Genomic DNA, 288,358 nt, shown 5'->3' on the forward strand with positions numbered 1-288,358 from the left:
TAAGGAAAGGAAACTGCTCTACCACTGCCTTTGCCATTTGGATTTTGATGTCTGCATGAGGACTGTATTTTTGTGTTGTTTAAATTTTAATATAGATGTTGAACAATTCAGAACTTTTACGGTAGCGTGCATGTGTACTTATGATGCCATTGAAAATGTAAACAATGTCAATTTTCGGATTTTCAATCTCACATTATAATAATTTCATAGAAACATTTTGCTTATTTCCTCTAAAAACTTTACCTTTTTCTAAAAAGTATAAGGATTTACATGTTTCTCGAAGACAATACTTCATTTTCTAAAAAAATTGCAATTCGAAAAAAGATGTGTTTCAAGAACAAAAAGCTCAAAAACAAAAGAATACAGCTAAAGCTAAGAACTAAATCATATAGACACTTCATTTATTTACCTTCAAAAACATCTTTCAAACAGAAAAGATTCCATTCTTCAAGTTTTTCTTCAACCCAATTGTCCATAATCTTTTTTTGATGAGGCTGAAACTTCGTAGTTGTACTTGTAGGTAAAGTTTACAAGAGATAGAGAAAAAAAGGCGGGAAAACAGCAAGTCGCAATTTGACAATCGTTACTTATCGTAAAATACCGTAGGGTGCTCGCTCGTGTCATGTGACTGTTCATTGAGCATTATCGTCAATTATCGTTCGGTTGATTATTGTCGTTCGTGTACTACTATGTGTGACTTTGTATTTATCTGCTTGTAATTCGAAGCTTCTGGATTTTCATATTCTTCCAGAGAAGATTTTGGTATTATAGTTATATTCAAGTACATAATACTGTAAAATGGTTTGTGATAATCGATGATGTAAACAATGTCATATTTTCATTTGTAGCGACAGTCGGACAATAATTTTCTCATAAACTGAATTTCGTGGACTAAATGGCATTCTTTGAATAAGCTAAGCTGCTTTTTGTCAGTACAAAGTGTTTAAAGATAATAATTGACCATGTTATAATCATTTATAATCATGGAAATTCTTTATTATATGAGTTGAAAGTATGTTTAATTCAGAAGGTTGTTTTCCTAAATTTCAATGTTTGTAGTTAACTGTTCTACTAACTTCACTGATCTTTATAATGATCAGGTTATAATTTTCAGTGAAGCTAGTTTGAGACCAAGTATCTCACAGGTCTTGAATACAAGGGTGGCCGAAGATTGATAATAACTAGTAAGATGGAACAAATATTTATAAATGCCTGTTTTACTGTGTTAGTTTCTATTGAAATCAATTGCCATTAGAGATTACATAACAAAAATATATGAATTTTGGCATCCCAGTTATCAATCCTCCATTGCCCTTACTGAAATCACAGTTTATACTTTATCAAGCATGGAGTGTGACTCGATCATTCAGCTCTTCCTGCGTGACTTGTCTACAAAGATAGTAAATTAATAAGGTTGTCGTGCATTTCAAAACTCATATAAATTTTCATGAATATTTATAGCACTCGGACAAAGTGATGTGCTTTTGGAGATTGTACCTAGTATTAAGACAAACACTACTTACCATGAAGACAATGTATTTTAGAATTGAGATGAAATTGTATTTTAAGAAACTATATTTAATATATTATTGTGTTTTATAGTCAATTGTCTGTCTATTTAACTGTTCTTCTCGTAGCTTCTCAGACCTCTATCATGACCAAGCTCTTATGGGTAATGTTAGTTTGAGGACAATTCTCTAAGGTCTGCCATCACAGTTTATAAAGGCTTAAACATAGACTTGAAATGATTATTCAGCTCTTGCTGTGACAAGTCAACCAAAATTGTCAATTATTCAGGGGGTCAATCATTCCAAAATTGTTGTTTAGATTTTCATGAGTAAATTTAGTAAAAAGTTAGTTGTCATTAGTACATTCATAAATTGATGTAAAAGCTAAATTAATTTATATGAACAAATTTTAGCGTTCGATTTCTCGGTTTTTTACAACTCTACACTGTTCTGTATGTGAACAATTAACACAGCACGGTTTGTGTCAAAGTTGTCGTAGCAACACTCAAAAGTCTGTCTTTATTCTGGCAAGTAGAGTGGGGAACTGGGAAAGAAAATACAGTCATCTTAAAGAGGTATGCATAATAAACAACCTAATAATTATGGTTTGTCTTTTTCCTGACATTTAATTTTTTTTCATTATGTAGATATGTTTTCAGTGTTGTGGAGCTAGAGATGAACAACTGAGCTGTATATCACTGGATTGTCCTGTTCTGTTTAAACTAGAGAAGTTAAAAACAAATATGAAATGTGGAATGACATTAAGAGACTTTCAAAAAACAATTGAAGAAAGTTATGGTCAGTCAGAGGTAAACAATATAACCACCAAACGTTGATGGTATGTTATCATCGTTGAAATCTTGATGAAATAGAGATTTCACATTTTTCACTGGAGCATTTTCTTGGCGAAGCACATTTGTTATAGATTTAACTTTGTGAGGTTAAACCAAAGGCGGCCCAAAAAATCTCTTAAATTGTATAAACAAACAATAACTCGCCCCATTCCATTGTAACAGACCGTGCCCCGCGAACTTTGTATTGATTAATTATATCTATATTATATATTTATTTATGTATTTGTTTTTATTATTTATTAATATATTTTTTTACGTAAATATATGGTTAAACTTTGTTATTCAAACATTCATATTTTTATAGCACAAATCTAAAGGGTTTTGGAGTTCCAGTAATTTATAATGGATCACCATTTCGCTATTCTGTCAAGGATTGCCATCTAATACAGGTATAAATGTACATAAATGATCACAAGAAATATTTTTTTGCTCAATTGACTTAACGTCTTTGGATGTACTAAACAATGTCATTTCTATTATTCATAAAATATTCTTTTGTTTTTGTACCACTAACATTGTTTCATTGTAACTCATTATTTTCGATATCAACAGACACATAAATGCAAGCAAAAGATTAATTAAGCATAGACGGACAAACAACGAAGCATGCAACATAGATATCAAATTTAGCCGAATAACAAATAGTGACTTTTAAACAACTTTCATGTTAATAAAATTTTTATTTCTTCAATTCATTTACCGTTTCACCAGGTTGGTTGCTGACGCATTCGACAATTGTTTGTTTAATGTGCTTATAACATTTTATAGTTTGCTTTTAATAATTATACAGGATGTATCATTGAAACATTCTTTATAGAATGATAATTTGTAAGAAATAGGCACTCCATGAGTACGTAAGGATTTGCTTTTTTATGATTGACAATTACAAAATACCAGTATGATTGATATAATTTGACAAAAATGGGTAGGAACTCAAAATGTTGGGTATCAAAACACAACACCATAACAAGGTTTTGCCAACACAACCACTACAACTTTGTTGTTTACATTTTCTATGTTATGTATCTGCATAATGTCAAAAACATCTCGCTATTGTCTGCGTTTCACTAGTCTATCGAACATTGGTGTCTACTATCTAATCTCTGAACAAACAAACGTTTAAATTAATAAAAATTTGGGAATGGTATATAAAGAAGTGGAAATATAAATTACGCTATATCTTAGTAATGAGATGCCCCGATCCTCGTCGAAGACATTTCTCAATACTGCCTTTGAAAACGTTTTAACCTAGGAATTAAAAAGCAAATAATGTTTCATTACCATTATGTTATTTGCTTATATATTTTCAAAATTAGCCTTTTTCCTCATCAGAAAATTTTAAATAATGACAAACATTAATGTCGAAATGTACGTTCAGGCTGTTAACGAATATTCGAGTTCTCGTAAAATACCGCCATTTTTTAGGTGCTTTTTATGTAATTAAGTTTACTATTTATCTTAGGCCTGTTTGAAACGTCGAATTTTACATGAGCCGAATGCATTTAAAACAAAAGATATCCAGGATTTTTTTCTCATTTTCTTTTGTTTTTAATGCATTTGGTTCATGTAAAATGCGACGTTTGAAAAGAACCTTACCCTTACAACGACAAATAATTTTCTTCTTAAGCCTGGTTCACATATGACTGAGGCATTATTAAGGGCAAGCCTGAGATGCTTTCTGATCTTGTGGCTGAGGCAGACCGAGGCATGTCTGCGATGCTCTTCAATGACATAATTCAAATCGCCGAGAGACCACAAATTACTTGTTGATTTTTGTACTCTAGACACGATTTATCATAAATAGCCCGATAGTTTCGTATTGTATCCATAAGTTTTTATTTTTATCGTAAAGTGATCGGAATTGTTCCATTGAGTCTTTTTTTAGTTCCATGTCCTGTGTTGAAAATTTGCATGATTAAGCGGCAATGATTGATCTCCACGCTAGGAGGTATAAATGTAATTAAAATAAGTTTCTTGACTGGGATTTTTTAATGCACTGTAGCTTCTATACTATACATATGTAGTTATTAATTTATTATGTATTTACGTTTAATTAAGGCTCCTTGAGGATCAACTTTTGCTGAATTATGGAAATTGTAAACGTCGGATAATTTCAAATATTGTCAAGATTGAAAAATGAAACATCAACATGAAATATGTGATAGTCAGTAAACAAACCAGCAAAGTCAAAGTGAAGCACCTTTCATGTTGATGGAAAAATGTTCAAAGGTGAAAGAATGCGACTTTGACCAAAATTTTTCAACGCGCTTGCATCTCACTCATTTTCCTTCCAAATCGCAACAAACAACATAGCATTCCATAGCTAGAACATAGAAATCTTTGTTTAAATATTTAAAACTACAGTCATTTATTCAGTAATTTACCCACATCAGCAAGTAAAAGTGAATTACCTTTTTTTGAAACACCCTGTATCAAGAACTTAGATTCCCAGTCCGTGGAGGTTCCCCTTTGGATAAATCAACTTAAATGTATATTTTGTTAAATACGTGTATAATTTACGGAAAATAAAAAAATAAGAATCAAAGGAAGATATCAGAATTCAGCCCTTTAATAACACCATGACAACTAGTAGCGTATAGCAAGTCTACCAGTGCTATGAAAAAAAATATTTTGTTGTTCAATTACTTTTTCGTTACTCACTACACTACATATGAGATGACAACAGTAAATATGGGCCAGACACACATAATTAGAGTAAAAGCTCCATTTTTCTTGGCTACATCACTACCTGAAACATGCATAAAGATAAATTACATTGTCAGGTGGTCACCAATGCCAGATCTATCAAAACGTATGTCAGCAAAGGATTTTTATTGTGTTTAGTCTTTACAGAAAGGAATGAATTTGTGGCTCCATTTCAAGGAACAAGATGCTTTGTTAGCCCTGGCTTTTGGGTATGTTTTCTTTCTCCTTTAGCTAACCAGCAACAGTTGTATTTTGAATTTCTGTAGGCAAAGGTTTAAATGGAGTGTTTGTTTGATTTTTTTGTTGTTTAATAAGAAAAATCTTAACAAGTACGTTATTTACATGAAAAATTTATAGTGCTTAGTAAGTTTCCTAAAAAGCTGGCTTTGCTGTGTAAATATACAAATTTCTGTTCACTGTGATAAATGGTAAAATACAATTTTTATTTAAAAGAATTGTATGTGGAGAGAAGGTCAATAGTTTGGTTACTTGATTCAACATTTGTTTCTACTTACAGTTGGGGATTTACACCTTAATTGTTGTGACAATGTTCTTTTTTTGCTTACATTTAAATGTAGTAAATCTCATTTTTCATTTATATTTGATTTTCTTGGGCTCAGATATAACCACAACATTTTGTTTCGTGATTTTGTGGTAAAATCATTTATGAAGCTGGGAGAATCAGTTTTAAAGCAATGTAAAGTATAAACTAAAGCAAAAGCAAGACATGAATGTCATAGCAATAAAAATGACTCATTACTGTCCATATCAGTAGTAAAGACACCAGTAGAAATGACTCATTTACTGTTCTTATCAGTTGCAAAGACATGAGCCAAAAATGTCTGGTCATGTCATTCACTCCTGAACATGGATACATACTTTAAAGGAGGGTGTTGCCCTAGAAATATATTCCTAATATAAACTTTTTATAGTTTGTACAGAATTTCTCTAATGTTCAAATACTGTTTTGGAAAAAATAAGAAGTTCCTTGCAAAATGAAATATTAACTGGAATAAATGACCTTGGAATAAATGACATAGCAGACTCTTTATTTTGGTTAGGAGGCACATATTCATATATTCATGTTCTGCCACATTAACTTCCTTTGAAATCCATTGTTTTCAACGGATTCAGACATGCATATATGAATTTGTGCCCCCCCCCCCAATTAACAAGTATCCTGCGCCACTGCTGGGATTTTTTATATATTAGTATATCTGGTAGTCTAAAATCTGGTAGTCGGACAGTTAAATGTGTCATTTTCACTTCTGTCAATGCTATGGCAATGATATCCTGCTTTTTCTTCTTCAGGTTATTCATAACTTTTACTTTACATTGCCTTTATAGTTTGAACTATAATAAAGTATTATTGAATCAATAATTATATAAATATTTCCTCCAAAGTAAAAAAACAAACATTGTCACAACAATTAAGATGTTAGTCCCCAAATCAAGTATGATTAAATCAAATAACAATAACTGAATGTCCATTTCAAACAACTACAATTGTCATAAATAGAAAGTATATTTTGTAAATTGTATGAATGAATAGAAATCAATATAGAAAAGACTGTATTCATACTTATATAGCAAAGCAAATCTTGTGGGCGTTTCAGCATTTCAAAAAGGGATGTTACATGATCATGGTTGCTGTAAGATCAATATTTACTCTCATTAGACAAGAAAATCACCCAACAACATTCATTTTAAGGAACTTCACAACTTCTGAATAGCTAGATATTGCAAACTAAACTCATAAATATACTTTGATAGTTTCATACAAGTTTCTTAATAAAAACTGTTCCAGTAAATAAATGACAGTTGAAAACTTGAAAATACAAATGTTTCAATATTGTCAATAATATATTTATACCTTTTATAAATATACAACTGTTGTTATTTGAACCTTTGTTAAAAGAAATCTACAATACAACTGTTTCTAATCAACTTTAGTATAAAGAAGAAATACCTAAAATGAAAAGAGAAATTGATTTTCTCCTTCATTAAAAATGAGCTACAAATACATTTCCTCTTCTTCTATCTTCTTGTACATTTTCACAAAGACAGGAGTATTTTAGCTTCCAGAAAATAAAAGATAAGTAGATGTCCAAATCCTTCAGTTTCAATATCTATAGTTTGTTTATAACAAAAAGAAGATTGTTGTATATTATTGCAGTACATGTTTAGGTCCAAATGCTTTCGTTTCAATTTCTATCGCTCGTTCATAAAAATCTTTTGATTTTTCGCACTCTCCCATTTGACTGTAAACCAAACCCAGATTGTTGTACGTTGTCGCAATATTAACATGGTCAGGTCCAAATGTTTTCGTTTGAATTTTCATTGCTCGTTCACAAAAAGTTTTTGCTTTTTCGTACTCTCCCATATTACTGAAAACCGAACCCAGATTGTTGTACGTTTTCGCAATATTAACATGGTCAGGTCCAAATGTTTTCGTTTGAATTTTCATTGCTCGTTCACAAAAAGTTTTTGCTTTTTCGTACTCTCCCACTTTATCGTAAACCGAACCCAGATTGCTGTACGTTTTCGCAATATTAACATTGTCAGGTCCAAATGTTTTCGTTTGAATTTTCATTGCTCGTTCACAAAAAGCTTTTGCTTTTTCGTACTCTCCCATATCTTTGTAAACTGAACCCAGATTGTTGTACGTTGTCGCAATATTAACATGGTCAGGTCCAAATGCTTTCGTTTCAATTTCTATCGCTCGTTCATAAAAATCTTTTGCTTTTTCGTACTCTCCCATATCTCTGTAAACCGAACCTAGATTGTTGTACGTTGTCGCAATATTAACATGGTCAGGTCCAAATGTTTTCGTGTAAATTTCTATCGCTCGTTCATAAAAATTTTTGCTTTTCGTACTCTCCCATATCTTTGTAAACTAAACCCAGATTGTTGTACGTTGACGCAATATTAACATGGTCAGGTCCAAATGCTTTCGTTTTAATTTCTATCGCTCGTTCATAAAAATCTTTTGCTTTTTCGTACTCTCCCATATTATTGTAAACCGAACCTAGATTGACGTACGTTGTCGCAATATTAACATGGTCAGGTCCAAATGTTTTCGTGTAAATTTCTATCGCTCGTTCATAAAAATCTTTTGCTTTTTCGTACTCTCCCATATCTTTGTAAACTAACCCAGATCGTTGTACGTTGACGCAATATTAACATGGTCAGGTCCAAATGCTTTCGTTTTAATTTCTTTCGCTCGTTCATAAAAATCTTTTGCTTTTTCGTACTCTCCCATATTACTGTAAACCGAACCTAGATTGAAGTACGTTGACGCAATATTAACATGGTCAGGTCCAAATGCTTTTGTTTTAATTTTCATCGCTTGTTCATAAAAATCTTTTGCTTTTTTGTACTCTCCCATATTTTTGTAAACCCAACCTAGATTGACGTACGTTGACGCAATATTAACATGGTCAGGTCCAAATGCTTTTGTTGTAATTTTCATCGCTTGTTCATAAAAATCTTTTGCTTTTTCGTACTCTCCCATATCTCTGTAAACCAAACCCAGATTGTTGTACATTGTCGCAACATTAACGTGTTCAGGTCCAAATGTTTTTAATTGAATTTCCATAGCTCGTTCATAAAAATCTTTTGCTTTTTCGTACTCTCCCATATTATAGTAAACCGAACCCAGATTGTTGTACCTTATCGCAATATCAACATGGTCAGGTCCAAATGTTTTCGTTTGAATTTCTATCGCTCGTTCATAAAATTCTTTTGCTTTTTCGTACTTTCCCATTTCACTGTAAACAGAGCCCAGATTGTTGTACGTTGTCGTACTATTAACATGGTCAGGTCCAAATGTTTTCGTTTGAATTTCTATCGCTTGTTCATAAAAATCTTTAGCATTTTCATATTCTACATTCTTCCAAAGCAATACACCCAGCTCGTTGTAAGAATATGAAACATCAGTATGATCAACACCTAACACTTTAGTTTGAATTTCTGTTATTTCATAAAGTACCTTAGTTGCAAGTTTATAGTTGCAAAATCTTTCCAAAACATCTACAAAATTTTTGGCAACTTTCCACTTTCTTTCATCAAGTTTTTGTTTTGATGATTTTACATCGATCAACTTATTTAGGAAATGTTGAAATGATGAATTTGTTATGAATTTAATTAGATGTGGAATCATTTTGATTTCATCTTCTCTCTCTTTAAAATGATTTAAGGCCCAAGCAACTTGACAGGGAAGATCAGCTGCAGACTTTTTAGAATTATTTTCGTTTTGTTTACAGCCAAAGGTCTGCGATGAATAATTTATGATGGCTTCGTGTACAACGCTGTGCAGGCGGATGTCGTTGTTTTCCGTTTGAAGGAATAAAGAACAATGCTTTAATTGAAGACAGATATCTTCTGCAGATTTTTGTGGATCAATGCTTTTAATAAATGTTCTTATAACATCTTGTGGTAAGGGATCGAAAGATATTATTGAGAAAAGTTTAAAAACATGTTCTAACAAGATGGATTCTTCAGCATTTTTTTGAACTGCTAACATAACAGTTTTCATTCCTAAGTAAGATGTGTTTTTTTTTTAAATCACCATCCATGTTCTGTCGCTCTCCTTTATTCAGCTTATCAAAATATTGTTCCCAGGTGAATGTCGGATTTACACTTTTAACACTACCTACGTAGGAAGCAGCATTTGCCAGGAACAATGGTTGACGATATGATCCAGGTATGATCACCAACTTGAGGTAATAATGGATAAATTTTATGAAGCTCAACCACGTTATCTACAACAATCCACCATGTTTGCCAAGATTTCAGTTGCTGTGTCAGCAATAATTGAAAATCTTTGATTTTGTCTTCGCTGCTTTTGGCTTCTTTTAAAATATTTTCAAGGACAGTTTTATCATTGCTTAATCGTTGATAAAGTTCAGCATAAGTTTTCAAAAGAGAGTCGAAATCTTTTCCTTCGAGTGTCATCACAAATGTCGTATTCTTTTCCCAGTCAAATGAGTTATACATTTCTTCACAAATTTGTCTGGCTAATTGAGATTTACCACTGCCAGGATTACCAGAAATATAATAATATGTTAGTTCATTATTGTTAGTACTGCGCAAGTTATTGAGATCTGCTGTGATTTGATTAAGTAATTCTTTACGTTTAACCACATCGTGATTTGATTTGCAAGGAAGTACTTGAGAAGAATAAAATATGTTTCGTTCACTTTTTATTTTGATAATTTCAGTGAATCAAAATCCTAGATCTTGAAATGAGTTTTGAATATCACAAACCATTGTATGAAATTTCGAATCAGAAACTTTTCCTTTATTTTCATGGATGAATTTGTTTCTTACATCACGAAGTTTGTCCACAGCAGTTTTAACTTTATTATTAATGTTTGTTCCAATGGAGTGGGTAAACAATATTGCTTTACATAGTGTCGTGCAATCCCACTTACTTGTGTCACCATCTTTAAGTTTTGACAATATTTTTTCATCGCGAAATATTTTTTTTCATCTTTCAATGTTGAACAATTTCTGACCACTGACGTTTGTATTTTCCCATTCTCCAAGAGATTGTTTGTAATGAGTGTTCCATTCTTGGATAAAAAGATCAACAAGTTTCTTTTCAACGTCTGTAAGTACTTTCTGCAGAGAGGAGTTATTAATTTCTTCTCTTGACTGCATCTAAAGGACATAAAATTATTAATTTTATCGTAAATTGGTTCTTTAATTAGAGTTTATATACAACTAAAATTGTTGAAGATCAAAGATAGCTACGTAATGTTACAGTTTTACTTGTACGTGTAAATGAATATCGAGGATGGCAGCTGAAAACAATGCAATTGGACATTTTATTTTTCTTGCATTTAGGCATTTGGCTACATTTTGGTAGGGGCGTCGTTGGGATTTTGGAGTGGGGGGGGGGGCAGAAAATTTGTACCACGTTTGTCGCTGGCGAAGTGGCCTCGCAAATTAAAGTTTTGTGAATTCGTAAGAGCTACATTAATGCTATGTGCTTCTTTTTCAATTTGGAATGATGCAATTTGGAATGATGCATATGAAGCACTTGGGGGCTTAGTCAATTTTTAGAGGGCACGTGCCCCCTTTCCAGGCCTCACTTTAGCAACGTCATTGCATGTTGGAATGAAAATAGAGGTACTGAGTTATATTATAACTTAGGAAGGTGTTCAACAGTTTGCGAACTGACACACAAAGTTCTCTAACTGACTCACGCTTTTGCAGAGTTGGTCCAATGTCTGGACGACAGAAGTTTGTCTTATGTATGTTTTTATGCAGTATGGTAATTGAAATTAAATGAAGATACGATCTTCGCACTTTTCTGGACAATTTAAGCAATTGTCTCAGGACCTGAAAAAATCAGGTGACTCAATCCCGTTGAGTCACCTGATTTTTTCAGGTCCCGAGACGAATGCTTAAATTGTCCAGCAAAGTGCGAAGATCATATCTTCATTTAATTTAAGAAGTTTGTCTCTTGTGGTTCGGGAGTAGAAAGACAATGGACGTAGAGCTTTAAAAATCCTCAGACATCACTATCAAGGCAGAGGAATACCTCGCATCATCGCTCTTTACACGGAACTCACTTCGCTGAAGAAAAATGACGACGAGACTGTCACAGATTATTTATTGCAAGCGGAACGATCAAAAACAGACTTAAGAGAAGCCGAGGAAATAATAAGTGATGCACTACTCATTACAATGGTTTGAAGGGTGTGCCAAGCACGTACGCTGTCTTTGCTACCGTAACAGTTCAGGGAAAGACAAATAACATTTACGGAATTCAAAAACTCGTTATGAAGTCATGAAGAAAATATCAAACCATTGTCACTAAAAGCTGAGGTAGGTGACAACGTTATGTATGTGAAACCAAATTTGACGAAAATTGTTTCAAATGTGCATGGAAGAAATGGACACAAAAGCTCACAATGCCGAGTGAAGGGGAACAAATGGTGCTCCATATGCAAGATCAATACCCACGACACGAAAGATTGCCGAAAGACGAAAGAAACGTCCAAGACAGCTAAAGACGGGCAGCGCTGTGACACTGAACGGCAACACTTCTTTTTATTCGTGTCAAAGGATGAAGAAGAGAACGCTGAAGCGGACGTGAAGGATAAGGATCAAGCAAATTTAACTCGCTGGTGGTGGACACAAAAGCTACAAGTCACATTATTAACAATAAGTCAAAATTTATAAATTTTGATAGTAAATTTGATAGTAGAGCGCATGTTATTGAATTAGCAGATGGCAGTAAAGCCAACACAGTAGTCAGTAAAGGTACTGCTAAAGTCAAATTAGTTGACTTGCATGGAAATGCGCAAAATATCTTATTAAGTAATGCCTTATATGTTCCATCTTACGATCAAAGTATATTCTCAGTAAATGCTGCAGTAGAAAAGGGGGCAAAAGTCAAATTAGATAAACACGATAAGCATGTACAGTGCCCTGATGGCACAAAGGTTGAAATAAGACAAAAAGGCAAACTTTACTGTATAAATAGCATATCATCTTCGAATAAAAATGCATGTTCTCTTTACGAGTGGCACAAGGTTCTAGGTCACTGCAACTACAAGGATGTTAGGAAACTAGAGAAGGTGGTTAAGGGGATGAAAATCACAGACTTGAGGAAAGTTGAATGCGAGGTTTGTACACAAGGTAAAATATGTCAGACGAAAAGTAAGGTGGAAGATAAAAAGGCGAGGGGTCCTCTTGAGTTTATTTCCACGGATCTTGCAGGTCCTATTGATCCGGAAGGAAGAGAAGGGTTTAGATATGCATTGTCGTTTGTGAATTAGTATTCAGGATTGAATATGGTCTATTTCTTAAGCATAAAAGCGATACACCACAAGCATTAAAACAGTTTTTAGCAGATGTTGCACCTTACGGAAATGTGAAGCACATAAGAAGTGATAACGGCACTGAATTTACAAGCGAAAAATTCAAATCGATTCTTAGAGAAAACAAAATTAGGCATGAAACTAGTGAACCATATTCGCCACACCAGAACGGTACAGTCGAGAGATCGAGTTAACTTTATTCAACATGGCTAGGTGTCTATTGCTAGAAGCAAAACTACCACAATCCATGTGGACATATGCCATCATGGCATCTGCTTATATTAGGAATCGTTGTTTTAATTCAAGATTGAACAAAACTCTGTTTGAAGCGTTTACAGGCTCAAAACCAGACTTGAGCAAAATGCACATTTTTGGTTGTGTTTGTTATGGTTATTCACAAAATTCCAAAAAGTTAGACCCTACAAATAAAGAAGGTATTTTCTTAGGGTATGATAAAAATAGTCCAGCATATCTACTATACTACCCTGACATTAACAAGGTAGAGCGTGTAATATGCGTTAAGTTCTTCAGGGAAGGTAGCAGGGAACTGCCAGAACTAGATGATGAAGAACTTGCACCTCAGATAGCAAAATTGCATGAGAGAAACCCCAAAACAACTAACGAAGACATTAGTGCCCCAGAGAAATCTAGAGAACCAAGGTATCCCACTATGATAAGAAGTAAGAGTAAATATTTTGACGAGTATGTGACAGAAGAAGTTTCAGGGGAGGCTACTGTCTCATATACCGTAGATTATTGCTATAGAGTATCCAACATCCTAACGATATATTCCCAAGCAATAAGCTCCAATGAGAAAGTAAAATGGCAAAAAGCCATAAATGATGAAATGAAAGCGTTAATTGACAATGATACGTTTGAACTTGTTCCACCGCTAACAAACAGAGACATAGTGGGAGGGAAATGGGTATACACCGTAAAAGCAGGGCAACATGAAGAAGAGACCAATAAAGCCCGTTATGTAGCCAAAGGGATACTCACAGACTTCTGGTATTGACTACAAAGAAACCTTTTCGCCAACTGCATGCATGAGTTCTATCCGTGTATTGCTTCAACACGCTGTTCAAAACAACATGTTATTGCATCAGATGGATGTAAAAACAGCTTATCTTAACGTCCCAAAAGACTGCGAAATTTATATGCATCAACCCGAAGGATATGAGGAAGTAGATAAAAATAGTGAAAAATTAGTGTACAGGTTGAAAAAGTTTTTCTATGGATTAAAACAAAGTGGTAGGAATTAGAATAACGTATTGCATGAACACTTAATCGGGAAAACTTTCAAACAATCATTAGTCGACCCATGCGTTTACACGCGATTTGAAGGAAAAGATGTTACTATTCTTATAGTATGGGTAGATGATATTATCATTGTTGCTTACATTGACACATTAATGCAGAGTGTCAAGAAAATCTTAAGCGACCATTTTAAGATGAAAGATTTAGGAATATTTTCCTGGTTTTTAGGGACTGAATTCAAATGCACAGAAAAAGAAATAACAATGAGTCAAAGGCAATATAATATTAAGTTACTAACAAAATTTGGCATGTCGGAGTGTAAACCCAAACCTACTCCATCATCTTCCGATACCAATAAAATGTCGCATGATCAATCGCCTCAGTTAGAAGATTCGAGTCTTTACAGACAAATTGTCGGTAGTCTTATATATGTTATGACAGGAACTAGACCTGATCTGTGCTTTATTGTAACAAAGCTGTCTCAAAAGATGGCAAAACCGACACAAGCAAACCTAATCGAGGCACAGCGTGTTCTTAGATACTTAAAAGATACAATAAGTCAGATAATTACATTTAGAAAACGTGAAAGTGTTTTAAATTGGTCAGTTTTTCTAATTCTGATTGGGATGGCGATGCGGATGACAGGCGTAGTATTTTAGGTTACGGTTTCAAGTTTAGTGAGAACGGTGGTTTGGTTTCTTGGAGGAGTAAGAAGCAATCTACAGTTTCTTTGTCAACTTGTGAAGCTGAGTATATGGCATTGACTGAAGCTATTTAGGAAGCAAAATTTTTGAAACAGTTGTGTGTTGATTTGCGTATTTGTAAGGAAGGCGAGTGTGTTTTGTCGAATGTTGGCAATCAGAGTGCAATTAACTTAGCAAACAACCCTATGTACCTCAAAAGGTCTAAACACATAGATATTAGATATAACTTTATCAGAAGTGAAATAAGGGCTGGTAAAATAGAAATTATGTATGTAGCAACACATGAAAATGTGGCTGATATCATTACGAAAGCTGTAAGTAAAATTAAACAAAGTGGATTCAAAACATTTATAACTGGTAAATAAATATTAATTTGTTAATTTAGTTTATGAGCAAGGGGGGTGTTGAGTCATGCTCATAAACCACAGAAACATGTTAAACTTATTGCATATAATAATATGCAAAACTGAAATTCTCTGGCGTATCGTAATTTCGTTTCATCTTGTTGATTTTTTAACCCCGCCATACCAATGGTATTTGAAAATACTAGTAAAATTAATTGTTAGTGATAATGCAAGAAAGGTCAGTATTTTGAAATGATAAATTATCCAATGTGTTATTGGGAAAATCCAACTAAAATCAACAGATGTATCAATATAAAACATATGAAGGGCGAATTTCACCACGAAAATGACATTCGGGTTTTTTATAACAAATATAACAAAATTCTAGACATAAGAACAAACAATGAAACTATGACAAGTAAACTTTAAAATCAACATACCTTCACAAATTCAGAAAGATTAAAAACGACGCAACCAACTACATGATGTGTTTACTTTTGCTTCATAATAAAGAAATTGGAATGTTATATAAATGCTTGATTTTAATCTCCTGCTGTTTTTATTGTAAAATATTGAATTCTGTTCATACCCAAAAGAATATGAAATGCAAATTTTTTATTTTAGCAATGACTGAAGTAAAAACAAAGAAGTTTTGACTTGGAAGATTTATGCCAATAAACTTTTCACAATTTACTTTGATATATTTCAATTATTGAACATCCTGACTTACAGGCAAACTAACTGAAGTAAACATAAAGGAAGACGGGTAAGATAGCTTAAAAATGAAAGATTTATAATTGAGGAAGTTTGGAAAATGGATAAACTTAGCTTCTCTGAAATTGACAGCGTTCCAACTTTGAAACGTGGTAAATGAAGTTTTTTCATTTTGTAAACTTTTGATCCAGATATACAAATAATTTCATCAGGGCGTGAGAAGCAAGTAAAGTTGGAGAGCTCAAGATTTTAGGGGCAATCCTTGTTTAAAATGGGAATTTCAGAGTAATTAATCTCGAAGTCTCTAAATTTGAATAATTTTTCACATCTCAGTACTCAGAGATACTTCAAAATTGATAACGTTTGGAGTTAACAGTTCATCATACAAAGTTTTGTCATTTTGTGAACTTTTGTGGCAAACAAATATTTTAAATAGCCTATCTTACAACAAGTTGAACAATTAAAGACCACAAAAATATCACGTGTACTATCACGTGAAGAACTGAGCTTTTCACTCCAAGTAGGCGCAATTTCTAAAGACATACCTAGCAAAACGTTTTTATGTCATCATCTGTCTTAGGAATAAGATAAATACATAGATGACTTTATGAATTAGGAAAAAAATTCTTCTTGATAAAAGCCATGTTAGATAAAATTGAAATTATTGCACATAATGATATGCATAACTGAAACTCTGTGACGTGTCATGATTTTGATTCATCTTGTTGATTTTTTAGCCTTGCCGTACTAATGATATTTGAAAAGAATAGTGAAAGTAATTGTTGGTGACAATGCAAGAAAGGTCAGTATTTTAAATGATAAATTATCCAATGTGTTGTTGGGAAAATCTCACCAAAATCAACAGATGTATCAATATAAAACATATGAAGTGCGAATTCCTCCACAAAAATGGCATTCAGGTTTTTTATGACAAATACAACAAAATTCTAGACATAAAAACAAACAATGATACTTTAATATGTAAACTTTATATTCAACATACCTTAACAAATTTAGAAAGATTAAAGAAGACGCAACCATGTACATGATGTCTTTGCTTATTCTTCATAATAAAGAAATTGGAATGTTCAATGAATGCTTTATTTTAATCACCTGCTGTTTTTATTGTAAAATATTGAATTCTGTTCATAACAGCGAGACGATAAAATGAGTTGAGCAAATTTTATATTTTAGCTATAATTGAAATATACACGACAGGGTTTGATTTAGAAATTTTATTACAAATCCAATTTCAGTTCAACTCAATCAACTCATAAATGCTGTGCACATTTAATTATTATTAATTTTCAATATTGACATGGGTGTACGGGACCAAAAACATCAGGATGCGGACATTATTTTGCTCGACAAAAGCGGAAATCCTTTACATGCAGTGTCGTAGTTAGACATAAAGAAAGACATAAATTTCTGGGGAGCATATTTTATAACGCCAAACGCGTGAGTCTTTCTAGCGAGATCTATAAAGTCTTGCTCACCCTTGGAAAATTTCTAAATCTCCAGATCGTCAATAACGCTTACCAGTGTTTCTGGAGTGTGTTTTTCCATAATTCTTAAAGTTATTTGCTACAGGAAAAACATTATTTTCATTGTTTACTTAAACATAGCTACTGCCAAAATCCTTGGATTTAATTTTAAAATTTCTTTGTCAGAAAATTTCACCTAGTTTAGTAAGGACAACTTTCAAAGTAATTACAGCATTACTGAGGTAAATTTAGTGTCTTAAATAGCAGTGCTTCTATCAAAATTGTGAGGATGTCGTGATATTGTCATGATAAATTTATTCTCCTTGGTGACATGTCAATAAATAAAATGTTCAACTGGGTTTTAACCAAAAGCATAATTTTATCACTTATAATGTCGGATTTTTCCTTACAATAACTACGAAAAGTGGGCCGTTCAGATTGTGGGACTGCATGCTTTAGCTTGGTAAGCTCCCCGACATTTAATTGTGTTAGTTTGAAGACAGTGTTAACTTAGAGATTAGAGGAAGGCTTTTATCCCATCTAATCTCAAAAACGTGATTACGATGACTTGATATAAGGGTTTGCTTATAAAATCTTTGATTGGCTAATCTATAATCTAAAACAAATATGGCGGATTCAACTCTCGTCTTTCGTCTTTCAAAAATTTTAAGCGTTACAGCTGAAAAGGTCATTGAAGTGTTGACGTTCACATAGGCGTAGAAAGTGAGGGGGAAATGGGTGTAATTCAGGACTAAAAAAGACACTTGAATTTCATTTCACACCAAGTGGCAACAAGTCTGTTTAACTACACGTGACAGCCTGCATGAATCATGTAAACAATGGGTCAACTTATCATTGAATACACCGTCCACCCCCCTAACTTCTTAAAATTTGTGTCTGCAGAAATGGACATGCGTTTACATTAATATGGTTTCATTTAGATTTATTTTGAGAAGATAATATAGAGTGGTTTTTGTAAAAATAAGATAAATTTTAAATCTTACTGCGTATTTTAAAGAAGTATAAGAAAATGCTGAAACTTATAACAGTGAATGTAAAGGTATTTTCCTTGATTACACCGGAAATTGATTTGCTAAATATTAATGCTTACTTCTGGGATACATGTTAGTGGATAGAACAGACTCTGACGTCAGACCTTGTCGACCTCGTGGTCGTTAAAGTTAGTTATTGTGGTTTAATGTCGTCTTCACTGAAATGAGTTCTGACAATTTTTGTTCCGGTAAGTGTGAATTTTAGCTGTTTCTATCATGTTAAAGGGAATTAGCAAAGCCAAAACAATCAATACATCGCAATAGCTTATTTTATTTTCAGGATAACTTAAAAACAACGCTTCTTCGTTGGAAATTTCCACAGAATATTTTGCCAATGGGATTTTAAAGTATTTGCATTTCAAACGCTTTTATTTTAATGTGTAATGACCGACTTGCGTATCGTTAAACGGAGGAATATTTTGCAATAAAAGTTTTCGCTTATTGACTTCTTTCATCTCCACAACACTAGAAAATTAGCTTCAGTTAAATGGTTGGGATTAAAATGTCGAGCGTCAGGTATCTAAGAACGTGCTTCATGAATTTCCGAGTTTGAAGTAAACCATATTGCCGTTTATTCATGAATAAAAAAACAAAACAGAAAATTTGTTTTTTTACCATTCAATTCTCTATATTTGCCAGACATTTGCTGGTTTCAAAACAAAAATAGTGGACACTAGGCAATTATTCTTCCTCTGTCACAACTCTTTCGTATGTTAGTCTATAGGAATATTTTATACAGATCGAGTTGTGAGATGTCTTCGGATTCCTTTGGTGATGAATCTGAACGTTCGCCAGCTCCGAACTTTCCTGAATATGAGAAATGTATGAGCGAGGTATAAACCATAAAATATTTGAAATATTGAAGTTCTGGTGAGCTTTTTCCAATGAGATTAAAATATCTCTTTTTTTATTTAGAAATTAGACGGTATTTTGCCATCGCATGTCGTCAACATTGAAACAAATATGGATATACGTTGTTTGTGTTATTCTTCATCCTTGAAAAGTTTCTTGTACAGTTACAGGAGCGATGCACTAGGACTTATAAGTGAAGATTTTAAATCTGATGTGAAGAAATTCATGGATATAAAATTTGAAAAGAACTCGAAAAATTATTTGTTGGCCTTTGACCCTGAAACAAAATGGGCCGTCTCTTGGGACGGTTCGTTAATCGCTGCAAGTGCAGGACTCGATGTGTATCATCGTCACAAATATGATATTATCAATTTTGCTTTGATTGTTTTTGCCATCCCAGATAATGAGGTCGGCAAGTTACCTAAACCGGTATATTGCATAAACTGTTTTCATTCTCGCATTTCTCAAATTAAGTTCTTTCCAGATGGAAAGAGAATTGCCGTCACTATTCTTTTGAATCCTGATTTTCCCCATGACTTGGATCGTTTTTGGTGTCGTGTGTATAAACTACCAGACGGTTTGTGGAACTTAGAAGAATCTATAAAAGGCGGACCCGACCAATGGATTGATCTTAAAGTTGAATTTAATGGAGTTGATTACATTCAATTAGGTTGCCCTATTCTTGATGCGGGACTTGAGGCAAATGAGCGTGACGAGCAAGTGTTAAAAAAAAGACGTGAAAGTGGGAATGAAAGTGGTGTTGAAGATTATTTAGATTTGAGGATGGAGTATCTTGCTGATGGCTTTAGTTGTTTGGCTCTGTCGCCTGATGTCAGCCGTCTTTTGGCAGGAAGCACTGATGGCGAACTGTTCTATTTTGATGCTGACAGTTTAAAACTACTACAACGCGTTCGTGTTTACGATTATTATTCAGAAGTTGAAAAATGCTGCTACAATCCTGCATTTGGCCGTGGGGAATTTGCCATATGTGATTGTTACGGGCTGTTTTGTGTGTGGCGCGTTTTAAATCTTTCTGACAATTCTGAAAATTTCAAATTAGCCCATCGAAAAGGGTTGACAGTTCACCCAAAACGTCACAATTACTTTGATTTTTTTATTGATATCAGTTATTCTCCTGACGGAAAACTTATTGCTGTTACCATAGCTTGTCGACTTGATTACATTGTTAAGACGTTCATTATTGGCTCGCGTTCTGGTGAAATTTGTTATACGTTGGATTGTGTTGATGAACCTGATCGACAGTGTATGAAATCTGAGTGTCTGACCTCGTTTTTTGGTAATTTGTGTCAAGTTGCTTCAGTTACAAGTGTTCATCCCAGCGTTTTTTTCTGGAAGTTGCCCGTTGTCTACAATTTAAAAACATTGTGTTTACTTGCAGTCAAAGCGTTTGTGTCTTATAATAACGTTGAAAAACTCAACATACCTTTTTGTTTAAAACAAGAGTTGAAGTATATTTATTCTTAATTCACTTCAGAAAGTTAATAAATAATTACCTTCCGTTTTGCGTTCAATCACAGCAGTTATGTGAAATCTAACATAAGACGAGAAATTTTACCCAGGTAATGTGGGATATTTCACATTCATTTGGTTACAGGTCACATTTTTATTGATTCAAAAGGTTGTTGAAAAAATAACATTTGCATTTTGTTGTATATTTTGCAAATTTTTTTTGTCATTCGATGTACATAGCGCTCCTTCTTTGTCATTCGTTGTACATAGCGTTCCTTCTTTGTCATTCGATGTACATAGCGTTCCTTCTTTGTCATTCGATGGACATAGCGCATCTTCTTTGTCATTCGATGTACATAGCGTTCCTTCTTAAGTCTTTACTGTCCTAAATGAGTATTAAGATCTTTGGCTATTATATGTTCAATAAGTTTAATTTATTTTAGAATGTTGGAGGAGATATTAGACACGCGTATTATGGTAAAGAAAGCTATGAAAGATTGTAAAGATGATAAAGTAAGTTGGTTTTATTAAACCTTTGTTTTCGAAGCGATTTTTGATGTTTTTATAAGATCCAGTAGCTAAAACGTCATGGAGTTTTCCTCATGTTCAAAAATGATGCCTTTCCACTCTTCGTTTGTTTTCTTTAATCATTCAATATCATAAATAATTTACATTTTAGACTCTTCTTCAACTTCTTGATGCTCGACAACTTGCTTTAAAGTTGATTGCAAATGTCACTTATGGTTACACATCCGCAAACTTCTCAGGGCGAATGCCTTGTGTTGAGGTAACTTTGATCTTGTCATGATAGAAATTTAAACAAACGATAGCTCTCCCCATTCCATCTAAACAGACCTTGCGCCGTAAACTTTGTATTCATGATAGAAATTTAAATAAACGATAGCTCTCCTCATTCCATCTAAACAGACCTTGCGCCGTAAACTTTATATTCATGTTAGAAATTTAAACAAACGATAGCTCTCCCCATTCCATCTAAACTGACCGTGCGCTGCAAACTTTCTATTAATTGTTGTATCTATATTATGTATATTGTATATTTACCAATACACATATATATTTTAGATACAATAAATATATAATATATTTACTACAGCTAATTGGTAAATATACAATATATATACATGTTGATTATTATGATTGTCGTGAGCCTAGACTTAGTCACATACTCAGATTGAAAATCTATCAAGTGCTTGTTGTGATACTGGATTCATTTTACTCTTAAAACCATCTGAATATTCTTTTCTGTTTTTCATCAGATTGCTGACGCCATTGTTCGTAAAGCACACGAGACCCTGGAACGAGCAATCAATCTCGTGAACGCAAGGGATGAGTGGGGTTCTCGTGTGGTATATGAGAACACCGATAGTCTTTTCGTATTAGTAAAAGGTGCCAGTAAAGAGGAAGCGTTTAAGATTGGAAAAGAAATTGTTGATGCTGTTACTGCAGAGAATCCTAAACTTGTGAAACTAAAGTATGAAAAGGTTTTTATCTATTGTAAAATTGTATCTATTTGAGAGATTTAGACTTTAAGATACATTTATGTATAACTAGGGATAATTTTTAGGTATATATGCCTTGTGTTCTTCAAACAGAGAAACGTTACGTTGGTTATATGTACGAAACATTAGAACAGATAGGTCCAGTGTTTGATGCGAAAGGAATAGAGACTGTACGGCGAGATACATGTCCAGCGGTCGCTTAGGTATTGAACAATCGATAATATTTACCATGTCATCCAATCACACAAGATTCTGCAGGTGGGGGTATTTTTGAGTTTAAAGCAGTCTGTGATTTTATTTTTCTAACAGATTTCAAAGAAGTCTTTAAGGATTTTATTTAAAGAAAGAGACGTGAGACGTGAGACGTGAGATTTCACATTTTTCACTAGAGCATTTTCTTGGCGCAGCACAATTGTTATAGATTTAACTTTGTGAGGTTAAGCCAAAGGCGACCCAAAAAATCACTTAAATTGTATAAACAAACGATAACTCGCCCCATTCAAATGTAACTGTCAGTGCCCCGCAAACTTTGTATTGATTAATTGTATCTATATTATACATTTAATTATGTATTTGTTTTTATTATATATTAATATTTTTTTAGGTAAATATATAATATAGATACAATGAATCAATACAAAATTTGCGGAGCACGATTTGTTACGATGGAATGGGGCGAGTTATCGTTGGTTTATACAATTTAAGTGATTTTTTGGGCCGCCTATGGTTAAACTTTGTTATTTCAACATTCATATTTTTATAGCACAAATATTTATTTATTTATAGCTAATCTTTATTGAGGATGCCAACATCACTAAAAAGTGGTTTACAATATAAAGGGTTTTGGAGTTCCATTAATTTATTATGGATCATAATGGTTCACCATTTCGCTATTCTGTCAAGGATTGCCATCTAATACAGGTATTACCATAATTTCTAATTAGCAGCAATTTTAAAAAACACTTGAGAAAAACGACGATTTTTTTGAGAGCAAACATGTTTCGACATTATCAGAATGCCATCTTCAGTGCAGAATGGTTAGTGTTAGGTAATATGATACGTAATATGATATAAATACATTAATTACAATGAATAGGATTATGATTCAGTTACTAAATATAAAATATTTACAAAAAAGGAAAATATTTTTCATCGTTTTTGTCAGTAATTTTACAAGACGTATATATATTGTGAGTCCACCAGGCCGTTTACATGGCAAGCTATGAATGGGAAATCAAAAGATTTTGTTCTTTAGCGACGTTTCAATCTCCAGTGTCTCCAAGTCAAATGCAGTTTATTGGCCTTTGGCTGTTTTAAAACTTTTTCCGGAACATTTTTCTTTCTTAGATCACGATTCTTGTCTCGACAATTGATCGTAAAACAAGTCACTTTTAACCAACGATTTATGATGGTAAGATTTTTACAGCAGCAAAATAAACTCATGAGAAAGTTATGTTTATCTGATGTGTTTAAATTAGGTGTTGTAACTTTACACAATTTCATTTTCTTTACAGATGAATAAAATTACGCCATTGTCAAACGCCCAAATTTCGACATTTTTTAATGTGAAAATCTTGTGGGATAAAAACATGGAATTTATCTTTATCAAAAAAACAAATTATAAAAATCCTAATTTTCATACTGCAGTCAATATTTTCAATTTCATGCCGTGTGCGACATACACAGCTGTAAGAAATGGCCAATCTTGCTTCTGTGCTTGCCGTCGTCGACATGAAACTGGGGATGTTTGTCTGATAGCCTGAAAATTAGCTAGATACAATGGTTCATATCGTCCATTCTTTTTCTTCCGAATCAAGTTTAACTGTTTTCAGTTTGTTAATCCAAATGTCTAAAATCAAATGAAAAAATATTAATTTATCTTTTTGTGAAAAGACAATCCTTGCACATTATAATGTTTTTGTCTGACTTTAGTCTTTACGTCTACTTTTGTGTCTACCATTTTGTTTCCATTAGTGTTTCCTTTTTGTCAATCTTTCGTGTATCTTTTTGTATATCTTTTTGCCTTCATTTGTGTTACCCTTTTGTCTATGTTTTTGTCCACCTTTGGGTCTACCTCAGTTTCTATACCTTTGCGTCTCTCTTTTGTTATATATTCGCTTTATAATATGAAGAGTTATATCACAGGAAGAAGAAAGTCTCACAGGAAACCCACAGGTTTCTATTCAGGGCCCTTTGTTATTCCTAATATATTTCAACGACTTGGCCAATGTGATACAATCCTTTAGTTAGGTAATGAGAACTTACAATATAAAGGAAGTTTATAAATACCTTGGCACAGAAATATGCAGTCTTAATATGAATTCCATTTTAATAAATGCTGCGTCGTTTATGTTCAAAATAATGCGCGAAAATGATAAAAAATGAATGAATCAAAATACCATACATACTTAAAAAGTGGCATCAAATTCCTTTGGCACAAAAGTTGTACTTTTTGTAACTTCAACTTGTTATTTATGTTAAAGGTAATATTCGAAGCCATTCATAAAATTAATGCATGTACGGAACTTTTAATATTTAATAAACCTAGAGGTAAGAATTTAACCTTTTCCTATGCCAAGAGATGAATTCAATTATGTCTTCATTGCGATGTTGTTATCATTACAATAGACTCAAGAACTTAGATCCTCAGACCGTGGGGGTTCCCCTTTGAATAAATCAACTTAAATGTATATTTTATTAAATACGTGTATAATTTACGGAAAATGAAAAAAAGAGTCAAAGGAAGATATCAGAATTGAGCCTTAAATAACAACATGACAACTAGTAGCGTATAGCAAGTCTACCAGTGCTATGAAAATAAATATTTTATTGTTCAATTACTTTTTTGTTACTCACTACACTACATATGAGATGACAACAGTAAATATGAGCCAGACACACATAATTAGAGTAAAAGCTCCATTTTTCTTGGCTACATCACTATCTAAAACATACATGAAGATAAATTACATTGTCAGGTGGTCACCAAGGCCAGATCTATCAAAACGCTTGTCAGCAAAGGATTTTTATTGTGTTTGGTCTTTAAAGAAAGAAATGGATTTGTGGCTCCATTTCAAGGAACAAGATGCTTTGTTAGCCTTGGCTTTTGGGTATGTTTTCTTTCTCTTTTAGCTTAACAGCAACAGTTGTATTTTCAATTTCTGTTTGTTTGCTTCTTTTTGTTGTTTAATAAGAAAAATCTTAACATGTACATTATTTACATGTAAAGCTTACAGTACTTAGTAAGTTTTCTAAAATGCCCAAACACTGGCTTTGCTGTGTAAATATACAAATTTCTGTTCACTGTGATAAATGGTAAAATATAATTTGTATTTAAAAGAATTGTGTATGGAGAGAAGGTCAATAGTTTGGTTAATTCAACATTTCTTTCTATTTACAGTTGGGGATTTACACCTTAATTGTTGTGACAATATTCTTTTTTCGCTTACATTTAAATGTAGTAAATCTCATTTTTAATTTATATTTGCTTTTCTTGGGATCAGAGATAACCACAACTTTTTGTATTGTGATTTTGTTGTAAAATCATTTATGTAGCTGGGAGAATCAGTTTCAAAGCAATGTAAAGTATAAACTATAGCAAAAGCAAGACATGAATGTCATAGAAATGAAAATGACTCATTACTGTCCATATCAGTAGTAATGACACCACTAGAAATGACTCATTTACTGTTCTTATCAGTTGTAAAGACATTAGCCAAAAATGTTCTGCTACATTAAGTTCCTTTAAAATCCATTGCTTTCAACGGATTAAGACATGCATATAGGAATTTGTGCCTCCAATTAACAAGTTCCTGCGCCACTGCTGGGAATTTTTATATATTACTAAATCTGGTAGTCTAAAATCTGGTAGGCGGACACTTAAATGTGTCATTTTCACTTCTGTCAATGCTACGGCAATGATATCCTGCTTTTTCTTCTTCAGGTTATTTATAACTTTTACTTTACATTGCCTTTATAGTTTGAACTATAATAAAGTTTTTTTGAATCAATCATTAAATAAATATTTCCTCCAAAGTAAAAAAAAAACAAACATTGTCACAACAATTAAGGTGTTAGTCCCCAAATCATGTATGATTGAATCAAATAACAATAACTGTATGTCCATTTCAAACAACTGCAATTCTCATAAATAGAAAGAATATTTTGTAAATTATATGAATGAATAGAAATAAATATAGAAAAGACTGTATTCATACTGATATAGCAAAGCAAATCTTGTTGACTTTTCAGCATTTCAAAAAGGGATGTTACATGATCATGGTTGCCGTAATATCAGTATTTACTCTGATTATACAAGAAAATGACCCAACAACATTTATTTTAAGGAAATTCACAATTTCTGAATAGCTAGATATTGCAAACTAAACTCATAAATATACTTTGATAGTTCCATACAAGTTTCTTAATAAAAACTGTTCCAGTAAATAAATGACAGTTGAAAACTTGAAAATACAAATGTTTGAATATTGTCAATAATATATTTATATCTTTTATAAATATACAACTGTTGTTATTTGAATCTTTGTTAAAAGAAATCTACAATACAACAGTTTGTAATCAGCTTTAGTATAAAGAAGACAAATCTAAAATAAAAACAGAAATTGATTTTCTTCTTCATTAAAAATGAGCTACAAATTCATTTTCTTCTATCTCCTTGTACGTTTTCCTAAAGACAGGGGTATTTCAGCTAGTAGTAATTAAAAGATAAATAGAAGTCCAAATGCTTCAGTATTAATATCTATAGTTTGTTTATAACCAAATGAAGATTGTTGTATATTATTGTAGTACATGTTTAGGTCCAAATGCTTTCGTTTCAATTTCTATCGCTGTAAACTAAGAATTTGTCTTTTGAACTTTGAAAGTGTCTTTTGTTCTTTTCTTCTTCCTTTATCTCGCGATACGTTTCTTAAATACGGAAAACGTTTAGCTGTTGGCAAATAAAAGATAAATATAAAGGTCACAAGCGTCACTTTCAAGTTCTATCGCTTGTTACAAAATTTATTATGTTGGTTTTTCGTGTTTTTCCTATCGCAGTAAATTACAGCGTGATTGCTTTCTCGTAATATTAACATGGTCAGGTCGAAATGTTTTTGTTTTAATTTTCCACGCTCTTTCAAAAAACTCTTTTGCTTTTTTGTAGTCTCCCATATCTTTGTAAACCGAACCCAGATTGATGTACGTTGTCGCAACATTAACATGTTCAGGTCCAAATGTTTTCGTTTCAATTTCTATCGCTCGTTCATAAAAATATTCTGCTTTTTCGTACTCTCCCATTTTACTGTAAACCGAACCCAGATTGTTGTACATTGACGCAATATTGACATGGTCAGGTCCAAATGCTTTTGTTTGAATTTCTATCGCCCGTTCATAAAAATCTTTTGCTTTTTCGTACTCCCCCATATTTTCGTAAACCGAACCCAGATTGTTGTACCTTATCGCAATATTAACATGGTCAGGTCCAAATCTTTTCGTTTCAATTTCTATCGCTCGTTCATAAAAATCTTTTGCTTTTTCGTACTCTCCCATTTCACTGTAAACCGAACCCAGATGGTTGTACGTAGTCCCAATATTAACATGGTCAGGTCCAAATGCTTTTGTTTTAATTTTCATCGCTCGTTCATAAAAATCTTTTGCTTTTTCGTACTCTCCTATCTTATTGTAAAGCGAGCCCACATTGCTGTACGTTGATGCAATATCAATATGGTCAGGTCCAAGTGTTTTTCTTTGAATTTTCATCGCTCGTTCATAAAAATCTGTTGCTTTTTGGTACTCTCCCATATAAAAGTAAACCAAACCCAGATTGTTGTACATTGTCGCAATATTAACATGGTCAGGTCCAAATGTTTTTCTTTGAATTTTCATCGCTCGTTCACAAAAATCTTTTGCTTTTTCGTACTCTCCCATATCTCTGTAAACCGAACCAAGATTGCTGTATGTTGACGCAATATCAACATGGTCAGGTCCAAGTGTTTTTTTTTGAATTTTCATCGCTCGTTCGAAAAAATCTTTTGCTTTTTGGTACTCTCCCATATAAAAGTAAACCGAACCCAGATTGTGGTACATTGTCGCAATATTAACATGGTCAGGTCCAAATGCTTTCGTTGCAATTTCAATTGCTTGTTCATAAAAATCTTTTGCTTTTTCGTACTCTCCCATATTATCGTAAACAAAACCCAGATTGTTGTACGTTGGCGCAATATTAACATGGTCAGGTCCAAATGTTTTTGTTCGAATTTTCATCGCTCGTTCATAAAAGTCTTTTGCTTTTTCGTACTCTCCGATATTTTTGTAAACTGAGGCCAGATTGCTGTACGTTGTCGCAATATGAAAATAGTCAGGTCCAAATGTTTTTGTTTCAATTTCTATCGCTCGTTCATAAAAATGTTTTGCTTTTTCGTACTCTCCCATATCGTTGTAAACCGAACCCAGATTGTTGTACGTTGTCGCAATATTAACATGGTCAGGTCCAAATAATTTTCTTTGAATTTTCATCGCTAGTTCATAAAAATCTTTTGCTTTTTTGTACTCTCCCATATTTTTGTAAACTGAACCCAGATTGCTGTACGTTGTCGCAATATGAACATTGTCAGGTCCAAATGTTTTTCTTCGAATTTCTATCGCTCGTTCATAAAAATCTTTTGCTTTTTCGTACTCTCCCATATCGTCGTAAACCAAACCCAGATTGTTGTATGTTGTGGCAATTTTAACATGGTCAGGTCCAAATTTTTTTTTTTGAATTTTAATCGCTCGTTTACAAAAATCTTTTGCCTTTTCGATATCTCCCATATCTCTGTAAACCAATACCAGATTGTTGTATGTTGTCGCAATATTAACATGGTCAGGTCCAAATGCTTTCGTTTCAATTTCTATCGCTCGTTCATAAAAATCTTTTGCTTTTTCGTACTCTCCCATGTTAAAGTAAACCAAACCCAGATTGTTGTAGTTTATCGCAATATTAACATGGTCAGGTCCAAATGCTTTTATTTGAATTTCTATCGCTTTTTCATAAAAATCTTTTGCTTTTTCGTACTCTCCCATATTAGTGTAAACCAAACCCAGATTCCTGTAAATTATCGCAATATCAACATGGTCAGGTCCAAATGTTTTTTCTTGAATTCCCATTGCTCGCTTGAGAAAATCTTTAGCAATGTCATATTCTCCATTCGTCAAATGCAATGAACCCAGCTTGTCGTACGAATATGAAACATCAATATGATCAACACCTAGCACTTTAGTTTGAATTTCTGTTATTTCATAAAGTACTTTAGTCGCAAGTTTATAGTTGCAAAATCTTTCCAAAACATTTACAAAATATATGGCAAATTTCCAATTTCTTTCATCAAGTTTTTGTTTTGATGATTTTACATCGATCAACTTATTTAGGAAATGTTGAAATGATGAATTTGTTATGAATTTAATTAGATGTGGAATCATTTTGATTTCATCTTCTCTGTCTTCAAAATGATTTAGTGTCCAAGCAACTTGACACGCAAGATCAGCTGCAGACATCTTAGAATTATTTTCGTTTTGTTTACAGGCAAAGGTCTGCGATGAATACTTTATGATAGCTTCGTGTACAACACTGTGCAGGCGGATGTCGTTGTTTTCCGTTTGAAGGAATAAAGAACAATGCTTTAGTTGAAGACAGATATCTTCTGCAGATATTTGTGGATCAATGCTTTTAATAAAATGTATTATAACATCTTGTGGTAAGGGATCGAATGATATTATTGAGAAAAGTTTAAAAACATGTTCCAACAAGATGGATTCTTCGGCATTTTTTTGTACTGCTAACATAACAGTTTTCATTCCTAAGTAAGCTGGGTTTATTTTTTGAAAATTGCCGTGCATGTTCTGTCGCTTTTCTTCATTCAACTTATCAAAATATTTCTCCCAGGTGAATGTCGGACTTATACTTTTTACACTACCTACGTAGGAAGCAGCATTTGCCAGGAACAACGGTTGACGATTTAATTTGTCTGATACATCCTTTAACAATTTATCATCTTTATTATGAATATCATAAAAGACAGATAGAAGTTGTCGACATTCTTCATCATTCATACCATGACTAACTGAAATGTGTTTATTCAGATTTCCATCTGGTGGTATAGCATCTGTATTTTGGACAGTTACTATAATTTGACCATTTTTCCAGCTATGATCACCAACTTGAGGTAATAATGGATAAATTTTATGAAGTTCAACCACATTATCTACAACAATCCACCATGTTTGCCATGATTTCAGTTGTTGTGTCAGCAATAATTGAAAATACTTGATTTTGTCTTCGCTGCTTTTTGGTTCTTTTAGAATATTTTCAATGACAGTTTTATCATTGCTTAATCGTTGATAAAGTTCAGCATAAGTTTTCAAAAGAGAGTCGATATCTTTTCCGTCGAGTGTCATCACAAATGACGTGTTCTTTTCCCAGTCAAACGAGTTATACATTTCTTCGCAAATTTGTCTAGCTAATTGAGATTTACCACTGCCAGGATTACCAGAAATGTAATAATATGTTAGTTCATTATTATTAGTACTGCGCAAGTTGTTGAGATCTGCTATTATTTGATTAAGTAACTCTGTACGTTTAACCACATCGTGATTTGATTTGCAAGGAAGTACTTGAAAAGAACTATATCTGTTTCGTTGACATTTAATTTCATTAATTTCATTGAATGAAAATGCTAGATCTTTAAATAACTTTTCAATATCACAAAGCATTTTGTCAAATTCGGTATCAGATACTCTTCCTGGATTATCATGGATAAATTTGTTTCTTGTATCACGAAGTTTGTCCACAGCAGCCTTAGATTTTGGGTCAAGTTTTGTTCCAACTGAGTTGGAAAATAAAATTGCTGCAAATAATGTCGTACAATCCCACTTACTGGTGTCACCATCTTGAAATTTTGACAGAATGTGTTTGTCATGAGGTCTTCTTTTTGTTTTTTCAATTTTGAGCAACTTCTGACCACTGACGTTTGTATTTTCCCATTCTCCGAGAGATTTTTTGTAATGAGTGTTCCATTCTTGGATAAAAAGATCAACAAGTTTCTTTGTAACATCTTTAAGTGTTTCTTGCATGTAGAAGTTATTGATTTCTTCTCTTGACTGCATCTAAAAGTCATAAAATTATTAATGTCAACATAAATTTGTCCTTTAGTTAGAGTTTCTAGACAACTAAAATTGTTGAAGATCAAACATAGCTACGTAATGTTACAGTTTTACTTGTACGTGTAAATGAATATCAAGGATGGCAGCTGAAAACAACGCAATTGGACATTTTAGTTTTTCTGCATTTAGGCATTTGGCTGCATTTTGGTAGTGGCGTCGCCAGGATTTTGCGAGTGGAAAGGCACAACATTTGTACCACGTCAGTCGCTAGCGAAATTACCTTAAAATTGCTTCTGCACTGGGAAATTTTTGAAATATTTATCACAACATGAATAGTTTCAAATTTTTAACTTCTCAGTTAAACCTTGGCGGATTTGTACATTCTTCGTGTTATAACGTTACGTAGAATGATTATTGATTTCAATGAAATATTTTCATATCATAATACTCCCAGAATTGCAGTATTTTCCTGAGCCTTACTCTTAGTCATTGCTATATTTGTTTTTTTGTGTCCACGATCTCATACAAGTTCTAACATATGATGTAATGTGGTTCATGACATGCATCACAATATTACTTGTTCTTCCTTGCCCACTAAAGACTTGAATCTTATAGAATTATTGTTTTTTGTCTTTTAGAAATTAAAGTCTTTTCCACTCGGCTAACAACCCAGAAAGGGTAAATACAACGCAAACTCGTCTGCAGAGCTAATAGAATACTTTTTTTTACAGTAAAATTGTGTGAATTCGTAAGAATTACATTAATGCCATGTGCTTCTTTTTCAATTTCGAACGATGCATATGAAGACTCTGATCTAAAATTGAAATGGAGGCACTTGGGGGGCACAGCCAATTTTTAGGGGGGACGTGCCCCCTTTCCAGGCCCCACTTTAGCCACGCCACTGCATGTTGGAATGAAAATAGAGGTACTGAGTTATATTATCATTTAGGAAGGTGTTTAACAATTTGTCTAACTGACACACAAAGTTCTCTAACGGACTCACGCTTTTGAAGAGTTGGTCCATTGTCTGGAAGACAGAAGTTTGTCTCTTGTGATTCGGGAGGCGAAAGACAATGCACGGAGAGCTTTAGAAATCGTCAGACATCACTATAAAGGCAGAGGAAAACCTCGCATCATCGTTCTTTACACGGAACTCACTTCGCTAAAGAAAAGTGACGACGAGACTGTCACAGATTATATATTCCGAGCAGAACGATCGGCAACAACTTTAAGAGAAGCCGAGGAGATAATAAGTGATGCACTACTCATTGCAATGGTTTTAAAGGGTCTGCCAAGCACGTACGAGGTCTTTGCTTCCGTAAAAGTTCAAAGAGAAAGATAAATGAGATTTACGGAATTTAAAAACTCGTTACGAAGTCATGAAGAAAATATCAAAACATTGTCACCAAAAACTGATGGAGGTGACAACGTTATGTATGTGAAACCAAAATTTGATGGAAATTGTTTCAAATTTAGAGGAAAGGGACACAAAAGCTCAAAATGCCGAGTGAAGGGGTACAAATGGCTCTCCATATGCAAGACCAATACCCAATACACGAAAGATTGCCGAAAGACTAAAGAAACGTCCAAGTCAGCTAAAAACGAGCAGCGCTGTGACAGTGAACGGCAACACTCATTTTTATTCGTGTCAAAGGATGAAGAAGAGAACGCTGAAGCAGACGTGAAGGATAAGGATCAAGCAAATTTAACTCTACTGGTGGACACAAGAGCTACAAGCCACATTATTAACAATAAGTCAAAATTTATAGATTTTGAAAGTAAATTTGATAGTAAAGCGCATGTTATTGAATTAGCAGATGGCAGTAAAACCAACGTAGTAGTCGGTAAAGGTACTGCTAAAGTCAAATTAGTTGACTTGCATGGAAATGCGCAGGATGTCTTATTAAGTAATGCCTTACATGTCCCATCTTACGATCAAAATATATTCTCAGTAAATGCTGCAGTAGAAAGGAGGGCAAAAGTCAGATTAGATAAACATGATAAGCACGTATAGTTCCCTGACGGCACAACGTTTGGAATAAGACAAACAGACAAACTTTACTGTATAAATAGCATATCATCTTCGAATAAAAATGCATGTTCTCTTTACGAGTGGCACAAGATTCTAGGGTCACTGCAACTACAAGGATGTTAGGAAACTAGCGAAGGTGGTTAAGGGGATGAAAATCACAAACTTGAGGGAAGTTGAGTGTGAGGTTTGTACGCAAGGTAAAATGTTTCGGACGAAAAGTAAAAAGGCGAGAGGTCCTCTTGAGTTCATTCACACGGATCTTGCAGGTCCTATTGATCCGGAAGGAAGAGAAGGGTTTAGATATGCATTGTCGTTTGTGGATGATTATTCAGGATTGAATATGGTCTATTTTCTGAAGCATAAAAGCGATATACCACAAGCATTAAAACAATTTTTAGCAGATGTTGCACCGTACGGAAATGTGAAGCGCATAAGAAGTGATAACGGCACTGAGTTTACAAGCGAGAAATTCAAATCGATTCTTAGAGAAAAACAAAATTAGGCATGAAACTAGTGCACCATATTCCCCATACCAGAGCGGCACAGTTGAAAGATCGTGGTTAACTTTATTTAACATGGCTAAGTGTCTATTGCTAGAAGCGAAGCTACCAAAATCCATGTGGACATATGCCGTCATGGCATCCTGCTTATATTAGGAATCGTTGTTTTAATTCGAGGTTGAAGAAAACTCTGTTCGAAGCGTTTACAGGCTCAAAACCAGACTTGAGCAAAATGCACGTTTTTGGTTGTGTTTGCTATGGTTATTCACAAAATTCCAAAAAATTAGACTCTAGAAGTAAACAAGGTATTTTCGTAGGGTATGATAAAAATTGTCCAGCATATCTACTATACTACCCTGACATTAACAAGGTAGAGCGTGCAAGATGCGTTAACTTCTTCAGGGAGGGTAGCACGGAACTGCCATAACTACACGATGAAGAACTTGCACCTCAGATAACAAAATTGCATGAAAGAAAACCCCAAAATAACTAACGAAGACATTAGTACTCTAGAGAGATCTAGAGAATCAAGATACCCCACTAGGATAAGAAGTAAGCCTAAATAGCTTGACGAGTATGTGACAGAAGAAGTTTCAGGGGAGGATACTGTCTCATATACCATAGATTATTGCTATAGAGTATCCAACATCCCAACGACATATTCCCAAGCAATAAGCTCTAATGAAAAAATGAAGTGGCAAAAAGCCATGAATGATGAAATGAAAGCGTTAATTCACAATGATACGTTTGAACTTGTTCCACCCTCAACAAACAGAGACATAGGGGAAATGGGTATACACCGTAAAAGTAGGGAACATTTCGTAAAATAGTAGCGAGAGACTTGCCGAGCGGAAATCGAATTCGTGTAATAAAAATTAATGCCCAACATATAGTTTTTATTAGAGCCATAGAAACAGACCAAAAAAATTGTAAAATTGAATTTGTTGAAACGTTTCGTCTTTACTCAAGACATCTTCAGACAAATAATAAATAGGATGTTAAGACAAGATATTATATTTACAAAAAGGTGTTAAATTACTGCTAAAGGAGGCGGTGTTAAATGGATTATAGGATGAGGAAGTTACATCTTTGTAAATGTAGATCGTCCAGGTTGGTATAGTCCTGAGAAGGACTGTTTTTGTTGTTGTTGACTGACGTTTCGACAACCTTAGCGGTAAGTCATCTTCAGAGTCAAATGAGGAGTAAACGTCAGGTTAGCCGTATTTGTTATCTGGTTCTTACGTCATTGTATTGTGTGTACAGGAAATGTGTATTGTCATCGTGAATTAGTGTGAAGTGAAATATTTTTATTTTTAGTTATGATGTGTGATTTAGGTGTGATGCTTTTAGTTGTAATGTGTGAGAGTCAATTGTGTATTGTCATTGTGAATTAGTTTGAAGTGTAGTGTTTTTAGTTGATCGTTTGTTTGTATTGAGAATAAGTCGTTTGTAAGGTGCCAGTAATCGCTGTGATCTATTCAGGGGGGTTTGTTCCAAGTTGGTATACCAACTTTCTAATGTAAGTCGTTGTCTATAATCAGTACTGTAAGTAATGCATTTTGCCGTGTCCCAGTCAATGTTGTGCTTTGTGATTCGGTGATGTTTGGCAATGTGATTAGTTTCGTCTTGTTTCTTAGTGGCTCGTTTGTTTTCAGTAAGTCTTATGTTTAAGATCCTGCCAGTTTCCCCGATATAGGAGGCGTGGCAGTCAGAGCAGTTTTTAGTAAACTGCACCTTGTCGTTCGTTGGGTTGTTCTTTGTCCTTTATGTTCGTTAGTAATTGTCGTAACGTTGTGATTGGTTTATGTGCGACACGTATGTTGTATGGTCGTAAGATACGCGAGATTGTCTCAGACGTACCTTTGATGTAAGGTATCGTTGCTGTTGTCACTGAGTTGTTCGTTTCGTTGGGTTCGTTGGGTTTGTAAGTGTTGCGTTTGATAAAGTCAGAGTTATAGTTGTTTTTGTCAAAAATGCGTTTGATATAGTTGTTTTCGTTGTGTAGAGCGTCCGGTGAATCACATATGATTTGTGCACGTATTGTTAATGTTCTGATTGTTGTGGCTTTGTGTGATGTAGGGTTGTAAGATGATTGGTCTAGTAGTCGGTCAGTATGTGTTGGCTTGCGATAAACTGTTGTTCGTAGTTTTTGACTGTCATGTTTAACCAAGAGTTCCGTTTTCTTCGACATCTTTGGTAAATTGTACGTGTCTGTTCTGTTTGTTGATGTAAGTGTAAAAGTCATCAATCTCGTCTGCATGTAGTGCTGTGATTGTGTCATCTACGTAGCGAATTGTCTGTTTGTTTTCCTCGTGACTAAGCCAGATATATATTTATCTTGTAGCAACTTTGTAAGTTGTGAGCGCCCGGTTCCTTTATAGATTGCATTACAATTTCAGCAACTACAACAGAAACCGGTGAGCCCATTGCTGTCCCATGTAATTGTTTGTTGTGTGTACCTTTGTACTAGAAGTAAGTCGAGGTGAGGCAGAGCTCCAGTAGCTCCATAATGTCTTCTGTCGGTAATGGCAGTACGTACGTGGTGTTTGTAATGAAGGTTTTTGTACAAGTCAGTGCCAGATTAAGTGGAATACTGGTGAACAGTGATTTCACATCAAAAGACACCGGTATATAGTTGTCCGGTATTTGTATAGTGCTCAGTTTTTTGATAAAAGTTTCAGTGGATTGTAGCTTGTGTTTTGATTTGTTTGTAAGTGGTTGCAGTATGTCAGTCAAGTACTTTGAGAGTTCGTAAGTAGGCAAACCACAGAATGATACAATTGGTCGTATGGGTATTTGTGGTTTGTGAAGTTTTGGCAGTCCGTATAGTCTGGGTAGTCCTGGTACTGAACATCTGAGTCGATAGTAAATACGTTCAGATATAATGTTAGATTTTCTCATAGAGAAGATCTTGCTGTTAAAATTGCGTACTAGTGATGGTGTTGGGTCTCGTTTGAGTTGTTCGTACGTTTGTCTGTCGTTAACAAGAGTGCCCATTTTGTTGAAGTAATCATTCCTGTTCATGACCACAGTCACGCGTCCTTTGTCTGCTGGTAAAATGACGATGTTGTTGTCGTGTTTTAGTCGTTTGAGTGCTTGTTGTTCGTCCTTTGTCAAGTTGTTATCACGTATAGAGGACGATTGTGAAGTGGAAGCTATCCTTCTTCTGATCTCGTCTTTGGTTGTCTCTGACAAGTCTCCTTGATACGCTAGGACAGCCTCGACACTTGCTACTATCGTCTCAGTCGGGATTCATCTAGGTGTTATGGAAAGTTTTAGTCCGTAAGATAGTAGTCGCGTTTCAGTTTCTTCTAATGAGCGGGAAGAAATATTCCTCACCCAGTTATCGTCATGTTTATGTCTTGTACGTGTTTTAGTTTGTCTTAAACGCTCAAGTTTTTGCTGTTGTTTGATTTGGTGTTGTGTCTCTGTCTTGTTTGCTCGTTTCTCTGCAATAGTTTGTATCGTAGAAAGTAAATGATCACTTGATGTAATAGTAATAGTGTCAAACAACAAGAACAAAGACTGAACAAACTGAAAAAACTCAATATGGAAGTTAGGAAGTAAAATAAAGAGAAATTAAAAGAGGTTAAGTGAAATGGAGTTTCCTTGCACGTTAAGTGAATGATTGTATTTATTGATTAGAAGGCTTTCATGAGTGAAGAGCTCATAAGAATCGTTAGAAGAGGAGATTATTTTAAAGTCGTCTAAGTTGGGGGTGTGTCCAGTTGCGTTAATGTGAGCAAAATGCTTGATAACGCTAGGTGGGAAACTTGGTTGCCTGTAATGGGATATATTCCCATGTGCTCCGAAAATCTGGTGTGTAGATGACGGGTGGTTTGACCCACATACGAGGCGTTGCAGCTTCGACACTTGAATAAATAGACTACACCAGAGCTCAAGGGTTTGGAGATTTTGTCCTTAAAAGTGAAGAAAGAAGAGATACGTTGGTAAGGGCGGAAAACAAATTTAATAGATATATGAGGGAAGGCTGCCGCACAAAGGCTATTGATTTGTGTACGAATTTGAAGGGAGTGTATGCCGGTGAAAGGAAGACAAAGATAGATGGGCATTTTGTGAGCAGTCAAGACAGATGGTTTGGAGGTGTTGTTAAGGAAGCGACGTGTGATTTGGTCAATTATACGTGAAAGAAAACCGTTTTTGGTGAGTGACTTCCGGGTAAATTCGAGTTGTGTATGAAAATTTTCGTAAGTAGAACAAAGATTGAAGATGCGGTGACCACACGTCATCTACAAACCAGATTTTTGGAGCACTTGGGAATATCCCCCCTTACAGGCAACCAAGTTTCCCACACTGCGTTATCAAGCATCTTTGCTCACATTAACGCAACTGGAAACACCCGCAACTTAGACGACCTTAAAATAATCTCCTCTTCTAACGATTCTTATGAACTCTCCATTCATGAGAGCCTTCTAATCAATAAATACAAGCCTTCACTTAACGTGCAAGGAAACTCCATTCCACTTAACCTCTTTTAATTTCTCTTTATATTACTTCCTAACATCCTTATCATATAATCCATTTGACACCGCCTCCTTTACTAGTAATTTAACACCTTTTTGTAAATATAATATCTTGTCTTAACATCCTATTTATTATTTGTCTGAAGATGTCTTGGGTAAAGACGAAACGTTACAATAAATTCAATTTTACAATATTTTTGTCTATTTCTATGGCTCTAATCAAAACTTTTTGGGCATTAATTTTATTATGAAAGCATATTGTTGATGACATTTTTAAATTTCAGTATGACACATCATACATCAGTTATGAGTAATATGATAATTAATAAACATTCATGAAATAAGATAATATAGAGGTCCAGTGTATTATATAAATTCAATATAATATTTATTTTATAATACGCTCGGACGCTCCCCATTAATTTATCTTATTTCCTTTTATTGTTGTAATTTATGTATCATATTACTTTTATATAAACCTTGTATCATTTATTATTTCACTCATACTGAAGATGGCATCATGAGATGTCAAAACATGTCTATTTTAAAAAAACTTGTCGTGTATATTAAATGCGCATTAGCAATAGTGCTTTTACGAAATTATCCATGAATATCTTATTTCCTCTACTACCTCGTGACCATGCACATTATGTGTATCGATGTAGAACATTACTATTATATAGTAGAAATTTATTTCTTTTATTATTATATAAGATATATGAAAGTTAACAAGTTCATTTTCCAAACTTGATTCGAGCTAGTTCCAAATCTCACCAAAATCAACAAATTTATCTTTATAAAACATTTACATACGTACATAACGCGGAAGTAGAATATTTTACAGAAAAACAAAACAATCGATAAATGGACATGAAACATGAAATCACAAAATCAAAATACCATATAACAACGAAAGGTAAACTTTAAAATCAACATACCTTCACAAATTCAGAAGGATTACAAGACACAACCAACTACATGTTATCTCAGGTGCGGCGTTCTAGTCGATTCTGTAGAATAATTTAAATGATTTACGTTTCCGGTCACGTGAGATATGTTACCCCTACCCATAGGAAAAAGGCTCCTTCAATATACCGGAAGAAAAACCCTTTCGTTTTACCAACCAAACAAATCACACCATTCTTCGTCTTATGAGACGTGGCTAAAAGCCGGTAAAGTACGGGTACAAAACGTCGGCTGGTAGTCGTGGGAGATACATACGTTGTACTTTGGTCGTTTAACTTATGTTATTGTGTCATTGGTAATATCGATAATATTTTCTGATTTGTGATTTTCTTGCTGGTAATTTTAAAAGATGCCAAGGTACACCAAATAACGGCCTTATAGCTGTTAGACTTTTCAACATTTATTTTCATTTTATAGATTTTTATGATAATTTTTGTAGGAGCAATAAAAGGTTTAAAGCAACTGTAGCTGTCACATATCATGATGAGGATGGCCATGTTGAGAGAGAGGAGGCGCATTTGTCTGAATTGGTTACTGAGGATCATAGAGGAAGCTGTTCTATTAACAGTCCTGATAATTGTGGTGCATTGGGAGGCCATGAACTGGGAATGGAACAAGATAACAGTGATCTTGAAAGTGATGTTCACCATGATTGTGAAGAATAATCTTCTTATTACCAGAATGTTGAAAGAAAACAAAAAGCATGGGAAAATTTGGGACATTTAATTATAAAGAATACATTTCAGTTTGCTGGCAAAAATTGGAGCAATCTGAAGTGTATTCATTGTGATAATGAATCAAAGTTTAGGGGCAGCGATTGTGGTCCAATGGCAAAGTATTGTGAGAACTGTATGTTAAAGATGCACACAACCGTAAATATTTGTCATCATGTTAAATTATTTAAGGTAACCTTTATGAGCTAGATATTATAAAAGTGTTTACAGTTAACTCTCTCAACACTTGCAACAAAAAATGCAAAAATAAAATGAGAGTTTACATTGTGAAACATGCTACAAAGCACTAATCTAATATTTTTTATGAATGCAAGAAAGGGATTAATTACAACTAATTTCTACAAGGTTATTTTGTAGGATGGCATGTTTTGGCCATATAAACTCATGAACATGCTGGTGTATAATTGTTCATGCCAAACAGCTCGTCACAAAAGAAGTGTTTCTGTTGTTGATGTTAAAGGTATGTTATATGTAAAATGTGCTGCAAAGGTTTTTTCATTTTAGCTGGGATGGTTCAACACAATAATAATTTTGGATCTTTTTCAATTTTTAGGCACCTTTTGTACTGTTGAGGTGCAGTCTTGCTCATGCTCTCCAGAGTTTGTTCAACTTCTGCAATTTCGCCTTTGGGGTGGAACACCTACAAAACCAAGAATTGCATTTGCAATTGAGTTTTTTTAATTGATTCATTCTGTGCAGATGGAATGCCAGGCATCAATAAAAAGCATTTGTATGTCATTTGAAGAGTTTAATTATAACCACATATTTTCTTCTTATGCAACACCAAAATTGTATCCTGTCATTATAGATGCTTTTGAAGAATATAGTTCATTGCATGTAAGTCACTGATTTATTGCACTGCTGTTCTACGTATGAATTGCTGGGAAAGTTGCAGTCAATTTTATAGCCTAAGAATCTCATCTTAAGAGAGGTATTTAATTGGAGGAAATCAAAATGCTAAAGTTTATGATGGGAAAGTATTTTCCTCAAGTATTACTGTCTTGCACTGTATTTTGTTTATGTCATTTGTTTAAGAGTGCACAATTGCTTTCTTTGTGTCATTGTTTTTTCAAAATTTACAGACATAAACTAAATATGTTGAGCTGTGTTATTCCTGAGCTTGATGAAGGAAATATCTGTCCCATAGTGAGTATATTCGTATTACTTGTTTAACAATGACATTTTAGTGAAAAGAACATTAGCAATGCTATCTCAAACACCTTTTTGACTGCATCATTTGCATCATTGAACTCAAATACATTGCATGATTTTATCCTTCACCATTTTATTGAAGACTGATGGTGTGAGTCTCTTGATGCTCTATTTATTGGAGGAAGGAAAAAGCTGGGCAGAGTCTTGGAAAACCTCTATTTGGACAGCTGATGTTCTAAGATCAGACACATGTTGATCAATTGTTGCCAATTATACCACACCTACATCAAACAAGGTCAATGTAGCTTTAATATACTTTGTTATTCTAATGAAAATTCAGGCATGGAAGTTACAGTTCTTTGAATATATTTGATTTTTTTACATTCTCTTCCACATAGTTTTTATTTTTAATAAATTTGTGCCATGGGCTTTAGGAAATAAAGCTCTTGTATACTTTTTTTGTTTGTTACATATTGATACTTTTAGGAGTGTCTTGGTTTTCTTGCTGGGAATGCTGTTTGATCAATGAATTGCTACAAGGCCCTTGATGGAACAGCAATCTTTGGGCGAGGCTGTCGACATGGGTTTCCTAAAAAATTCTTAAATTTGAAACATAGAGAGAGGTCTTTTACACAAATTTTTCTCTATTTTTACCTAAATGTTCTTGGTTTGAAAGAGGTGGTTAGGATGCATGCATTTGATGGTGTAAATTTTTTTTTCAGTTGGTTTGCTACGATCAATGCTTTGTGCAAGTGCTGAAGCTTTTTGCATACATGTGGTTGCATTATTTAAAAAAATATTCTACATATTTTATAGATTGAGCTATGCAGTTTATGTTCTCCAAGAATTAGAGAAAGATAATGTTGATAATCCTGCACTCAAAATAAACATATTGTTTGATGTTGCATGTATGTTGGTGAAACATTTACAGGTAATATTCAATTGACAATAGTTGCTTTGTTACCTGTTTCCTTAGTCAATAACTTTCCTTCAACACTTTTTTCTTTGAAAAGGTAGTCTTTCACATGTTTTTATTTATTTTTCACAGCATATCACATGTTTCACAAGATTTTGGATATGAACTATTTACGACTCACATGAAAGCAGTAAATTTTCTTTTTTTTCTTTATCTAAAGCTCACAGGATTTCAATAGATGATATTCGTGAGTGGATGAAGGACGAATCGACTTTTTTTGGTCGTGAAGTTGAGATTGGTTAGTAATTGAGAAACAATGGTTTGTAGCTAAGGAACAGATTTATCAAATAATGATTGATTCTCATTATGTGAAAATGTTACCCACAGAAAACTTTTTTTAACAAATATACGTAAATCTTGAACAACTTACAGAAGAAGAAGATTGGAAATGCAAGTACGTTATATACCTGGACTTGTACGCTGATCTTTACCATCGATGGAATGGTTGCACTGATCCAAGTGAACTGCCTGTTCCATTTAATCAGATGAAAAAGTATGTCCGAAAAGTTCAAGTTATTTCTAGAGATATTAAAGTCTTAAACAGTGTGAATTTAGATAAATGAAGTAAGAAAATTTTGAAGCTATGAATGTACGTCGTAACATTGTGAATAATAAGTTTGAATATCCCATAAAAAATTATTTCTTGTTTTTATACGTACGTACAAGTAGAGATGTATATGCAACTTGCAGGTGCTTGTCTGACCGTGTCTTATATTTGTAATGATTTGGTATTTACTGTTTAGAATTGACGAGCAGTTGAAGATCATGGAAAGGGAAAACTCAATTTCTGTACGCTGGCAAAATACTGACTCAGAGTACGAAAATGCATAGGCTTGGTAATGTTTTATGTTTATATCAATTGTTATCCATAAAATTTGTTGGGGATGTTAAGAAAGCAAAGGATAGCAAGGGATTGACTGTGTTTCAAGCTACAAAACAGCGGACGGGAGATAAGAGGAAGGAGATCCTGGTGTGATTGATGGGTACAAGGGTGCGATTACTACAATAATGATAACTTTTGAAAGGTTGTCCTACTATCTCTTATTCTCTGTTATCCTAAAGAACCATGGAGTAAGTTTGTTGATGAAGAAACTATTGCTAAACCATCTGAGGTATTTCAATTACCCAAACAAAGAGTTTTATAAAGATATTTTTCAAATCAAACAATTATTTTTCTGGCGTTTTACCTTGGTGAATACAGGAAGAGTCGACAATCCTTGAGGAGTATGAATTATCAAAGAAAAACAAATCAAAGAAAGATGATATGAAACCTTCAGAAGAGAAATCCACATTACGCAGTAAGTTAAAATTTTCATACTTTCTTGTAGTTTCCTAAACTTTACCAAATGTAATTATTTTTCAGTTAAAGATGCATATGACCATCAAGGAAGATCATATCTTCACATTTCACAAGATCTTGGCATTAATCTCAAGTCAGATACTCCTCCAGAACGATGCTTTCTACCAAAGCAACATATTCATACGTGGTATGTAAACAATTCTCCATTTAGTTCATTTATTCAAAATCAAAAAATGGAAGTTAAAATACCGGAAATGACGTTAAACACGCTATTGAATTTTAGTTTTTCTTGCTTTTGTTTGTTTTCTGTTACTTTACTGTAAAACAAAAACGGAAGAAATATGAAAGTTTACTTACTAAAATGTAATTAGAAACGCCATGGACGTCTGACTTAGAGTCATCAATATGCTTTAAATTTTGTAGATTTTAAGGAAAACACGCAATAATTGAATTAAGTTTAAAGACAGTTTATGATATAATTCTTGATGGTATTGAGGAAGTTCAATTATACATTACAGTATTCATTAGAGAAAGCGTCTCATCCAAATATAAACTTAAAATATGAGCGTTTTTTTAATACGATGCTTCTGTTTAATTCAAGACGTTTAGGTGATCATTTTATATGTTTATAAAATCATATTTATCAGTGTATTATTTATTATAAAGTAATGATTTGTTCTAGTACTACGTACGTATGTTTGTAGATATTGTATTGGACTTCTTTAGCACTTGTTTTAAGAAACACGGCTAACCTGACATTTACTTATCATTTGACTCTGAAGATGACTACTGCTAAGGTTGTCGAAACGTCAGTCAACATCAACACCAACAGTCCTTCACAGGACTCTACTAACCTCGACAAAAACGTAACGATACTTCCTAATGCAAATATTCACTTTATACAGCACTTTTTAATAACATTTAAGTTTTTGTTTTCCAGTAGTTCATCCTTCTACCGTCGTGATAAAAGAAAGCAATGGAGATATTCTTACTTATGTATTATTGTATTATTTTATCTTTCTCTTAGGTCTGGTCACACTAAAGGTGTTTCTGCAATAAGATTCTTTCCGACATCTGCTCATCGTTTTCTGTTGTGTAGCATTGATTATATAATTAAGGTTAAAAGTCATTTTCTCTGTCTTACATGTCGTTGTTCATTTTAAGTTTGGTTGTACATTGTTGAATGTTCCTCCAACATTACTGGAGGTGAGAATTTTTAATAAATTACCATCACGACAAGCAATACATTTGAAACAATACATTTCCTTTCAGAAACTGCAAGATGATATTCATGTAAGCGCCAACTGCTCTGTTTTTGTAAAATTTAACATAAAACGAAGAATTTTACCCAGGTAATGGGGGATATTTCACATTCATTTGGTTACAGGTCACATTTTTATTGATTCAAAAGATTGTTGAAAAAATAACATTTGCATTGTAAACAATTTTGTTTTTGATATTCAAGATATTACACATTATTTTGTTTCAAACTCTTGTAATATCTTGAATATCAAGAAAACGAGATGTCCCTGTTCTGAATTTGTTTTATTTTGTATTATTTGAAATTGTCTGCTTGGCCTGGTTATTTTGTTGTATGTTTTGGAATGTACATATCGTTCCTTCTTAAGTCTTTACTATCCCAAATGGGTCTTGATATCTTTGGATATTATATGTTCAATAAGTTTGATTTATTTTTGAATGTTAGAGGAGATATTATACACACGTATTATGGTAAAGAAAGCTATGAAAGATTGTAAAGTTGATAAAGTAAGTTGGTTTTATGATACCTTTGTTTTTGAAGCGATCTTTGATGTTTTTATAAGATCCAGTAGCTAAAACATCATGGAAATTTTATCATGTTCATAAAAGATGCCTTTCCACTCTTCGTTTGTTTTCTTTAATCATTCAATATCATAAATAATTTACATTTTAGGCTCTTCTTCAACTTCTTCATGCTCGACAACTTGCTTTAAAGTTGATTGAAAATATCACTTATGGTTACACATCAGCAAACTTCTCAGGACGAATGCCTTGTGTTGAGGTAACTTTGATCTTGTCATGATAGAAATTCAAACAAACGATAGCTCTCCCCATTCCATCTAAACAGACCTTGTGCCGTAAACTTTGTATTCATGATAGAAATTTAAACAAACGATAGCTCTCCCCATTCCATCTAAACAGACCTTGTGCCGTAAACTTTGTATTCATGATAGAAATTTAAACAAACGATAACTCTCCCCATTCCATCTAAACAGACCGTGCGCCGTAAACTTTGTATTCATGATAGAAATTTAAACAAACGATAACTCTCCCCATTCCATCTAAACAGACCTTGCCGTAAACTTTGTATTCATGATAGAAATTTAAACAAACGATAGCTCTCCCCATTCCATCTAAACAGACCTTGCTTCGTAAACTTTGTATTCATGATAGAAATTTAAACAAACGATAGCTCTCCCCATTCCATCTAAACAGACCTTGTGGCGTAAACTTTGTATTCATGATAGAAATTTAAACAAACGATAACTCTCCCCATTCCATCTAAACAGACCTTGTGCCGTAAACTTTGTATTCATGATAGAAATTTAAACAAACGATAACTCTCCCCATTCTATCTAAACAGACTGTGTGCCGTAAACTTTGTATTCATGATAGAAATTTAAACAAACGATAGCTCTCCCCATTTCATCTAAACAGACCTTGCTTCGTAAACTTTGTATTCATGATAGAAATTTAAACAAACGATAGCTCTCCCCATTCCATCTAAACAGACCTTGCTTCGTAAACTTTGTATTCATGATAGAAATTTAAACAAACGATAGCTCTCCCCATTCCATCTAAACAGACCTTGTGCCGTAAACTTTGTATTCATGATAGAAATTTAAACAAACGATAACTCTCCCATTCCATCTAAACAGACCTTGTGCCGTAAACTTTGTATTCATGATAGAAATTTAAACAAACGATAACTCTCCCATTCCATCTAAACAGACTTGTGCCGTAAACTTTGTATTCATGATAGAAATTTAAACAAACGATAGCTCTCCCCATTCCATCTAAACAGACCTTGCTGCGTAAACTTTGTATTCATGATAGAAATTTAAACAAACGATAGCTCTCCCCATTCCATCTAAACAGACCTTGTGCCGTAAACTTTGTATTCATGATAGAAATTTAAACAAACGATAACTCTCCCCATTCCATCTAAACAGACCTTGTGCCGTAAACTTTGTATTCATGATAGAAATTTAAACAAACGATAACTCTCCCCATTCCATCTAAACAGACCTTGCCGTAAACTTTGTATTCATGATAGAAATTTAAACAAACGATAACTCTCCCATTCCATCTAAACAGACCTTGCGCCGTAAACTTTGTATTCATGATAGAAATTTAAACAAACGATAGCTCTCCCATTCCATCTAAACAGACCTTGTGCCGTAAACTTTGTATTCATGATAGAAATTTAAACAAACGATAACTCTCCCCATTCCATCTAAACAGACCTTGCCGTAAACTTTGTATTCATGATAGAAATTTAAACAAACGATAACTCTCCCCATTCCATCTAAACAGACCTTGCTTCGTAAACTTTGTATTCATGATAGAAATTTAAACAAACGATAGCTCTCCCCATTCCATCTAAACAGACCGTGTGCCGTAAACTTTGTATTCATGATAGAAATTTAAACAAACGATAACTCTCCCCATTCCATCTAAACAGACCTTGCGCCGTAAACTTTGTATTAATTGATTGTGTCTATATTATATATATTGTATATTTACCAATACACATATATATTTTAGATATAATAAATATATGATATATTTACTACAGATAATTGGTAAATATATAATATATATAGTATAGATACATGTTGATTATTATGATTATCGTGAGCCTGGACTAAGTCACCATGCTCAGACTGAATATCTATCAAGTGCTTATTGTAATACTGGATTCATTTTACTCTTAAAACTATATGAATATTCTTTTCTGTTTTTCATCAGATTGCTGACGCCATTGTTCGTAAAGCACGTGAGACCCTGGAACGAGCTTTCAATTTCTTGAACACATGGGATGAGTGGGGTGCTCGAGTGGTATATGGGGACATTGATAGTGCTTTCTTCTTATTAGTAAAAGGTGCCAGTAAAGAGGAAGCGTTTAAGATTGGAAAAGAAATTGTTGATGCTGTTACTGCAGAGAATCCTAAACCTGTGAAACTAAAGTTTGAAAAGTTTTTTATCTACTGTAAAATTTTATCTATTTGAGAGATTTGGACTTTAAGATACATTTATGTATAACTAGGGATGATTTTTAGGTATATATGCCTTGTGTTCTTCAAACAAAGAAACGTTACGTTGGATATATGTACGAAACATTAAAACAGAAAGATCCAGTCTTTGATGCGAAAGGAATAGAGACTGTACGGCGAGATACGTGTCCAGCGGTCGCTAAGGTATGGAACAATCGACAATATTTACTGTGTCATCCAATCATACAAGTATCTGCAGGTGGGGGGAAGGTAATTTTGAGTTCAAAGCAGTCTGTGATTTTATTTTTCTAACAGATTTTAGAAAAGTCTTTAAGGATTTTATTTGAAGAAAGAGACGCGAGTCTTGTGAAGAAGTTTGTCCAGCGGCAGTTCGTTAAAATGATGAAAGATAGAGTATCGATTCAGGATTTCATCTTTGCTAAGGAATATCGTGGTATGAAAAGATATAAACCAAAAGCATGTGTTCCAGCTTTGGAAATTGCAAGGTTCATTTTATTGTTGAAATGAAAAATCCTCTTTATATTGTTGTCATGATTACAGTTTTACTATTTCGATTTTTGCATAGACGTCATTTGTCACGTGATCGTCGCGCGGAACCTCGCGTGGGAGAACGTGTACCTTACGTCATTGTTAACGGCAGTCCTGGACTACCATTGATTCAATTGGTTAAAGAGTAAGTTCAAATGTTGCTGTCTTTCATTATTTTACGTTATGTATCATGACAAAAGCTGTTGGAATGTTATTAATTAATACTTTAGTATAAATATGATTGTCTTCATTAAACAATCTTCTTGTTTTAATTTTCTTCAGTTCTATTGATGTGTTAAATGATAAAAATCTACGCCCCAATACCATCAACTATGTTCAGAAACAAATACTTCCTCCATTGGATCGACTTTTTTCCTTGATTGGTGTTGATGTGTTTTCATGGTATACGCAACTACTCCGCTATATCCCTCGACATCGTGCTATTGCAAGGAAAGAAAAAGTTAGTTGTCATAAGTACATTCATGAATTGTTGTAAAAGCTAAATTAATTTATTTGAACAAATTTTAGCCTTCGATTTCTCGGTTTTTTACAACTCTACACTGTCCAGTATGTTAACAATTGACACAGCACGGTTTGTGTCAAAGTTGTCGTAGCAACCCTCAAAAGTCTGTCTTTATTCTGGCAAGTAGAGTGGGGAACTGGGAAAGAAAATACAGTCATCTTAAAGAGGTATGCATAATAAATAACCTAATAATTATGGTTTGTCTTTTCATGACATTTAATTTTTTTCATATTGTAGATATGTTTTCAGTGTTGTGGAGCTAGAGATGAACAACTGAGCTGTATATCACTGATTGTCCTGTTATGTTTAAACTAGAGAAGTTAAAACAAATATGGAATATGGAATGACATTAAGAGACTTTCAAAAACAATTGAAGAAAGTTATGGTCAGTCAGAGGTAAACAATATAACCACCAAACGTTGATGGTATATTATCATCGTTGAAATCTTGATGAAATAGAGATTTCACATTTTCACTAGAGCATTTTCTTGCGCAGCACATTTGTTATAGATTTAACTTTGTGAGGTTAAACCAAGGGCCCAAAATCATTAATTGTATAAACAAACGATAACTCGCCCCATTCCATTGTAACAGACCGTGCCCCGAAAACTTTGTATTGATTAATTGTATCTATATTATATATTCATTTATGTATTTGTTTTATTATTTATTAATATATTTTTACGTAAATATATAATATGATACAATTAATCAATACAAAGTTTGTAGGCGGTCTGTTACGATGGAATGGGGCGAGTTATCGTTTGTTTATACAATTCAAATTATTTTTTGGGCCGCCCATGGTTAAACTCTGTTATTTAAACATTTATAGTTTTATAGCAAAATTCTAAAAGGTTTTGGAGTTCCAGTAATTTATGGTGGATCATAATGGATCACCATTTCGCTATTCTGTCAAGGATTGCCATCTAATACAGGTATAAATGTACATAAATCATCACAAGAAATATTTTTTTGCTCAATTGGCTTAACTTCTTTGGATGTACTAAACAATGTCATTTTTATTATTCATAAAATATTGTTTTGTTTTTGGACCACTAACATTGTTTCATTGTAACTCATTACTTTCGATATCAACAGACACATAAATGCAAGCAAAGATTAATTAAGCATAGACGGACAAACAACGAAGCATGCAACATAGATATCAAAATAAGCTGAATAACAAATAGTGACTTTTAAAAAACTTTAATGTTAATAAAATTTCTTCAATTCATTTACCGTTTCATTCGGTTGGTTGCTGACGCATTCGAAAATTGTTTGTTTAATGTGCTTATAACATTTTAAATTTTCCTTTTAATAATTATACAGGATGTATCATTGAAACATTCTTTATACAATGATAATTTCTAAAAAATAGGCACTCCATTAGTACGTAAGGATTTGCTTTTTTATGATTGACAATTACAAAATACCAGTAGGATTGATATAATCTGACAAAAATGGGTTAGAACTCAAAATTTTGTGTATCAAAACACAACACCATAACAAGGTTTTGCCAACACAACCATTGCAACTTTGTTGTTTACATTTTCTATGTTATGTATCTGCATAATGTCAAAAACATCTTGCTATTGCCTGTGTTTCACTAGTCTATCAAACATTGATGTCTACTATCAAATCTCTGAACAAACAAACGTTTAAATTAATAAAATTTGAATGGTATAGGAAAAATTGAAATATAAATTACACTAGTAAATCTGTAGTCTAAAATCTGATGGTACCTTTTAATGCCAAAACATTTTAAATTCTGTCACTGCGATATATCCCGTTTTTTCTTCAGGTTATTTTATAACTTTGTTTTCATAATGCCTATGGCTTTAACTTTAAAAATTATCCATCAACTCACAATAAATATTTCATCAAAAGTAAAACAAACATTGTCATGACAATTAAGGTAGTTCAAATCAAGTATGACAATGAAATAAATAACAACTCCATGTCTTCAACAAATCAGCCACCTCAAGAAAGGATTTTGAAATTATGTTAAAATGAATAGAACAAATAGAAAGACTGTATTTCACAATGGTGGGGCAAAAGCAATCAGAGCTTTTCTACTAAAAAGGATGTTGCAAGACCATGGCTGCCAAGACTGGCATTTACTCCATTATACAAGAAAAATGACACACCAAACATCATTTGGTGAAATTCACAACTTGAAGAACTAGAGACGTGCAAACAATACAATTGAGGTCTAATAACCGCCCATGGGCATAAATTGACAGTTGAAAATCCTTTTGAAAATACTAAATAGTTGAATAAGTCAGAATAATATTCAATTATAAATATACAACTGTTGTTATTTAAACTTGTTAAAAGAAAATCCATACTAACAACTTTCTTAATCCAATGGATAGTACACCAAAATGAAAGAGAATGGATTTTCTTTCATTTGGTGTTATTGTAATTCATTTCTCTTTATCTCTTGTACGTTTCTCAAAGACAAGAGTATTTTAAGGCTAGCAAATAAGTGATGAAGAAGTGCAAACGTTTGAAATTTCAATATCTATGAGTTGTTAGAAACCAACAAGATTGCTGTACATTTATTGCATGTTCAGGACAAAATGCTGTTTTATTTCAATCGCTCAACAAAAATCTTTGCGATGCCTGTACTCCTTTGTTCACTGTAATCAGCCAGATTGAATGTACATTCCAAAATTAAACATGGTCAGTCCAAAGTCAAACAGTCTATTCATCGCTCGTTCATAAAAATCTTTTGCTTTTTTGTACTCTCCCATTTTATAGTAAACCAAACTCAGATTGCTGTACGTTGTCGCAATATTAACATGGTCAGGTCCAAATGATTTTGTTTGAATTTTTATCGCTTGTTCATAAAAATCTTTTGCTTTTTCGTACTCTCCCAAATCACTGTAAACCGAACCCAGATTGTTGTGCGTTGTCGCAATATTAACATGGTCAGGTCCAAATGTTTTTGTTTCAATTCGCATTGCTCGTTCATAAAAATCTTTTGCTTTTTCGTGCTCTCCCATATCATTGTAAACCGAACCCAGATTGATGTACGTTGCCGCAATATTAACATGGTCAGGTCCAAATGTTTTCGTTTCAATTTCTATCGTTCGTTCATAAAAATCTTTTGCTTTTCCGTACTCTCCCATATTTTTGTAAACCAAACCCAGATTGTTGTACGTTGTCGCAATATTAACATGATTAGGTCCAAATGCTTTTGTTTGAATATCTATCGCTCGTTCTTGAAAACCTTTTGCTTTTTCGCACTCTCTCATTTTACTGTAAACCGAACCCAGATTGCAGTACCTTGTCGCAGTAGTAACATGGTCAGGTCCAAATGCTTTTGTTTCAATTTCTATCGCTCGTTCATAAAAATCTTTTGCTTTTTCGTACTCTCCCATATCCTCGTAAACCAAACCCAGATTGTTGCACACTGTCGCAATACTGACATGGTCAGGTCCCAATGTTTTTGTTTGAATTTTCATCGCTGGTTCGAGATAATCTTTTGCTTTTTCATACTCTCCATTCTTCCAAAGCAAGACACCCAGCTCGTTGTACGAATATGAAACATTAATATGATCAGCACCTAACACTTTAGTTTGAATTTCTGTTATTTCATAAAGTACTTTAGCTGCATGTTTATAGTTGTAAAATCTTTTCAAAACATCTACAAAATATTTGGCAAATTTCCAATTTCTTTCATCAAGTTTTTGTTTTGATGATTTTACATCGATCAACTTATTTAGAAAATGTTGAAATGATGAATTTGTTATGAATTTTATTAGATGTGGAATTATTTTGATTTCATCTTCGTTTTTAAAATGACTTAGTGCCCAAGCAACTTGACAGGCAAGATCAACTGCAGACTTTTCAGAATTATTTTTGTTTTGTTTACAGCCAAAGGTCTGCGATAAATAATTTATGATGGCTTCGTGTACAACGCTGTGGAGGCGGATGTCGTTGTTTTCCGTTTGAAGGAATAAAGAACAATGCTTTAATTGACGACAGACATCTTCTGCAGATTTTTGTGGATCAATGCTTTTAATAAATGCTATTATAACATCTTGTGGTAAGGGATCGAAAGATATTATTGAGAAAAGTTTAAAAACATGTTCTAACAAGATGGATTCTTCGGCATTCTTTTGTATTGCTAACATAACAGTTTTCATTCCTAAGTAAGCTGAGATTATTTTTGAAAATTGCCATCCATTTTCTGTCGCTCTCCTTCATTCAACTTTTACAAATATTCTTCCCAGGTGAATGTCGGATGTACACTTTTTACATCACCTACGTAGGAAGCAGCATTTGCCAGGAACAACGGTTGACGATCTAATTTGTCTGATAAATCCTTTAAAAATTTTTCATCTTCATTATGAATATCAGAAAAGACAGATAGAAGTTGTCGACATTCTTCATTGTTCATACCATGACTAACTGAAATGTGTTTATTTAGATTTCCATCTGGTGGTATAGCATCTGTATTTTGGACAGTTACTATAATTTGACCATTTTCCCAGCTATGATCACCAACTTGAGGTGACAATGGATAAATTTTATGAAGTTCAACCACGTTATCTACAACAATCCACCATGTTTGCCATGATTTCAGTTGTTGTGTCAGTAATAATTGAAAATCTTTGATTTTATCTTCGCTGCTTTTTGCTTCTTTTAAAATATTTTCAATGACAGTTTTATCATTGCTTAATCGTTGATAAAGTTCAACATAAGTTTTTAAAAGAGAGTCGATATCTTTTCCTTCGAGTGTCATCACAAATGTCGTATTCTTTTCCCAGTCAAACGAGTTATACATTTCTTCACAAATTTGTCTAGCTAATTGAGACTTACCACTGCCAGGATTACCAGAAATATAGTAATATGTTAGTTCATTATTGTTAGTACTGCGCAAGTTATTGAGATCTGCTGTGATTTGATTAAGTAATTCTGTACGTTTAACCACATCGTGATTTGGTTTGCTAGGAAGTACTTGAAAAGAATTAAATTTGTTTCGTTCACTTTTTATTTCATTAATTTCATTAAATGAAAATCCCAGATCTTGAAACGAGTTTTCAATATTACAAACCATTGTATGAAATTCTTCATCAGAAACTTTTCCTTTATATTTATGGATGAATGTGTTTCTTTCTTCACGAAGTTCATTCACAGCATCTCTAACTTTTGGATCAATTTTTGTTCCAATTGATTTGGAATGCAATATCGCTGCAAATAGCGCCGTACAATCCCACTTACTAGTGTCACCATTTTGAAAATTTGACAGAATATGTTTCCCAGGAGGTTTCTTTTTTGAAACTTCAATATTGAACAATTTCTGGCCACTAACGTTTGTATTTTCCCATTCTCCGAGAGATTTTTTGTAATGAGTGTTCCATTCTTGGATAAAAAGTTCAACAAGTTTCTTTTCAACATCTGTAACTATTTTCTGCAGGTAAAAGTTATTAATTTCTTCTCTTGACTGCATCTAAGGTCATAAAATTATTAATATCAACATAAATTGGTTGTTTAATTAGAGTTTATAGACAACTAAAATTGTTGAAGATCAAACATAGCTACGTAATGTTACAGTTTTACTCGTACGTGTAAATGAATATCGAGGATGGCAGCTGAAAACAACGAAATTGGACATTTTAGTTTTCCTCCATTTGGGCATTTGGTTACATTTTGGTAGTGGCGTCGCCAAGATTTTGCAAGTGGGGTGAGCACAAAATTTGTACCAGATCATTTGCTAGCGAAATGGCCCTAAAAATTGCTTCTGCACTGGGAAATTTTTTAAATATTTATCAAAACATGAATAGTTTCAATTTTTTAACTTCCTAGTTTAACCTTGGCGGATTTGTACATTCTTTGTGTTATAGTGCAGCTGTTAATGAAAAAAAAACACCTAACCCTTCACTTTGATGATACAAGTATGAAACTTTCTCACATTCTTGCTATGCCTAGAAACACAAAATTTTGATATAGGGCCAGCCCATATTTTACATTTAAAACGAGTTCTGCGAATGTCGTGTTTGATGACGTCGTCGGTAGTAAAAAAAAAATAAAGTTCAGAGAAATCTGCAATTTCCCTGTATATTCTTATACAACAGCTAAAGACGATAGAAAAACTATGTTACAACTTTTGCTTTTGGGCATTTCTTTCCCAAATATTGTGAATGGAATATTCTTAAAAGTGCTGACTCAGCATTTTTATATTTATATTATATATAAAGTGTATAACAATGTGCCCTCCCGGCTTTCACCATAGTGCAATGATAAATCGCATTGAAACAATGAAGAACATTCAATTAAGTTTCTTCAAGATTTATTACCTTACTTGTGTTAGCATTCAGAATACTTACTCATTCTATCCATTAACATTTCAGGTTTTTAGCACTTTTTGTCTCTTCAATGTTTTGAAATGATTTAAAACAATCACCTAATTGATTTTCAACTCGTGTATAAAAATCGTACGCACTGACCGACCAAAAAGTAACCTATTATTATGTCCTTACTTGTTCATGTTGTAAAACTTTGCTTTAAGATTGTAATGACGTGCGCATATTTTGCGTGTTCAATTTAATCTAGAAGATTCTTTTTTTGATCAAGATGTAAACACAACAAAGCATGCACATGTAGTGTCAATAACTGCTTCCCTTACAGAATATTATAGAACTCTTGGACTGGAAACTATGCATATTTTGTCAAAAAGACACTGCAGAACGTCTACAATGTCCATCAAAATCAAAAAGAAAGGATGCAGGAGTTGGGTACTCCTCATTTGCAAAAAATCAGCAAGAATTTATTAAAATTGATATGTTACCGGTGAATCTAGACGTAAAGGGTCTCGATGGAGGTAGGGAATAGAAGAAACGCTGAAAGAACGCCAAGCATCATGGCATAAGTCATGTAGGGATCTTTTCAATAATAAAAAGTTGCAACGTGCCCTGAAAAGAAGTTTAAGTGCGGAGAAGACAGACGAAGAACAAACATCTGAAATCGAAAAAGGAAGTCCAGATAAAGCCAGATGAGCAAGCTTCCCTGCAGTTTCAAAAAACGAGGGCATTTTCTGTGATAAACCAGACAACTCTTTAAACCTTCGTGCAGCTTCAACGCTTGAGATAGACGGCAAGGTAAGGGAATGTGCTGTTTTGTTAAACGACAGACAACTTATAGCAAAAGTATCGAATCGTGATATGGTAGCAATGGAGGCAAAGTACAATCCTAAATGTCTTATTTCTCTCTATAATCGAGCAAGGGCAATGAAGGCTGAGACGTCAACAAACGCTAAACGTTCAGGACCAAACCTTGATGGGCTAGCGTTTGCTGAACTTATTGCTTATACTACATGAAGAACGACTAAAATCAGATTATTTAGTTTTGCTTAAGATTACGGAGCTGACAACATATTTTTAAATGAAGTTGAAGGCATTAGGAGTTGAAAGTGGATCAATTAATACTACCAGAGTTAAGGAAAGAATCTTGACTGTTATTCCCAATTTTACTGATCAAAGTCAAGGAAGAGACACTATACTTATATTGAAACATAAAATTGGAAACGCTCTTAAAAGGGCAAAGGAAGAAGATTCGGAAGCATGGCATTTAGCAAGAGCGGCTATGATTATAAGAAGAGATATATTTCAAACAAAGAACTCATTCAACGGAAAATTCTCCGAAGATTGTCAAAAGGATTCTGTCCTAGCATCATTAAAAGTTGTTATAGATATGATACTTAAAGGAGCAATTGTAAACAAACAACCGGCAGAAAGAGACCAAATCAATCTTGCTTAACCATCTCTCAACATATTGTCTTCAATTGCACATCACGCGAGCGTGAAGCGTCAAGACCTCATTACACTAGAGAAAAAGAATGTCCGGTACCAATATACACGTCCCTCAAAATTCATGGAGCTACGAGAGAAAAATCACTTATCAACGCTTTTTTCAAGTTGGGATTGTGCATCTCGTACGATCGGCTTTTATCTGTTTCTTCCGACATTGCTAATAAAGTAATAGCAAGGTACGAGAGTGATGACGTTGTTTGTCCGTCGAAGTTACGGAAAAGATTTTTTACAACTGCAGCAATTGACAACATAGATCATAATCCCAGCTCCACAAGTGCACAAGACTCTTTCCACGGTACAGCAATTTCGCTCGTGCAGCATCCAACAGTTCATGAAAATGGTGAGAGTAGAGAAGTAGATTTATTTGATTCGTTGTAAATGCGTCAAAGCACACTTAGTTTGTACTCGTTTGTGTAATTGTGGGGGTGATTGTCAATAACATGATGGCATTAAAATCATTTTAATATTACTGTTCTTGGTTAGGCGCTTTTCCAATGTATTTAAGAAAGAGCAATAACACTAAACAAAAGTGCTGAGTCAGTACTTTTAAAACACTTTTAATGTAGAGTATTTCAGAATGTATTGCTCAAAAGCAAAAGTTGTAATATAGTTTTTCTATCGTCTTTAGCTGTTGTATAAGAATATACAGAGAAATAGCGATGACTCCGAATTTTTGTTTTTTGTTACTACTGAAAATGTCATCAAACACGACATGCGCAGAACGCGTTGTAAATGTAAAATAAGGGCTGGCCCTATATCAAAATTTTGTCTTTTGAGGCATGGTAAGACCATAAAAAAGTTTTACCCTTGTATCATTCAAGTGAAGAATTTTGTCATTAACAGCTGTGCTATTATAACGTTACGTAGATTGATTATTGATTTTAATGAAATATTTTCATATTATAATACTCCCAGAGTTGCAGTATTTTCATGAGCCTTACTCTTAGTCATTGCTATATTTGTACTTTTCTTTCTACAAATTTGAGTCTACGAGCACACTTGTCCACGATCTCATACAAGTTTTATGATATGGTGTAATGTGGTTCATGATAAGCATCACAATATTACTTGTTCTTCCTTACCAACTAGAGACTTGAATTATTGCACAAGTATTGTTTTGTTTTGTTTTGTTTATTTTTAAGAAATTAAAATCTTCACCACTTGCCTAACAACTCAGAAAGGGTGAATACAACGCAAACTAGTCTGCACAGCTAATAGAATGCTTCCTTTTACAGTAAAGTTGTGCGAATTCCGTAAGAGCTACATTAATGCCATGTGCTTCTTTTTCAATTTCGAATGATGCATATGAAGACTCTTATATAAAATTCTAATGAGGAGCACTTGGGGGGCACAGCCAATTTATTGAGGGGCACGTGCCCCCTTCCTAGGCCTTCCTTTAGCGACGCCATTGCATGTTGGAATAAAAACAGAGGTACTGAGTTATATTATTACATAGGAAGGTGTTTAACAATTTGTCTAACTGACACACAAAGTTTGTGCAGGCAGTCTACTTGAATACAATGACCACTTTGTCAGCAGTACAATAGAAATAAATATGAAGCAGAGTGTTTTGTAATTTAGCGTTTGCATTTAAAAAAGATTCCTATTTCTAATAAAAGATCTGATTGCCTTCTAGAATTAATTGTAAATAGAACCATGATAAACTAGGTCATCAGAAAAAGCCTTGGCCGTACAGTGGAATTGCGAGTATCGTTGCTGACTTCGAGGTATTAAATACGTCGATGATTTAATGTTGCAATACATTTTAACACCTCTGTGGGTGTTGTTGCGTTTTGAACACTAGAGGAATGAAAAATCAGATATCTCGATTTTGTTCACTTGTGTTGAAGTATAGTCCATAGGATGCAAACCGCCTTATTTGATTATAAAATATTGGGTAGTTAACGCGTAATCTATACCGAAACAAACAATTCAGTAGTTTTGGCAATCGACCTGATATACAAAGATTTTTGAAAAACTTTGATGTTCACAGTTCAAGGGAAATATACGTATTAAAATTTTCCCAGCCTTGTTTGTTCTTGTGAAAACCACGTGATTGAAATGAAAAAAATATTTAGGTTTATCAACATAATTTTTCAATAAAGTTGCATGTGAAGCTTCTCAAGAATTTGATGTACTAGAAATTAAATATGATGCAATATATTTTTCTTATTCCAAAAATTTTATATCACCAAGTTGACAGCAAGTACATATCTCATATGATTGGGTTTTCTGATTTTTTTAAAGTCATATCATAGCTATTGTTTATTGTACCTCATTGTTTTTAAATCAGTCATAAATCCAGATGATATAAGTAGACAGCTACATTAAGTTGAACTTAACAAGTTATTCTTATTTCCTATCTGTTTGAGTACACAGAATGTGAATTTTGATTTCATTTGTAAAGTAATTAAATGGAAAGGTCTAATTTAATCAATTGATGAACTTTCTTTTTCTATTGTGTTTAATTGGATTTGCTTGCTTTTGCGTGATTTTAATAAGACTTTTTTATACAAAGAAATGCTGACATATTAATGCTTTTAATTATACATATATTATTTTTCTAATGATTTTTGGGAATTTTGGTTTTTTCATAATTTCGGAGAATTCAAGTAAAACTTTTACTTTATTTAGAATAAAGTCAATAACATTTTTGAAATTTCAAGGTTATATGCACACACATTTCTTGCATTGAAAACTGCCCAAGCTCAGCAATTCTAGTGCTTAGCTCGAAGTGATAGATATATTTAGTTAAACCTTGTAGTTTTTTCTAATTTTCAAATGTTGAATGAATGTACAAAAGTTTTGAGCAACATTAATCCCCAACTAAGAGACATTGATTTTCATATTCCTCAGCAACTGACATGTGATTGTGTATAAGGTACATTGCCAATGTGGTATCTATAAAAAACTGAATCACTTCAAAAAGTTTGCAGGTGCTATCAGTAAATTTGACTCTACTTATTTTTCATAGGATCCTGAAGATACACCTTCTCCAACTCGTGCAGAAACTAGAGTTGAAAAAATAGAAAGAAAGGTATGTTTTTGGTTTCAGGGTGGTAAATTATAAGTTGGTACATCAAACAAGTAAAGTGAAGTAGGTAAAATTTGTGAAATTGGTAAGTTCCATAATTCAAAATCAAAGCAAACATAGATTATCACTACCTACGTTCAAAAAACATTTTCATACAAAATCCGATAATATTACGCATTACTGCAAGACTAATGGAGCAAGCATTACTTTGGTGTATTCAGCAGCGAGGTCAGTAGTATCTGTATGAATGTATGACCTGTCGGCAATCTTCAAAGCTCGAAAATATGTTTTCAATTGGCCAGTTATTGATTTCGACCAGTCTGCAGGCAGGCAACTTTAAGTGTGCTTTGACTGATCTGTAGGTTAGCTTGCAAACTTTCCTTTAATACAATTGGTCAACAAAAGAGCAAAGAAAACCGTCATTGGTCAATTTCTATTGACTGGTCTGTCAGGTCAAAAGTTGAAAATAAACACATTGCACTCAATACAAATCATTGTTCCAACTCAAAGTCTGTATTATAAGGATATTTTAGTGCACTAAATGAAAAAATGGTTGTAACAGCGCTTGAAAACCTTATTCCGATTTCAAAATATTCCTGCTTTTGGCCTATACAGGCACACTATCCCTAAAGAGCTGAATTCTAAATTGAGAATGTTAAAGCGGGTGCTGAGCTGATCACATTGTTGAATAGGAAATTATAAAAATGTAAATGCATTTCACTGCAATTTTAGAGCTGAAGTTTATATCCCTCTGGATTAAAAACAAAGATCAAATACACAGCTTTAATAGTACTCATTACATTTTTAATTTGTCATGAAAGCACAACGTTTTCTTTATAAAGTTTACTTTTCTCTGTAATATGTCTCTGCTAGTAATTAGACCTATTTGCATTTTATTTCAAGTGCTTAAAAAGTCTTGAAGATGCAGAGTTTATCTTAAAAATACATTTTCATTTTTGAGTTATTTAACAATATTATGACTTATGATTTTTGAGATAGGGCAAAAAGTTGTATTGAGCTTTGCTTACATTTCAGAAAAATTTGAACTTTAATTAGTATTAATATATTCATGTCAGTATCAAAATGGTATGAAGGGGGTAAGATAAAAGGCTGGATCCACCACTGTTCTCATCGTACAACTTTTTAAAGAAGTTCAATAAACTTGTGAGAGGATCAGTTGTCAGAATAAACAGTTGTTATTTTAGAACATAATATATATATATATCTAGTATACAATAAGTGATGGTGGTGGCTGATGGTAAAATATTTAACTAGAGCTGCAGCTTACATGTTGTATTTTTTGAAAATAGAAATGTGAAAGAATTGATAAAAACAAAGCGGATTTGGAGAAAGCTGCAGAAAAATGTAAGTCGATCCTAAATTGTTAAAAAAGTTCTAAATTGTTTTATTTTATGTTGCAGGCTGTTGGTGAAGAGTAGTGATTAAATAAATCTTATGTGATGTTTACTTTGCACTAGAACTTAGCACTGAACCTTTAACATTGACAAAATGAAGTGCATTGTGAACATACCTGTATTTTTGTACCAATATAATTTAAAAAAAAGCGTAACTATATTGCCTTTAAGTCAACTAAAACAGGAATGAGCTGTATTAATACCAAAATTTGTCAGGCAATGCAGCAAAATCATTTGCCACTGACTCTTAACACTCCACGAAAGATGGACACAGTCACTAGTGTTTTAGTGGTTTGTACTCTACTAAGAGGGGACAAAACTCAACATCATAAAAACTGTGAAATTTACGCACTGTATGATATTTCTTTAATTATTTTAGGGATCCTCACTGATCCAAATGCTGTCACAGAGGCATTTAAAACTTTATTTGTCAGCAGACTGGTAAGCAATATTTTTTAGGAATAGGAGTTGAGCATTGCTTCGGGGCTGTTCATACGAGCCCAGCTAACTGGGATTCAGTGAGGCGTTAATTGATTTTGGAAAATGGAACAATTCTATTCTTACATCATTAGATAAATCTTCTAGAGCAACTTCACTATATTTTGATTTAATAAGTATGCAAAACATTTAAAATTGAAACAACCAGTTTGGCCCAATTTGAGAATTTCAACAGGAATGGTTTGTGGCACTTAGCAAACAGCTGTAATCTTTAAGCTTGAAGTTTTGCCCCTTCAATGCCTCAAAATCAATTAACGCTCTCGATGAATGCCGGGCTCATATGAACAGCCCCTTAAATGGATGAGCACATTGTTAATTGTTTTAATTATTCGTTATATGCATACCGTATGTAACCAGGTTTTTTTAGTTATTTACACCCACCATTACATATATGTATAGTTAAGGTTATTATCGAGAGCTCCTTATAACGGTCGGCTTTCAACGGCAATGACCGCCCCAAAAGCTTGTTGACCGGTTTGTTTACGTTACCGGTCATTTTGAACTACCTTATTTTTACGTCTCTTCCACTACTCCAGTCGTGCGATGCATGGTAACAACTTTACGCAACACCAACAGGAAAGTTTGTTTTCTCAAAAAATTATCTTTCAATCTTCTATGCAAGTTGTGCCTAAAGTGAATGTTCCGAACCAGGAGCATTGTTACAAAGGATCTTATAGACTTTTGGTATTCCGATAAATTTGGCGGCATTCTTCTTCATAGCCAAACGTTGATTACTTGTAAAAGTACCTTGTTTAACTTCAGGAAATGACTACTCACAGCGCTTGTCGGAATGTTAGCCTATAGCGACACCAACAATCGTTTTAAGGACTTCAACTTGAACTTTGTCCTTCTTGTCTACAAACATGCCATAATTGCGTAAAAGCACTCTTCGTTAATACTTGTTTAATGTAAAGACGTTTTTCAAATAGACATCTCATCCACCTCATTCTTTATCCCGCACATTTTGAAAACCTGAAAAGAGATATGGAGGTTTGTGGTCCACAAAATCGGTCAGTGTACTAAGTGCCTATATCGTGTTTTTTATTTCTGCCATTTAAATAGTTCAGAGTACTTTAAAATTTTTGTAATATATTTTATAGTTGAAAATATGATTTGCCGGATATTGGCACTCCAAGTTGAAAAATTGACCATTTCATTATTTGATCACAGAATAAAAAAAACTGGCAACCATGTTATTTTGACGTCACATCGGGAATTATCCGAGGTTTGTTTAAAATTGGATGTATTTAACATCCACGACACAAAGATGTCATACAAATGGCAAATGCAACATTATAGCTATGCTTTTGAGGAAATTATGTAAATAACAGTGTTTTTCTTAAACGGTTTCCCTGATATGACGTCAGATCTTGACATTCGCCCTAGTTTTTGATGTTAAGGTCAGGCAAATCATCACCGACTTTGAGTCTAAAAAAGCTTCACGAAGATCAAATTTTCATTTATAAAATATGCTCAACTTGTTTTTAGGACATGATGTTTTATAAGGAAGTATTTTATTTATTGAAAGCAATAAGTTAGTTCTTCAAGGAGAACTTCAGTGATTTTTATGATTGTCTGTATCTTCTCAGTGATTCAAATGGTACCCAATTCTACAACAGGAAAACCTCGTGGTTATTGTTTTGTCGAGTTTGAACATGAAAGGACATGCATAGTAAGTTCTACCCATTACAAGTTCTGCCATTGTTTTGTAATTACCAATTTTAGTTCTTTAATGAGCGCAAAGTTTCGAAATCGTTTATTTAAATGACCGTGTTTAAGTTGTCGTAATGGTAAGTCGTTGAACACAGCCTGGTTAGTACGATGTTGTTGTGGAACAAAAAACTGATTTTTATCACGTTTTTAATAATTTTTCAATCAATGCCATCGATATCTTCCACCATTTTTTCCGGTGGTGTTTCCAACACTTTCACCTTAATGCAATCAATGTAATATGCTGCTATTATTTAATCATTGTAGTAAATACTGTCGATATTGCCAAGAATGGCAACAGACGATTGCTCGCTCCTATGCCATAGCTAACACTGTCGGACCTTTAAAATGTTTCATTTAACTGGTATTTTGGTGGGTATAGGTTGTAATACATTCGAATGCTTTTAAACAAAGAAAATATTGTTTACTCAAAAGAGGCAAATAGTTTTGCAACAAATTCAAATTTCTGATCACGAAAAATACGTTTTAATAGCTCTTGCAATGCTAATTGATAATTTCAATTCCACTCACCAAAACTGCTGTTTTACAAACTCATAATGCTCCCTATTTTTGGCACTGCGTACAATGTTTAAAAATGCACAAAGTGTAGCTTCACTTTGACTTAAGTCCAAATCTAAGTAATGTTAAATCTCGTACTATAGCATCAGGTTGCGAAATAGAAAGGGATGTGGATCAATTTGATTAAATTTGAAAGCTAAGCTTGTCTACTGCTACAGTATAAGATTATGCAGTACATTCGGGAATATACATAGGCGATGCTAGTTTTCTTTGACTTCAAAACTTCCTCCAAGTATTGAAATCCCTTGAAAGTCGTCCCCAATTTCGCTCAATTCGAAGTGAATAATTGTTTTGAATGAATTAATGAAAAGTTTGGACAAGTTAATAAGAACTCTGAATCATGTTTGCAGTATGTGTGTTTTGTAAGTATGAGTATTTGCCATTTTAAAGTTGAGGTATTATTTGTCTCAGAAGCACTTTATTTTACCTATATCGGAATAATTACGACATGTTTTCGATAGGCGGCTCTTATATATTCTCCATTTACCCAGATTCGAAACAGTGTGAAATGACTTGCACGTTAGATATAAGTCGGTAACGGCGCCATTTTATACAAATTTTATAAGCTTCGGTTTTGATCCCAAAAACAAATTATATTTTATACCATAAAAGTCAAGCATGTCAACAATGATCCAGCGTTCGTCAAAATAAATTGAGTCCGGTCACGTGACATTCAAGCTAAGCTACAGTCTCGAAAGCAAAAGAGTTAAATAAATATATGGTCGTAACTATAAAAACATTTCCAATCGTGAACAAGTTTTATTTAAATAGTATTAAATATGCAACTTATTTGAACTATATTCATTAAATCTAATTCATTTACTAGCCATGCACTTGATAGGCTACCCATTATGTACGCATTTCTGTACCTATTTTACCGTCCAGCCTACGTGATGCAAACCTCGACTGAAATAAATCATGCAAAGCTGTTTCTCGATGTTTGCTTCAATATTTTCGCTACAGTAAGCAAATATGGGTGATTATCGGTTTATCTTCGGCGTTGTCGATTTCTGGTCTGGAAAATCCACCTGCCTACCTATTTATGTACCAGGCAGTTGTTTGGTTTTTGGTGTTTGTTTGAGTTAGTCCTTAGTTGTTTCCTGTACCATTGTAGCCGCTTATAAACATGCTGACGGTAAGAAGATTGACGGCGGTATGTATTGGTAGGTAGATGTGGAAAGAGGAAGAACAGAAGAACTGGAAACCTCGACCAGGTAAATATGATGGTGATTTTTGAAAAAATTTATTTATCAACAGTGGAAGGAAACTGTCACTGCGAACAAAATGTAAAATAATTAGTAATTATCTAAGTTTTAGGAAATAATCAATCAATGTCAATCCTAAATTTTAGGAAGGATTTCAAGCCATAGGAACGTGTATTTTAGTATCCCAAATTTTTATCTGTTAGTCTATGCCCATGTAAGTTCGTGAGTCTTATGGGCTAGAAAGGGAGGATTGCTGCCAAACATTGGTATATTTCAATTTCATATTTTTGTGCTATAAGTTACGTCTTTCTGACTTTTCTATCAAGGTGAGGGCTAGGTGGCACACGAAATGGTGCCCTGAAGCAAACATAAAGCATCTGCCGCCGAAAAATTTGACAGGTATGATGAATGTTCGTTAGTTCAAATGATTTTGCCATAATCGTAATTCAGTTACTTGTTTTAGTGCTATTTTTATTGTGGTTTGAAAAATTATTGTTCAGCAAAAGATTAATCCTGTAGTTAACTATGATGTAACGTGATCAAGGACCGTTTTTCTCCGCATGTAGGCCCGTTCACACTATCCGATTAGTCGGATCACAAAATGGATCGTGTGAGCACATACAAAGCGAGCTTTCGACAGTCGGATCCGTCAGTCTGAAAAATTCGCCGATGTTACGGATGTTCTGTTTGTTTAAAATTAATGTTCCAATTGTGTCGCAGAGAGTACTTAAAAATCTCTTTGTTTATGGGCGACAAATGTGTAACTGTCATTTAGATGGTGATCTTAACTGTCATTTAGACTCAATTGCAAATTGCATCGATTTTGAAGAAGATTACCAAACGTTTACAATATACGAACAAGGGGAGTTTCTAAATTGACAATCATAGTTAGTTTACGTTTTAGAAATTAAATCGAACCGCAAACGCGAAAATGTAAACAAAAGGATTGAGAAATTTGAACTTTGATTGAAGCCTTTGAGCTATTACTTTTGAGTAAATAAACAGGAAGCAAAGATTCATATAAAGCAACACTCTTCTCTTCAAATCTCTATTCAAAACACACTAAACGAAATTTATCGGCTGTTTAATAGCTACCATTTTACACTACGAAGTGTATTGATTATGTGTTTGGTTTGACAAGGGGTTCACCAGTCAGATGTGTATGTGGAACTTTATTCTGGCAATTAGATTGTTCAACTTTCCATTGCTCTATGTATTTTTGCAGTCTTTACTTCAGGCTGGTTTAAAAGTTACTTGTCGGTTAATGAGGTTTTCAAAAGGAAAGAATTTTTTTGACCGTTAAAATTTTCACTTGACGCTTTTCAATGTTTGTAATATGCAATTATTATAAAAACACGTCTTTCATTTCATTAAAATTTCTATATATAAGTATTGACATTTGCATTTAACATGTGCAACTTTGTACTGGAACCTTTAGGAAAACTAAAACCACAAAACATTTGCACGAATGTTATTGGTATAAAGGAAGTTCATTTTAATGAACAATAAACATTTCATATGTATAAGATTAAACTTTTTACTCTGAAGCAAAATCTTCTGGAATTGAAAGACTTCGCCTACCATGCCTGCATGTGGATGACAGCGCCTAAATTGACCTGAAAATGGATTTACCATTTTTTAGTGATCGCGAGCGATGAACTGATCGGTGGTGAATATCGTGACCGTTCAAGGCGTGACGTGGTGGTGAATATCAGACCGTTCAAGGCGTGATCAGAACGAGACCGTGGCCGTGATAGAGATCATGATAGACATGATCGTCGCCGAGAAAGGATATTCATTTTAACTCAATATTTGGAAGGAAACAAGACAATTTTATTTGAATAGTTATACTTAATTTGTTACACGTTCATCGTCAAGACTATATTTACAAGAGAACTGACGCTCTACTGATATGAATGTTACATCATTCCAACGGAAGTGTGAAGTGGAATTGGATGGTACTAACATACCACACATAAACCCAGGAAATATTCTCTTCAATACTACTCAATCCTCTCGCTTCTAATGAATTTACTCTTACCGATTCGTTCGTTGCCGTAAACTCTATCCACATTATTCCTAAAAATTTATTGAAGGCTATCAATTCGTTTCGTTTGACGTCGAATCTTTATTTACCAACGTGCCTTTGAACAGAGCAATAAAAATAATTTTGGAAAGAAATTTTTGAGAAAATCAAATTTTAACTAAACTTGAGAAAAGAACTCTTAAAAAACTTATTGACTGTTGCATTAAAAGCGCTTTTTCTTTCGACAATGAAATTTTTAAACAAACCGATGGGGGTTTCAATGTACCCCTCCTTAGGCCCCATACTCGCTAACATAATTCTACAACACACTGAAACACACTGTGCAGTCGCTTTGGTCGCGCGACTAAAGCGAATTGATGCGCGCGCGTTAGTCGCTTGAACGTCAGAAACACACATGCAAAAACGAGCATGGCGACCACATTGCGACTATCAACATGGCGTCTAGTCATCAGGCTAAGTTACTAGCATCTGTTTGCATATTGTACGAGCTGGAAGAGGTTGAAAAACGGGAAAAAATAATAAAATGAAAAGATGATGGGCTCGTCAATAAACAGGCAAAGGAGAGTACAAGAAGATTTTCTGCACTTGGTTCAAGAACTAACAACCGATGAGGAGCAGTTTAATCTGTATTTTCGCATATAAAAACCACGGTGATAAAACGTGAGTGTGCGTGTGATCACCACGTGGTGATAAAACGTGAGTGTGCGTGTGATCACCACGTGGTGATAAAACCACCGGTGATAAACGACCGTGTTTCTGACCACCTGATAAAACCACCGTGGTTTACCACCGTGGTGTTTGTGCAGGTTTTATCTGTATTTTCTGCATTCGGTGAAAATGAAAAACAACTTTCCTGTATGATGATTGTAAGTTATGAAAATTTAAGTGGAAAATGTAAATTTTTCTCTGAAAATGTTTACGGTGGGGGGGGGGGTCACAACATTAATGTGTCTTTTTTGTCCTTATTCTTTGCATTTTTGAGAGAGGAAAGGGAATGAATACGTTGAATTGATCTAAGTATATTAAAAACATGAGAAATTAAAATCATGCCAAATGGGATGTATAACGATAATTACCTAAGAAACTAGCCTTGTATGAATATAATGTACTTTGGAAAGTTTCATGTTAGGTTAAGTAAAAAGGGGTAAACCATATTATAATGAACTCTAAAAATTGAACAAAAGTTGCTTATAGACAATACTTTTTTTGGCTTGTAGTATCTTATCTATGAACAGAAACTAACATCTGCCGTGCATATTTTTCTTTTAGATTGTAGAGACACTTGAAATAGAGGCTTTGCATGAACACGTGACTTACTGCGTTTGATTAGCAACCGTAACTATGCCGCCATGATAGGGGGCATGTAAAAAACAAACAAAATACGTTCGAGCCATGGGAAAGTTTTGCTGTGTTGTAGGCTGTGGAAAACGCTCTGAAAGGGACAAAAATATCAGATTTTTTAATTTACCAAAGGTTATTACACATCAGGGTGAAAAAACCAGACAGATTTCTCTTCAACGGCGTGGAAAATGGCTTTCAAACATTCGGCGGGACGCTGTGTTTAATGGCCAAATAAAAAATGTAACTGTTTGCTCGCTTCATTTCCATCAAGGTAAACTGTATCTGTGAAATAAGTCATTTCAAATACGCATCTTCAGCGTTGATTGTACGGTGTTGCTCTAGGTTTATTATTTTTATTCAGGGAAACCAGCTACAGTATATGAGACGACTCATCCTGACTGGGCTCCAACAATCGCCATGGGTCACTTATCTGGTTCAGTAAGTCAGCCATCAAAAACCTCCTCGCTTACAAGGCACCATCGAACTAGTCAAAGAGCCCTAAAAAGGCGTCTTCAATTTGAGCTAACTGGAGAGAACAAAGAAAAGCAAGCTATAAGCACTCAACAAGTGGAAGCAACCTCGGAAGAAATGGTGGATAATGGTCCTCACTTTCGTCATCTAACTGATCCAAGATATCATCTAGAATGTAATTCTGGCATAAATAATGATATGGGGGAAGGTTTAGAAGCTGATAACCTAGATACAGAATCACAAGAAACACAGACCGAGTATATGAGCACACGAAGTATCGAAGTGCAAACCGATTTGCTATCAATCGATATCGATTTGCTTCAAGAAAAAACCACACGAAACTCTACTAATGATCCTTTGGCGCCCGAAAATCTAACTGATGATGAAAAGCTTAGATTCTACACTGGTCTACCAAATATGGCTGTATTTATGGGAATTCTTGAGCTAATAAGTCCAGGTCTTGTAATGCGAAATTCCTTGACAAGATTTCAACAAATGTTATTGACTCTAATGCGATTACGGTTAAACTTACCTGTTCAAGATCTTGGCTACAGATTTGGCATTCATGCATCCACTGTATCAAGAGTGTTTCAAAGCTGCATAGATGTTATGTTTTCAAGAATGAAATTTGATTCATTGGCCAGATAGAGAACAATTAAGACTGACACTTCCAATGTGTTTTAGAGAAAGGTTTTCTTGTGCTGTCATAATCGATTGCTTCGAAGTATTTATCGACCGCCCTTCCGATTTTTTAGCTAGAGCCCATACTTGGTCGTCTTATAAACATCATAACACTGCAAAGTTTCTGATAGGGATTACACCACAAGGTACAGTATCGTTTATATCAAAAGCATGGGGTGGTAGGGCGTCAGACAAATTTATTACTGAACACTCAGGCATATTAAACAAGCTGGTTCCTGGTGACTTAGTTCTAGCAGACAGAGGATTTAACATTGCAGACAGTGCCGGATTATACTGTGCAAGTATTAAGATTCCAGCTTTTACTAAAGGCAAGGCTCAACTGTCACCTGTAGAGATAGAAACAACAAGATCCATAGCTAATGTTCGCATACATGTGGAGCGAGTTATTGGCAGTGTTCGTCAGAAATACACAATTCTTGGTCATGGAATAGCTCCAATCGACTATTTGCGAGCAGATGATGGTGAACATTGCTTACTTGACAAGATAGCTACAGTATGTTGTGCTTTAGTTAATTGTTGTCCATCAGTAGTTTCTTTAGAGTAGTGCGACAACATTAAACATGAACAATTTATTCTAAAATATGTTGAAACAGATAAATAATAAATATTGCAAACATCATAACTTAGCATAATTGGCTCAGAAGTTGCTTCTGAAATAGTTGCTAGTGAACTATTTACATTTTCTCCTTTCTACAAAAGTTTTCTACAGTCTACACAGAACCATGGTTTGTTTGCTGCCGGCTTTCGAGATAAACCACAGCACTTCGTGAAAACATTTAAACAAACATTTATCATTACTACATTTTAAAACAAGTGTCATCTAGCTTAACTCTGCAATAGCAAAACAATAATGTGTCATTTGATGGAAGTGGTTTTGAAGTGTGAAACTTTGCAAGAAGCTCTGGTAAAATTGCAAAATGTAGATTTCTTTTGCTTTTCAATATTGACAGCAAGGAATTCGTCATCTCTCTGAATTTGTTCAATATAAATGTCATTTGAGTCCAGACAACAAAATCTACAAACTTTAACTTTGTAGAGGCTAATTGCAGTTGGACTTGATAGTAATATTGGTGTTTCCTGTCCATCTGTAAGGTACCATTTGGTGTCTTAGTGAGACAAAAATTCTTTCCATCACTATGCCATGCTGGATAGTCTTGTTTCTTAAACTGTATGGGCACTTAATCTCAACACATCCTTCACCATGGCAGTTGCAGTAACTGATTGCATCTGGACTTGCACCAAGAAAAGGGTACTTTGGATCAATTACAAATCCAGATTCTTTAACTGAGAAGATGCTATGATTTTCTTTCATTACCTAAATAAAATTAAGATATATATTTATGTATCTAATTATTTATTTTGATATATTGCACAGCAAAGCCCATGTAATTAAGAAAATTAAATTTTTGTGCCAAATGAGTACATGTTTGCTATTAGGTTTATGAGTGCATAAAAAAAATTTTTATGTGCAATCAATTTGCAGCAATAAACACTTAATTAACTGGATGAACAATTCATGAAATAACAATATGTCAATGCTGACTTGTGTATATTGATTTAGGGCTCTCTTCTCATTGGCCTTTCCCCACGATGTTGCATCAGACTTAAACTGTGAACCATAACAAACATCTTTGACCAGGCTTAGTGATGGTGTTTCAGGATTTGTACGACAAGCCCTGTGGAAGTTGCTGGCAGTTATTCTCCCCATTCGCATTTGATGCCAAATCTGAGACTTGCTTTGATTTCGTGTAGCTTTTTCTATCATATCAGCTTGTTGTTGATTGATTGTAATTGTCTCCATAACTTCTTTTGATTTCGAAATTAGCTCCTCATACTCAAGACAAGCAAATGGTGGGAGTACAACTTATTCAAGGGGTCTGGAAGGTTAACAGCAGGTCTCTTTGGCACAAATTTTTCGTTAAATGGAGAAATCAGTGACAAGATTGCAGGATTACTTTTAGTGTCGCTTAGATGTTGATAAAACTTCTTTATTTGATTTTCAGACGGCTTGTACTTGTTTTGCAAACGAGGCTTGTCTGTTGTCATTGTCTGATCGGTAGTAGATGATGAACTAGAAGCTAATTCATTGATATGTTCATCCAGCTTTTGCTTTTTACGTTTGGAAGAAGTAAAATCAACGTCACAAAGTTCTTGATAAGTAATCTTTGATACTGTCTTAGGCATTAGCCACTGACAGGGAATAGACGTACAAGTCCTGTTCTTTACTATTCGTACACCAGTTTCAACAGCAAAGAAAACGCTCCAGCATGTGAACAACATTCTCCCAGTCCAGCTTTATTGCAATGTGCTGTTATAACAGACCCATTGTTATATACAGCAGCCCATGGTTTTAGAGGAGTGTCATTCAGGCTTTGCGAATGATTTACCTATGAATTAAACACCAAATTTTTTTCATACTGATTGTGACAATGATTGTAAAACACGTTTTAAGTAATAATTATACTAACCTTTGCGATTAAAATCTTGATGTTAGTACTTGCTTTACCGACATACACACACCTCACCCATCCAGCAACAAAATACTGGTATGATTCTAAGCTTTGTAAGCTTTCAGTTGCTCCTTGGTATACCTACTTGTTGAAAACAACAGGTAGGTCACAATGTCGGGGAACTCAACATTGGGCCATAAATCCATCGCGTCAGAAAAATTTGTGACTAACATTGTAGGGATCGATACCACAAATTAACTTTAACTTCTCTTCGTATTTAACACGATCTTCAACACTTAAAGTTTCACGATATTTAGGAAGGCATGGCACTCGTTCGTATTGACTTGACGTCATGTGCGTTTTGCATGCCCCCTATCATGGCGCCATAGTTACGGTTGCTAATCAACAAGTTATAAGTCACGTGTTCATGCAAAGCCTCTATAGTTGACCAATTTGAATAACGTCAAAATAAACATATTTTTTTCTGGGGTATTGTTATAAGGACTTAAAATAATTTGGTCTGTTATTTTCAATGTAAATAGTATTTCTTGGACTTGCTGAAACAATATTTCTGTCGCATATTTTTTCTGACACTAAATTTCAGCAATTATGGCTCTTCATCCCAAAATATAATGAAAAATCATGAAAATTTGTGTCCCCGTCCACGGAAAAGTACTCGTCTTGTGTTGATGTCAAAATTCAAAAAGCCAATATTACTAGCACTTTAAGACACGACAATTTTTGTTTCAGTTCCAATTTTTCTAAGCTGCTGTTTGAGAAGGATAGAAAATAAATTATCAGAATTCAAAGGAGAAATTTCATTGATAGCCAAATTTCCTCTTCAGTGGTAAGCAAAGAAAACATAAAGAAAACTTAAAATTCAGAGTTTATAACATAATGCAAGAACAATAGCTCTTATGGATTTCACTTCCTTATTAAGAACATACATTTCATTTATCATAGTCATGCTTATACGTAATCCAACAGATAATCTAACACAATCTTTATCTTATAAAATACTTAAAGCTTTATGAAACATTTTGTATGTTTTTAAGCATTTTCTGTAATTTAGGGTAGCGCAGCATGCATCATATATACATAGCTGCCATCTTTAAATTGACTAGTCTAAAATTCTTTAAAAATTTTACCGTTTCGCAAATCTCTTTATCATTTCATATTTATCCTTATGATGAAAACAAAACGAATTGATTGATCACAACCAACGATAAAGTTCTACTAATTGATATTTAGGAATGTCTGGAAATGTATTAAATCATAATTACATTGATACGCCAGAGGAAATAGTAGCTACATCAAAAATATTTAGAGCAACAATCATTAAGTATTTTTAGTCTAAATACAGATAACAAAAACAATTTTTTTAAACTATCATAGACATTTAAGAATTATGAAATTTTTGCAAAGTGTTTTACGTTTTACATGAGAATGATGGTAAACTAAAACTTGAATGCATGTATGATAAAGAATATTTGATTAGACATTGAAACTAAGATTTAGGATTGAGAGAAATAATCAAGAGAAAGAGGTACATAATTCAACAAATTGAAATAGGGCAAATCATCATCAAACATAAATACAGAAGCAAAAGAACAAACGATACATTTCTTGCTTTTTCTACAATTATTCAATATTACAAGACCATTTTTGAAGATGGAAAACGCCTTTTAACTGTATGAAACAAAATATTTGAAGATGTAAGAATTTTTCAATACTGCAAAGTTGCATTCTTACATTTAGTTGTTGAGACTTTTTTATTTTGACAGTTCTGTCAAAATGCTCAGAAATTTCATTCAATTCAGAACTTATATAATTATGGAGTCGAGCTTCTCTCTACGACAGACAGATGTTGTAAACAGAATATCATGTATATCATGAATAATGTAATTCGTAAATTTTGCTCTAAAAATGATTAAGGGGGGAGGGTTTACAACATTAATGTGTCTTTTTTGTCCTTATTTTCAGTATTTTTGAGAGAGGAAAGGGAATGAATACGTTGAAATGAATTAAATATAATAAAAACATGAGAAATTAAAATCATGCCAAATGGGATGTATAAAGATAATTACCTAAGAAACCAGCCTTGTTTCAATTTGATGTACTTTAGAAAGTTTCTTGTTAGGTTAAGTAAAAAGGGGGTAAACCATATTATAATTAACTATAAAAATTGAACAAAAATTGCTTATAGACAATACTCCTTATTTGGCTTTGTAGTATTTTATCTATGAACGGAAACTAACATCTGCAGTGCACATTTTCTTTTAGTTTATAGAGACACTTGAAATAGTTGACCAATTTGAATAACGTCAACATAAACATATTTTTCACGGGGTGTTGTTATTTGAAATTAAAGTAATTCGGTCTGTTATTTTCAATGTAAATGATATTTCTCGGAATTGTTGAAACAATATTTTTGTTGCATATTTTTTCTGACACTAAATTTCTGCAATTATTGTCCTTTATCCCAAATATATATAAAATCATGAAAATTTGTGTCACCGTCACGTATATAGTTCATCTATAAAGATAATCACCTAAGAAACTAGCCTTGTTTGAAAATGATGTACTTTAGAAAGTTTCATGTTGGGTTAAGTAGAAAATGGATAAAATATAATATAATGAACTCTAAAAATTGAACAAAAGTTGTTTATAGACAATACTCTTTTGGCTTATAGTATCTTATCTATGAACAGAAACTAACATCTGCAGTGCATATTTTTCTTTTAGATTGTAGAGACACTTGAAATAGTTGACCAATTTGAATAACGTCAAAATAAACATTTTTTTCCGGGTATTGTTATAAGGAATTAAAATAATTTGGTCTGTTATTTTCAATGTAAATAGTATTTCTTGGATTGTTGCTATTTTTGTTGCATATTTTTTCTATAAATTTCCATGAAATTAATCCCCGTCCACAAAAGTACTCGTCTTGTGTTGATGTCAAAATTCAAAAGCCACAAGCACGACAAGAGACAAGCTGTTTGAGAAGGATAAAATGCTTATCAAAATGAAGGAAAATTTCATTGATAGCCAAATTTCCTCTTCAATGGTAAGCAAAGAAAACATAAAGAAAACTTAAAATTCAGAGTTTATAACATAATGCAAGAACAATAGCTCTTATGGATTTCACTTCCTTATTAAGAACATACATTTCATTTATCATAGTCATGCTTATACGTAATCCAACAGATAATCTAACACAATCTTTATCTTATAAAATACTTAAAGCTTTATGAAACATTTTGTATGTTTTTTAAGCATTTTCTGTAATTATGGTAGCAGCATGCATCATATATACATAGCTGCCATCTGGTAATTTGACTAGTCTAAAATTCTTTAAAAATTTTACCGTTTCGCAAATTTCTTTATCATTTCATATTTATCCTTATGATGAAAACAAAACGAATTGATTGATCACAACCAACGATAAAGTTCTACTAATTGATATTTAGAATGTCTGGAAATGTATTAAATCATAATTACATTGATACGCCAGAGGAAATAGTAAGCTAAAACTTGAATGCATGTGTGATAAAGAATACTTGATTGGACATTAAAACTGTAATTTATGATTGAAGGAAATGATAAAGAAAGAGAGGTACATAAATCAACAAATTAAAATGGCGCAAATCATCATCAAACATCAATACCGAAGTCATTATAAAGAGCAAGAAGTACATGCAGAACAAATGATACATTTCTTGGCTCTTGTTTGTTCTTGTTTGTTCTATGTTTCTTGCTTCTTCTGCAACCATTCAATATTGCAAGAATATTGAAACAAAATATTTGAAGAAGTAGGAATTTTTAATACTGCAAAGTTGCATTCCTCTATTTAGCTTTTAGACTTTCTTTACTTTAGCAGCTCTGTCAAAATGCTTATAAATTTCATTTAATTCAGAATTTATATAATTATGAGAGTCGAACTTCTATACGACTGGCAGATGTTGTAAAGCAGAATATCATGTATTGTTTAACGGCCTCCATTTCTGTAACTAGACGGCATGTAGTTACAGAGACAAAGAGTCTATTAAACACTAAGCAACAGACTATTTTGCATTTAATTTTGCTGGCTTAGTTAAGCAATACGTTCTTCCCATTCATCTGGTAAACTGAGTTAACATGAGCAAATTTGAAATCAACCCATTTTAAATTTTTTCTAAACTGCTCTTGGTGAATTTCATATATTGCGTCATTTCCTTATAGTGGACATTAAAATGTTTTATTTCTTTCTATGCTTTCGTTTCCTAGAAACCTTACATCTATTTATTCAAAACACGTTCTAGGCTGGTGAACTCTACTTATATGAATTGTTGTAAACATGAGTCGTTATAATGAACAATTTGTCTAATCTATTGCAACAATATTCAATCATCATCAATTTTCTGAAAGCAAACGTGAAAATACTTTTAGAAAGGAAGTTAAAATGTTACATAATTATAGAAATCAATACTTGATTTATACATCCAAAAAGTTTAAGAACAAATGATTATATGATTATATTGATGATAAACCTTTCATAAATAAAGTAAATGTTTTACTACGAAAGCTTTAAAGAAATTAATAATCGTCCATAAATAGAAAATAAAGATGATATCAAGCTCAAGAAAAGCGTTTCTTGGGACTCTCATAATCCTGTCTATTAGTGTACAAATAGTAAATGGTAATGACGACATATCAATCTGCAAGAAAAGCTTAGAGAGATTAAAAGACAACGTGAAAGAATGGATGGAAACTTGCGTTGATAAAAATGGCAATGACGATAACACAACTGCATGCAAAGAAGTAAAACAATACAACAAAGAAATGATGCAAATGCAAACAGAAATGTGTTTCTACAAAGGTATATTCATTGGATTTGACAAATTTTCATAGTTTCTTGTTCATAGCACCAAAAACAATATGCAACAATAATAGGTAGAAGTTATGCAGCAAATCTAATTTCAGTTATTAGTAATATTTCTATAGTGAAAAATTCTTTCTGAAAATACTTATTCTGGTCTTTCACCAATATTATGATCGTAAAGTCTATAAAAGTTTGCATTTTTTTAATCCACTTGCATTGTTGTTACTTATAGTTTTTTATTATTTATTTAGATGTTTATCCAAAGCCATATTTGATTATTATGAGCTTTGATAAAGTATACTCTGTCGATTCTATTACTGGAGATATTCATGTCAGCACTATTAATGGATCCAGTAAGAATAAATCTGACCATGCATCAAAATATAATGACATAGAAATTGATGTAGTTGAGAATGTGCTTTACTACATTGATGACAAAGACATCAAACGGGGAAATTTTGACTTAACTAGAAACGAAGTTTTTGCGAAAAGTGTTTCTGTTCATGATATTACAGTTGACTGGATTGGTCGTCGTATCTTTTACATTGACTACACGAACATTATCTACCAAATTCATTTGAAAAAGAAAATTACAAGTGTTATGAGGCTTCAACCAGGCTTACAATTTTCCAGCATTGCATTTGACTCAAAACATGGGTAAGGCGATATTGGAATTTTTTTATTTACTTGTAAGCGTAATTGATGTCAATCTATTGGAGGGTTTTCTTAAGTAAGCTAAGAGTTTTTATTTTTAGAGACGGCATTTTAATTTAATAGAAAAGTTGAATTTTTAAAGTCCGTATCATGGCCTGTTATTTAGAGGTACAATAATAAAAAAAAATATTGATTTTCGAAGGAAAACAAAACTCGCTTTTACCCAAGGGAGCAAATATTAGTATTTTTTTGTGTAGAAAGAAACAAATGTCATATATTTTGACGGCTTTTCAATAAAATTAACGAGATTTAGCCAGCACTCTGAGGCATTTCAAACCAACTGAAAGGATGAGCTCAGCTCGTGTGATTATTCAGCACACATGCTGTAGAAAATAACATGCAGATCCTGAAATTGCAAAAATCGACAGCGATAATTATGTTGAGCAATCAAAAAGCTTTGAGAAATATGTAACAACGGAGGGATCAATGTTTATAATTGATGAAATCGTTAAATAAAATAAAACAGGCCGATAAAAACAGCAATAAAATATTAAATAATTACTTTACCGATGAAACTTTAGTCAAATACAATCAGAATATTGGTTTGCCACAACCAAAAACAAAAAAGTAGTCTAACTTCACTGTGCAACTTGGTGTTGTACATTTAATAAGATTACTGGCTTCGGCTGGCCACCTAAGAGCGCTTTTTTTTAGCAGAAAATGCAATTTGCTTGACGCCTCCATGGTAATCATATGCTTAATAAGATATGCCCTACACAAAAGATTTCAACAGATTGGGAGCATTTTTTGTTGCTTTGCTGTGCCCTTTCATATACTGTGCAACAATCTCAATACGAAATAGCAATAAATTTTAAATAATTCACGAAGGTGGTGAACGTAAGAAACTTCAACCTTTCGTTTTTTTTTGAAGATAAAAACTGCGCACATTCCACGTAGTTACATCAAAATATAAAAAGAATTTTAGTTTTCAAAAATGTGGCAATTTAGAAAAATCAGTATATCAAGTTTATAGTTTTTCAAGCCTTCTTTTAACTTGCATTGAATGGCGGAGTATATTGAAAAGTCAAGAGTTGCAAATTAAGTGTCTGCACACTACCCTGCAATAAATCCAATCACACATCCAATCAAATCACGGGATTGGAAAATCGTTCCAATACCTTTAGTTCATGCAGTGTTTCTTAGTGTAATTGATGCAAACGTTAGATCTGTAGTTGCTCAACTGATGATGAATCTGAAGATAATAATCACTTTAGAGATTAAAAGAAATTGTCTGAAAAGCCTGTGAAGCGAGAACTTTCTGAATATGTTATAATTAATTTACAAATTTAAAAAATTTCTTCTAACGATTCCTATGAACTCTCCATTCATGAGAGCCTTCTAATTAATAAATACAAGTCTTCACTCATCGTTCAAGAAAGATCCATTGCACTTAACCTCTCTTAGCGTCAGTATATTTTACTTCTCAACTTCTTTATCATGTATTCCATTTTGCACCGCCTCCTTAATACGTAATTTAACACCTTTTGTAAATACAATATCTTGTTTTAACATCTCATTATAAATTATAATTTGACTGAATATGTCTTGAGTAAGGACGAAACGTCGGTATAAATTCCATTTTACAACTTTTGGTCTATTTCTATGGCTCTAATTAAAACTTTATGTTGGGCATTAATTTTATCATATTACAAGAAAAATTAATTTTCACGAACACAAAAACCAAAGAACGTTAGTATATACGAGAAAGTTTTTAAAGAGTTCGGGGCAAGGTGCAATGAACGACAAGAATACATGGACTTTATTGTTACTCAAATGAGTAATATATTTAAGAAATGTATAAGAGAATGCAAATATGCTGCGATGATAATTAAAACTGCCAGTTGCATCAAACATTTTCGATAAAGTAAGCCATAGTGTTCAAGCAGTTTTGCAGCTTGTCTAATCAAGAGATTCTTAAAACACGAACATGACATGGCAATAGAATCATCATTTTCAAATGATACCAATAGCGCTAGCTCCAGTGTCAATTTTTCTAATTTTCAGAAAAACAATGAAGAAATTTGACAATTGAATAGAGAAGGTTAAGATAGTTGTAAAAATCGTTTGTCCAAACAAACTGAAAAAAGTATCAACAAAGACAATGTTTGTAAAGCTATAGCTCTTTTAAAGACATTTGTAGACGATGATCCATCCAAGGAGCTGCTACTTTTCATGCAAGATGAAACTGAAAAATAAAGAAAGCTTAAACCTGAAATGACAAAGCTTTCTTAAATTTATATCTACATTAAATGGTGCATATCATTTACCAACACCAAATTTTCAATTCGAACAAAATTTCCACGCATCAGGTAATTTTTAGCATTATCAATTACCAATACAATTCATTCAGCAGCAACTCCAAACTACAGCATTACTCATTCCGACAATAATCTCAAACAATACCAATCATTATAGAAGTTATGTGAATAAAAATAATATATTACATTTATTATGCTCTGAATCACATGCAATGTTTAATTACTTCATATATTTTAGTTCGGTTTTCAAACGAGGGATTTCAAATATTAAAGATGATCTTTTCCTGTTAGCTACAATAGCTTTATCTTGATATATTATCAAATTTCATGAATATGTTCCATTAAACCGTCTATATATGAAAGTAGTTCTGAATACTTTGACAACATCTTTGTCTAAATTAAAAAAAATTCTATCTTTTGTTTTATGAATATATTAGCCTGTTTATTGTTTATGTATTTAATTACGTATAGAGAACACTAATTTACAATACAAATATTTTTATTAAGGTATCTATTCTTGGCAGAAAGTACAGAACTTTTCTTATGGTTATGGAGCATGACTGCAAATAAACATGATATTTTTTCAGTTTCACTTCAATCAATAGCACATGATCTAACGCTTGACATGGCTAAAGAGAAGATTTATTGGCGAGTGTCAAACGGAAATGTTTTTTCTTGTGATTACTACTCCCATAATGTAATTGATTTTGGAACTTCAGGAGGTCCCATGGCAGTATTTAAAGATTTCATTTATATCATAACTAGTGTCGGACGAAGTGTCGTTAGTGTCCATAACACAACAGATCAACGTACGAGGCGTAAATATTTTCTTCCTGTAAACAACGGTTATCTTGATTTGGCTGTAGCTATACACAGTATCACTCCTGACTCAAACGGTAGTTAAATATTTACTTATTTGACATAACAAGCTAAGACTTGCAAAACTCTCACGCTAATGTACTTAAAATTGAAAGACGTTAAAAGTTTAAAGTTACATTGCCTTATTAAACGGTTGTTCTTCCTTCCAAAATTATAGAAAATTTGATAAACATTAAGTTCAAAGTGCAAAGTGTCTAATCTGGATGTTTTGCCGTTTGTCTATTCTTGCCAAATTTGTTGGGTGTTAAATTTATATCTTTATTGTTTCTTACATCATTTCAACAATCACTCTGGCTTGTAATCAGTTTTAAATAAGAAAAAATTCATGAAAATAGAATGAAAGACAAAACGTCCAATTTGAGCATGTTGTGCAGTGAGCTTAATATTTATCAAATCTTCTAAATATTTAGTACATTGCAAAACAGAGTTCAAACTTTTAAATCTTTGGATTAAACTAGATTTGAAACTTTTCATTTTCTTTCTGCATGCAGTTCAAAGTGAGGCAATTACGAAGTACTCTCATGGTTTTCGAGATTAAATCTTAATTCATTTTACTTTTAAATAATCAAGACAAGGCAATGCCAAAATACATGAGCTTTGGCACATTTTGTTAGAAATATTGATGAATTGATAATTTCCTGAACATTTTTAATTATCTAACTTCTTTAGATACATCCTTTATAGTATCCCGAACAGCCAGCAAATCTGTTCATACTCTGTAAATTTTCAACATTTATTTAATTGTTTTGTTTTACGATATTCGTGAACACCAAAGATACCAACAATACATCACAAATTTCCTAGCTGGGTACGTCATAGTGGATACTGAATGACAAATTGTGTTCTTTGAGAAAGAACATGTTTTTTTGAAATCCATAGTTGATTTTATTTTTAATTTTATTATTCTATATAGCGACAAACACTTTTCGACTTCCTTTATGTGGACCCAACACTTACTATCGTAAAATTAATGGATCATTAAACTGCACGTGTATGAAAGGATACTCAGGAGAATGTAACTCGTGCCAGGGTATGGATTTATAACTAAACAAACACAACTTGTTCCACAAGGACATAATTAAACATAACCTATTATATCTATGCCCATAAAAGATTAAGTAATACCAGAGAAAAGGACCGCCTATTGACCAAATTTTCCGTGGAGGAATGTGATAATCCTTATATTATTTGTTTTGTTACGATTTTTACATTAATTATGGCTTTTTAAAGCTGCAGGCTTTAGCTTATGTAGCTCCATTAGAATTTTTTTGCATATTAAAAAGGAGCATCTCCAAATTAACACTGCAGTGTAATTTTATGTCTTTTAATGTCGTGCTGTCTATCTTAAGAATTCATTTTTAATTTGTTTTTAACTGACCGTTAAGGTTCAGCTAAAGCCATGCCTAGAGAGCACCAAAAACGTATTTCTGAATAATTAAAAAGACAGTTATTTTAAAAATACGATATAGTTTTCCACGTTGTAAGCGAAGAGTCTATGTGAACAATTTACTTTTTATTTTTTTGCTTGTTTCAACAAGTTATGGGGCAGTGTTGCCATATGGCAATAAAATCAAATGATTGAATGGAAAACTAATGGGAACATTCGCAAGTTAAAGTGTTAATAAGATATTTATATTACAAAAAGAAATGAGGACTGATCTAAATAAAAATTATTTAGACTCATGAAAGTCAAATAGTGTCTACTTGTCTAAAACGTTTTGATATTGTACTCATGTAATATTTTTTATCAATTTTTTGTTACTAATTTAATTCATTAATTTCGCCTTAGAAGATTTTACAATGGCATCTAACATATTAGGATACTTCATATGTATTCATGTAACTTAGAATATTTCGGAGTTGAGATTCTATGTTTTGCAATATCTCTTTATTTTCTTTTTTATCAGTTTAACTCTGTAAGACTTCGGGGACCAAAAGTTCTATTGGCAAAGGTCGTGTAGAAGTATTTTACAATGGAGAATGGGGAACAATTTGTGATGATAACTGGGATTTAAACAATGCTAAAATTGTTTGTCGACAACTTGGTTATGTCTATGCTGTCAGGGCTTTACTAGGAGGTAGTGTTCCTTATGGCAGTGGAAGAATATGGTTAGACGAAGTTCTTGTGTAGGAAATGAAAATATTATTTCGAGTTGTTCACATAGAGGATGGGGATCCATAATTGTATTATGAAGATGCTGGTGTACAATGTTCAGGTTTGTATGTACATTTTTATACAAGATGATAAACTGAATTATTTGGGGATCCTCAATGATGAATTTAAACATTTAATATGATTTTATAATACTGAAATAGATATTGACAAATGCCTTAAGTATAAACACAGCTTCGGACGTAAATTAACCAAATAAACACAACTCGTTCCACGAGTACATAATTAAACATAACCAATTTTATGATTGCCCAGAGAAAAATTCGACAACACCAGAGAAAATCGGCAGTCCATTGGCCAACTTTTCCTTGGAGGAATAGGATAATCTTTAAATTATCAGTTTTGTTACGATTGTTTACATTCATTATAGCTTTTTAAAGCTGTATGCTGTAGCTTATGATGCCCCCCTCAAAATTTTTTTCACATTAATAAGGAGCATCTCCAAATTTACACTGCAGTGTAATTTTATGTCTTGTAATGGCGTGCTGTCTATCTTAAGAATTCATTTTAAATTTGTTTTTAGCTGACCGTTAAGGTTCAGCTAAAGCCATGCCTAGAGAGCACCAGAAACATATTTCTCAATAATTAAAAGACAGTTATTTTAAAATGCGATAAAGATTCCCACGTTTTAAACGAAGAGTATGAGTGAACTATTTACTCTTTATTTTTGCCTGTATCAACAAGTTATGGGTAGTTTTGCCATATTGCAATAAAATGAAATGATTGAATGGGAAACCAATGGGAAAGTTCGCAAGTTAACGGGTTAAGAACTTATTTATATTACATAAAGAAATGAGGACTGGTCTAAATAAAAATTTTTTTCGACTCATGAAAGTCAAATAGTGTGTCTGATGGTCCAAAACGTTTTGATATTGTACTTATGTAAGTTTTTTTATCAAATTTTGTTACTAATTTAAATCATTAATTTCGCACAAGAATATTTTACAATGGCACCAAACATAACAGGATACTTTATATAAACATGTAACTTAGAATATTTTGGAGTGAAGACTTCTATGTTTTGCAATATCTCTTTATTTTCTTTTTATCAGTTATCAACTCTGTTAGACTTCGGGGACCAGAAAGTTCTATTGGCAGAGGTCGTGTGGATGTATTTTACAATGGAGAATGGGGAACAATTTGTGATGATGGCTGGGATTTAAACGATGCTAAAGTTGTTTGTCGACAACTTGGTTATGACTATGCTGTCAGGGCTTTACTAGGAGGTAATGTTCCACATGGCAGTGGAAGAATATGGTTAGACGAAGTTCGTTGTGTAGGAAATGAAAATAATATTTCGAGTTGTTCACATAGTGGATGGGGATCACATAATTGTACACATGATGAAGATGCTGGTATACAATGTTCAGGTTTGTTTCTACATTATTTACATTTATTTACAAAGATAATAAACTGAATTATTTGAAGGATCCTCAATGATTAATCGAAACATTTAATATGATTTTCAAATACTGAAACAATATTGACAAATTCCTTAAGTATAAACACAGCTTCGGACGTAAATTAACCATATAAACACAACTCGTTCCACGAGGACATAATTAAACATAACCTATTTTATGATTGCCCATAGAAAGATTCGATAATACTCGAGAAAAAGGGCAGTCCATTGACCAAATTTTCCGTGGAGGAATGTAATAATCCTTAAATTATCTGTTTTTTTACGATTGTTTACATTCATTATAGCTTTTTAAAGCTGTAGGCTGTAGCTTATAAAGGTCCATTAAAATTTTTTTTGCATATTTAACAGAAGCATCTCCAAATTAACACTGAGTGTAATTTTATGTCTTTTAATGTCGTGCTGTCTATCTTAAGAATTCATTTTAATTTGTTTTAACTGACCGTTAAGGTTCAGCTAAAGCCATGCCTAGAGAGCACCAGAAACGTATTTCTGAATAATTAAAAGACAGTTATTTTAAAATACGATATAGTTTTCCACGTTGTAAGCGAAGAGTCTATGTGAACAATTTACTTTTATTTTTTGCTTGTTTCAACAAGTTATGGGGCAGTGTTGCCATATGGCAATAAAATCAAATGATTGAATGGAAAACTAATGGGAACATTCGCAAGTTAAAGTGTTAATAAGATATTTATATTACAAAAGAAATGAGGACTGATCTAAATAAAAATTATTTAGACTCATGAAAGTCAAATAGTGTCTACTTGTCTAAAACGTTTTGATATTGTACTCATGTAAGTTTTTTATCAATTTTTGTTACTAATTTAATTCATTAATTTCGCCTAAGAAGATTTTACAATGGCATCTAACATATTAGGATACTTTATATGTATACATGTAACTTAGAATATTTCGGAGTTGAGACTTCTATGTTTTGCATTATCTCTTGATTTTCTTTTTTTATCAGTTATCAACTCTGTTAGACTTCGGGGACCAGAAAGTTCTATTGGCAAAGGTCGTGTAGAAGTATTTTACAATGGAGAATGGGGAACAATTTGTGATGATGGCTGGGATATAAACGATGCTAAAGTTGTGTGTCGACAACTTGGTTATGACTATTATTTCAGGGCTTTACTAGGAGGTAATGTTCCACATGGCAGTGGAAGAATATGGTTAGACGACGTTCAATGTGTAGGAAATGAAAATATTTCGAGTTGTTCACATAGAGGATGGGGATTGCATAATTGTAGACATGATGAAGATGCTGGTGTACAATGTTCAGGTTTGTATGTACATTATTTACATTTTATACAAAGATGATAAACTGAATTATTTGAGGGATCTTCAATGATTAATTGAAACATTTAATATGATTTTATAATACTGAAATAGATATTGACAAATGCCTTAAGTATAAACACAGCTTCGGACGTAAATTAACCAAATAAACACAACTCGTTCCACGAGTACATAATTAAACATAACCAATTTTATGATTGCCCAGAGAAAGATTCGACAATACCAGAGAAAATGGGCAGTCCATTGGCCAACTTTTCCTTGGAGGAATATGATAATCCTTAAATTATCAGTTTTGTTACGATTGTTTACATTCATTATAGCTATTTAAAGCTGTATGCTGTAGCTTATGATGCTCCATTAAAATTTTTTTGCACATTAATAAGGAGCATCTCCAAATTTACACTGCAGTGTAATTTTATGTCTTGTAATGGCGTGCTGTCTATCTTAAGAATTCATTTTAAATTCGTTTTAACTGACCGTTAAGATTTAGCTAAAGCCATACCTAGAGAGCACCAGAAACATATTTCTCAATAATTAAAAGACAGTTATTTTAAAATGCGATAAAGATTCCCACGTTTTAAACGAAGAGTATGAGTGAACTATTTACTCTTTATTTTTTGCCTGTATCAACAAGTTATGGGGTAGTTTTGCCATATTGCAATAAAATGAAATGATTGTATGAGAAACCAGTATGGGAAAGTTCGCAAGTTAACGGGTTAAGAACTTATTTATATTACATAAAGAAATGAGGACTGGTCTAAATAAAAATTTTTTTCGACTCATGAAAGTCAAATAGTGTGTCTGATGGCTCAAAACGTTTTGATATTGTACTTATGTAAGTTTTTTTTATCAAATTTTTTTTACTAATTTCAATCATTAATTTCGCACAAGAATATTTTACAATGGCACCCAACATAACAGGATACTTTATATATAAATATGTAACTTAGAATATTTTGGAGTGAAGACTTATATGTTTTGCAATATCTCTTTATTTTCTTTTTTTATCAGTTATCAACTCTGTCAGACTTCGGGGACCAGAAAGTTCTATTGGCAGAGGTCGTGTGGATGTATTTTACAATGGAGAATGGGGAACAATTTGTGATGATGGCTGGGATTTAAACGATGCTAAAGTTGTTTGTCGACAACTTGGTTATGACTATGCTGGCAGGGCTTTACTAGGAGGTAATGTTCCACATGGCAGTGGAAGAATATGGTTAGACGAAGTTCGTTGTGTAGGAAATGAAAATAATATTTCGAGTTGTTCACATAGTGGATGGGGATCACATAATTGTACACATGATGAAGATGCTGGTATACAATGTTCAGGTTTGTTTCTACATTATTTACATTTATTTACAAAGATAATAAACTGAATTATTTGAAGGATCCTCAATGATTAATCGAAACATTTAATATGATTTTCAAATACTGAAACAATATTGACAAATTCCTTAAGTATAAACACAGCTTCGGACGTAAATTAACCATATAAACACAACTCGTTCCACGAGGACATAATTAAACATAACCTATTTTATGATTGCCCATAAAAAGATTCCATAATACTCGAGAAAAAGGCAGTCCATTGACCAAATTTTCCGTGGAGGAATGTAATAATCCTTAAATTATCTGTTTTTTTACGATTGTTTACATTCATTAGAGCTTTTTAAAGCTGTAGGCTGTAGCTTATAAAGGTCCATTAAAATTTTTTGCATATTTAACAGAAGCATCTCCAAATTAACACTGAGTGTAATTTTATGTCTTTTAATGTCGTGCTGTCTATCTTAAGAATTCATTTTAATTTGTTTTAACTGACCGTTAAGGTTCAGCTAAAGCCATGCCTAGAGAGCACCAGAAACGTATTTCTGAATAATTAAAAGACAGTTATTTTAAAATACGATATAGTTTTCCACGTTGTAAGCGAAGAGTCTATGTGAACAATTTACTTTTATTTTTTCTTGTTTCAACAAGTTATGGGGCAGTGTTGCCATATGGCAATAAAATCAAATGATTGAATGGAAAACTAATGGGAACATTCGCAAGTTAAAGTGTTAATAAGATATTTATATTACAAAAGAAATGAGGACTGATCTAAATAAAAATTATTTAGACTCATGAAAGTCAAATAGTGTCTACTTGTCTAAAACGTTTTGATATTGTACTCATGTAAGTTTTTTATCACTAATTTAATTCATTAATTTCGCCTAAGAAGATTTTACAATGGCATCTAACATATTAGGATACTTTATATGTATACATGTAACTTAGAATATTTCGGAGTTGAGACTTCTATGTTTTGCATTATCTCTTGATTTTCTTTTTTTATCAGTTATCAACTCTGTTAGACTTCGGGGACCAGAAAGTTCTATTGGCAAAGGTCGTGTAGAAGTATTTTACAATGGAGAATGGGGAACAATTTGTGATGATGGCTGGGATATAAACGATGCTAAAGTTGTGTGTCGACAACTTGGTTATGACTATTATTTCAGGGCTTTACTAGGAGGTAATGTTCCACATGGCAGTGGAAGAATATGGTTAGACGACGTTCATTGTGTAGGAAACGAAAATAATATTTCGAGTTGTTCACATAGAGGATGGGGATTGCATAATTGTATTATATGCTGGTGTACAATGTTCAGGTTTGTATGTACATTATTTACATTTTATACAAAGATGATAAACTGAATTATTTGAGGGATCTTCAATGATTAATTGAAACATTTAATATGATTTTATAATACTTAGATATTGACAAATGCCAAATAAACACAGCTTCGGACGTAAATTAACCAAAAAACACAACTCGTTCCACGAACATAATTAAACATAACCAATTTTATGATTGCCCAGAACAATACCAGAGAAAATGGGCAGTCCATTGGCCAACTTTTCCTTGGAGGAATATGATAATCCTTAAATTATCAGTTTTGTTACGATTGTTTACATTCATTATAGCTATTTAAAGCTGTATGCTGTAGCTTATGATGCTCCATTAAAATTTTTTGCACATTAATAAGGAGCATCTCCAAATTTACACTGCAGTGTAATTTTATGTCTTGTAATGGCGTGCTGTCTATCTTAAGAATTCATTTTAAATTCGTTTTAACTGACCGTTAAGATTTAGCTAAAGCCATACCTAGAGAGCACCAGAAACATATTTCTCAATAATTAAAAGACAGTTATTTTAAAATGCGATAAAGATTCCACGTTTTAAACGAAGAGTATGAGTGAACTATTTACTCTTTATTTTTGCCTGTATCAACAAGTTATGGGTAGTTTTGCCATATTGCAATAAAATGAAATGATTGAATGGGAAACCAATGGGGAAAGTTCGCAAGTTAACGGGTTAAGAACTTATTTATATTACATAAAGAAATGAGGACTGGTCTAAATAAAAATTTTCGACTCATGAAAGTCAAATAGTGTGTCTGATGGTCCAAAACGTTTTGATATTGTACTTATGTAAGTTTTTTTATCAAATTTTGTTAATAATTTAAATCATTAATTTCGCACAAGAATATTTTACAATGGCACCCAACATAACAGGATACTTTATATATAAACATGTAACTTAGAATATTTTTGAAGACTTCTATGTTTTGCAATATCTCTTTATTTTCTTTTTATCAGTTATCAACTCTGTTAGACTTCGGGGACCAGAAAGTTCTATTGGCAGAGGTCGTGTGGATGTATTTTACAATGGAGAATGGGGAACAATTTGTGATGATGGCTGGGATTTAAACGATGCTAAAGTTGTTTGTCGACAACTTGGTTATGACTATGCTGGCAGGGCTTTACTAGGAGGTAATGTTCCACATGGCAGTGGAAGAATATGGTTAGACGAAGTTCGTTGTGTAGGAAATGAAAATAATATTTCGAGTTGTTCACATAGTGGATGGGGATCACATAATTGTACACATGATGAAGATGCTGGTATACAATGTTCAGGTTTGTTTCTACATTATTTACATTTATTTACAAAGATAATAAACTGAATTATTTGAAGGATCCTCAATGATTAATCGAAACATTTAATATGATTTTCAAATACTGAAACAATATTGACAAATTCCTTAAGTATAAACACAGCTTCGGACGTAAATTAACCATATAAACACAACTCGTTCCACGAGGACATAATTAAACATAACCTATTTTATGATTGCCCATAGAAAGATTCGATAATACTCGAGAAAAGGGCAGTCCATTGACCAAATTTTCCGTGGAGGAATGTAATAATCCTTAAATTATCTGTTTTTTTACGATTGTTTACATTCATTATAGCTTTTTAAAGCTGTAGGCTGTAGCTTATAAAGGTCCATTAAAATTTTTTTTGCATATTTAACAGAAGCATCTCCAAATTAACACTGAGTGTAATTTTATGTCTTTTAATGTCGTGCTGTCTATCTTAAGAATTCATTTTAATTTGTTTTAACTGACCGTTAAGGTTCAGCTAAAGCCATGCCTAGAGAGCACCAGAAACGTATTTCTGAATAATTAAAAGACAGTTATTTTAAAAATACGATATAGTTTTCCACGTTGTAAGAAAGTCTATGTGAACAATTTACTTTTTATTTTTTGCTTGTTTCAACAAGTTATGGGGCAGTGTTGCCATATGGCAATAAAATCAAATGATTGAATGGAAAACTAATGGGAACATTCGCAAGTTAAAGTGTTAATAAGATATTTATATTACAAAAGAAATGAGGACTGATCTAAATAAAAATTATTTAGACTCATGAAAGTCAAATAGTGTCTACTTGTCTAAAACGTTTTGATATTGTACTCATGTAAGTTTTTATCAATTTTTGTTACTAATTTAATTCATTAATTTCGCCTAAGAAGATTTTACAATGGCATCTAACATATTAGGATACTTTATATGTATACATGTAACTTAGAATATTTCGGAGTTGAGACTTCTATGTTTTGCATTATCTCTTGATTTTCTTTTTTTATCAGTTATCAACTCTGTTAGACTTCGGGGACCAGAAAGTTCTATTGGCAAAGGTCGTGTAGAAGTATTTTACAATGGAGAATGGGGAACAATTTGTGATGATGGCTAAAGTTGTTTGTCGACAACTTGGTTATGACAGGGCTTTACTAGGAGGTAATGTTATGGCAGTGGAAGAATATGGTTAGACGACGTTCAATGTGTAGGAAATGAAAATAATATTTCGAGTTGTTCACATAGAGAATGGGGATTGCATAATTGTAGACATTATAAGATGCTGGTGTACAATGTTCAGGTTTGTATGTACATTATTTACATTTTTATACAAAGATGATAAACTGAATTATTTGAGGATCTTCAATGATTAATTGAAACATTTAATATGATTTTATAATACTGAAATAGATATTGACAAATGCCTTAAGTATAAACACAGCTTCGGACGTAAATTAACCAAATAAACACAACTCGTTCCACGAGTACATAATTAAACATAACCAATTTTATGATTGCCCAGAGAAAGATTCGACAATACCAGAGAAAATGGGCAGTCCATTGGCCAACTTTTCCTTGGAGGAATATGATAATCCTTAAATTATCAGTTTTGTTACGATTGTTTACATTCATTATAGCTATTTAAAGCTGTATGCTGTAGCTTATGATGCTCCATTAAAATTTTTGCACATTAATAAGAGCATCTCCAAATTTACACTGCAGTGTAATTTTATGTCTTGTAATGGCGTGCTGTCTATCTTAAGAATTCATTTTAAATTCGTTTTAACTGACCGTTAAGATTTAGCTAAAGCCATACCTAGAGAGCACCAGAAACATATTTCTCAATAATTAAAAAGACAGTTATTTTAAAAATGCGATAAAGATTCCCACGTTTTAAACGAAGAGTATGAGTGAACTATTTACTCTTTATTTTTTGCCTGTATCAACAAGTTATGGGGTAGTTTTGCCATATTGCAATAAAATGAAATGATTGAATGGGAAACCAATGGGGAAAGTTCGCAAGTTAACCGGTTAAGAACTTATGCACAGGTTAAACTAGCACCTTTTAATGTGGGGATGAAATTGCTCTGCAAGGACACAAGATGCCCTGCAGATCATATAGATTAGTACTTATTCAACAGTAAAATATTGTGATGATAGAACAGATTTTCGCTATATATTTTTGTAATACATTTTGTATTCTTGTGACAGAACGCAGTTTAGCGTATTATTAAATCTTTAATGTCATTTTTTGCATCCTTGCAGTTGCCCAATTTTTTAAAATAACATTTAAGTCAACATTGTCCGTAATGTCTTTTTCACATGCAAGAACGATTAAGTCATTTAATCGCGTATCTATCTTTCTGCATCTCAAGCAGTTTTTGACAGTCATATACTTCCTGAAACACCTTTCATCTTTTGCAAAGGACACTGGAGCGGTCAGCAATAGTTGATACGCCTTGCACAAAATTGGAAAGACGTTTTTGTGATTGAAAGCAAATAACGCAACGTCTTGAAGGGATTTGGGTTCTGATTTAAGTTGTGACGACACAATATTATTGGAAACTTCCAACTCAGACAGCAGTATACCTGCATCAACATCTTATACCGCCGGTGGAAAAAGACTACACTTTTCATGAACTGATTCAGCCATCTGTCTTTCTAGTGGCAGCTGTAAGCTCTCTCCAAAAGGTTTTATCTGGTCGATGTAAACTTTAATGATATTAGTATACTCGGTAATAAGTGAGTCTAGAACCAAGTACATTTCTTTTGGTACAAGTCTTTAAAGGTTTTTCTGTTGTTATTTCGGAATGCTCACCAATTAGTTTGGGTGACTTTCTTGATCGATGATGACGTGTGTATTCTGCCATTACGTCTATTCCTACTTTGGTAACGAATGCAACCATGGCCTCTATCTCTGATTCTAATCCGTTATCGTCACTTCGAATTTGTCTAAGGTTTTTTATTGTAGCATCAATCAGGTTAAGTGCATATATTATATTTAGCCCCTCCTCCTGCTGTTGTTTGATTAGGGATTGGTTTTGTCATTATGATTTGCATGAAAATAAAAGCTAAAAGAAAGTCAAAACTAAGAAATTTCTTTTTTATTCCATCGCCTTTAGATTTTACTTTTGATTCTACTTCTCGAGCATTAATAACTTTCACAATATTATTTGGTATTACCTCATAATTTCTCCAGATAGCATCAATGGACTCAGAATTGTAAACCGATCTTGTCTTTGACAAGTTTCGAAACTTTAAATGGTTTTCAACATCTTTGCAACTTTCTTCTACAATTTTATTTCTTTTTGTGCTTTTGCTAACGAGCAGATATACGTAATCTAAAGCGCCGTACGTTGATGTACTTATTGAGCTATAATTGCAACAATGCTCGTTGAATGTATTAGACCGATGTCTCTGGCAAGGGATGTAAGGCACTTGTCGTTTTAAAATTTCTTGCAACACATTTTGAGCACCATTTAGTTATCCAGATATTGATGTTGTGAAATCGTATGTTTGAAATGCAAGCATATCTATATCGATTTCATTTTCTATTAAAGATTTAATGACACATTTAGCCGCTCCAGCATCGGTTTTATCAAGGATCTCTTTCATTTCAAGCCGTCTCTCGCATGGGATGCTCATCTGGTTGACATATTTTACAGCGACGATAAGCATGTCTTGATTCAAAGTAATAGGTGTAGTGTCTGCAGACACAGAAAATACGCCGGCGACTTAATTCAGCACAAATTTCATCCCTCACAGATTGAGCCAGCAAATGATGCATCTCATTTTGTGCCTCTGACCTTGTATATGTTGTTCTATATGGCCTTAGGCGCTGATCGTCCAGCCACAGCTGGAGAACAGGAGAATTTATTGGAAAAAGATTTACAATCTGAATGAATTTTCCGTCCTTGTCATTGCCGCTTCCTCTGGATGCCAACGACTGCTTGCCTGAGTGCGAGCCACATCAAGAAGAATCAACATAATTTCTTTGTTCTTTTCTTCATCTCCTTTCTCTTGCATCAATATTTCCTTCATTTTCGCATTCATCATTACATCAATAAGGCTAGATGTTATTGAGAAACGAGCAAAATCAGCCAGAGTAGCTTGTTGGGACTTGCTACTGAAGTGTTTATGAAGTTTTCCTTCATAAACACTTCAGGAAGAAAGATTATATTTTGTTCTTTTACTTTCCATTGCAAAAAAATGACGTGCTTCATCTTTCTATTGCTACCAAGGAAAAATACTATGATTATGCCAATGGATGAAACGTTTTGATTTAATCATGGTAAGACTTGGCAAACACAAGTAGTATTTAAGGACAAAATTTAAATCTGGCCAAAATTTGCAAAATTTTTTTCCGTTCAGATCATGGATAGGGTTTTCCTATATTCCTTGATATAGACTGAAAGCAGGAAAGCGCTTTTCTAAGAGTTAAATTTCATGAAATTTTATAGGCTCTAAGGAAAGATCCTAGTGATGGGGAATCATGTCAAAGAAATACACTAAAAACTTAATTCTAATCGAAGATCGTAAAAAGTGTCGTGGAAAATTTGAAAGCTTATGTAGAAAATGCTGTGTGTTTGACATTTTTATCCATTGTTGAAATGTATCTGTAATACAAAACTACGTGTAAACAAATTGTAATCAATAAAAAAAGTACATATTATCATAATCTATAAAAAAAAGTAAAATGATGAAGTTTAATTTCTGCTAAGAATAAAATATTATTGACAAATCAAATGATTTACTGAATTGCAATATCTTTGACAATTGACAAATCAAGCCGTAAGATTTTCTTTTGAAGTTACATAAAGTTATTGCGTGGAATCCGCAAGACAATGCTGGCAATTGCTACCTACCATGCCACTTGTACTGCCCACCAACCAGAGATGACCGCGATTGCATGAAAATAAAATTAATATAATCAGTTTATGATGTGTTTCCAAAAGGAGAGGCAAACCTCGACTAGCTTTGTAATTAAAAGAAATCTTAAAATCAATCTATTGTAAATCTTGACATTTAGTTTTTCCGTTAGGACTTGTTAATCCTGTAGATTGATTTACCAATAAATTGATGCATTGTAGGAATCATAAATGTTTGGAATATGATATCGAAATAAAAATTAAGAATCATTTTGTCTCACTCAAAATGGATGACGATTTTAGAAAATGACGTCAGATATTGCATTCATGAATTATTATGTTTCCAATCATTTATGATTTATCAAACATCAAGCACATCATAAAGTACGATTTCTTCAAATGCAATGTTTATGATTGTACAATGAATGCAAATTATAAATTATTAGTGCAAACATTTCATTTTTTTGAACTTTTTCTTAGTACAGACTACAGCTAAAATAAAGTGTTTATCTTTCTCGTGACATATATCAGTGAAGAATCATAACCAGATGAGTACGGTATCTCTCAGAAAGTTTTGGTAATTCAGAAAATATACTGTTATGTAACGTTAAAGTATCGTTAACTTGACATCATTTCATATTATAAAATAAACACAACGAAGCACGTGCGCTGATGGGTTTCGACCTGTGTTTGCATTAGTTTGCGAAAACGATCTAAGCTCAACCAATCAAATCAATCAATCAATCAAACAGAATTTGCAAATTAATCATGACTACACGTTAAAAGAATATTATAACGGTTTTTTGCTTCGCATTATTGTTATTTTTTAAAAAAAATGAAAGATGTTTTTCGTGTTTGCACTGGCTTTTGCAAGTGTGTCTGGGGTAAAAATTCTTGAGCATGTGCAACCCTAGACATTCGGTCTCGGGCTTGCACTGATCTACTCTCGAGTTCTCCCAAAGGTATCCTGGGATTGCATAAGCCTGTGCAAAGACATTTAGTAAACATCTTTTATTCATTAATTTGTGTATGAATTACTTACGTTTATTTATTACGTGTATGAATTACTTACAGTGATTTACGTTTCCGGTCACGTGAGATATGTTACCCTACCCCTAAGAAAAGGGCTCCTACGATATACCTGACGAAAAACCCCTTTCGTATTACCAAACAAACAAATCACCCATTCGTCTTATGAGACGTGGCTAAAAGCCGGTAAAGTACGGGTACAAAACGTCGGCTGGTAGTCGTGGGAGATACATACGTTGTACTTTGGTCGTTTAACTTATGTTATTGTGTCATTGGTAATATCGATAATATTTTCTGATTTGTGATTTTCTTGCTGGTAATTTTAAAAGATGCAAAGGTACACCAAATAACGGCCTTATAGCTGTTAGACTTTTCAACATTTATTTTCATTTTATAGATTTTTATGATAATTTTTGTAGGAGCAATAAAAGGTTTAAAGCAACTGTAGCTGTCACATATCATGATAAGGATGGCCATGTTGAGAGAGAGGAGGTGGATTTGTCAGAATTGGTTACTGAGGATCATAGAGGAAGCTGTTCTTTTAACAGTCCTGATAATTGTGGTGCATTGGAAAGCCAGGAACTGGGAATGGAACAAGATAACAGTGATCTTGAAAGTGATGTTCACCATGATTGTGAAGAATCATCTTCTTATTACCAGAAAGTTGAAAGAAAACAAAAAGCATGGGAAAAATTGTGACATTCAATTATAAAGAAACATTTCAGTTTGCTGGCAAAAATTGGAGCAATCTGAAGTGTATTCATTGTGATAATGAAGCAAAGTTTAGGTGCCGAGATTGTGGTCCAATGGCAAAGTATTGTGAGAACTGTATGTTAAAGATGCACACAACCGTAAATATTTGTCATCATTTTGAAATATTTAAGATAACCTTTATGAGCTAGATATTATAAAAGTGTTTACAGTTAACTCTTTCAACACTTGCAACAAAAAATGCAAAAATCAAATAAGAGTTTACATTGTGAAACATGCTACGAAGCACTAATCTAATATTTTTTATGAATTCAAGAAAGGGGATTGATTACAACTAATTTCTACAAGGTTATTCATTGCTTTTTAGGATGGCATGTTTTGGCCATATAAACTCATGAACATGCTGGTGTATGATTGTTCATGCCAAACAGCTTGTCACAAAAGAAGTGTTTCTGTTGTTGATGTCAAAGGTATGTTATATGTAAAATGTGCTGCAAAAGTTTTTTCATTTTAGCTGGGATGGTTCAACACAATTATAATTTTGGATCTTTTTCAATTTTTAGGCTCCTTTTGTACTGTTGAGGTACACTTTTGCTCATGCTCTCCAGAGTTTGTTCAACTTCTGCAATTTGGCCTTTGGGGTGGATTACCTACAAAACCAAGAATTGCATTTGCAATTGAGTTTTTTGGAATTGATTCATTCTGTGCATACGGAATGCCAGGCATCAATAAAAAGCATTTGTCAGTCATTTGAAGAGCTTAATCATAACCACATATTCTCTTCTTATGCAACACCAAAAATGTATCCTGTCATTATAGATGCTTTTGAAGAATATAGGTAACTGCATGTAGGTCACTGATTTATTGCACTGCTGTACTACGTATCAATTGCTGGGAAAGTTGCAGTCAATTTTATAGCCTAAGAATCTCATCTTAAGAGATGTATTTAATTGGAGGAAATCAAAATGATAAAGTTTGTGATGGGAAAGGATTTTTCCTCAGGTATTACTGTCTTGCACTGTATTTTGTTTATGTCATTTGTTTAAGAGTGCATAATTGCTTTCTTTGTGTCATTGTTTTTTTCAGAATTTACAGACATAAACTAAACATGTTGAGCTGTGTTATTCCTGAGCTTGATGAAGGAAATATCTGTCCTTTTTGTCCCAAAGTGAGTATATTTGTATTACTTGTTTAACAATGACAATTTAGTAAAAAGAACATTAGCAATGCTATCTCAAACACCTTTTTGACTGCATCATTTGCATCATTGAACTCAAATACATTGCATGATTTTCTCCTTCACCATTTTATTGAAGACTGATGGTGTGACTTTGAGTCTCTTGATTCTCTATTTATTGGAAATTTTACAAGTTGTTGCTGTGTTTTCGTTTTCTGGTAAAATCCTTTTTTGTAGTGTATTCCAAAACTGTGGTAATACATATGCCAGGTTAACAACATTATCTGAGATCCAACATCCAAGTACAATCTGTAAGTATGCACTGTAATGTGTGGGATTGCTTTGGTATATTGATGGAATATTCTTTGTGGTTGGCTTAGAAAATGATAGCATGCTCTTGAAAAAGGCATAGTTATAGCTTGATATAGCCATCATAATTATTTCAACCACACCACAAACATTGCTACATGTTTGGAATGGATACGCTTTCGATCAATTGTCTGTGCACTTGTGTCCTCCTCTCCCTAATGAATCCCCATATGTAATGTTTTTGTCATTAGTGTCTACATAGCAAAGTACCCAATGGTTTCCGGGGTGCAAATCATCTCCAAGGAATGTGTTGCCATTGCTTTTTTTACCAACATTTATGGCAGAACAGAATTTTGAAATGAATTCATATTTAGCATGGTGTTGGGCTATTGTGGGTGGTTTTGTTCCATACACATAATATGTATCTGTTTTCTTTTGGTTTAGGTTTGTTGTCAACCAGCGTATGTGGTCTCTTGACACCAATCTGTCAACACATAACCTGGACATCTCATTGGATGACAATCCTCTTTCTTTCATAATCTCACTGTATGGGGTTCGGTACAAAACCTTCTGAACGGCTGTAATTGAAGCAGCTGATGGATGTTCCACCACCGTGTCTGGTTTGTTCAATGGTCGTGAAAACCAGGCAATTTCCTTTTCAACTTCTACTTGTATGCTTTTTAAGGTGTGAAATTTCTGCAGATTGGTGATGCAATTGATATCTAACCTTCCTTGTGATGTGTTGATACATGCTCCTTTGCTTGTACTTGATGCTTCAACTATTTTTCTCCTTTGTTGCAACTGGTCCATACTTGGCATAGATGTTACATGGCAAGGATCAACAACTGAATCATCATCTGTACTGCAATTTACACCTTTGGTAAACCATTTCTCAATCTTTGGCAACAAAGACTCAAAAGCCTGACCTCTAGTTAGCTTGCTCAGTACGGGCTCTATCTTTTTTGAAGCTTTTTTGAGACACAAAACCTCCAAATAAATTGTGTACATATAATTAACAAAACTAATTTCTATTTCTATATTATGAATTTTTAATGCAAGACTTTAATCCTATGTCATGTCAGGGCCTATATTCATGTTGCCTTGCACTCCCATCCCCATTGCACTGCAAAGGTCTGAACTAAATAACCTAAATAACTGCATAAAATTTGCAAGTAGTGGAATGCAGTGGAAGTTCCGCGGTAAGTCAGAATACGTTTACGTTTAGTAGCTTATTATAAATTTAAAATACTATAATAACAACACTGCTGATATTGTTATAATTATTACCAATTATTTCCAAAATATTGCCAATACGGCAGTTGTCAAGTAGTTTCATGTATTCTGACTTACTCTGCAGCGAAAGTTGTGTTTGCAATTCAGTTAATGTATGTGCATATGCTTAGTGTGATGAAGCAATTAAACTTGCAATACCTTCGTATTGTTATTCCACATACCGCTTTTCACGAATAATAAAGAACTTAAAACGTTAAGATATTTAGCTTTATTATAGAGCAATACAATGGAAGGAGAACAAGAAAGTTGACAATGCGCATACGATGATGTTTTTTTACAAAAAAGTTAAAGTGGGTAAAATCGTATTTCGCAGCAAGACGATAAAACAATTCGCGCGAGTAACGATGGTGACATTTAATATTTATCTTTCAGTTCACGTTTCACGTGACAAATTTCAATATGGCTTCTGTGCTCCGATCTCTTGATTTAGCTGCAAGTCGTTGGTGTCTTATCAAAGTGATTATTCTGATGAAGAGAGAAGTAATAATGGTAAATCTAAAGAAGATGAAAAGTTAATCGAGAACACTGTAAATATGGATGCTCTAAAATCTAAGTTTCTTTTAAACAGTGCGCCAATTGTTGATGCTAAGGTAAAGTGTAATAGTTTTTATCCAAATTCCTAACTAGGCAACTACCAACACCAAGGCGAAGTCTTTGATACGATTTGCTATGCTTTAAAGGGAGGAATTGATTGGAGAAGATTAATGAAAGAAGTTCCATCCTTCAATGAAAGAACATCCTTCAATGAAAGAAGTTACATTTAATGCAAAGTATGACGAACTCTTTTCTGCTTCGGTACGTTAATAATTTAATCATTGTCACCATTTACATGCACATAAACAAAATCATGATTTTGAAGAAGTCTACTATTTTAGATTGGACCACAAAATCCATTTAAAACGATGCAACAAAGTGCACATAAAAATATGTTGTCTGGCTATGTTGAGCCAGCTCATATCAGTAAATTTCAATTTGATAATCAACTAAAAACATTCTCAAGTTACGGTAAGAGAAAAAGCAAGCATAGTTTGAGAAAAAATGTATTTTTTAATGAGTTATGTGTGATCTTTTTGTTTTTAATAAATCACAGGTTATGCATTAGATCCAAGTGATGACACAGCTCACATTGAAGAGAAGTTAGTTACAATATATGTATATAATATTGCTACCATGTGCTTATAGCATAACTATGATATAGCATACATCTTCAACGATAGTCCTGTTAGTGCAGGAATGCACTTCTCTCCAAAATTTTATGTGTTTTACATTGTGGGGATGATTTATTGTAGTGTAGATTGATACTAAAACCCAATACAAACCAACTTTTTCATCCTTTATTAGTTTCCGGACTAACTTTTTGTACATAATTCACAGTATGTAGAGGGTATTAAACACTCCTACATCAAACATGTTCCTCAGTGAATGCATCAAGTCTGAAATAGAATAATGCTGAAGTATTATATCACTCAATTACTTTGAAATGATTCAAGCTGATAAATGTTTATTTGAGTGGAATATGATGAATGTGCTTTGTCATGAACTTACCTTAAAAACATAATGTAGTACATGGCTCTTAATTATAAGTAAATAGACTTGGTAATGTTTTATGCTTATATCAATTGTTATCCATTAAGATTTGTTGGGGATGTTGAGAAAGCAAAGGATAGCAAGGGATAGACTGTGTTTGAAGCTACAAAACAGCGGGTGGGAGATAAGAGGAAGAGAGAGGATAGGGGAGATCCTGGTGTGATTGATGGATACTAGGGTACGATTACTACAATAATCATAACTTTTGAAAGGTTGTCCTACTATCTCTTATTCTCTTTTATCCTATAGGACCATGGAGTAAGTTTGTTGATGAAAAAACTGTTGCTAAACCATCTGAGGTATTTCATTTACCCAAGTAAAGAGTTTTATAAAGATATTTTTCAAATGAAACAATTATTTTTCTGGCAATTTACCTTGGTAAATACAGAAAGCGTCAACAATACTTGAGGAGTATGAATTATCAAAGAAAAACAAATCAAAGAAAGATGATATGAAACCTTCAGAAGAGAAATCCACATTACACAGTAAGTTAAAATTTTCAAACTTTCTTGTAGTTTCCTAAACTTTACCAAATGTAATTATTTTTCAGTTAAAGATGCATATGACTATCAAGGAAGATCATATCTTCACATTCCACAAGATCTTGGCATTAATCTCAAGTCAGATACTCCTCCAGAACGTTGTTTTCTACCAAAACAACATATTCATACGTGGTATTATTTATTATAAAGTAATGATTTGTTCTAGTACTACGTACGTATGTTTGTAGATATTGTATTGGACTTCCTTAGCAATTGTTTTTGGAAACACGGCTAACCTGACATTTACTTATCATTTGACTCTGAAGTTGACTACTGCTTAGGTTGTCGAAAGGTCAACACCAACAGTCCTTCACGTGACTTTACTAACCTCGACAAAAACGTAGTGGTACTTCCGGATGCAAATATTTACTTTATACAGCACTTTTTAATAACATTGAAGTATTTGTTTTCCTGTAGTTCATCCTTCTACCGTCGTGATAAAAGAAAGCAATAAAAATATTCTTACTTATGTATTATTGTATTTTTTTATCTTTCTCTTAGGTTCTGTCGTGTAGCATGGATTGTAAGATTAAGGTAAAAAATCATTTTCTTTGTCTTACATGTCGTTGTTCATTTTGAGTTTGGTTGTACATCGTTGAATGTTCCTCCAACATTACTGAAGGTGAGAATTTTTAATAAATTACCATCACGACAAGCAATACATTTGAAACAATACATTTCCTTTCAGAAACTGCAAGATGATATTCATGTAAGCGTCAACGGCTCTGTTTTTGTAAAATCTAACATAAGACGAGGAATTTTACCCAGGTAATGTGGGATATTTCACATTCATTTAGTTACAGGTCACATTTTTATTGGTTCAAAAGATTGTTGAAAAAATAACATTTGCATTTTGTTGTATATTTTGCAATGTACATAGCGCTCCTTCTTAATTCTTTACACTCCTAAATGGGTCTTGATATCTTTGGCTTTTATATGTTCAATGAGTTTGATTTATTTTGGAATGTTAGAGGAGATATTTTACACACGTATTATGGTAAAGAAAGCTATGAAAGATTGTAAAGATGGTAAAGTAAGTTGGTTTTATTAAGCCTTTGTTTTGGAAGCGATCTTTGATGTTTTTATAAGATCCAGTAGCTAAAACGTCATGGACTTTTCATCATGCTCAAAGAAGATGCCTTTTCACTCTTCGTTTGTTTTTTTTAATCATTCAATATCATAAATAAATCACATTTTAGACTCTTCTTCAATTTCTTGATGCTCGACGACTTGCTTTAAAGTTGATTCCAAATGTCACTTATGGTTACACATCAGCAAACTTCTCAGGGCGAATGCCATGTGTTGAGGTAACTTTGATCTTGTTATGATAGAAATTTAAACAAACGATAGCTCTCCCCATTCCATATAAACAGACCTTGTGCCGTAAACTTTGTATTCATGATAGAAATTTAAACGAAAGATAACTCTCCCCATTCCATCTAAACAGACCTTGTGCCGTAAACTTTGTATTCATGATAGAAATTTAAACAAAAGATAACTCTCCCATTCCATCTAAACAGACCTTGTGCCGTAAACTTTGTATTCATGATAGAAATTTAAACAAACGACAACTCTCCCATTCCATCTAAACAGACCTTGTGCCGTAAACTTTGTATTCATGATAGAAATTTAAACAAACGATAGCTCTCCCCATTCCTCTAAACAGACCGTGCGCCGTAAACTTTGTATTCATGATAGAAATTTAAACAAACGATAGCTCTCCTCATTCCATCTAAACAGACCGTGCGCCGTAAACTTTGTATTAATTGATTGTATCTATATTATATATATTATATATTTACCAATACACATATATATTTTAGATACAATAAATATATAATATATTTACTACAGATAATTGGTAAATATTTAATATATATAATATAAATACATGTTGATTATTATGATTATCGTGAGCCTGGACTAAGTCACATGCTCAGATTGAAAATCTATCAAGTGCTTATTGTCATACTGGTTTTATTTTACTCTTAAAACCATCTGAATATTCTTTTCTGTTTTTCATCAGATTGCTGACGCCATTGTTCGTAAAGCACGCGAGACTTTAATTCACTTAAATCACTTAAATCTATATTATATATTCATTTATGTATTTGTTTTATTATTTATTAATATATTTTTTACGTAAATATATAATATAGATACAATCAATCAATACAAAATTTGCGGGGCACGGTCTCTTACGATGGAATGGGGCGAGTTATCGTTTGTTTATACAATTTCAGTGATTTTTTGGGCCGCCTTTGGTTAAACATTGTTATTTAAACATTCATATTTTTATAGCACAAATCTAAAAGGTTTTGCAGTTCCAGTATTTTATAACGGATCATAATGGATCATCATTTCGCTATTCTGTCAAGGATTGCCATCTAATACAAGTATAAATGTACATAAATGATCACAAGAAATATTTTTTTGCTCAATTGACTTAACTTCTTTGGATGTACTAAACAATGTCCTTTTTATTATTCATAAAATATTCTTTTGTTTTTGGACCACTAACATTGTTTCATTGTAACTCATTATTTTCGATATCATTTTACATGAGCCGAATGCATTTCAAACAAAAGATATCGAGGATTTTTTCTCATTTTCTTTTGTTTTTAATGCATTTGGTTCGTGTAAAATGCGACGTTTGAAGAGAACCTTACCCTTACAACGACATAAAGAATTTTCTTCTTAAGCCTGGTTCACATATGACTGAGACATGACTGAGGCATTATTAAGGGCAAGCCTGAGATGTTTTCTGATCTTGTGGCTGAGGCAGACCTGAGGCATGTCTGCGATGCTTTTCAATGACATAATTCAAATCGCCGATAGACCACAAAAATTTAGCTGCAGTTTGAATTTGACAAAATAGTGCTTCGTAATTTGAAAATAGCGTTACTATTAGAAAATTATGCGGCCGTTTTAACAGTCATTTCAAAATACATCAAAGATGGGAGAGCTGGTTTGAAAAAAAGAGAATAATTTGTATTTTACTCTTTGATTTTTGTACTCTGGACACGATTTATCATAAATAGCCCGATAGTTGCGTATTGCATCCATAAGTTTTTATTTTTATCGTGAAGTGATTGGAATTTTTCCATTGAGTCTTTTTTGGGTTCCATGTCCTGTGTTGAAAATTCATCCGCCATCTTTTTACCCAAATGCATGATGGGGAATCGCCGTTCAATCGGATAAACGTTCACATTTAACATAAGTAACCAAAATAAGTTCCGTACATCGCCGTTTAGCCGTCGACATGCCGGGAAACTTGAACACAACTCAACTTTTACGGCATTTCGGCGGTATACTGCAGGTAACTCCTACGACTGCCTGAAACACCATTAGTGTGTCAGCGATGAGTTTTTACATTTGCCTTAAGAACAACGCAGGCCTCGTCACAGGTATGCCTCAGTCATGTCTCAGTCATATGTGAACCAGGCTTTACGCAAGAAGCAAACCTTAAAAATGAAAGCGTTCGCTCATGAAAAACAAAAGAAATGGGATGCAATTAGCAAGTCATTTTTACTTGTGTACCATGTAGAATTAAGTACACGCCTAAGAACTGACCAATCAGAAAACACACGCTTTCCGCAACTTGGGGCATATTTTAAGATCAACTCAAACTTTCAATGCATTATTTAAATCTCTACATTCCAACATACTCGAAGAATATTTGCCAAAAGCGAAATATATCTTTGACTTTTTCGATAACATGTTCAGGTAAATGTGATTTTTGATATTCGTGTTAGGAGAGAACTCTCCCTTTGATTGAAGTGTGAAATGTAAACGAAATTGATATCTTTATGCAAAATGTGTGACCTAAATATACGTCTTCTTATAAAGTTTTCATTTTTGTTAATGTTAATTCTTTGCTTTATTTTAGACATGAACATTTTTCTGTTAATGCGATCGAGAAACATAGTACAAATGTTTGTGGTTTTAATTCACCATGATGGAGGATTTATATAAATAAAGAAATTGATTATTGACCACGATGAAAACGTATTTGGCTTTTGTTCACCATTCCCTCGAGGCCGAGCTATTTACGAATTGGTAATCTACTTCGTCTGAATTTCTTTATAACTGAGGAAATATTAGGATTGTAAGTATCTTTTTCCTCCTTCATCGTTTTTGACAGTAATTTTACAAGACGTATATATCTTGTGAGTCCACCAGGCCGTTTACATGGCAAGCTATGAATGGGAAATCAAACGATTTTGTTCTTTAGCGACGTTTCAAACTTCAGTGTCTCCAAGTCAAATGCACTTTATTGGCCTTTGGCTGTTTTAAAACGTTTTCCTGAGCATTTCTTCTTTCTTATATCACGATTCTTGTCTCGACAATTGATCGAAAGACAAGTCACTTTTAACCAACGATTTATGATGGTAAGATTTTTACAGCAACAAAATAAACTCATGAGAAATTTATGTTTATCTCAGGTGTTTAAATTAGCTATTGTAACTGTACACAATTTCATTTTCTGTAATGCATGTACGGAACTTTTAATATTTAATAAACCTAGAGGTAAGAGTTTAACCTTTTCCTATGCCAAGAAATGAATTCAATTATGTCTTCATTGCGATGTTGTTATCTTTACAATAGTTCAGAAATATTTTATGGTTAGGATAGAGATGACACAAAAAAAAACAATAAAATCACACTTCAAGTCAAATATTGTTTTGACCGACGAAAAGTGAAGTCAATGACGAAAGATAAAACAAAATCAACGTTTAAAATAATTATTAAAGCGTATTATATTTGAGATATTGAAACAAATTTAATGCTAATTAAGGGTTTCAAAGTCTGGTACAACTTGATTAACAGCGGGTAAATTAGTGCTCTATGCTTTTATTTCTTCCAAATGCTTCACAGTGTAGTTAAACACCTCGATCGATTTCAGCGTAGTGAGTGTACACTTGATAATGTTTGCAAAATTTTTTTTGTAATCAAAATATCTTACAATATGTCTCAAAGGAACTGGTCATCTTTGAAATCAGCCGATAGTTTGAAATTTGCATGATTCAGCGGCAATGATTGATCTCCACGCTAGGAGGTATAAATGTAATTAAAATAAGTTTCTTGACTGGGATTTTCAATGCACTGTAGCTACTATATTATACGTATGTAGTTATTAATTTATGTTGTATTTAACTACGTTTAATTAAGGCTCCTTGAGGATCAATTTTTGCTGAATCATGGAATTTGTAAATGTCAGATAATTTCAAATATTGTCAAGGTTGAAAAATAAGACATCACCATGAAATATGTGATAGTCAGTCAACAAACCAGCAAAATCCAAGTGAAGCACCTTTCATGTTGATGGAAAAATGCTCAAAGGTGAAAGAATGCGACTTTGACCAAAATTTTTCAACGCGCTTGCATTTCACTCATTTTCCTTCCAAATCGCAACAAACAACATAGCACTCCATAGCTAGAACCTAGAACTCTTTTTTTAAATATTTAAAACTGCAGTTATTTATTCAGTAATTTACACACATCAGCAAGTGAAAGTTGGCTTACCTTTTTTTGAAACACCCTGTATCAAGAACTTAGATCCTCAGACGGTGGGGGTTCCCCTTTGGATAAATCAACTTAAATGTATATTTTATTAAATATGTGTATAATTTACGGAAAATAAGAATCAAAGGAAGATAGCATAATTCAGCTCTTTAATAACACCATGACAACTCGTAGCGTATAGCAAGTCTACCAGTGCTATGAAAGTAAATATTTTGTTGTTCAATTACTTTTCGTTACTCACTACACTACATATGAGATGACAACAGTAAATATGGGCCAGACACACATAATTAGAGTAAAAGCCCCATTTTTCTTGGCTACATCACTACCGAAAACATACATAAAGATAAATTACATTGTCAGGTGGTCACCAATGCCAAATCTATCAAAACGCTTGTCAGCAAAGGATTTTTATTGTGTTTAGTCTTTACAGAAAGGAATGGATTTGTGGGTCTATTTTAAGGAACAAGATGCTTTGTTAGCCCTGGCTTTTGGGTATGTTTTCTTTCTCCTTTAACTAACCAGCACAGTTGTATTTTCAATTTCTGTAGGCAAAGGTTTAAAAGGAGTGTTTGTTTGGTTCTTTTTCTTGTTTAATAAGACATTGTTTACATTATTTACATGTAAAATTTATAGTGCTTAGTAAGTTTTCTAAAAAGCTCAAACACTAGCTTTGCTGTTTAAATATACAAATTTCTGTTCACTGTGATAAATGCTAAAATATAATTTGTATTTAAAAGAATTGTGTGTGGAGAGAAGGTCAATAGTTTCGTTACTTGATTCAACATTTCTATTTACGGTTGGGAATTTACACCTTTATTGTTGAGACAATATTCTTTTTTTACTTACATTTAATGTAGTAAATCTCATTTTTAATATATATTTGATTTTCTTGGGATCAGAGATAACCACAATATTTTGTATTATGATTTTGTGGTAAAATCATTTATGTAGCTGGGAGAATCAGTTTCAAAGCAATGTAAAGTATAAACTAAAGAAAAAGCAAGACATTAATGTCATAACAATGAAAATGACTCATTACTGTCCATATCAGAAGAAAAGACACCAGTAGAAATGACTCATTTACTGTTCTTATCAGTTGTAAAGACATTAGCCAAAAATGTCTGGTCATGTCATTCACTCCTGAGCATGGATACATACTTTAAAGGAGGGTGTTGCCTTAGAAATATATTCCTAATATAAACTTTTATAGTTTTACACAATTTCTCTAATGTTCAAATAATGTTTTGAAAAAAAAGAAGTTCCTTGCAAAATGAAATACTAACTGTTGCACACAATGTCAGAGCTCTTCAAGATGCCCTGGAAATAAATGGCATAGCAGACTCTTTATTTTGCGTAGGAGGCACATATTCATATATTCATGTTCTGCCACATTAAGTTCCTTTGAAATCCATTGTTTTCAACAGATTAAGACATGCATATATGAATTTGTGCCCCCCCAATTAACAAGTATCCTGCGCCACTGCTGGGATTTTTATATATTAGTAAATCTGGTAGTCTAAAATCTGGTAGTCAAACAGTTAAATGTGTCATTTTCACTTCTGTCAATGCTATGGCAATGATATTCTGCTTTTTCTTCTTCAGGTTATTTATAACTTTTACTTTACACTGCCTTTATAGTTTGAACTATAAAAAAGTATTACTGAATAAGTCATTAAATAAATATTTCCTCCAAAGTAAAAAAAACCCAACATTGTCATGACAATTAAGATATTAGTCCCCAAATCAAGTATGATTGAATCAAATAACAATAACTGCATGTCCATTTTAAACAACTACAATTCTCATAAATAGAAAGTATATTTTGTAAATTAAATGAATGAATAGAAATAAATATAGAAAAGACTGTATTCATACTTATATAGCAAAGCAAATCTTGTGGGCTTTTCAGCATTTCAAAAAGGGATGTTACATGATCATGGTTGCTGTAAGATCAATATTTACTCTTATTATACAAGAAAATGACCCAACAACATTCATTTTAAGGAACTTCACAACTTCTGAATAGCTAGACATTGCAAACTAAACTCATAAATATACTTTGATAGTTCCATACAAGTTTCTTAATAAAACTGTTCCAGTAAATAAATGACAGTTGAAAACTTGAAAATACAAATGTTTGAATATTGTCAATAATATATTTATATCTTTTATAAATATACAACTGTTGTTATTTGAACCTTTGTTAAAAGAAATCTACAATACAACTGTTTCTAATCAGCTTTAGTATAAAGAAGACATACCTAAAATGAAAAGAGAAATTGATTTTCTTCTTCATTGAAAATGAGCTACAAATTCATTTCCTCTTCTTCTATCTTCTTGTACGTTTTCTCAAAGACAGAAGTATTTTAGTTTCTAGCAAAAAAGATAAATAGAAGTCCAAATGCTTCAGTTTCAATATCTATAGTTTGTTTATAACCAAATGAAGATTGTTGTATATTATTGCAGTACATGGTCAGGTCCAAATGTTTTTGTTTGAATTTCTATCGCTCGTTCATAAAATCTTTTGCTTTTCGTACTCTCCCATATAGTAAACTGAACCCAGATTGTTGTACGTTTTCGCAATATTAACATGGTCAGGTCCAAATGTTTTCGTTTGAACTTCTAACGCTCGTTCACAAAAACTTTTTGCTTTTTCGTACTCTCCCATATTATTGTAAACCGAACCCAGATTGTTGTACGTTGTCGCAATATTAACATGGTCAGGTCCAAATGTTTTCGTTTCAATTTCTATCGCTCGTTCATAAAAATCTTTTGCTTTTTCGTACTCTCCCATATCATCGTAAACCGAACCCAGATTGTTGTACGTTGTCGCAATATCAACATGGTCAGGTCCAAATGTTTTTGTTTGAATTTTCATCGCTCGTTCATGACAGTCTTTTGCTTTTTCGTACTCTCCCATATGCTCGTAAACCAAACCCAAATTGTTGTACGTTGTCGCAATATTAACATGGTCAGGTCCAAATGTTTTTGTTTGAATTTCTATCGCTCGTTCAAAAAAACTTTTTGCTTTTTCGTACTCTCCTATTTTACTGTAAACCGAACCCAGATTGTTGTACGTTTTCGCAATATTAGCATGGTCAGGTAGAAATGCTTTCGTTTCAATTTCTATCGCTCGTTCATAAAAATGTTTTGCTATTTCGTACTCTCCCATATTATCGTAAACCAAACCCAGATCGCTGTACGTTGTCGCAATATTAACATGGTCAGGTCCAGATAATTTCGTTTCAATTTCTATCGCTCGTTCATAAAAATGTTTTGCTATTTCGTACTCTCCCATACTGTTGTAAACCAAACCCAGATTGTTGTACGCTGGCGCATGGTCAGGTCCAAATGTTTTTGTTTGAATTTCCATTGCTCGCTCGAGAAAATCTTTAGCTTTTTCATATTCTTTATTCTTCCAAAGCACTGAACCCATCTCGTTGTACGAATGTGAAACATCAATATGATCAACACCTAACACTTTAGTTTGAATTTCTGTTATTTCATAAAGTACTTTAGTTGCAAGTTTATAGTTGAAAAATCTTTCCAAAACATCTACAAAATATTTGGCAAATTTCCAATTTCTTTCATCAAGTTTTCGTTTTCTAATGAAAAAAAAGAATGATTTTTTATCGATCAACTTATTCAGGAAATGTTGAAATGATGAATTTTTTATGAATTTGATTAGATGAGGAATTATTTTGATTTCATCTTCTCTGTCTTTGAAATAATTTAGTGCCCAAGCAACTTGACAGGCAAGATCAGCTGCAGACTTTTTAGAATTAGTTTTGTTTTGTTTACATCCAAAGGTCTGCGATGAATAATTTATGATGGTTTCGTGTACAACGCTGTGCAGGCGGATGTCATTGTTTTCCGTTTGAAGGAATAAAGAACAATGCTTTAATTGAAGACAGACATCTTCTGCAGATTTTGTGGATCAATGCTTTTAATAAATTGTATTATAACATCTTGTGGTAAGGGATCGAAAGATATTATTGAGAAAAGTTTAAAACATGTTCCAACAAGATGGATTCTTCAGCATTTTTTGTACTGCTAACATAACAGTTTTCATTCCTAAGTAAGATGTGTTTATTTTTGAAAATTGGCATCCATGTTCTGTCGCTCTCCTTCATTCAACTTATCAAAATATTTCTCCCACGTGAATGTCGGATTTACACTTTTACTCTACCTACGTAGGAAGCAGCATTTGCCAGGAACAACGGTTGACGATCTAATTTGTCTGATAAATCCTTTAAAAATTTTTCATCTTTATTATGAATATCAGAAAAGACAGATAGAAGTTCTCGACATTCTTCATTGTTCATACCATGACTAACTGAAATGTGTTTATTTAGATTTCCATCTGGTGGTATAGCATCTGTATTTTGGACAGTTACTATAATTTGACCATTTTTCCAGCTATGATCACCAACTTGAGGTAATAATGGATAAATTTTATGAAGTTCAGCCACGTTATCTACAACAATCCACCATGTTTGCCAAGATTTCAGTTGTTGTGTCAGCAATAATTGAAAATCTTTAATTTTGTCTTCGCTGCTTTTTGCTTCTTTTGAGATATTTTCAATGACAGTTTTATCATTGCTTAATCGTTTACAAAGTTCAGCGTAAGTTTTCAAAAGAGAGTCGATATCTTTTCCTTCGAGTGTCATCACAAATGTTGTTTTATTTTCCCAGTCAAACAAGTTATACATTTCTTTACAAACTTGTCTAGCTAATTCAGATTTACCACTGCCAGGATTACCAGAAATATAGTAATATGTTAGTTCATTATTGTTAGTACTGCGCAAGTTATTGAGATCTGCTGTGACTTGATTAAGTAATTTTGTACGTTTAACCACATCGTGATTTGGTTTGCAAGGAAGTTTTTGAAAAGAATTAAATGTGTTTCGTTGACATTTGATTTTATTAATTTCAGTGAATGAAAATGCTAGATCTTTAAATGACTTTTCAATATCACAAAGCATTGTTTGAAATTCGTCATCAGCAACGTTTCCTTTTTTTTCATGGATGAAGTTGTTTCTGATAACACGAAGTTTATCCACAGCAGCCTTAGATTTTGGGTTAAGTTTTGTTCCAACTGAGTTGGAAAACAATATTGCTGCAAACAATGTTGTACAATCCCACTTACTGGTGTCACCATCATGAAATTTTGACAGAATGTGTTTGTCATGAGGTTTAGGTTTCTTTTTTGTTTTTTCAATATTGAACAACTTCATACCACTGACGTTTGTATTTTCCCATTCTCCGTGGGATTTTTTGTAATGAGTGTTCCATTCTTGAATAAAAAGATCAACAAGTTTCTTTTCAACAACATCTGTAAGTATTTCTTGCAGATACGAATTATTAATTTTTTCTCTTGACTGCATCTAAAGGTCATAAGTTATTAATATCAACATAAATTGGTTCTTTAATTAGAGTTTATAGACAACTAAAATTGTTGAAGATCAAACATAGCTACGTAATGTTACAGTTTTACTTGTACGTGTAAATGAGTATCAAGGATGGCAGCTGAAAACACGCAATTGGACATTTATTTTTCCTGCATTTAGGCATTTGGCTACATTTTGGTAGTGGCGTCGCCAGGATTTTGCGAATGGAAAGGCACAAAAATTGTTCCAGGTCAGTCACTAGCGAAATGGCGCTAAAAATTGCTTCTGCACTGGGAAATTTTTGAAATATTTATAACAACATGAATAGTTTCAATTTTTTAACTTCCCAGTTTAACTACATGTTTGTAAATGATGATTGTCCAGGTTAATAAAGTCCTGAGAAGGACTGTTTTTGTTGTTGTTGACTGACGTTTCAACAACCTTAGCGGTAGTCATCTTCAGAGTCAAATGAGGAGTAAACGTAAGGTTAGCCGTATTTGTTATCTGGTTCTTAAGTCATTGTATTGTGTGTACAGGAAATGTGTATTGTCATTGTAATGAAAATCTAGAAATAACAAAAAAGCTCAAAAAATTTGTCTTATATTATGTTGAGTCATGCTAATAAACCACAGAAAAATGTTAAGGAAATAGTATGTGCGTAGTTTGGTTTATCAATGTATCCGTTTTCACACGGCTAACTGCCAAGGAACAGTTATTGACGTTAGTTAAATTTCCTTATATACAATATATAGCTTAAATAGAGGAACTATTCCGAACAATAATAATATTTGTTATTTGTAATAAAGACTATAAGTACTGCTCTGTAAAATAATAAAAATAAGTTCGATCATTAAGTTCACTCGTGGTTGTTACTTAAGGTATAGAGTATATTACGAAAAGAGATATGGCGAGTAACTCGAGCTCGACAGGTTATGGGCCCAGAAGAGGTTTGCTTTTCGATGGAAGAGAAAGCAAATACGAGTTTGGAAAAAAAATTCTTGGGCTATATGCGTCTTCAAAAAGTCTACGACGTATTTATCGAATGAGCAAGTGAGAGAGAAGAACCAGCAGCTTCAAAACTGGCTGACGCTTTTGCAGAGTTGGTCCAATGTCTGGACGACAGAAGTTTGTCTCTTGTGATTTGGGAGGCAAAAGACAATGGATAAAGAGCTTTAGAAATCCTCAGACATCACTATCAAGGCAGAGGAAAACCTCGCACCATCGCTCTTTACACGGAACTTACTTCGCTGAAGAAAAGTGACGACGAGACTGTCACAGATTACATATTGCGAGCGGAACGATCGGCAACAGTCTTAAGAGAAGCCGAGGAGATAATAAGTGGTGCACTACTCATTGCAATGGTTTTAAAGGGTCTGCCAAGCACGTACGACGTCTTTGCTAACGTAACAGTTCAAAGGGAAAGACAAATGACATTTACGGAATTTAAAAACTCGTTACGAAGTCATGAAGAAAATATCAAACCATTGTCACCGAAAGCTGAGGTAGGTGACAACGTTATGTATGCGAAACCAAAATTTGACGGAAATTGTTTCAAATGTAGAAGAAAGGGACACAAAAGCTCACAATGACGAGTGAAGGGGAATAAATGGTGCTCCATATGCAAGACCAAGACCCACGACACGAAAGATTGCCGAAAGACGAAAGTAACGTTCAAGTCAGCTAAAGACGAGCAGCGCTGTGACAGTGAACGGCAACACTCCTTTTTATTCGTGTCAAAGGATGAAGAAGAGAACGCTGAAACAGACGTTAAGGATATGGATCAAGCGAATTTATCTCTACTGGTGGACACAGGAGCTACAAGTCACATTATTAACGATAAGTCAAAAATTTATAGATTTTGATAGTAAATTTGATAGTAAAGCACATGTTATTGAATTAGCAGATAGTCCAGCATATCTACTATACTACCCTAACATTAACAAGTTAGAGCGTGTAAGATGCGTTAAGTTCTTCAGGGAGGGTAGCAGGGAACTGCCAGAACTAGATGATGAAGAACTTGCACCTCAGATAGCAAAATTGCATGAAAGAAACCCCAAAATAACTAACGAAGACATTAGTGCTCCAGAGACATCTAGAGAATCAAGATACACCACTATAATAAGAAGTAAACCTAAATATCTTGACAAATATGCGACAGAAGAAGTTTCAGGGGAGGATACTGTCTCATATACCGTAGATTATTGCTATAGAGTATCCAACATCCAAACGACCTATTCCCAAGCAATAAGCTCCAATAAAAGAGTAAAATGGCAAAAAGCCATGAATGATGAAATGAAAGCCTTAATTGACAATGATACGTTTAAACTTGTTACACCTCCAAAAAATAGAGACATAGTGGGGGGGAAATAGGTTTACACCGTAAAAGTAGGGCAACATGAAGAAGAGACCCATGAAGCCCGTTATGTAGCAAAACGATACTCGCAGACTCCCGGTATTGACTACAACGAAACTTTTCCGCCAACTGCAAGCATGAGTTCTATCCGTGTATTGCTTCAACACGCTGTTCAAAACAACATGTTATTGCATCAGATGGATGTAAAAACAGCTTATCTTAACGTCCCAATGGACTGCGAAATTTATATGCATCAACCCGAAGAATATGAGGAAGTAGATAAAAATAGTGAAAAATTAGTGTACAGGTTGAAAAAATCTTTGTATGGATTAAAACAAAGTGGAAAGAATTGGAATAACGTATTGCATGAACACTTAATCTGGAAAACTTTCAAGCAATCATTAGTCGACCTAAGCGTTTACACGCGATTTGAAGGAAAAGATGTTACTATTCTAATAGTATGGGTAGATGATATTATCATTGCTGCAAACAATGACACATTAATGCAGAGTGTCAAGAAAATCTTAAGCGACCATTTTAAGATGAAGGATTTAGGAATATTGTCCTGGTTCTTAGGGACTGAATTCAAATGCTCAGAAAATTAAATAAAAATTAGTCAAAGGCAATATTTTATTAAGTTACTAACAAAATTTTGCATGTCGGAGTGTAAACCCAAACCCACTCCATCATCTTCCGATACAAATAAAATGTCGCATGATCAATCGCTTCAGTTAGAAGATCCGAGTCTTTACAGACAAATTGTCGGTAGTCTTATATATGTTATGACAGGAACTAGACCTGATCTGTGCTTTATTGTAACATAGCTGTCTCAAAAGATGGCAAAACCGACAAAAGCAAACCTAATAGAGGCCAAGCATGTTCTTTGATACTTTAAGGATACAATAGATCAGACAATTACATTTAGAAAATGTGAAAGTGTTTTAAAATTTATTGTTTTTTCTCATTCTGATTGGGCTGGCGATGTGGATGACAGGCATAGTATTTCAGGTTACGGTTTCAGGTTTAGTGAGAACGGTGGTTTGGTTTCTTGGAGGAGTAAGAAGCAATCTACAGTTGCTTTGTTAACTTGTGAGGCTGAGTATATGGCATTGACCGAAGCTATTCAGGAAGCAAATTGTTTGAAACAGTTGTGTGTTGATTTGCGTATTTGTAAGGAAGGCGAGTGTGTTTTGTTGAATGTTGACAATCAGGGCGCAATTAACTTAGCAAAGAACCGTATGTACCACAAAAGGTCTAAGCATATACATATTATATATCACTTTATCAGAAGTGAAATAACTTAAATAAAGGTTGGTAAAATAGAAATTATGTATGAAGACATGAAAATGTGGCTGATATATTTACAAAATCTGTACGTAAAATTAAATTAAGTAGATTCAAAACATTTATAACTGGTAAATAGGTATTAATTTGTTAATTTAGTTAATGAGCAAGTGGGGGTGTTGAGTCATGCTCATAAACCACAGAAACATGTTAAGGAAATAGTATGTGCGTAGTTTGGTTTACCAATGTATCCGTTCAAACAGGGCTAACAGCCAAGGAACAGTTATTGACGTTAATTAAATTTCCTTATGTACTATATATAGCTTAAATAGAGGAACTATTCCGAACAATAATAATATTTGTTATTTGTAATAAAGACTATAAATACTGCTCTGTAAAATAAGAAAAAATGGATCAGTTGGATCATAAAGGAATACCGAGCATATTACGAAAAGAGATATGGCGATAAACTAGAACTCAACACATTTACACCAACAAAACAGTACCACGTGTCTGTTTCCTACAAATAAATTGGGTGTGGCAAAGGCCCCCTAGAAGTTTGAGTGACAGTCGGGCATTTGAGCTTAACTCCATGGTGTCGTTTGCATAGGCAATTAATAAAAAGCTAAAATGACGTCTACTGAATTAGGTTATATGAAAGAGAGAGAGAGCATGAAGGAAAAGGCTTATATAAAGGGCCATAGCTCACCTGCAATCTACGTACTATATGAAGAAAAAATTCTTTTTGATAAAAGCCATGTTATATAAAATTAAAATTATTGCACATAATATGCATAACTGAAATTCTGTGACATGTCATAATTTTGTATCATCTTGTTGATTGTTTAGCCCTGCCGTACCAATGATATTTGAAAAGACTAGTGAAATTAATTGTTGGTGATAATGCAATAGTCTGTATTTTGAAATGATAAATCATCCAATGTGTTATTGAATAAATCCTAACATAATCGCCAGATGTATCAATATAAAACATATGAAGCGCGAATTCCACCACGAAAATGACATTCAGGTTTTTTATAACAAATATAACAAAATTCTAGACATAAGAACAAGCAATGACACTCTGATAGGTGAACTTTATAATCAACATACCTTAACAAATTTAGGAAGATTAAAGATAACGCAACCATCTACATGATGTCTTTGCTTTTTCTTAATAAAGAAATTAGAATGTTCAATAAATGCTTGAGTTTAGTCACCTGCTGTTTTTATTGTAAAATATTGAATTCTGTTCATAACAGCGAGACGATAAAATGAGATGGGAAAATTTTAAATTTTAGCTATGACTGATGAGAATACAAGAAGGGATGATTTATAAATTTTACAACAAATTATGTTTCAGTTAAATTTGATAAACCTTATACACAGTTTACATATATTTATTTGAATTATTGAAATGTTCTGGAAACTAAACTATTAACAAACGCAAAGTTGAGTCAGCCAGACAAAATATGTAGTACCATTTTTACCAATAAGATAGCTCAAAAAAATTAAGATTATAAACAACAACTTTTCCAATAATTATTTTTGACGACTGATACTAGGAAAGAGGGTTAATTTTCTCACATCTCAGTAATCAGAGATACTTCAATACTGATAGCGTTTGGACTTGACAGTTCATCATGCAAAGTTTTGTCATTTTGTAAACTTTTGACACAAACAAATATTTTAAATAGTCTATCTTACAACAAGTTGAACAATTATAGACCAGAAAAAAAATCACGTGTACTATCACGTGAAGAAGTAAGTTTTTTTCCAAGTGGGCGCAATTTCTAAAGACATAGCTAGCAAAACGTTTTTCATGTCATCATCTGTGTTAGGAATAAGATAAATAGATAGATGACTATATGAATGAGAAAAAAATTCTTCTTGAAAAAGCCATGTTAGATAAAATTAAAATTATTGCACATAATGATATGTATAACTGCAATTCTGTGACGTGTCATAATTTTGATTTATATTTTTGATTTTTTAGCCCTGCCGTACCAATGATATTTGAAAAGACTAATTCAAATAATTGTTGGGACAATGGAAGAAAGGTCAGTATTTTGAAATGATAAATTATCCAATGTGTTATTGGGAAAATCCCACCAAAATTAACAGACGTATCAATATAAAACATATGAAATGCGAATTTCACCACGAAAAGGAAAATTTAGGTTTTTTATGATAAATATAACGAAATTCTAGACATAAAAACCAACAATGACACTATGATAGGTGAACTTTAAAATCAACTTACCTTAACAAATTCAGAAAGATTGAAGACGACGCAACCAACTACATAATGTCTTTGCTTTTGCTTGATAATAAAGAAATTGTTCACTAAATGTTAACTTATAATCACCTGCTGTTTCTATTGTAAAATATTGAATTCTGTTCATAACAGCGAGACGATAAAAAAAGAAAATCTTATATGTGCACAAAAATTTTAGGTACCATGTAAAACTAAGTACACGCCTAAGAAACGACCAATCACAACACAACACGTTTCTTTGACTTGAAAAAATTTTTTAACATTAACTCAAACTGTCAATGATTCATTTAAATCTCTACAATCTTACAAACGCAAAGAATATTTGCCAAAAGTGAAATATATATTTAACTATTTTTGATAACAATTTCAGGTGAATGTGATTTTTGATGTTCGTGTTAGGAGAGAACTTTCTCTTTGATTGAAGTGTGAAATGTAAACGACATTAATGTGTTTATGCAAAATATGTGACCTAAATGTACATCTTTTTATAAAGTTTCCGTTTTGCTAATGTTAATTCTTTGCTTTATTTTAGACATGAACATTTTTCTTTAAATTACACACGAACGTCAAGTTGCATCATATTAAGCATTATTGAATTACCTTTTAACTAAGATTTCTTTGGTTACTTTAAGTGCTCATAATATATGCTAAAAATCTTAAGCAATCAATCAATCCATAGTTAACTAAAGAAAAACTATATTGATAATAGTTGCACTAAACACTAATGTTGTAAATGTTTTGGTTAAATTGAACACTAAACAATCATAGTAGGGTTTTACATTGATTTACATATCCAAATTCCTCAAAGATGTTTAAAATCTGTTATGTTTTACGTTGATGGAGCTAAATATGTTGAACTTGAGATTTAGATAAAAAGTAATAAAAGAATAAAAACGGTTTTTTTAATTCTTCAAAAGACCATAACAAAAAAAAACTACAGTACATAATAAACATGCATAACTGAAATTCTCTGACGTTTCTTCATTTTGACTGAACACGTTAATTTTGTAACTTTGCTGTATTAATATAATTTAAAATAAACGATTGGAGTAAAATGGTATTGATGTGAAAAAAGCCGTATTTTCCACGTGTAATGTATCCAAAATTAATTTGTGTTTGAAAATCCCACCAAAATGAAGAAAATTTATCCATATAAAACATACGTGGCACTAATTTATAAGTTATATTTAACTACAATATTCGTGACATCAAAACAAAACAATTGACACATGGAAACGAAACATTAAATCATAAGGTTAAAATACACTATTACATAAAGGCGAGTAAACTTTAAAATCAACATACCTTCACAATTTCAGAAAGATTAAAAACGACGCAACCGACTACATGATATCTCAGGTGCGGCGTTCTAGTCGATTCTGTGGAATAATTTAAATGATTTACGTTTCGGGTCACGTGATATATGTTACCCCTACCCCTACGAAAAAGGCTCCTACAATATACCGGAAGAAAAACCCCTTTCCTTTTACCAACCAAACAATTCCTCAACAATTTTATTGTATAAATACTATAAACAATTTTAACCAGAAGCTGAAGCAGTTGCTAATTAGTCTCGAAATCTTTATACAACAACGATGGAGATGTAGGGAATTTTCAGTATTTTCTGATTAAATACGATATGTATAGTTTCAAAACTTATTTTTATTTAAGACTTTTTATAATTCAAATTTTCGACAATTTTCATTTTCAGATGGATGATAAAAGTTTTTACAAACTTTTACTTTGCCAGACGTCATTTCAATGTAGAGTGCATCTGTGGAATCTTTATTTCTTAACTGTAAATCGTGTTAAGTCCTTTAAGAGACATGTTAGTAGAGGAAGAGATACTAAAATAGAATAGGATAAACCTATGTGTTTCTTGCCCTTTGTTACATGTCTAGCATGTGAGGAGTTTTTTCTTCATAATTTCACAGCCTTTACGTGGAATCCATAATTGTTTAATATGTGATTTTTTAATCTCACGTAAATAACACATTTATTAACATTTATTTCTTATAGAACAAATGTGAAAGGTTTTAAAGTTTCAATGGATCATAATGGATCATAATGGATCGCCATTTCCACTATTCTGTTCAGAATCACCCTCCATTACGGTCAGAATCATGCATGTTGCATTATTTATTAGTTTGCTGTCCTTATAGCGATTGTTTTTGAAAACGAATAAAGTTGGAAGATGTCGTACTGTTCATCCTGCTCATAAAAAATCGTGAAGTTTTTGAATTCTGTGGTAAAACTGTAAAAGTTTGCCTTGATTTAATTTTGTGTTTGACATCCTATCATTAAGCAACGAATTTTTTATTGCATGAATTTGTTCAAAGATATTTGCTACGGAGATAAACCACTGAATATTTATGCATCTCGTTGGAAAATTTAGCCTGAGACACAGAAAATAATAGCGAATAATTTCCTTTGTAAACATTTTTCACTCCTCCTCCCCCCTCCCCAAATTAACGTTCTGGTTATTGTCTTGGATTGGTGAAAATACAAAGTTTGATGCTAGTGCTGCTTTTTCCTGTTTATATTTTACTGTAGAAATGAACTCTTCTTATATTTGATACTTGGTTTGCCAATAGTGTCTCTTTATACGTTGGTAGTGGTAGACAAAAACATCAAAGGTTCCTACACAAGTGGACCTTCTGTTAAGATATCTATTCTGTGATGTGATCATAAATTATGTTAATGTTATATGAAGTATCCCACATGTCACATGACCATGAATATGAGCATTTAATATACACGACAAGTTTTTTTAAAATAGACATGTTTCGACATCTCATGATAAGTGATACAAGGTTTATATAAAAGTAATATGATACATAAATTAGAACAATAAAAAGGAAATAAGATAATATAATGATGAGCGTCCGAGAGTATTATAAACTAAATATTGTATTGAATTTAAAAACTTGAACATTAAGGTCAGGGTTAGTTTTGTTAATTTGGAGTGCTTCTTTGATTTTAAGGGTGAATGAGGTGTCAGCAGTGTTGACGATTTTAAAGCAAGAGAGTGAATAGTTGGTTTTACATGAGTGAGATTTAAGAAGGTGTCGGTAGATATGAGAGTTTTTGTTTGTTGTGGTTATGTTCCCGATTCTGGTGGATAAATGGCGAGAAGTTTCGCCAATGTATCGGGAATTACATCCCGCGCAATCAAATTCATATACCACCATAGATTTAATTGAATCAGGGATTGGGTCTTTGAATGAGAAAAAGTTTTTGATTTTGAATGATGTGAAAATTAGTCGAATGTCAATATCTGTACAGAAGCGTTTCATGTTTGTAAGTCTGCGTTGTGTGTGTCTTGAGTAATGTCCGATGTATGGTAGTTTGAAGTATAGAGTTGTTATTTTGGAATTTTCATTTGTCTTGGTTGTGATCGTCGTGTCAGGAGTTTCGGTGTCTAGTTTTAGGTTGTTGCTTTGTTTGTTGTCGAGATATCGTTTTACAGTTCTGTTAATAAAGTGTAGTGGGAAAGAGTTTCGTAAAAAAGTGCATGTGATGTTTTTTATGTCTCGTTGAAAGCCATTGTTCGTATTGTTAAGTTTGTATGCTCTGTCGATTAGTGTGCGTATAAGTACGGTTTTGTATGAAAGTGGTGTGAAACCACTATTCACCCTCTTGCTTTAAAATCATCGACACTGCCGACACTTCATTCACCCTTAAAATCAGAGAAGCACTCCACATTAACAAAACTAACCCTGACCTCAATGTTCAAGTTTTTAAATTCAATACAATATTTAGTTTATAATACGCTCGGACGCTCCTCATTAATTTATCTTATTTCCTTTTTATTGTTGTAATTTAAGTATCATATTACTTTTATATAAACCTTACTTTTATACTGAAGATGGCATCATGAGATGTCGAAACATGTCTATTTTCAAAAAAGTTGTCGTTTATATTAAATGTGTATTGGAAATCAAATTCGTGTAATAAAAATTAATGCCCCACATAAAGTTCTGATTAGAGCCATAGAAATAGACCAAAAATATTGTAAAATTGAATTTATTGTAACGTTTAGTCTTTACTCAAGACATCTTCAGACAAATAATAAATAGGATGTTAAGACAAGATATTATATTTACAAGAAGGTGTTAAATTACTACTAAAGGAGGCGGTGTCAAATGGATTATATGATAAGGAAGTTAGGAAGTAAAATAAAGAGAAATTAAAAGAGGTTAAGTTGAATGGAGTTTCCTTGCACGTTAAGTAAAGGCTTGTATTTACTGATTAGAAGGCTTTCATGAATGGAGAGTTCATATGTATCGTTGGAAGAGGAGATTATTTTAAAGTCGTCTAAGTTGGGGGTGTGTCCAGTTGCGTTAATGTGAGCAAGAATGCTTGATGATGCAGGGTGAGAAACTTGGTTGCCTGTAAGGGGGGATATTCTCAAGTGTTCCGAAAATCTGGTGTGTAGATGACGTGTGGTTTGACCCACATACGAGGCGTTGCAGCTTCGACACTTGAATAAATAGACTACACCAGATCTCAGAGGTTTGGGAATTTTGTCCTTAAAGGGGAAGAAAGAAGAGATACGTTGAGAAGGGCGGAAAACAAATTTAATGGATATGTGTGGGAGGGCTGCAGCACAAAGGCTATTGATTTGTGTGCGAATTTGAAGGGAGTGTATGCCGGTGAAAGGAAGACAGAAATAGATAGGCATTTTGTGAGCAGTCAAGACAGGTGGTTTAGGGGCAAAGGTGTTGTTAAGAAAGCGACGTGTGATTTGGTCAATTATACGTGAAGGAAAACCGTTTTTGGTGAGTGACTTTCTGGTAAATTCGAGTTGTGTATGAAAATTTTCGTAAGTAGAACAAAGGTTGAAGATGCGGTGACCACACGTCATCTACACACCAGATTTTCGGAGCACTTGGGAATATCCCCCCTTACAGGCAACCAAGTTTCCCACCCTGCTTTATCAAGCATCTTTGCTCACATTAACGCAACTGAAAACACCCCCAACTTAGACGACTTTAAAGTAATCTCCTCTTCTAACGATTCTTGTGAACTCTCCATTCATGAGAGCCTTCTAATCAATAAATACAAGCTTTTAATTAACGTGCAAGGAAACTCCATTCCACTTAACCTCTTTTAATTTCTCTTTATTTTACTTCCTAACTTCCTTATCATATAATCCATTTGACCCCGCCTCCTTTACCAGTAATTTAACACCTTTTTGTAAATATAATATCTTGTCTTAACATCCTATATATTATTTGTCTGAAGATGTCTTGAGTAAAGACGAAACGTTACAATAAATTCAATTTTACTATATTTTTGGTCTATTTCTATGGCTCTAATCAAAACTTTATGTTGGGCATTAATTTTTATTACACGTTTCATAAAGCACATTATACACGACAAGTTTTTTTAAAATAGACATGTTTCGACATCTCATGATGCCATCTTCAGTATGAGTGAAATAATAAGTGATACAAGATTTATATAAAAGTAATATGATACATAAATTACAACAATAAAACGAAATAAGATAAACTAATAGGGAGCGTCCGAACGTATTATAAATTCAATACAATATTTAGTTTATAATACGCTCGGACGCTCACCATTAATATATCTTATTTCCTTTTTATTATTGTAATTTATGTATCATATTACTTTTATATAAACCCTGTATCACTTATTATTTCACTGAAGATGGCATCATGAGATGTCGAAACATGTCTATTTTAAAAAAACTTGTCGTGTATATTAAATGCGCATTAGCAATAGTGCTTTTACGAAATTATCCATGAATATCATATTTCCTCTACTACCTCGTGACCATGCACATGATGTGTATCGATGTAGAACATTACTATTATATAGTAGAAATTTATTTCTTTTTATTATTATATAAAGATATATGAAAGTTAACAAGTTGATTTTCCAAACTTGATTCGAGCTAGCTCCAAATCTCACCAAAATCAACAAATTTATCTTTATAAAACATTTACATACGTACATAGAGCGAAGTAGAATAATTTACAGAAAAACAAAATAATCGATAAATGGACATGAAACATTAAATCACAAAATCAAAATACAATATAACAACGAAAGGTAAAGTTTAAAATCAACATACCTTCACAAATTCAAAAAGATTACAAGACACAACCAACTACATTATATCTCAGGAGCGGCGTTCTTGTCGATTCTGTGGAATAATTTAAATGATTTACGTTTCCGGTCACGTGAGATATGTTACCCTACCCCTAGGAAAAAGGCTCCTACAATATACCGGAAGAAAAACCCCTTTCGTTTTACTAACCAAACATATCACCCCCATTCGTCTTATGAGACATGGCTAAAAGCCGGTAAAGTACGGGTACAAAACGTCGGCAGATAGTCTTGGGAGATACATACGTTGTACTTTGGTCGTTTAACTTATGTTATTGTGTCATTGGTAATATCGATAATATTTTCTCATTTGTGATTTTCTTGCTGGTAATTTTTAAAGATGCCAAGGTACACCAAATAACGGCCTTATAGCTGTTAGACTTTTCAACATTTATTTTCATTTTATAGATTTTTATGATAATTTTGTAGGAGCAATAAAAGGTTTAAAGCAACTGTAGCTGTCACATATCATGATGAGGATGGCCATGTTGAGAGAGAGGAGGTGCATTTGTCAGAATTGGTTACTGAGGATCATAGATGAAGCTGTTCTTTTAACAGTCCTGATAATTGTGGTGCATTGGAAGGCCATGAACTGGGAATGGAACAAGATAACAGTGATCTTGAAAGTGATGTTCACCTTGATTGTGAAGAATCATCTTCTTATTACCAGAAAGTTGAAAGAAGACAAAAAGCATGGGAAAATTTGTGACATTCAATTATAAAGAATACATTTCAGTTTGCTGGCAAAAATTGGAGCAATCTGAAGTGTATTCATTGTGATAATGAAGCAAAGTTTAGGTGCAGCGATTGTGGTCCAATGGCAAAGTATTGTGAGAACTGTATGTTAAAGATGCACACAACCGTAAATATTTGTCATCATGTTGAAATATTTAAGGTAATCTTTATGAGCTAGATATTATAAAAGTGTTTACAGTTCACTCTCTCAACACTTGCAACAAAAAATGCAAAAATAAATTGAGAGTTTACATTGTGAAACATGCTACGAAGTACTAATCTAATATTTTTTATGAATGCAAGAAAGGGGATTGATTACAACTAATTTCTACGAGGTTATTCATTGCTTTGTAGGATGGCATGTTTTGGCCATATAAACTCATGAACATGCTGGTGTATGATTGTTCATGCCAAACAGCTTGTCACAAAAGAAGTGTTTCTGTTGTTGATGTTAAAGGTATGTTATATGTAAAATGTGCTGCAAAAGTTTTTCATTTTAGCTGGGATGGTTCAACACAATTATAATTTTGGATCTTTTTCAATTTTAGGCATTTTGTACTGTTGAGGTACAGTTTTGCTCATGCTCTCGAGAGTTTGTTCAACTTCTGCAATTTGGCCTTTGGGGTGGAACACCTACAAAACCAAGAATTGCATTTGCAATTGAGTTTTTGAATTGATTCATTCTGTGCAGATGGAATGCCAGGCATCAATAAAAGCATTTGTCAGTCATTTGAAGAGTTTAATCATAACCACATATTCTCTTCTTATGCAACACCAAAATGTATCCTGTCATTATAGATGCTTTTGAAGAATATAGGTAACTGCATGTAGGTCACTGATTTATTGCACTGCTGTACTCATATGAATTGCTGGGAAAGTTGCAGTCAATTTTATAGCCTAAGAATCTCATCTTAAGAGATGTATTTAATTGGAGGAAATCAAAATGCTAAAGTTTATGATGGGAAAGGATTTTTCCTCAAGTATTACTGTCTTGCACTGTATTTTGTTTATGTCATTTGTTTAAGAGTGCATAATTGCTTTCTTTGTGTCATTGTTTTTTTCAGAATTTACAGACATAAACTAAACATGTTGAGCTGTGTTATTCCTGAGCTTGATGAAGGAAATATCTGTCCTACTTGTCCCAAAGTGAGTATATTCAGATTACTTGTTTAACAATGACAATTTAGTAAAAGAACATTAGCAATGCTATCTCAAACACCTTTTTGACTGCATCATTTGCATCATTGAACTCAAATACATTGCATGATTTTATCCTTCACCATTTTATTGAAGACTGATGGTGTGACTTTGAGTCTCTTGATGCTCTATTTATTGGAAATTTTACAAGTTGTTGCTGTGTTTTCATTTTCTGGTAAAATCCCTTTTTGTAGTGTATTCCAAAACTGTGGTAATACATATGCCAGGTTAACAACATTATCTGAGATCCAACATCCAAGTACAATCCGTAAGTATGCGCTGTAATGTGTGGGATTGCTTTGGTATATTGATGGAATATTCTTTGTGGTTGGCTTAGAAAATGATAGCATGCTCTTGAAAAAGGCATAGTTATAGCTTGATATAGCCATCATAATCATTACAACCACGCCACAAACATTGCTACATGTTTGGAATGGATACGCTTTCGAACAATTGTCTGTGCACTTGTGTCCTCTTCTAACCTGGCATCTGCTATCAGGATCATGTGTCATTGTTACTGAGTAGTTGGCTATGCTGTCGCAAATATTATGTGCCTTGATGAATTTATCTAAAATGTGTAGAAGAGTGTTCGAAATTGCCAGCCTAATGAATCCCCATATGTAATGTTTTGTCATTAGTGTCTACATAGCAAAGTACCCAATGGTTTCGGGTGCAAATCATCTCCAAGGAATGTGTTGCCATTGCTTTTTTTACCAACATTTATGGCAAAACAGAATTTTGAAATTAATTCATATTTAGCATGGTGTTGGTCTGTTGTGGGTGGTTTTGTTCCATTGAGGTACACATAATATGTATCTTTTTTCTTTTGGTTTAGGTTTGTTGTCAACCAGCATATGTGGTCACTTGACACCGTTCTGTCAACACATAACCTGGACATCTCATTGGATGACATTCCTCGTTCTTTCATAATCTCACTATATGGGGTTCTGTACAAAAGCTTCTGAAAGGCTGTAATTGAAGCAGCTGATGGATGTTCCACCACCGTGTCTGGTTTGTTCAATGGTTGTGAAAACCAGGCAATTTCCTCTTCGACTTCTACTTGTATGCTTTTTAAGGTGTGAAATTTCTGCAGATTGGTGATGCAATTGATATCTAACCTTCCTTGTGATGTGTTGATACATGCTCCTTTGCTTGTACTTGATGCTTCAACTATTTTTCTCCATTGTTGCAACTGGTCCATACTTGGCATAGATGTTACATGGCAAGGATCAACAACTGAATCATCATCTGTACTGCAATTTACACCTTTGGTAAACCTTTTGCAACAAAGACTCAAAAGCCTGACCTCTAGTTAGCTTGCTCAGTACGGGCTCTATCTTTGTTGAAGCTTTTTTGAGAGACAAAACCTCCAAATAAATTATGTACATATAATTAACAAAACTAATTTCCACTTCTATATTATGAATTTTCAATGCAAGACTTTAATCCTATGTCATGTCAGGGCCTATATTCATGTTGCCTTGCACCCCCATCCCCATTGAACTACAAAGGTCTGAACTAAATAACCTAAATAACTGCATAAAATTTGCAAGTAGTGCAATGCAGTGGAAGTTCCGGGGTAAATCAGAATATGTTTATGCTTAGTAGCTTATTATAAATTTAAAATACTATAATAACAACACTGCTGATATTGTTATAATTATTACCAATTATTTCCAAAATATTGCCAATACGGCAGTTGTCAAGTAGTTTCATGTATTCTGACTTACTCTGCAGCGAAAGTAGTGTTTGCAATTCAGTTAATGTATGTGCATATGCTTAGTGTGATGAAGCAATTAAACTTGCAATACCTTCGTATTGTTATTCCACATACCGCTTTTCACGAATAATAAAGAACTTAAAACGTTAAGATATTTAGCTTTATTATAGAGCAATACAATGGAAGGAGAACAAGAAAGTTGACAATGCGCATACGATGATGTTTTTTTACAAAAAAGTTAAAGTGGGTAAAATCGTATTTCGCGGCAAGACGATAAAACAATTCGCGCGCGTAACGATGGTGACATTTAATATTTATCTTTCAGTTCACGTTTCACGTGACAAATTTCAATATGGTTTCTGTGCTCTGATCTCTCGATTTAGCTGCAAGTCCCAAATCATTGGTGTCTTATCAAAGTGATTCTTCTGATGAAGAGAGAAGTAATAATGTTAAATATAAAGAAGATGAAAAGTCAATCCAGAGAACTGTCAATATGGATGCTCTAAAATCTAAGTTTCTTTTAAGCAGTGCGCCAATTGTTGATGCTAAGGTAAAGTGTAATAGTTTTTATCCAAAGTCCTAACTAGGCAACTACCAACACCAAGGTTAAATCTGTGATACGATTTGCTATGCTTTAAAGGAAGGAATTGATTGGAGAAGACACATCGATCCTTCAATGAAAGAAGTTACATTTAATGCAAAGTATGACGAACTCTTTTCTGCTTCGGTACGTTAATAATTTAATCATTGTCACCATTTACATGCACATGGACAAAATCATGATTTTGAAGAAGTCTACTATTTTAGGTTGGACCACAAATCCATTTAAAACGAAGCAGCAAAGAGCACATAAAAATATGTTGTCTGGCTATGTTGAGCCAGCTCATATCAGTAAATTTCAATTTGATAATCAACTAAAAACATTCTCAAGTTACGGTAAGAGCAAAAGCAAGCATAGTTTGAGAAAAAATGTATTTGTTAATGAGTTATGTGTGATCTTTTTATTTTTAATAAATCACAGGTTATGCATTAGATCCAAGTGATGACACAGCTCACATTGAAGAGAAGTTAGTTACAATATATGTATATAATATTGTTACAATGTGCTTATAGCATAACTATGATATAGCATACATCTTCAACGATAGTCATGTTAGTGCAGGAACGCACATCTCTCCACAATTTTTATGTGTTTTACATTGTGGGGATGATTTGTTGTAGTGTAGATTGATACTAAAACCCAATGCAAACCAACTTTTTCATCCTTTATTAGTTTCTGGACTAACTTTTTATACATAATTCACAATATGTAGAGGGTATCAAACACTCCTACATCAAACATGTTCCTCAGTGAATGCATCAAATCTGAAATAGAATAATGCTAAAGTATTATATCACTCAATTACTTTGAAATGATTCAAGCTGATAAATGTTTATTTGAGTGGAATATGATGAATGTGCTTTGTCATGAAATTACCTTAAAAACATAATGTAGTACATGGCTCTTAATTATTAGTAAATACGCTTGGTAATGTTTTATGTTTATATCAATTGTTATCTATTAAGATTTGTTGGGGATGTTGAGAAAGCAAAGGATAGCAAGGGATTGACTGTGTTTGAAGCTACAAAACAGCCGGCGGGAAATAAGAGGTAGAGAGATGATAGGGGATATCCTGGTGTGGCTGATGGATACAAGGGTATGACTACTACAATAATCATAACTTTTGAAAGGTTGTCCTAATATCTCTTATTCTCTGTTATTCTTTAGGACCATGGAGTAAGTTTGTTGATGAAGAAACTATTGCTAAACCATCTGAGGTATTTCAGATACCCAAATAAAGAGTTTTATGAAGATATTTTTCAAATCAAACATTTATTTTTCTGACTTTTTACCTTGGTGAATACAGGAAGAGTCAACAATCCTTGAGGAGTATGAATTATCGAAGAAAAACAAATCAAAGAAAGTTGATATGAAACCTTCAGAAGAGAAATCCACATTACACAGTAAGTTAAAATTTTTATACTTTCTTGTAGTTTCCTAAACTTTACCAAATGTAATTATTTTTCAGTTAAAGATGCATATGACTATCAAGGAAGATCATATCTTCACATTCCACAAGATCTTGGCATTAATCTCAAGTCAGATACTCCTCCAGAACGATGTTTTCTACCAAAACAACATATTCATACGTGGTATTATTTATTATAAAGTAATGATTTGTTCTAGTACTACGTACGTATGTTTGTAGATATTGTATTGGACTTCCTTAGCACTTGTTTTAAGAAACACGGCTAACCTAACATTTACTTATCATTTGACTCTGAACATGACTACTGCTAAGGTTGTCGAAACGTCAGTCAACATGAACACCAACAGTTGTTGTACGTTGTCGCAATATTAACATGTTCAGGTCCAAATGCTTTCGTTTCAATTTCTATCGCTCGTTCATAAAAATCTTTTGCTTTTTCGTACTCTCCCATTTTAATGTAAACCAAACCCAGATTGCTGTAAGTTGACGCAATATTAACATGGTCAGGTCCAAATGCTTTTGTTTCAATTTTCATCGCTCGTTTATAAAAATCTTTTGCTTTTTCGTACTCTCTCATTTTAATGTAAACCGAACCCAGATTGTTGTACGTTGTCGCAATATTAACATGTTCAGGTCCAAATGCTTTCGTTTCAATTTCTATCGCTCGTTCATAAAAATCTTTTGCTTTTTCGTACTCTCCCATTTTACTGTAAACCAAACCCAGATTGCTGTACGTTGACACAATATTAACATGGTCAGGTCCAAATGTTTTTGTTTTAGTTTTCATTGCTCGTTCATAAAAATCTTTTGCTTTTTCGTACTCTCCCATATCATTGTAAACCAAACCCAGATTGTTATACGTTGTCGCAATATTAACATGGTCAGGTCCAAACGCCTTTGTTTCAATTTTCATCGCTAGTTCATAAAAATCTTTTGCTTTTTCGTACTCTCCCATATGTTTGTAAACCGAACCCAGATTGTTGTACGCTGTCGCAATATTAACATTTTCAGGTCCAAATGCTTTCGTTTCAATTTCTATCGCTCGTTCATAAAAATCTTTTGCTTTTTCGTACTCTCCCATTTTAATGTAAACTGAACCCAGATTGTTGTACGTTACCGCAATATTAACATGCTCAGGTCCAAATGCTTTCGTTTCAATTTCTAACGCTCGTTCATAAAAATCTTTTGCTTTTTCGTACTCTCCCATTTTAATGTAAACCAAACCCAGATTGTTGTACGTTACCGCAATATTAACATGGTCAGGTCCAAATGCTTTCGTTTTAATTTCTATCGCTCGTTCATAAAAATCTTTTGCTTTTTCGTACTCTCCCATTTTATTGTAAACAAAACCCAGATTGTTGTACGTTGTCGCAATATTAACATGGTCAGGTCCAAATGCTTTTGTTTCAATTTTATCGCTCGTTCATAAAAGTTTTTTTTTCGTACTCTCCCATATCATCGTAAACCGAACCCAGATTGTTGTACGTTGTCGCAATATTAACATGGTCAGGTCCAAATGCTTTATTTCAATTTCTATCGCTCGTTCATAAAAATCTTTTGCTTTTTCGTACTCTCCCATTTTACTGTAAACCGAACCCAGATTGTTGTACATTGTCGCAATATTAACATGGTCAGGTCCAAATGCTTTTGTTTGAATTTCTATCGCTCGTTCATAAAAATCTTTTGCTTTTTCGTACTCTCCCATATTATAGTAAACCAAACCCAGATTGTTGTACGTTGTCGCAATATTAACATGGTCAGGTCCAAATGTTTTAGTTTTAATTTTCATCGCTCGTTCATAAAATCTTTTGCTTTTTCGTACTCTCCCATAAGTCTGTAAACCAAACCCAGATTGTTGTACGTTGGCGCAATAACATGGTCAGGTCCAAATGCTTTTGTTTGAATTCCTATTGCTCGCTCGAGAAAATCTTTAGCATTTTCATATCTCCATTCTTCCAAAGCAATACACCCAGCTCGTTGTACGAAGATGAAACATCAATATGATCAACACCTAACACTTTTGTTTGAATTTCTGTAATTTCATAAAGTACTTTAGTTGCAAGTTTATAGTTGAAAAATCTTTCTAAAACATCTACAAAATATTTGGCAAGTTTCCAATTTCTTTCATCAAGTTTTTGTTTTGATGATTTTACATCGATCAAATTATTTAGGAAATGTTGAAATGATGAATTTGTTATGAATTTACTTAGATATGGAATTATTTTGATTTCATCTTCTTTGTCTTCAAAATGATTTAGAGCCCAAGCAACTTGACAGGCAAGATCAGTTGCAGACTTTTTAGAATTATTTTCGTTTTGTTTACAGCCAAAGGTCTGCGATGAATAATTTATGATGGCTTCGTGTACAACGCTGTGCAGGCGGATGTCGTTGTTTTCCGTTTGAAGGAATAAAGAACAATGCTTTAATTGAAGACAGACATCTTCTGCTGATATTTGTGGATCAATGCTTTTAATGAATTGTATTATAACATCTTGTGGTAAGGGATCGAAAGATATTATTGAGAAAAGTTTAAAAACATGTTCCAACAAGATGGATTCTTTGGCATTTTTTTGTACTGCTAACATAACAGTTTTCATTCCTAAGTAAGCTGAATTTACTTTTTGAAAATTACCATCCATTTTCTTCCGCTTTCCTTCATTCAACTTATACAAATATTCCTCCCAGGTGAATGTCGGATTTGCACTATTTACATCACCTACGTAGTAAGCAGCATTTGCCAGGAACAACGGTTGATGATCTAATTTGTGTGATAAATCCTTTAAAAAATTTTCATCTTTATTATGAATGTCAGAAAAGACAGATAGAAGTTCTCGACATTCTTCATAGTTCATACCATGACTAACTGAAATGTGTTTATTTAGATTTCCATCTGGTGGTATAGCATCTGTATTTTGAACAGTTACCACAATTTGTCCATTTTTCCAATTATGATCACCAACTTGAGGTAATAATGGATAAATTTTATGAAGTTCAACCACGTTATCTACAACAATCCACCATGTTTGCCAAGATTTCAGTTGTTGTGTCAGCAATAATTGAAAATCTTTGATTTTGTCTTCGCTGCTTTTTGCTTCTTTTAAAATATTTTCAATGACAGTTTTATCATTGCTTAATCGTTGATAAAGTTCAGCATAAGTTTTTAAAAGAGAGTCGATATCTTTTCCTTCGAGTGTCATCACAAATGTTGTATTCTTTTCCCAGTCAAACGAGTTATACATTTCTTCACAAATTTGTCTAGCTAATTGAGATTTACCACTGCCAGGATTACCAGAAATATAGTAATATGTTAGTTCATTATTGTTAGTACTGCGCAAGTTATTGAGATCTGCTGTGATTTGATTAAGTAACTCTGTACGTTTAACCACATCGTGATTTGATTTGCAAGGAAGTACTTGAAAAGAATAAAATATGTTTCGTTCACTTTTTATTTTGATAATTTCAGTGAATGAAAATCCTAGATCTTGAAATGAGTTTTCAATATCACAAACCATTGTATGAAATTTCGAATCAGAAACTTCTCCTTTATGTTCATGGATTAATTTGTTTCTTACATCACGAAGTTTGTCCACAGCAGCTCTAACTTTATCATTAATGTTTGTTCCAATAGAGTGGGTAAACAATATTGCTTTACATATTGTCGTGCAATCCCACTTACTTGTGTCACCATCTTTAAGTTTTGACAATATTTTTTCATCACGAAATATTTTTTTTGATCTTTCAATGTTGAACAATTTCTGACCACTGACGTTGCTATTTTCCCATTTTCCAAGAGATTGTTTGTAATGATTGTTCCATTCTTGGATAAAAAGATCAACAAGTTTCTTTTCAACATCTGTAAGTACTTTCTGCAGAGAGGAGTTATTGATTTCTTCCCTTGACTGCATCTAAGAGTCATAAAATTGTTAATATTATTGGTTCTTTAATTAGGGTTTTTAGACAACTAAAAGTGTTGAAGATCAAACATAGCTATGTAATGTTACAGTTTTACTTGTACGTGTAAATGAATATCGAGGATGGCAGTTGAAAACAACGCAATTGGACATTTTAGTTTTCCTGCATTTAGGCATTTGGCTACATTTTGGTAGTGGCGTCGCAGGGATTTTGCGAGGGGGGGAGGGGCACAAAATTTGTACCACGTCATCCGCTAGAGAAATGGCCCTCAAAATTGCTTCTGCACTGGAAATTTTTGAAATATTTATCACAATATGAATAGTATCAATTTTTTAACTTCTCAGTTTGACCTTGGTGGATTTGTACATTCTTCGTGTTATAACGTTACGTAGATTGATTATTGATTTTAATGAAATGTTTTCATATTATAATACTCCCAGAATTTCAGTATTTTCAAGAGCCTTACTCTTAGTCATTGGTATATTTGTATTTTTGTGTCTACAAGTTTGAGTCTACGAGAATACTTGTCCACGATCTCATACAAGTTCTATGATATGGTGTAATGTGGTTCATGATAAGCATCACAATATTACTTGTTCTTCCTTGCCTACTAGAGACTTAAATTATTCTAGAATTATTGTTTTGTTTTTTCATTGTTAAGGAATTGAAATCTTTACCACTCGGCTAACAACCCATAAAGGGTAAATGCAACGCAAACTAGTCTGCACAGCTACAAGAATACTTCCCTTTACAGTAAAGTTGTGCGAATTCCGTAAGAGCTACATTAATGCCATGTGCTTCTTTTTCAATTTCGAACGATGCATATAAATAATCTTATCTAAAATTCAGATGGGGGCACTTGGGGGCACAGCCAATTTTAAGGGGGGCACGTGACCCCTCCCAAGGCCCCACTTTAGCGACGCTACTGCATGTTGTAATGAAAATGGAGGTATTGAGTTATATTATCACTTAGGAAGGTGTTTAATAATTTGTCTAACTGACACACAAAGTTTTTGCAGGCTGTCTACTTGAATACAATTATTACTTAGTCAGCTGTACAATAGAAATATATATGAAGCAGAGTGTTCTGTAATGTAGCCTTTGCATTTAAAAAAAATTCCTATTCCTTATAAAAGATTTGATTGCCTTCGAAGAAATAATCGTAAAGACAACCATAAGAAATTAATCTTCCTTCCAATAAAAAAACATGTAAAACATAAGAAATGTCACGTTTGATGGAAAAAACAAAAATTTAAAAAATTAATCAATTACACACTGTAAAATATTGTGGTATACTCTGGTATTACAATTTTATAGTATTCTGTATGTAATCGACATCTGAATTTCATGTAATTGCCATAAAATGTACAATTTATTTGCCGAGTTTTTTGCATGCATTTAAAGTTAATCAAAACATGCCTAACATTTAAAATGTTTGTGGAAAATCTAAAAAATGAAAAAAAAGCTCTAAAATTTTGTCTTAAATTTACATCAAAAGATAAATGGAGCATGAAGGAAAAGATTAGGAAAAGGGAGTTAGCTCACCTTCCATTTACATACACTCCATGCACACAAATTAAACTTAAAGATAGATTTAGAAAATAGCAAATACCATGGCGAATGGTGATAATAACAATGTAATAGTTCTTAAAAGAACTGTTTTAACCAAAATACTAACCAAACAATTCAAAGGAACCGTTATTTACAGCTAGAAAGAGACACTATGCATTTCGGCAGACTACTCGTCAGGTGTCAACGTCTGCTAAATGAGAACCTCCAAACCATCCTATATTTATAACGTTACAAAAGGTCAATGTCATCCCTATTTTTAGAGATGACACTTAAAACAGAGACAGATTAAGCACGTAATCCTTTTGTCGGCAAAGGACAGGATTAGTCAATTTAATTAATACCGACTCCATGACGCGTAGCTGGAATAACGAGCGACATTTTTTAATAATTCTAAAGTTTTCATCAGAATAAGCATTGGCACAGCGAGTGTTGCTCAAAAGATGTTTTCCAATCGCTGAATCACATAGAATCGGATTTTCACTTTTACACCCACATGGGTGGAAGAATAGTTCTTTTTGAGAATATAAAGACCACATTGCATGAAAAAAACATTCGGTGATATTTTTAGTTTCCCTCTTGATGTCATTAGAGGCCTTACCCATCCAGGGAAGTTTAAGGAAAACAGGGCACTTGGCCGATAGAAAAGTTTATTCCGTTCATTGTTAGTGGATAAGAAAAGTTTGTCTAGCAACTTCTCCGGATATCCCTTTAACACAAAAATAAAGACCACATTGCACGTTCGCCTTATCAAACACTTCACTATAGAAATCTTTTCTCTATGCGAAGAGAAAGAGTCAAAGCGTGTGTACAAACCAGTGAATGTTGCTTTGCGATGAATGCTTGTTAAGAACTGACCATTGCGTTTGTGTACAAGAACATCTAAAAAGGCTAATTGATAGATTGCCATCAAAAGAGTTTATTGATAGTGATCTTATCTCACTGAAGAATATTTTTGTGTTAAATGGATATCCGGAGAAGTTGCTAGACAAACTTTTCTTATCCACTAACAATGAACGGAATAAACTTTTCGGACCGGCCAAGTGCCCTGTTTTCCTTAAACTTCCCTGGATGGGTAAGGCCTCTAATGACATCAAGAGGGAAACTAAAAATATCACCGAATGTTTTTTGCATGCAATGTGGTCTTTATATTCTCAAAAAACTATTCTTCCACCCACTCCCAAAGAGTCTCTCCCTGCTCAAATATCAAGCAATGTAGTCTACGAGTTTAAATGTGAGTGTGATGCTCGCTATGTAGGTAGGACTTCTCAAAGGTTGAGTGAAAGAATAAAACAGCATGTACCAGCTTCTGTCAGGAATAAAACTGTTCCTTTACAACAACTACCAAAACGTGGGTGTAAAAGTGAAAATCCGATTCTATGTGATTCAGCGATTGGAAAACATCTTTTGAGCAACACTCGCTGTGTCAATGCTTATTCTGATGAAAACTTTAGAATTATTAAAAAATGTCGCTCGTTATTCCAGCTTACGTGCATTTGAAGAAGTTAACTGCCTGGTCACTGTAGGATAATGTAGGATAAATGCGAACATTACTACATGCATTTAAAGAAAGTAACTGCCTGGTCACTGTAGGATAATGTCGCGTCATGGAGTCGGTATTAATTAAATTGACTAATCCTGTCCTTTGCCGACAAAAGGATTACGTGTTTAATCTGTCTCTGTTTTAAGTGTCATCTCTAAAAATAGGGATGACATTGACCTTTTGTAACGTTATAAATATAGCATGGTTTGGAGGTTCTCATTTAGCAGACGTTGACACCTGACGAGTAGTCTGCCGAAATGCATAGTGTCTCTTTCTAGCTGTAAATAACGGTTCTTTTGAATTGTTTGGTTAGTGTTCTGGTTAAAACAGTTCTTTTAAGAACTATTACATTGTTATTATCACCATTCACCATGGTATTTGCTATTTTCTAAATCTATCTTTAAGTTTGTCACCACGACAAAGTCTCTGTTTCATTAAATTAAACTTAGTAATCCAGAAATCACTCTCATATGTTGAACCGTTACATTTTAAAAGAAAGCAATCAGTCACATACCCTTTTTGGTGATGCGCATTGTAAAACAGCAATACAAAGCTCACACTCAAATCCCAATATGAAACCAGGTGTTTGTGTGTTGCAAATCCCTCAATGCAGTTATTCGACAAGTCAAGAATATTACCAAAGCATTGGTTTAATTAACAAAGCATAAGGATCCATAAACTTCACCGCCCGCAAATTTTTAATTTGATACTGTTGGAGGTTTCGTATTCGTCTTTTGTTTTGTTCTTCTAAAAATAAAATTGTGAAAATGTTAGTGTCTTAAACATATATTTACAAAGTAGCACTATGGATGTTATCAGTGCTCGTAAAACAGTACACGGAACAGTTACTTCTCTTCAATGTTATCGTAACGACAAAAACATTGATGGTCTCTGACAAATGGCGGAAAACACTGGCAACCAAATAAAGAGTGTTATCAAGAGACACGAAATTTTCATTCAAATAAGCAACTGCACCAAGAATTTACCATTCTACAAGACGCCTCCAAGCTTTAGTTGGTGGGTCATATAATGGCCAATATAAGGATCATAGTATATCAGCCATTGCTTATCATCGAGTGAACGTTTATTTTGTTGCTTTAGACATAGTTGTTGGAAAATCAAAAGGAAGGCTTACTTTGGTGGACAAAGATATCTTGTTTATCATTGGTGACGTGGTGTTAAATGACAGCCTAGCAGAATTTTTCCAAAAGTTCACATTTTTTTTGACTTTCCATGATGCGTGAGTGTGAATGCCCACACCAACCAAACAGAACAAGAAATACATGCAACTGGAAATGATAACGATCAATTTGCCTTAAAAATCATCGATTCCATTAGCATCTAACGCAGAGATCCCACGAGATACTACGCATGCCCACCTTGGTCATTCTCTACCTTGCTCACCGCCATTACAGATGGCGTGTTTGGTCATATACGAATAATCCATAAAATAATTTGCCATCCGGCTGTGTAGAATGACAAAAAAGTTGTAAAAAACAATACAGGACAAAATACCTGCATAACCACTATGTTTGCGCGGCAAACTCTTTTTCTGTGGTTAGATAATCTATTCAACAACAAATGGCACAAGTCAGCGAAGCAATTGAGCAAGCAGATGACCTGACGCTCTTGCATAACCATCCTAATCCGACGCTGTCGGGCTTATTAGGAGACGTGAATGTAGACAATGAACCGGAACAGAAACGGTCTCGTCTACAAGGGAAAATGAGCAAATCTGGCGGGGCCGGGTATAAACACCCTGCTAAAGCCAAATACAACAATCTCCTAGAAGAAGGAAATGACGTGAGAACTATTTGGATGACCTTAACCAGAAAGTCGATTAACTTACTGTTTTGTTGAATACTTTTGGTCCTGTCGTAAAAGAGCTTAAGCAGGCTTATGATGCTGCACGCCAAATGAACGATGTTGATATGTCTGAAAGTGAAACTGGTGACGAACACTCAACCAACGGGGCTGCTGCTGTAGTTGCAGATACAGCTCCAGCTCTAGCAAACCAAAGCGATGCTTTGGTAGATGAGCTGATTCACGAAGTGATTGAGAACAAACATTTCTAAAATCCTGACCAGCATTCTGTCCATTAAACATTATGAAAACGGAAGAAAGGGGTAAAACTACCCGAAAAATGTGACCTGTTAAGAGTTACAAAGGTGAACCCAGAAATTTGGGACATTGCTAGGAAATCCACACGTAGCATGGATGCACGTCTACAAAAATTACATGCAAGAAGCCTTAATAAAGGGCCTTATTCCGATTTCCCGAATTGCGGAAACGATTAGTACATCTCTTGGAACAAACCCTACAACACATGCACCGACACCAGTACACCAAAAGTTATTCGGGATGGGCTGTGCAAATGAATTGTGCTTCTCGCTTCAGCTAATCAGGATCTGAACATGTGCCGCAGGGACTTGTTGAAAATTATAAGGCATTCTGTAGTAACAAAGAACCTGTTGCTGAAGAACTGTATGGTGATGATTTAAAGGAACGCCTGAAAACAGTAAAAGAAAGCAAAAAGGCTGCACAGCAACTCTCAAGCCAAAAACGGAAACGCAATGATCAACGGTCGACCAGCTCATATAATTCCAATGTACTTTTTTTGTTCCAACGTCGGGGTGGTCAATTGCAAAGCCGAGCCCAACGACGCAACTATTATCAAAACCAATTGAAGAGGAAAGTCGAGACAGGGGGAAACACTAAGAAAGTAGTGACTCCTACTCTCGATCGTGTAAGTTTTAGCAAACGCGAGTGTAGTTCTTCTATCATGTCTGGAGGAGACAATGATTGTAGTATAGTTGTAGGCTGGATACAGCAATTTATTGGGAAGTGGAGGGAGCTAACTCATGATCCTTCCATTTTATCAGCTGTAAACGGATACAAGATTGATTTTCTTAGAGATCCAGTCCAGCTGAAGCAACCCCAATCTATAAAAATGTCTCCTTCGGAAGTCCAAAATGTCGATCGTCAGGGGTAACTTCGACGCGACATTGAAACTCTCCTCTTCGGCACTGGAGGACGTATCTTGGTGGATTAAAAATGAGTCCAGAAAACATCTAAATCATGGCAAGATTGACCACGTATTGTATACGGACGCCTCTACCAAGGGATGGGGCGCACGTATTAATAAACAGTCCCCCGGAGGCGAATAGTCAATCACCGAAAAAGACTCGCACATTAATTGTCTGGAACTCAAAGCTATACTGTTATGGCTACAATCTCTCTGTAGAGATCTTCTCCACACCCACATTAAAGTAATGACTGACAACACCACTGCCCTTGCATGATTTAACCACATGGGGGGCTGCCACTCGCACCATGGCGATAAAATTGCAAGGGAAATTTGGGCGTGGTACAGAATCAGGAACATATGGCTAACTGTCAGCTATATCCCTGGGAAATTTAATGTGGTGACTGACAAAGCTTCCAGAACATTTGATTATTCCAAAAAATGGAAGCTTGATGCTGAATTATTTCTTGAAATAACAGCACATTTTGGGACCCCAGAAGTTGACATGTTTTCTTCTAGACTAAACTATCAACTTAAATCCTATGTCTCACGGCACCCAGATCCAAAGGCGTGGACTATTGACGCTTTTTGCATTGATTGGAGTAAATTGTTCCTTTATGCTTTTCCACCTTTTAGTGTTATATCACAAGTTTTAGAAAAAATAGAAATGGCCCAGGCACGGACAATTTTCATTGTGCCGAATTGGCCAACTCAATCCTGGTATCCGATGCTGGCAAGATTAATGATTCACCGACCCATTCTCCTACCCAAAAACAAAAGCAACCTGAGCTTACCATCCAATCAAACAAAAGAACAACAAAATGCAGACTCCCTTCATCCAACTTTACAGGTAGTTCTAGACTTTCTACATTACCTATTTGATCAAGGGATGCGTTACAGTTGCATAAACACTGTTCGAAGTATGTTATCTTCATTCGTTATTACTGAAGGGAATTCTACGATTGGTACACATCATATGGTTCAGGGATTTATGAAGGGAGTGCTCCAATCTAGACCAGCACTACCAAGACATCAAGTAAACTGGGACACCTCCATTGTTTTAGAGTATTTAAAGACACATCCCGCAGTAGAAGACTTAACCCTACAACAGCTTCCTGATAATTTGGTAATGCACTGTACATTAGTCACAGCGGCGTGCCCAATCACTCCACCTCATGAAACTCTTAACTGTAAAGAAGGAAGAGGACTCATACACCTTCTATATCGACCAACTTGTCAAACAGTCTGGACCAACACGCATTCAACCTACTTTAGTGATACCAAAGTTCCCTGCCGATCACCGACTATGTGTTGCCTCAGTCATGGAAGAATATATTAAACGCACTGCTCCCATTCTGGTTCAGAAAAATCAACTATTTCTTAGCACAATTCGACCCTTTCATAAAGTATGGAAGTCATCTATATCTCGTTGGATAAAGGTTGTCATGCAATCTGTAGGAATTCATATAGAAACGTGCAAACCACATAGTACACGAGCCGCAGCCACCAGTAAAGCAAAGCAATGTAATGTTTCGATAAACTCTATACTGAAAGCTGCAAGTTGGAAGACTGATTGCGTTTTTCATTGATTTTACAATAAGAACGTTGTGTCTCAACGTGGCGATGCGGAGTTTGGGAATGCCATTCTTTCAGCGTCCCAATAAGAAAGATATTGGATGAGAATTCTCTTTAGTTGAACTTGGCAGGGAGTTCAGAACACATATACTTGCATGTATAGTGCAAGAGAAGGAAATACTTTAAATTCATATTTTTTACTATTTCTGGGTATGTTTGATACATCTCCAATTAAAATAAGTTTATAACTTATTGTCGTATGTGCGTGTAGGCATGAAGTGTGTCCACATGACTTTCAAATCTCATGGGATCTCTGCAGTAGATGCTAATAGAATTAGGAAAGCGAACAAGACTTACCTCAAGTTGAAGTTTTATTGGGATTCTATGAGCATCTACAGAGCAGAGATTACACGCCCACCCATCATTTTACTGCCCCTTACATATCGTTCATATACACATTTAGGCGGTTCATGTGGCCACTATCTTTGAAATATGACCAATGTGCGCATGCGTAGTATCTCGTGTAATCTCTGCTCTGTAGATGCTAATAGAATCCCAATCGAACTTCAACTGCAGGTAAGTCTCGTTCAATTTTCTAATTTTGTGTCAACATTAATGAATTTTATGTTGACATCAATTAAAATGCATCAAAGATAATTGTTTTCTGTTGATCATGCATAAGATTTTTAGCAAGAGAATCCAATAAGCAATGAAAAAAATGTTGTGCTTCTTGAAGATAGTCATGTCAGAAAAATTAAAATCATTCCGTATAATGATATACATAACTGAAATCCTGTGATGTGTCATTATTTTGACACATTTTATTGAATTTTTAGAATAATATTTGAAATGAAGTGTTGGAATGTATATCTAGCGCTGATGCTGAAAAGTTCAGTGTTTTCCAAAGTTAAATTATCTAACATTTATTTGTAATTGTTTAAAAAACCCCATGAAAGGCAACAATTGTTAGTCATATCAAAAATGCCTTTCATCAAAGACACAGAAAGGACACAAAATAGTGATCATGCAAATCTGTAGCAACTAATTTTGGCATAGTTATCTAACGCAAAATTTGCGAAATATAAAGATCTAGATGAAAAACTTCCAACTCTCTTTCCATGTAAATATTCAGGTCCTATATTCAATAAATATTAATGGTTGTACGTTGACATACCATCTAAATTGACCAAAGATCTTTAAGATCTTGTTGACTGTTTTTCGTTGATGATTCAGAATATGCTTAACCAAAGAATTGTAAATTGTATAAGACGTAACAAATTAATGAAAAAAGTGAAATGTTGTACACGTCTTAATAAAAGCCATGTTAGAAAAAGTAAAATTATTACACATAATGAGATGCAAATCTAACATTCTTTGACGTGTCATTATTTTGACTCATCTTGCCAAATTTGTAGATTCTACATACATATAACATTAATCAGAGAAAGGTCAGTACTTTACAATGGTAAATGGTCCAAAATAAATTACCGTTTGTTTAAGAATTTCATCAAAATTGACAAATGTTGTCCGTATAACACATGCCTAATTATTTATATAAGTTATTTGTGACACATTACATAAAAACAATCAATTACAGATAAACTTTACAATCAACATACCTTCACAAATTGAAAAATATTAAAAGCGACGCAACCATCTACATGATATCTTTGTTTCTGCTTGATAATAAAGAAATTGGAATGCTCACTAAATCTTAAATTTTAATCACCTGCTGTTTTTATTGTAAAATATTGATTTCTGTTCATACCCAATTAAATATGAAATGCAAATTTTTTATTTCAGCTAAGACTGAAGTAAACACAAAGAAGTTTTGACTTGGAAGCTTTATGCCAATAAACCTTCCACAGTTTACTATTATCTATTTCAATTATTGAACATGCTGCCTTACATGCAAACTAACTGAAGTAAACATAAAGGAAGACGGGGTAGGTAGCCTTTTACAAGTAAGATAGCTCAAAAATTAAAGATTTATAATTTATGAAGATAACAAAATCTATAAACAGAGCTTCTTTGTTTAAAAAACCCATCAATATCAACAAATGCTATTCATATCAAAAATGCCTTTCAACAAAGACACAGAAAGGACATAAAGATAATGATCATGCAAATCTGTAGCAACTAATTTTTCCAAAGATATCTAACGCAAAATTTGCGAAATATAAGATATCTAGATAATAAACTTCATACTCTCTTTCGATGTAAATATTCTAGTCTTATATTGCATAAAATGTTGTACAAGTCTTGATAAAAGCCATGTTAGAAAAAGAAAAGTTATTGCACATAACGACATGCACATGTAACATTCTTTGACGTGTCATTATTTTGACTCAACACCTTAATTTAATAAACTTTGCTGTATTAATATAATTTAAAATAAACGATTGGAGTAAACTGGTATTGATGTGAGAAAAGTCGTATTTTCCACGTGTAATGTATCCAAAATTTGTCTGTGTTTGAAAATCCCACCAAAATGAAGAAAACTTATCCATATAAAACATACGTGGCACTAATTTATAAGTTATACTTAACTACAATATTCATGACATCAAAACAAAAAAAAATTGATACATGGACACAAAACATTAAATCAGAATGTTAGAATACACCGTTACATAAAGGCGAGTAAACTTTAAAATCAACATACCTTCACAAATTCAAAAAGGATAAAAGCGACGCAACCAACTACATGATGTGTTTGCTTTTGCTTGATAATAAAGAAATCGGAATGTTCAATAAATGCTTGATTTTAATCACCTGATATTTTTATTGTAAAATATTGAATTCTGTTTATATCCAATAAAATATGAAATGCAAATTTTTTATTTTAGCTATGACATAAATAAACACAAAGAAGTTTTGACTTAAAAGCTTTATGCAAATAAACCTTTCACAGTTTACTATTATTTATTTCAATTATTGAACATCCTGGCTTACATGGAAACTAACTGAAATAATCATAAGGAAGACGGGGTAGCAGCCTTTTACAAGTAAGATAGCTCAAAAATTAAAGATTTATAATTTATGAAGTTAAGAGCTTCTCTGAAATTGTCAGCGTTCCAACTTTGAAACGTGGTTAATGAAGTTTTGTCATTTATAAACTTTTGATCTGTATAAACAAATAACTTGATCAGGGGCGTGAGAAGCAAGTAAAAGTTGGGGGGCTCAAGATTTTAGGGGCAGTTTTTATTTAAAAAAGGAATTTCAGAGTAGTTAATCTCGAAATCTCTAATTTTGAATAATTTTGTCACATCTCAGTAATCAGAGATACTTCAAAATTGATAACGTTTGAACTTGACACTTCATCATGCAAAGTTTTGTCATTTTGTGAACTTTTGACGCAAACAAATATTTTAAATTACGGTGGCCCGTATCTGCAAACACGAATAAATATATGAAATTACACAACTAAATATTTCACAATATACCAACTCCTTTTATATAAACATTAACATAAATACTTTATGCACAAGTATATCGTTTTCAATACACAACAAAATGTCGCATCTGTGAACATCAACGATCATAAGGGAACACTTTACGAATAGTCCTGTTACTGCCATTTATCCATATCACGATTGCAAAACGAAGAAACTACTTAGATTAATTACAGTTACAGCATATAATGCAGCGATTTCGAGCGCATTTTATTTTGGAAAATGAATAGTCAGAGTCGCGCTGAAAATCCATCTTGCGAAGAGATTATAGAGCGTTACTTTAAACAAGGCTTTGATTACCAAAAGATACTTTCTATTTTGTCTCAATACCATGGCATCAGAATTTCTTCGAGAACCTTAAATACAAAACTTCACTATCTTGGGCTTAAACGAAAGAAAATTGACTATAACTAAGATAATGTTAAAACTCGTATTTAGCAAGAGCTTGACGGTCCTGGCTGTTCTGGCGGTTATCGTGCGGTTTGGCGTACATTGCGAATTGAAGGTATGCAGGTTTCACGAGATGTCGTTAGAGTTATCCTAAAGGAACTTGATCCTCAAGGTGTACAACAAAGAAAGTCCAAAACTCTTCGTCGTCGAATTTATCACACCCCAGGCCCCAACTATACATGGCACGTGGATGGACATGATAAGTTAAAACCTTATGGTTTTCCAGTTCATGGGTGCATTGATGGCTACAGCCGCAAGGTCCTGTGGTTTAAGGTCTGCAGAACTAACAATGATCCTGCAGTAATTGGACACTTTTTTTTAAATGCTGTGAAGGAGTTTGGAGGTTGTCCCACTGTACTTAGAACCGACAATGGAACTGAAAATACAATTTTGGCTGCCATTCAATCTTATTTTCGATGTGATGGGGAAGATGAATTTGCTGGTGAGAAATCACACAGGTATGGCATTTCACCCTCTAATCAGCGCATTGAATGCTGGTGGTCCTACTTGCGCAAGAATCGTTCCAGTTGGTGGATGAATTTTTTAAAGACCTTGTTGAAATTGGTCAACTTTGCCTATCAAATCAATTGCAGAAAGAGTGTCTGTGGTTCTGCTTCAGTGAACTTGTTCAGTCAGATTTTACATCAGTCCAACTACACTGGAACACACATTACATACGGAAGTTTAGGTTTGAAACTGTTGCTGGACGACCAGATGAAATGTTCTTTTTGAAAGCAAGCCAAGTTGGGAACATGTGCCATTGTATTTTGTATTCAAAATATTTTAGTTGATTCTACATTTCACGCAAGTGAAAGATTTAGTTGTGTTTTTGACAGCTTTTTGTCGCGTATTATTCAATAATTAACACTTAATAAACCTTATTTACTTGTATCTAGTAGTTTGATTTGTGTTATGATTATTTTGTTGGAGATTTATAATTTTTTTACGCACTTTTATTCGTGTATTGCACATACGGGCCACCGTAGTTTATATTGGTTTATATAGGAGTTATTGTTCCAGTTTATATTACAGTTCACTGGTGTCCCCACAGTACCCATGAGCCCACGCGGCCAACTCAATAGAAATCCTCACTTCTTGACTTCTTCACTCGTTATTGTGTTCTTATTTCGTTGGAACTGGCAGAGTTTGCGAATATTTTAATTTTATAGTCGAAATGACCGCGTTTTTACCGTCAAATCTTTTGGCATTATTTGCTGCTAGACCTCCCATACCATATCTTCCGCCTCTGGATAAACTAGGTCATCAGAAAAAGCCTTGGCCGTACAGTGGAATTGCGAGTATCGTTGCTGACTTCGAGGTATTAAATACGTCGATGATTTAATGTTGCAATACATTTTAACACCTCTGTGGGTGTTGTTGCGTTTTGAACACTAGAGGAATGAAAAATCAGATATCTCGATTTTGTTCACATGTGTTGAAGTATAGTCCATAGGATGCAAACCGCCTTATTTGACTATAAAATATTGGGTAGTTATCGCGTATTCTATACCGAAACAAACAATTCAGTAGTTTTGGCAATCGACCTGATATACAAAGATTTTTGAAAAACTTTGATGTTCACAGTTCAAGGGAAATATACGTATTAAAATTTTCCCGGCCTTGTTTGTTCTTGTGAAAACCACGTGATTGAAATGAAAAAAATATTTAGGTTTATCAACATAATTTTTCAATAAAGTTGCATGTGAAGCTTCTCAAGAATTTGATGTACTAGAAATTAAATATGATGCAATATATTTTTCTTATTCCAAAATTTTATATCACCAAGTTGACAGCAAGTACATATCTCATATGATTGGGTTTTCTGATTTTTTTAAAGTCATATAATAGCTATTGTTTATTGTACCTCATTGTTTTTAAATCAGTCATAAATCCAGATGATATAAGTAGACAGCTACATTAAGCTGAACTTAACAAGTTATTCTTATTCCCTATCTGTTTGAGTACACAGAATGTGAATTTTGATTTCATTTGTAAAGTAATTGAATGGAAAGGTCTAATTTAATCAATTGATGAAATTTCTTTACTATTGTGTTTAATTGGATTTGCTCGCTTTTGCGTGATTTTAATAAGATTTTTTTATACAAAGAAATGCTGACATATTAATGCTTTTAATTATACATATATTATTTTGAAATTTCAAGGTTATATGCACACACATTTCTTGCATTGAAAACTGCCCAAGCTCAGCAATTCTAGTGCTTAGCTCGAAGTGATAGATATATTTAGTTAAACCTTGTAGTTTTTTCTAATTTTCAAGTGTTGAATGAATGTGCAAAACTTTTGAGCAACATTAATCCCCAACTAAGAGACATTGATTTTCATATTCCTTAGCAACTGACATGTGATTGTGTGTATAAGGTACATTGCCAATGTGGTATCTATAAAAAACTGAATCACTTCAAAAAGTTTGCAGGTGCTATCAGTAAAATCGACTCTACTTATTTTTCATAGGATCCTGAAGATACACCTTCTCCAACTCGTGCAGAAACTAGAGATGAAAAAATAGAAAGAAAGGTATGTTTTTGGTTTCAGGGTGGTAAATTTTAAGTTGGTACATCAAACCAGTCAAGTGAAGTAGGTGAAAATTTGTGAAATTGGAAAGTTCCATATTTCAAAATCAAAGCAAACATAGATTATCACTACTTACGTTCAAAAAACATTTTCATACAAAATTCGATAATATTACGCATTACTGCAAGACTAATAGAGCAAGCATTACTTTGGTGTATTCAGCAGTGACGTCAGTAGTTTGTGTATGAATGTATGACCTGTCGGCAATCTTTAAAGCTCGAAAATATGTTTTCAATTGGCCAGTTATTGATTTTGACCAGTCTGCAGGCAGGCAACTTTAAGTGTGCTTTGACTGATCTGTAGGTTAGCTTGCAAACTTTCCTTTAATACAATTGGTCAAGAAAAGAGCAAAGAAAACCTTCATTGGTCAATTTCTATTGACTGGTCTGTCAGGTCAAAAGTTGAAAATAAACACATCGCACTCAATACAAATCATTGTTCCAACTCAAAGTCTGTATTATAAGGATATTTTAGTGCACTAAATGAAAAATGGTTGTAACAGCTTGAAAAACTTATTCGGTTTCAAAATATTCCTGCTTTTGGCCTATATGTAGGCACACTATCCCTAAAGAGCTGAATTCTAAATTGAGAATGTTAAAGCGGGTGCTGAGCTGATCACATTGTTGAATAGGAAATTATAAAATGTAAATGCATTTCACTGCAATTTTAGAGCTGAAGTTTATATCCCTCTGGATTAAAAACAAAGATCAAATACACAGCTTTAATAGTACTCATTACATTTTAATTTGTCATGAAAGCACGTTTTCTTTATAAAGTTTACTTTTCTCTGTAATATGTCTCTGCTAGTAATTAGACCTATTTGCATTTTATTTCAAGTGCTTAAAAGTCTTGAAGATGCAGAGTTTATCTTAAAATACATTTTCATTTTGAGTTATTTAACAATATTATGACTTATGATTTTTGAGATAGGGCAAAAAGTTGTATTGAGCTTTGCTTACATTTCAGAAAAATTTGAACTTTAATTAGTATTAATATATTCATGTCAGTATCAAAATGGTATGAAGGGGGTAAGATAAAAAGCTGGATCCACCACTGTTCTCATCGTACAACTTTTTAAAGAAGTTCAATAAACTTGTGAGAGGATCAGTTGTCAGAATAAACAGTTGTTATTTTATAACATAATATATATATTTAGTATACAATACATGATGGTGGTGGCTGATGGTAAAATATTTAACTAGAGCTGCAGCTTACATGTTGTATTTTTTGAAAATAGAAATGTGAAAGAATTAAGAAAAAGAAAGCGGATTTGGAGAAAGCTGCAGAAGAATGTAAGTTGATCCTAAATTGTTATAAATGTTCTAAATTGTTTTATTTTATGTTGCAGGCTGTTGGTGAAGAGTAGTGATTAAATAAATCTTATGTGATGTTTACTTTGCACTAGAACTTAGCACCGAACCTTTAACATTGACAAAATGAAGTGCGTTGTGAACATACCTGTATTTTTGTACCAATATAATTTAAAAAAAAGCCTAACTATATTGCCTTTAAGTCAACTAAAACAGGAATAAACTGTATTAATACCAAAATTTGTCAGGCAATGCAACAAAATCATTTGCCACTGACTCTTAACACTCCACGAAAGATGGACTAGTGTTTTAGTGGTTTGTACTCCACTAAGAGGGGACAAAACTCAACATCATAAAAACTGTGAAATTTACGCACTTATGATATTTCTTTTAATTATTTTAGGGGATCCTCACACTGATGGCTCCGATGCATTTAAAACTTTATTTGTTGGCAGACTGGTAAGCAATATTTTTTAGGAATAGGAGTTGAGCATTGCTTCGGGGCTGTTCATACGAGCCCAGCTAACTGGGATTCAGTGAGGCGTTAATTGATTTTGGCAAATGGAAACAATTCTATTCTTACATATCATTAGATAAATCTTCTAGAGCAACTTCACTATATTTTGATTTAATAAGTATGCAAAACATTTAAAATTGAAACAACCAGTTTGGCCCAATTTGAGAATTTCGACAGGAATGGCTTGTGGCACTTAGCAAACAGCTGTAATCTTTAAGCTTGAAGTTTTGCCCCCTTTCAATGCCTCAAAATCAATTAACGCCTCGATGAATCCCGTGTAGCCGGGCTCATATGAACAGCCCCTTAATTAGATGAGTACATTGTTAATTGTTTTAATTATTCGTTATATGCATACCGTATGTAACCAGGTTTTTTTTAGTTATTTACACCCACCATTACATGTATGTATAGTTAAGGTTATCGAGAGCTCACTATAACGGTCGGTCAACGGCAATGACCGCCCCAAAAAGCTTGTTGACCGGTTTGTTTACGTTACCGGTCATTTTGACCTACCTTATTTTTACGTCTTTGCAAGTACTCCAGTCGTGCGATGCATGGTAACAACTTTACAGCTTGAAATATCAACAGGAGACTTTGTTTTCTCAAAAAATTATCTTTTCACCTTCTATGGTGCAAGTTGTGCCTAAAGTGAATGTTCGAACCAGGGAGTATTGTTACAAGGATCTTTATAGACTGTTGGTATTCCGATAGATTTGGCGGCATTCTTCTTCATAGGCAAACGTTGATTACTTCTAAAAGTTACTCCTTGCTTAACTCAGGAAATGACTACTCACAGCTTGTCGGAATGTTAGCCTATTCAGACACCAACAATCGTTTTAAGGACTTCACCAACTTGAACTTTGTCCTTCTCGTCTACAAACATGTTTACATAATTGCGTAAAAGCACCTTCGTTAATACTTGTTTAATGTAAAAGACGAGTTTTTTCCAAATAGACATGTTTAGATATCTCATTCATTTGCGGCTGTGGGCGTTTCTGTCGTTGTTTTCATACCTGGTATGTTTATGAATGTATCTGAAAGGTTTTATCTTTTTTAGAATTACGATACATCGGAAAAGAAAATGCGAAGAGAGATGGAAGTTTATGGTCCTGTAAAATCGGTCAGTGTACTTAAAGTGCCTATATCGTGTTTTGCATTTCTGCCATTTAAATAGTTCAGAGTACTTTAAAATTTTTGTAATATATTTTATAGTTCGAAAATATGATTTTGCTGGATATTTTCGCACTCCAAGTTGAAAAATTGACCATTTTCATTATTTGACCGCCAGAATAAAAAAACTGGCAACTAATGTTATTTTTGACGTCACATCGGGAATTCATCTGATGCGTTTTGTTTAAAATTGGATGTATTTGAACATCCACGACACAAGATGTCATACACGTGGCAAATGCAACAATATAGCTATGCTTTTGAGGAAATTATGTGTAAAATACAGTGTTTTCTTAAAACGGGTTCCCGATATGACGTCAGATCTAGACATTCGCCCTAGTTTTTTTGATGTTAAGGTCAGGCAAATCATCACCGACTTTGAGCTCTAAAAAATGCACGAAGATCAAATTTTCGATTTATAAAATATGGTCAACTTGTTTTTAGGACATGACGTTTTATAAGGAAGTATTTTTGGCTTATTGAAAGCAATAAGTTGTCTTCAAGGATAAGAACTTTGAGTGATTTTTATGATTGTCTGTATCTTCTCCGCATGTAGATTCAAATGGTGACCAATTCTACCACAGGAAAACCTCGTGGTTATTGTTTTGTCGAGTTTGAACATGAAAGGGACATGCATAGTAAGTTCTACCATTACAAGTTCTACCATTTGTTTTGTAATTTACAATTTTAGTTCGTTAATGAGCGCAAAGTTTCGAAATCGTTTATTTTTCTAAATGACCGTGTTGTGGTAAGTTGTCTGTAATGGTAAGTCGTTGAACACAGCCTGGTTAGTACGATGTTGTTGTTGCAACAAAATCCGATTTTTTTATCACGTTTTTAATAATTTTCTCACTGCAATGCCATCGATATCTACCACCATTTTTTTCCGGTTGTGTTTCCAACACTTTCAATTCCAATGCAATCAAAGTAATATGCTGCTATTATTAAATCATTTCAGTGCAAATACTGTCGATATTGCCAAGTGAATGGCAACAGACGATTGCTCGCTCCTATGCCATGGCTAACACTACTTGATCATTTAAAATGTTTCATTTTAACTGGTGGGTATTTTGGTGGGTATAGGTTCGTATTACATTCGAATGCTTTTAAAACGAAGAAAATATTGTTCACTCAAAGAGTTTTGCACAAATTCAAATTTCTGATCACGAAAAATACGTTTGAATACCTCTTGCAATGCTAACTGATAAATTTCAATTCCACTCACCAAAACTGCTGTTTCACAAACCTACAATGCCCTATTTTTGGCACTGCGTACAATGTGTTTAAAATGCACAAAGTGTAGCTTCACTTGACTTAAGTCCAAATCTAAGTAATGTCAAATCTCTCGTACTATAGCACTGTGTTGCGAAATAGAAAGTGATGTGATCAATTTCGATTAAATTTTGAAAGCTAGGCTTGTCTACTACAGTATAAGATTATGAAAAATTATACATTCGAATATACATAGGCGATGCTAGCTTTCTCTTTGACTTCAAAACTTCCTCCAAGTATTGAAATATCCCCTTGGAAAAGTCGTCCCCAATTTCACTCAATTCGAAGTGAATAATTGTTTTGAATGAATTAATGAAAAGTTTGGACAAGTTAATAAGAACTCTGAATCATGTTTGCGTAAGTATATGTGTTTTGTAAGTATGGAGTATTTGCCATTTTAAAGTTGAGGTATTCCCCTTGTCTTCAGAAGCAATTTTTATTTTACCTATATCGGAATAATTACGACGGTGTTTTCGATAGGCGGCTCTTATATATTCTCCGTTTACCTGTGATTCGAAATAGTGTGAAATGACTTACAGGTTATGATATAAGTCAAGTAACGGCGCCATTTTATACAAATTTTATAAGCTTCGGTTTTGATCCCAAACAAATTATATTTTATACCATAAAAGTCAAGCATGTCAACAACGATCCAGCGTTTGTCAAAATAAATTGAGCCCGGTCACGTGGCATTCAAGCTAAGCTACAGTCTCGAAAAAAGCAGAAAGAGTTAAATAAATATATGGGTCGTGTAACTATGAAACATTTCCAAATCGTGAACAAGTTTTATTTAAATAGTATTAAATATACAATCTTATTTGAACTATATTCTTTAAATCTACTTCATTTACTAGCCATGCACTTGATAGGCTACCCACATGTACGCATTTCGTACCTATTTTTACCGTCCAGCCTACGTGAGGCAAACCTCGACTGAAATAAATCATACAAAGCTGTTTCTCGATGTTTGCTACCAATATTTTTGCTACAGTAAGCAAATATGGGGTAAGGTTGATTGGTCGGTTTATCTTCAAGTGTTGTCGATTTCTGGTCTCGGTGTTCCACCTGCCTACCTTATAAGCTTGTACAAGGCAGTTGTTTGGTTTTTTTGGTGTTTGTTTGAGTTAGTCCTTAGTTGTTTCGTACCATTGTAGCCGCTTATAAACATGCTGACGGTAAGAAGATTGACGGCAGGCGTATTGTAGTAGATGTGGAAAGAGGAAGAACAGTGAAGAACTGGAAACCTCGACGTTTAGGTAAATATGATGGTGATTTTTGAAAAAAAATTACTTATCAACGAGTGGAAGGAAACTGTCACAAAATGTAAAATAATTGGGGTATCAATCTAAGTTTTAGGAAATAATCAATCAATGTCAATCCTAAATTTTAGGAAGGATTTCAAGCCATAAGTAGGAACGTGTATTTTTAGTATCCTAAATTTTTATCTGTTAGCCCTGGGCTCATATAAGTTCGTGAGTTCATTTTTATGGGCTAGAAAGAGAGTACTGCTGCTACACAATTGGTATATTTCAATTTCATATTTTTTGTGCTATAAGTTACGTCTTTCTGACTTTCTATCAAGGTGGAGGGCTAGGTGGCACACGAAATGGTGCTCCTGAAGCAAACATAAAGCATTCTGGCCGCGTCGAAAATTTTGACAGGTATGATGAATGTTCGTTAGCTGTAAATGATTTGCCATAATCGTAATTCAGTTACTTGTTTTAGTGCTATTTTTATTGTGGTTTGAAAATTATTGTTCAGCAAAAGATTAATCCCATAGTTAACCATGATGTAACGTGATCAAGTGATTTTTCTACCGCATCAAGGCCCGTTCACACTATCCGATTAGTCGGATCACAAAAAATGGATCTTGTGAGCACATACAAAGCGAGCTTTCGACAGTCGGATCCGTCAGTCTGAAAATTCGCTGATGTTACGGATGTTCTGTTTGTTTAAATTAATGTTCCAATTGTGTCGCAGAGAGTACTTAAAAATTTCTTTTGTTTATGCGGGGCGACAAATGTAATAACTTTCATTTAGATTTAAGATCTTAACTGTCGTTTAGACCTTAATTGCAAATTGCATCGATTTTTGAAGAATATTACCAAACCTTTACAATATACGAACAAGGGGGAGTTTCGTTCTGAGCCAATCATAGGTTAGTTTACGTTTTAAAAATTAGCCAATCAGAACTCGCAAAACGCGAAAATGTAAACAAAAGATTGAGAAATTTGCACTTTGTTTGAAGCCTTTGGTGAGCTACGTTTTGAGTAAATAAATATAAAAGCAAAGATTCATATAAAGCAACACTTTTCTTCAAATTCCTCTTGGGCATTTTAAAATTGCGATCTAGAACGGAATTTATCGGCTGTTTAATAGCTACCATTTTACACTCGAAGTAGCATTGATTATGTGCTTGGTTTACAAGGGGTTCACCAGTCAGAGCGTATGTGGAACTTTTATTCTGGCGCAATTAGATTGCTCCAACTTTCCATTGCTCTATGGATTTTGCAGTCTTTACTTCAGGCTGGTTTTTAAAGTTACTGGTCGGTTAATGAGGTTTTCTAAAGGAAAGAATTTTTTTAACCGTTAAAATTTTCACTTGACGCTTTTCAATGTTTGTACTATGCAATTATTATAAAAACCACGTGTTTCATTTCATTAAAATTTTAAGTAGACAAGTATTGACATTTGCATTTCAACATGTGCAACTTGTACGGAACCTTAGGAAAACTAAAAACTAGCAGTCCCGAATATTTTAAATTCAAGTTATATTATTGTTAAATTTCCAGGTTTTGTCTGAGCAATCACAGTTTGTAGCATTTTATTGGTGTTGAAAACATTTGCACGAATGCTCGGGTTGGTATAAAGCGAAGTTCATTTTAATGACAATAAACATTTCATATGTCTCAAGACTTCACTTTTTACTCTGAAGCAATCTTCTGGAATTGAAAGACCCTGCCTACTCATGCCTGCATGTTGGATGAGACAGCGCCTAAAATTGACCTGAAAATGGATTTTACTATTTTTTTTAGGGATCGCGAGAGAGATGAACGTGATCGTGGTGGTGAATATCGTGACCGTTCAAGGCGTGATCGTGGTGGTAAATATCGTGACCGTTCAAGGCGTGATCGTGAACGAGACCGTGGCCGTGATAGAGATCACGATAGACATGATCGTCGCCGAGAAAGGGGGGAGGGTATTCATTTTTAACTCAATATTTGGGAAGGAAACAAGACAATTTTTTATTTGAATAGTTATACTTTGAATTTGTTACACGTTCATCGTCAAGACTATATTTAAAAGAGAACTGACGCTCTACTGATATGAATGTTACATCATTCCAACGGAAGTGTGGAAGTGTGAATTGGGTGGTACTAACATACCACACTATAACCCAGGAAATGTTCTCTCAACACTACTCAATCCTCTCGCTTCTAATGAATTTACTCTTACCGATTCGTTTGTTCCCGTAAACTCTATCCACATTATTCCTAAAAATTTATTGAAGGCTATCAATTCGTTTCGTTTGACGTCGAATCTTTATTTACCAACGTGCCTTTGAAAAGAGCAATAAAAATAATTTTGGAAAGAAATTTTTGAGAAAATCAAATTTTAACTAAACTTGAGAAAAGAACTCTTAAAAAACTTATTATTGACTGTTGCATTAAAAGCGCTTTTTCTTTCGACAATGAAAGTTTTAAACAAACCGATGGGGGTTTCAATGTACTCCTCCTTAGCCCCCATAATCGCTAACATAATTCTACAACACACTGAAACACACTGTGCAGTCGCTTTGGTCGCGCGACTAAAGCGAATTGATGCGCGCGCGTTAGTCGTTTGAACGTCAGAAACACACATGCAAAAACGAGCATGGCGACCACATTGCGACTATCAACATGGCGTCTAGTCATCAGGCTAAGGGGGTGTTTACATGAATCCGGAATGACTTTTAATCCCGATCGAAACGTGATGTCAATCCGTGTTTACATGAAACTAATTGTTGTTTTTCTTCGCACTCATTTTAACCCATTTAGCCTCTTTATTTTTTTACGAGCTTCAATTTGCCAGAAGACAATACCCATGGCACATGCGTGCTTCGTCATTAATCACAATATCATTCCAGATTGAAACTCAATTCGCGTTTACATGAGATAAAAAGTAAATTTCGATCCGGAATGAAACTAGGAATGAACTCTATCCGGATTGAGTTGTGACTCATTTCGGATTCATGTAAACATGCAATAAGATTTCTTTTAAAGTGGAATGAGTTCATTCCGGATGGAAAATAATTCCGCATTCATGTAAACACCCCCTAAGTTACTGGCATCTGTTTGCATATTGTACGAGCTGGAGGAGGTTGAAAAACGGGAAAAAATAATAAAATGAAAAGATGATGGGCTCGTCAATAAACATTCAAAGGAGAGTACAAGGAGATTTTCTGCACTTGGTTCAAGAACTAAGAACCGATGAGGAGCAGTTTAATCTGTATTTTCGCATGAGCCCTCAAATATTTGATGAGCTGCTGGCTTTGGTTGGTCCATCTCTTCGTAGGCAAGATACTCAAATGAGGCAAGCAGTTGGACATGCTGAAAAACTAGCAATCACATTAAGAAGATTGGCTACAGGTGATAGCCCACAGTCTATAGCATTTGCTTATCGTCGTGGCGCTAGCACAGTTTGTGAGTTTGTTTACGATACGTGTAATGCACTTTGGAGAGTTCTGGTCCCCACATACATGAAGGCTCCTTCGCAACCAAGTGACTGGAGGAAAATATCTGAAGGGTAAAGTTAAAACATGAGTTACTTTATTGTAGACTTATGTTGCAACTGCATCATTGTTGTATGTTTTCAGATTTGCTTATACATGGAATTTTACAAACTGCATTAGATCACTAGATGGGAAACATATCGCTGTTCAGGCTCCGAGAAACTCTGGATCTTTGTATTTCAATTATAAAAAACACTTGATATTTGTATCAGGTATAATGGTATCCAAGTGGCGAATACTTGAAACAACCATTATAGCAGAACGAGAAAATGTGTCCAAAATTGTCAAGGCTACTTGCATTTTGCGCAATTTCCTCCGAACACGCCATGTTTCCTACAGTCCAGCTGGTTTCACAGATATTGTGGATCCATCAGGAAATGTTCATGAAGGGTCTTGGACGCAAGAAACAACCCGTGTGCTTGAACCATTAGCTCACAACAAACAAAGAAACTACAGTAGTGAAGCATCCAAAATTAGAGAAAAGTTTGCCATGTATTTTAATTCAGAAGTTGGTCAACTTTCATGGCAGCAGGAATATGTGGAAAGAACTCATTGATATAGTTTTATTTTACTTTTTTGTTGTAATATAGAGTAAAGCACAATTATTTTTCATTCCATTCAATGTCAAAAAGAACATCCTGGATTCTTTTTATAGCCAGTGCTTTAAGGTAATCAGAAGGAAGCTTTCTGATTTGTAATGCATGCTTCTGCCAAAATGTTCATACTCGTCCAATTATGACTCAGTTGGGAAGATGCTGATTGTTGAGTAATTTTTCCAAACTGCTCAGCAACCGCAGCTGGTATTCTGTAGGACCATCATCTTGAACTCTCTTTCTCTTTTTTGTGTGATCGTGGAGGTGATGCCGATGGTGTTGCTGCTCTAGATGATGAAGCTGAGGTGGATGAAATAGGTGATGGTGATGATATGGGTTGGAATGAGATTAAGTGCGAAGTCGGATCGACTGCTTCACAAAACTGCCTGCTCTCCAGATTGTCTACTGTGAGTGTCAATGCACCAATGCTGTTTCTTTCATCTGTAACTTCATTGACTGATTCATCTTCAATCACAGTGACAGACATGTTAGTTGATGTTCTATATAAAGAATTAACACTCTTGAAACCCACGATCATTATGCTACTTTACACATTCAGCCCTATACAGTAACACAATAATAAAAGGAGACATAAATGTTAATATGTATGCCTTACCGTTGACGCTTTCTGTAATCGTCCAACCATTGTCATCAAACCCCAAAACTCCCATGATGGTGTGGATGAGGCTGAAGCTCCTGATTTTATGGCAGCATCGTTTTTCTTTTTGTATCTGACGTATACATCTCTAAGGTTTTTCATTTTGGCCTTGAACTCCTCAACTGATAAAATTGATAAAACAATATGCTCAATATGTCAAACAATCCTAATTTCAACAGACAACATTTCTTATCACGGCATCACTGAAAAATATCAAAGATAAATAAATTGCTCCCTACCTGTTCCTGTAAACCCAACAGCTCTCAGATCGTCTAGAATTTGATGCCACACATTCACTGTCATCGGCTCATTTTTAAAATTTTTGTCTGCAAGATCAAATAATACAGGAAAAGTTGTGAAAAGAATTTATTAGCGCCTCTTCTTAACCAGCCATCTTTGTTCACGTAAACTTCATAAATTGACATTTTGAGCTAGGAAACAATCAATCACATGAAAGCGACTGAGACGACCAAGGTCAAAAGTTCAACATGCTAAACTTCCAAAGCTGCTAGACTCGCGACTAAAATTACTAACTTAGTGACCGCGCAATTTTGTAGTTTTAGTCGCGCGACTAAAGCGACTGCACAGTGTGTTTCGGCCTTAACTGAATTTAAAAAAATCTATCATTTCCGATTTAATTGATTCCGGCACAATAAAATAGAAGATATGTAGATGACATTCTGTTACTTTCCAACATCCCCCGGCTTTATTAAAACTATTTTAACAAATTTTATAAAAACGTCATATTCTCTGTTGATACGGAGGGTACAGTTCATTTTCTAGACATTAAAATATCAGTTGATGGCAGAAAATTATTTATAATTGTCTTAAAAAAAATTGGTAGATGTCTTATTAAACTAGGTCAATTTATTATTATTTTTGACAACGAAAACGTCGCTTTTTTCACTTATAACAAAGAAAACATCTGCTCCCTCACTCGTTTCGATCTCGTATATCAAATTAATTGCCAATTGTAACAAATTCTACATTCGTATAATAAAAATTAATGCCCAACGTAAAGTTTTAATTAAAGCCATAGAAATAGACCAAAAGTTGTAAAATGGAATTTATTGTGACGTTTCGTCTTTACTCATGAAATCTTCAGACAAATAATAATTAGTAGGATGTAAAGACAAGATATTATATTTACAAAAGGTGTTAAATCACTACTAAAAGAGGCGGTGTCAAATGGATTACATGATAAGGAAGTTAAAGTGCTTATCTCACAAATTTTTTTCGAATTTTCTGATTGAGGTAAAAAAATCATTGTAAAAGTTATTTTACAATTTTCTGATTGATGGCTTCGTTTATGAGATAAATGCGTTTCTTTTCTCAAATTGGGCAATAAGGGAGAAAAATTGCTGCGCGTTCAATTTGTTTGATGAGAGCCTGAATCGAGAAGTATGTGACGTATCATAAGGACAGGAAGTTTTGTGAAGTGTGATTTTTGCTATAGTTTCTACTTTATCTACTACGGCTCTGCATCAAAATGCCTGATAGATATGTAGTTTTCGGCTGTTCCAACCGAGCAAATTCTGCGGAAAGAATTTTTCTTCACCGTATACCATTTTACGGCGATGAGTGTCCTGAAGCGAAGCGAAGACGTAAAATCTGGGTGAATTTTGTTGCAAGAAAACGCGCTCGATGGACACCGACTAAGTATTCGGCTGTTTGTTATTGTGATGGCAAAGAAATTTGGGCAAAGTTCAATTCTTTCCTGAGTCACAAAGTAGACAAGCACACCAATTTGGATGATCCACTGTTTTCAAGTTGTTTTCGTGGCCCTGATATTAAACCATGGGAATATTTGTTAGAAGGTTTATGAAGGCATTATTGAAAGATAACTTCCCTAACAGTTTATCATCATTCTTTGTTGTAATGTTTAAGGTTCTGTTGCTCATGAAAAGCTTTGTGCTAAATTGTTAAACCCACAGCTGATGAAGTCAATTCACCAGGCTTCACCAGTTGCTCAAACAATTTGTTTGGAAGGATTCCTTTCTGTCCTGAATCATTTTTCTCCAAAAATGATTCATTATTCCTATGTTGGAATGTATTGCAGGTGGGCGAAAATTTCCTATATGACAATGTTAGTTGTTTTGCAACTTCCACAAGTCTTTATTGTTTTAGACACATTTTGGCATCCATCCACTTCAACAACAACTTAAGACGTGATGTAAAGATGAAGAATGATGGCACTTTCCAAATAAATGTAGTGTATCCAAAGTTTAAAAATGGTGAAGGAACTGTGAGGGATGTCAGAGTTAAGCCCAAATTTGGTAAGTTGTTGCTAAATGTGTTGCTTTGCATCATTTCATAGTATTGAATACGACAATAATTTCTTTTTAGAGTATGTGGATGAATTATTTGAGAGTGTGATGCTGTCAATAAAAGACAAAGACGCATTATCAAATTCACAAAATCTTTTGAAAGAAATGTCCCCACCACCAATGAATGTCATGCTGCAAAAGCAACCCAGATCTAAGGTGCTACTAAAACAGGTCCGTCGAAAATGCATTGTGGTCAATGATGTCCCCCCCTCAATTCCAGCCAAAATGTTTGACATGCAAGAAGCCAATGAAAGGTTACAAACATGGGGCAGATTGCCCAAAAAATAGGAAAACTTAATTTTCACATCACTCATTTATTTCATTTTCTTCGTACCCTCTAAATTCCAACTTTTTATCATTAAATTTTGATCTTATTGCATGGTATTCACATGCTGGTAATGGTCTTCTTTCTTCTCTTAAGCATCCATAAATCATAGATGTGAATTCTCTGTATGCAACACATTGTAAAAACCTGAATATAAAGCCAAATCATTACTAATGTGTCATAACACTAAAATATACTTAAATACTGGGAAATAACATAGTATGCTATCATACATGTTTTCAGATCCTGTTTTTCTGTATCGTCTTTGTTCTCTGGTTTTGTATTTCCTAGCAGCCATTTTTAGCGACCACTTTTCCAAACAAACTGGTCTGAAACCTAGGTGTAGAGTGACACAACATAGAATAGTTCACAGATCTGCCAGAACCGACTGGTGTGTTAAGCTTTCAGCTACAGACTTAAGTTCTTGGCAGCACCAGACCTCTAGAGGAAGAAGTGTCTGAAGAAGTGTAACTTGGCAAAAACCACACTTGCACCTGATCAATAAAGAAAATCACATTAAAAAATTGTAATCGAGCATCTTTTAACAATTTTTTACCCAAAAGTAAATAAAAAAAGCGATGGTAATCTTGAATAGAAAATTGCACGTTTATGTCTATATTTCATAACTTGAAACCTGAATTGAAATACCTTTCATAAGTTTCATAAGTGAAATTAGAAATTTTATTACTCACCAAGAACTCAACTCATAGTTTCCATTTCTAATCTCAAACTCAATTTGGTTGTTTTTTGTAGTGACATTTTCCCACGAATTCCACAAACTAGCTTCAGTAAGAGCCAATTGATATTTTTTGTTAATATCTAAAGATATGGGTGGACTAAAGATAATTTGAAAGTTTTTTTTTCCCACCGTTCGCCGCAGTGGCTCTTGTTGAGTCTAACTCAATGCTAATTTCGTCTTCTAATAATGCTCCAGACATTAAGGTTGCATTGATAACACTTATCAATAGCTTTGTATAATATATGAGCAGAAATTTTAACGCACGTATTTATTTCTAATTTTTCGGTATTAACTTGTATGAGTAGCTGCATGAGATAGTTAAAAAGGATCCAGATGGTCTATCTTTATAATTTGAAACTTAATCATGAAAAACACCCAACTTAAAAAAGTGTCACTAAAATTTGTCACTTTCTGTGAGGAAATAGCTGGCTTTCACTCGCTACTCTTTAGTAATTTTATTGAACGTTTATTAAGAAAATTGCAATGATGCAAGTAGGGTTCATTGAATTACTAAGATAAAAATTTTACGATTAATTTCAACCATACAACGTAAAAACTTCGCGGTGAAAAAAAAAGGAAGAGACCGACCACGTCGCCTTGATCAGACTGACCAGGACAACCCTTGGAAATCAGGTATTAAAGCTTTGTTCTTTTCAATATAATTAATTTCTGTTTTTGTTCCTTTATTATGCTGACATTTATAACGTGTTTTTTATAGAGTAGCTATGTCTGTAGGCCTTCTAACTGGACAATAAATGAACGACGAAGTCGGGCAGGAACACCAAGAAACAAGCGTCGTTATTATAAGATGCACACTTGCTAATTTATTTATCCATAATGTCTATCAGTATAATGCATTTTCAAATTCGACCGTTAAAAATTTCCGTATAACTAAATGTTCACAATTGTTAAATTTTCTGACAAAACACACGAGTGAAAGCCAGCTATTAATTAATGAGGCAACATAGAAAATTTCAATGGAATAAAGTCTAGCAGACATCAAAATTGTTTTTATGCAAGTCAAAACGTCTCTTTAGTCATTTCATTTATAATTGTTATGGGCAGGTGAATGGTCAGGTCCCTACGTACTGAATAATTTTTATATATGATTTTATATATGGCTGATATTAGTTTTTGTTTTTCTTCTATTGATTACATTTTTTGTTAAAACTCTGCGCTATTTCATTTTTAGTGCTCTACAGAAGGTTGCGCCTCTTATGTGCGAACAAAAAATATTTGCTGTGTCAACAGGGTAGTCAGCCCACATTTTTATTTCTCCGTAAATTTAATTTTTTATACGACTGTGTAAGACGCACGATCTGACTACGCTGCATGTTAAAGTAGATCATCGGGATCATTGAAAACAACAAAAATATACAACATCATAAAATACTACAAGAATTTGAGGTAATTCTTCTAAATTATTTATTTTTTCTTTTATTGGAGGGTTTTTTACCGGATCCGTCGGTTTTCCCTCCTATTTCGTTTTGGTTTGGAAAAAAAAACAGTGTCCACATTTGGGGCCAAGTAAAGGCATTTGTCATAACAATATTTATCGTAGTTATCATGAATATTCACGTTTCTTTTCATTACTTGGCTTTTGGGTACATCTCCCAAAACACTGGGTTTATTAAATACAATGGCATACATTTAAAAAAATTGGCACGCAATTCATACATGTTGGTAGCCTGCAATTATTTAGCTACTGAATGAAGTAGATTTAATCAACATAGTCAAAATAAAATTATATATTTAATATTATTTTACGTCAAACTTTTTCAAGATTTGAAAATGCCATTTAGTTTTATGATCAAGTAATTTTCTAACCCTGGAATCCAATGTTCTATAACAGGGGTCTCCAAACTACGGCTCGCGGGCCAGATGCGGCCCGTTGGGCCTCTCAATCCGGCCCGCAGAGACACTTAAGTAAATTATAATATTATTAAACAAAACAAACTTTGTGCAGAAAGTTCACGTTATGACGCAAGCCAACTAGCAAGAGTGGCTTATGTCAATTTTTGTCCCAACTTCCTACTGAGACAGAGTCTGTTGACATGCCATATCACACTGCAGTAAAATGGCTAAGTTGTGGAAAAGTGCTTTCAAGGGTTTTTGAGCTAAGGAAGGAGCTATTTTCTTAACTAATGAAGCTTGTGTTATGTACTTCGTTTTATTAAATATTCTCTCTTTGACCAGCGGTATACGGTTCGTCGGCCTTCAACATGCTGGATGAAAGTTCATGTGGTCCTATGGCTGTAAAGTTTGGAGACCCCTGTTCTATAATGTCACTTTTTGGAGACCCCTGTTCTATAATGACACTTTTTGATTTTGTTAAAAAGCTATTTTAAAAGAAATAAGTGAGAAAAACTAGGTATTCAGGAAAATTTAATTCTTCGTTCGATGCATGAACCTTAATTTTTCATTATTATTAAACATTATCAAATTTTTAAAAGTGTCATGCATTAGATTCTGTTATTAACTATTACCACAAAACATTTGAGCTTTCTACAACAAATATTGAAAAAGTAATCGTGTCACAAAAATTTCCTTCTAACAGGAAATAAGGAAAAGGAGAAATTAGCATTTAAAGTTTTATAATGATCTTACTGAGACTAGAAGGCACCAGCTTCATAAGTTTTTCCTTCATTCTGTTCACTACTATCTACATAGTTCTTTCTCGTATGCCTGAGTGTTTTTCTTCTTTTTTTTACCTTCTCTGTGCTCTTCTTGGAAGATAATTTGATACGATCGGTATCACAATGCAATGCACCATTTGTAGTAAACAAGCCAGGTAGTATGTCTAAGTCACTAAATAATTTGAGGAATAATATATCTCCTTCATTGAATTTAAGCACAACCAAGTAGCTTGAAAGTGCTACAGTTTTCTGTTCCACATATGCGGACTTTGTACATCTTTCCCATTTTAGCCCGTTCAGACACTCATTCACATTTTGCGTCAAACCATGTGTACACTTTTCCAACAAGCTTTCATCACCTAGACTTTCATAAATGGGTTCAATGAGCTCAACAATACTTTTTGGTATACCATTCTTATGATGGTATGTTGTAGAGTCTTTCTTGTATCCACACCAATTGTCTTCAGTGTCGGGGCAAAGTTCATGTTGAGGGTTATCATCACTTGATGCCACAAGATAAAGGGATGCCTTGATTGCTTTTGCCATTTTATCTATGTCATGCAGGTTCTCTCTCACTGCCAATCCATAGTAATTTTGCAGAAGGTCAATTTTTGCATCAGTCAATCTGCCCTTCTCGTTCACACCTTTACCATCCGCCAGTTTCACTCCTCTATGTGAACTCTTCAACCTCCGAAGGCGACTCCCCACTCTCTTTTGCACATGTCCAATGCATTCCAGTTTTTTTGGAATGCAATCTTTTCCATATGGTTCTCTTTCAACTATAGCACTATGTTGATGAGTCACCATCGCCCAACATATTCTTATATCTCAATCCTCTGGTAGCCATGGACGGCTCAAAAATTCTGATAGCTCCACAAGTCTCCATGCTATTAGAACTTCCTTTATGGTTTATTTTGCAGATGTGGGAAGCCTTCCATTCATCGTATCTCACATCATGCACTTTCTTTTGCCACTTAAAGCACTGCAGGCATTTGTCTGAAAGAAGTTCTATATCCAGACATTTCTTTGTGTCCAGCGATATAGCAGTGACAACATCATTATGGGAGGTATGCCCTCTCTTTTGCCATGTCCCATCTAGTGAGATGCCACATTCTCCATTCTCATTGTCAAGTCGTTCTTTTATTTTCATTGCACAAGACAACATACTGTCATTGGCCAACTGTTTCACAACAGGCAATAGTTTCTTATTTTGAATATTGGTGAAGTTTTGGCGACTTAGAGGAGCTGGCATGTTCATCACCTTGTTGAATGTAAGCATGGCGGAATGTCCATGACCAATTTCACGAAATACCAACACTGCTCTTACATTTATTTCATGGGAGTGACCTTGCTTCTTCGATGTATCAAAGCAATATTTCCACTCACATTCATCACTAAGACATTCAAGGATTATGTAATGGGAATAGCCATTTTTCTTCCTCATGTCAAGATGAGAGTGTATATTACCACCACACTCGGGACAATAAAACATCATAAACACTTCAAAAAGCACAGACAAGTCAATGAAAATTGTACCTTTATTGACGTTTTTCATTGGAGGTGGACATTGTCAAATTTTCTTCGTACTGCTGCCGATTTTCATCCCGAAAGGGCCAGGATTTTCATCACAGTATCGGCCATGTTTGGCCATCTTCTTGATTTTTGATGCCGGAGTTCTAACCGCTTTTCTCTTTTTATTCCGTATATTTCCCAAAATTTTTAAAAGTAAGAATTACAAAAAAATACGAAAAATCAAACAAAACAAATATTTCAGGCGTAACTAAGTAAAACAAAGACTATTCTGACGATTCCAAGAGAGCACTTTCGAACTGCACGAGGCGAGCAAAGCGGTATGATTAGAAGTCTTCAAGTCGTTGCTATGCCGACTAAATCCTACCAATTACAATGAATCTTTCCATAAGAGCTGTGAATAACAGACACCAAAAGTACAGCTCAAAAACAGCTCTTTTTTGCTTTTTTCGGGGGTGAAATATGGTTATAAGCACGTTGCTATGGCGTTGCTAAGGTTGAAAATTTAGCACATGGTCTCTTTGGTGGCTTTTTTTTGAAATTTTGCATTATTATATCGCAAAATAGACCCTATGTTCATCAAGTACAATAATCAAAGTAACATAAACTGCAAAAAAAATTTTTTCAAAAAATTTAAAAAAAAACGTGTTTGAAAGGGAGATGACCACCACAACTTCTGAATAACTAGATATTGCAAACTAAACTCATTAATATACTTTGATAGTTCCATACAAGTTTATTAATAAAAACTGTTCCAGTAAATAAATGACAGTTGAAAACTTGAAAATACAAATGTTTGAATATTGTCAATAATATATTTATACCTTTTATAAATATACAACTGCTGCTATTTGAACTTTGTTGAAAGAAATCTACAATACAACTGTTTCTAATCAGCGTTAGTATAAAGAAGACATACCAAAAATGAAAAGAGAAATTGATTTTCTACTTCATTGAAAATGAGCTACAAATTCCTTTCCTCTTCTTCTATCTCCTTGTACGTTTTCTCAAAGACAGAAATATTTTAGCTTTTACCAAATAAAAGATAAATAGAAGTCCAAATGCATCAGTTTCAATATCTATAGTTTGTTTATAACCAAATGAAGATTGTTGTATATTATTGCAGTACATGTTCAGGTCCAAATGCTTTTGTTTCAATTTCTATCGCTTTATACTGAAAAACAACTGACTTTTGTCTTTTTTTTCTTTCTTTATCTTGTGAAACGTTTCTCAAATACGGAAGAATTTTAGCTGTTGGCAAATAAAAGAAAAAATATAGGTCAAATGCTTCACTTTCAAGTTCTATAGTTATAAACTTTATTGTGTTGGTTTTGTGTGTTTTGCCTAACACAGAAAATTACGACGTGATTACTTTCCCGTAATATTAACATGATCAGGTCCAAATGCTTTTGTTTGAATTTTCTTCGCTCGTTCAAAAAAATATATTGCTTTTTGGTACTCTCCCATTTTAATGTAAACCAAACTCAGATTGCTGTACGTTGTCGCAATATTAACATGGTCAGGTCCAAATGTTTTTGTTTGAATTCTCATCGCACGTAGATGAAAATCTATTGCTTTTTCGTACTCTCCCATATTATCGTAAACCGAACCCAGATTGTTGTACCTTATCGCAATATTAACATGGTCAGGTCCAAATGTTTTCATTTCAATTTCTATCGCTCGTTTATAAGAATCTTTTGCTTTTTCGTACTCTCCCATTTTATAGTAAACCAAACCCAGATTGTTGTACTTTGTCGCAATATTAACATGGTCAGGTCCAAGTGCTTTCGTTTTAATTTCTATGGCTCGTTCATAAAAATTTGTTGCTTTCTCGTACCTTCCCATTTTACTATAAACCAAACCCAGATTGTTGTACGTTGTCGCAAGATCAACATGTTCAGGTCCAAACGTTTTCGTTTGAATTTTCATCGCTAGTTCATAAAAATCTTTTGCTTTTTCGTACTCTCCCATATCATCGTAAACCGAACCCAGATTGCCGTACATTGTCGCAATATTAACATGGTCAGGTCCAAATGCTTTCGTTTGAATTTCAATCGCTCGTTCATAAAAATCTTTTGCTTTTTTGTACTCTCCCATATTTTCGTAAACCGAACCCAGATTGTTGTACGTTGTCGCAATATTAACATGGTCAGGTCCAAATGTTTTTGTTTTAATTTTCATCGCTCGTTCATAAAAATTTATTGCTTTTTCGTACCTTCTCATTTTACTGTAAAGCAAACCCAGATTGTTGTACGTTGTCGCAATATTAACATGGTCGGGTCCAAATGCTTTCGTTTGAATTTTCATCGCTAGTTCATAAAAATCTATTGCTTTTTCGTACTCTCCCATTTTATGGTGAACCGAACCCAGATTGCTGTACGTTGTCGCAATATTAAAATGGTTATGTCCAAATGTTTTCGTTTGAATTCCTATCGCTCGTTCATAAAAATCTTTTGCGTTTTCGTACTCTCCCATTTTAACGTAAACAAAACCCAGATTGTTGTACGTTGTCGCAATATTAACACAGTCAGGTCCAAATGCTTTCATTTGAATTTCCATCGCTCGTTCAAAAAAATCTTTTCCTTTTTCGTACTCTCCCATATTATCATAAACAAAACCCAGATTATTGTACGTTGTCACAATATTAACATGGTTAGGTCCAAATGCTTTTGTTTCAATTTCTTTCGCTCGTTCACAAAAAACTTTTGCTTTTTCGTACTCTCCCATTTTACTGTAAACCAAACCCAGATTGTTGTACCATTTCGCAATATAAACATAGTCAGGTCCAAATGTTTTCGTGTCAATTTCTATCGCTCGTTCATAAAAATCTTTTGCTTTTTCATATTTTCCCATTTTATCGTAAACCGAACCCAGATTGTTGTACCTTATCGCAATATTAACATTGTCAGGTCCATATGCTTTCGTTTCAATTTTCATCGCTCGTTCATAAAAATCTTTTGCTTTTTCGTACTCCCCCATATTTTCGTAAACCGAACCCAGATTGTTGTACGTTGTCGCAATATTAACATGGTCAGGTCCAAATGCTTTTGTTTGAATTTCCATCGCTCGTTCAAAAAAATGTTTTGCTTTTTCGTATTCTCCCATATCATTGTAAACCGAACCGATATTTGTGTACGTTGGCGCAATATTAACATGGTCTGATCCAAATGCTTTCGTTTGAATTTGTATCGCTTGTTCATAAAAATCTTCAGCATTTTTATATTCTCCCTTCTTCCACAGCAATAATCCCAGCTCGTTGTACGAATAGGAAACATCAATATGATCAACACCTAACACTTTAGTTTGAATTTCTTTTATTTCATAAAGTACTTCAGTTGCAAGTTCATAGTTACAAAATCTTTCCAAAACATCTACAAAGTATTTGGCAAATTTCCAATTTCTTTCATCAAGTTTTTGTTTTGATGATTTTAAATCGATCAACTTATTCAGGAAATGTCGAAATGGTGAATTTGATTCGAATTTAATGAATTTAATTAGATGTGGAATTATTTTGATTTCATCTTCTCTGCCTTTAAAATGATTTAGTGCCAAAGCAACTTGACAGGCAAGATCAACTGCAGAGGAATTATTTTCGTTTTGTTTACAGCCAAAGGTCTGCGATGAATAATTTATGATGGCTTCGTGTACAACGCTGTGTAGGCGGATGTCTTTGTTTTCCGTTTGAAGGAATAAAGAGCAATGCTTTAATTCAAGACAGATATCTTCTGCAGATATTTTTGGATCAATGCTTTTAATAAATTGTATTATAACATCTTGTGGTAAGGGATCGAAAGATATTATTGAGAAAAGTTTAAAAACATGTTCCAACAAGATGGATTCTTCGGCATTTTTTTGTACTGCTAACATAACAGTTTTCATTCCTAAGTAAGATGTGTTTATCTTTTGAAAATTGGCATCCATATTCTGTCGCTCTCCTTCATTCAGCTTATCAAAATATTGCTCCCACGTGAATGTCGGAATTACACTTTTTACTCTACCTACGTAGGAAGCAGCATTTGCCAGGAACAATGGTTGACGATTTAATTTGTCTGATAAATCCTTTAAATATTTTTGATCTTTATTATGAATATCAGAAAAGACAGATAGAAGTTCTCGACATTCTTCATCGTTCATACCATGACTAACTGAAATGTGTTTATTTAGATTTCCATCTGGTGGTATAGCATCTGTATTTTGGACAGTTACAATAATTTGACCATTTTTCCAGCTATGATCACCAACTTGAGGTAATAATGGATAAATTTTATGAAGTTCAACCACGTTATCTACAACAATCCACCACGTTTGCCAAGATTTCACTTGTTGTGTCAGCAAGAATTGAAAATGTTTAATTTTGTCTTCGCTGCTTTTTGCTTCTTTCAGAATATTTTCAATGACAGTTTTATTATTGCTAAAGCGTTGACAAAGTTCAGTATAAGTTTTTAAAAGGGATTCTGCATCATTTCCTTCGAGTGTCATGACAAATGTCGTATTCTTTTCCCAGTCAACCGACTTAAACATTTCTTCACAAACTTGTCTGGCTAATTCAGATTTACCACTGCCAGGATTACCAGAAATATAGTAATATGTTAGTTCATTATTGTTAGTATTGCGCAAGTTATTGAGATCTGCTGTTATTTGATTAAGTAACTCTGTACGTTTAACCACATCGTGATTTGGTTTGCAAGGAAGTACTTGAAAAGGATTAAATTTGTTTCGTTGACATTTTATTTCATTAATTTCATTGAATGAAAATCGTAGATCTTTAAATGACTTTTCAATATCACAAAGCATTTTGTCAAATTTGGTATTAGATACTCTTCCTGGATTATCATGGGTAAATTTGTTTCTCACAATACGAAGTGCATCAACGGCAGCTCTAACTTTTGGGTCAATTTTTGTTCCAATTGACTTGGAATACAGTATTGCTGCAAATAGTGTTGTACAATCCCACTTACTGGTGTCACCCTCTTGAAATTTTGACATAATATGTTTGTCATGAGGTTTCTTTTTTGTTTTTTCAATATTGAGCAATTTCTGACCACTAACGTTTGTATTTTCCCATTCTCCGTGGGAGTTTTTGTAATTAATGTTCCATTCTTGGATAAATAAATCAGCAAGTTTCTTCGTAACAACATCTGTAAGTATTTTCTCCATGTAGAAGTTATTAATTTCTTCTCTTGACTGCATCTAGGGGTCATAAAATTATTAATATCAACATAAATTTTGTTCTTTAATTAGAGTTTATAGACAACTAAAATTGTTGAAGATCAAACATAGCTACGTAATGTTACAGTTTTACTTGTACGTGTAAATGAATATAGAGGATGGCAGCTGAAAACAACGCAATAGGACATTTTAGTTTTGCTGCATTTGGGTATTTGGCTACATTTTCGTAGTGGCGTCGCCAGGATTTTGCAAGGGGCAAAATTTGTACCACGTCAGTCGCTAGTGAAATGGCATTAAAAATTGCTTCTGCACTTGGAAATTTTTGAAATATTTATCACAACATGAATAGTTTCAATTTTTAACTTCCCAGTTTAACCCTGGCGAAATTGGACATTCTTCGTGTTATAACGTTACGTAGATTGATTATTGATTTTAATGAAATGTTTTCATATTATAATACTCCCAGAATTGCAGTATTTTCATGAGCCTTACTCTTAGTCATTGCTATATTTGTATTTTTGTGTCTACAAGTTTTGAGTCTACGAGTATACTTGTCCACGATCTCATAAAAGTTCTATGATATGGTGTAATGTCGTTCATGACATGCATCACAATATTACTTGTTCTTCCTTGCCCAATAGGCACTTGAATTATTCTAAAATTATTGTTTTTTTTTTATTATTTTTAAGAAATTAAAATCTTCACCACTCGGCCAGCAACCAAGAAAGGGTAAATGCGACGCAAACTAGTCTGCACAGCTAATATAATGCTTCCCTTTACAGTAAAGTTTGAATTCTGTAAGAGCTACATTAATGCCATGTGTTTCTTTTTCAATTTCGAATGATGCATATGACGACTCTTATAAAAATTCTAATGGGGGCACTTGGGGGGCACAGCCAATTTTTAGAGGGGCACATGCCCCCTTTCCAGGCCCCAATTTAGCGACGCCACTGCATGTTGGAATGAAAGTGGAGGTACTGAGTTATATTATCACTTAGGAAGGTGTTTAACAATTTGTGTAACTGACACACAAAGTTTGTGCAGGCAGTCTACTTGAATAAAATGACTACTTAGTCAGCTGTACAATGGAAATATATATGAAGCAGAGTGTTCTGTAGGCAAAGGACTCTCTAGAAGTTTGAATGACCGTCGGGCATTTGAGCTTAACACCATGGGGTCGTTTGCTCCAACTCAACAGGTTATGGGCCCAGGAGAAGTTTGCCTTTCGATGGAAGCGAAAGCAAATACGTGTTATGGGAAGTAAAATTCTTGGACTATATGCATGTTCAAAAAACTGTACGACGTATTTATGTAATCAGCAAGTGAGAGAGAAGAACCAGCACCTTCAAAACTGGCTGACGCTTTTGCAAAGTTGGTCCAATGTCTGGTGGACAGACGTTTGTCTCTTGTGATTCGGGAGGCGAAAGACAATGGACGGAGAGCTTTAGAAATCCTCAGACATCACTATCAAGGCAGAGAAAAACCTCGCATCATCGCTTTTTACACGGAACTCACTTCGCTGTAGAAAAGTGACGACGAGACTGTCACAGATAATATATTGCGAGCGGAACGATCGGCAACAGCCTTAAGAGAAGCCGAGGAGATAATAAGTGATGCACTACTCATTGCAATGGTTTTAAAGGATCTGCCAAGCACGTACGACGTCTTTGCTACCGTAAAAGTTCAAAGGGAAAGATAAATGAGATTTACGTAATTTCAAAACTCGTTACGTAGTCATTAAGAAAATATCAAACCATTGTCACAACACTGAGGTAGGTGACAACGTTATGTATGTGAAACCAAAATCTGACGGAAATTGCTTCAATTGTGGAAGAAAGGGACACAAAAATCACAATGCCGAGTGAAGGGGAACAAATGGTGCTCCATATGCAAGACCAATACCCACGACACGAAAGATTGCCGAAAGACGAAAGAAACGTCTAAGTCAGCTAAAGAAGGGCAGCGCTGTGACAATGAAGTGCAACACTCTCGTTTTTTTTCGTGTTAAAGGATGAAGAAGAGAACGCTGAAGCAAACGTGAAGGATAAAGATCAAGTGAATTTAACTCTACTGGTGGACACAGGAGCTACAAGTCACATTATTAACGATAAGTGAAAGTTTATGGGTTTTGATAGTAAATTTGATAGTAAAGCGCATGTTATTGAATTAGCAGATGGCAGTAAAGCCAACAAAGTAGTCGGTAAAGGTACAGCTAAAGTCAAATTAGTTGACTTGCATGGAAATGCGCAGGATGTCTTATCAAGTAATGCCTTATACGTCCCATCTTACGATCAAAATAGATTCTCAGTAAATGCTGCCGTAGAAAAGGGGGCAAAAGTAAAATTAGATAAACACGATAAGCATGTACAGTGACCTGATGGCACAACGTTTGGAATAAGACAAAAAGGCAAACTTAACTATATAAATAGCATATCATCTTTGAATAAAAATGCATGTTCTCTTTACGAGTGGTACAATGTTGTAGGTAATTGCAACTACAAGGATGTTAGGAAACTAGAGAAGGTTGTTACGGGGATGAAAATCACAGACTTGTGGGAAGTTGAGTGTGAGGTTTGTACGCAAGGTAAAATGTGTCAGACAAAAAGTAAGCTGGAAGATAAAAAGGCGAGAGGTCCTCTTGAGTTTATGCACACGCATCTTTTATGTCCTGTTGATCCGGAAGAAAGAGAAGGGTTTAGATATGCATTGTCGTTTGTGGATGATTATTCAGGATTGAGTATGGTCTATTTTCTTAAGCATAAAAGCGATACACCACAAGCATTAAAACAGTTTTTAGCAGATGTTGCACCTTACGGAAATGTGAAGCACATAAGATGTGATAACGGCACTGAATTTACAAGCGAGAAGTTCAAATCGATTCTTAAGGAAAACAAAATTAGGCATGAAACTAGTGCACCATATTCGCCGCACCAGGACGGCACAGTTGAGAGATCGTGGTTAACTTTATTTAACATGGCTAGGTGTCTATTGCTAGAAGCGAAACTACCAAAATCCATGTGGACATATGCCGTCATGGCATCTGCTTAAATTAGGAATCGTTTCAATTGGAGGTTGAACAAAACTTTGTTCGAAGCGTTTACAGGCTCACAACCAGACTTGAGCAAAATGCACGTTTTTCGTTGTGTTTGTTATGGTTATTCACAAAATACCAAAAAGTTAGACCCTAGAAGTAAACAAGGTATTTTCGTAGGGTATGATAAAAATAGTCAAGCATATCTACTATACTACCTTTACATTAACAAGGTAGAGCGTGTAAGATGCGTCAAGTTCTTCAGGGAGGGTAGCAGGGAACAGGGGCGGATCTAGAGTATGTCAAATCCGTCGCGCGACTGATGTTTGAAACTCAAAAATTACCTATTCATATTAGTTAAAAATTCATTAATTATTCTTACTTTATTATCGCATTTACTTCGTGATAAAAATCCAGCTTTATTATTATTGAAAACTAATGACTAATCCAATAAATATCTCCTTGGTAACCAGATCAGTTGAATTTTAATTGACCTGGAATAACCGACTGATAAGCGGGGTGGCTTGACTGGTTCGACGGATAAAGAGTCTATGAACGCCAAAAACGCTCATTTCATTGGTCAATAGCCAGATCAGTGGACGATCTGGAATAATCTCGACCGATAAGCGGGGTGGCCGGACCTATAAGGGAGTCCACTTTCTATCGTGTAATTGGTTCGTTTAAATTTTTGTCTTACTGTGATTGGTTTGACCTATTTCGACTGATAGCCAACTGAACTAACATAGTCAAGCTCACTGTCTGAATTGAATCTTTGATTGTTTCATAATAATTTTCTAAAGCATGATAGAAACTAAACTACAATCAGATGGAATTTATGGAAATCTTTTACAAATTCAAATATTGACATGAATGCTTCTTTCCAAACTGGGAATTTTTTCAAGAGGGTCAAAAATTTATGGATGAATTGTAAATGCTTGGCAAAGACGATCTCGCGAGCGACATTTCAGTCATTGATGTTCAAAAGCAAGCCAACATTGTTTTGAGTTTTATCAGCAGAAATTTACATCCAAAATCGTAAGTAAAGGACAACTGAAGTGTATGCATGAATGTAATATATCAAAGTCAATTTATGCGAGTGTGTGATGCGATTTATGCTAATATGGCGTATGGTAAGCAGATTGATGCTTCTAAAATTGTTGTTGCCAAAGGACTTTTAGCTATGATTTCTTTAGTGCTTGGGAATCGTGACCGTTATATGGCAGCGAAATCCTACATTCCTGCAAATATATTTCAATGGACAAAAAAATCTGTAGCCATAAGGTGCCATACTATTATTTACTTTATCATAAAGAAATGCTTGGGGCTTTTCAGTTTATGATCATTGATCATTCAATCATTAGACAGTTATACTACATATTGTTTAAGATTTGCGAAAACTAACATTGATTACATGAGAAGCTGTTTACTATAACCTGTGATTTTGAGTCTTCTGATCCATGAAGCTTTTTATTTTGACAACTTGACTGGAATGGTATTAAACCTTAGTATTTCACATACATGAAATGTTGTCCCATGTCACAAATTGTCCCCTTTTCTAACTGAACACCTCATGTAGAGATGTAAAGTTGTGTTAATCTACGGCTCATACCAGATTGTTTGCCATAAATTCCAAAGGGCTATTGATGTATGAAAAGCATCTTCTATAAAGTAAAAATGTCTTTCTATGTATGCAGATAAACCTTGAAATTTGGCAAAACAGTAAAGTATTTTTCATGATCACTAGGTAATTTTTCTGATGATCATTATAATTTCCAAACTAAATTATTTCAGATTTACATTTAAACGAGCTTTGATCATATGAAAAGATATTTCTCATAACCAGTAAGCATGACACATGAACCAATTTTAACATTCATGTAATTATATAATTAAAGACATGTTGGTTACATTCTGTTTGTATTTGCAAATACAATGCTACTAGTGATTGCTATATAGCACACCTTGCATATACCTACAGGAAATAATAGTCTAGTGAAATGCCTAATAAACATTTATGGCATTAAGCTGTCCTTAACTGCAAATTTTCACTCTGAAAAATTTTGCTTAATCTTTGGCAGAAAAAAATTTTGAGTTTTCTCTCAAAAGGTGAATTTGCTAATACTGATATGGAGATGGGTAAAGGGTTACAATAAACTTGCATGGTTTGAAGTCTGAGCTTTTCTATATCTATGAACTGTCACTTGTAGTACCAAATTTCTAACTTAACTCATTACATAGAGGTTTGAATGGGGGTCTCTAGGGGGGTCTATGCCTGACAACTTGGTAGAAATTATTAAAGGCTATATCTGTTTTTGAATATAGCATTATTGTAAAATCAATTTTACGTTCCTAGACATGCTAATGAGCCATATATTTGGCATGATAATGAGCCTAAATATTTGGCAAAACATTCAAGTATTTTTCACTTCATTTTTTTTGAAAAAAACTTAACCAAAATGTGTTGTTTTTACGCAAAAACGATGCCCACAAAAGACATTTTGTAATGCTCTAAAACGCTGAAAATGGCATTTTTAAGGCTCTGAAATTCAAAATTTCTCAGGAGAGATAGCCTCAGACCCCACCAGGTGCGGAGCGCCTCCGACGTTTTATGACTGATGTTTGAAAAATCCTAGATCCGCCCCTGGCAGGGAACTGCCAGAACTAGATGATGAAGAACTTGCACCTCAGATAGCAAAATTGCATGAACGAAACCCCAAAACATCTAACGAAGACATTAGTACTCCAGAGACATGTAGAGAATCAAGATACCCCACTAGGATAAGAAGTAAGCCTAAATATCTTGAAGAGTAGGTGACAGAAGAAGTTTCAGGGGAGGATACTGTCTCATATACCGTAGATTATTGCTATAGAGTATCCAACATCACAACGGCCTATTCCCAAGCAATAAGCTCCAATGAAAAAGTAAATGGTAAAAAGCTACGAATGATGAAATGAAAGTGTTAATTGACAATGATACGTTTGAACTTGTACCACCCCCAACCAAACAGAGACATAATGGGGAAATGGGTATACACCGTAAAAGTAGGGTAACATTTCGTAAAATAGTAGCGAGAGACTTGCCGAGCGGAAATCGAATTCGTGTAATAAAAATGAATGCCCAACATAAAGTTTTGAGTAGAGCCATAGAAATAGACCAAAAAAAAATGTACATAAAATTTGTTGTAACGTTTTGTCTTTACTCAAGACATCTTCAGACAAATAATAAATAGGATGTTAAGACAAGATATTATATTTACAAAAAGGTGTTAAATTACTACTAAAGCCCGGTTTCCATATGATCGTTTCTGTCGTAAGGATCGTCTTTGTCGCTTGCAATTTGTAGAAGCGACAGAGACGATCATATGGAAACGCTCAACTCAAACGACAAAAGCGATCCTTACGTTAGAAACGATCCTTGCGTATCGATCGTTTGAGATAGACTAGAGTTCTATCCTTGCGACAGAAACGACCGGAAACACCTTTTACGCGCTTGTATTTTTTTAATGGAAACCGGTGCAAAACGATCGTTACGCCAGAAGCGACTTGATATATCCCATGATACATCCGTAATTCCATGTGCGAGATTCCGTATTCAAAGATGGCGGCTATCAACTTTAATTCTACGTCTTCATTTATGGAAGAAGTACAGAAGTATGATTGTTTATATAACAAATTTTCGAAATATTAAAACCCAAAAACGATGTTTTCTTTTTTGCTTTCGCTCTCTCCTTCTTCGCAGCACACGCAAAAGAAAATAACACGCTACAAGTCTTCCTCTTCGATTGACTGCCGCCATTTTTAATATATCATACAGTAAGTGTATGGTGACTAGTTAAATTAGATCCGATGCATACGATTAATGGAAACCAGTTCATTGCAATAATCGCTTCTGTCGTTTGATCACCGCAGGGGACTTTTTTCAACAGACAGAAACGACTCTAGCGACAGAAACGATCATATGGAAACCAGGCATAAAGGAGGCGGTGTCAAATGGATTATATGATTAGGAAGTTAGGAAGTAAAATAAAGTGACATTAAAAGAGGTTAAGTGGAATGGAGTTTCCTTGCACGTTAAGTGAAGGCTTGTATTTATTGATTAGAAGGCTTTCATGAATGGAGAGTTCATAAGAATCGTTAGAAGAGGAGATTATTTTAAAGTCGTCTAAGTTGGAGGTGTGTCCAGTTGCGTTAATATGAGGAAAAATACTTGATAACGCAGGGTGGGAAACTTGGTTGCCTGTAAGGGGTGATTCCCAAGGGCTCCGAAAATCTGGTGTGTAGATGACGTGTGGTTTGACCCACATACGAAGCGTTGCAGCTTCGACACTTGAATTAACAGACTACACCAGATCCCAGAGGTAAACTTGGAAATTTCGTCCTTAAAAGGGAAGAAAGAAGAGATACGCTGGGAAGGGCGGAAAACAAATTTAATAGATATATGTGGGAAGGTTGCAGCACAAAGGCTATTGATTTGTGTGCGATTTCAAAGGGAGTGTATGCCGGTTAAAGGAAGACAAAAATAGATGGGCATTTTGTGAACAATCAAGAAGGGTGGTTTGGAGGTGTTGTTAAGGAAGCGACGTGTGATTTTGTCAATTATACGTGAAGGAAACCGTTTTTGGTGAGTGACGTTTTGGTAAAAATTCGAGTTGTGAATGAAAATTTTCGTAAGTAGAACAAAGGTTGAGGATGCGGTGACCACGCATGCGGTGACCACACGTCATCTACACAACAGATTTTCGGAGCACTTGGGAATATCCCCCCTTACAGGCAACCAAATTTCCCACCCTGCGTTATCAAGCATTTTTCCTCACATTAACGCAACTGGACACACCCCCAACTTAGACGTCTTTAAAGTAATCTCCTCTTCTAACGATTCTTATGAACTCTCCATTCATGAGAGCCTTCTAATCAATAAATACAAGCCTTCACTTAACGTGCAAGGAAACTCCATTCCACTTAACCTCTTTTAATTTCTCTTTATTTTACTTCCTAACTTCCTTATCATATAATCCATTTGACACCGCCTCCTTCAGTAGTAATTTAACAGCTTTTTGTAAATATAATATCTTGTCTTAACATCCTATTTATTATTTGTCTGAAGATGTTCTTAGTAAACACGAAACGTTACAATAAATTCAATTTTACAATATTTTTGGTCTATTTCTATGGCTCTAATCAAAACTTTATTTTGGGCATTAATTTTTATTACACGATTTCGTAAAAGCACTATTGCTAATGCGCATTTCATATGATAGAATGTTAATATATACGACAAGTTTTTTCAAAATAGACATGTTTCGACATCTCATGATGCCATCTTCAGTATGAGTGAAATAATAAGTGATACAGGGTTTATATAAAAGTAATATGATACACAAATTACAACAATAAAAAGGAAATAAGATAAATTAATGGGGAGCGTCCGAGCATATTATAAACTAAATATTGTATTGAATTTATAATACGCTCGGATGATCACCATTAATTTATCTTATTTCCTTTTTATTGTTTTAATTTATGTATCATATTACTTTTATATAAATCTTGTATCACTTATTATTTCACTCATACTGAAGATGGCATCATGAGATGTCGAAACATGTCTATTTTAAAAAAACTTGTCGTGTATATTAAATGCGCATTAGCAATAGTGCTTTTACGAAATTATTCATATCATATTTCCTCTACTGCCTCGTGACCATGCACATGATGTGTATCGATGTAGAACATTACTATTATATAGTAGAAATTTATTTCTTTTTATTATAATATATAGATATATGAAAGTTAACAAGCTCATTTTCCAAACTTGAGTCGAGCTAGTTCCAAAATCTCACCAAAATCAACAAATTTATCTTTATAAAACATTTACATACGTACATAGCGTGGAAGTAGAATATTTTTACAGAAAAACAAAATAATCGATAAATGGACATGAAGCATTAAATAACAAAATCAAAATACAATATAACAACGAAAGGTAAAGTTTAAAATCAACATACCTTCACAAATTCAGAAAGATTTCAAGATACAACCAACTACATGATATCTGCGCGGCGTTCTAGTCGATTCTGTGGTATAATTTAAATGATTGGCGTTTCCGGTCACGTGAGATATGTTACCCTACCCCTAGGAGAAAGGCTCCTACAATATACCGGAAGAAAAACCCTTTCGTTTTACCAACCAAACAAATCACCCATTCGTCTTATGAGACGTGGCTAAAAGCCGGTAAAGTACGGGTACAAAACGTCGGCAGGTAGTCGTGGGAGATACATACGTTGTACTTTGGTCGTTTAACTTATGTTATTATGTCATTGGTAATATCGATAATATTTTCTCATTTGTGATTTTCTTGCTGGTAATTTTAAACGATGCCAAGGTACACCAAATAACGGCCTTATAGCTGTTAGACTTTTCAACATTTATTTTCATTATATAGATTTTTATGATAATTTTTGTAGGAGCAATAAAAGGTTTAAAGCAACTGTAGCTGTCACATATCATGATAAGGATGGCCATGTTGAGAGAGAGGAGGTGGATTTGTCAGAATTGCTTACTGAGGATTATAGAGTAAGCTGTTCTTTTAACAGTTCTGATAATTGTGGTGCATTGGAACGCCATGAACTGGGAATGGAACAAGATAACAGTAATCTTGAAAGTGATGTTCACCATGATTGTGAAGAATCATCTTCTTATTACCAGAAAGTTGAAAGAAAACAAAAAGCATGGGAAAATTTGCAACATTCAATTATAAAGAATACATTTCAGTTTGCTGGCAAAAATTGGAGCAATCTGAAGTGTATTCATTGTGATAATGAAGCAAAGTTTAGGTGCAAGGATTGTGGTCCAATGGCAAAGTATTGTGAGAACTGTATGTTAAAGATGCACACAACCGTAAATATTTGTCATCATGTTGAACTAATTAAGGTAACATTTATGAGCTAGATATTATAAAAGTGTTTACAGTTAACTCTCTCAACACTTGCAACAAAAAAATCAAATGAGAGTTTACATTGTGAAACATGCTACGAAGCACTAATCTAATATTTTGTACGAATGCAAGAAAGGGGATTGTTTACAACTAATTTCTACAAGGTTATTCATTGCTTTGCTTTGTAGGATGACATATTTTGGCCATATAAACTCACAAACATGCTGGTGTATGATTGTTCATGCCAAACAGCTCGTCACAAAAGAAGTGTTTCTGTTGTTGATGTTAAAGGTATGTTATATGTAAAATGTGCTGCAAAAGTTTTTTCATTTTAGCTGGGATGGTTCAACACAATTATAATTTTGGATCTTTTTCAATTTTAGGCACCTTTTGTACTGTTGAGGTACACTTTGCTCATGCTCTCCAGAGTTTGTTCAACTTCTGCAATTTGGCCTTTGGGTGGAACACCTACAAAACCAAGAATTGCATTTGCAATTGAGTTTTTGAATTGATTCATTCTGTGCAGATGGAATGCCAGGCATCAATAAAAGCATTTGTCAGTCATTTGAAGAGTTTAATCATAACCACATATTCTCTTCTTATGCAACACCAAAATGTATCCTGTCATTATAGATGCTTTTGAAGAATATAGGTAACTGCATGTAGGTCACTGATTTATTGCACTGCTGTACTACGTATGAATTGCTGGGAAAGTTGCAGTCAATTTTATAGCCTAAGAATCTCATCTTAAGAGATGTATTTAATTGGAGGAAATCAAAATGCTAAAGTTTATGATGGGAAAGGATTTTTCCTCAAGTATTACTGTCTTGCACTGTATTTTGTTTATGTCATTTGTTTAAGAGTGCATAATTGCTTTCTTTGTGTCATTGTTTTTTTCAGAATTTACAGACATAAACTAAACATGTTGAGCTGTGTTATTCCTGAGCTTGATGAAGGAAATATCTGTCCTACTTGTCCCAAAGTGAGTATATTCAGATTACTTGTTTAACAATGACAATTTAGTAAAAGAACATTAGCAATGCTATCTCAAACACCTTTTTGACTGCATCATTTGCATCATTGAACTCAAATACATTGCATGATTTTATCCTTCACCATTTTATTGAAGACTGATGGTGTGACTTTGAGTCTCTTGATGCTCTATTTATTGGAAATTTTACAAGTTGTTGCTGTGTTTTCATTTTCTGGTAAAATCCCTTTTTGTAGTGTATTCCAAAACTGTGGTAATACATATGCCAGGTTAACAACATTATCTGAGATCCAACATCCAAGTACAATCCGTAAGTAATGTGTGGGATTGCTTTGGTATATTGATGGAATATTCTTTGTGGTTGGCTTAGAAAATGATAGCATGCTCTTGAAAAGGCATAGTTATAGCTTGATATAGCCATCATCATTACAACCACGCCACAAACATTGCTACATGTTTGGAATGGATACACTTTGAACAATTGTCTGTGCACTTGTGTCCTCCTCTAACCCGCATCTGCTATCAAGATCATGTGTCATTGTTACTGAGTAGTTGGCTATGCTGTCGCAAATATTATGTGCCTTGATGAATTTATCTAAAATGTGTAGAAGAGTGTTCGGAAATTGCCAGCCTAATGAATCCTCATATGTAATGTTTTTGTCATTAGTGTCTACATAGCGAAGTACCCAATGGTTTCAGGGGTGCAAATCATCTCCAAGGAGTGTGTTGCCATTGCTTTTTTTACCAACATTTATGGCAAAACAGAATTTTGAAATGAATTCATATTTAGCATGGTGTTGGGCTGTTGTGGGTGGTTTTGTTCCATTGAGGTACACATAATATGTATCTGTTTTCTTTGGTTTAGGTTTGTTGTCAACCAGCATATGTGGTCACTTGACACCCATCTGTCAACACATAACCTGGACATCTCATTGGATGACAATCCTCGTTCTTTCATAATCTCACTGTATGGGGTTCTGTACAAAAGCTTCTGAAAGGCTGTAATTGAAGCAGCTGATGGATGTTCCACCACCGTGTCTGGTTTGTTCAATGGTCGTGAAAACCAGGCAATTTCCTCTTCGACTTCTACTTGTATGCTTTTAAGGTGTGAAATTTCTGCAGATTGGTGATGCAATTGATATCTAACCTTCCTTGTGATGTGTTGATACATGCTCCTTTGCTTGTACTTGATGCCTCAACTATTTTTCTCCATTGTTGCAACTGGTCCATACTTGGCATAGATGTTACATGGCAAGGATCAACAACTGAATCATCATCTGTAGTGCAATTTACACCTTTGGTAAACCATTTCTCAATCTTTGGCAACAAAGACTCAAAAGCCTGACCTCTAGTTAGCTTGCTCAGTACGGGCTCTATCTTTTTTGAAGCTTTTTTGAGAGACAAAACCTCCAAATAAATTATGTACATATAATTAACAAAACTAATTTCCCATTTCAATATTATGAATTTTTAATGCAAGACTTTAATCCTATGTCATGTCAGGGCCTATATTCATGTTGCCTTGCACCCCCATCCCCATTGCACTGCAATGGTCTGAACTAAATAACCGAAATAACTGCATAAAATTTGCAAGTAGTGCAATTTCAGTGAAAGTTCCGGGGTAAGTCAGAATATGTTTATGTTTAGTAGCTTATTATAAATTTAAAATACTATAATAACAACACTGCTAATATTGTTATAAGTATTACCAATTATTTCCAAAACATTGCCAATACGGCAGTTGTCAAGTAGTTTCATGTATTCTGACTTACTCTGCAGCGAAAGTAGTGTTTGCAATTCAGTTAATGTATGTGCATATGCTTAGTGTGATGAAGCAATTAAACTTGCAATATCTTTGTATTGTTATTCCACATACCACTTTTCACGAATAATAAAGAACTTAAAACGTTAAGATATTTAGCTTTATTATAGAGCAATACAATGGAAGGAGAACAAGAAAGTTCACAATGCGCATACGATGATGTTTTTTTACAAAAAAGTTAAAGTGGGTAAAATCGCATTTCGCGGCAAGACGATAAAACAATTCGCTCGCGTAACGATGGTGACATTTAATATTTATCTTTCAGTTCACGTTTCACGTGACAAATTTCAATATGGCTTCTGTTCCCCGATCTCTCGATTTAGCTGTAAGTCCCAAATCATTGGTGTCTTATCAAAGTGATTCTTCTGACGAAGAGAGAAGTAATAATGATAAATCTAAAGAAGATGAAAAGTCAATATGGATGCTCTAAAATCTAAGTTTCTTTTAAACAGCGCGCCAATTGTTGATGCTAAGGTAAAGTGTAATAGTTTTTATCCAAAGTCCTAACTAGGCAACTACCAACGCCAAGGTTAAATCTATGATACGATTTGCTATGCTTTAAAGGAAGGAATTGATTGGAGAAGACACATCGATCCTTCAATGAAAGAAGTTAGATTTAATGCAAAGTATGACTACTCTTTTCTGCTTCGGTACGTTAATAATTTAATTATTGTCACCATTTACATGCACATAGACAAAATCATGATTTTGGAGAAGTCTACTATTTTAGATTGGACCTCAAAATCCATTTAAAACGGAGCAGAAAAGAGCACATAAAAATATGTTGTCTGGCTATGTTGAGCCAGCTCATATCAGTAAATTTCAATTTGATAATCAACTAAAAACATTCTCAAGTTACGGTAAGAGCAAAAACAAGCATAGTTTGAGAAAAATGTTTTTGTTAATGAGTTATGTGTGATCTTTTTGTTTTTAATAAATCACAGGTTATGCATTAGATCCAAGTGATGACACAGCTCACATTGAAGAGAAGTTAGTTACAATATATGTATATAATATTGTTACAATGTGCTTATAGCATAACTATGATATAGCATACATCTTCAACGATAGTCATGTTAGTACAGGAACGCACATCTCTTCAAAATTTTTTGTGTTTTACATTGTAGGGATGATTTATTGTAGTGTAGATTGATACTAAAACCCAATACAAACCAACTTTTTCATCCTTTATTAGTTTCCGGACTAACTTTTTATACATAATTCACAATATGTAGAGGGTATTAAACACTCCTACATCAAACATGTTCCTCAGTGAATGCATCAAGTCTGAAATAGAATAATGCTGAAGTATTATATCACTCAATTACTTTGAATTGATTCAAGCTGATAAATGTTTATTTGAGTGGAATATGATGAATGTGCTTTGTCATGAAATTACCTAAAAAACATAATGTAGTACATGGCTCTTAATTATTAGTAAATAGGCTTGGTAATGTTTTATGTTTATATCAATTGCTATCCATTAAGATTTGTTGGGGATGTTGAGAAAGCAAAGGTTGGCAAGGGATTGACTGTGTTTGAAGCTACAAAACAGCAAGCGGGAGATAAGAGGAAAAGAGAGAATAGGGAGATCCTGGTGTGATTGATGGATACAAGGGTACGATAACGACAATAATCATAACTTTTGAAAGGTTGTCCGACTATCTCTTATTCTATGTTATCCTATAGGACCATAGAGTAAGTTTGTTGATGAAGAAACTATTGCTAAACCATCTGAGGTATTTCAATTACCCAAATAAAGAGTTTTATAAAGATATTTTTCAAATCAAACAATTATTTTTCTGGCATTTTACCTTGGTGAATACAGGAAGGGTCGACAATACTTGAGGAGTATGAATTATCAAAGAAAAACAAATCAAAGAAAGATGATATGAAACCTTCAGAAGAGAAATCCACATTACACAGTAAGTTAAAATTTTTATACTTTCTTGTAGTATCCTAAACTTTACCAAATGTAATTATTTTTCAGTTAAAGATGCATATGACTATCAAGGAAGATCATATCTTCACATTCCACAAGATCTTGGCATTAATCTCAAGTCAGATACTCCTCCAGAACTATGTTTTCTACCAAAGCAACATATTCATACGTGGTATGTAAACAATTCTCCATTTAGTTCATTTATTCAAAATCAAAAAATGGAAGTTAAAATATCAGAAATGACGTTAAACACGCTATTGAATTCTAGTTATTCTTGTATTTGTTTGTTTTCTGTTACTTTACTGTAAAACAAAAACGAAAGAAATATGAAAGTTTACTTACCAAAATGTAATTAGAAACGCCATGGAACGTCTGACTTCGAGTCATCAATATGCTTTAAATTTTGTAGATTTTAAGGAAAACACGCAATAATTGAATTAAGTTTAAAGACAGTTTATGATATAATTCTTGATGGTATTGAGGAAGTTCAATTATACAATACAGTATTCATTAGAGAAAGCGTCTCATCCAAATATAAACTTAAAATATGAGCGTTTTTTTAATACGAGATGTTTAGGTGATCATTTGATATGTTTATAAAATCATATTTATCAGTGTATTATTTATTATAAAATAATGATTTGTTCTAGCACTACGTACGTATGTTTGTAGATATTGTATTGGACTTCCTTAGCACTTGTTTTAAGAAACACGGCTAACCTGACATTTACTTATCATTTGACTCTGAAGATGACTACTGCTAAGGTTGTCGAAACGTCAGTCAACATCAACACCAACAGTCCTTCACAGGACTCTACTAACCTCGACAAAAACGTAACGATACTTCCTGATGCAAATATTCACTTTATACAGCACTTTTTAATAACATTTAAGTATTTGTTTTCCTGTAGTTCATCCTTCTACCGTCGTGATAAAAGAAAGCAATGGAGATATTCTTACTTATGTATTATTGTATTTTTTTTATCTTTCTCTTAGGTCTGGTCACACTAAAGGTGTTTCTGCAATAAGATTCCTTCCGAAATCTGCTCATCTTCTTCTTTCGTGTAGCATGGATTGTAAAAATAAGGTAAAAAGTCATTTTCTCTGTCTTACATGTCGTTGTTCATTTTGAGTTTGGTTGTACATCGTTGAATGTTCCTCCAACCTTACTGGAGGTGAGAATTTTTATTAAATTACCATCACGACAAGCAATACATTTGAAACAATACATTTCCTTTCAGAAACTGCAAGATGATATTCATGTAAGCGCCAACGGCTCTGTTTTTGTAAAATCTAACATAAGACGAGGAATTTTATCCAGGTAATGTGGGATATTTCACATTCATTTGGTTCAAGGTCACATTTTTATTGATTCAAAAGATTGTTGAAAAAATAACATTTGCATTTTGTTGTATATTTTGCAAGAGTTTTTTGTCATTCGATGTACATAGCGTTCCTTCTTTGTCATTCGATGTATATAGCGTTCCTTCTTTGTCATTCGATGTACATAGCGTTCCTTCTTTGTCATTCGATGTACATAGCGTTCCTTCTTTGTCATTCGATGTTCATAGCGTTCCTTCTTTGTCATTCGATGTATAGCGTTCCTTCTTTGTCATTCGATGTACATAGCGTTCCTTCTTTGTCATTCGATGTACATAGCGTTCCTTCTTTGTCATTCGATGTACATAGCGTTCCTTCTTTGTCATTCGATGTACATAGCGTTCCTTCTTTGTCATTCGATGTACATAGCGTTCCTTCTTGTCATTCGATGTACATAGCGTTCCTTCTTTGTCATTCGATGTACATAGCGTTCCTTCTTTGTCATTCGATGTACATAGCGTTCCTTCTTTGTCATTCGATGTACATAGCGTTCTTTTTGTCATTCGATGTACATAGCGTTCCTTCTTTGTCATTCGATGTACATAGCGTTCCTTCTTTGTCATTCGATGTACATAGCGTTCTTTCTTTGTCATTCGATGTACATAGCGTTCCTTCTTGTCATTTGATGTTTATAGCGTTCCTTCTTTGTCATTCGATATACATAGCGTTCCTTCTTGTCATTCGATGTACATAGCGTTCCTTCTTTGTCATTCGATATACATAGCGTTCCTTCTTAAGTCTTTACTGTCCTAAATTGGTCTTGATATCTTTGGTTACAAAGTTTGATTTATTTGATTTTGGAGTTATATTATACACACATATGGTAAAAGCTATATGAAAGATTGTAAAGATGATAAAGTTGGTTTTATTAAACCTTTGTTTTTGAAGCGATCTTTGATGTTTTTATAAGATCCAGTAGCTAAAACGTCATGGAGTTTTCATCATGTACAAAAAAGATGCCTTTCCACTCTTCGCTTGTTTTCTCTAATCATCATCATCATCATATCTCTTCGCGCCAGGGCGATCCAAACTCGGGCTGGAAGTTTGGAAGTGTTGCCCGTGTTGTAGCAATCAGTCGAAATCAGGGACAGCACGTGAAGCCTTGCTACTTGTCCCCGTTTTCTTGAATCATTCAATATCATAAATAATTTACATTTTAGACTCTTCTTCAACTTCTTGATGCTCGACAACTTGCTTTAAAGTTGATTGCAAATGTCACTTATGGTTACAAATCAGCAAACGTCTCAGGACGAGTACCTTGTGTTGAGGTAACTTTGTATTCATGATAGAAATTTAAACAAACGATAGCTCTCCCATTCCATCTAAACAGACCGTGCGCCGTAAACTTTGTATTCATGATAGAAATTTAAACAAACGATAGCTCTCCCATTCCATCTAAACAGACCTTGTGCCGTAAACTTTGTATTCATGATAGAAATTTAAACAAACGATAACTCTCCCATTCCATCTAAACAGACCGTGTGCCGTAAACTTTGTATTCATGATAGAAATTTAAACAAACGATAGCTCTCCCATTCCATCTAAACAGACCTTGCGCCGTAAACTTTGTATTCATGATAGAAATTTAAACAAACGATAACTCTCCCATTCCATCTAAACAGACCTTGTGCCGTAAACTTTGTATTCATGATAGAAATTTAAACAAACGATAACTCTCCCATTCCATCTAAACAGACCTTGTGCCGTAAACTTTGTATTCATGATAGAAATTTAAACAAACGATAACTCTCCCCATTCCATCTAAACAGACCTTGTGCCGTAAACTTTGTATTCATGATAGAAATTTAAACAAACGATAGCTCTCCCCATTCCATCTAAACAGACCTTGCGCCGTAAACTTTGTATTCATGATAGAAATTTAAACAAACGATAGCTCTCCTCATTCCATCTAAACAGACCTTGTGCCGTAAACTTTGTATTCATGATAGAAATTTAAACAAACGATAACTCTCCCATTCCATCTAAACAGACCTTGTGCCGTAAACTTTGTATTCATGATAGAAATTTAAACAAACGATAGCTCTCCCATTCCATCTAAACAGACCTTGTGCCGTAAACTTTGTATTCATGATAGAAATTTAAACAAACGATAACTCTCCCCATTCCATCTAAACAGACCTTGTGCCGTAAACTTTGTATTCATGATAGAAATTTAAACAAACGATAACTCTCCCATTCCATCTAAACAGACCTTGTGCCGTAAACTTTGTATTCATGATAGAAATTTAAACAAACGATAGCTCTCCCATTCCATCTAAACAGACCTTGTGCCGTAAACTTTGTATTCATGATAGAAATTTAAACAAACGATAGCTCTCCCCATTCCATCTAAACAGACCTTGTGCCGTAAACTTTGTATTCATGATAGAAATTTAAACAAACGATAACTCTCCCATTCCATCTAAACAGACCTTGTGCCGTAAACTTTGTATTCATGATAGAAATTTAAACAAACGATAGCTCTCCCATTCCATCTAAACAGACCTTGTGCCGTAAACTTTGTATTCATGATAGAAATTTAAACAAACGATAACTCTCCCATTCCATCTAAACAGACCTTGTGCCGTAAACTTTGTATTCATGATAGAAATTTAAACAAACGATAACTCTCCCCATTCCATCTAAACAGACCTTGCGCCGTAAACTTTGTATTCATGATAGAAATTTAAACAAACGATAACTCTCCCATTCCATCTAAACAGACCTTGTGCCGTAAACTTTGTATTCATGATAGAAATTTAAACAAACGATAACTCTCCCATTCCATCTAAACAGACCTTGTGCCGTAAACTTTGTATTCATGATAGAAATTTAAACAAACGATAACTCTCCCCATTCCATCTAAACAGACCTTGTGCCGTAAACTTTGTATTCATGATAGAAATTTAAACAAACGATAGCTCTCCCATTCCATCTAAACAGACCTTGTGCCGTAAACTTTGTATTCATGATAGAAATTTAAACAAACGATAACTCTCCTCATTCCATCTAAACAGACCTTGTGCCGTAAACTTTGTATTCATGATAGAAATTTAAACAAACGATAACTCTCCCATTCCATCTAAACAGACCTTGTGCCGTAAACTTTGTATTCATGATAGAAATTTAAACAAACGATAACTCTCCCATTCCATCTAAACAGACCTTGCCGTAAACTTTGTATTCATGATAGAAATTTAAACAAACGATAGCTCTCCCATTCCATCTAAACAGACCTTGCGCCGTAAACTTTGTATTCATGATAGAAATTTAAACAAACGATAACTCTCCCATTCCATCTAAACAGACCTTGCGCGTAAACTTTGTATTCATGATAGAAATTTAAACAAATAATAGCTCTCCCATTCCATCTAAACAGACCTTGCGCCGTAAACTTTGTATTCATGATAGAAATTTAAACAAACGATAGCTCTCCTCATTCCATCTAAACAGACCTTGTGCCGTAAACTTTGTATTCATGATAGAAATTTAAACAAACGATAACTCTCCCCATTCCATCTAAACAGACCTTGTGCCGTAAACTTTGTATTCATGATAGAAATTTAAACAAACGATAGCTCTCCCTATTCCATCTAAACAGACCTTGCGCCGTAAACTTTGTATTCATGATAGAAATTTAAACAAACGATAGCTCTCCTCATTTCATCTAAACAGACCTTGCGGCGTAAACTTTGTATTCATGATAGAAATTTAAACAAATAATAGCTCTCCCTATTCCATCTAAACAGACCTTGCGCCGTAAACTTTGTATTCATGATAGAAATTTAAACAAACGATAGCTCTCCTCATTCCATCTAAACAGACCTTGTGTCGTAAACTTTGTATTCATGATAGAAATTTAAACAAACGATAACTCTCCCCATTCCATCTAAACAGACTTTGTGCCGTAAACTTTGTATTCATGGTAGAAATTTAAACAAACGATAGCTCTCCCCATTCCATCTAAACAGACCATGCGCCGTAAACTTCGTATTAATTGATTGTATATATATTATACATCTACCAATACACATATATATTTTAGATACAATAAATATATAAAATATTTACTACAGATAATTGGTAAATATATAATATATATAATATAGATACATGTTGATTATTATGATTATCGTGAGCCTGGACTAAGTCACATGCTCAGATTGAAAATCTATCAAGTGCTTATTGTCATACTGGATTCATTTTACTGTTAAAACCATCTGAATATTCTTTTCTGTTTTTCATCAGATTGCTGACGCCATTGTTCGTAAAGCACGCGAGACCCTGGAACGAGCTATCAATCTCGTGAACACAAATGATGAGTGGGGTGCTCGTGTGGTATTATAGGACACCGATAGTCTTTTCGTATTAGTAAAAGGTGCCAGTAAAGAGGAAGCGTTTAAGATTGGAAAAGAAATTGTTGATGCTGTTACTGCAGAGAATACTAAACCTGTGAAACTAAAGTTTGAAAGGTTTTTATCTACTGTAAAATTGTATCTATTTGAGAGATTTGGACTTTAAGACACATTTATGTATAACTACTCCGCTATATCCCTCGACATCGTGTTATTGCAAGGAAACAAAAAGTTAGTTGTCATAAGTACATTCATGAATTGATGTAAAAGCTAAATTAATTTATTTGAACAAATTTTAGCGTTCGATTTCTCGGTTTTTTACAACTCTACACTGTCCTGTATGTGAACAATTAACACAGCACGGTTTGTGTCAAAGTTGTCGTAGCAACCCTTAAAAGTTTGTCTTTATTCTGGCAAGTAGAGTGGGGAACTGGGAAAGAAAATACAGTCATCTTAAAGAGGTATGCTTAATAAATAACCTAATAATTATGGTTTGTCTTTTTCATGACATTTAATTTTTTTCATATTGTAGATATGTTTTCAGTGTTGTGGAGCTAGAGATGAACAACTGAGCTGTATATCACTGGATTGTCCTGTTATGTTTAAACTAGAGAAGTTAAAAACAAATATGGAATATGGAATGACATTAAGAGACTTTCAAAAAACAATTGAAGAAAGTTATGGTCAGTCAGAGGTAAAAAATATAACCACCAAACGTTGATGGTATATTATCATCGTTGAAATCTTGATGAAATAGAGTTTTCAAATTTTTCACTAAAGCATTTTCTTGGCGCAGCACATTTGTTATAGATTCAACTTTGTGAGGTTAAACCAAAAGGCGGCCCAAAAAATCACTTAAATTGTATAAACAAACGATAACTCGCCCCGTTCCATTGTAACACACCGTGCCCCGCAAACTTTGTATTGATTAATTGTATCTATATTATATATTCATTTATGTATTTGTTTTATTATTTATTAATATATTTTTTAGGTAAATATATAATATAGATACAATCAATCAAAGTTTGGGCACGGTCTGTTACGATGGAATGGGGCGAGTTATCGTTTGTTTATACAATTTCAGTGATTTAATGCCCATGGTTAAACTTTGTTATTTAAACATTCATATTTTTATAGCACAAATCTAAAGGGTTTTGGAGTTCCAGTAATTTATAATGGATCATAATGGATCACCATTTCGCTATTCTGTCAAGGATTGCCATCTAATACAGGTATAAATGTACATAAATGATCACAAGAAATATTTTTGCTCAATTGACTTAACTTCTTTGGATGTACTAAACAATGTCATTTCTATTATTCGTAAAATATTCTTGTTTTGGACCACTAACATTGTTTCATTGTAACTCATTATTTTCGATATCAACAGACACATAAATGCAAGCAAAAGATTAATTAAGCATAGACGGACAAACAACGAAGCATGCAACATAGATATCAAAATAAGCCGAATAAAAAATAGTGACTTTTAGACAACTTTCACGTTAATAAAATTTCTATTTCTTTAATTCATTTACCGTTTCACCAGGTTGGTTGCTGACGCATTCGACAATTGTTTGTTTAATGTGCTTATAACATTTTAAATTTTCCTTTTAATAATTATACAGGATGTATCATTGAAACATTCTTTATACAATGATAATTTCTAAAAAATAGGCACTGGATGAGTACGTAAGGATTTGCTTTTTTATGATTGACAATTGCAAAATACCAGTATGACTGATATAATCTGACAAAAATGTGTGGGAACTCAAAATATTGGGTATCAAAACACAACATCATAACAAGGTTTTGCCAACACAACCACTACAACTTTGTTGTTTACATTTTCTATGTTATGTATCTGCATAATGTCAAAAACATCTCGCTATTGCCTGCGTTTCACTAGTCTATCGAACATTGGTGTCTACTATCAAATCTCTGAACAAACAAACGTTTAAATTCATAAAAGTTTGGGAATGGTATATAAAAAAGTGGAAATAAAAATTACACTATATCTTAGTAATGAGATGCCCCGATCCTCGTCAAATACATTTCTCAATACTACCTTTGAAAACGTTTTAACCTATGAATTAAAAAGCAAATAATGTTTCCTTACCGTTATGTTATTTGCTTATATATTTTCAAAATTATCCCTGTTCCTCATCAGAAAAATTTAAACAATGACAAACATTAATGTCGAAATGTACGTTCAGGCGGTTAACAAATATTCGAGTTCTCGGAAAATACCGCCATTTTTTAAGTGCTTTTTATGTCATTGAGTTTACTATTTATCTTAGGCCTGTTTGAAACGTCGAATTCTACATGAGCCGAATGCAATTAAAACAAAAGATATCGAGGATTTTTTCTCATTTTCTTTTGTTTTTAAAGCATTCCGTTCATGTAAATGTGACGTTTGAAACGGACCTTACCCTTACAGCGACATAAAGAGTTTTCTTCTTAAGCCTAGTTCACATATGACTGAGACATAACTGAGCCATTATTAAGGGCAAGCCTGAGATGCTTTCTGATCTTGTGGCTAAGGCAAGCCTGAGGCATGTCTGCGATGCTTTTCAATGACATAATTCAAATCGCCGATTGACCACAAAAATTTAGCTGCAATTTGAATTTGACAAAGTAGTGCTTCGTAATTTAAAAATAGCGTTACTATTAGCAATTTATGCGACCCTTTTAACAGTCATTCCAAAATACATCAAAGACGGGAGAGCCGGTTTAGAAAAAAGAGACTAATTTGTATTTCACTCTTTGATTTTTGTACTCTGGACACGATTTATCATATATAGTCCGATAGTTTCGTATTGTATCCATAAGTTTTTATTTTTATCTTAAAGTGATCGGAATTTTTCCATTGAATCTTTTTTTGGTTCCATGTACTGTGTTGAAAATTTGCATGATTCAGCGGCAATGATTGATCTCCACGCTAGGAGGTATAAATGTTTTTAAAGTAAGTTTCTTGAGTGGGATTTTTAATGCACTGTAGCTTCTATATTATACGTATGTAGTTATTAATTTATTATTTAATAAAACTACATTTAATTAAGGCTGCATGAGTATCAATTTTTGCTGAATCATGGAAATTGTAAATGTCAGATAATTTCAAATATTGTCAAGGTTGAAAAATGAGACATCACCATAAAATATGTGATGGTCAGTCAACAAATCAGCAAAATCAAAGTGAAGCACCTTTCATGTTGATGGAAAAATGCTCAAAGGTGAAAGAATGCGACTTTGACCAAAATTTTTCAACGCGCTTGCATTTCACTCATTTTCCTTCCAAATCGCAACAAACAACATAGCATTCCATAGCTAGAACCTTGAACTCTTTTTTTTTAAATATTTAAAACTACAGTTATTTATTCAGTAATTTACACACATCAGCAAGTAAAAGTTGGATTACCTTTTTTTGAAACACCCTGTATCAAGAACTTAGATTCCCAGACCATGGGGGTTCCCCTTTGGATAAATTAACTTAAATGTATATTTTATTAAATACGTGTATAATTTACGGAAAATAAGAAAATAAGAATCAAAGGAAGATATCAGAATTCAACCCTTTAATAACACCATGACAACTCGTAGCGTATAGTAAGTCTACCAGTGCTATGAAAATAAATATTTTGTTGTTCAATTAATTTTTCGTTACTCACTACACTACATATGAGATGACAACAGTAAATATAGGCCAGACACACATAATTAGAGTAAAAGCTCCATTTTTCTTGGCTACATCACTACCTAAAACATACATAAAGATAAATTACATTGTCAGGTGGTCACCAATGCCAGATCTATCAAAACGCTTGTCAGCAAAGGATTTTTATTGTGTTTAGTCTTTACAGAAAGAAATGGATTTTTGGCTCCATTCAAGGAACAAGATTCTTTGTTAGCCCTGGCTTTTGGGTATGTTTTCTTTCTCCTTTAGCTGACCAGCAACAGTTGCATTTTCAATTTTTGTTGGCAAAGGTTTAAATGGAGTGTTTGTTTGGTTCTTTTTGTTGTTTAATAAGAAAAATCATAACTTGTACATTATTTACATGAAAAATTTATAGTGCTTAGTAAGTTTTCTAAACAGCCCAAACCCTGGCTTTGCTGTTTAAATATACAAATTTCTGTTCACTGTGATGAATGGTAAAACATAATTTGTATTGAAAAGAATTGTGTGTGGAAAGAAAGTCAATAGTTTGGTTACTTGATTCAACATTTCTTTCTATTTACGGTTGGGGATTTACACCTTAATTGTTGTGACAATGTTCTTTTCTGCTTACATTTAAATGTAGTAAATCTCATTTTAATTTATATTTGATTTTCTTGGGATCAGAGATAACCACAACATTTTGTATTGTGATTTTGTGGTAAAATCATTTATGTAGCTGGGAGAATCAGTTTCAAAGCAATGTAAAGTATAAACTATAGCAAAAGCAAGACATGAATGTCATAGCAATGAAAATGACTCATTACTGTCCATATCAGTAGTAAAGACACCAGTAGAAATGACTCATTTACTGTTCTTATCAGTTGTAAAGACATTAGCCAAAAATGTCTGGTCATGTCATTCACTCCTGAACATGGATACATACTTTAAAGGAGGGTGTTGCCCTAGAAACATATTCCTAATATAAACTTTTTATAGTTTGTACACAAGTTCTCTAATGTTCGAATTAGGTTTTGGAAAAAAAATAAGAAGAATTTCCTTGCAAAATGAAATACTAACTGTTACACACAATGCCAGAGCTCTTCAAGATGCCCTGTGAATAAATGACATAGCAGACTCTTTATTTTGGGTAAGAGGCACATATTCATATATTTATGTTCTGCCACATTAAGTTTCTTTGAAATCCATTGTTTTCAACTGATTAAGACATGCATATATGAATTTGTGCCCCCAACTATTAAGTATCCTGCGCCACTGCTGGGATTTTTTATATATTAGTAAATCTGGTAGTCTAAAATCTGGTAGTCGGACAGTTAAATGTGTCATTTTTCCTTCTGTCAATGCTATGGCAATGATATCCTGCTTTTTCTTCAGGTTATTTACAACTTTCACTTTACATTGCCTTTATAATTTGAACTATAATAAAGTATTATTGAATCAATCATTGAATAAATATTTACTCCAAAGTAAAAAAAATAAACATTGTCATGACAATTAAGGTGTTAGTCACCAAATCAAGTATGATTGAATCAAATAACAATAACTGCATGTCCATTTCAAAAAACTACAATTCTCATAAATAGAAATTATATTTTGTAAATTATATGAATGAATAGAAATATATATAGAAAAGATTGTATTCATACATATATAGCAAAGCAAATCTTGTGGGCTTTTCAGCATTTGAAAAAAGGATGCTACATGATCATGGTTGCTGTAAGATCAGTATTTACTTTCATTATACAAGAAAATGACACAACAACATTCATTTTAAAGAACTTCACAAATTCTGAATAGTTAGATATTGCAAACTAAACTCATAAATATACTTTGATAGTTCCATACAAGTTTCTTAATAAAAACTGTTCCAGTAAATAAATTACAGTTAAAAACTTGAAAATACAAATGTTTGAATATTGTCAATAATATATTTATACCTTTTATAAATAAACAACTGGTGTTATTTGAACCTTTGTTAAAAGAAATCTACAATACAACTGCTTCTAATCAGCTTTCGTATAAAGAAGACATACCTGAAATAAAAAGATAAATTGATTTTCTTCTTCCTTAAAAATGAGCTACAAATTCATTTCCTCTTCTTCTATCTCCTTGCACGTTTTCATAGACAGGAGTATTTTAACTTCTAGCAAATAAAAGATAAATAGAAGTCCAAATGCTTCAGTTTCAATATCTATAGTTTGTTTATAACCAAATAAAGATTGTAGTATATTTGCAGTACATGTTCAGGTAAATGCTTTCGTTTTAATATCTTTCGCTCGTTCATAAAAATCTTTTGCTTTTTCGTACTCTTCCATATCATCGTAAACCGAACCCAGATTGCTGTACGTTGTCGCAATATTAACATGGTCAGGTCCAAATGCTTTTGTTTGAATTTCTATCGCTCGTTCATAAAAATGTTTTGCTTTCTCGTACCTTCTCATTTTACTGTAAACCAAACCAAGATTGTTGTACGTTGTCGCAATATTAACATGGTCAGGTCCAAACGCTTTCGCTTGAATTTCTATCGCTCGTTTATAAAAATCTTTTGCTTTTTTGTACTCTCCCATATTATCGTAAACCGAACCCAGATTGTTGTACGTTGTCGCAATATTAACATGGTCAGGTCCAAATGCTTTTGTTTGAATTTCTATCGCTCGTTCATAAAAATCTTTTGCTTTTTCGTACTCTCCCATATTACTGTAAACCGAACCCAGATTGTTGTACGTTGTCGCAATATTAACATGGTCAGGTCCAAATCTTTTCGTTTTAATTTTCATCGCTCGTTCATAAACATTTATTGCTTTTTCGTACCTTCCCATTTTACTGTAGAGCAAACCTAGATTGTTGTATGTTGTCGCAATATTAACATGGTCAGGTCCAAATGCTTTTGTTTGAATTTTCATAGCTAGTTCATAAAAATCAATTGCTTTTTCGTACTTTCCCATTTGATAGTAAACCGAACCCAGATTGCTGTACGTTGTCGCAATATTGAAATGGTTAGGTCCAAATGTTTTCGTTTGAATTTCTATCGCTCGTTTATAAAAATCTTTAGCTTTTTCGTACTCTCCCATTTTACTGTAAACAAACCCAGATTGTTGTACGTTGTCGCAATATTAACATGGTCAGGTCCAAATGCTTTCGTTTCAATTTCTATCGCTCGTTCATAAAAATCTTTTCCTTTTTCGTACTCTCCCATATTATTGTAAACCAAACCCAGATTGTTAAACGTTGTCGCAATATTAACATGGTTAGGTCCAAATGCTTTTGTTTCAATTTCTTTCGCTCGTTCACAAAAATCTTTTGCTTTTTCGTACTCTCCCATTTTACTATAAACCAAACCCAGATTGTTGTACAATTTCACAATATAAATATAGTCAGGTGCAAATGTTTTCGTGTCAATGTCTATCGCTTGTTCATAAAAATCTTTTGCTTTTTCGTACTCTCCCATATCATTGTAAACCGAACCCAGATTGTTGTACCTTATAGCAATTTTAACATAGTCAGGTCCAAACGCTTTCGCTTCAATTTTCATCGCTCGTTCATAACAATCTTTTGCTTTTTCGTACTCCCCCATATTTTCGTAAACCGACCCCAGATTGTTGTACGTTGTCGCAATATTAACATGGTCAGGTCCAAATGCTTTTGTTTGAATTTCCATCGCTCGTTCAAAAAAATGTTTTGCTTTTTCGTATTCTCCCATATCATTGTAAACCGAACCCAGATTGTGTACGTTGTCGCAATATTAACATGGTCAGGTCCAAATGTTTTGTTTGAATTTATCGCTCGTTCATAAAAATCTTTAGCATTTTCATATTCTCCATTCTTCCAAAGCAATAACCCAGCTCGTTGTACGAATAGGAAACATCAATATGATCAACACCTAACACTTTAGTTTGAATTTCTGTTATTTCATAAAGTACTTTAGTTGCAAGTTTATAGTTGCAAAATCTTTCCAAAACATCTACAAAATATTTGGCAAATTTCCAATTTCTTTCATCAAGTTTTTGTTTTGATGATTTTACATCGATCAACTTATTTAGGAAATGTTGAAATGATGAATTTGTTATGAATTTAATTAGATGTGGAATTATTTTGATTTCATCTTCTCTGTCTTCAAAATGATTTAGTGCCAAGCAACTTGACAGGCAAGATCAGCTGCAGTGGAATTATTTTCGTTTTGTTTACAGCCAAAGGTCTGCGATGAATAATTTATGATGGCTTCGTGTACAACGCTGTGCAGGCGGATGTCTTTCTTTTCCGTTTGAAGGAATAAAGAACAATGCTTTAATTCAAGACAGACATCTTCTGCAGATATTTTTGGATCAATGCTTTTAATAAATAGTATTATAACATCTTGTGGTAAGGGATCGAAAGATATTATTGAGAAAAGTTTAAAAACATGTTCCAACAAGATGGATTCTTCAGCATTTTTTTGTACTGCTAGCATAACAGTTTTCATTCCTAAATAAGATGTATTTATCTTTTGAAAATAGCCATCCATGTTTTGTCGCTCTCCTTCATTCAACTTATCAAAATATTGCTCCCACGTGAATGTCGGATTTACACTTTTTACTCTACCTACGTAGGAAGCAGCATTTGCCAGGAACAACGGTTGACGATCTAATTTGTCTGATAAATCCTTTAAATATTTTTCATCTTTATTATGAATATCAGAAAAGACAGATAGAAGTCCTCGACATTCTTCATCGTTCATACCATGACTAACTGAAATGTGTTTATTTAGATTTCCATCTGGTGGTATAGCATCTGTATTTTGGACAGTTACAATAATTTGACCATTTTTCCAGCTATGATCACCAACTTGAGGTAAAAATGGATAAATTTTATGAAGTTCAACCACGTTATCTACAACAATCCACCATGTTTGCCAAGATTTCACTTGTTGTGTCAGCAATAATTGAAAATCTTTAATTTTGTCTTCGCTGCTTTTTGCTTCTTTCAGAATATTTTCAATGACAGTTTTATCATTGCTAAAGTGTTGACAAAGTTCAGCATAAGTTTTTAAAAGGGATTCTGCATCATTTCCATAGAGTGTCATCACAAATGTTGTTTTATTTTCCCACTCAACCGACTTAAACATTTCTTCACAAACTTGTCTGGCTAATTCAGATTTACCACTGCCAGGATTACCAGAAATATAATAATATGTTAGTTCATTATTGTTAGTACTGCGCAAGTTATTGAGATCTGCTGTGATTTGATTAAGTAACTCTGTACGTTTAACGACATCGTGATTTGGTTTGCAAGGAAGTAATTGAAAAGAATTAAATTTGTTTCGTTGACATTTTTTTTCATTAATTTCATTGAATGAAAATCGTAGATCTTTAAATGACTTTTCAATATCACAAAGCATTTTGTCAAATTCGGTATTAGATACTCTTCCTGGATTATCATGGGTAAATTTGTTTCTTACAATACGAAGTACATTAACGGCAGATCTAACTTTTGGGTCAATTTTTGTTCCAATTGAGTTGGAAAACAATATTGCTGCAAATAGTGTTGTACAATCCCACTTACTTGTGTCACCCTCTTGAAATTTTGACAGAATATGTTTGTCATGTGGTTTCTTTTTTGTTTTTTCAATATTGAACAACTTCTGACCACTAACGTTTGTATTTTTCCATTCTCCGTGGGATTTTTTGTAGTTAATGTTCCACTCTTTGATAAATAAATCAGCAAGTTTCTTCGTAACAACATCTGTAAGTATTTCTTGCAGGTAGAAGTTATTAATTTTATCTCTTGACTGCATCTAAAGGTCATAAAATTATTAATATATATATAAATTGGTTCTTTAATTAGAGTTTATTAACAACTAAAATTGTTGAAGATCAAACATAGCTACGTAATGTTACAGTTTTACTTGTACGTGTAAATGAATATAGAGGATGGCAGCTGAAAACAACGCAATTGGACCTTTTAGTTTTCCTGCATTTAGCCATTTGGCTACATTTTGGTAGTGGCGTCGCCAGGATTTTGAGAGTGGAGGGCACGAAATTTGTACCACGTCAGTCGCTAGCGAAATGGCCCTAAAATTGCTTCTACACTGGGAAATTTTTAAAATATTTATCACAACATTAATAGTTTCAATTTTTAACTTCCCAGTTTAACCCTGGCGAAATTGGTTATTGTTCGTGTTGAAACGTTACGTAGATTGATTATTGATTTTAATGAAATGTTTTCATATTATAATACTTCCAGAATTGTAGTATTTTTATGAGCCTTAGTCTTAGTCATTGCTATATTTGTATTTTTGTGTCTACAACTTTGAGTCTTCGAGTATACTTGTTAATGATCTCATACAAGTTCTATGATATGGTGTAAAGTGGTTCATAACATGCATCAAAATATTACTTGTTATTTCTTGCCTACTAGAGACTTGAATTATTCTAAAATTATTGTTTTTTTTCTTTTTAACTGACACACAAAAGTTTGTCTAACTGACACACAAAGTTTGTGCAGGCAGTCTACTTGAATACAATGACTACTTAGTCAGCTGTACAATAGAAATATATATGAAGCAGAGTGCTCTGTAATTTAGCCTTTGCATTTAAAATAATTCCTATTTTTATAAAAGATCTGATTGCCTTCTAGAATTAATTGTGAAGAGAACCATGAGAAATTTTTCAAGTATTCTTCCTTTTCAATGAAAAAATCATGTTAAATATAGGACACGTCTTGTAAGCCATGTTTTATAGAAAAAGAAACAAAAAATTCATTCTAGTTTTGTAGAATGCAGATTGAGACTGTGTCCAGGTGAACATTAAAAATCAAATTAATTGCACACTGTAAAATATTGTGGTAAATTCTGGTATTACCTTTTTATAGTATTCTGTATGTAATCGACACGCAAACTTCCTGTAAATGCCATCAAATTTACAATTTACTAATTGTGTTTCTTTGCATGCATTTAAAGTTTCTTAAAACATGCCTAACACTTGAAATGTTTTGGAAAATCTAGAAAATGAGAAAAAAGCTCAAAAATTTTGTCTTACATTTGTTGAGTCATGCTCTTAAACCACAGAAACATGTTAAAGAAATAGTATGTGTGTAGTTTGGTTTACAGACGGCTAACAGCCAATGAACAGTTATTGGCGTTAGTTAAATTTCCTTATGTACCATGTATAGATTAAATAGAGGAACTATTCCGACCAATAATAATATTTGTTATTTGTAATAGACTATAAATACTGCTCTGTAAAATAATAAAAATCAGTTCGATCATTAAGTTCACTTGTGGTTGTTAATGAAGGTATAGAGTATATTACGAAAAGAGATATGGCGAGTTACTCGAACTCAACAGGTTATGGGTCCAGGAGAGGTTTGCTTTTCGATGGAAGCGAAAGCAAATACGAGTTATGGGAAGTAAAATTCTTGGGCTATATGCGTCTTCAAAAACTCTACGACGTATTTATCGAATCAGCAAGTGAGAGAGAAGAACCAGCAGCTTTAAAACTGGCTGACGCTTTTGCAGAGTTGGTCTAATGTCCGGACGAAAGAAGTTTGTCTCTTGGAGGCGAAAGACAATGGACGAAGCGCTTTAGAAACCTCAGACATCACTATCAAGGCAGAGGAAAACCTCGCATCATCACTCTTTACACGGAACTCACTTCGCTGAAGAAAAATGACGGCGAGACTGTCACAGATTATATATTGCGAGTGGAACGATCAGCAACACAGGGTCGGATCTAGAGTATGTCAAATCCGTCGCGCGACTGATGTTTGAAATTCAAAAATTACCTATTCATGTTAATTAAAAATTCATTAATTATTCTTACTTTATTATCGCATTCACTTCGTGATAAAAATCCAGCTTTATTTATTATTGAAAACTAATGACTATAGCAATGAATTTCTCGTTGGTAACCAGATCAGTTGAATTTTAATTGACCTGGAATAACCGACTGATAAGCGGGGTGGCTTGACTGGTTCGACGGATAAAAGAGTCTAAACGCCAAAACGCTTATTTTATTGGTCAATGGCCAGATCAGATGAAATCTGAATGGTCTGAATGATAAGAGGGTGGCCGGACGTATAAGGAGTCCAAATTGCTATCTTAAAATTGGTTCATTTTGAATTGTTTTGTTGTGATTGTAGTTTGATCGGATTTCGACTGATAGCCAACTGAAACCAATATACTGTCAGCCACTGTCTGAATTGAATGTTTGATCGTTTCTACAGTAATTTTATAAAGCACGATAGAAACTAATCTAAATGTTGAAATGGAAATTTTTACAATCATATATTACTAAATTGCCAACCAAACTGCAGAATTTTCAAAGAGGGTGAAAAATTTATTAAATTGTAAATAAATGGCGTTAACGATCTCGCGAGCAACATTTAGTCATTTGCAAATGTGGCTGTGAGATTGCCAGGCGGAAAGCGAATTTTCAATATGAAACATAACAGCCCAACAATACTTTTAAAAGCCATCACAATAATAAAATAGAGAAGGATTTATTATTTACGTTTGTCTTTAACTTCAAGACATCTTCAGATTAATTGAGTTAATATATATACACGAGGTTTTAAATACGTTGATACGGTGTAAGTGTTAAATACGTGAGAGAGCAAAGTTAATGACGGAATTGGTGAGAATGGCGGTATACGAAGAAGGTGAAAGTATCATTGCCTTGGAAGTGAGAGAGGGTTTAAGTTTGGATATAAGAGGCTTTCATGAACCATAAGGTCATAAATGGAGGAGGAAAGAGAATTGAGAAATTTAAAACGCAAAGAGATGGCTTCATGAGAAGAACTGCAGATGGTGGTGGATATAAAGAGCCCCTTGTTAGATTTTGCAGTGTTGAGATTTCTGGTGGTGACGATGAGGTTTGACCCACATACGATGTAGCAGCATCGATACTTAAATGAGTTTACAACACCAGATCTCGTGAGCCAGAACCCTATCCTAAAAGTAAAGAAAGAGGCAGAAAAATTCATAAATGAAAAACACAACGAACTTTTGTCCCACTCTGGTACACGTAATGGCATACTTTATGACTCCCCTAAAATTCATAAATCCTCCATCCCTCTAAGACCACCATCTAGTATTGACCACTACCCCACAAGCTAAAGCCAAATTTATTCTTTCTACACCATCTCTGCCAACTCCCATGTTATCAAGGGACTTTTTTCTGTCCAAGATCTTACAAAGTGACATTAACGCCATAATGTTGTGATGGCGAGCTTTGATGTTAAATCATTGTTCACTAACATCCCAGTGGAGGAAACAATCGCCATAATAACTAATCACATCTTTCCAAAATGTCCTTCAAGGTCTTGACCGTTCACAAATCACCAACTTCTCTCCCTCTCTTAAAAACAGTCATTTCTTTAACGGCCAAGTTTATCAACCGATTGATGGTGTGGCTAAGGGCAGCCCCCAGGCCCACTGATATTTGCAAATACATGGTGGCTTCCTTCAATGAAAATTCATGGCTTCACAACTGTCCTCCACCTTCAAACCCTTCTTACCAACGTTACGTTGTTGATTGCCACTCTTCCGATCATTGAACAAACCTCTTTCACCATCTCAACCACCAACATCCTAACATCTCTTTACATCTGAACTGGAAAAGACAACACGCCTCTTTCTTGACGTAAAAATAACGCGCTCAAACGGCAAGTTTCCACCTCCGTGTATCGTAAACCCAACTTTCACTGGTCTCTCACCACTTCCATAGTTTCATTCTCATTCAATACAAAACGCCCTTGATCTCTCTTTACTTCAGATTCAACCCTGCTCCAGCTATGAACACTTTCATACCGAACTAGAAGTCGTTAGAAAATTGTTCACCTTTTAAACAACTTCCCTTCATACATTTTGACAATCATGCTCACCGCTTCTCAATAACAATACATTTGAACCCAAAGATCTTATTCACACTGCTCCTAAGAAAATCATAAAATTTCTGTCTCCCTTTCACTGGCCTACACTGTCTTCAGATACGTACTCAAATCACTCGACTCTGCAATGCTGCTCTTCTCATATCAACGTTCTTTTTTCGTTCTTCCAGGCGTCTCCCTCTTCTTTCCTTTTAAGGATAGGGTTCCCAAGTCCTGAGATCTGTGTTGTATAATCATATAAGTGTCGATGTTGTTTGCATCGTATGGGTCAAACCACGCGTCATTTACACACCAGAATATCAGAATTTGGGAATTCTCCCTTAACAGGAAGCCTTCATATGTCCACCACCATCAGCAGTTCCTTTTCTCATATAAGAAATACATCTCACCCTGCCGATTTTATTGATTTCTCAATTCTCTTCCTCCTCCACATTATGACCTTATGATTCATGAGCCTTCTTATATCCAAACCAAACCCTCTCTTAACACCCAAGGCAACTAACCCCTTCACCTTCTTTAATATACAATCATTATTCTACTCAATTCCGTCATCTAAACTTCCTACTCCTCTACATGTAATTTAACACCCCATAATATATGCTTGTATTTAGAACTCGTGTATATATATTAACTCAATTAATCTATGTCTTAAGTTAAAGACGAAACGTAATTAATAAATCCTTCTCTATTTTATTATTGTGATGGCTTTTTTAAAAGTATTATGTTGGGCTATTATGTTCATATTGAAAATTTCAGTCATTGATGTTCAAAAGAAAGCCAACATTGTTTTGAGTTTTATCAACGGAAATTTACGTCCAAACGTAAGCAACGCAAGCAATGAATGTAACATACAAACAATTTGCGAGTGTGTGTGACTCGACAATATATGTATGGTGGGTGATAGGATGCTAAATTGTTGTTGACGAAAGGATTCTTTAGCTATGATTTCATTATTAGTGCTTGGGAATCGTGACTGTTATATGGCAGCGAAGTCCTACATTCTGCAAATATATTTAAATGGACAAAAGATCTGTAGCCATAAGGCGCCATACTATTATTTACTTTATCATAAACAAATGTTTGGGGCTTTTTCTAGTCATGATCAAATCCAATCATTGGACAATTATACTAATATATTGTTTAAGATTTGAGAAAAAATCAACAATGATTACGAGAAGCTGCTTTATCTAACCTGTGATTTTGAGTCTTCTGATCCATGAAGTTTTATTTTGACAATTTGACTAGAATGGTATTAACTCTGAGGATTTGGATACATGAAATGTTGTCCCATGTCACATAATTGTCCCCTTTCAACTGAACCTCATGTAGAGATGTAAAGGTGTGTTAATCACTATTCAACCAGATTGTTTGCCAAAACCCAAAAGGCTATTGGATGTATGAGCAATATTTCTATAAAGCAAAAAATGTCCTCTATGTACGATAAACTTGAAATTTGGCAAAACAATGTATTTTCATGATCAATGGAATTTTTCTGATGATCATTATAATTTCTAAACTAACTATTTGATTTACATTTAACGAGCTTTGATCATATGAAAAGATATTTATTATAACCAGTAAGCATGACACATGAACCTTTATTTTAACATTCATTTTAATTATATAATTAAAGACATGTTAATACACCCTATTTGTATTTGCAAATACAATGCTACTAGTGATTGCTATATAGCACACCTTGCAGAAGATAATAGTCTAGTGAAATGCCTAATAAACATAATGGCATTAAGCTGTCCTTAACTGCAAATTTTCACTCTGATAATTTTGCTTAATATTTGGCAGAAAATATTTTTGAGTTCTTTCAAAAGTGAATTTGCTGGCATTGATGTGATATGGGTAAAGGGTTACAATAAACTTGCATGGTTTGAAGTCTGAGCTTTTCTATATCTATGTACTGTCACTTGTACCCAAATTTCTAACTTAACTCATTACATAGAGGTTTGAATGGGGGTCTCTCATGGGGTCTATGCCTGACAACTTGGTAGAAATTTTTAAAAGACTATATCTGTTTTTAAAATAGCATTATTGTAAAATAAATTTTACGTCTTGAGACACACAATGAGCCATATATTTCGCATTTGAGAATGAGCCTAAATATTAAGCAAAACATTCAAGTATTGTACACTTCATTTTAAAAACGTGCTAAAAATGTGTTGTTTTTACGCAAAAACGATGCCCACAAAATACATTTTGTATCGCTCTAAAAAGCTGAAAATGGCATTTTTCAAGGTTCTGAAATTTAAAATTTCTTAGGGGAGAATGCCTCAGACCCCCAATCTTAAGAGAAGCCGAGGAGATAATAAGTGATGCACTACTCATTGCAATGGTTTTAAAGGGTCTCCCAAGCACATACGACGTCTTTGCTACCGTAACAGTTCAAAGGGAAAGACAAATGACATTTACGGAATTTAAAAACTCGTTACGAAGTCATGAAGAAAATATCAAACCATTGTCACAAAAAACTGAGGTAGGTTTTGGTGTCCCTAAGAAAGGGACACAAAAGCTAACAATGCCGAGTGAAGGGGAACAAATGGTACTCAATATGCAAGACCAATACCCACGACACGAAAGATTGCCGAAAGACGAAAGAAACGTCCAAGTCAGCTAAAGACGGGCAGCGCTGTGACAGTGAACGGCAACACTCATTTTATTCGTGTCAAAGGATGAAGAAGAAAAAGGCTGAAGCAGACGTAAAGGATAAGGATGAAGCAAATTTAACTCTACTGGTGGACATAGGAGCTACAAGCCACATTATTAACAATAAGTCAAAAATTATAGATTTTGATAGTAAATTTGATAGTAAAGCGCATGGTATTCAATCAGCAAATGGCAGTAAAGCCAACGCAGTAGTCGGTAAAGGTACTGCTAAAGTCAAATTAGTTGACTTGTATGGAAATGCGCAGGATGTCTTATTAAGTAATGTCTTATATGTTCCATCTTACGATGAAAATATATTCTCAGTAAATGCTGCTGTACAAAAGGGGGCAAAAGTCAAATTAGATAAACACGATAAGCATGTACAGTGCCCTGATGGCACAACGTTTGGAATAAGACAAAAGGAAAACTTTACTATATAAATAGCATATCTTCGAATAAAAATGTATGTTCCCTTTACGAGTGGCACAAGGTTCTAGGTCACTGTAGCTACAAGGATGTTGGAAACTAGAGAAGGTGGTTAAGGGAATAAAAATCACAGATTTGAGGTTAGTTAAGTGCGATGTTTGTACGCAAGGTAAAATGTGTCAGACGAAAAGTAAGCTGGAAGATAAAAAGGCGAGGTGTCCTCTTGAGTTTATTCACACGGATCTTGCAGGTCCTATTGATCCGGAAGGAAGAGAAGGGTTTAGATATGCATTGTCGTTTGTGGATGATTATTCAGCATTGAATATTGTCTATTTTCGTTAGCATAAAAGCGATACACCACAAGCATTAAAACAGTTTTTAGCAGATGTTGCACCTTATGGAAATGTAAAGCGCATAAGAAGTGATAAAGGCACTGAATTTACAAGCGAGAAATTTAAATCTATTCTTAGAGAAAACAAATTTAGACATGAAACTAGTGCACCATATTCGCCACACCAGAACGGCACATTTGAGAGATCGTGGTTAACTTTATTTAACATGGCTAGGTGTCTATTGCTAGAAGCGGAACTACCAAAATCCATGTGGACATATGACGTCATGGCATCTGCTTATATTAGGAATCGTTGTTTTAATTCGAGGTTAAACAAAACTCCGTTCGAAGCGTTTACAGGCTGAAAACCAGACTTGAGCAAAATGCACATTTTTGGTTGTGTTTGTTATGGCTATTCACAAAAAGTTAGACGCTAGAAGTAAACAAGGTATTTTCGTTGGGTATGATAAAAATAGTCAAGCATATCTACTATACTACCTTGACATTAACAAGGTAGAGCGAGTAAGATGCGTTAAGTTCTTCAGGGAGGGTAGCAGGGAACTGCCAGAACTAGATGATGAAGAACTTGCACCTCAGATAGCAAAATTGCATGAAAGAAATCCCAAAACAACTAACGAAGACATTAGTACTCCCGAGACATCTAGAGAATCAAGATACCGCACTAGGATAAGAAGTAAGAGTAAATACCTTGACGAGTATCTGACAGAAGAAGTTTCAGGGGAGGATACTGTCTCATATACCGTAGATTATTGCTATAGAGTATCCAACATCCTAACGACATATTCCCAAGCAATAAGTTCAATGAATAAGTAAAATGGCAAAAAGCTATGAATGGTGAAATGAAAGCGTTGATTGACAATGATGCGTTTGAACTTGTTCCACCCCCAACAAACACAGATATAGTGGGTGGAAAATGGGCACACACCGTAAAAGTAGAGCAACATTTCGTAAAATGATAGCGAGAGACTTGCCGAGCGGAAATCGAATTCGTGTAATAAAAACTAATGCCCAACATAAAGTTTTGATTAGAGCCATAGAAATAGACCAAAAAATTGTATTTAATGTAACGTTTCGTCTTTACTCAAGACATCTTCAAACAAATGATAAATACGATGTTAAGACAAAATATTATATTTACAAAAAGGTGTTAAATTACTACTAAAGGAGGCGGTGTCAAATGGATATATGATAAGGAAGTTAGGAAGTAAAATAAAGAGAAATTAAAACAGGTTAAGTGGAATGGAGTTTCCTTGCACGTTAAGTGAAGGCTTGTATTTATTGATTAGAAGACTCTCATGAATGGAGAGTTCATAAGAATCGTTAGAAGAGGAGATTATTTTAAAGTCGTCTAAGTTTGGGGTGTGTCCAGTTGCGTTAATGTGAGCAAAGATGCTTGATAACGCAGGGTGGGAAACTTGGTGGCCTGTAAGGGGAGATATTCCCAAGGGCTCCAAAAATCTGGTGTGTAGATGACGTGTGGTTTGACCCACATAGGAGGCGTGGCAACTTCGACACTTGAATATATAGACTACACCAGACTAATTTTCTCCTTAAAGGGGAAAAAGAAGAGATACGTTGGGAAGGACGGAAAACAAATTTAATAGATATATGTGGGAAGGCTGCTGCACAAAGGCTATTGATTTGTGTACGAATTTGAAGGGAGTGTATGCCGGTGAAAGGAAGACAAAAATAGCTGGGCATTTTGTGAGCAGTCAAGACAGGTGGTTTAAGGGCAAAGATGTTGTTAAGGAAGCGACGTGTGATTTGGTCAATTATACGTGAAGAAAAAACCGTTTTTATTGAGTGACTTTCTGGTAAATTCGAGTTGTGTATGAAAATTTTCGTAAGTAGAACAAAGGTTGAACATGCGGTGACCACACATGCGGTGAGCACACGTCATCGACACACCAGATTTTCGGAGTACTTGTGAATATCCCCCTTTACCGGCAACCAAGTTTCCCACCCTGCGTTTTCAAGCACATTTGCTCACATTAACAACAACTGGACACACTCCTAACTTAGATGACTTTAAACTAATCTCCTCTTCTAACGATTCTTATGAACTCTCCATTCATGAGAGCCTTCTAATCAATAAATACAAGCCTTCACTTAACGTGCAAGGAAACTCCATTCAACTTAACCTCTTTTAATTCCTCCTTAATTTACTTCCTATTTTCCCTATCATATAATCCATTTGACACCGCCTCCTTTAGTAGTAATTTAACACCCTTTTGTAAATATAATATCTTGTCTTAACAACTTATTTATTATTTGTCTGAAGATGTTTTGAGTAAAGACGAAATATTACAATAAATTCAATTTTACATAATTTTTGGTCTATTTCTATGGCTCTAATTAAAACTTTATGTTGGACATTAAATTTTATTACACGATTTCGTAAAAGAACTATTGCTAATGTGCATTTAATATACACGACAAGTTTTTTTAAAATAGACATGTTTTGACATCTCATGATGCCATCTTCAGTAGGAGTGAAATAATAAGTGATACAAGGTTTATGTAAAAGTAATATGATACATAAATTATAACAATAAAAGGAAATAAGATAAATTAATGGTGAGCGTCCGAACGTATTATAAATTCAATAAAATATAATATCTTATTTCCATTTTATTGTTGTAATTTATGTATCATATTACTTTTATATAAACCCTGTATCACTTATTATTTCACTCATACTGAAGATGGCATCATGAGATGTCGAAACATGTCGATTTTAAAAAAACTTGTCGTGTATTTTAATTAAATGCACATTAGCAATAGTGCTTTTACGAAATTATCCATGAATATCTTATTTCCTCTACTGCCTCGTGACCATGCACATGATGTGTATCGATGTAGAACATTACTATTATATAGTAGAAATTTATTTCTTTTTATTATTATATAAAGATATATGAAAGTTAACAAGTTAATTTTCCGAACTTGATTCGAGCTAGTTCCAAATCTCACCAAAATCAACAAATTTATCTTTATAAAACATTTGCATACGTACATAACGCGGAAGTAGAATATTTTACAGAAAAACAAAATAATCGATAAATGGACATGAAATATTAAATCACAAAATCAAAATACAATATTACAACGAAAGGTAAAGTTTAAAATCAACATACCTTCACAAATTCAGAAAGATTACAAGACACAACCAACTAAATGATACTCAGGTGCGGGTTCTAGTTGATTCTGTGGAATAATTTAAATGATTGACATTTCCGGTCACGTGAGATATGTTACCCTACCCCTAGGAAAAACGATCCTACAATATACCGGAAGAAAAACCGTTTTGTTTTACCAACCAAACAAATCACCCAATTCGTCTTATGAGACGTGGCTAAAAGCCGGTAAAGTACGGGTACAAAACGTCGACTGGTAGTCGTGGGAGATACATACGTTGTACTTTGGTCGTTTAACTTATGTTATTGTGTCATTGGTAATATCGATAATATTTTCTGATTTGTGATTTTCTTGCTGGTAATTTTAAAAGATGCCAAGGTACACCAAATAACGGCCTTATAGCTGTTAGACTTTTCAACATTTTTTTTCATTTTATAGATTTTTATGATAATTTTTGTAGGAGCAATAAAAGGTTTAAAGCAACTGTAGCTGTCACATATCATGATGAGGATGGCCATGTTGAGAGAGAGGAGGTGCATTTGTCAGAATTGGTTACTGAGGATCATAGAGGAAGCTGTTCTTTTAACAGTCCTGATAATTGTGGTGCATTGGAAGGCCATGAACTGGGAATAGAACAAGATAACAGTGATCTTGAAAGTGATGTTCACCATGATTGTGAAGAATCATCTTCTTATTACCAGAAAGTTGAAAGAAAACAAAAAGCATGGGAAAATTTGCGACGTTCAATTACAAAGAATACATTTCAGTTTGCTGGCAAAAATTGGAGCAATCTGAAGTGTATTCATTGTGATAATGAAGCAAAGTTTAGGTGCAGCGATTGTGGTCCAATGGCAAAGTATTGTGAGAACTGTATGTTAAAGATCCACACAACCGTAAATATTTGTCATCATGTTGAAATATTTAAGGTAACCTTTATGAGCTAGATATTATAAAAGTGTTTACAGTTAACTCTCTCAACACTTGCAACAAAAAATGCAAAAATATAATGAGAGTTTACATTGTGAAACATGCTACGAAGCACTAATCTAATATTTTTTATGAATGCAAGAAAGGGACTGATTACAGGGCAATTCCACGAATATGTCAACCTCAGGGTTGAAAAAATTTTTTCCAGATATGTTGAAAATAATGATGTTACAACTTCATATAATAATTGTGCCATTTGGTGCAGGACATTTTTTTCTGCTGGCTGCATGTCACATGACGGGAGACCATTTTGAAAGTTAGTGGTCAGCCATCTGGTCAGTACCCCCAGATTTAAAAGGAGATTTTAAGACTTGTACTGCTGAAGGAAACTGCCAAAAGGTAAGTTTAAGTGCATTCTTAGTAAGAGCAAATCTTTGTTTTTTATTTTTTGGGAAAAAAATTGTACTTTGGTTTGATCACAAGCTTTTGTTAGCCTATTTCATGCTACTCAGAGCTTTGTTACGTCAGTTACCAAGAAAGTGATAAAAGATGTGCTGTTTCTTTAGAAAAGCTCAAAGAAAAATGATACCCCCTGTGTTCTTAGCATATGGGGAGATGGGAAAGGCAACATGCAAAGAACTTTATTTGAGCTTCACGTTTAACAGTTTTTATGGTAACTGATGTAACAATTATGGCATGTGACATACAGTAACTGACGTAACATATCCAGGTAAATGATGGCACAGTCTGAAGTTTTTGATGTATTTTTATGTAGAAACCTGGATGCTCTGAGTTGATACTGTATTGATAGTTTCATTATATTAACGTGGTTTGAATAAAAAAAATAATGAAATCTTTTTCATTGTTTGGCCTGACCAAACTCATAATTTTTTCAACCTGTTTCTTGTTCGATTTCAGTTTCACTGATGTTGGATCTTTAATGATGAATTATGTGAATGTATCTTGAAGCTCAACCAAACTTTAGATAAATGCCTTATGTCAACAATTTTTCAATTCTTTTTTCAGAATGCCGAAGTCCGCAGCAGAGAAAATGAGAGACTACAGGGCTCGTATGAGTGATGCTAAACGTCAGCAGATGAGGGAAACAAATAAAGAGCAACAAAGAACACGCAGAGCTCAATGGACTGAGAAAAGAAGAATTCAAGAAAATGAAAGGAGCAAGGAAAGAGTAAAAAACCAAGACAAGCAAAGGCCTCCAACTTGAGCAGCGGCAACCAGGACAGAGCCCTAGCAAATGAGTACACTGCTTTTGGTAGCAGGCAATCTCTAGCAAAGGCAATAAAAAAGGCTGCCAGTTCTCTTCCAAGGAGCCCAAGGAAGAAAGCAGCAGTAGTCAAGAAACTGTCAGACACTTTTGTTAAACAAATTGAGAAGGGCAAACAACGCACACTTTCAGAAGTTGATAAGATCGTGGAAGAGTTTTTTCAAAGTGACACTGTTGCAAGGCAGCTTCCTGGGAGAAAGGACTTTGTAACTGTGAAGAAAGATGGACAAAAAGTTCGTGTGCAGAAGAAGATCTTACTGTCAACTGTCATGGAGACATACCAGAAGTTCAAGGCTGAATATCCTGAAGTGAAAGTAGGCAAATCAAAGTTTGCCAGTCTTCGTCCACCACACGTTCTTCCTGTCTCTGAGAAGGATCATTCTGTGTGTTGTTGTTCCTACCACGAAAATTTTGAGATGCTGATGGAGGGTCTCAAGCAAACAATTCATGGACTTCCAAACCCTGAAGGGCTGATTCAGATGTCTGTTTGCAGTTCCCCCAAATTGAACTGCCACTTGGGTGAATGTGAATTGTGCAAAGACGTCACAAAGCGGAATCTTTTTCCAGACTGTGATCTCTCAAGCCCTTGTTGTTACATTCAATGGAAAGAAAACAAAAAAATCCAAGTTCAGAACACTCTAGAAGGAGCAAAAGTAGAGTTCTTTGGGCAACTTTGTACCATGAGGCGCCACTGTTTCATTTCAAAGATACAGCTGAGCCAAATCAAAGCTTCGAAGGAAAATCTGAAGAGAAAGGAAGCTATTCTGCACACTGACTTTTCAGAGAACTTCCAGATAAAGCAACAGGATGAAATAATGGCAGCACACTGGGTCTCAAACAGTGTCACCATTTATACAGCAGTGATGAATACAGAAAATGGTGCAGCATCATTTGCTGTTATCAGTGATGCACTCCAACATGACAAATTCTCAGTAGCAGCATTCAACAGAGCCATCTTAGCTTCCGGACCAGCAGATATTGAAACCCTCCACATTTTTACAGATGGTGCTGGCAGTCAGTTCAAAAACAGGTTCACTCTATCCACCTTGACAGATCCAAAACTGATTTACAGCAAACTGAAAAATGCGGACTGGAGCTTTTTTGGTACAGCACATGGGAAAGGGCCTGTGGATGGTGTAGGTGGGACAGTGAAAAGAGCAGTGTGGTGAAGAATGCTTCAGTATCCTGTATCATGATGCATAAGTTGGAGTTCTTCCGCATCAAAACCCGGGCACAGTGAGAATTTATTTGCTGCAAATGTTACGTCTGTTACCCATGGAATTGCCCTACAACTAATTTCTATGAGGTTATTCATTGCTTTGTAGGATGGAATGTTTTGGCCATATAAACTCATGAACATGCTGGTGTATAATTGTTAATGCCAAACAGCTCGTCACAAAAGAAGTGTTTCTGTTGTTGATGTTAAAGGTATGTTATATGTAAAATGTGCTGCAAAAGTTTTTTCATTTTAGCTGGGATGGTTCAACACAATTATAATTTTGGATCTTTTTCAATTTTTAGGCACCTTTTGTACTGTTGAGGTACAGTTTTGCTCATGTTCTCCAGAGTTTGTTCAACTTCTGCAATTTGGCCTTTGGGGTGGAACACCTACAAAACCATAAATTGCATTTGCAATTGAGTTTTTTGAATAGATTCATTCTGTGCAGATGGAATGCCAGGCATCAATAAAAAGCATTTGTCAGTCATTTGAAGAGTTTAATCATAACCACATATTCTCTTCATATGCAACACCAAAAATGTATCCTGTCATTATAGAGGCTTTAGAAGAATATAGGTAACTGCATGTAGGTCACTGATTTATTGCACTGCTGTACTACGTATGAATTGCTGGGAAAAATGCAGTCAATTTCATAGCCTAAGAATCTCATCTTAAGAGATATATTTAATTGGAGAAAATCAAAATGCTAAAGTTTATGATGGGAAAATATTTTTCCTTAAGTATTACTGTCTTGCACTGTATTTTGTTTATGTCATTTGTTTAAGAGTGCATAATTGCTTTCTTTGTGTCATTGTTTTTTTCAGAATTTACAGACATAAACTAAACTTGTTGAGCTGTGTTATTCCTGAGCTTGATGAAGGAAATATCTGTCCTACTTGTCCCAAAGTGAGTATATTCGTATTACTTGTTTAACAATGACAATTTAGTAAAAAGAACATTAGCAATGCTATCTCAAACACCTTTTTGACTGCATCATTTGCATCATTGAACTCAAATTGCATGATTTTATCCTTCACCCTTTTATTGAAGACTGATGGTGTGATTTTGAGTCTCTTGATGCTCTATTTATTGGAAATTTTACAAGTTGTTGCTGTGTTTTCATTTTCTGGTAAAATCCATTTTTGTAGTGTATTCCAAAACTGTGGTAATACATATGCCAGGTTAACAACATTATCTGAGATCCAACATCCAAGTACAATCTGTAAGTATGCACTGTAATGTGTGGGATTGCTTTGGTATATTGATGGAATATTCTTTATGGTTGTCTTAGAAAATGATAGCATGCTCTCGAAAAAGGCATAGTTATAGCTTGATATAGCCATCATAATCATTACAACCACGCCACAAACATTGCTACATGTTTGGAATGGATACGCTTTCGAACAATTGTCTGTGCACTTGTGTCCTCCTCTAACCCGGCATCTGCTATCAAGATCATGTGTCATTGTTACTGAGTAGTTGGCTATGCTGTCGCAAATATTATGTGCCTTGATGAATTTATCTAAAATGTGTAGAAGAGTGTTCGGAAATTGCCAGCCTAATGAATCCCCATATGTAATGTTTTTGTCATTAGTGTCTACATAGCAAAGTACCCAATGGTTTCCGGGGTGCAAATCATCTCCAAGGAATGTGTTGCCATTGCTTTTTTTACCAACATTTATGGCAAAACAGAATTTTGAAATGAATTCATATTTAGCATGGTGTTGGGCTGTTGTGGCTGGTTTTGTTCCATTGAGGTACACATAATATGTATCTGTTTTCTTTTGGTTTAGGTTTGTTGTCAACCAGCATATGTGGTCACTTGACACCCATCTGTCTACACATAACCTGGACATCTCATTGGATGACAATCCTCATTCTTTCATAATCTCACTGTACGGGGTTCTGTACAAAAGCTTCTGAAAGGCTGTAATTGAAGCAGCTGATGGATGTTCCACCACCGTGTCTGGTTTGTTCAATGGTCGTGAAATCCAGGCAATTTCCTCTTCGACTTCTACTTGTATGCTTTTTAAGGTGTGAAATTTCTGCAGATTGGTGATGCAATTGATATCTAACCTTCCTTGTGATGTGTTGATACATGCTCCTTTGCTTGTACTTGATGCCTCAACTATTTTTCTCCATTGTTACAACTGGTCCATACTTGGGATAGATGTTACATGGCAAGGATCAACAACTGAATCATCATCTGTACTGCAATTTACACCTTTGGTAAACCATTTCTCAATCTTTGGCAACAAAGACTCAAAAGCCTGACCTCTAGTTAACTTGCTAAGTATGGGCTCTATCTTTTTTGAATCTTTTTTGAGAGACAAAACCTCCAAATAAATTATGTAGATATAATTAACAAAACTAATTTCCATTTCTATATTATGAATTTTTAATGCAAAACTTAAATCCTATGTCATGTCAGGGCTTATATTCATGTTGCCTTGCACCCCCATCCCCATTGCACTGCAAAGGTCTGAACTAAATAACCTAAATAACCGCATAAAATTTGCAAGTAGTGCAATGCAGTGGAAGGTCTGGTGTAAGTCAGAATATGTTTATGTTTAGTAGCTTATTATAAATTTAAAATACTATAATAACAACACTGCTGATATTGTTATAATTATTACCAATTATTTCAAAAATATTGCCAATACGGCAGTTGTCAAGTAGTTTCATGTATTCTGACATACTCTGCAGCGAAAGTAGTGTTTGCAATTCAGTTAATGTATGTGCATATGCTTAGTGTGTTGAAGCAATTAAACTTGCAATACCTTCGTATTGTTATTCCACATACCGCTTTTCACGATTAATAAAGAACTTAAAACGATAAGATATTTAGCTTTATTATAGAGCAATACAATGGAAGGAGAACAAGAAAGTTGACAATGCGCATACGATGATGTTTTTTTAAAAAAAAGTTAAAGAGGGTAAAATCGTATTTCGCGGCAAGACGATAAAACAATTCGCGCGAGTAACGATGGTGACATTTAATATTTATATTTCAGTTCACGTTTCACGTGACAAGTTTCTATTTGGCTTCTGTGCTCCGACCTCTCGATAAGTCCCAAATCGTTGGTGTCTTATCAAAGTGATTCTTCTGATGAAGAGAGAAGTAATAATGATAAATCTAAAGAAGATGAAAAGTCAATCGAGAACACTGTCAATATGGATGCTCTAAAATCTAAGTTTCTTTTAAACAGTGCGCCAACTGTTGATGCTAAGGTGAAGTGTAATAGTTTTATCCAAAGTCCTAACTAGGCAACTACTAACACCAAGGCTAAATATATGATACAATTTGCTATGTTTTAAAGGAAGGAATTGATTGGAGAAGACACATCGATCCTTCAATGAAAGAAGTTACAATTAATGCAAAGTATGACGAACTCTTTTCTGCTTCAGTACGTTAATAATTTAATCATTGTCACCAATTACATGCACATGGACAAAATCATGATTTTGAAGAAGTCTACTATTTTAGATTGTACCTCAAAATCTATTTAAAACGAGGCAGCAAAAAACACATAAAAATATGTTGTCTGGCTATGTTTAGCCAGTTCATATCAGTAAATTTCAATTTGATAATCAACTAAAAACATTCTCAAGTTACGGTAAGAGCAAAAGCAAGCATAGTTTGAGAAAAAATGTATTTGTTAATGAGTTATGTGTGATCTTTTTGTTTTTAATAAATCACAGGTTATGCATTAGATCCAAGTGATGACACAGCTCACATTGAAGAGAAGTTAGTTACAATATATGTATATAATATTGTTACAATGTGCTTATAGCATAACTATGATATAGCATACATCTTCAACAATAGTCATGTTAGTGCAGGAACACATATCTCTCCAAAATTTTATGTGTTTTACATTGTGGGGATGATTTATTGTAGTGTAGATTGATACTAAAACCCAATGCAAACCAACTTTTTCATCCTTTATTAGTTTCTGGACTAACTTTTTATACATAATTCACAATATGTAGAGGGTATTAAACACTCCTACATGAAACATGTTCCTCAGTGAATGCATCAAGTCTGAAATAAAATAATGCTGAAGTATTATATCACTCAATTACTTTGAAATGATTCAAGCTGATAAATGTTTATTTCAGTGGAGTATGATGAATGTGCTTTGTCATGAAATTACCTTAAAAACATAATGTAGTACATGGCTCTTAAATATTAGTAAATAGGCTTGGTAATGTTTTATGTTTATATCAATTGTTATCCATTAAGATTTGGGGATGTTGAGAAAGCAAAGGATAGCAAGGGATTGACTGTGTTTGAAGCTACAAAACAGCCGGCGGGAGATAAAAGGTAGAGAGATGATAGGGGATATCCTGGTGTGGCTGATGGATACAAGGGTATGACTACTACAATAAGGATAACTTTTGAAAGGTTGTCCTAATATCTCTTATTCTCTGTTATCTTAAAGGACCATGGAGTAAGTTTGTTGATGAAGAAACTATTGCTAAACCATCTGAGGTATTTCAGATACCCAAATAAAGAGTTTTATGAAGATATTTTTCAAATCAAACAATTATTTTTCTGACTTTTTACCTTGGTGAATACAGGAAGACTCAACAATCCTTGAGGAGTATGAATTATCGAAGAAAAACAAATCAAAGAAAGTTGATATGAAACCTTCAGAAGAGAAATCCACATTACACAGTAAGTTAAAATTTTTATACTTTCTTGTAGTTTCCTAAATCTTTACCAAATGTAATTATTTTTCAGTTAAAGATTCATATGACTATCAAGGAAGATCATATCTTCACATTCCACAAGATCTTGGCATTAATCTCAAGTCAGATACTCCTCCAGAACAATGTTTTCTACCAAAACAACATATTCATACGTGGTATTATTTATTATAAAGTAATGATTTGTTCTAGTACTACGTACGTATGTTTGTAGATATTGTATTGGACTTCCTTAGCACTTGTTTTAAGAAACACGGCTAACCTAACATTTACTTATCATTTGACTCTGAACATGACTACTGCTAAGGTTGTGGAAACGTCAGGCAACATGAACACCAACAGTTGTTGTACGTTGTCGCAATATTAACATGTTCAGGTCCAAATGCTTTCGTTTCAATTTCTATCGCTCGTTCATAAAAATCTTTTGCTTTTTCGTACTCTCCCATTTTAATGTAAACCAAACCCAGATTGCTGTAAGTTGACGCACTATTAACATGGTCAGGTCCAAATGCTTTTGTTTCAATTTTCATCGCTCGTTTATAAAAATCTTTTGCTTTTTCGTACTCTCTCATTTTAATGTAAACCGAACCCAGATTGTTGTACGTTACCGCAATATTAACGTGGTCAGGTCCAAATGCTTTCGTTTTAATTTCTATCGCTCGTTCATAAAAATCTTTTGCTTTTTCGTACTCTCCCATTTTATTGTAAACAAAACCCAGATTGTTGTACGTTGTCGCATTATTAATATGGTCAGGTCCAAATGCTTTTGTTTCAATTTTTATCGCTCGTTCATAAAAAAGTTTCGCTTTTTCGTACACTCCCATATCATCGTAAACCGAACCCAGATTGTTGTACGTTGTCGCAATATTAACATGTTCAGGTCCAAATGCTTTTATTTCAATTTCTATCGCTCGTTCATAAAAATCTTTTGCTTTTTCGTACTCTCCCATTTCACTGTAAACCGAACCCAGATTGTTGTACATTGTCGCAATATTAACATGGTCAGGTCCAAATGCTTTTGTTTGAATTTCTATCGCTCGTTCATAAAAATCTTTTGCTTTTTCGTACTCTCCCATATTATAGTAAACCAAACCCAGATTGCTGTACATTGTCGCAATATAAACATGGTCATATCCAAATGTTTTTGGTTTAATTTCTATCGCTCGTTCATAAAATCTTTTGCTTTTCGTACTCTCCCATTTTAATGTAAACCAAACCCAGATTGTTGTACGTTACCGCAATATTAACGTGGTCAGGTCCAAATGCTTTCGTTTTAATTTCTATCGCTCGTTCATAAAAATCTTTTGCTTTTCGTACTCTCCCATTTTATTGTAAACAAACCCAGATTGTTGTACGTTGTCGCAATATTAACATGGTCAGGTCCAAATGCTTTTGTTTCAATTTTATCGCTCGTTCATAAAAATTTTGCTTTTCGTACTCTCCCATATCATCGTAAACCGAACCCAGATTGTTGTACGTTGTCGCAATATTAACATGGTCAGGTCCAAATGCTTTTGTTTCAATTTCTATCGCTCGTTCATAAAAATCTTTTGCTTTTTCGTACTCTCCCATTTCACTGTAAACCGAACCCAGATTGTCGTACATTGTAGCAATATTCACATGGTCAGGTCCAATTGCTTTTGTTTGAATTTCTATCGCTCGTTCATAAAATCTTTTGCTTTTTCGTACTCTCCCATATTATAGTAAACCAAACCCAGATTGCTATACGTTGTCGAAATATTAACATGGTCAGGTCCATATGTTTTAGTTTTAATTTCTATCGCTCGTTCATAAAAATCTTTTGCTTTTTCGTACTCTCCCATTTTAATGTAAACCAAACCCAGATTGTTGTACGTTACCGCAATATTAACGTGGTCAGGTCCAAATGCTTTCGTTTTAATTTCTATCGCTCGTTCATAAAAATCTTTTGCTTTTTCGTACTCTCCCATTTTATTGTAAACAAAACCCAGATTGTTGTACGTTGTCGCAATATTAACATGGTCAGGTCCAAATGCTTTTGTTTCAATTTTTATCGCTCGTTCATAAAAAAGTTTCGCTTTTTCGTACACTCCCATATCATCGTAAACCGAACCCAGATTGTTGTACGTTGTCGCAATATTAACATGTTCAGGTCCAAATGCTTTTATTTCAATTTCTATCGCTCGTTCATAAAAATCTTTTGCTTTTTCGTACTCTCCCATTTCACTGTAAACCGAACCCAGATTGTCGTACATTGTCGCAATATTCACATGGTCAGGTCCAATTGCTTTTGTTTGAATTTCTATCGCTCGTTCATAAAAATCTTTTGCTTTTTCGTACTCTCCCATATTATAGTAAACCAAACCCAGATTGCTATACGTTGTCGAAATATTAACATGGTCAGGTCCATATGTTTTAGTTTTAATTTTCATCGCTCGTTCATAAAAATCTTTTGCTTTTTCGTACTCTCCCATAAGTCTGTAAACCAAACCCAGATTGTTGTACATTGGCGCAATAATAACATGGTCAGCTCCAAGTGCTTTTGTTTGAATTCCTATTGCTCGCTCGAGAAAATCTTTAGCATTTTCATACTCTCCATCCATCCAAAGCAATACACCCAGCTCGTTGTACGAAGATGAAACATCAATATGATCAACACCTAACACTTTAGTTTGAATTTCTGTAATTTCATAAAGTACTTTAGTTGCAAGTTTATAGTTGAAAAATCTTTCCAAAACATCTACAAAATATTTGGCAAGTTTCCAATTTCTTTCATCAAGTTTTTGTTTTGATGATTTTACATCGATCAACTTATTTAGGAAATGTTGAAATGATGAATTTGTTATGAATTTACTTAGATGTGGAATTATTTTGATTTCATCTTCTTTGTCTTCAAAATGATTTAGAGCCCAAGCAACTTGACAGGCAAGATCAGTTGCAGACTTTTTAGAATTATTTTCGTTTTGTTTACAGCCAAAGGTCTGCGATGAATAATTTATGATGGCTTCGTGTACAACGCTGTGCAGGCGGATGTCGTTGTTTTCCGTTTGAAGGAATAAAGAACAATGCTTTAATTGAAGACAGACATCTTCTGCAGATATTTGTGGATCAATGCTTTTAATGAATTGTATTATAACATCTTGTGGTAAGGGATCGAAAGATATTATTGAGAAAAGTTTAAAAACATGTTCCAACAAGATGGATTCTTCGGCATTTTTTTGTACTGCTAACATAACAGTTTTCATTCCTAAATAAGCTGAGTTTATTTTTTCAAAATTGCCATCCATTTTCTGTCGCTTTCCTTCATTCAACTTATACAAATATTGCTCCCACGTGAATGTCGGATTTGCACTATTTAAACTACCTACGTAGTAAGCAGCATTTGCCAGGAACAACGGTTGACGATCTAATTTGTGTGATAAATCGTTTAAAAATTTTTCATCTTTATTATGAATGTCAGAAAAACAGATAAAAGTTGTCGACATTCTTCATTGTTCATACCATGACTAACTGAAATGTGTTTATTTAGATTTCCATCTGGTGGTATAGCATCTGTATTTTGAATAGTTACTATAATTTGTCCATTTTTCCAATTATGATCACCAACTTGAGGTAATAATGGATAAATTTTATGAAGTTCAACTACATTATCTACAACAATCCACCATGTTTGCCAAGATTTCAGTTGTTGTGTCAGCAATAACTGAAAATCTTTAATTTTGTCTTCGCTGCTTTTTGCTTCTTTTGAAATATTTTCAATGACAGTTTTATCATTGCTTAATCGTTGATAAAGTTCAGCATAATTTTTTAAAAGAGAGTCGATATCTTTTCCTTCGAGCGTCATCACAAATGTTGTATTCTTTTCCCAGTCAAACGAGTTATACATTTCTTCACAAACTTGTCTAGCTAATTGAGATTTACCACTGCCAGGATTACCAGAAATATAGTAATATGTTAGTTCATTATTGTTAGTACTGCGCAAGTTATTGAGATCTGCTGTGATTTGATTAAGTAATTCTGTACGTTTAACCACATCGTGATTTGATTTGCAAGGAAGTACTTGAAAAGAATAAAATATGTTTCGTTCACTTTTTATTTTGATAATTTCAGTGAATGAAAATCCTAGATCTTGAAATGAGTTTTCAATATCACAAACCATTGTATGAAATTTCGAATCAGAAACTTCTCCTTTATGTGCATGGATTAATTTGTTTCTTACATCACGAAGTTTGTCCACAGCAGCTCTAACTTTATCATTAATGTTTGTTCCAATTGAGTGGGTAAACAATATTGCTTTACATATTTTTGTACAATCCCACTTACTTGTGTCACCATCTTTAAGTTTCGACAATATTTTTTCATCACGAAATATTTTTTTTGATCTTTCAAAGTTGAACAATTTCTGACCACTGACGTTTGTATTTTCCCATTTTCCAAGAGATTGTTCGTAATGATTGTTCCATTCTTGGATAAAAAGATCAACAAGTTTCTTTTCAACATCTGTAAGTACTTTCTGCAGAGAGGAGTTATTGATTTCTTCCCTTGACTGCATCTAAGAGTCATAAAATTGTTAATATTATTGGCTCTTTAATTAGAGTTTTTAGACAACTAAAAGTGTTGAAGATCAAACATAGCTATGTACTGTTACAGTTTTACTTGTACGTGTAAATGAATATCGAGGATGGCAGTTGAAAACAACGCAATTGGACATTTTATTTTTCCTGCATTTAGGCATTTGGCTACATTTTGGTAGTGGCGTCGCAGGGATTTTGCGAGGGGGGGAGGGGCACAAAATTTGTACCACGTCATTCGCTAGAGAAATGGCCCTCAAAATTGCTTCTGCACTGGAAATTTTTGAAATATTTATCACAACATGAATAGTATCAATTTTTTAACTTCTCAGTTTAACCTTGGTGGATTTGTACATTCTTCGTGTTATAACGTTACGTAGATTGATTATTGATTTTAATGAAATGTTTTCATATTATAATACTCCCAGAATTTCAGTATTTTTAAGAGCCTTACTCTTAGTCATTGGTATATTTGTATTTTTGTGTCTACAAGTTTGAGTCTACGAGTATACTTGTCCACGATCTTATACAAGTTCTATGATATGGTGTAATGTGGTTCATGATAAGCATCACAATATTACTTGTTCTTCCTTGCCTACTAGAGACTTAAATTATTCTAGAATTATTGTTTTGTTTTTTCATTGTTATAGAATTGAAATCTTTACCACTCGGCTAACAACCCATAAAGGGTAAATGCAACGCAAACTAGTCTGCACAGCTAAAAGAATACTTCCCTTTACAGTAAAGTTGTGCGAATTCCGTAAGAGCTACATTAATGCCATGTGCTTCTTTTTCAATTTCGAACGATGCATATAAATACTCTTATCTAAAATTCAGATGGGGGCACTTGGGGGCACAGCCAATTTTAAGGGGGGCACGTGACCCCTCCCAAGGCCCCACTTTAGCGACGCCACTGCATGTTGTAATGAAAATGGAGGTACTGAGTTATATTATCACTTAGGAAGGTGTTTAATAATTTGTCTAACTGACACACAAAGTTTTTGCAGGCTGTCTACTTGAATACAATTATTACTTAGTCAGCTGTACAATGGAAATATATATGAAGCAGAGTGTTCTGTAATGTAGCCTTTGCATTTAAAAAAAATTCCTATTCCTTATAAAAGATTTGATTGCCTTCGAAGAAATAATCGTAAAGACAACCATAAGAAATTATTCTTCCTTCCAATAAAAAAAACATGTAAAACATAAGAAATGTCACGTTTGATGGAAAAAACAAAAATTTAAAAAATTAATCAATTACACACTGTAAAATATTGTGGTATACTCTGGTGTTACAATTTTATAGTATTCTGTATGTAATCGACATCTGAATTTCATGTAATTGCCATAAAATGTACAATTTATTTTCCGAGTTTTTTGCATGCATTTAAAATTAATCAAAACATGCCTAACATTTAAAATGTTTGTGGAAAATCTAAAAAATGAAAAAAAAGCTCTAAAATTTTGTCTTAAATTTACATCATCAAAACTATACAACGTGTCTGTTTCTTCCAATAAAAATTTGTTGTGGCATAGGCTTATTGATAAGGGAGCACAGGACCCCAAAGATTTGAGTAACCGTTGGCATTTGAGCTTAACTCCATATGTCATTTGCATAACAATCAAAAAAACTAAAAAGACGTTAATGGAATTAAGTTATAAGAAAGAAATGGAGCATGAAGGAAAAGATTAGGAAAAGGGAGTTAGCTCACCTTCCATTTACATACACTCCCATGCACACAAATTAAACTTAAAGATAGATTTAGAAAATAGCAAATACCATGGCAAATGGTGATAATAACAATGTAATAGTTCTTAAAAGAACTGTTTTAACCAAAATACTAACCAAACAATTCAAAGGAACCGTTATTTACAGCTAGAAAGAGACACTATGCATTTCGGCAGACTACTCGTCAGGTGTCAACGTCTGCTAAATGACAACCTCCAAACCATGCTATATTTATAACGTTACAAAAGGTCAATGTCATCCCTATTTTTAGAGATGACACTTATAGTCCAGTAGATTTATGGTTGAATCTTGAACTAATTCCCACAAAAGCTCACTCTTCAAAAATATCTTTCCTTTCATGTACAGAACAACATATTAAAAATCCCACATGATCTGAGGCCGGCAACTTCGTAAAATAATGTTTTCTGTGAAATTATGACATGAAAACGAGGCTATAAACAAGAATTACAAAATAACACTGCTTTGACCTAACGAATATCATATTTGATTATATAAATCTGCAGCGTGGCTATTAAAATCATGTTAAGTCTTCAACGACCGAAAAAAGGAATCCTTTAGGTTACATAGTAATACAAGAGTGTCACTAAATTTACATATGGTTAATATAGTGTACTTTGATTTACAAAGACATTTCTGTCATTTCATACTTTTGTTAATCATCTTCAACATCAACACCACTGTTAGTGCAACCAGTACCTCTACATTGACCACATGCCATTGTGCAGTGAAGTCCATTTTTACGACAGGTACATCTTGCAGTTGAACAATTTGTGGTACAGTTGCATCGTATCATATTAAGCAAGTTTTCAGGAGCTGCTGGAAGATCAGTTGTTCTAGGTACGAACATAACCACACATTTTCCAACCAAATGCATCAATCAACAATCCTTCGTCTTGACTCTGCCATTGCTTAACTTGAAGAAAGACTCTCAATGAATGATACTTGGCTGCACTAGATGTTGGGGGAAGACTTTGGGGCTCTACCATTCGGCCTTTAGTGCACACCTTCTCGTAGTACTTCCTGTGGCGCAAACTGTCTAGAGTCTCGCCTTTTTCCTCCATACATGCAGACCAAGGCATTTTCACCACTCTGGATAACCGTATTCATGCTGACGTTTGAAACTTCAAATGCTGATGCTTGTTCACGGAAATAGTTTGAATCTGTGAATTTCTTAAGAGGTGCCGATTTTCCAAGGCCAAAGGGTCGGGATGTCGTGTCACAACCAGCAATAGCATGAAGAAACAAAATGTTTTACACAGAGATTCACCCAGCTCTGATCTCACTATTCTCATGTTCCATACTCTTTCCGTTCTACGTTTAGTTGTTTTCTTTGGTTCTGGACGAAAATAAAGACCACATCCCTCATCCACTTTGACGTAATAGCACATTAAAACAAGAAGATCTGTATCATCTCCAACAAGAACGGTAGGAGATTTCATGGCACTTGAAACAGCTGACTTTACTATAAGAAGATCAGCGTCGCCATCGGCTTGGAGTGTAGTACAGCCATTCAAATCCAGATAATTTCGAAGAGTAGGTATAAGTCGTTTCTTATTGTGTATATTAGCCAGGAATACATCTGTTTTCATTGTTATTTTCATGTCAGCTTCGAATGACACTGTTGCCCCAACCTTTCCGGATGATCTTCGTTGTTGCGCCATGTTCTTAGTAGATGGGTTATCATAACCGTCAAAACAACTTCCTGCCCATATTTCTGTTTTACATAGTGCAGTACTTCACTTTCTAATCTTGCTTTCTTTGGCCATGGTACGCGATGAAGAAGAGCTCCTCCATCAATGACGAATTTGGTTTCGCCGACCGGGCCGGCCTTAGCATCAGGTGACAGCATTTCCACAATGTGTCTGCAAGATTAGACTTCTGAGGCTGTCGCAACGTTAGCGGGGAATCGAACAAGGCTGCTGGATAACTACAAAGCTCATTGAATACTTCTTCTAAATCATCAACGGTATTACGTGCAAAGACTAACCTCTGAAACAGAAGCTGTGGATCGACATGTACTTTTACCCGTTTATTAAATACATGAGCCTGCAGCAAATAATGGCCTGATTTATACGTGTAAATGTGAAGTCGCGGACTCGCCAAATACCTCCATCTTTTTATTAAATCTAACACAGTAACTTGGTCATCAATGTTTTCTAAATATTGAGCTACCTTTAAAAATGCATCGTTGGCAGTGTTGTTGATTGGTCGTCCTGATTTGCGCTTTTTGAGCGGTGGTTGGTCATTAAATGGCGCTGGAATTCTCATTTTTGTCCTGAAGTTTGTACTGCATAGATGATGATACATTGCGTCAGCTGCCGGTAGGTCATGCACTTTGGATCCTTGATTTTACGGACTCGGCCCAGTCATCGCATTCACTTTGCAAGCATTCAAGATAGTGTCTTGAATGTCCATAGTCTAACAGTGCAAAAAACACGCCCCCTTTGCGCTCTTGTTCTTGATTAATTTCATTCCGCAAACAAGCAATCTCTTCTGAAATCGAACTGAACTGAACTTTCTGAGCTCAAGGGTTCTGGGTACGGGATGACGCTCTTCTTCTGACGTAGCGATTTAGAAATATACGATGGATTGTGTATCGTTTCCACATGCTATGAACGCTGTCACCTTCACGGACGTCAACTGTATCGCCTCTTTCTTTCAGCTAGCCTGGGAAATTTAATGTATGACCAAGCTTCCAGAACATTTGATGTTAGAAAAATGGAAGCTTGATGCTGAATTATTCTTGAAATAACAGCACAGTAGGACCCCAGAATTTGATGTTTGCTATAATAAACTATCAACAAAATATGTCTCACAACACAGATCCAAGGCTGGTTTATTTACGCTTTATGCATATTACAGCCCTAATGTTTCTATGGCTTTGAACCGGTATTATAATGCAAACATTGTATTTGGTAATTAGGTCGCTAATTATAGCCCCTCTTTTAGTTTTAACTTAAATTATTGTGACCTACAATATTGACGTGTTCATTCAATGTAAAATGCAATAAGCAATTAAATAATACATTCATTAACTCATTGTCTTTAAGTTAGTTCTAGACTTTCTACATTACCTATTTGATCAAGGAAACGTTACAGTTGCATAAACACTGTTCGAAGTATAATTTGAAGTATTAGAAGTTACGATTGGTACACATCATATGGTTCAGGATTTATGAAGGGAGTGCTAAACTAGACCAGCACTACCAAGACATCAAGTGACCTGGGACACCTCCATTGTTTTAGAGTATTTAAAGACACATCCCGCAGTAGACTTAAATAAAAGCAAACTGATTAAGTTGGTAATGCAATGTACATTAGTCACAGCAGCGTGCCCAATCACTCCACCTCATGAAACTCTTAACTGTAAAGAAGGAAGAACTCATACACCTTCTATATCGACCATCTTGTCAGTCAACCTACTTTTTCAACCAAATTCCTGCAAATCACCGACTATGTGTTGCCTCAGTCATGGAAGAATATATTAAACGCACTGCTCCCATTCTGGTTCAGAAAAATCAACTATTTCTTAGCACAATTCGACCCTTTCATAAAGTATGGAAGTCATCTATATCTCGTTGGATAAAGGTTGTCATGCAATCTGTAGGAATTCATATAGAAACGTGCAAACCACATAGTACACGAGCCGCAGCCACCAGTAAAGCGAAGCAATGTAATGTTTCGATAAACTCTATACTGAAAGCTTCAAGTTGGAAGAATGATTGCGTTTTTCATTGGTTTTACAATAAGAACGTTGTGTCTCAACATGGCGATGCGGAGTTTGGGAATGCCATTCTTTCAGCGTCCCAATAAGAAAGATATTGGATGAGAATTCTCTTTAGTTGAACTTGGCAGGGAGTTCAGAACACATATACTTGCATGTATAGTGCAAGAGAAGGAAATACTTTAAATTCATATTTTTTACTATTTCTGGGTATGTTTGATACATCTCCAATTAAAATAAGTTTATAACTTATTGTCGTATTGGCGTGTAGGCATGAAGTGTGTCCACATGACTTTCAAATCTCATGGGATCTCTGCGGTAGATGCTAATAGAATTAGGAAAGCGAACAAGACTTACCTCAAGTTGAAGTTTTATTGGGATTCTATGAGCATCTACAGAGCAGAGATTACACGCCCACCCATCATTTTACTGCCCCTTGCATATCCTTCATATGCACATTTAGGCGGTTCATGTAGCCACTATCTTTGAAATATGACCAATGAGCTTATGCGTAGTATCTCGTGTAATCTCTGCTCGGTAGATGCTAATAGAATCCCAATCGAACTTCAACTGCAGGTAAGTCTCGTTCAATTTCCTAATTTTGTGTCGACATTAATGAATTTTATGTTGACATCAATTAAAATGCATCAAATATAATTGTTTTCCGTTGATCAGGCATAAGATTTTTAGCAAGAGAATCCAATAAGAAATGAAAAAAATGTTGTGCTTCTTGAAGATAGTCATGTCAGAAAAATTAAAATCATTTCGTATAATGATATACATAACTGAAATCCTGTGATGTGTCATTATTTTGACACATTTTATTCAATTTTTAGAATAATATTTGAAATGAAGTGTTGGAATGTATTGCTAGCGCTGATGCTGAAAAGTTCAGTGTTTTCCAAAGTTAAATTATCTAACATTTATTTGTAATTGTTTAAAAAACCCCATGAAAGGCAACAATTGTTAGTCATATCAAAAGTGCCTTTCATCAAAGACACAGAAAGGACACAAAATAGTGATCATGCAAATCTGTAGCAACTAATTTTGGCATAGTTATCTAACGCAAAATTTGCGAAATATAAAGATCTAAATGAAAAACTTCCAACTCTCTTTCCATGTAAATATTCAGGTCCTATATTCAATAAAATATTAATGGTTGTACGTTGACATACCATCTAAATTGACCAAAGATCTTTAAGATCTTGTTGACTGTTTTCGCTGATGATTCAGAATATGCTTAACCAAAGAATTGTAAATTGTATAAGACGTAACAAATTAATGAAAAGTGAAATGTTGTACACGTCTTAATAAAAGCCATGTTAGAAAAAGTAAAATTATTACACATAATGAGATTCAAATCTAACATTCTTTGACGTGTCATTATTTTGACTCATCTTGCCAAATTTGTAGATTCTACATACATATAACATTAATCAGAGAAAGGTCAGTACTTTACAATGGTAAATGGTCCAAAATAAATTACCGTTTGTTTAAGAATTTCATCAAAATTGACAAATGTTGTCCGTATAACACATGCGTAGTACTGTAATTAATTATATAAGTCATTTGTGACACATTACATAAAAACAATCAATTACAGATAAACTTTAAAATCAACATACCTTCACAAATTTAAAAATATTAAAAGCGACGCAACCATCTACATGATGTCTTTGTTTCTGCTTGATAATAAAGAAATTGAAATGCTCACTAAATCTTAAATTTTAATCACCTGCTGTTTTTATTATAAAATATTGACTTCTGTTCATACCCAATTAAATATGAAATGCAAATTTTTTATTTCAGCTAAGACTGAAGCAAACACAAAGAAGTTTTGACTTGGAAGCTTTATGCCAATAAACCTTCCACAGTTTACTATTATCTATTTCAATTATTGAACATACTGCCTTACAAAACTAACTGAAGTAAACATAAAGGAAGACGGGGCCAGCCTTTTACAAGTAAGATAGCTCAAAAATTAAAGATTTATAATTTATGAAGATAAGAAAATCTATAAACAGAGCTTCTCTGTTTAAAAAACCCATCGATATCAACAAATGCTATTCATATCAAAAATGCCTTTCAACAAAGACACAGAAAGGACACAAAGATAATGATCATGCAAATCTGTTGCAACTAATTTTTCCAAAGATATCTAACGCAAAATTTGCGAAATATAAGATATCTAGGTAATAAACTTCATACTCTCTTTCGATGTAAATATTCTAGTCCTATATTGTATAAAATGTTGTACAAATCTTGATAAAAGCCATGTTAGAAAAAGTAAAGTTATTGCACATAACGACATGCACATGTAACATTCTTTGACGTGTCATTATTTTGACTCAACACCTTAATTTAATAAACTTTGCTGTATTAATGTAATTTGAAATAAACGATTGAGTAAACTGGTATTGATGTGAGAAAAGTCGTATTTTCCACGTGTAATGTATCCAAAATTTGTCTGTGTTTGAAAATCCCACCAAAATGAAGAAAACTTATCCATATAAAACATACGTGGCACTAATTTATAAGTTATATTTAACTATAATATTCGTGACATCAAAACAAAAAAAAAATTATGCATGGACACAAAACATTAAATCAGAATGTTAGAATACACCGTTACATAAAGGCGAGTAAACTTTAAAATCAACATACCTTCACAAATTCAAAAAGGATAAAAGCGACGCAACCAACTACATGATGTGTTTGCTTTGCTTGATAATAAAGAAATCGGAATGTTTAATAAATGCTTGATTTTAATCACCTGATATTTTATTGTAAAATATTGAATTCTGTTTATATCCAATAAAATATGAAATGCAAATTTTTTATTTTAGCTATGACTGAAGTAAAAACAAAGAAATTTTGACTTAAAAGCTTTATGCAAATAAACCTTTCACAGTTTACTATTATTTATTTCAATTATTGAACATCCTGACTTACATGCAAACTAACTGAAATAATCATAAAGGAAGACAGGGTAGCCAGCCTTTTACAAGTAAGATAGCTCAAAATTAAAGATTTATAATTTATGAAGTTAAGAGCTTCTCTGGAATTGTCAGCGTTCCAACTTTGAAACGTGGTTAATGAAGTTTTGTCATTTGTAAACTTTTGATCTGGATAAACAAATAACTTGATCAGGGGCGTGAGAAGCAAGTAAAAGTTGGGGGGCTCAAGATTTTAGGGGCAGTTTTTATTTAAAAAAGGAATTTCAGAGTAGTTAATCTCGAAATCTCTAATTTTGAATAATTTTGCCACATCTCAGTAATCAGAGATACTTCAAAATTGATAACGTTTGAACTTGACACTTCATCATGCAAAGTTTTGTCATTTTGTGAACTTTTGACGCAAACAAATATTTTAAATTACGGTGGCCCGTATCTGCAAACACGAATAAATATATGAAATTACACAACTAAATATTTCTCAATATACCAACTCCTTTTATATAAACATTAACATAAATACTTTATGCACAAGTATACGTTTTCAATACACAACAAAATGTCGCATCTGTGAACATCAACGATCATAACGGAACACTTTACGAATAGCCCTATTACTGCCATTTATTCATATCACGATTGCAAAACGAAGGAACTACTTAGATTAATTACAGTTACAGCGTATAATGCAGCGATTTCGAGCGCATTTTATTTTGGAAAATGAATAGTCAGAGTCGCGCTGAAAATCCATCTTGCGAAGAGATTATAGAGCGTTACTTTAAACAAGGCTTTGATTACCAAAAAATACTTTCTTTTTTTGTCTCAATACCATGGCCAGGGGCGTAAATGTTGGGGGGGGTGTGGGGGGGTGTGACACCCCCCCAATTGCTGAAAACAGTGTTTTTGCAGGGCATATTGCCGTCAAGTGGCAGGGCAATGTTCAGGAAGTAGAAAAATTGCCATGCGGCCCATACCATCGAAAACAACTAAATGATTATTAAGTGGAAATAACAAACCTTCATTTTTGACAATTTTGGCTTAATTCTACAGGCTGAAACAGCGTGGTTACTAAGCTAGTAGCGTAGTTGCGTCAGCTAGTCGCTTTGAAAGTTCAACATGTTGAACTTTTGACATTCTTCGCTTCAGTCGCTTTACACTGATTGGCCAATAGATACATTTTAACTTCCTAAATGCATATCATATTCCCTGTCATATGCATCATACGAAATTTATAGATTATACCTTGGAAAACGAAGGCAATATATAGTGAATTCACACTGGAATCTTGCTGGAATCTTACTGAAGGTATAGAGTATACTAAGAAAGAGATATGGCGAGTCACTCGAACACAACAGACTACTTTTCAATGGAAGGTTAGTTATATTTACCGAAGTTTGTAAACCCACGATTACCGAAGGAGAGTTGTGAGTTCATTGTTTGCTGTCATAATTTTGATGTTTATTCAGATACATTTCTAATTTAATTGAAATTTCTCTTAAGAGAGGCGCAACTAGAATTAAAGATGATAACGTTCAGGAGCCCCGCGCAAAAAAAACAAAACCTCAACGTACACGAATTTATAGACGAAAGGTTAAATGTAAAGATTGTGGTGCAGAAATGAATGCTGATAATTTTTTGAAGCACAGTTCAAATAAACACAATGGTATGGCAAAATCCCAAGATGTTGTAGAAGCATCACAAACAACGCTTCATTTTTCTAAGGTTAGTAAAATGTCACTTACTTATATATGTACATAGTAAATAAAATGAAAGTTTTTAGCATCTCTTAGAAAATTGCTGGTTAGTTCTGTATAAGTGCCGTTCAATTTATGTGAAATAATTGATAATTCGTGTTGCACAAAACTTTGTTATTCTGCTCTGTTGCAGCAGCAACTATCTGTTATTGTGAAGGACACTCATACCATAAAGTTTTAATGTATTCTTATTTATTTTAGATCCTTCCAACTGCCCTGTTACATGTGATAGCAGTGATGAAATGCATGAAGGAGAAGTCAAAAGTGTAAAACAAAAATTCTGCAATGATACTGATATATCACAAAAGGTTACATTAAGAAACTCTCATGATTTGTAAAACTGTAATAGCACATTTGCACATATAAACCAACCATCCTGTGTTTCAGGCAATGTATCGTTTTCTAACGTTAAATACTGTTTGTTAAAAATGCTACCTTGCAGGAAAACCTTGAAGTGGCATTAGAAGTACACAATGTATGCGAGGAAATATTTGAAATAGATAACAAGATAAATGAAGTTGATTCAGAGAAAGAGGAAATTATGGATGTGGTTTGTAATATCTGAGTATGACGTTGAAATAATTAAATTAATTTGTTAAAATGTTATTTCTAAAGTAATTATATTTTGGTCTTTTCTAGGTTGATGATGAAGAATCTGTTAACGAACAAGAAGAGGGAGAGAAATCTCACCTGTCATGGGAAACTTGTGTAGCTGAATTAAACATATTGGCTGAAAATGTTAACCACTGCAAAAAAACTGTCACTGAAACGTTGTCCTCAGAAATAGTGTTTACTCAAGAAATTGTAATGCATGTCCTTGAATACGTAAAGAAGATTAGTAACATGGCCATACGTTTACAAAGCAATTGTGAGGATATTCTCCAAGCTATTTGCACTGAGAAATCTCAAATTGGTGTTTTGGAAGAAGAAAATGATCTTGGGCTGCTGCTTGATCCCGCCGACCGTCCAAAACTGTTAACTGATCTTCAGAAGAAAAAAATAATTGAGAATGGCTCATACCAACCAAAGCTCAATCGTTACCCTGAGAACAGTAACATTGCGCAACACAAATAACGTATGTTTTCATCAATTTGGTACAAAGAATATCCCCATTTAGAGTACAGTATAAAGGCGGACTATGCATCCTGTTTTGTTTGTGCTCTTTTTCCGAATGGACCAGGAAGAAAGAAAGCGTCAGATGCCTGGGTTACTGGAGTTCGATCATGGGATAAGATGAGAAGCGTGGGTAAAGATAAAAAAGGAAAGATGCAACAGCATTTCTCTTCCGAATCCCACAAAATTGCTTTGAGTGATTTGGCACACTTTGCCTGCAATATGAAAAACGTCGATGTAATGTTGGAAAAGAAGTTAAGAGAAGTAAGAATACAAGAAGAAGAAAACAATTTGCGAAACCAAGAAGCCATAAAGATCCTTTTAGACATCGCAAGAACATTGGCACGACAACAGCTAGCTTTCAGAGGGCATGATGAAAAGCACGAGGGAAACTTTATCCAAATATCAAATCTTGTTGCCAGGCATAACCCTAGACTTCAGTCATGGCTGTCAGACAAGAACATGAAACCTTATTCAGTAAAATACCTATCACCTATTTCACAAAATGAGTTTATTAGCCTTTTGACTGAAGATGTAAGGAATCGCATCGTAAAAGATATCGTTTCATCTGAAATATACTCAGTCATGGCCGACACGTCTCCTGACACTTCAAATACGGACCGCCTCGTAGTGGCAGTGCGCTACGTTGACGAAAACAACGTGCCAAACGAGAGAATACTGAAGATGAAAGAAACAAGGAATAAAACAGGTGAAGGCCAAGCAAAAGAGATTCTTGATTCCCTTAAATCACGATTACCTATTTGTCGCGATGGGTTAGTGTATCAGTCTTACGACTACACAGCTTCAATGTCTGGGACTTTTAATGGAGTTCAACAACATTTGCAGGAAATGGTTGGACGCAACATTCCATACATCCTATGTTAAGGCCATAGGTATGTGTCAAATGCACAGTATTAAACATTGCTGTACCAATTACTTAGGCATTAACTATATCTTTTTAAGTATTTTTAAGACTAGTCTCTGCGTTAAATAATTTTTCAATTTTATGTTTTTAGATCAAACACTTTCAATGAGCATTGCTCAAAGGCCTCTACATTTGTTGAGATGTATAGCTTGCTTTAAGATCTGTATGTTTTTTTCTGCAGAAGTTGAAAGCGAGATTCCATGTTGCAAGAACATATGGAAAAAATTGAAAACGCTCTTAAATTGCGCAATCTCTAAAAGACAAGATGGGAGTATAGAAATGAATCAATTGAAGCAGTATGGATATCTTTTGAAGCCATACAAAATGCCTAACGGACATAGCAAAAATGGACAACAACTCATTAACCAGAACCAAAGCAATCTCGCTCTGTAAGAAAATGGTCAAATTTGAGTTTGATTTTGCAGTTATGTTTATGAGGCTTATCATGAGAAAGACCAAGATCCTGACAGTACAGATGTAGAAGCCAGAGCTTAATATCCTTGATGGTCTTCAACTGATTGATGAAATTGCTAGATCACTGGAAAGAATACGGAACACTGAATCGAATTGAATGACCAAATAGATGCGAGTGTTGAGTTTGCGAAGACTCTAGGCTCCGATCCCGAGGAAGAGTTTGCTAGAAAGAGTAATAAAAGATCAAGTAGACGTTTGGATAACAACCCTGAGACTTTGGCAATTATGTCACTAAAAACTAACTATCGAAAATGCATGATTGAGGTCCTCGATTCCCTCATCAGAGAATATAGAGATAACATAAAAAGTTGTTTGCAAAAAATAAAACCCTTAGCTGTTATCATTCAGCCTCCACTGACTAAACCAAATTTTGAACAAGTTGAAAAGGTCACCGAACTTTTTCCTCCATCAATAAGCGTAGATTGTATGTCACTGTATGCAGAACTTGAGATTTTTGTTAACTTTGTAAATGAGACAGAGAAAGAATGTAAGACAGTCCACGACGCCGGAAACACTGCTTTCAAAAATAAAGAAATTTTCCCAAATGTTTATAAATGTTACAAACTTCTGTTTACTGCTCCAGTAAGTGTGGCTGATATTGAAAGATCATTCAGCAAAATGAAAATTGTCAAGAACTATTTGCGCTCAACAATGAAAGGTGAAAGGCTGGAAGAACTCATTGTCCTCTCAACCGAGAAGGATTTGACTGATACAATTCATCTGGATGTAGTACTAAAATCTTGGGCAGCCAGAAAAAACCGTAAACTCAGAATAAAATTTAAGTAAAAAGCAACATCTCAAGAGTACGTTGAGATGATTCTCACTTAAGACTCTTGATATGAGAACAAATATACATTGTTTTACTGTGATGTCCGAAACGGTTAAGGTTTATGTTTCAAAAACAGTTTTTGTAATAATGTATGTGTTAGAAACCTAATCTTCAATAATGTTTACTAATAAACAATGTATGCAATAATAGAAATGATTATAATTTGCTAGCCATAATGATTTAAGGGGTTTTTGTGGGCAACGCTCTTTTGCAGGGCAAATTTTCTCCACACACCCCCATTACTTCAAGTCTAGTTACGCCCCTGGACAAGGATTATACTATTTTTATTTTGGTCGAAAGTCTTGGAGCAAATCTACAGCCTTTTAAAGACTACTTCCGCTTTTGTCTCTTTACCTAAATTAATTGCGCGATGTTTGCAATGGAAATGTTGACATTTAAAAAGGCCTAATTTTCAAGAAGTAAACACGCTGGAAAATACTTGTGTTTGGCAGACCTCTCAAGTCTCACGATTTTGTCGTGAGACTCACTATTTTCAGTTCAATCTCACGGTCTCACGACAAGACAGAAAAATCTCACGATAAATAGTGGCGCAAGCTGACAGAACAAATTTTTGTTGTATTATTTCATTTTGGCGTTTCTTGCGCCAATTCTGTGCTAATCCGTAGTTAAATTTTATTAATTACCCAGCTATTTAGTTCATGACGGACTTTCGACTATGGCCATATATAGAGTACTTGTTCCAAATTGGAGTCATCATTACCAGTCTCTCACATTTTATCACGTTTTTAAATAAGTTGCGATGAACCTAATGAATATATATCCGACGATCAAGAGAGGTTCAGTTTCAAACACAAAAGGAAGACAGAGGTGCAGCGAATATAAAACCAAGTTCAACACAGGAGACAAGACTTTATATCATAACTTGTGCAAAATTCTCAAAGACAAGAAACCAATTTGAACTAAATAGAAATGCAAAACATTTATCAAATGCTGTGCAAAAGAGCACTGCACGTGTTAGGGATTTTTGCATACTGTCCTCCGGCTGAAAAACTCCGGCTTTGATGAAAAGCCACGGATCCAGTTAAATAAGCTTGCCAAAGTAGAAAGAAGGGGTTTGGTATAAAGACGAAGCAGAAGACTACAGAGCACTTTCAATAATGTGAAAATAATGATCATGTACATTACCATAGAACAATTTATTTTATTTATGCATGCGAAGTTTTTTTTCATTACCTGCAATACTAGCGGAGTATTTTACATGATATCTTGTCTTGATTATTTATAAGGTTTTTTGCTATGTATTTATTCAGGGCGGACCTAGGGTATATCAAATCAGTCACGCGACATATTTTTATAGTTCAAAATTATCAAATTTAATGATTGCAATTTTGATCATTAAATTTTCGTTCTGTAATCGTTTGGATTTCATCGTCCAAATTCTGTTTTATATGAAAACTTATACAAATACCACCTCAGTAAACAGATCAGTAGAGAAACATATCTAGAACTGTATTAACTGGCTGGCTGATAAACGGATGGCTCGACTGGTTGACCGATAACGGAGTTGAAGAACGCTTATTTGCCATTCCATTGGTCAATAGCCAGATCAGTGGACGACGGAATAAGCGGGTGACGGACCGATAAGGAGTGCAATTGCTATCGTAATTGGTTCGTTTAAATTTTGTCTTACTGTGATTGGTTTGACGATTTCAACTGATATGACAACTGAACTAACATAGTCAAGCTCACTGTCTGAAATGAATGCTTGATCGTTTCATAGTAATTTCTTAAGCACGATAGAAATTAACCTACAATCAGATGGAATTTATGGAAATCTTTACAAATTCATATATTGACATAAATGCTGCTGTCCAAACTGTGAATTTTTTTCAAGAGGGTGAAAATTTATGGATAAATTGTAAATGCCGCAAAGACGATCTCAAGAGCGACATTTCAGACATTGATGTTCAAAAGAAAGCCAACATTGTTTTGAGTTTTATCTGCAGTAATTTGCATCCCGAATCGTAAGTAAAGGACGTGAAGTATGCATGAATGTAATATATCAAAGTCAATTTATGCGAGTGTGTGATGATTGTCAATATGGCGTACAAAGTAAATGGTTTGAACTCGAGTATTGAAAGATGTTTGTAATGATGATCGTCCAGGTTAACTTGAGAAGAAATTGTTTTGTTAGAAGTTGATTGACGTTGATTGTTAGCGGTAGTCATCTTCAGAGTCAAAATTTTGAGTCTGAAGATGACTACCGCTAAGTTGTCGAAACGTCAGTCAACAATAACAAAACAGTCTCAGGACTTTATTAACCTGGATGATCATCATTTAAAAATATGGCGTATGGTAAGCAGATTGATGCTTCTGAAAATTTTGTTGCCGAAGGACTTTAGCTATGATTTCCTTTGTGCGTGGGGAATCGTGGCCGTTATATGGCAGCGAAATCATACATTCCTGCAAATATATTTCAATGGACAAAAATCTGTATTACTATTATTTACTTTATCACAAACAAATGTTTGGGGCTTTTCAGTTTATGATCATTGATCATTCAATTATTGGACAGTTATACTACACATTGTTGAAGATTTGTGAAAACTAACATTGATTACATGAGAGCTGTTTACTATAACCTGTGATTTTGAGTCTTTTTGATCCATGAGGCTTTTTATTTTGACAATTTGACTGGAATGGTATTAAACCTGAGTATTTCACATACATGAAATGTTGTCCCATGTCACATATTGTCCCCTTTTCTAACTGAACACCTCATGTAGAGATGTCAAGGTGTGCTGATCTACGGCTCATACCAGATTGTTTGCCATAAATTCCAAAGGGCTATTGATGTATGAAAAGTATTTTCTATAAAGTAAAAATGTCTTCCTATGTATGCAGATAAACCTTGAAATTTGGCAAAACAGCAAAGTATTTTCATGATCACTAGGTAATTTTTCTGATGATCATTAAAATTTCTAAACTAAATTATTTCAGATTTACATTTAAATGAGCTTTGATCAAATGAAAGATATTTATCATAACCAGTAAGCATGACACATGAACCAATTTTAACATTCATGTAATTATATAGTTAAAGACATGTTGGTTACATTCTGTTTGTATTTGCAAATACAATTCTACTAGTCATTGCTATTTAGCACACCTTGCATAAACTTGCAGAAGATAATAGTCTAGTGAAATGCCTAATAAACATTAATGGCATTAAGCTGTCATTAATTGCAAATTTTCACTCTGATAATTTTTGCTCAATCTTTGGCAGAAAAAAATTTTGAGTTTTTTTCTCAAAAGGTGAATTTGCTGGCACTGTATGTGGAGATGGGTAAGGGTTACAATAAACTTGCATGGTTTGAAGTCTATGAACTGTCACTTGTGGTACCAAATTTCTAACTTAACTCATTACATAGAGGTTTGAATGGGGGTCTCTAGGGGGTCTATGCCTGACAACTTGGTAGAAATTTTTAAAGACTATATCTGTTTTGAATAGCAATATTGTAAAATAAATTTTCCTAGACATGCTAATGAGCCATATATTTGGCATGATAATGAACCTAAATATTTGGCAAAACATTCAAGTATTGTTCACTTATGTTTTTTTGAAAAAAATGTAAGCAAAATGTGTTGTTTTTACGCAAAAACAATGCCCACAAAATACATTTTGTATTGCTTTAAAACGCTGAAAATGGCATTTTCAAGGCTCTGAAATTCAAAATTTTACAGGGGAGAATGCTTCAGACCCCCATGTGCGGAGCGCCCCCGACGTTTTATGACTGATGTTTGAAAAATCTTAGATCCGCTCCTGTATTTATTTACGAATTGAAATTTAAGTTTTTGAAATTGATTTTAAAGCTGTATGTAAACGATAGTGAATTTTACCATTTAATCAAAGTGAAGTTTGTACAAAACAGTATTATTTCATTACCAACGAGTTACGTATCACCCATTTTAGAACACAAATTTCTTCGACTTAAAAATAAAAAACGAAAATGTTATTTACCGTTTAGGTCGCTTTAAACTTTAAAAATATTTTCACTCGGCTTCAAAAGCATCCATTGCCTTTCAGCCTCGAGGCGCTTTTGAGACCTCTTGAAAACATTTGTTTCGTACGGACCTCACAGCCGGTAAATAACTTCTATTTAATTTTTAAAAATCATTACGTCTATTTATTATATGGCTATCGTCACTTCCGGCTAAATGGCGCAGTTTGATTGGATCAGAAACACTTTTAACGGTCCATTATTTTCCCGTAACAAACTTCGTAATGCAAACATCAAAATGCACAATAAACGAAACAAAAAAGCATTTACGAATATGATTCGAAGGAAGAACTCTTGGAAAACAGTTTAACTATCCAGACGATACAATTTGAAACGATTTTTCATGGAGAAAAGCTAGAAAAGTGAAAGCCAACCGGTAAAAAACAGAAAGGACGAGAAAGAAAGCAAACTTTTTTCAGGTCAAATAATGCCATGTATATAATAAACCTCGCCCTACGGTCTTGGTCTGTACAAGAAAACTGCGGTCCGATATATCTCCGTAAAGACCTTGAGCTCGTTTATTAAGGACTTAATATTTCACATTTGACTGTATTCAAAGTAGTTGAAGCGATCAAAAAAAAATATTGCATTCTCACGATAATTTTGTGCGTTTTGTCTTTTTAAAACTAGTGTTCCACCTGCTTCAACAGGTAAAATAAGACAATTGCAATACGATGTTAGCGCCATTTAAACAACGTGCATGTCGCTGTCATTATGTGTTGTTTATCATTTTAAGGCATCAGAATGTTGTTGAACGACTATTAATGTCCTCGAAGACACGATGAAGCTTCTCAGGAATTATTGGGTAGTTGCCTGTCTATTTCTTGTCGTTTCCACAAATTGTTCAGGTAAAATTTGATAAAAGTTGATTCGCTTTCCAGTTAATCATAACATTACGCTTACATTAATTTTAAGTTATTGTCTTATTTCACTGTAGATTTTGTAATCTAAATTTACCTGTTTGTTATTGTCTCACCGTATTTGACTGATCAACAATTCCCATGAAAATATTGCATGTTAGTTTTCTATTACATCAGGGGTGTGCAACCTTTTTCACTGGAGGGCCATTTTCAATCATTTGAACAACAGGAGGGCCAGTCACCATAAAAATGTCTAAATTTATTAAATTATAATATAAAATAAATTATAAATTGCAAAATTACAACATTTGTCTGAATTAATAATTAATAGGATACCTGATACTGTTTAATAATCAATGGTATACTTGATACTGTTTGTATTTGCACATTTTATCAATGTCTGCTCTCACTGATGTACTGACAACTCGAAGCTGACTGGTCAGGTGTTTATTTGTGAGCTGACTTGTTTATTCTCTGCAAGCTCATCGATCCTGCGAGATACAGTAAATCGAGAGAGACTAGTTTGCTGTAATAAACACTTCTTTTCGGGACATACAAAATCAGCAAACATATCCAAGCAACTTTTTACAAATTCTCCGCCACTGAAAGATTTCCCATTTTCTGCCAGTGATTCACAGATTTTAAAGCTAAGCTTTGTTATAAGTTCAGAGTCTTTCTTATAACCAGTTAATACTGCTTGTTGCTTTGTAAGTGACTTGATCATCTCTTCTAACTTGTTTTCACGATCTTGACCTTGTACTGCATCATATATTTTTGCATGTGTTGTTGTATAATGTCGTTTAATGTTATATTCCTTCATAATAGCTATTGTAGTTTGGCAGATTACACATACAGCTCCCTGGTTGTTCTGAACAACGAAATATTTGTTGCTCCAATCCTTGTTGAATATTCTTTTCTCATCATCAATTTTCCGTTTTTTACTAGCAGACATGTTTACCTGCAGAAAATTTTAAAAACTTAATTTAGAAATTTTATCATTAGGCACTATAAAAGTATATTAGTTAGTTAATGGTAGTTAGCTAATCTGAGGCCACTGCAAGGCTGAACAAATACAGCTACCAGCGGTAGCCATTGTTTGACGAGCGCTGCTGGTATTATGGCCTTGTGTAATATTACTTTTTATTGCACAACGCATTCGTTAATTTTACATTTAAAACAATTGAAAATATGAAAATTTAGTAAGTAAAAGTTACTGAGACCTCACCTGTAATTCTCAATAGTATATATAACTTGAAAAAGAAGATTTTTAAATAATTGAAGACAAAGAATCTTAAATGACCCACGCTACTCGGAAGATAACTAAACGTCCTTGAACTGTTGTGTTTTATTCGGCTATGCCACTATGTTAGGCCCGGTTCAAACGTCGCATTTTACATGCGCCGAATCAAATGCGAGAATTATGTGCATGTAAAATGCGACGTTTGAATCAATTAAATTCGACGGATTTTAATTTAATGCGACTTTAGTCGCATATTCGACTGAGTTAGTCGAATATTCGACGGAAATTCGATGTTGATTCAAACGTCGCATTTTACATGAGCCGAATTTAATGCATAATTTATTTTAAGATATTTCTAAGCAAAAACAATTATTTCCATGCTAAATGCCATGCGCAAAGTTGTAAAAACATGGCGGCGGCGAGTGATGGTAATGGCCCTTGTATTTCGTGCACAAGTTTAACAAAATACACTTGTTTGAAGTGCAAAAAATTTATATGTACAAGGAAAGTTTCTCGAGATACACGAAATGTTTTTTTGAATCAGAATAAATACTCCAAACTTTCTTCCACCAGCCGGAATTTCTATCTTGTCTTCGACATGATCGATAAGGAGGGCTACGTATGAAGGCATTTTTTTGACCAATTAACGGTAGAAAAACATGGGAAATTTGCAGAAGTTGCCGTCTCGTTTCTAATAGTTTATTTACTGTAACATGCATCAATATTTGTCTTTTCCTATTAACACGAATCATGTTCGAAATGCATAAACTCAACATTTTCCTGTTCGCCATTTTAGGAAATTAGTACAAGAAAATGAATAAACTATGAAAAAGTGGAAGCATAACTATAATAAATGCGACTATTAAATTCGACGTCTGAATCAAACTACGCATAAAACTATTTTAGTCGACTAAAACTCAGATTTGATTCGGCGCATGTAAAATGCGACGTTTGAACCGGGCCTTAAGAACAGTATTTTTGCGCAGTTTCGTAAAGTTCATGGTAAAAAAGATAATTGTCCTGGCATCACTAAGGGCCACAACAACTGCCCTTGGGGGCCGCATTGTCGCCCGCGGGCCGTGGGTTGCACATGCCTGTATTACATGACATGATTCATGCTTAGTGTTTACTTGACGGCAGAAACAGGGGCGGATCTAGAGTATGTCATATCCGTCGCGCGACTGATGTTTGAAATTCAAAAATTACCTATTCATATTAATTAAAAGTTCAAATTAAATGAAGATATGATATAACATTCCTTGATATAATTAAAAATTCATTAATTATTCTTACTTTATTATTGCATTTACTTCGTGATAAAAATCCAGCTTTATTTATTATTGAAAACTAATGACTAATCCAATGAATATCTCGTTGGTAACCAGATCAGTTGAATTTTAATTGACCTGGAATAACCGACTGATAAGCGGGGTGGCTTGACTGGTTCGAGTGATAAAGGAGTCTATGAACGCCAAAAACGCTTATTTTATTGGTCAATGGCCAGATCAGTGGACAGTCTGGAATCGTCTCACCCGATAAGAGGGGTGGCTGGACGTATAAGGGAGTCCAATTGCTATCTTACAATTGGTTCATTAGAATTTTTGTTTTATTGTGATTGGTTTGACCGATTTCGACTGATAGCCAACTGAACTAACATAGTCCAGCTCACTGTCTGAATTGAATGTTTGATCGTTTCATAGTAATTTTATAAGCATGATAGAAACTAAACTACAATCAGATGGAATTTATGGAAATCTTTACAAATTCATATATTGACATGAATGCTGCTGTCCAACCTGTGAATTTTTTCAAGAGGGTGAAAAATTTATGGACAAATTGTAAATGTTGGCAAAGACAATCTCGCGAGCGACATTTCAGTCATTGATGTTCAAAAGTAAGCCAACATTGTTTTGAGTTTTATCAGCAGAAATTTACATCGAAAATCTTAAGTAAAGGACAAGTGAAGTGTATGCGTGAATGTACTATATCAAAGTCAATTTATGCGAGTGTGTGATGTGATTTATGTCAATATGGCGTAATGTAAGCCGATTCATGCTTCTAAAATTGTTGTTGCCGAAGGACTTTTAGCTATGATTTCTTTAGTGGTTGGGGAATCGTGGCCGTTATATGGCAACGAAATCCTACATTCCTGCAAATATATTTCAATCGACAAAAAATCTGTAGCCATAAGCAGGGGCGGAACCAACTTCTGTGCTGACCGTTGCCTGTGCGGTAGCAAGCGCCTTCGGCGCGAGCCAACGCTAGGGGGCTCTGGAGGCATGCTCCCCCAGAAAAGTTTGAAATCTAGACTCTCAGTAAAGCGAATTCCGGCATTTTTAATGTAGAATATAACAATATTTTAGTTATAATCTCATCTAAAAAATTCTAATATCTTAATTTTTTTAATTCTGTTCGGATAGAAGAATAAAAATTTTACTTACCTTTTGGTGTCTGATGTAAAATCAACGCAGTTTCTGTACCTTTCTGTACCAGTATTGTTGCCGCAGGAGTGAGAGAAAGATGAAGAATGTTATTTTTGCAGTGAATAACCAAAAGACAGTTTACTAAAAAATAATTCCCCATCTTTGTTGCCCAATCAAATGGTCTTTTCGATAAGCAGTAAGGATGCCTTTTGGAACAGCCATAAATTTGGCAAGACTAATAAAAGCAATGTTCAAAGGTGGTCTTCTTCCAACAACAGCAAAGATGTTTATCCAACAATCGTATAGATTGCAAGATTAATAAAAGCAATGTTCAAAGGTGATCTTCTTCGAACAGCGACAAAGATGTTTATCCAACAACCTTAAAGATGACAAGATCAATAATAGCAATGTTCAAAGGTGATCTTCTTCCAACAGCAGCAAAGATGTTTATCCAACAATGGTAAAGATAGCAAAATTAATAAAAGCAATGTTCAAAGGTGGTCCACTTCCAACAGCGGCAAATATGTTTATCCAACAATCGTAAGGTTGGCAAGATTAATAAAAGCAATGTTCAAAGCTGGTAGCAAGCCACACGAGTTGTACGTATATCTTTATTGAAAAAGCATCGCGGAGTCGTCATTAGAATAAAACAAACATCGCCTGTTCGCTGTAGACCATCATGAACCATTTACGATGAAGTATTAAGGTATAAAAATTCGGAAAATGTTAACTGTTGTAGACTACGTTGGAACAGTAATGAAAATGTTGAGGTACAATAGGAAGAAAGTGTTCAATGTGGACTATCTTGGAAGAGAAAAGTATTTACTAGAAAATTTTCACAGTAGGCATCCTGTCAACTGCAACGCAAAGTTATCATCTGTTTTACGTTGGAACAATCAGTAGCTTCGTCTGCCAAAATAGCAAAAAATTTCGCATCTTTAATCTCTTCGACAATTTTTTCAGTTATTAACTCGCCACATATATTTATTATTTCGTTTTGTATAGTTTTTGATCTATAGGTTTGGTTTGAAGAGCAATTTTCAAAAGCACATCCATTAAGTTACCACATCGAGCGCCATACTTTAATATTTCAATAAAGTTTCCAGGGTTAGCAGGATCTTCTCCATCAAGGTAATAGTGAGCATCATTGCGATGACCTCTTAACGCTAGATTTTGGTGTACACACGTAATGATGCAATCGACAATTGGGCGAAGTCGTGCACAATTTTCTTAATAAGTTCTTTCGGAGAATTGCAGTTGAATGAACATTGGATTTTTCGCCATGTTGAGATAACTTCAGAAGGGTTGATGCACTTGGAGGAAGAGCACTTACCACCAAACGTTTGAGCTTACTTGCATTATGCGTGCTTTCACCGCCAAACAGTACACAAGTGACGCAAAAATCATCGTTTTCCACAGCAGAGTAAGCCAACCATGGAAATCGAGATAACCATGCAAACTACAAACGTCTTCCAGTACTTTCGTGAGGGGGGGAAAGAGTGATCAGAGCCAGGTTTCCAATGATTGCATAGAATTTCGTACTTTTGCATCAGAAAGATTGGAAACCGGATTTATGTAGTTGTAAATATCATCAGCCCGTGAATTAGTGTAAGTTGAAGTAGGACCGCTGTTGGAAGTTACGGATGAAATTCCTTCACATGTAATAGTGCTAGGATGTTTGACTTGATTGTCTTCAGCTTCTTTTGTTTGGCATATTCGTTTCACTAGAAGAGTATCTAAGCTACTTTGCTTTCGTTTGCAACTTCCGTCTGTTTTTTGGTGGATGTAGCTTCTTTTGAAGAGGACGGAGCAGAAAAACTTTAGAGCCAAGGAACTTTATGATATATTGGCATAGCTGACTTTAATAAGGTTGGAAAGTGTGTTTTAAAATAATGGTCTCGGGCTAAAGTGCTTCAATTAGTTTGCACAAAGTAACAAATGATTCTTGGTGGATGGGATTGTTTGATCCACCAAATAAGAATGTGGAATCGAGCACAACGAAAGATATGGACATAGTCAATTGCACTCCCATCAACAAAATCTCTTGGATGTATTGTACAATTAAACATTTTAGCCAACGAATCCCACTTTCCTTTCAATATATTATTTATTGATCACGGATTGCCAAACCACACATGGCATGTAATTAAACTGCCACCGCATTTATTACCAGGTTAGAACTGCATCTGGCAAAGGCATTATTAATTGAAGTGATCGCACCATTTCACTGGGTTAGAATAGTATTTTGCATTCTGCTCACATAGAGAGAATTCACTGACCAATCAACATGCATTCAGGACATTCCTGGCGAAAATTAGTTATATGAACCTGTTACCCAAGTTATACCTGGTAACAAACTGCTGACTGACTCACATTAGAATAAATGAACCTATATAAAGATTGGACGTTTTTATTTTGTCTTTGTGTTAATTTGGTAACATCATGATAAAGTCAAAGTCACAGGCAGGTAGTCTAAGATTTGGAACTAGTCTAGGCATGTTGAACAGGATTCAGGCGACTTATTGATTCCATCTACTATAGCATCAATATTCTATATAACCCGCAAAGAAAGTGACAGTTATTCAAAATGATATGTTAGTTTCTTTAACCAGGGATAACATAAATGCCAGGAATACAAGGATAATACATTATTGATTGGTTTAAATTTTCAAAAGGACTAGCTTTGACTAATATTGAAGTAAAACATTTTTTAACAGTAACAATTAAATATTTAGGCCCACATTAGACAGACAGAGTATGCAAAATAATGACAGCTTTAGACATATATTTTACATGATACACTAAATATGAATAGCTGAAAATTAACGGATTGATCATATATTTCAGGCCAAGATGTCAAACGTAAATAAAAATATAAATTAATACCCCAATACATGTAAATTCTTACCTAACAGGGACATTGGGTCCTGATCTTTCAATTTGGCTTTCAGGGAACTGCAGTTTTGAAATGAACAAGTTCGTAGCATAATATCAGTAGAATTTATACGACGAAGCCTTTCCTCGTTGATTATTTTACCACAATGTTGTCTCAAGTTAGACAATTCACCAGAAATAATTTCGCAAGCGTTCTCTTGCTGAAAGATTTGGACGAGCTTTTCAAGAATATCTATCTTTTTAGAAGTTTCCATTGATCCCAATTGTTGAGTAGGACTAGAAGTAGCGTTCTTTGAAGTCGACAAGTATCGAGCTATTGCATATGACTTGTATTTATTGTGCAATCAAAATACTTTCATCGTGGGTCACCGTGGCGCGCATGACCAAAACGTTCCCTGTGATTGGCTTGCAACCATTGAGTTCTATAAGACCTGGAGGGGAAACGTCAACAAAATTACTTTAAATTATCAGCGCGCGGCCGCGTGGTCAAAAACATGGCGGATTTTGGTTGTCAAAGTCAGCGGAAAGACGCGGGCTCATAAAATGAAATTTTTTTCGCCCACCCGGATTTGACAACCACAATTGCGATTATATAAAATATCAATGCCAAGCACAAAAACATTTAGAAATTTTATCTTTAAAACATGCTGCAAACTTGATTGGTATACGGATGCTAAATTAATGGCCAGAAAAGGAAACATTTCATGACACCGGTAAGCAACGTAAGATTGTTTACCATTTGAAGTGTTCAGTGTTTTGTTTTAAGTCAATACTTGAAGTGTGATGGTACATATTTTGTGAATGTTTTTACTCCTAAGTTATAATTTAAGTTATCTTTATCCATTCTTATTTGTTCTTTACTTAATCGCTTGCTAGACGAGGCAAAGCAACCAGTTCTTATCGAGATATGCATATCTTAAAACTCCTTGTTTCAACTGAGTTGAAATGGAGGATTTTTTCATGATATTTTTCTGAAAATATGAAGCAAATATTAAGGACAGAGCTGTATTGAAATCAAATGCAGTGCAAGATTAATTAATGAGCTCTTTGGTACATGTCGTACAATAAAAAATACCTGTATTAAACAGCTAGCCTGGACAATTTGACAGATTATGGACAATCATGATGATGGTGTGTAAAGGTTTGCTTTATGCTAAAAGTTTTATAAATGCCATCTGGTGTTTCTGTAAATGAACTGTTTGTTGTAGTAAACAGGTTAGTACATGAAAATCAAGATAAAAATCAAAATAATGTGCCAAATTATGCTCCTACCTTGAAATATTTGCTCAAGAAAAGCTTATCATGACATGCATGAAACATTAAATACAGTACTGCATCATCTGACAAAGTCCATATGTTTTCAATTCCAGGTGATTAAAATTCACATAAGATGCATTGGTTGCAATGAAGTTGAATGTGGAAGAAGCAAAATTGATGACAAAGAACTTTTTATGTCTTTTGAAGAATTACGATATCATTTAAAAGAATAAGAGTAGCAATCTAGTAAAAGAAGCCACATCTGCCTTCAACATGAGACTTTTCCAATTATGTATAGTTACTTTGTACAAAATACTATTTTAGATAAACTTGATTTTTAAGTCATTTACTGATATTTTTACCAAAAGACAAAAGAAAAATTCAAAGGCATAATGTAAAATTCAAAATTTATCAAGTTGTTTGAACCTAGAAAAAATTAGTATAGGTAACTGTAATTTGTAAGGACACAAGAGAAAAGTAGTGCAAGAAGGTTAGCATTTTTGAGAATTAATAAGTTCTTGACATACATTACACAAGGCCATAATATTATAAATAATGTCTGTATAATAACAATTATACAACATGCTAAGTATCTTCACCTACATTATAATTATTTAAACAGGTTTGCCTTCATGCAGCAATAAGAAAAGTGTTATGTCAGAGAAACCAATGCACTTTAATTTAAGAAATCCTATTTTCAATGGGAAATTAATGTAGTTCTGTTCAGTAGTAGATCCATGGTTGTCAATGACAATTCAGTTTCTAACATCTTGGCTCAAAACAGAACCAGCAACATGACTATAGAATTTCTGAATTTCGTTCTTTTGCTCTCCTAGTTCAAGATATTTTCTTCATAAGTTCTCAGTAGATTTATCAGAATATCATAATAACTTATAAGACACCCAGAATCAATCCTACCAAAAAAAAAAAACTCAAAAAAAAATACATACCTACTTATAACATATTTCCAGTCGACTTAAGTCGTAGGGGTAAGCTAACTTTTTCTAACCCATCTATTCAAGAAAGACAGTTGCACGAAGCTGTTAAAAAATAGTCAAAAACACAAGTATTGCGCATGGGATTATGCATTTAAGCTTAACAACACATTGACAGTGTAAAGAATGCCGTTTGATATTTATTTCTAACATAGCTAAAGCATTACTTGACAAAATATACGTTATTTTACAGTAGATCTACCTCATTTAAATGTGTGTCTATTTCACAAAAACCTGAACCATTATTTTCAATATTTTATGCTTACGGATCGTGGTTGTTTTCGCTGGTTGTCATTGATATAAGCAGTAATAGAATTCCGGATTCGGGAGGGAGCGAATGTTAAAAATTTTTCTCAAAGTGGAAGTTTTGACAACCAAAATCCGCCATTACCGCCATGTTTTTGACCACGGGGTCCAGGCCCCTTTGCCCCTCCAGTTATTATAGAGCTCAATGCTTGCAACGCTGCACCGTGGCTAAAGTTACTATATTTAGCAACTATTGTGAAATTTTTTGAACGCTGACCGTGGCATTTCATTCTGAGATTGCAGGTTCGAATTTACGAACATATTCCACATGTTCCGAGCATATTCATGGCATATTCGGCAAGATTCGAGACGCTTTCGGTGATTTTACTGTTCAGAGTTTAACTGGATGATAATACTATTTTAACAAGACGTTTAATTTGAAGTTTTTGTTCTGTTAACACAAATTTTTGACAAAAAATTACAAAATTAATTAAATTTATGCTTTTGATCGAATTTTGCTGTATTTGAGCAAAATTTTTAATCACGAAAAAGTCAACCCTGGAAAAACGTAAGTGGCAGAATTCTGACCGTGGCTCAAGCCACTTTCGCCATGGCCTAGATCCGCCCCTGATAAGGCGCCATACTATTATTTACTTCATCATAAACAAATGTTTGGGGCTTTTCAGTTTATGATCATTGATCATTAAATCATTGGACAGTTATACTACATATTGTTTAAGATTTGAGAAAACTAACATTGATTACGTGAGAAGCTGTTTACTATAACCTGTGATTTTGAGTCTTCTGATCCATGAAGCTTTTTATTTTGACAATTTGACTTGAATGGTATTAAACCTGGGTATTGCACATGCATGAAATGTTGTCCCATGTCACATATTGTCCCCTTTTCTAACTGAACACCTCATGTAGAGATGTAAAGGTTTGTTAATCTGCTCAATTTTTGGCAGAAAAAAATTTTGAGTTTTTTCAAAAGGTGAATTGCTGGCACTGTATGTGGAGATGGGTAAAGGGTTACAATAAACTTGCATGGTTTGAAGTCTATGAACTTTCCCTTGTGGTACCAAATTTCTAACTTAACTCATTACATAGAGGTTTGAATGGGGGTCTCTAGGGGGGTCTATGCCTGACAACTTGGTAGAAATTTTTAAAGACCATATCTGTTTTTGAATAGCATTATTGTAAAATAAATTTAACGTTCCTAGACATGCTAATGAGCCATATATTTGGCATGATAATGAGCCTAAATATTTGGGAAAACATTCAAGTATTGTTCAATTATGTTTTTTCGAAAAAACGTAAGCAAAATGTGTTGTTTTTACGCAAAAACAATGCTCACAAAATACATTTTGTGTTGCTCTAAAACGCTGAAAATGGCATTTTCAAGGCTCTGAAATTCAAAATTTCTCAGGGGAGAATGCCTCAGATCCCCCCCAGGTGCGGAGCGTTTTATGACTGATGTTTGAAAGGTCCTAGATCCGCCCCTGGGCAGAAAGACTGCTTGTTATGTGGCTACAAGTACAAAACTATGAACTATCTAAAACCAAAACCAGAAAATAAAAATGGTATTAACGTTCGGAATAATATGTCAGAGCCGACATCCAGGAAACGAGCACATGCTTATCGATATCGTATAATTTGCTCCATTTGTCGAAATGAAATTATGGCCAAATACCAAGAAACTCATGCAAAAACCGATTGGGATTAAATGCAAGTGCTGACGGACGGACATAAAATGTGGATTGCGGACAAAAGAATAAAATGCGGATTTCTCATAAAAAGAATAGAATTCGGATTGCTCGTTTCAAACGTGGTTTTCAAGCTTCGTGTTGTGTGGACTTATCATCTTTTTAATAACGTGTAGTGAAGTCTTTGATTAAATGCGTGTGAAATGCGCGAGTAAGTTATTGAGGTCGAGGTAATATACTTTTCATCATTCGTGTAACAAGTATCAAAATAAGTTCTATTTATATGCGATACGTGTTCTAATTTAACATATAGGCTTTATAATTTCATGTCTATGGGAACAACAATGCTCTCCCAACGAACAAAATCGTTTGAATTTTATTATTGGTCATTAGTTTATTATGCTTCCTTTATGAGAGAAGTATATTTTGTACACGACATTTTTGTTTAGTTTGTGAACATGTAACTGTTGAATTTATTTTAGCGGTACACCGTACTCCACTAAAATATCCAAACTTGATCTACTACTTTTACTTCGACGCATTGAATCAACATTACAGCCTCTGTTACCTATTTATAGTCTGCAAACTGGATAGATTATAACTTACACTTTCTCACGACTGGAAAGTTTCTTTCCTTGATGAACTGAGTGTTTAATTTCCCAATGCAAGAGAATTTTTACCATAACAATACTCTTCAAACTAATTTGAATGAAGTATTTAATATAAATTTTATCAAATACGTGGAACAAAAAATGCCTTATCCAAAATCATAAACTTTCACAACTCTAAAAATGTCCATACGATAAAGTGAAAAGTGAAAAATGTCCATACGCAAAGTGAAAAGCACAAATTGCAAAGAATAAAATGAATTTGTTTTTTTACAAAATATGATATATTTACAATAACGGAAAACTACTAGGAACTACTTGAAAAATATTGTCAAGATTACACATAAGTACTCTCGAAAATAGTCATTAAATTACATACACTCGAATTCTAATCTCATCCAAGTCACATGTTTTTATGTCCATATGAAGACCGTGTTAGGATTATTATTACATAAACTCGAATTTGTGATTTACTCAGTAATGACAGGAAGAAATTGAGAGTTTTTACTTGACATTTGATCATCGTTTAGCAATATAAAGCACGTATTAATAAATTTAATCAACTATATATCCCATGTGTTAAAAGGTTGGTGGCATTCGCTAACAATAACTATGCTTCTCTTAATTGCGTTGAATCCTTAGCTATCACTACATCAACATACGTGGCTTTCATGTCAGATATATCAATCTTACGGCGTCCTTAATGAAAAAGTATGACAAATGTTATCTTGACGGATGCAAACTTTATATTGCTAATCTATGATCAAATGTCAGGTAAAAGTAATGCTAAAACATACGCTCTCAAATTCTTTCTGTCAGTAGTAAATCACAAACTTGAGTGTATGTATTATTAACCCTAACACGATCTTGATATGCACATAAAAAACATGTGACTTGGACGAAATTTGAACTCGAGTGTATGTAATTTAATGACTATTTTCGAGAGTTACTTATGTTTAATTGCATTCTTTGTAATTTGTGCTTTTCACTTTACTTTTCTCGATTGCCGTATGGAAACTTTTAGAGTTGTGAAATAGAGTTTATGATTTTTGATAATACATTTTTGTTCTACGTATTTGCTTTAAATACTTCATTCGAATTAGTTTGAAGAGTATTGTTATTGTAAAAATTCCCATGCATTGGGAAATTAAACACTCAGTTCATCAATCAAAGGACTTTCCAGTCGTGAGAAAGCGTAAGTTATAATCTATCCAGTTTGCAGACTATAAATAGGTAACAGAGGCTGTAATGTTAATTCAATGCGTCGAAGTAAAAATAGTAGATCAAGTTTGTATATTTATTTTAGCTGTACGGTGTACAGCTAAAATAAATTCGACAGTTAGATTCTGAAATCTTCACAAATTAAAGAAAAATGTCGTGTATAAAATACTTCTCTCATAGAGGAAGCATAATAAACTAATGATCAATAATAAAATTCAAAAGATTTTGTTCGTTTGAGAGCATTGTTGTTCCATAGACTTGAAATTATAAAGCCTATATGTATAAATTATAACACATGTATCGAACATAAATAGAACTTATTTTTATACTTGTTACACGAATGATGAAAAGTATATTACCTCGACCTCAATAACTTACTCGCGCATTTCACACGCATTTAATCAAAGACTTCACTACACGTTGTTAAAAAGATGATAAGTCCACACAACACGACGTTTGAAAACGACGGTTGAAACGGGCAATCCGAATTTTATTCTTTTTATGAGAAATCCGCATTTTATTCTTTTCGTCCGTAATCCGCATTTTATTCTTTTTGTCCGTCCGTCCATCCTCATTCGCATCTGAAAAATGATGCGACCAATGCTCAGTCAACATCAAAATTGGCAATTAACTGTGTGAGTAGCGTGCAAAAAGACAAAGTCAAGAAGCTGTGAATAGAGATACTCCTGATGATGTGGGTGACATAATCAATTGCCAGCCTGTTTGTCATTCATCACAAAATGATTTAGTCAATTCATTTGAAACGATAAGTGAGTCTGAAATAAATATTGATAATGAGTTTCTTCAGCATTAAAAATTTTATAACAAACAAGTCAAAATCTTTATATTTGTTGTGAGAATTAAAGTTAAACAGCACTTCTCGCCGAACTTCCTAAAAATGAGGGTCCATTGTTATATCTTCTTTTCGTTGTATGATCACATTCACATATCCGCACAATTTTTCTACCGATATACGATTTACAAAAATATATCAAATAAATATTCTACTGTTACTTCTTCAGATGATGTTCAGACTTTTGTAGACAAGGGTAGTGAGCATGCCAATACGAATTGTGCGACAGAAAATGAAGCAAAGGCTTGATGTGCACAGCTAGAGAGACCGCAGCAGACTCTCCTAAAGAGTTATGATCCACAGAAACTGCGAAATGAATCATTTACCCGAGATTTTAACTCTGACTGCTATAGACGACACCCGTGGCTGTCTTATGATATTGAAGGTAGGGAAGCTTTCTGTTTTCGTTTGGCAGAAATACTTAACGGGGAAAGAATTGTTGTTATTTGACAACTGGAAAAAGCCCGAACGCTTAATAAGGCACCATAAAAGCAAAAACCATCTTAGAGCCATGGAGATGTGGATGTTCAGTAGAGCCAATAAGTGACGACAATCTTCACTTTTATGCAAGCTATATGAATCCCACAAACAATCTACTAACGAAAATAGGCAGTATCTTAAAGCAATCGTCGAGGGCTTAATGTATACGGCCACACAAAATATTGCACAACGCGGACACGAGAACAACAAACTGCATTGGATAGAAGTTATGATGTAAATCGTGGATACTTTTTGGAGCCTCTTAATTTTAGGTGCAAAAATATACCTTGGTTAAATTCAAAGCTAAATCAGCAGCTAAAGAAACATGCACAATGGACATCCCCCGTCATTCAAAATGAGTTGTTTCAAATCATTGCTGACCTCATTCGAGAACTCATTATTACTAATGTTCGAGCCAGCGAATGGTATGTCATTATTCTCGACGAGACTTCAGACATGTTTGTAGATGTAGATCGTCCAGGTTAGTACAGCCCCGAGAAGGAGCGCTCCTGCTGCTGTTGACTGACGCTTCGACAACCTTAGCGGTAGTCATCTTCAGTGTCTTTCTTTTTTTTACCTTTCTTTTCTTTCTTTTTTACCTTGGCGGTAGTCATCTTTTTTTTTTTTTTGACTCTGAAGATGACTACCGCTAAGGTTGTCGAAGCGTCAGTCAACAGCAGCAAGTGCGGTCCTTCTAGGAGCTGTACTAACCTGGACGATCTACATCTACAAACATATAACGATACTCCCGGGCTAAAACCATTTACTTTATTGAGACTTCAGACATCAACAAGACAGAGCAAGTGTCACTTTTCCTAAGTTTTTGTATAAATGGAAGAAAGAAAGAAGCATTTTTTGGCTTCTATGCTACCGAATCTACTACAGGCAAGGTTCTTTTAACACTTGTGAAAAGTGCTATTACACATTTCAATTTAGATTTAAAGAATTTGTTTGCAAGGCATTTGATGGAGCCACAAATATGAACGGTATTTACAACGGCTTTCGTCCAGAATGAAAGAATGTTCTCCTTATGTCATCTACGTTTATTGCTATGGACACCTTCTAACCTTGCTCTACAGGATACCGTGAAAGAAATTGGGCAATTGCTTAATTACTCTTAATTACGCTATGGATAACATCCAAGCTCTCTGTAGGATTCTGGAAGCCAGCCCCAAGCGCCATGCCCTTTTTAGTAACATTTAATCAGTAAATGAAGGCTATAAACATACGCTTAACTCAATAAATGTAACCCGGTGGTAATGTTGATGGGAAGCAGTGAAAACAGTTTATGGCCAAATTGAAGGCATATTGAAAGCTTTTCTTAAATTGTTTTCCGAAAATGATGCAAAGACTTCGTAATTAGACTATGCTTGCTGAAAGTCGTTCTCAGCATCACACATAGTTTGTGTCAGTATCTCCAAGGAAAGAATGTTGACGTCGTTTCAGCAAGAAGAGTCGCCAACATGACCATGGAGACTTTTCGACAATGCAGGAGTGAGCGGCAGTTTGGCTTAGAGTTGCAGATTGAATCAGTGATAAGAGTAAAGATGAAAACTTGGCTGGTTAATTCTTTCTTTGAGTTTCGAGAAGCCAGGTAAAAACGGCAAAAGCCTTCCCAGCGCCTACACAAGCCTTTTTGGGTGAGTCAGCAGAAAGTCATACTCAGGTAATGCAGGAATCCCATTATCGAGTTAATACGTACTACCAGTCCATTGATAAAGTAGTCTCTGAGCTTGAATACAGATTTAAGAGGAATGATAAGGAAATATTGTATGCTCTTGGAGACGTCTGCCAAAGTAAAACTCCGATGAAAACGAGCTTTTCAACTGTAGCTAAACTTTATGAAATCAGCAAAGAGATTCTGAAAGTTGAGTAAGAAATGTTCTCCTGTTTTCGTCAAGAGAATGAATTCCCAAAAGCAGCCAAAGTGTCAAAAGTACTTGAGATGATGAAAGAGAACCATTTTATTGACATTCTTTCTGAGTTTCAACAATGATGCTGATTTTATAGTCATCCCAGCTACATCGTGTTCAGCAGAGAGATCACTTAGCCCTCTGAGGCGACAAAAAATTTATCTTCGCAACACATTGAGTTAAAACCGTCTTAACAATATTGCACTGATTAGCATTGAGAGAGAATATGGAAACACTGTGATAGACAATGATTTAATCAAATCAGCGACATATTTACGTAAAGGAAGAAACAGCTGCCTCTTTTATGCCTTGAGGCTTCGACAGTTGAACAGTTTTACTCTTTTTATGACAAAATTTAGGGGAAACTATCAATATGGAAGTATTTTCTGTTATTATGCACTCCTTTCTTATATTTCGTTCAAAAACAATGTCAGTTTACCAATTGATTTAAAAACAAAATTTGCAGCGGCTTAGGACTATATATTTATACAAAATCGAATGACTCTTGAATTTGGTAGAAATTTGGGCAAGTAATCTACCTCCCCCTTCCCTCAGAAATAAGAGCTCCTGTAAGCCTATGGTTATGTTTAAGTTCCTGCCAGTTTCTCCAATACATGAGGTGAGGTAGTGGGAGCAGTTTATTTTCTAAACTGCACCCTGCCGTTTTTTCGGTTGTTCTTTGTCAATTGTGTTCGTTAGTACTTGTCCTAACGTTGTGATTGTTTTATATGTGACACGTATGTTGTATGGTAGTAAAACACGCGAGATGGTCTCAGACGTACTTTTGATTTAAAGTATAGTTGCGGTTGTCGTTGAGTTGTTCGTTTTGTTGGGTTCATTGTGTTTGTCAGTGTTGCGTTTGATGAAATCAGAGTTATAGTTGTTTTTTGTCAAAAACACGTTTGAGATAGTTGTTTTCGTTGTGTAGAGCGTCCGGTGAATCACATATGATTTGTGCACGTCTTGTTAATGTTCTGATTGTGGTGGCTTTGTGTAATGTAGGATTGTCTAGTAGTCGGTCAGTGTGTGTTGGTTTGCGATACACTGTTGTTCGTAGTTTTTTACTGTCCTGTTTTACCAAACAGTCGAGAAAAGGAAGAGTTCCCTTTTCTTCGACATCTATGGTAAAATGTATGTGGCCGTTCTGTTTGTTGATGTGAGTGTGAAGGCCATCAATCTCGTCTGCATGTAGTGCTGTGACTGTGTCATCAACAAAAACAGTCCTTCTCAGGACTATACTAACCTTGACGATCTACATCTACAAACATGTAAGGTCGTGCATGTTTGTAAGTTGTGAGCGCCCGTTCCTCTATAGATTGAATTACAATTTCAGCAACTACAACAGAAACGAATGAGCCCATTTTTGTTCCATGTAATTGTTTGTAGTGTGTACCTTTGTCCTGGAAGTAATTCGAGGAGAGGCAGAGCTCCAGTAGCTCCATAATGTCTTCTTTCGGTAAAGGCAGTACTTCGTGATGTTTGTAATGAGGGTCTTTTTTATACAAGTAAGTGCCAGATTGAGTAGAATACTTGAGAACAGTGATTTCACTTCAAAAGATACTAGTATATAGTTGTCGGATCTTTTTATATTGTTCAGTTTTTAATGAATATTTCAGTAGATTGTAGCTTGTGTTTTAATTTTCCTGTAGGTCTGTCAAAACTTTAAGAGTTAATAAGTAGGCGAACCAAAGAATAATACAATTGATGGCATGGGTATAATTGGTTTGTGAAGTTGTAGTAGTCCGTACTGTGTGGGTAGTCAGGGTACTGAACATCTAAGTCGATAGTAAATACGTTCAGATATAATGTTAGCTTCTATCAAAGAAAAGATCTTGCTGTTAAGTTTGCGTACTAGTGATGGTGTTGGGGCTCGTTTTAGTTGTTCACACGTTTGTCTGTCGTTAACAAGGTTGTCCATTTTATCAAAGTAATCAGTCCTGTTCATGAGCACAGTCACGCGCCCTTTGTCTCCTGGTAAAATGACGATGTTGTTGTCGTGTTTTAGTCGTTTGAGTGCTTTTGTTCATCCTTTGTCAAGTTCTTCACAAGTATGCCGGCCAATTGTAATGTGAAAGGTACCCTGTTTATGATCTCATCTTTGTTGGTCAGTGACAAGTCTTATTGATACGCTAGTAGAGCCTCGACACTTGATACCTTCTTCTCAGTCTGAATTTGTTTGGTTGCTATAGAATGTTTTATTCTGTATCCGTAACACAGTAGTTGTATTTCAGTAGGGTCTAATGAACGGGAAGAATATTCCTGACCCAGTTATCGTCATGTTTATGCTTGTACGTGTTTTAATACGCTTTAAACATTCAAATTTTGGTTGTTGTCTGATTTGGTGTTGTTTCGCGGTCTTATTTGTTCGTTTGGCTGCAATAGTTTGTATCGTAGAAAGTTAAGTGTCACTTTCTGTCGTTGGGATGAGTTCTCTCAGTTTGTTCGGTCTTTGTTCTTCTTGCTTGTTGTAATAGTTGATTCGTTTGTGACAGTCGTTAATCCGTGCTTGTACCAGTCATCTGCTGGTGGAGTTGACAATCTAATTAGCCTCTTGTGTGTTTAACGGGAACTTAATTCTAAGACATGCCAGAGCGAGACTCATTTCCTTGCAGCGATGGTTGAACCAATACTGTTGCGTGACGTATGTGTCTGACGCTGCTTGCAAAATGTATGTAATCATTAAACAACTGAAACTGAACACTATACTTCGTTTTTTATAGCCTTCATCTACTGATTAAAAAACTGAACACTATACTAATATCCGACAACTATATACTAGTGTCTTCTGACGTGAAATCACTGCTCACCAGTATTCCACTTGATCTGGCACTTACTCGTACAATAAACCCTCATTACAAACACCATGGACGTACTTCCATTATGGAGTTACTGGAGCTCTGCCTCAACTCGACTTACTTCCAGTACAAAAGTACACACTACCAACAATTACACGGAACAGTAATGGTCTTACCCGTTTCTGTTGTAGTTGCTTAAATTGTCATGCCAACCATTGAGGAACGGGCGCTTGCGACTTACAAATACATACTACCGTTTTGGTTCCTCTACGTAGATGATATAATCACAGCACTACATGCAGACGAGATTGATGACTTTCACACTCACATCAACAAACAGAACAGCCACATACAATTTACTAAAGATGTCGAAGAAAACGGAATTCTTGCTTTTCTCGACTGTTTGGTAAAACAGGATAATCAAAAACTATGAACCACAGTTTATCGAAAACCAACACACACTGGTCAATTACTACACCAATAGTCGTACAACCCAACATCACACAAAGCCACCACAATCAGAACACTAATAGGACGTGCACAAATCATATGTGATTCAACGGACGCTCTACATAAGGAAAACAACTATTTCAAACGTGTTTTTGACTAAGATAAATATAACTCTGACATGATCAATTGAAACACTTACAAATACAATAGGGAGCTTTAGCAAAAGTACTACTACGACAACGAGTACGAAGTTTGACCTTGTAAGAGAATGGCATGAGGAGGTTTGTTGTCGTTATCCCTTCGTCAAAATTTTGCTTTAGTTGTAAACAACAGAACTAGCCTTTTTGTTGTGTAAAACACCGACGTTTCCGAAGCAGCGACGGCTCTATTTGTCAATAATGATATCAATGAATCGGTAATACTGGTTTTGCGAGAATATACGACTCTTTAGACTGAAAAATCTTCACTATTTTAAGTTTTATGTACGATATATTTGTACTATTTTATTGTTTGTTTACCTTTCACTTTGCGTACGAAATACATGAAGTTTTGCAGGTCATATTTTCCTTTTTAATGTACATCTGCGTTCAAAAAAGCTTCTAGATTAAAGCCTGGATGCTCGAAAATATTACTGTGAACTAATTTCCTACACAATGAAAAATATACCTACTTTCTTTGCTTAAAAAGACATCGTAGTCGCGACTACGAATTGTTTACAAAATCGTACTCAGATTGATGACGCTACGTGTTTTTGTTGTCGCAACAAGGTTTTCGCGCCAAAATGACGTAAATCGTACTCGTAGTCGTACTCGTAGTCTTTGCTAAAGCTCCCTAATGAACTCAACCAACCGAACAACTCAACGACAACAGCAACGATACCTTATTTCAAAGAAACCTCTGAGACTATCTTCCGTATCTTATCACCATACAACATACGTTTCGCACATAAACCAATCACAACGTTAGGACAAGTACTGAAGAACATAAAGGACAAAGAACAACCCAACGAGCGACAGGGTGCAGTTTGCAAAATAAACTGCTCCGACTGCCACGCTTCATGTATTGGAAAACTGGCACATAAGACTTACTGAACACAGCATTGATTGAGACTGGGCAAAATGCATTACTTACAGCAATGACTATATACAACGGCTTACGTTAGAAAGTTGTTACGCCAACTTAGAACAAAACCTCTTAAATAGATCACAACAATCACCGGCACCTTACAAACGACTTATTCACAATACAAACAAACAAGAAACTAAACACATTACTTTACCCTAATTCACGATAACAATATACATTTGACACCCACACACACCCCCCTTTTCCTGTCACGTAATACGATGACGTAGAAACCAGATAATATATACTGCTAGCCTGATGTTTATTCTTCATTTGACTCTGAAGATGACTACCGCTAAATTGTCAAAACGTCTGTAAACACTAACAACAGCAGTCCTTCTCAAGAATCCACTAACATGGACGATCTACATCAACAAATATGTAACGATACTACTGGTTTCAAACAATTTAACATAATATTGCGTGCATGTTATTTTTAATGCAAAATATGCATGTAAATTCAAATGATTATCATTTATGCCTTAAAAGCGCTATTGCCATGGTTAATGGCCCGAAACCCAAGAAAAACTAAGACTCCCAAGAGAAAACCAAGAAAACTGTTTTTCATTGAACTACAATACACTTGCAACTGCACTTTTTAATGCAACATTTATATTAGTTACCATGACAAATTCTCTGTTTTAGTTTCCAGTGGCGCATCTAGAGTACGTTCAAATAACTTATTGTTTCACATTTTTGTATTGTATTTGCATTCCTAAGCATGTCAGAGGCAAGTCTATCGGTAAAATTATATTCTTAAGAAATTCAAAACCAATAGGGTTGTTCTGAAGGTATTTTGAATTCAAAATTGAGGAGCTATAATTTTTTTTGACGAGCACTCGTTTTGCTACTGTTACTATCTATTTCTTTAGAACTGTGTTGTCTTTACCCAAAGCAAACACAGAAAAATTTTGAAACAGCCAAATCTGCACGCTGGCTACGTCAGTGGAGTTTTGTTATTTGTAGACAAAATATCAAAACTATTTATTATATTCTTCTATTTGAAAGTAGCAACGCTGTATACAATCATTGTGCGTACTGGAACGAGCGACAATCCTAACAGCCTGTTTAGTATGGATGGCCCTGGGACTGATTGTAATGTGAAAGTAAAGATCCACGGAAAATCAAAGAAGACTGGACTTGATGATTCGACGGATGCTATAAAACTCAAGAATAGCGAGCATTTCAATAAATTCGAGAAAGGACAGTAAGTTTGGAAATGTTTGAAGATGATTTTTTATCTTTATTTATAAGACTTTCAACTCAGTTCAGAGCCAACTTAATCTATTTTCTGAATCTATATATGAGTAAGGGTATTTACCAACCAACAGGAAATTAATTAAATTGCCACTTTGTGTGTGCGATATTAACCCAACCAAAACCATTTTTCACTTCATATAATTAACCCAAATCTTGTGCTAAGTATGTTTCACATCTCATGATAGTTTATTTCTTTGGAATTCTATTTTTAAAGTGAGTAAACAACAAAATAATTACTTAACATGACCAAACTTGCAGGCTAGTATCACTATATCTAAAACTTTTGTTTTCAATCAAGAAATTCAACGAAGTGTTTAATTGTTTATAATTCTGTAAGAAGAACCAATCTTTTCATTTTTAAACTTTATAACTATTTGGGTGTTACAAAATTTAATACCCATCCAAACTCGCCATGCATTTAACACGTCATAGGCGTTTTTTCACCAAAATGGAAATGTTCAGGTAAAATTAAAAACTCGCCGTCTTGTGTAGAACAGATACGTTTGTCGACCTCAAAGATGATGAAGATATAGGAAACATTAATAAAGTTGAAGTGAAGATTTACAACTTTTGTTCCGTTGGCCCACATTGGCTCTTAGATAAGGTAGCAATTCAATAGTTATTTAAAATTAACCTTTAGGATTGTATAAGTATCCTTTTCAGAGTATATGAAGAGTTATTAAGTGCAAAAAGCTTTCAGATGATTCTCAAAAATAAAGCTATTTTAAATATAGCCTTCAAAAACAATGTAATAGACAAAGGGCAGTTGGAGTATCTATAGGGGGGCGCACATATTCATATATTCATGTAATAGCTCATTTAAGAAAATGATTTAAAGGAACTCATTATGGCATATCATACATATATGAATATGATCCTCGTATATATCAATCTTCCTACCGCCTTGAATTGACACTCCATAAATGGTGATATAGCATGAAGAACTATAGGCTGTGGATCAATATGCTCAAAAAGCTTCATTCTTTCCACACCTCTAAGGGGCTTTTACATGAACCCGGTAGCCGGGACTCAGCGAAGTGTTAAATAATGTTGGCAAGTGGAAAAGATAAATACTTAACAACAAAAAACATATTTGAGCAATTTCTTTATGCTCTGACATTGCAAATTTACAAAACCTTTACAACCTGAGCAGCCTCTAAGGGGCTGTTCACATGAGCCATGCAACCGGCATTCAGCGAGACGTGAAATGAGTTTGAGTTATTTAAAAGAACAAAAACTTCAAGCGCAAAATTTACAACCTTTTTAAGCGTCATGAGTCATTTTATTTGTTCTTTCGAAAGAAGTTTAAGTATTTGTTTTCATTTTAAAGGTTTTTTGAAATTGAAATGTCATAGCATGGAGAAATAGCTCAAATAACTTTTTTTATGCGAAGTATTTAATCTTTCCATTTGCCAAAATGATTTAACGCTACCGAGTTCATGTGAACAGCCCCTAAAATCCTTTCATAGTGTTGACGTAGCCCCAATCGTTTGAATAACAATGAGGTGTGTTATCTACTTTTTTAATGAGAAATATTGATGAAATATTGATGACTGACCAATACAAACAAACGATCAACTAAAAACATTACACTTCAAACTAATTCACAATGACAATACACAATTGACACCCACACACTACAACTAAAAACGTCACACCTAAATCACACATCACAACTAAAATTAAAATATTTCACTTCACACTAATCCACAATGACAATACACATTTCCTGCACATTTCCTGTACACACAATACAATGACGTAAGAACCAGACAACAAATACGGCTAACCTGACGTTTACTCCTCATTTGACTCTGAAGATGACTACCGCTAAGGTTGTCGAAACGTCAGTCAACAACATCAAAACAGTCCTTCAGGACTTTATTAACCTGGACGATCATCATTTACAAACATATAACGATACTCCCGGTTCAAACCATTTACTCTATTACGATCATTTGGACGACAGAGCGAACAACTTGCTAACGACTACATACGTTTTGCAAGCAACGTCAGACGCATACGCCAACAACTCTGGTTCAACCACCGCTGCAAGGATTTTGGTCTCGTTCCGGCAGGACTTAGAATTAAGTCTCCGTTGAACACACAAGAGGCTATTCAGATTGTCAAATCCACCAGCAGACGACTGATACGAGCACGGATTAACGACTGTCACAGACGAATCAACTATTACATCAAACAACAAGAACAAAGACTGAACAAACTGAAGGAACTCATACCAACGACAGTAAGTGATACTTTACTTTCTACGATACAAACTATTGCAGAGAAACGAGCAAACAAGACAGAGACACAACACCAAATCAAACAACAACAAAACTTGAACGTTTAAAACAAACTAAAACACGTGCAAGACATAAACATGACGATAACTGGGTGAGGAATATTTCTTCCCGCCCATTAGACGAAACTGAAACGCGACTACTATCTTACGGACTAAAACATTCCATAACACCTAGACAAATCCCGACTGAGACGATAGTATCAAGTGTCGAGGCTGTCCTAGCGTATCAAAGAGACTTGTCAGAGACAACAAAAGACGAGATCAGAAGCAGGATAGCCTCCACTTTACAATCGTCCTCTATACGTGACAACAACTTGACAAAAGACGAACAACAAGCACTCAAACGACTAAAACACGACAACAACATCGTCATTTTACCAGCAGACAAAGGACGCGTGACTGTGGTCATGGACAGGAATGATTACTTTAACAAAATGGACGCACTTGTTAACGACAGACAAACGTACGAACAACTCAAACGAGACCCAACACCATCACTAGTACGCAAACTTAACAGCAAGATCTTCTCTATGAGAAAATCTAACATTATATCTGAACGTATTTACTATCGACTCAGATGTTCAGTACCACGACCACCCAGACTATACGGACTACCAAAACTTCACAAACCACAAATACCCATGCGACCAATTGTATCATTCTGTGGTTCGCCTACTTACGAACTTTCAAAGTACTTGACTAACATACTGCAACCACTTACAAACAAATCAAAACACAAGCTACAATCCACTGAAACTTTCATTAAAAAACTGTGCACTATACAAATACCAGACAACTATATACTAGTGTCTTTTGATGTGAAATCACTGTTCACCAGTATTCCACTTAATCTGGCACTTACTTGTACAAAAACCCTCATTACAAACACCACGGACGTACTGCCATTACCGACAGAAGACATTATGGAGTTACTAGAGCTCTGCCTCACCTCGACTTACTTCCAATACAAAGGAACACACTACAAACAATTACATGGGACAGCAATGGCTCGCCCGTTTCTGTTGTAGTTGCTGAAATTGTAATGCAATCTATAGAGGAACGGGCACTCATGACTTACAAACATGCACTACCTTTTGGTTTCGCTACGTAGATGACACAATCACAGCACTACATGCAGACGAGATTGATGACTTCCATACTCACATCAACAAACAGAACAGCCACATACAATTTACCAAAGATGTCGAAGAAAACGGAACTCTTCCTTTCTCGACTGTTTGGTAAAACATGACAATCAAAACTAGGAACAACAGTTTATCGCAAGCCAACACATACTGACCGACTACTAGACCAATCATCTTACAACCCTACATCACACAAAGCCACCACAATCAGAACATTAACAAGACGTGCACAAATCATATGTGATTCACCGGACGCTCTACAAAACGAAAACAACTATCTCAAACGTGTTTTGACAAAACAACTATAACTCTGACTTTATCAAACGCAACACTTACAAACCCAACGAACCCAACGAAACGAACAACTCAGTGACAACAGCAACGATACCTTACATCAAAGGTACGTCTGAGACTATCTCGCGTATCTTACGACCATACAACATACGTGTCGCACATAAACCAATCACAACATTACGACAAGTACTAACGAACATAAAGGACAAAGAACAACCCAACGAACGACAAGGTGCAGTTTACAAAATAAACTGCTCCGACTGCCACGCCTCCTATATCGGGGAAACTGGCAGGAACTTAAACATAAGACTTACTGAGCACAAACGAGCTACTAAGAAACAAGACAAAACTAATCACATTGCCGAACATCACCGAATCACAAAGCACAACATTGACTGGGACTCGGCAAAATGCATCACTTACAGTACTGACTATAGACAACGGCTTACATTAGAAAGTTGGTATACCAACTTGGAACAAACCCCCCTGAACAGATCACAGCAATTACCGGCACCTTACAAACGACTTATTCACAATACAAACAAACGATCAACTAAAAACATTACACTTCAAACTAATTCACAATGACAATACACAATTGACACCCACACACTACAACTAAAAACGTCACACCTAAATCACACATCACAACTAAAATTAAAATATTTCACTTCACACTAATCCACAATGACAATACACATTTCCTGCACATTTCCTGTACACACAATACAATGACGTAAGAACCAGACAACAAATACGGCTAACCTGACGTTTACTCCTCATTTGACTCTGAAGATGACTACCGCTAAGGTTGTCGAAACGTCAGTCAACAACATCAAAAACAGTCCTTCTCAGGACTTTATTAACCTGGACGATCATCATTTACAAACAAATATTGATGACGTCAAAAGTTTTGTTTATTGCTAATTACATTATTATGCATTACATTTATGATTGCGAAAAAAGTAGATTTCTGAGCACATTTTAAATATTTGGTGTGTGGTGTGATAATTGATCCAAATGCAAAACAGAGCAATATTTATAATGCGTATGATTTAGAAAAGAACATTTTCTTGTGTTGTTAGATCACTGTCATTACGGAGAATCGAGAAAGTTTTGCTTTTAAGGCCAACGTTTGGTTGACGAAAAAAGACGTTTTCTATCCCATCATGACTCTATTAGGTTTGTACAGAGTAAACCATAACTGACATAGCCAGATAGAAAATTTGTTCCTGGTGTGCAGATTTCACTCATTGAAAATGAGTTTATAAAGAAATGAGTGTAATGCTATAGGTGGCCCAGAAATTTGTTTAAGCTTTTTATTTAATCGATTTATGTAAGTAGTAAATAAATTATTTGAGTTATGTGCACTGTTCATCATGCACGCAGTCTCACATTACTTCTACGTATGTATGGTTTAAAAGGTATTAAATTTTGACAAGGTTGACAACTCTCAACACAAAACTACCGACTGTTGACACAAACACTTTAACAAAACCGTAAATAAGTAAATAGGAAAACACAAAAAACAAATACATCTCATTCATAAGGATAATTTTACTAAATTTTTGCTCCTTTTTTTAGTATTAAAATTTGTTTCTATCCATATGACAAACTCGAATGTTCTTAGGGTTTATGCAAATATATTTCAAAACCTATGCTGGAGGCACTTATCTATACATTCTTCATATTTCTGGATTCTCAAACAAAATACATATTGGCTAAATCTATGTGAAAAAAATTAGACAATGTGAATGTATGCTAAAGTAATTTTAGCATATAAATAAAATAATCTATTTAATATTTACATAAATGGATTAAATAAAAACTTAAACAGATTTCTGGGATACCTATGATAATGCCTTGAAATTTACATAGCAGAAAGAACACTTGCGTGCTCATCGTAAACCATAATATTAGTTATGTTAGTTTGAGTCACGAAATTTATAAAGTTCAACTTATTGCTAAATACCATCACATTTGGAATCGTTTATGAAGTACTTTTATTTTAAATATGCGTATTTCAATGTATTTTGATCGCTATAGATTAGCTAATGCATTTATTTAGTTTTGATCTTGAAGAGTGCATGTGCACTCGATATAGGTCACCGACCTGGAAACAGTCCGAGTTCAACACGTTATTGCATTTCTTTAGTCAGGTATTTGGTGACAGTGAAAACAGGCAGCTTTAAGGATGCTGGAACCTTATCAAGAGTATTCATTAAGATATTTGGATATTCACGATCAAACTTACAATTGCTGTCCACTTCTCTGTTATGGCTAACGGGTTCTGTTCCTGGAGATGGATTTGCCAAATCATCGTTAGATTTCATAGTTATTGTTTAGCTAAGTGAAGGCTGCTCTTAGTGGTTTTTTTTGCATATTGTACCCAATACATATAATTCAACATTTAACATCTCCTGCTGCTGACCAAAAACAATTCTAAATTAACCCATTTGTATTTTTATACATAACAGCGATGAGATTACATAACATTACTTCATGCCGGATTCTTTCCATAATACGTTTTCTGCTAGGAACTGCCCTTATTTTAAAAATATTTATGGGCCTTATTCTCCACTTCGAACACTCTTGTTTTGAAATGCCAGAATTAATCTACTATACTTTATTCTCACTTTCAATTATATGCATGAAAACTTAGTGGATTTAATGCAGTAAAACTTATATATAAAACATAATTTGCGTTGTTGATAGAAACTCGTTGTTTGTTCGCTTATCAATTTTTTAGATCTTTGAGATTCATAGTAGAAGATGTCAACGATCTCATAAACTTGACCAAGATCGAAATTGTGAGGGATGATAAAGGAAGTCATTGGTATTTAGAAAAAGTATCAATAAAGTCTTGTTCTATTTGATCTCAGATCTTCTCCAGTATTAGTCATGCTATTATGTTAAATTTAATATTCAATAGATCGAGGTTTAGTGCTTTTAAAAGATGCGATATAATGTCGAGAATTATATTTTCTTTTGTCTTTAACAATTAAATCAAAATTACTGCTCAATGGAATCTTGCTTTCTAACAATATTCTATTTACATGTTTATTAAATTATTAGATCATTATAACAACAAAAGAAGGAACAGCAGTATTTCCAGCACACGCGTGGATCAATAGACCAAATCAATACTTTGTATTCAAAGTTTTAAAAGGTATCTACAGCAAAAATTCACTATTCTGTTTGTCTTAAGTTATGGTGAAGTTGATGCATGTTGCTCAAATTTTGATTCTTACACAAATGTATGTTTATCAGTCAGGTTCTATTTTTAGAAGCTCCCATGACCTCTTCATCATCACTGCAAGCCTCTTTACTCGTTTCCATGACACTGCGAACCCCTTCCTTACTCTCCACAACACCGTTCAACTCTGCATTAGTTTCCTCAACAATTCTAGTAACTTCACTTACCCCCACATTACCTTCCACTGTATCGCAAACCTTTTCCCCACTGCTAATCTCCTCAACCTTTTTAATACCTACGATTCTTTCTCCAAAAGTTCTTGGCTCACTCTCCTTAACAACATCAACTCCTTGCACGTTGATTCCCTCATCACAGTGTTCAACATCGCAATCACCGATTCCATCAACAATGGTCGTGTCAGGTATGTATGAAATGCTTGTGCTTATGGCTGATTAATTTTATAGTAGGTCTAAGTATGGCGTCAGTGAATTTACTTCAGATTCATTTAATACAAGGTTATTTGCAATAAGCTATTGAAAAGAAAAAATTAGCTATGTTAAAAGCACTTTATTCAAAATGAAATGAAATAAAATGAAATAAATACATGAGAGAATCGCAAAAGTAATACACTAGATGAGTGATTGAGAAAATGCAAGTTTTAAAACGTGGTATGATCTTAGATTCTGATTATACAGAAATTATTTAGTTTATTGATGAAATAGATAATTAATAAAGGATTTTACTATGGAAAACTGCTTTTATGAAATTTTTTTCCGATGATGTCAAGATGTCAATCTTTACATATCTTTTAGATTTTCCCATCATATAATCATATACACCTACTCGCTTTCGGAGCCTGGTGCAGAGACAAGTATGTACATAACTTTAATCGGCCTATCGGCGACAAGTCCTGAAATTCATCTCAAAAGTCCTTGGGTTCCAGAATGGACACAGCCCACCCGGTAAAAACTAACTATGTAACTCTTTTACCTGTCCAACTTGAAGTGGTTTTTGAAGCCTGCCTGATGTGTTTCCAGCGAGGCAACGTTTGAAATTTGTTTTAAAAACCTTATTCTTCTACAGATCAAAAATCTTCCAAATTCAACAAAACGATTTTGGTCCAATAATTAAGATACGACTTCGACAAGTCGTTGCTGCAAGATCCCCAGACGTGACAATTGAAAAGGTTGTCAGACTGCATGCATTTACATATTCGCTATAGAGCTGCATAAGAGCATTCATTGCATATGTGGCTATTTCCCTCATAAATGAGTAACTTTACAATTTTTTTTTTCACTCACTTCCTTTCTATTTACTACTCGTGCTGATTATGTTTCTATCAGGTTTTAATTGTTTCTCAAGAGAATACTGTGTATGAGTTTTTGGTGTCATCTTTGCTTAAAAGCTCAGATCCTGTGGAGAAACCGTTAGTTGACTGTAAGTAAAAACTCGATATAATCAAATGCACAATGCTGCTGAAGTGTTTAGTTGGTTTGAACATGAAACTTTAAGAAGATGGTTACTACCTTTTAAATTATTGCAAAATCGTTTGTTCGTCATTATAGCCAATACAAAACATAATAATCATTATATTTGGCATTAATTAAAGTTCTAATGTTACACAAAACTTAAGTAAAGAGCTTCTTGACCTGATGGCAAAGAGTGTTCAATAAAGCAATCCTTAATAACTTTTTCTGAAGAATTGTTTTTGCTTACTTATCTCTAAATACATAGTGCCTTTGTTCTTTATGCAAATATCATCGTTGTGACATAACTTTGCAAATAACATTTTGTGGAGTATTATCTTTTATAGAGCATTATTTGCTTACCGAAATTGTAATATCTTATTGATCAATGTACACTTTCATGATGACATCAGTTCATGAATATTTGTATAACGATGTAAAAAGTTGATGCTTTACACGGCAAACTGTCAATATTTTATTTTGTGAAGCTTATTATGCAGTGTGACGTCATATAGTCATAATACTTATATAAAGAAAAAGCTAAATCTCTCAAGAAAGATGCTAACACAGTTGAAATAAAATTATTCGTTATAGGTCATTTAAAATAATTTTTATTGAGCAATCACAAAGCTATGTGAAAAAGTTTCTTGTCATAACTCTCACGTGTCTAGACTTGTTATGTTTATGTAAGGTATACAATTTCGGGGGTTTATGGTTTTCTTTCTTGCTATAGCTTATCCTGCTACGTCCTTGAAGTTTATAGCGTATCCACCTTGTGCTCAGTCAAGGCAATCCCTGATGCATCCAGAGCCTAAGTCACCTGTACTTCTTTTGCAGTCGTGTAACAAAATACCACAGTTGTTTAAGCTTCATCCTGATGGAGTTATTCAACATCTTGCGAGTGGCATGTGCATTCAAAGCAGTAGAACTGATGATCCAATGAAAATAGCAGAGGGTGAAAGCTTGGTATTGAATTACCCGTGTACACTGTACCGATCAGAATACAACACACTACATGCTTTACAGTTTAAATTGACAACAAAAGGATCTCTTATGGAAATAAGAAGTGGAAAGTGTATTTACACACGCGATGGAGTAGAGAATCTGCCTCTTACATTTACTGAGATATGCGATACTCGCAACACGCAAATTGCTTTTGTTGGTAATGATACATTGCATAATCTGTTTCAAACACGCTGGGAATGTTGCAAAAAGCCACAAAACCCAGATTGTAATCTGATTAGGGGGTGGACTGGATGTCTTTGAAAAAGTATTAAACAAAACTTTAGATTGGAAAGTTTAGATAAGAAAAATGAAAATAGTTCTTTATGTTTTTGGTTTCCCAGTTACGTGATGTTTCCCTGTGGTCTCATTTAAAACTTGTGTGCCAAGTTCAGGCAGACTGAACCAAGGTTATTTGTAGCATACAAATATCAAAGTCTGAAGTAAGAGTTCCTTTTTTCTCAAATGTGCACCCCCCTATAAAATCTCTGGCTACAGCCACGAAACCCATTCTGCACCTTATCCAAACCTCAATTTTTGCACATGCTACATAAATTTCAGATCATCAACGTTATTTGTTTCTTTAGAAATAGATTGTTTTTGCGGCTAGAGAAAAAAAAATAATTTAAGTTATTTTGCGTGTTTTTCTTTACTTGAGCACCTGCCTATTGACTTTTGGACCAGGCACTATTAAGTGGACGTAGTTACTCATCGAAATTACTATAATTTATTGTATAGCCATCAATTTGTTACGAGAAACATGCAATGATCTAATCGTATCAAGCATGGTAACCTAAAATGTCAGGAACTTTATTCTTTTTGTCTATAGGTCTATCACATCATTTCTTTATTTTTAAAAAAAGCAAAACATAAAGTGTTGACTTTGTCAACGCTTGTGTTATCTGAATTTATTGGTGATATTTTATCGTTATATTTTTAGACAAAAGAAACAATGTTATAGTACCAAAAATTCCCAGTGAAATGCAATCTAAGTCATCTGTTTCTCTTTCGTCGCCTTCGCAACACATTGAATATCCCTCTGGAGGAGTAAATAAATTACCAACTGCTGATCCAATAGCTCAAGTTTTAAGCATCCCTCAACAACAAAATTTTGGTAGGTTGCTTATTTTAAAGAACGCACTCAAGTCGTTGAATTCATTTTTCTGAACAGTGATTACTCAAAATGGTTATTGCACGTACTGGTATTTTTATAAAGAATGCAACTTAAGCTCCTTGTACTTGTGTCGTAATGAGGATTATACACAAAATTCAATGTACTTCATCTCCTTATACTTATGTCATTGTGAGAATGTTATATAAAAAATGAACATGCTTGCTCTCTTTAATTTATGGGAAAATGTTTGATTCTAATTAATATTGCTTCAGGCTTGGTTTCAACGTTGCCATCCATATACTGTCCATCAAGTTGTTCGACACCGTGCATGCCATCGTGTGAGCCAATGTGTTGCAGAGTTGGCCTACAACAGCCTGGTAACATGCTCCCAACTTACCCAAACATAATTCGTTGTGCATCTAACTGTTCACCAGAACATTGTCCGTCATCATGCCCAGTAGGGTGTTGTTTTCCAAATCTTATGTCTTGAGGAAACATGAACTGTCATAGGCATAGTGTAAAATGATAACAATCATTATTTTCATCGATCATTTTGAAGTGGTTTAGCATGAAAAATAGATTTTATTTTGGATCCAGTGTTATCACGGCGGAAAGCAAAGGACTTCATGAAAACGAAACGGCAGTCATTATACTGTTTCTACTGAAGTCATTATATTGTGTTCTAAATTCGTCAGCATATAGGAATGCAAGTTTATTGTCCATTTTCTCAACCTCTTAAATGTTTAGGTTGGTAATGTGCAAAGTGCAAACACCATTGCTAAGATTATATCAGAAATATTCCTCTCAAAAACGATCAATCTTATCAAATTCGACAATATACGAAGGGTTTGAACTACATTTCATAACAGACCGGCTTAGAGAAATCAAAATTTTCTCTACAATTTAGGAAAAGAGAAACATTTTAATAATTGCGAGTGTTGGAAATGAAAACATACCTATGTTTCAGTCAAAATTAAATTTTCAGATTAAAAAATTTTATATATTTTCGCACTTTTTTTATGTGTTGTTGCTAACTTGAGGATTTTCAGTCTCTCAGTAAACGTCTCTGTGATGACAAAATATCTCAAAGCAAACATGTTATTTGTTCAAGCGCCGTCCTTCAACGAGCACTGCACATCGACCACTGACATCTAAATTGTTGATAATTCCAATACAAAACAATCACAAAACTTAAATCAACATTGTAAACTTGTTTTCTGATAAAAACATAGTAAAAACTTCCCGACCTCAAGTACGTGCAAATTGTTTCATTATGCATGTTCTAAAAACATTTCACTTCGCACTAATTCACAATGACAACACACAATTGACACCCACACATTTCCTGTACACACAATATAATGACGTAAGAACCAGATAACAAATACGGCTAACCTGACGTTTACTCCTCATTTGACTCTGAAGATGACTACCTCTAAGGTTGTCGAAACAACAACAAAAACAGTCCTTCTCAGGACTATACCAACCTGGACGATCTACATTTACAAACATGTAACGATACTCCGGGTTCAAACCATTTACTTTGTTTCATTATTGTTAAAATTTCTTTTTACAATTCACAATTGAATGATTTTTTGAAAAGCACCACCCTCGATGAAGGGCTGTGTCAGATGTTCTGACTCAAACGAGTGACTACGGTACATTTTTTGTTGAAAAACTCTGACAAAAGGATTTATATAAAGAGCAAACCATTACATTTTCTGCTGTACGTATCCTTGCAGTATAACCATTGTTCATCTCCAGCACTAATTTTATTTTATATTTTCGTATTCATTTTCCTGGCATACACTCGTCCCTGTTCAGCAACCTTTGTTATTTTTGTAACTTTGTAAGTCATTCGGAATAAAAAATTTTTTCCATATTTCATTTAAGTATGAATTGTGTCAGTAACTTTTATCATATCAGACGCGATATTCTGAGGTTTTATAATATGTTTAGGCACTTGAAATTTGCTTAATATTTTTTCCGAGTTCTTCTTCTTAAAACAATTGTGCTCAGTAGTACGAGATTGTGATGAACTGGACGACTGCATTTCCGAATTTTATGACATTTTGGAAAAAAGTCATAAAAAAAAGAATGAATTCCTTGAGATTTTATTACTTTTCTGATGGTTGAGATGCGAAAGAGTATAAGCATAATTAAATTAGTAAAAATCAAGAAATACAAAGCACTAAAATTAACATACTTTGACAAAACCAAGTAGTAAAATAAAAATTATTATATATAAAACAGAAGAATTTGATCGATTTAATTGATAGATAGCTATGATCTATAATAAGACAGATCCACGGAATTGATGTCACAGAAAATTTCTTGTTTTTAAATGACAAACCAACGGCGAATTTATTTAAATATTTCCCTGAATTCATCCCAGAATGGACATTTAAGGAAAGTAAGAATACCTATTTGAAGCAGTAGACGTATTGGATCAAAAAAAAAAGAAGAAATCCGGTTTTCAAACATTGATTTCTACTTCGTCTTCAATATCAAAATTTCAACAAAACTTATCATCAGCCATTGCTTGTTTATTTTGTTAGTCAACATATTGTATTACGTTATTGAGCTGGCCAATAGCATTTCTTCAATCGTATAGATCACGTAAGCTTGATATTTGCAAAATCAAGACTTTTCAATGTCCCAGAATCGGAACTGCGAAATCGACTCCAATGAGTTTATACGGTGTGGTTCCTCTTGTTCGAGCCTTTGGTAAAGGAGCAGGTATTGGAGTATGATACGGTTTGGTCGTGAATCTCTTGCATCTGTAGCATCTCTTCATTTGCCTTTTGACTAGTCGATGAGGTCGAGGAACCCAATACCTTTTCGGACCTTTGCCATCGTAAGTATAACTCTCCCATGGAGTGTTTCCAAATGTGCATCTCCCACTAACTTCACGGTGAATAGAGCGTCATCAGGCAAGTAAATAGGGAACTCTCCTAGTATCCGACGGTGACATCTTTTCATCGTCGGGTTGTACATTTAACTGAATCAGATCCGTTTGAGACTTTGGGTTTTCTGCAATTCCGGCTTGTACCATTTTTATTCCTGACATGAGTTGCTCTTCCTCTTCATCAGATATCAGTGGCCCGTGGCTTTATATTATCGCTGTTTTGTCGAGCATTATCAATAAATCGTTCCACCCACGCCCCAATACGCATCGCTTTCCGCAATGGATGTTTTTCAAGAATATCACTGAATATTGCAAAGTCTGACCGCTCGATAGCCATGCTCAAAACTACTGCCTTTACGTCACTTTGGGAGTTAATCGACGGTTTGACTGTAAGATCTGGTGGCCAAAGACTACGCTCTGATAGCCAGGCAGGACCTTTCATCCACAATTCGGTCAGTTTGCCACCTCTGCTTCCGAGGTTAGCCGGATTGTCGGTTGTTGGCACATGATGCCACACGATCTCATTAGAAGCTTGGATTTTTGCCACTCGATGCGACACGAATTGATTATAATCACCGTATCCTTTAATCCACCATAAAGCTACAGTACTATCTGACCAGCGGTGTTTTCTGTGTGGAATGTGCCTCAGCGCATTGCTTGCATTCGAGACCAAATTTGCGGCCATATGACTTGCAACAAGCTGTAACCTCGTGATAGTCAGTCTTCTTTTGGCAAGTCTTGATTTCGCTGCCAGTAATTCCTGAGTAACTCGAGATGGTTGTTTAGCGACCTTGTAGACGACTTTGCACAAACCTTCACCGCTGGCATCCCGAAATTTATGAATCTCTAAGCTACAGATGGGTTCTTGGAATGATAAGCCGCTCTTGGCACGGTCACGTCGCTTGGTAAGGTGTTTTCCCACTTCTTCCAGCTCTGCTTCAATCTAAAATTCAATTCCGCGTCCCAAGGTAATTTCAGATCACACACCTCTCGATAGATTTGTTTGCCTTGCAAAAGCAGAGGGGATGCAATTCCCATTGGATCATAACTCATCGCCAGTCGACTTAAAATGTTGCGCTTTGTTGGCAACTTCCCATAATGTCCTATTGGTACACTTACGTATCTTTCTCTTTATTCCACATTGTAACCAGGATCTTCATCTCAGTTGGCTGCACCCCAAATTGTTGTTTGGCAGCATTGGTTCAATGAAGTTGAGTGTAGAAGAATGCCAAGAACTTCTTTGTGTCTTATGAAGAATGCCGTGTGCCGTTTGATGTTTAATTCTAAAAAAGTTAAAAATTATTTAACATATTCCAAAAATTGACCTCCGTACCAATGTCTTTGGAACACGAAGAATAATCACAATCAAAATTTGGGTTTGTTAAACAATTTTATTCTCACTCTCAAAGGTATCTCGCCTATCTCGCCTTTCTCACTTCCGTTCTCTCCTCTCTCAACTTCCGTTCTACTCATGTTTTCTATATTGTTCCTTATCGTCCCCAACGTACCCGAATTTACAGTTGAACCCAACACAACTTTAACATAATTTACCACAAAGAAAATAAACGTACTTTACTGTAGATTTTCCTCATTTTGATGTGTGTGTCTATTTCTGAAGCATTTTCAATATTTCATGCTTTTGGTATCATTGTTGTTTTCATTGGTTATCACTGGTTGTCATTAATATAAGTAGTAATAGAAATCCGTATTCCGGAGTGAGCGAACGTTAAAAATAATTATCAAAGCAGAAGTTTCGAAAACCAAAATCCGCTATTACCGCTATGTTTTTGACAACCAAGACCAGGCCACTGATATGTATATTTGACTGGAAATTGCATCTCTTGTAAAAATTGAAGCCGGAAGTTAGATTGATTGCTGCTGGCTTCATGGGGGCTTTCGGTCCCACTTTACTATACTTTTGTATTACAAAATCACAGTTTTCGCGTTTTCATCCCCTTTACAAACTTGAGATTAAGACAAAGTTTCATGAGATGTAGAGGAAATCCGGTAGAGAGTTTTAACCCTGAAGCTCTGTTTTCTTGGCTTTGTAACGAAAGAAAAATAAGAGAGCAAGTTGTATTTAAATTTGATAGTTCAAGGTGACGAAGACAATTTCAGATTTGCGAAGCATTTTTCGAAGATGAATACTTAAATTACAACAAAGTGCGAGCAAAGGTATTCATATCTTCAATATACTCATCGATATTGAAGATATTCACAAAGAAACTGTTTGAAAACTTTGCTTCGATTAATGCAACACAGAGGTACTTAAGCATATTTTGATTATCTACATCTCGTGGAGTTTCAAGATACCGTTTTCAACTTACAATTGTTCATCAAAATGTCTTTCGGAATATTTGTTTATGTCGATTTGTTCTGTTTTTTCATTGATATAATAAAGATCTAAATTGAAATTATTATGATCTTTGCGATGTGAATAACAACCCAAATCAAAGTGTCGTTAAAAGCGTAAATTTTTTAGCAATCTTCCATAAACGTCATTGCATATAAAAATTTGGTGCCATATTAAAATTCCGTAATATTTCCACATTTTTTAAGAAGCAGCAGCATCACATAATCTCCAGTTTGTTTCAAAACAATACAGGTCAACCATGTAACCACTCACAGGTGAGATATTTATTTTCATATGATCAAAGCTCGTTTAAATGTAAATCTGAAATAATTTAGTTTAGAACTTATAATGATCATCAGAAAAATTACCTAGTGATCATGAAAAATACTTTGCTGTTTTGCCAAATTTCAAGGTTTATCTGCATACATAGGAATACATTTTTACTTTATAGAAAATGCTTTTCATACATCAATAGCCCTTTGGAATTTATGGCAAACAATCTGGTATGAGCCGTAGATTAACACACCTTTACATCTCTACATGAGGTGTTCAGTTAGAAAAGGGACAATATGTGACATGGGACAACATTTCATGTATGTGAAATACTCAGGTTTAATACTATTCCAGTCAAATTGTCAAAATAAAAAGCTTCATTGATCAGAAGACTCAAAATCACAGGTTATAGTAAACAGCTTCTCACGTAATCAATGTTAGTTTTCTCAAATCTTAAACAATATGTAGTATAACTGTCCAATGATTGAATGATCAATGATCATATATTGAAAAGCCCCAAACATTTGTTTATGATAAAGTAAATAATAGTATGGCGCTTATGGCTACAGATTTTTTGTCCATTGAAATATATTTGCAGGAATGTAGGATTTTGCTGCCATATAACGGCCACGATTCCCCAAGCACTAAAGAAATCATAGCTAAAAGTCCTTCGGCAACAACAATTTTAGAAGCATCAATCTGTTTACCATACACCATATTAACATAAATCGCATAACACACTCGCATAAATTGACTTTGATATATTACCTTCATGCATACACTTCAGTTGTCCTTTACTTACGATTTTGGATGTAAATTTCTGCTGATAAAACTCAAAACAATGTTGGCTTTCTTTAGAACATCAATGACTGAAATGTCGCTCGCGAGATGGTCTTTGCCAAGCATTTACAATTTATCCATAAATTTTTCACCCTCTTGAAAAAATTCACAGTTTCGTCAGCAGCATTCATGTCAATATATGAATTTGTAAAAGATTTCCATAAATTCCATCTGATTGTAGTTTAGTTTCTATCATGCTTTAGAAAATTACTATGAAACGATCAAACATTCAATTCAGAGAGTGAGCTTGACTATGTTAGTTCAGTTGGCTATCAGTCGAAATCGGTCAAACCAATCACAGTAAGACAAAAATTTAAACGAACCAATTACACGATAGCAAGTGGACTCCCTTATAGGTCCGGCCACGCCGCTTATCGGTCGAGATTATTTCAGATCGTCCACTGATCTGGCTATTGACCAATGAAATAAGCGTTTTTGGTTTTCACAGACTCCTTTATCAGTTGAACCAGTCAAGCCACCCCGCTTATCAGTAGGTTATTCCAGGGTAATTAAAATTCAACTGATCTGGTTACCAACGAGATATTCATTGCATTAGTCATTAGTTTTCAATAATAAATAAAGCTGGATTTTTATCACGAAGTAAATGCGATAATAAAGTAAGAATAATTAATGAATTTTTAATTAATATGAATGGGTAAATTTTGAATTTCAAACATCAGTCGCGCGACGGATGTGACATACTCTAGATCCGCCCCTGACATCCCTGTCTAACAATTACTTCAAGTTGGACTAATTCTATGGATGGATATAATGGATTTAGTAAAGATGCCTTGAATGCTCTAAAAGTAAAGGTCATGTACCGAATAAAGATGACAAATTTTTGTGTGTCTTGATGCTTGATGAAATGTCATGTAAAAAGTCATAAAGTTTGTGCTTGTGTCAAAACTGATACTGAGTTGATGATGACTTGCTGCAACTGTACAATCCAGTTTGATTTTTACAACTAAATTGTAAAATCATGTCACATCCTTTTATTAAATTATTTTAGTAGGATGTTGTTTGAATGTTATTTATATGTAATGCAGGCCATATTGAAGCATTAAAGATTCAGTGATGAAAACTTCAGTGCTATATATTTCTACTTCAGTGCTATATAATTTAAGTTTTTGCTGAAAAAATATTTTGAGCTCATTTACTTAATAAAGTAGAGAATGGACATTTGCCATTTGCTTTATTTTCCCCTTTATGAAACCTGGGAAATGTTTTGCTTTTTCCAAGTTTTTCTTCAATATTTTCCTTTTAATTCATTTCATAGTATGAATGAAATACAGGTAGTGCAGTTTAACTCTATAATTTCTGAAAGCTGTTAAGCTTCTAGCATTAAAGAACACAAAATGTGTTTAATTCATTTGATTCTATTGCCTTATTTCTACATGTGTACTTGCACTTCATCATTCTTGTATAAACAACACCAGATGTAGCATACTTAGAGGGAAAAATCTTATAGCAACTGGCATTAAATACGGGTATAAAATTTATTATTGAGGTGAAAGCTGTATTAGTCAATCAAATTTAGAACTCACATAGCTAATGAGAAACACGTAAAAAAGAGAAAAAGAAGAGAAGTATTAAATCCACAATTGTGTATTCATGTATTCAAGTATTATAAACACTATTGTAATTTAAGTGTTTTAAGTATTTGCATTTTTGCCATTTCACAATCATTACGACATCAAATATGCTACAACTTGACAAGTATTTGATGCAGTTCTTGTTCAGAAGACCACAAAAATCCCAAAGGTTCTCGTGATTTGTATACAATATTTTTCTTCATTATTCATCGACGAAACGCGAGATGCGTGCACAAAATCAAATCGTACAATTGTTGCGAAAAAGGTCATCACATAGAAGAAAGCAAAAAACTAATGAGAATAAATGGGCTAACCTTTCTCTCGTGATCTGTTGAGATAAAATTTGATATATTTTGTTTCGTGCAGATAACACACTTTGATATGGAGCAAATCATTAAACGACAGTTACGACGCGCGCATCTGCATTCCTATGTGGCCAATAAATAGCTCGTTCGTTAAAAAAGGCATCCGTCGTAGAAGTCGACAACTGGCAACCACAGTAGACTCGCTTTTATTAAATTTATGTTTTTACAGTGATTTTCATCATAAAATTGCTTGCCAAATATGCAAAAAACACATATACCTTTTCCTTACTATTTCTCAAGGGGGAGAGAGAAATTGTGAGATTATTGGAAAAGCAGTCAATTTCGGCAAATCTCAGTGGTAATGGAACAAATCCTTCATTTTTTTGGCGTCAGCCGCTAAATAAAGCAGCGCTTGAGATAGCCGCTCCAGTTATTATAGAACTGAATGTTTCGCACTCGATCGACGCCATTTTGATTATGTAATTTTGGAGATACTTGATGTTGGATACAACATAAAATGCGGATTCTGCTGTTTTACACTCATTTCTGAATGAAGTTTCCCTACACTCTGCTGTAGTGACGTTCAGGCAAGCTTCAACCAGGAAGCCTTGGATAGCCTTTAACAGTGTTTTGAATAAGAATTTCAAAGTTTTCAAACTGCACTAAAAAGAAAACATACACTTAAACTCATTTGAGATATTTTCGACTATTTCTGCTTTTGGTAGAAAAAATTTGGGGGGAATTCTGGAACGCGTTGTCTCACATTTTATGGCAACGCCTTCAGGAGTAAAGCGGACGCTTGGGTTAGTTATGAACATTGTAGTTCAGGAATTCTTCAAACCATTGATTTTTTTAGTGTTTATTTAGCTGAAAAAGATGCAAAACTTGGCAGACAACTATGAGGCGCCATGTGTAAAATAATTATATATGAAAGCAATGTGTGAATTTTCTCATGGTTTGATAAAAATGAAATGGTATAATTGTTTATTTACAAATAATCATATTAAAGTTAATTGATTTTTTATAAACCAGCATTCGAATCAAAATACCTATATCTGATTAATCAATTGATTATTTACATAGAAGCATTTCATGACACTGCTTCTTTATAAATAAGCATTTGTTTGAAACTTCTTGTTTATAAATGATCATTTCCACCATATGCGTGTTTTTTGTTAGTGCAAAACTATTATTTACATATAATCATTTTATCGTACGTGCTAAATAATGCTTACTTGCAAATAAACATTTAAGAATTTTATTATATGCGCAACTGGTATGCGTATAACAGCCATTGCGCCTTCGCGCATTTTGTACTGCAAATAACAACATTGTTGTTGTTGCTTTCAGACAGCTCAATCACATTATTTTCTTCAATTACATCAACATCACTGTTGCTTTCAATGTTTTGAACCACCATACTTACATCATTATTTCCATTCCTTTTATTCTTTTGTTCAACAAAGTCATGACATAATGTTGAGCAAGCTACCCTAGTCATTTGTGCAGGCTTGCATCCACAATTCAGCTTCTTCAAACTCTTCATCCTTTAACAGAACAGCATATTCTTCATGCTTCAATAATAACACTTGGTGAGCCTTTTTTACATCTTCAAACGCTTCGTTCACTTCAATTTTTGATCGGTTAGCATCATCTTTTGTAGTATTAATTATCTTTGTGAGCACGCCTATAGTACTTCGACGAACATTTTTGCTTTATCTTTCTCAGCTTTATCCATTGTCACAAGTCAACTTAGTTGACTAGAGCCATCAGCAATACGTAGAAAAATCTTCAGATAATGGACCGAAAGCGTAGACACGACGACACAGCAAACAAGGGTTGGTTTCAGTATTATAATTTAATTAATAATCTGAAGGTACAATAAAGTACAATATATATGAATATATGAATTATTATATAACTTTGCTTAAGATAAATGTTTACTTAGATTTGTGCCAACCCAACTGTTAACAGAAACAAATATAATAAATATTTTATATGAAAATGTATTAAGTTAAAGGCGAAACGTCATTAAAAAAGAACCTTTTATTTTGATTTATTAAGATTTCAAGTAAATAGTGATGGTGATATCTCGCATAGTAGAAAAATTGTTTATGAGGGATGATATATGATATTTCAGTAAACAATAACTATGAAATTTTATACAGGAGAGTCATTATATTCCAGTGGCGGATCCAGAGTACGTCAAAATAAATTACTGCAGCACATTTTGGGCGTATATTTACATTTCTAAACATCTAAGAGGCTAATCTATTGGTAAAATTATATTCTTTAGAAATTAAAAACAAGTAGTGTTTTTCTGAATGTAATTTTAATTTAAAATTGAAGAGCTATAATTTATTTGACGTACACTGTATCCGCCACTGTTATATTCATATGAAGAAGAAAAAAAATTAATCACTAATCTGAGATTTTTATTTCCAAAATATGAATACAAAATGACGTTTCGTGAATGGTGAAGATCACGTCTACTTTTTCAGTTTCATTGCACGTTTAACACAGTTGACTGTAGATTAAACATGCAAAAAACAAATTTCAAACCTTTATGTACCACCATTTTTTAAAAAGTTCTATTTCGATTTAGTCTCATCAGGACAACATGACCGTGGGCATTCATAGGGTGAGCACTTATGATTGCAAGCGGCTGGACATTGTGCAGTGTTTTCTGAGCAGCAAGACGGCAAGCAAACTGGAGGATATCTTTGACCACAATGGCTGCTATCTATAAACGTTCAATTATGCATGATGCATCTGACACTGTTCTTAAGAGCCCGGCATTTCTATATTCAGTGTGGTCACTGGTCAATACAAAGCATTGCTAGAGGTCAGCCGTAAAAATTGATGCTATATAGCTATTTGATGGCAATTGAGGTAGTGTCATTTTGATAGTTGCGTATTTGAACAAAATTGTAGTAGAATTTGTATTTGTGGGGGAAATGTTTTTAAGCCAGTTTTTAAAGTAAAGATAGGTTTGAATTTTCTAAATAGACAAAGCCCTTTGTTAACTCCTTTAATTACCTTACAGTTTACAACTTATTGTAAAATATTTAATACTCACTGTGTTAAAAATAATTTCTGATATTTTATAAATGTCCGCCGAGTTAGACTGGGCTTCTTACATTCTAATTCATTGACTGTAAGTGTTGTTACCTGCTACGGTTGACGATAACGATAAAATTGGGGGGCTTGTCGAGGGCTTTGGTATGACATTCAATAAAGCTGGAGCGCGTATTGAGTAGAGAATTGCTGTTGGGATAGTTTGCAGATTGGTAGTTGATAAGGATGAAGTTGGTAGGAAAGTCTTGGATAGGGATGTTGGGGCTGTTACTACCAGTGAAGATGAAATTGTGGCGGTTGATAAATGTGAAAGGAGGTTTGAGGGTAAAGTTGAATACGAGATGGAAATCATTGATTTGATTGACGATGATTCTGTGGAATTTGACAAAGTTAGAGCAAAGTTCGTGGGTAAAGAATAATCAGAAGTTTCCATTGCTGATATTAGTGAAAGTGACTTTTTGGCAATTGATACAGGTGAAAGACAGTTCGTGGGTGAACTGAAATGTGAAATGAGAGTCATTGATTTAAGTAAGGATGATTCTGAAGCATTTGACAAAGTTACAAGAAAGGTCGTTGGTAAAGAATAAACAGAGATTGGCATGGCTGTTTTTAGTGAATATGATATTTCGGCAGTTGATAAAGGTGAAAGAAAGTTCGATAGTGACGAGGACTTTTGTGCAGGTGTCAATGATATGAGTGTAGGTAATATTGTGGAAGTTGGTGCTAAGCGAGATGTTGTGTTGCTCATTGGTAAAGCAGTTGATGATAAAGTTGAAAGATCCACTATAAGAAATTATTAAAAAAAATATTTAGAGTTTTTTAACATCAAAATAATCTTCACTTCTGAAAATCTGAACAAATGGACGAAAGGAAATTATTTAAAGTATTTGTGTCTTTCTTATCTCTTTAAACCTGCAGTTACAAGTGTCTGTTAGCTCAGGCGATAACTCATTGTGGGCAGTTGCATTTTACAAAGATTTACGACTCCTGAAACCTTTTTTCGCCTATCAAGAACTGTTTCTATTCATGTTATGTGTGAGCATCTAGCTCTTATTCAACCAAACGATAAGATTTTTGCCTCGATTGGTCATAAATATTAAGCATGCTTGATATGCCTGAGCTTCCGGGCTTGAGTAACTTTTATTTAATAGGTAGCTTTATGACATTAGGATATGGTTAGATGTGTCATTGATATTTGCTCTTTACAGTTTATCTTTTACGACATGACTATTTTTATTTGTGATACCTTGGGTGAGACAATGTCCAATTTCATTGAATTTGTATAGAAATAAAACTCACAAATTCTGATCAACTTGCTCAGAAAAAGAAAAAATATTTCATGTTTTATTAATAAATATTTTCACAAACCTAATCCTAGATCCTCTATGGTATACCAAAAATCTTTCTTTGTCAACCAAATGTTGGGTTTGAACATATATCTCTCCGCTTTCATAGTGGAAACACTAATCTAAATATAAATGAAACTAAACGTTCGACTCTGCATCGATGATCTTCATGTGCAATTCAAAACAATCAACTATTTAATTAGTTCTCCCAAAAAAGAACTTTTGAGCACTAAATGCAAGAATAAATAATAATATGATTATTAATTAAGAAGTCAATCAAAAATACAAAAGTGTTTTTGAAGCTTTCTACTAAAAATATTTACGGTGGTTCTCGTAAAAAGCAGCGTACACCTAAGAACTGGAGCCAAGGAATACACCTGTGGATACTAATTGAGTTTAAATTATATTACAATAGACGTTTTTGTAATTGTGCAGTGTTTGAATTGAATAATCATAATTATAACAATAATGAGGAATTGAGATAATGGGGAGCGTGTTACAAAGTAAACATTGTGTTAAATTTAAAAACTTAAACAAAACTAACACTGACCTCAACTTTCAAGTTTTTAAATTTAACCCAATATTTAGTTTGTAACACGCTCCTCATTATCTCAATACCTCACTATTGTTATAATTTATCCATATTTAGATATTTATCTTACTGTTACTGTATCATATTACTTTTATAAACTCTGTATCATTTATGTATTTATTCATTCGTACTGACGAGGACATCATGAGATGTCGAAACATGTCTATTCTCAAAAAACTCATCGTCTATATTAAATGCACAACAAAAATCTAAAATGCAGCGATAAGCACTTTAAAATAGAACAAGTGATGTTTTAAATTTTACCTCATCTAAGAGCCAATAAGGAAAAATTAGACAAATTCCATAAATTTTGACTTCAAGTTTGTTGATGTTTGTCAAGTCCACATCAGCCAGGAGATCTTGAAACG

General features: G+C 34.1%; 18 protein-coding genes, 3 long non-coding RNA genes and 4 pseudogenes across 34 annotated transcripts; 13 read left to right on the plus strand and 12 right to left on the minus strand.

Moving 5' to 3' along the window:
* Positions 1-4,861: 4,861 nt before the first annotated feature.
* LOC124456777 lies at positions 4,862-7,401 on the minus strand. The gene is made up of 2 exons (XR_006952454.1): positions 7,038-7,401; positions 4,862-5,111 (listed from the first exon to the last, which is right to left on the minus strand). It is a non-coding gene; the product is annotated as an uncharacterized LOC124456777 (long non-coding RNA).
* Positions 7,402-7,668: 267 nt separating this feature from the next.
* On the minus strand, positions 7,669-9,080 carry LOC124458341 (kinesin light chain-like). Its single transcript, XM_047008375.1, has 4 exons — positions 8,474-9,080; positions 8,222-8,347; positions 7,985-8,096; positions 7,669-7,684 (listed from the first exon to the last, which is right to left on the minus strand). Exons 1-4 carry the CDS (start codon positions 8,832-8,834, stop codon positions 7,669-7,671), a joined length of 615 nt encoding a protein of 204 aa, XP_046864331.1. The 5' UTR covers positions 8,835-9,080.
* Positions 9,081-10,257: 1,177 nt separating this feature from the next.
* Positions 10,258-17,003, minus strand: LOC124456782. The gene is made up of 3 exons (XR_006952464.1): positions 16,926-17,003; positions 15,649-15,708; positions 10,258-10,732 (listed from the first exon to the last, which is right to left on the minus strand). It is a non-coding gene; the product is annotated as an uncharacterized LOC124456782 (long non-coding RNA).
* Positions 17,004-20,881: 3,878 nt separating this feature from the next.
* LOC124458342 lies at positions 20,882-22,669 on the plus strand (annotated as a pseudogene).
* Positions 22,670-27,778: 5,109 nt separating this feature from the next.
* LOC124456767 (kinesin light chain-like) lies at positions 27,779-28,502 on the minus strand (the record flags this gene model as incomplete). Its single annotated transcript, XM_047007116.1, has 1 exon — positions 27,779-28,502. A coding segment is annotated over exon 1 (699 nt), but the record flags the coding sequence as incomplete, so codon positions are not given.
* A 14,100-nt stretch (positions 28,503-42,602) lies between these two features.
* On the plus strand, positions 42,603-49,222 carry LOC124458343 (annotated as a pseudogene).
* Positions 49,223-51,872: 2,650 nt separating this feature from the next.
* On the minus strand, positions 51,873-52,495 carry LOC124456779. The gene is made up of 2 exons (XR_006952459.1): positions 52,143-52,495; positions 51,873-52,016 (listed from the first exon to the last, which is right to left on the minus strand). It is a non-coding gene; the product is annotated as an uncharacterized LOC124456779 (long non-coding RNA).
* Positions 52,496-52,747: 252 nt separating this feature from the next.
* LOC124458344 lies at positions 52,748-124,271 on the minus strand. Its single transcript, XM_047008376.1, has 3 exons — positions 124,192-124,271; positions 53,546-54,368; positions 52,748-52,758 (listed from the first exon to the last, which is right to left on the minus strand). Exons 2-3 carry the CDS (start codon positions 54,366-54,368, stop codon positions 52,748-52,750), a joined length of 834 nt encoding a protein of 277 aa, XP_046864332.1. The 5' UTR covers positions 124,192-124,271.
* LOC124456763 lies at positions 68,508-70,358 on the plus strand. Its single transcript, XM_047007108.1, has 2 exons — positions 68,508-68,827; positions 68,918-70,358. Exons 1-2 carry the CDS (start codon positions 68,608-68,610, stop codon positions 69,673-69,675), a joined length of 978 nt encoding a protein of 325 aa, XP_046863064.1. The 5' UTR covers positions 68,508-68,607; the 3' UTR covers positions 69,676-70,358.
* On the minus strand, positions 70,769-71,573 carry LOC124458345. The gene is made up of 2 exons (XM_047008377.1): positions 71,273-71,573; positions 70,769-71,044 (listed from the first exon to the last, which is right to left on the minus strand). The coding sequence occupies exons 1-2, from the start codon at positions 71,528-71,530 to the stop codon at positions 70,769-70,771; spliced, it is 534 nt and encodes a 177-aa protein (XP_046864333.1). The 5' UTR covers positions 71,531-71,573.
* Positions 76,810-86,133, plus strand: LOC124458347. Its single transcript, XM_047008378.1, has 6 exons — positions 76,810-77,037; positions 77,292-77,697; positions 80,520-80,908; positions 81,805-81,921; positions 85,452-85,675; positions 86,104-86,133. Exons 1-6 carry the CDS (start codon positions 76,923-76,925, stop codon positions 86,131-86,133), a joined length of 1,281 nt encoding a protein of 426 aa, XP_046864334.1. The 5' UTR covers positions 76,810-76,922.
* LOC124456768 lies at positions 100,012-192,124 on the plus strand (annotated as a pseudogene).
* Positions 110,873-122,864, minus strand: LOC124456762. The gene is made up of 2 exons (XM_047007107.1): positions 122,859-122,864; positions 110,873-112,167 (listed from the first exon to the last, which is right to left on the minus strand). The coding sequence occupies exon 2, from the start codon at positions 112,165-112,167 to the stop codon at positions 110,953-110,955; it is 1,215 nt and encodes a 404-aa protein (XP_046863063.1). The 5' UTR covers positions 122,859-122,864; the 3' UTR covers positions 110,873-110,952.
* LOC124458348 lies at positions 125,829-129,659 on the plus strand. The gene is made up of 6 exons (XM_047008379.1): positions 125,829-125,941; positions 126,026-126,107; positions 126,255-126,369; positions 128,900-128,945; positions 129,445-129,528; positions 129,647-129,659. The coding sequence occupies exons 1-6, from the start codon at positions 125,880-125,882 to the stop codon at positions 129,657-129,659; spliced, it is 402 nt and encodes a 133-aa protein (XP_046864335.1). The 5' UTR covers positions 125,829-125,879.
* On the minus strand, positions 129,985-137,673 carry LOC124458349. Its single transcript, XM_047008380.1, has 3 exons — positions 137,447-137,673; positions 132,492-133,813; positions 129,985-130,045 (listed from the first exon to the last, which is right to left on the minus strand). Exons 2-3 carry the CDS (start codon positions 133,811-133,813, stop codon positions 129,985-129,987), a joined length of 1,383 nt encoding a protein of 460 aa, XP_046864336.1. The 5' UTR covers positions 137,447-137,673.
* LOC124456764 (U1 small nuclear ribonucleoprotein 70 kDa-like) lies at positions 146,406-155,894 on the plus strand. 5 transcript variants are annotated; one of them, XM_047007110.1, is made up of 10 exons: positions 146,408-146,755; positions 147,910-147,972; positions 149,267-149,321; positions 149,743-149,798; positions 150,914-150,976; positions 151,583-151,664; positions 153,453-153,554; positions 153,881-153,959; positions 155,334-155,387; positions 155,424-155,894. In XM_047007110.1, exons 1-10 carry the CDS (start codon positions 146,612-146,614, stop codon positions 155,509-155,511), a joined length of 786 nt encoding a protein of 261 aa, XP_046863066.1. In that variant the 5' UTR covers positions 146,408-146,611; the 3' UTR covers positions 155,512-155,894. The 5 variants fall into 5 exon arrangements, with proteins under 5 accessions (XP_046863068.1, XP_046863067.1, XP_046863066.1 ...); XM_047007112.1 differs by lacking the exon at positions 153,881-153,959 and having other exon boundaries at positions 146,406-146,755; XM_047007109.1 differs by having other exon boundaries at positions 155,334-155,894.
* Positions 160,219-160,899, plus strand: LOC124458350 (the record flags this gene model as incomplete). Its single annotated transcript, XM_047008381.1, has 3 exons — positions 160,219-160,379; positions 160,448-160,596; positions 160,667-160,899. Coding segments are annotated over exons 1-3 (504 nt in total), but the record flags the coding sequence as incomplete, so codon positions are not given.
* Positions 166,946-167,991, minus strand: LOC124456766 (kinesin light chain-like). The gene has a single exon (XM_047007114.1). The coding sequence runs from the start codon at positions 167,972-167,974 to the stop codon at positions 167,246-167,248; it is 729 nt and encodes a 242-aa protein (XP_046863070.1). The 5' UTR covers positions 167,975-167,991; the 3' UTR covers positions 166,946-167,245.
* Positions 184,280-187,091, plus strand: LOC124456771 (pre-mRNA-processing factor 17-like). The gene is made up of 7 exons (XM_047007121.1): positions 184,280-184,298; positions 185,313-185,442; positions 185,514-185,563; positions 185,653-185,749; positions 185,815-185,938; positions 186,763-186,853; positions 187,008-187,091. Exons 4-7 carry the CDS (start codon positions 185,716-185,718, stop codon positions 187,089-187,091), a joined length of 333 nt encoding a protein of 110 aa, XP_046863077.1. The 5' UTR covers positions 184,280-184,298; positions 185,313-185,442; positions 185,514-185,563; positions 185,653-185,715.
* Positions 192,125-197,180: 5,056 nt separating the features above from the next.
* Positions 197,181-202,104, minus strand: LOC124458352. Its single transcript, XM_047008384.1, has 3 exons — positions 202,014-202,104; positions 199,628-200,947; positions 197,181-197,210 (listed from the first exon to the last, which is right to left on the minus strand). The coding sequence occupies exons 2-3, from the start codon at positions 200,945-200,947 to the stop codon at positions 197,181-197,183; spliced, it is 1,350 nt and encodes a 449-aa protein (XP_046864340.1). The 5' UTR covers positions 202,014-202,104.
* A 9,732-nt stretch (positions 202,105-211,836) lies between these two features.
* On the plus strand, positions 211,837-212,612 carry LOC124456770. 2 transcript variants are annotated; one of them, XM_047007120.1, is made up of 2 exons: positions 211,837-211,993; positions 212,076-212,612. In XM_047007120.1, exons 1-2 carry the CDS (start codon positions 211,986-211,988, stop codon positions 212,557-212,559), a joined length of 492 nt encoding a protein of 163 aa, XP_046863076.1. In that variant the 5' UTR covers positions 211,837-211,985; the 3' UTR covers positions 212,560-212,612. The 2 variants fall into 2 exon arrangements, with proteins under 2 accessions (XP_046863076.1, XP_046863075.1); XM_047007119.1 differs by having other exon boundaries at positions 211,870-211,931.
* Positions 212,613-218,220: 5,608 nt separating this feature from the next.
* LOC124458354 lies at positions 218,221-220,142 on the plus strand (annotated as a pseudogene).
* Positions 220,143-235,568: 15,426 nt separating this feature from the next.
* Positions 235,569-236,489, plus strand: LOC124458356. The gene has a single exon (XM_047008386.1). The coding sequence runs from the start codon at positions 235,569-235,571 to the stop codon at positions 236,487-236,489; it is 921 nt and encodes a 306-aa protein (XP_046864342.1).
* A 5,857-nt stretch (positions 236,490-242,346) lies between these two features.
* LOC124457491 (EPM2A-interacting protein 1-like) lies at positions 242,347-249,351 on the minus strand. 3 transcript variants are annotated; one of them, XR_006952628.1, is made up of 3 exons: positions 249,286-249,351; positions 243,051-243,672; positions 242,347-242,967 (listed from the first exon to the last, which is right to left on the minus strand). XR_006952628.1 is itself a non-coding variant. In XM_047007731.1 (2 exons), exon 2 carries the CDS (start codon positions 243,664-243,666, stop codon positions 243,154-243,156), a length of 513 nt encoding a protein of 170 aa, XP_046863687.1. In that variant the 5' UTR covers positions 243,667-243,672; positions 246,396-246,664; the 3' UTR covers positions 242,927-243,153. The 3 variants fall into 3 exon arrangements, 1 of the variants encoding a protein (XP_046863687.1); XR_006952627.1 differs by lacking the exon at positions 249,286-249,351 and adding an exon at positions 246,396-246,664; XM_047007731.1 differs by lacking the exon at positions 249,286-249,351 and adding an exon at positions 246,396-246,664 and having other exon boundaries at positions 242,927-243,672.
* On the plus strand, positions 242,557-275,955 carry LOC124457489 (lipoxygenase homology domain-containing protein 1-like). Of its 7 annotated transcripts, none has more exons than XM_047007724.1 (12): positions 242,560-242,702; positions 263,930-264,128; positions 264,674-264,785; positions 269,011-269,107; positions 270,081-271,094; positions 271,213-271,542; positions 271,934-272,083; positions 272,205-272,307; positions 272,465-272,558; positions 273,321-273,749; positions 274,530-274,703; positions 274,976-275,955. In XM_047007724.1, exons 7-12 carry the CDS (start codon positions 271,995-271,997, stop codon positions 275,191-275,193), a joined length of 1,107 nt encoding a protein of 368 aa, XP_046863680.1. In that variant the 5' UTR covers positions 242,560-242,702; positions 263,930-264,128; positions 264,674-264,785; positions 269,011-269,107; positions 270,081-271,094; positions 271,213-271,542; positions 271,934-271,994; the 3' UTR covers positions 275,194-275,955. The 7 variants fall into 7 exon arrangements, with proteins under 7 accessions (XP_046863686.1, XP_046863680.1, XP_046863684.1 ...); XM_047007728.1 differs by having other exon boundaries at positions 264,679-264,785; XM_047007725.1 differs by having other exon boundaries at positions 263,933-264,128.
* Positions 275,956-288,358: the final 12,403 nt, after the last annotated feature.

This window comes from Xenia sp. Carnegie-2017, unplaced genomic scaffold (assembly GCF_021976095.1).
Source record: "Xenia sp. Carnegie-2017 unplaced genomic scaffold, XeniaSp_v1 HiC_scaffold_6, whole genome shotgun sequence".
In the NCBI taxonomy this organism is placed as follows: Eukaryota; Metazoa; Cnidaria; class Anthozoa; order Malacalcyonacea; family Xeniidae; genus Xenia; species Xenia sp. Carnegie-2017.

Coding starts and splice junctions, on each gene's coding strand:
- LOC124458341 (XM_047008375.1), bottom strand. CDS start 8,834: ATGGGAAAGTACGAAAAAGCAAAAGAATTTTATGAACGAGCGATAGAA. Junction 8,348..8,473: donor GTCAACGTACGTCAATCTAG/GTTGGGTTTACA, acceptor ACTTCAATCTAG/GTTCGGTTTACAGTAATATG. Junction 8,097..8,221: donor GTCAACGTACAACGATCTGG/GTTAGTTTACAA, acceptor ACGTCAATCTAG/GTTCGGTTTACAATAATATG.
- LOC124458344 (XM_047008376.1), bottom strand. CDS start 54,368: ATGCAGTCAAGAGAAGAAATTAATAACTTTTACCTGCAGAAAATAGTT.
- LOC124456763 (XM_047007108.1), top strand. CDS start 68,608: ATGGGAAAGTTTTGCTGTGTTGTAGGCTGTGGAAAACGCTCTGAAAGG. Junction 68,828..68,917: donor CTCGCTTCATTTCCATCAAG/GTAAACTGTATC, acceptor ATTTTTATTCAG/GGAAACCAGCTACAGTATAT.
- LOC124458345 (XM_047008377.1), bottom strand. CDS start 71,530: ATGGAGACAATTACAATCAATCAACAACAAGCTGATATGATAGAAAAA. Junction 71,045..71,272: donor CCCTAAATCAATATACACAA/GTCAGCATTGAC, acceptor AATTTTATTTAG/GTAATGAAAGAAAATCATAG.
- LOC124458347 (XM_047008378.1), top strand. CDS start 76,923: ATGGAAACTTGCGTTGATAAAAATGGCAATGACGATAACACAACTGCA. Junction 77,038..77,291: donor AGAAATGTGTTTCTACAAAG/GTATATTCATTG, acceptor TTATTTATTTAG/ATGTTTATCCAAAGCCATAT. Junction 85,676..86,103: donor GGTTAGACGACGTTCAATGT/GTAGGAAATGAA, acceptor CATTCATTATAG/CTATTTAAAGCTGTATGCTG.
- LOC124456762 (XM_047007107.1), bottom strand. CDS start 112,167: ATGCAGTCAAGAGAAAAAATTAATAATTCGTATCTGCAAGAAATACTT.
- LOC124458348 (XM_047008379.1), top strand. CDS start 125,880: ATGTATTTAATTGGAGGAAATCAAAATGCTAAAGTTTATGATGGGAAA. Junction 125,942..126,025: donor GGGAAAGGATTTTTCCTCAA/GTATTACTGTCT, acceptor TGTTTTTTTCAG/AATTTACAGACATAAACTAA. Junction 128,946..129,444: donor ACAGCTCACATTGAAGAGAA/GTTAGTTACAAT, acceptor TTATCTATTAAG/ATTTGTTGGGGATGTTGAGA.
- LOC124458349 (XM_047008380.1), bottom strand. CDS start 133,813: ATGCAGTCAAGGGAAGAAATCAATAACTCCTCTCTGCAGAAAGTACTT. Junction 130,046..132,491: donor TTAGGAATGAAAACTGTTAT/GTTAGCAGTACA, acceptor TTGTTTTGGTAG/AAAACATCGTTCTGGAGGAG.
- LOC124456764 (XM_047007109.1), top strand. CDS start 146,612: ATGACCGCGTTTTTACCGTCAAATCTTTTGGCATTATTTGCTGCTAGA. Junction 147,973..149,266: donor ATGAAAAAATAGAAAGAAAG/GTATGTTTTTGG, acceptor TTTTGAAAATAG/AAATGTGAAAGAATTAAGAA. Junction 153,555..153,880: donor CTGGAAACCTCGACGTTTAG/GTAAATATGATG, acceptor CTTTCTATCAAG/GTGGAGGGCTAGGTGGCACA.
- LOC124456766 (XM_047007114.1), bottom strand. CDS start 167,974: ATGGGAGAGTACAAAAAAGCAAAAGATTTTTATGAACGAGCGATTGAA.
- LOC124456771 (XM_047007121.1), top strand. CDS start 185,716: ATGAAACCTTCAGAAGAGAAATCCACATTACACA. Junction 185,750..185,814: donor AGAGAAATCCACATTACACA/GTAAGTTAAAAT, acceptor ATTATTTTTCAG/TTAAAGATGCATATGACTAT. Junction 185,939..186,762: donor AAGCAACATATTCATACGTG/GTATGTAAACAA, acceptor TCTTTCTCTTAG/GTCTGGTCACACTAAAGGTG.
- LOC124458352 (XM_047008384.1), bottom strand. CDS start 200,947: ATGCAGTCAAGAGATAAAATTAATAACTTCTACCTGCAAGAAATACTT. Junction 197,211..199,627: donor CTTATTTAGGAATGAAAACT/GTTATGCTAGCA, acceptor TTTTTATTTCAG/GTATGTCTTCTTTATACGAA.
- LOC124458356 (XM_047008386.1), top strand. CDS start 235,569: ATGTTTTCATCAATTTGGTACAAAGAATATCCCCATTTAGAGTACAGT.
- LOC124457491 (XM_047007731.1), bottom strand. CDS start 243,666: ATGTCTGCTAGTAAAAAACGGAAAATTGATGATGAGAAAAGAATATTC.
- LOC124457489 (XM_047007724.1), top strand. CDS start 271,995: ATGTACATAACTTTAATCGGCCTATCGGCGACAAGTCCTGAAATTCAT. Junction 272,308..272,464: donor CAGACGTGACAATTGAAAAG/GTTGTCAGACTG, acceptor TGTTTCTATCAG/GTTTTAATTGTTTCTCAAGA. Junction 274,704..274,975: donor CCCTCAACAACAAAATTTTG/GTAGGTTGCTTA, acceptor ATATTGCTTCAG/GCTTGGTTTCAACGTTGCCA.